Source organism: Euprymna scolopes, chromosome 22 (genome assembly GCF_053919585.1).
Source record: "Euprymna scolopes isolate OS-2025 chromosome 22, ASM5391958v1, whole genome shotgun sequence".
NCBI lineage: Eukaryota > Metazoa > Mollusca > Cephalopoda > Sepiida > Sepiolidae > Euprymna > Euprymna scolopes.
Window position 1 is genome coordinate 45,769,887 of NC_136503.1, and position 253,224 is coordinate 46,023,110.

The 253,224-nt window shown below is 34.4% G+C and overlaps 3 protein-coding genes across 7 annotated transcripts; 2 read left to right on the forward strand and 1 right to left on the reverse strand.

The window, feature by feature from the left end:
• Positions 1-630: 630 nt before the first annotated feature.
• Positions 631-104,317, reverse strand: LOC145243398 (rho guanine nucleotide exchange factor 3-like). Of its 3 annotated transcripts, XM_080106245.1 has the most exons (16): positions 104,165-104,317; positions 93,712-93,784; positions 90,318-90,341; positions 66,193-66,258; positions 32,836-32,928; positions 23,842-24,018; positions 23,182-23,244; positions 20,087-20,183; positions 19,508-19,584; positions 15,773-15,929; positions 13,223-13,281; positions 9,515-9,556; positions 7,421-7,522; positions 5,598-5,666; positions 4,245-4,431; positions 2,508-3,115 (listed from the first exon to the last, which is right to left on the reverse strand). In XM_080106245.1, the coding sequence occupies exons 1-16, from the start codon at positions 104,185-104,187 to the stop codon at positions 2,907-2,909; spliced, it is 1,518 nt and encodes a 505-aa protein (XP_079962371.1). In that variant the 5' UTR covers positions 104,188-104,317; the 3' UTR covers positions 2,508-2,906. The 3 variants fall into 3 exon arrangements, with proteins under 3 accessions (XP_079962373.1, XP_079962371.1, XP_079962372.1); XM_080106246.1 differs by lacking the exon at positions 90,318-90,341 and having other exon boundaries at positions 104,165-104,314; XM_080106247.1 differs by lacking the exons at positions 66,193-66,258; positions 90,318-90,341; positions 93,712-93,784; positions 104,165-104,317 and adding an exon at positions 40,347-41,046 and having other exon boundaries at positions 631-3,115.
• A 5,953-nt stretch (positions 104,318-110,270) lies between these two features.
• On the forward strand, positions 110,271-113,699 carry LOC145243705 (uncharacterized). The gene has a single exon (XM_080106761.1). It carries the CDS (start codon positions 110,271-110,273, stop codon positions 113,697-113,699), a length of 3,429 nt encoding a protein of 1,142 aa, XP_079962887.1.
• Positions 113,700-137,849: 24,150 nt separating this feature from the next.
• LOC145243399 (uncharacterized) lies at positions 137,850-241,264 on the forward strand. Of its 3 annotated transcripts, XM_080106248.1 has the most exons (11): positions 137,914-138,109; positions 149,118-149,169; positions 165,069-165,233; positions 171,192-171,328; positions 176,786-176,894; positions 183,597-183,745; positions 189,918-189,971; positions 197,664-197,733; positions 205,484-205,597; positions 227,544-228,155; positions 241,128-241,264. In XM_080106248.1, exons 1-10 carry the CDS (start codon positions 137,993-137,995, stop codon positions 228,119-228,121), a joined length of 1,545 nt encoding a protein of 514 aa, XP_079962374.1. In that variant the 5' UTR covers positions 137,914-137,992; the 3' UTR covers positions 228,122-228,155; positions 241,128-241,264. The 3 variants fall into 3 exon arrangements, with proteins under 3 accessions (XP_079962376.1, XP_079962375.1, XP_079962374.1); XM_080106250.1 differs by lacking the exon at positions 241,128-241,264 and having other exon boundaries at positions 137,850-138,109; positions 149,118-149,163; positions 227,544-228,258; XM_080106249.1 differs by lacking the exon at positions 241,128-241,264 and having other exon boundaries at positions 137,853-138,109; positions 227,544-228,627.
• Positions 241,265-253,224: the final 11,960 nt, after the last annotated feature.

The window sequence follows — 253,224 nt, forward strand, 5'->3', positions numbered from 1 at the left end:
GATAAAAGTGATTGAAAATATATTTTTGCTTTTTTTTAAAGAGCATGGCCCAATGTCTGATAGTTATTGTTAAACAGAATTAAATATGGACCTTATATGGGAAGGGCTATTTAGCACTTACATATCCACAAAGAGACTGGCTCAATTTTATGTTATTAGATTGGTAGGGCTACCCGGTGTTGCCTGAGCGAAAGTGTAACATATTTCTATTGTATTTTCTATCTACCCCCTCTCCTTTTTTCTCCTAATCTCTTTCTTCTCTGCCCAGTCTATTCCTCTCTCTGGGCACATACACAAACAAATCTTTTTTATATATTCGTTCAGGAATTAGTCGGCATAAAGGAAGCTACTCACTGATTAAAAACTATGAATTTATTTCATTTAGTACATAAATTGACTGGAAAACCGACTTTCCTTGACAAAATCTGCACCAGTTTAGGGTCAAAGAGTGAATAATTTTTTTTTTTTTTTGTAAATTAAGGTATTCTTCATCCGGTGAAGCACCAATCAAGAAAATACCAAATTTGTGTATCTGTTTTGTAGTTTTTTGACTTTTAGCCAAACATACACACAGACAACTGCCCGTTATATTATAGATGATACTAAAAATGAAGATTTTTGATGCTGTGATTTTTGGCAATTAAGAATGAGAAGAAAAATTTTAAAACAAACCAAACCGATAAGTTTCTAATTACATATTAAGATTTAATGAGCTAACTAAAAAATATGAAGCATGAAAATCTACTTAATTTAAGGAATATATTTTGCTATTATTCCTCAATTTAGCATCTATAGTTGTGTAGACTTTGGATATAATTTTTTTCCAGAAACTATTTTTGATATATCAAATTAAAAACCAAATCATGTGAGCATTTTAAAAAAGATGCAAAAGAGAGACAGAGACGAGAAATAGAATCAAACTAAATTGGCAGAAAAATATCAAGTTTCTAATAAAATATTTTTAATACAGAAAAAAAAAATGTTTTTGAATGATTTACACAAATAAAAGAAAGAAAATGGAAAAGAAATTCTATTGAAGATGAGAAAGAAAAAAGAAAAGAAAAAAGAAAGAAACTAAAGAAAAAGAAACAAGGAAAAGAAAGAGAAAAGGAAACAACAACAAAGAAAAAAGAAACGATTAAAAAAACAATTTTAGAAGGAAATATGAAATGAGTTGTAAATATGAATCTTAAAATAAGGAAAGATCTGAAGAAATATAACACAAAACCAAAAACACACCCAACTAATGTTATGTTGACTTCCTTACATTTTGTTCGTAAACAAAATGGCCATGATAATGTATAAATTTATCTTATAACAAAACTACAAATGTATATGAAAGAAATGTTAATGCTTATTTTCAAACATTAAATCATAAACAATATTATGCATGAATAATATTTAAACTTTTACAACAATAACAAACGAACGAACATGTAGAGTTCTGAACTCACTAGCATAAACATCTCTTAATGACAGTGCTCATGAAATATACAAGGATATACTTCACATGTAAACCCTTTAAAAAGTAATTGCCATAAATATATTTGAAAACTGTACACAAGTTCACAGCTTTATTGTGTCATTTAAGAAGAAAATAAAATATTTGTAGAACAACAATAAAGTTTAAAATGGGGAGGAAAAATTTTTAAAAATAAATATGTGATGCAGTTGAACTACAGTTTCATATTTTGGGGGAGGAGTGGTTTAAGTCAAAGATTATGAAGTTGGAAAGAAATGAGTTTTCGGAGAGTCTGGTGGAATTGAAATATTGGTTTTTATTTAGAATACAATCTAATTCAAAAAAAAAAAAAAAGATACAAAAAGATCTTTATGATGTCTGTCACATTCCAAAAATTACATAAATTGATCAAATAGTTTTATTTTTAACTAAGAAAACCAAATTTTGAGTATCTGAGAAGTAACTGCCTCGCCTGCCATTATGAAAGAAAATGTCAAGAATCAAAGGGAGATAACTCAACAATTCATAGTTACTAGATTTATGTTACAATGCCGACGAATTCCCATCAATCGTTTAAAAATGATTTTCTTCATGAAAATAAAACTACTTGAGCAATTTATGCGATTTTTGGAATATGACATTTTCATTCTATGATTTTTTATAGTTTCTTTCTTCTTTTTTTATATTAGGTTGAATTCTAAATAAGAACCAAAATATTTGCTAACTTATTTCCTTTAGTAATGAAAATAAAAATGTTGACAAAATGAAAACGGGTTTTATTGAGAATCTTTGGCAATAAAGGGAGGCTGACTTGTCTAAAACAATTGCATTAATATCAGCTTAAAAAGAAAAAAGAAAAAAAGAATTTCAGAATAAGGCAAACTAGTTGATAGACTTGTTCTATCCTGCTTTCCGGTAGAGCACATCTGATATCATTTAATTACAATAGCAGCAGCAGTAGTAGTAGTAGTAGTAGAGATAATAATAATAAAAATAATTTTATTTAAATAATTGTTCCATAATCAAAGATTTAGTGAAATTTCTTGGATAGAAATTGATAACAATAACAGGTGAAAATAGGGAACAAGAGAATAATAGAGAAAGAGGAAAAAAAAAAAAACAAAAAAAAAAAAACAGAAAAAGGGATGTGTGTGTGTGTGTGTGTATGTGTGTGTTGTAGGTTGGTCCAAACGGACACAGCATACATAATTTGAAAATGATAAATCAATTACAAAACTGGATGGATTGTGTAACAGACAAGTGGAGGGAGAAAAGAAGGAGGGGGAGAAAAAAAAAATGTCTAAAATAAACAAAAAATTTTCTGATGTACAATAAGGTGGTGGGAATGTCATTTTTTACAATTGTAAAATGAAGGTGTAACAGGTTTTATAGTCAAACCGTATTATGGGTGTAATATGCAAATGATCGTCCAATGAAGAGGTGTTCAACTGTCCTGAGGCATGGGAGTCAAGTCTGTTTTTGTTAAAGACGCCGAATTCGATTCTGGGGTCAGGTTCTGTTGTTGCTTTATACGGGTCACAGCTTGTTGCAGACACTGCATCCATTGTCGCTTGTCGTGCTCATCGGTAGCAATTAGCGTATGAGCCTGGCCTTGTGTACTATCACGAAATGAGAGCCGAAACACATTCTTGGCTGAAAGGAAAACAGAGACAATTAGAGCAAAACTAAAACTCAAAGGTTATCATGGAAGCAAATAGATTGCAGAAAAAGTTGGCAACGCAAACATTTTTCGTGCTTGTATGGATTGATAATCTTTTAAACCAATGCATTTCAGGTAAAAACATGACAAACTTATGCATCATGTCGAAATTAGGATAAATTTTTAAAAATTATGTAAAAACGATTCAGTAAATGATGTGCTAGAAGTATTTTAATTAAAACATCAGACATTATTATGTTCAGAGATTGTGCGCTTAAAAATGGCGAAAGGTATTTATCATTAGAAGTTACCTCTTCTTGTGAACTCTATAATTTAAATTTTTACTTGTAATTTTTTCTACTTGTTCATTTTTTGAATTTTTTGAATTTATACTCATTTTGACATGACATGTAAGTACGTAATAATGTTTTCACCTGAAATGCATTGGTTTAAAAGATCAGTATTTAGTAGATATTTACTTCCTTCCAACTACATAAACGAAGCTTCTTTCCTAGAACTGCCCACCTGTGTAACACTGTTCTACTGGCCTGCTTCCTGGCCGGTTATAATATAGCCTTCAAGTCCAATGTAAACAAGTTTTTGTTGAGCCTTCTCCTTAAATAATCCAAAGCCTACTCAATATAAACCATAAACGTTTACTATACTACCACCTTACATTCATTAACCCTTATCCTCGAGTAGCCTTCGGGCCTTGATAAGTGGTGTGACACAAGGTCGAAAGGTGGAGAGTCAAACCAGCGCTTCTTTAAAAGGAACACTCTGACCTTTCAAAAATTGCCTGGGGTGCCTTAGGCAGTAAGCAATAAACTTACTCCACTCAAAACGATACTTCAGCCTGACAAATGCAAGATCATTCGCCAATTAAAAAGTCAAGATTCAGTCAGATTATGTTGAGGATGTATCCGTGACTGATATGAATACAACCTATTCAGGCTATGCCAGGTAAGTCTTTTGTATGACTCAACCAAGGATTGAACCCTCATCTTTTGATCCATTAGTAAACACTATTATGCAAAATAGACCGATATTGTTTAATAATCTTGGTAATTAATAAAAATCGACTATAAATATAGGTTAAAAAAGAAAAGGTAAAAAACGCACCAGTTTGTCCTTGTCCAAAAGCATTGCGGAATGAACCCATTCTAATTTCATTGTCTTTTAGGTTTTCAATAACCAGGTCACTAACAGGAATCGGTTGCCGATACACCTGGAAATTCCTGGCACTGCAGTTCGTTGTAATGGGACGAGTGATCAAGATCACTTTGTCCAATAAAAACACGTGAAGCTTCTGTAAAGAAAAGTGAGATAAAGAAAAAAAGAAAACAGATGTGATTAGCCAAACAAGCATCAGATTATATATATTAATGCAGACGAAAAGGCTATATATCTGTCTGTCCGTCCGTCTCCATATTTTCAAACTCTATCTCCTCCAAAACTAAAAGTTGCAGAGTGACCCTAGGGGCCTCAAATGATTGGATTTTTTTTACGTTCATTTATGGGTCTTTAGCGGGTTAAAATAGTTTTTAGGGGTCAAAAATGAGTCAAAATTGAAAATAATCATTATACATTTTGTATGTTCATCTTAGTTTATTTTTAATTCTTAAGCAGTTCATATGCGTGTCACGTTGGTACAAAGGTAATGTCATCAGCTTTGAATGCTAGAGTTTTGGTTTCAATTCTAGCTAATGGCACCTAAATACTTCATTTTTCTTTTGAAATCACGATTCTATAATAATATATGCAAAATCTGGATAAATTAAAATATCATATCTGAGTGTATTTTATGCCCAGGCAAAGCTGGCGCCTCCTCACTAGTGTGTGTGTGTGTGTGTGTGTGTGTGTGTATGTATGTGTGTGCGTGTGTGTGTGCATTAAGAAAAAAATTGATGATGATGAAAATAAAAATTGAATAAATTACAATATCTAATAATCCATCAAAAATTCAAACAAGGAATTATAATAAAGTAAAATCATAAAGATATGGATTTTTAAAGACAGGTTCTTTTCATCAGAGGATTAGTAAAAAAAAATGCATTAATAGTTAGCATAAATTTGAAAATATATATATTTGTACATAACCTTTTTTTTTAGAACTGAAAGGCATTTTCAATAGCTAGAAGCAAGCAAGATTAGTTATAAAATTTTTTTTTTTTAAATTGCCTTTCTGACAAGCTTCCCTCAATATATTTCTGCATTGTTTTAGAGCCTTCTAATAAATTATCGAACATGTATAAAATTTAACTTTAATGCCAATTTTTTTATAAATAAAATTTATGCACTATTTTAACAAATTCAATTAGCAAAGCCTAAAAAATGTGCTTTTTTTTTCTAAAATGATTTAGGTTTTAATAAAAATAAGACAGAAGCATATTGTCAAAATAGTTTTGATAACTTTTTAAATATTATCATTGGTACAACACCAATTATGTACGTTATGTGAATTCAAATACTCACAGTCCCTTTATTGTTCTTTAAGATTCCACTGCAGATAAGCACTTTGGACTCTTCAATAGAATCAATTTTCTGCAATAAATACAATAGAATCATTAAAATAAAATAAAAAAGTCTTTTTTCTTTTTGCCAACTTTACACTAACATTTTGTGATAGTTTTATAAATATTTATTCTTAATTTTAATATAAAGCTTAATTATGTGGATGATTATAATGTTTATAGCTGTGAATAATATTTAAGGCTCAATCATTGAAGAGATGAAGATTTAGATACTTCCTCAAAAATAGAAAATATGAACAGCTTAAAAGATTTAAACAAATACAGACTCTTGAAAAATCACTTGAATTACATCTTTTTTTTTTTTTTAAGTTAAAGGTACAGTTAACAAACCCATGTTAAAAATGTATTTCTAAATAACTTTATTTTGTTTCTGAATTTTTGAGATGAGGATTGATAATATCTATTATTTGGATAAAAAAAAAAAAACATTGCAAAACTGTAATATGTGGAGACATGGAAAAGTTGTGTATAGCCGACCATATATGGAGAGAAACTGTCTACCCTTATGAGACAAAGTAAAAATTATAGACAGAGAAGAATAGTGGAGAAAACAAGTGAAGCATGCACTGTCCCCCGTGAGTGCACAGTGAACGAGGCATAAAAAATGATTAAGTTCAGCAATCACCCCCTTCTCCCCAAAAGTCCCCAAGGGACATCAAATCCTGGTGAAAATGAACAAACAGTGCATAACATATCTAAACTTGAGTTCTGCACCATACAAAAAAAAAATAAATATAAATAAATGACTAAGTCCATCAATTCCAAAGCGTAGTTATTGAGAAAAGTGCACACAGATGAACGGATGAATTAGCAGGTCCAGCCTCCTTTTGTCAGGGGACAAAAAACAAACACATATGCTGGGTGACAATCACCAACTACATAGTCCTAGTAAAGAATTTAACACAATATGGGAATCATTATATATATATATATATATATATATATATATATATATATATATATATATATAGTAATAAACAGTAGGAATGCACTTTTAAAAACAAAACTTTATACTAAAATTGTTCACAAGAACCCGTGACGTGGTACTTGGTAAAATTTCGTTAAATTGACACTCTTCTGGAGGTTGTAGGTTCAATCCTCAGTGCGGGTGATTGTGAATTACTTAGGACTTCTACCCAGTCATGGCTGTCTGATTGAAACACCTTGTGTCTCCATGGATTGAATAAAGGATTCCATTCAAAATTATGTACAGATTCCCAACTTCAACAAGATACACCAGAAGATCAAAGGTTACGTCGATCGAAATATTGTGCGAATAACACTCAAGATGAGAACAGTAGTCGAAAGAAACCAAATAATACGAATCCCATTAAAAAATTCATTTTTAACAAGAGAGTGGTAACTTTGTATTTTCACCAAAAAGATTTCCAAATTATCTCTATATATAAATGTCAATATGTTTCCTCATAAAAAGAAATGTTAGAAAATTTGCATAAAAACTGAAAGTGTAAAACATCCCAAATCTGTATCTGTCCAACTAAAGGAGTTACAGGAACCAAGCCTCCCTTAAAACATGTAAATCCAATTTTAAACCCTATGTATAAGACACTGGTCCAGAGCTTTATTAAATTCCAGCTTCTTCTGACTACGTTAAGGGGCAAGGGTCAGTAAGGACAAAGAATTTGCTATGAATCCCGAGCAACATAGTATCTTCCCGCTAACGTTCTCCTGGTGTAAAAAAAAAAAAAAAAAAAAAAAAAATAAAAAAAATCAATAAATAAAATATAAGTGTTATCAACTTACTTGATCATCGTACAAATAACACAATTTAGATTTATAAAGAGTACATTTTGCTTCTCCTGTTTTTTCATCAGCTTCCGAAATCAAATCCTCAGTGATTTTAATCTGAAAATAAAAAGACGAAAACATTAATAGCAAAACTTGTTAAATCTTGTAGATCGATGGTCATCCCTGTTACACGTTAGGTGATCATGAAACTGGGATCTTCTGTTGGAGGCGATGTGAATTTTTGTTTTGAGATAATTGATATATAGCAGTTTAAAATAGAAAGAAAATTCCTTTGAGAGATTAGTTTGATGTTTTCATGCATTTTACATACAAAATAGGAATCAGAATTACGTAATTGATAAATTTGACAATTATTGACAAATTCCTATAAATGAACAGACAGGTAACTTTGAATAAATAGAGGTGAATTTCTATTTCAGGAAAGGATTTTTTAATAGAGAATTTATACTTAATCATGGCTAGAGTCCTTTCCAAATGAAATTTTCTAAGAGTAATGACAATGGAGTGTTAATGACTAAAAAGATCTCCATTAAGTAATTGTAAGACTTGCTTCCAATCAGAGACTCCAAATGTTATATCTCTTTGATGTTATAGATACACTCAAGTATAATGATTAATGAGATTGACAGTTGGATGATGAATAACATCATGAGAGGATTGGAAACAGTAAATAGGTAGAATTAGATTATTTAAAAGGACAGCTTCACAAATATTTGTTAATATTTGAAAACAAACACATAATCAGATGGGGCTTTATGGTGTTGAGTAATGTTGGGACGATTAATTGGAATTGGAAAAATCAGAACTTTTTGGGGTATTGGAATCGATATTGAAAAAAAATTGTGTCTGAAGCCAAAAACAATTCCTAATTACCCTTTTTTATTGGATTTGTTTAAAACTTGATCTTCCACTACTGGTAGTAAGAATAAAATAAAGATTTACTGATTTTTAAACTACCTGTAAAACTAAAATCCATAAATTACTACCCACAAATGAGTTTTTAATTTTTTAGCAAATATATGCATATTTAACATGCGTTTTTTAATTTTTTTTAACAACTCTATAGTTGAATATTTAGAGATATATTAAGAATTGGAATCGTCCCATCACTAGTATTGAGTTCCACAAACAGGAAGTTATAGGAGAGAAACTTTGTTCATGAAAGTTTTATTTTATTATATACAGTGAGAGAAAGAGTTCTTTGTAGTGGTTGTAGCTAGACAAGTTCTTGCTTATCTAGCTACAATCACTGCATACGACATAATATTCGCAAGTAAATAAAGCTTCATAAGAAGAGAAGTTTTAATTTCAAAGATAATTAAGCAGGATAAAAATTTGCGGCTTTACCCTTTCTTAAAGTTATAAAAACACTGGAAAAAAAAATGGTTATGATTTGATAATTTCTTGTTCATGCATATCTATGGTTTATATGGTACATGAAAACGTTAAAAAAAAAACGTATTAATAATTTCTACGTTAATAAAACTGTGCCATCATTTCTTATGTGTATTTCTTGTGTCTACGTGACTTACACACCTAAAAAAATTATTTGTATTAAATAAGTTTTTTTTGTTTTGTTTTTTTAAAATAAAAACTGTAATAGTGTAAAATTAAACAAAATTTTTAAAGTCCTATTTAAAAATATTACCAAATTAAATCTACCATAATGAATTTTGATTTGTTTATAAACAAGTCAACCATTTTAATCTTTTGTTAATAATTATATTAAAAAAAAAAAAAAAAAAAAAAAAATTATTTTGTGACCCTTCAACAATTTGAAAGATATTTGGAAGCATTTTGAACAGCATAGTTAAAAAAAAAGAAAACGAAAAATAGAAAAGGAAAAAAAAAAGGAGAAGGAGAAAAAACGAAAGGGAAAAAAGAACAAGGAAAAAAAGATAGGAAAAAAGAAAAGGAAAAAAAGATAGGAAAAAAGAAAAGGGAAAAAAGAACAAGGAAAAAAAGATAGGAAAAAAGAAAAGGAAAAAAGAAAAGGAAAAAAGAAAAGGAAAAAAAATGGAGAGGAAAGCAAAAGTGAAAGTACAATAACTCCCGTACAATACTAGGTAAGTAGAGAAAATTACTTACTGAATCCTTCAATAACTGGTAATCTTCTGAATCAGAATTTGTCTTGAAAAAAAAAAAAAAATGTTTATTTCAATTAATACAATATTAACTTTTTAAAACAAAGATTCTGGTTAAGAAATGCTAACAAAACTATAGCAAAAATGAAATATGCAATTGAAATTAACAATTTTTAATTAGTGGCAAAAGTCCATATACAGCAAATCAGTTACTTCACAAATGTGTGAACCTGTTGTTAAAAAGCTATTCTAAATAAGCATCTTATTCTACATTTAAACATGTAATAATTTGACTAACCACAAAAACCTAAGAAGGCATAACAGATCTACCACATCCTCTACCGTTGGAGACATCTGTGTTCATCTGGAGATAAACTTGAAAGTAGCCTTATACCAAGATAAAACAACTTTTATCAAGTAAAGACTTGAGAAAAATTAATTTTGTATTAGAGAAAATTGCAGGAGTTGTGTTGTCATCAGATACTCATAAACAACAAAGATATCCTCTTACTATATTTATAACGTAGATATGGAAGGAGATAAACAACTTTTCTCAGGTAAGATGTCATGAATAACTCAATGATAGTAATTATTCAATTGGAAGGTTTCATTTTGAAATAAATCTACTACAAGAATAATTGAATATTAACAAGCCGTGTGTGTGTGGTCCCCCTCTTGTGCTGCATGTGAGATGACGCCACAAAAAATAGTGAAGAAATGATGAACGTGAGAAGTGTGAAGGGCCTACATTGCCTTCACATTTTCGCCAAGTTTCAGAAAAATCTAATGGATGGAGCAAAAGTAATGGGGTAAAAAGTGTCATTTTTTGCAATTTTGGGGCATTTGTGATCCCTTTTGAGCTCCTGGGAATGCTGAATCCCAGTGAAAATGGACAAACAGTGCAGTTTCACGCCTTGAGACATGTATATTTGAATTCAGCACCATGGAAAACTACTATATAGACATACATATCAAGTTCTTGAGTAATATGAAAAAAGAGTTCCAAAAAGGCATTTTTTTTTAGCCCTAAAAGTCCCAGCGGGATGCGAACTATAATTTTGCCAGGGTCATCCATACTGAATTTATATTAAAAACAATGGCCTCCACATTTTGGCCAAGTTTCAGGAAAATCTAATGGATGGATCAAACGCTATGGAGCAAAAAGTGTCATTTTGGGCCATTTTAGGGCATTTATAACCTCTTTTGAGCCTCTGGACACACCAAATCTCTGTAAATGGATAATGATGCAGTTTCAGGCCTTAACACATGTATATTTGAGTTGACCACAGTGAAAAACCACGATATAGTCAGACATCGGGTTTTTGTTGAGAAATATGAAAAAAGAGCCACCAAAAGAGGCATTTTTAGCACTAAAAGTCCCTGGCAATTCACCCATACTGAATATATATTAAGAACAATGGGCTCTACTTTTTGGCCAAGTTTCAAAAAAATCTAATGAATGGATCAAAAGTTATGGAGCAAAATGTGCCATTTTTGGCCATTTTGGGGTATTTTTGACTTTTTTTTGAGCCCCTGGGGGCGTAATGGGAATTTTTGCAAAAAAAATTTTTTTACTGTACACATCTATTTAATGAAATACAATTTGTGGCAAAATTTCAGAAAAAACTAATTGACGGTTATCTGGCAATAGTCTGGACTAACGGACGCATGAAAGCATCATGGACGCCACTGAAAACATAGGTCTCTCTCCGATAAATCGGGGGACCAAAAAATCATAGAGTAAAAATTGTTTTTACTTTTAACTATTTGAATTTTTGTTTACATGTCTGCTTTCATCATCTAATATATAAGGACGACATTTATCCCAGGAAATGCAGATTGCCAGTAAAAACTAAAGCTAAAAATAACAATGCAGATCTATACACAATACCATGCACAGCAAAACAACGTTCACAAGACTAAACATCCATCGCACTTTTGCTAAAAATGATATCAAGTAATATAAGTAAAACAGTCATGGAATCACAGCCTCATAAATTAATACTAGAATATAAAGAATTGCTTTTATATCTTAACAAGTCGCGTTAGATTAAGGAGAATAATATCAAATTAGAAGAGTTAGATTTAGCTATACACAAGAGGACACTGAAAAGTTTATAGGCTGATCATGAAGGAATAATGCTAGAAAATTTGTACATCTCAAAAGTTACTAGCAATAACTTCTCTTGAAAATGGACAGTTTGGCACTGCAGAAAAAGGGTTTAGCTCTACATTTATGTGGGCGTGGTTGCTGCTTTAGGGGATGAAACTTCAGATTTATCAGTCGAGTAAATATAATCAATGGAATTTCTCAAGGTCTGGAACTCTTGCAAGTGTCATCAGTGAGGAAAAACATTGATCTTGCTAACCACATAATGATGAATGACACGGGATTGACTAATATCAGAAAAACTAACAAAAAACCAATATTGCAGTGATGATGACATCCTATCTGTTAGTGATGACTTTTTTGATCAAGAGCATTAAAACATTTTCACTAATGAAATCCAAGCACCTTAACATCGATGAAATTAATGTTTGCACCATGAGGCAGGAGTGAGAAGTGTGTGCGATAAATAAACCTCATTTGGTCATAACTCGATAAGAATATCTTGGTTAGTTTATGAAATTCTTCATTTCCTATTATAGCCGTTATTTCTTGATGACATAGTTTAGTTTTTCAACTAAAACTTTTTTAACATATCAATTCCTTCATCTATACATCGAAGAATTGTTTTGAGTACGTCAGATACAATCAAATTTCAGCCATTTGGATGTTGGGAGAACAATAACACAATCAAGTAATTTTTTTATTATTACTAAGTAAATCAAATTTTACAAGACGTAATTTTATCCACCATATGTTTAAGAAATAAGGGGGAGACTATTCAATTCAAACCATTGAGATCTAAATCAGTCTTATAATGGCTACAATTTACTATTAAAATCGCAAAAAATTAAAAAAAATAATAATTTTCTATATATGGAAAAAAAAAACTTTTGGAATACAATATTTATGTTCTGTGACGGGTATCTACATCATAAAGATGTTTTATATATATATATATATATATATATATATATATATATATATATATATATATATATATATATATATATATATATATATATTGCTTAGGTTGATTTGTGGATAAGAACTGATTTAACCAATCATTATCAATTCTGGAACACAGCCGCTAGGTGTAATGGTAAACAATGTAGGTATTGCATAGTTTAATTTAGTTTTAAATGCAAAAAGGAGATGGAAGTCTTTCATTAAAATACAAATACCTTTGATTTTTGTGAAATTTTAATATGTACTAAAAGTTAACTTTTCATAAATTTCAGTTTCTTCGAAACCTTTTACAGAGTTTTAGAGAGAATATGGAAACAACCTCCCATCTGAAAATTCAAATATTCCAGATTTGCATTCAATTTGATCCATAGTCATTTGACACAAATTAAGCACAATTTCCTGAATTTCAGTTTCTTCTTAAGCTTAAACCTTAAATTTGAGACATTTTCTAGAACCAGACATATGAATTCTGAGCAAAATTGAAATAAGGATTCTAGAGTTAAGGTTTAATATCACTATATCTTTATCTTAATTTTTATAAATGATGCAAAACCGTTGTTTGGGGAATTAATTTTATCTATCCTAGGATGGATATTCTTTTTGTACAAGCATACATAAACGATTCAAAGTACTTACATATTTTTGTATACTTTTGATCAGCAGTGGATACTTTAGAAATCGTGCTCTTGGGCCATCTGAAAATGTACAATTTTTTCTTTTCTTAACAGATGAAACTTAAAATTATAAATAATATATTTACAATTTAACATATTAAGAATTTAAATTCATAATTAATTGTAATTAACAAGCATCATGAATCATTTTTTAATATTATAATTATTAACATAATACTTTTTTCTGAATTTTTTTAACGTATACGGAATGCTATGATAATTTTGAATAGTTGTTTTTTATAAATGATAATTCTGAATAACTATTTTTTTTTAAGTCTTCGATAAAATTAAAACCATTTGTTGGATGTTTGTCAAAGATTCATAGCAACAGTCTTCATTATAGACCTGTAGATTTTCTGTGTCTTAAGCTCTTTCTTAACAATATATTCTCTGCTGGCATCCGACAAGGAAATAGCTTTGAATCCCACTTCTCTTTGCACTCAGTGCTGATAAAACTCGTTTACAGCATCAGAATTATTTTCAAGGTTTTTCCATTGACGAGACAATAGGTTGTACTTTGGTAATGTCATGGTACCAAACTGCAGACCCTAAAATGCTAGGTTATATGATTTTTTTTGTGTGTTTAACGAAAACTCATACCATCTCATGAATTTATCTCTGTGGCACACGTAAAATCCATGACAGACAGCATTTTCTTATCACGACTGGGATGGGATTTAGGGTTAGTGGTAAAAAATGCACATACTTTTTAGGACTTTTAACACTGGCATCTTGCCATGAAGATATACCGTGGGACAATGCGCCATTCAGAAATACGTAACAATATTGGTATAAACAAGAATAAATTTTTAACTTAACTTTTACTTAAAAGTCATAAAAAACATACCCTTCTTTAATCCTAATACTGATCCTAAGTCCAAATGGCAATAAGAAAAAATTTCTCACTGTTTATGGCCAATTTTAGGTTTGGGGTGCACAGTTAATTTCATGAGATGATATGTTTTTATGTCAAACACACAATTGTTTTTTTGTTTTTTTGTTAAATTATGACATAGTATTTAGAGGCCAGCAATTTGGTACTATGATATTACCAAAATATTCAGTAGTTTATCACATACTGTACCAATCTTGTCCAGAAATATAAATTCTAAAACAGGATTCTTTTCAATATGAAAGTGACCACAAAGGAAGAGAACATCTTCATTCTTGAGCCCCTATTTTCTTGTTCAATATGAAATATATAATATCAAACTTAACATTACAACATGCCAATTATCTGTTAGACATAATGCTATGCTTTCCCCATGTAGCAAAGACTATTTAGTATCATGCATGATTTTACACGGTTCTTTGGTTAACTAACCTTTACATTAAACATGCAGATTATGTTGATGCCAAACACAAAGTAGGTTAATATAATTTACATAGTATTATGTTACATATTAAGCTACTTTTTTTTTGGGGGGGGGGTGCTATTATTTGCACAGATAATACTACTTAACAAGCAATGATTTACTCCAGAGTTTGAAATAAACAAAGAATACCACAAATTGAAAAATGAAACTCTTATAGGATTTGAACCTGCGTACCAGAAAAAAAGTTATTGAACATGGTTGTCATCTTGACTACCTGACTGAGCCATACGTTCAGCAAAAGACAAAACTGTACAAATAACTCATTCCCCAAGCTTTGCAGCAAATCTTTGTTTTACTAACAATGTAACCAGATCTCCTTGCTGCATCAACAGTGAAACGTGATGAATGTTTTTTTAATGCTTTTTAAATAAGAAATTTATTTCTAACATCATGTTTCTTACAGTATGTTATGTATTTAGCTGTTTTCTGTTTTTAATTTCAACCCAGCAGAATAGTCTCTTATTTAATAATATTACCCACACAAATGATAGCATCAACAAAAACAGCTTAATAAATAACTTATTCTCTACTGTTAGAAATAAATTTCTAATATTGAAAGCATAAAAACGTTCGTTGTATTTCATTGCATATGCAACAGGGAGACATGGTTACACTGCTAGTAAAATCATAAACAAAAATTTGCCACAAAACTTGGAAAATGAGTTACTCTTTCTTTAAACGTATAGCTTATTGAAATTGTACAAGGCGTCTATGTTAAGCAGTTCCTCTTCAGAGGCACAAGTTCAAATCTTGCAAGAGTGTCATTTTTTTGTTTTGTTGTATTATTTACGTATTTCCAGCCCTACAGAATAAATAAATCATTTGTTTAATATCCTTTGCACAAACAATAAGATCAACAACAAAAAAAAAAGCAGCGTAATAAAAAAAAAAAAAAAAAAAAAAAAGCTGTTGGAAATAAATTTTCAATATTTAAGACATTACTATGCACAAAGATCATTAATATAAGATGTGGCAATACAATTTGAATATTAAACAATATTCTTTTTATGTTTCTTTTTTACTATGGTCATCAAGCAAGTTATTTTTACTATAAGAATAAAATAAAAAGAGTTTAGTAAAAAAAAAAAAAAAAAAAAAAAAAAAAAATACTGATAGAGAAACAGTTTATTACTAACCAAGCAAACTCCATAAATCCAGTTTTCTGCTGAATGGCGATTCCATACAGCGCTGCAGAAAGTCATCTAAACCAGCATCATATTTCTTTTCATCTAACATGGCACGAGCAAATACTTGGCTGGAACACACGTGAATATACGGACTCAAACATGGTACCTAATAAAGCAAACATACATATTCGATTATTGACTACTCAAAAGACATTTCCATTGATGCTTGACGTGTAATAAATTAAATGCAAACATTTTTAAAATAGATATCCATAAGCTTTATTTCATATTGAAATGTGTGGATTTAACAACAGTCTTTCATTAAAATGCAATAAAAATAAACTATTATACAGACTACTGTTCTTAATCTTAGATATTACTTGTATCTTTCAGCTGTTTGAACCTCAGACATTCTTCAGGTGTGCCTTGTGGAACTATATGAAATTTCAAGCTGAACCTACAGGGGTAGTACGCTCTCATTCTGTCAGCCATGACTGGGTCGAAGTCTTAAATAATTTTTTGGAAGTTTTATAATTATTATCGCCTATATCGAGGATTGAACTTTCAATCTCCAATAGATTGTCACTGAGTTGGCCTTTTGGCCAAGATCAAAGTGTAGTATCTGTTCTTTAGATGCTGCATTTCAATTTCTTGTTCTCTTTCAGTGTAAGGGAAATCCTTCATGACTGAAACAATTTTAAATTTTTGTTCCTTTTCTCCATGTTAAAAATTTTTGTTCCTTTTCTCCATGTTAAAAAAACGACCCCGGCATCTAACTCTGTCCCGTGGGGAAGCATTGTAAATAGGATTATAGGTTCACGTGAACAAGGTCAACAGTTCCATCGGCCAACCAAAACCTTAAGAAAACAACATTTAAGATGAGAACAGTAATCAGAATAATACAAATTATCAAATCTCAGAGAAATTCTAAACTATAAATCAACTATTGTTTTAATATATATATATACACACACACACACTTTCAATTTGTCTTTACATAAGCAGTCATGTGTTGCTACACAGTCATGAGCATGTTTCGGTTTTCTAGTATTTAATAACTAGAGACCTCTTCAGGCAACAACGCTTATATTCAAAAGCAGAATTTTTAATAAAGAACAAAAATCAACTTTCAGTAAAAGAAGGTTTTTAGTAAAAAAAGGTCAGGGAGTGAAGTTCATTGGGTATGGATTTTTTTTTTTTTTTTTTTTTTTTAATTTTTGATCTATTTATTTATTTATTTTTATTATGGGGTGGGATGGGATGGAGTAGGTAGGGTTAGGGAGTTAAATTTTGAGACCCAAGCGGAATATAGATGTTATTTTCAACAAGTGTTTGTTCCGTGTGTGCTCGCTGTAGGTCTAAAACCTATATGGGCTAGTGTATTCTTTTTTATATATATATATATATATATTTTAATATATTTAGTTATTTATATATATATATATATATATATATATTTTAATATATTTAGTACTTATTTATTTATATATATATATATATATATTTTAATATATTTAGTTCTTATTTATTTATTTATATATATATACATATATATATTGTAATATTTAGTTCTTATTTATTTAGTTATTTATATGTATATACATATCTATTTTAATATATTTAGTTCTTATTTATATATATATATATATATATATATATATTTTAATATATTTAGTTCTTATTTATTTATATATATATATATATTTTAATATATTTAGTTCTTATTTATTTATTTATATATATATTTTAATATATTTAGTTATTTATTTATTCATATATATATATATATATATTTTAATATATTTAGTTCTTATTTATTTATTTATATATATATTTTAATATATTTAGTTCTTATTTATTTATATATATATATTTTAATATATTTAGTTCTTATTTATTTATATATATTTTAATATATTTAGTTCTTATTTATTTATTTATATATATATTTTAATATATTTAGTTCTTATTTATTTATTTATATATATATTTTAATATATTTAGTTCTTATTTATTTATTTATTTATATATATATATATATTTTAATATATTTAGTTCTTATTTATTTATTCATATATATATATATTTTAATATATTTAGTTCTTATTTATTTATTTATATATATATATATATATATATTTTAATATATTTAGTTCTTATTTATTTATATATATATATATTTTAATATATTTAGTTCTTATTTATTTATTTATATATATTTTAATATATTTAGTTCTTATTTATTTATTTATTTATATATATTTTAATATATTTAGTTCTTATTTATTTATTTATTTATATATATTTTAATATATTTAGTTCTTATTTATTTATTTATTTATATATATTTTAATATATTTAGTTCTTATTTATTTATTTATTTATATATATTTTAATATATTTAGTTCTTATTTATTTATTTATTTATATATTTTTTAATATATTTAGTTCTTATTTATTTATTTATTTATTTTTTAATATATTTAGTTCATATATATATATATATATATATTTATTCGGGTTTGTGTTATTATACACAGATTCGAAAAAATGATCAAAAAACAAATAAATGTTACCAAAGGCAAGATAAGTTACGCTTCAACTTATCTGCAAAAGTTTTTAGTGGTTTTACTCACTTAAAAAAAAACAAAAAAAAAACATGTAATCGGTTCGAAAATCATACAGTGTTTATCGATATATTTAAAAAAGAAAAATGGTGGTGTGCTCACTGTTGAATACGATAAGTTTGGGAAAATGAGTTCAAACTAAATAATTATACAAAATACTGTTAGAAACTCACCGAATATATGTTCGCCTATGTCAAGGTAACATAATGGGTGAGTTTCTAACAGTATTTTGTATAATTATTTAGTTTGAACTCATTTTTTCAAATTTACAGTATTCAACAGTGTGCACATCGCCGTTTTTCTTTTTCAAATATATCAATAAACACTATGATTTTCAAAACGATTTCACGTTTTAAAGTGAGTAAAACCACTAAAACTTTTTCCAGATAGGTAGAAGAGTAAATTATCTTGCCTTTGGTAACATTTATTTGTTATATATTTGATTTTTGACCACGTTTTCGAATCTATGTGCATAGTAACACAAACCCATATATTCAACAATAAATTCTTTTGTATTTAAACTCAAACGTTATAACGCACAAATGCAGTTTTATCAGAATGAAATAAATGATAAAATTGCAATTTACAATAAAATTGATTTTTACTTGTAATTAATCTTCTACTCAAACATTTTTTGGTGAGGATACTTATTTCTGCAAGGTATGTTAGGTTGGTTGGTTGTTTTTTTTTTACGGCATATCAACCTTTTTCAGGTTATTTAATGCAGAATCTAGTTATTTTGAGGAACGATTTTTAATGGAGTATCTTCTTTTTTAAGTCAGATTCTATTTAACCCATAGTTGGGACCCTAACAGGTACTACCACTCCGGGTCAGAGTGGACCTGGGAGCAATGGCAATTAAAGGGTAGCTCCACACTCCCCAAGGCCCGCAAGGTGGGGCCTCACCATCGGATATAGTTTTAGGTCATATCCAAGACCAGGTATGTTAGGACATCAAAGTGGTTTTACTTGAAATGCAATTTTCACTTGCGACTAATACTATAGAAGCAGCCCCCTCCTCGTTTTTCAAAGTAAAAATTGTAAACATAATTATATTTGAAATTATTTCTGACCAATGGCCAGGTGAATATTGCTTGTAATATCTACAATAACTTACCCATTCCTTAATATGTTTTCCAACATTCTGTGTAGTGCCGTCCGGAAGTCGTTCAACCACCAATCTATCAACGAGAGCTGAGGAAGAAGAGAGAAATTTTTTTCCTTTACTAAATTTGCAGATATATTATTTTAAATGATTACGAGACAATTACCTGTGACTACATTGGTACATTGCACATTGATGCAAAATTTAATGGTCTTAACCAATTGTGAAGATAAACAGATATCTAAAAAATATATATTCAGACGTAATTTATGGCCGAGGTATTAGACATGAAGAAATTATAAAACTATTGACACAATATTCTTATTTTCAGTATTTCATTTTTAATTATTAGTCACCAATAAAAACTAATATTTGCTGTCTTTAATCCTAAGTATATAACGCTGAAATATATAAACGAATATGATTCAAATATCTCATCTGGTTTCATCTCGTCCGATATCTTATCATTTATGATGATGATGAGGAGCAGGATGAAAACAATCAAAGATACAATTACGCTACATTTTGAAATAATTTAACAAAATAAGAAGATAAGACGCTACGTGAGGAACTTTTCAGCAATCGACTTACCTTGATGAATAGGAATAAGGGAATCAAGATAACCAAACATTTGTCCAAGTTCTTCAGAACTTAATAAATGCAATTTTCTCATGGAGTCATGATAAGTCTAAAAAAAAAAAAGAAAGAAAAACAAGAGGACGTTAGGAAAACTACGAAAAAGAAGTTTATATCAAGTACAATTACTCTGACCAACTCGACAAGAAAACAAAATTACACTTCTTCATTGTAGCGGTCTCCAGATGCCGGAAAGCTTTCTATTCTAATAGACCCTTTCTTTGAACTATTTGTCTTTAGAATTCTCTCCTTGCTCTCTAACTGTACAAACATGCACAAATTTAAATGTAATGTGAACAAGCATCTTGCTGTTCAACTCCCCACTTAGGATATCCCTATAAGTCTGATACTTAATTCACAGTAGCCTCTTATGTCTCCGTACAGTGTGTTTTGCTTGAAATTTGTTGAAGTAAAAAATATAATTAAACTGGCTCTGCTCTACAAAATAAACTTTGAAAATTATAATACTGTACCTTAATAGATAATGCAATGGCTTTAACAAAACAAAAGAAAAATTTATATGGTGTACATTATGATGAAATATAGTTAGAAGATTACATCAAAAGTGAGGCATTTTCTGGTGCAGTAGAATGATCCACCAATTTTTTCAATGACCTTAGCAACAGATTTGATGCAAGTCTTTCATTTACAGTCTGGATTGAAAGTTAGTCCTAGGAACTTTCGCAGTGAGAGAATCATTCATTTTAATTAAGGCAAAAAAAAAAAAAAAAGAAAAAAAGAGCATTAGTGGTAAAAAAAGAAAAAGAAAAGAGAAACTTGCTTATAGAGATGTTAAAAGTATCCCCTCCTACACCATATCGGAACATAAAGTTAAATAAGAAAATGCAAAAGAATTTCTTATGCAAATCGAATTGGAATCACACTTTATTATTTATTTGGTTTCTGTGTGATACAGAGCCAAGTTAGACAGCAATCCTCAATTCCACTTAAAATACAATTATACATAGATAACAACCTACAGCAGTGACACCACAACGAATGATAAGATGTACTTTTTAGATACGAAGAACAACGATTAACTACTGATCCAAGCTTTCCACATTCAGTATATTTCTTTTATTTATAGGTTTATCTTTATTTTTCTTTGATTCATAGGTTTATCTTTATTTTTCCTTGATTCATAGGTTTATCAAAATTTTTCTTTGATTTATAGGTTTATCAAAATTTTTCTTTGATTCATAGGTTTATCTTTATTTTTCTTTGATTCATAGGTTTATCTTTATTTTTCTTTGATTCATAGGTTTATCTTTATTTTTCTTTGATTCATAGGTTTATCTTTATTTTTCTTTGATTCATAGGTTTATCTTTATTTTTCTTTGATTCATAGGTTTATCTTTATTTTTCTTTGATTTATAGGTTTATCTTTATTTTTCTTTGATTCATAGGTTTATCTTTATTTTTCTTTGATTCATAGGTTTATCTTTATTTTTCTTTGATTCATAGGTTTATCTTTATTTTTCTTTGATTCATAGGTTTATCTTTATTTTTCTTTGATTCATAGGTTTATCTTTATTTTTCTTTGATTTATAGGTTTATCTTTATTTTTCTTTGATTCATAGGTTTATCTTTATTTTTCTTTGATTCATAGGTTTATCTTTATTTTTCTTTGATTTATAGGTTTATCTTTATTTTTCTTTGATTCATAGGTTTATCTTTATTTTTCTTTGATTCATAGGTTTATCTTTATTTTTCTTTGATTCATAGGTTTATCTTTATTTTTCTTTGATTTATAGGTTTATCTTTATTTTTCTTTGATTCATAGGTTTATCTTTATTTTTCTTTGATTCATAGGTTTATCTTTATTTTTCTTTGATTTATAGGTTTATCTTTATTTTTCTTTGATTCATAGGTTTATCAAAATTTTTCTTTGATTTATAGGTTTATCTTTATTTTTCTTTGATTCATAGGTTTATCTTTATTTTTCTTTGATTCATAGGTTTATCTTTATTTTTCTTTGATTCATAGGTTTATCTTTATTTTTCTTTGATTCATAGGTTTATCTTTATTTTTCTTTGATTCATAGGTTTATCTTTATTTTTCTTTGATTCATAGGTTTATCTTTATTTTTCTTTGATTCATAGGTTTATCTTTATTTTTCTTTGATTTATAGGTTTATCTTTATTTTTCTTTGATTCATAGGTTTATCTTTATTTTTCTTTGATTCATAGGTTTATCTTTATTTTTCTTTGATTTATAGGTTTATCTTTATTTTTCTTTGATTCATAGGTTTATCAAAATTTTTCTTTGATTTATAGGTTTATCTTTATTTTTCTTTGATTCATAGGTTTATCTTTATTTTTCTTTGATTCATAGGTTTATCTTTATTTTTCTTTGATTCATAGGTTTATCTTTATTTTTCTTTGATTTATAGGTTTATCTTTATTTTTCTTTGATTCATAGGTTTATCTTTATTTTTCTTTGATTTATAGGTTTATCTTTATTTTTCTTTGATTCATAGGTTTATCAAAATTTTTCTTTGATTCATAGGTTTATCAAAATTTTTCTTTGATTTATAGGTTTATCAAAATTTTTCTTTGATTTATAGGTTTATCAAAATTTTTCTTTGATTCATAGGTTTATCAAAATTTTTCTTTGATTCATAGGTTTATCAAAATTTTTCTTTGGTTCATAGGTTCATCAAAATTTTTCTTTGGTTCATAGGTTTATCAAAATTTTTCTTTGGTTCATAGGTTTATCAAAATTTTTCTTTGATTCATAGGTTTATCAAAATTTTTCTTTGATTCATAGGTTTATCAAAATTTTTCTTTGATTCATAGGTTCATCAAAATTTTTCTTTGATTTATAGGTTTATCAAAAATTTGTCAAAGGGAAATGAATTTCATCCTTTATTACTACACTTTATACACTTATAACTCTTGTTGCTGCCTTCGAATGTTGTATAATGTGAACTTATAAAAATTTAGTGAAAGTTGTAAAGGAAAGCATTTTTACACCTTTATTTGTCCTAATGTCTAACAAAAATGAAAGATTGTAAATACAAAAATAAACCAGGAAAAAAAAAAACTTACAGTTTTTACGACGCCAAGATCCTGGATCAAATCCAATTCTCCTTGGTAAAGTTCGAAAATAGCCTGAAAAATCACAAACAGGGTTTCATATATTAGAATTGTTAACATATAATTTAATGTAACACAAAGATCAAACAAAAAGATTATTTTTAAAACCATCACATAGTTTGTTTGATTTATTTAATTTTTTATCTATAGAAATTATTCATTTTTTATTATTTTATTATTATTTTGGTTCTTTTTATAAAATCAAATTAATCACATGCTTATTGCTTAGCAGAAACATAATTTTCATATTTAACATGATGTAAGTATCCCCAAACATCTAATACCGTAAATACCAAAAAATTCTGCCGCTGATGATGATCTTTAGCAATGGGTATGTGATTCATTTCTTTTAAAAAAGAACCAAAGTAAAAAAAAAAAAAAAAAAAAAAGTTAAATAACCAAATTAATGAAAAAGAATTAAAATAAAAAGTGACATTCTATCTAATTGTTTTTGAGTCAAATAGACTCTCAATGACAACCAAACTTTATTTATAATAGCTATGGATACCAAATTACTTCTTATTCCTAAACTATTATACTCTCGACAATGCTATAGATGAAGAAACGAGAATACAAATGCTTATAAACATTAGACAAAAACTGAATACTCACCTCTTGACGCTTAAGCTCTTGTGCTGATAAACAACAAGAAATCCTTCCGGGTACTGATTCGCTCCATGACCGATCCATACGAGGCTTTGCAGGAGAGGGCAGAGGAAGTTTATAAGTTGAAGAGCCTCCCTTCAAACTAGGAGAAGGTGTTGAGGGTACTTTGAAGTTCAAGGATTTCTGAATTAATGTTAAAAGGCAAGAAGGTTAAAAAGCAATACTGACAGAAAACAGACAAAAATATATTGTATAAAGTCAGTTTGAAAATTAAAACAAAACAAAGGTGGTTTCAATCGGTCAAAACTCGTACTTAAAAATACTAAATGAGCATGAGTTTGAGAAAATAAACATTAAATACTGGAAAATAGTTTACATGATGAACAAACTTAAAACAATATACAAAAAATCTTAGTCTAAATTAGCAAAAACAGCTCCTTTGCTCATTGACATAATTGTATCTATTTATAATGCCTCCCCACGGGGCAGAGTTAGACACCAGGGTCGTTTTTTAACGTGGAGTAAAGGTACAAAAATAAAAATGGTCTCAGCCATGAAGGATTTCTCCTCCACTGAAAGAGAACGAGAAATGGAAGTGCCGTATCTGAAGAACAGATACTACAATTTGATCTTGGCCAAAATGACAAGATTTGCACTTTGATGTCCAAAATGAAAATGCTAAAAATGGTTTCTGCACATATATATCGGTACATACACTCGTTTGAATTAACTAAAAACAAATAAAAATATTTTAAGACAATCAGATGCAGTTCTATGAATTAAACAAATTATGAATTTATCAAATTTGCCATTTTGATGCCCACTGAAGGCATAAAAAGACAGATTTTTCCTCCAATAAAAAGCTGGAGCGAAAGTCCACGACAGAGCTAACATCTACTTTATGCTAACCGCTCCCCTCCATTGAGCCTTGGTAAAGTGTTTATCAACTCACACATGTAATCATAAGCATATGCACACTGACACACACACACACCTCATTAACTCAGATTATAATCTGCTCATCAAAAACAAATGTATAATCTTATTCATTTAAATACTCCTAACATTTCTCACCAGACTTATTACAACAATGAAAACAAATTAATATTGACTCTTATTAATAACTTTAAATCAAATGAATTTCATGTGATTGAGTGAGAAAGTTTTGATTACGAGTTTTTAAACCTGTTGCTAATTCGCTATCTTTAAACTTCCTCGATATTTCAGCTAAAGAATTATCCTTGTTCGGTAAGTACTCTCAAAATATGTACAAACATTCTGTTTTCCTATCCATGTAAACTTCTATCTTAAACATCTATAAGTTATCTCTTTTGTGAATTTATTATTTTGTTTGTGTAATGAAAATAGTTTTGAAGACAATTAGCAAAAATCGAGTTATGCAAAAAAGAAATACTACTATTAATACTAATAATATTAATACTACTACTACTACTACTAATAATAATAATAATAATTATACTACTACTAATACTACTACTAATAATAATAACACTAATACTACTACTACTAATACTACTACTAATAATAATAATAATAATACTAATAATAATTATACTAATAATAATACTACTACTACTAATAATAATAATAAAAAAAGGAATCCAGAGAATTTGAATTGTAACAAAAGGGAGGTAAATCTTTTCTGAAAATCTGACCAATTTAACAAAAGACTCCATTCTAAAATCTTTAGGGGTCGCAAAGCAGACAGACAGCTAGTAGTCACAAAGAAAGTCATATACACTCTCTTCTTCTTATCTGTTGACTAGATTCTAGAAATACAACTAGCATCACTTGAAGATATACAGCTCACCAAACAAAACAAAAATTATCATCAGCTCACACATACCCACTTTATTTAACTCCTTTCCAAAGTCAAGTAATCAACCATCTCAGCAAAAATAACCTTACTGACATGCAATATGGTTTCCGTTCTGCTAGATCTACAGCAGATGTGCTTATAGTTATATCTCATAGGATTAGCGAATCTCTCGACGGAGGATTTCTTTCTAGGGCAATTGCTCTAGACATATCATAGGCCTTTGATAGAGTATGGCATAAAGGTTTACTTCACAAGATCTCCAGCTACGGTATAGCTGGAAATGTTTTCTCAATTATTAAATCATTTCTCTCTGATAGGTTCATAAGAGTAGTAGTTGATGAACAGAAATCAGAAGTTCTCAGTATTAATGCTGGAGTCCGTCAGGGTTCCATCCTGGGCCCAATTCTCTTCCTGATCTACATTAATGATCTTCCAAATCACATCCTTACATCATTCATAGACATTTATGCTGATGACACTACTATCTATGGTAGCACATCTAAGACCGTAAACGACAAAGTTCTCTCTGATTTTCTCTCCTCTAATCTTGAGCATGTTGTACAATGGGGAAAGGAATGGCTGGTTACTTTTAATGCATCTAAAACCAAGCTTTTATCTTTACATCATCAACGCTCTGATCTCCATCTGGCATCAATTGAAATGAATGGCTCTCGTCTTGGGGAGGCCACATGTTTTGACAAGCTTCTGGGCTTGACTTTTACTCCTGATCTTAAGTGGAACATATACATTAAATCCGTTGCCAAGGCCGCTGGAAAAATGGTGGGATCCTTCTATCGATCCAGTAGATATCTCACTGCTGATGCAATGCTCTATCTATATAAGAGCCAGTTACGTCCAAGGATGGAGTACTGTTACCACATCTGGGCAAGAGTTGCTAGAAAGGACTTATCCTGCTTTGATAGAGTTCAAAATAGACTTTGTAGCCTCGTAGGGGATGTCCTTTTCTCTTCCCTGCAACCTTTTTCTCACAGAAGAAATGTTGCGAGTTTGTCTCTGCTTTATCATTATTTTCATGGTAAGTGCTCGGCTGAGCTCCAATCTATGGTCCTCCCCTCATAAACTTTCACAAGAAACACCTGTCTAACAGAAAACACTATCATTAATTTCCCCCATTCTTTATCTGTACTTAAACCTAAACGTAGATTCCATGAGCAAAGCTTCTTTATTAGAACTACACACCTATGGAATTGTCCTCCGTTTTCCTGCTTTCTAGCTGATTACAATATGGTTGTCTTCAAGTCTAACATAAACAAGTTTTTGATGAGCCGTCCCACATAAGTTAACAAATTCACCAAATTTCCATTACTAACGCTTACTATATTGTCCAATTTCTACTGTACACTCTTTAACCCTTATCCTCGAGTGGCCTCAAGGCCTTGATAAGTGGTGATGCCCATGTAAAAAAAAAAAAAAAAAAAAAAAAAAAAAAGTCAGTTGTAACTTCTGGTCACATAAATGAATGTATACTTTTATATAAGTTGTTTATAGAAAAGCCTCATTCCTTCCTTTAATAAAATTATTTTAAGAGATTATCTTAACTCACATGAAGATTCACTACTAAAAAAAGGTTAAGCTCCTCCCCCTTTTAAATCACCTAAAAGCTTAAAACTAACAAATATTTTTTTTTTCTTATTTTGTTTTATCTGGAGATGAGGCACCCTATCAGATGTCAGACATTCACTTTCCCTTTTTCACATTACAACCGAGACATCTTTTTAAGGTGCTAGTGCACTTACTGATTCGCGCTATTTTTTAAATCGTATTTCCAAGTTTAATTAAAGTTTTTTGATATGTTTTTTTTATTCAATTGTAAGGTTAAGGTATAGAATAGGTACAAAACACCCTCTCCTCCCCATGTTAAGAATGGCTTTTTAAATATTAACGTTATTTCAGCACGGATCAATAAGTACACTAGTACCCTTTTTAAGATTCTAACCGTCCCTTTAAGTGCAATTGTTTGAATCTCTTTTGCACTCAGTTTACCAGATAGTTTTTAAAATTCTTACTTTTTGCAAAAAAATATGTTGTGCAAACAATTTTCTCTTTAAATAAAAGCTTAACAAAAACTACCTTGTACCATGCATAGTAAGCAATAGTAAGAGTTAGGACCCATACCCCCTCCCCTCAAAAAAAAAAAAAAAAAAAAAGATGCCAGTCATGAGGTCTAGAACTAATAAGAAAGAATGTTGTGGTCCTGTCAAATCAAAGATATACAGTTATTTAAAATAATCAAAATGTAACAAAAACAAAAAAATATATATATATTTTACAGTATTACTTCTGTTTATCCCATAAAAAAAAAAAAAAAAAAAGATATTAGAGTAGAAAATCTTCCGGCATCTTAGAATTGCTACAGTGAAGGGGTGGGATATTGTTGCTTGTCAAGTGAGTTCCTATTTATAATGCCTTCCCAGGGGACAGAGTTAGACACCAGGATCGTTTTTTTTAACATGGACAAAAGGAACAAATATTAAAAACTTGTCTCAGTCGGGAAGGATTTCTCCTCTATTGGGAGGAAACAAGAAATTGAAGTGTAGCATCTGAAGAACAGAGACTACACTTTCACATATTTATTATTTTTATTCAAAAACAGCGTTCAGCCTAGATGGGTTGAACCAGCTTTCCTCTAGAAGAATATAAAAGTCACAAGTGGTCCCCAGTCCAGTGTATTAACATATCTCATTAAATATAGAATTGGTTAACAGAGCAGCAACAGACAGCAGTTATGGCTGCTACAGCTTTCAAACAGATATTATGGTTGCGTTTCAAACATACAAGTTTGGAACCTCTTCCAACTACCATTCATTCTTTATTGCATCAGATTGCTTATGCAAACTATTTTATGACATCATCCAGTTTCAAGTAAATACACATATTTCTTTAAAATAAAATATACATCAAGTGCGCTTGAAAGTCAAATCACAATGCAATGTTAGGAAAATAAATATTTTACTTGTTTGAAATTCATAATTTAAATATATTTCGGAATCAAACTCCATCCTCAATATGTTGTTTTCTTTCTTTTTTTTTTGTTCTTGCCATGTCGTAAAGTTGGAGAAAGAAAAGTCTATTTGTAAAGATCCGCACGTTGTCTCTCAGTGGTTCTATTTTGAAATGTTGGAACATGGCGCTGGCTACGCAAGATTTGTTCGTTACGATTTCGCTTTCAAGAGCACTTGATGCGTATTTTATTTTATTCAAATTAAATCAACGCTTCTATAATGGAACTCACTCTTGACATATTTCTTTGTTTGGAGACAACCAAGCAAGATCTAGAACTTTAATAGTATATAAATAAAATATTAGAAATATTAATAAAGGTTTAATATATAACAAGTTACCTAAGAATACAAAAATTGCTAATGTAATTATATGTAACCTATTCCTGTTAATAGACCAACAGCATGTGGGAAAATCTGCAAGCTATGCACAAAATACATTTAAGAAAAAATAAATTATTAGGTATTTTATTTCCCTACTTATCTTTCTCTGTAAAGGAAAAAACATGGAGGTCACTTCGTGTCGGGGGACATAGAATAAAAGGAAAATACATTCCGCACATTTATTAACACATTGACAAATGCAACAAAAACAAGTAACACAACACAAGTGAACATACAACAATAGGGTTTACTCACTTTCGTGGCAGTTCTATCAAACGAAGTAGGTAATAAAATCTATGACAGCGTCTTACACTGATGCAAGTGAGCATTGACCCAATGTGGGAAAAAGCATGTGTTTGTTTCCCCGTTCAGAGTCTCTGTTTCCTAAGCGGAAGTAACCTACTGGTGTCCTAAGTAATCAGTATTGTTTTCCCTTATTCCTCTACATCACATTTTTCGTACAACCAGCTTCAAACGAAACAAGAAAAAGAAAAGTCATGTAAACCTTACACACCAAAATCATTGAAGGTATTTGAAAATCATTTTTTGCTGCTCAAAGTAAGAAAAAATATTTTTTGAAGCTGATTGCTAAGCATTCAAGGATTAGAATTGCAGCATTCCATCAGTTGGACTCAAAACAAAACACTCTACTAACATATGATGCTCATCTTGTCGTTTGTGAGTGAGGAAGAGCAAATCACTCCTAAGTCAATGTACACACTGGAAAAGGCCACACACACAATGCCTACTAAAGTGTAATCACAAATGCATGCATACATTGACAGCAAACACACACACACACACACCTAATTCTCTCACACTGCCAAAAAAAACAACACTTATAACGTATGTTGTCTCCTCCTTCACATATTCTAAAACGTAAGAACTCAATTTTATTAGGTTGGTGCAAAAATAATGTCACTTTTTTGACGCTCAACTATATATATATATATATATATATATATATAAAATGACATTATTTTTGTACCAACCTAATACAAATGATCAATTAACTCACAAAAATAACTTTCAACTAATTATAAATTCATACAAATGTGGCAAAATGTATCTTGTATTCATTAAATACGTTTTATCTTTTGCTCAACATTCATGTTTTTAGTACTTGGTCTTCGAGTCAAGTGCCGGGGGGTGTTGTCTTTTTCTGATCAAGATCTGATCGCTTTCTTTAAACACCAACTACGGGTGAAGATCAGATGTGATAGAAGAAGGCTGCATCGTGCGGCATTTGACAGAAGATGGATACATGTGGCAAGTCTGTGTGTACGAAGAGGAGCCAAATTTGAATACGTGTTCCCCGCCTAGGTGTGGAATGCGCAGTTCTGTAAAGTAAAATTAAACAAGTAGCCTCTCAGCTAGCTGAGTGTGTGCTCCATCCCTCCCCGATTAGGAAGCCTCCAAGATCCCCATCCCCTCTTACCTGCAATTTTTGTTTTCACCCCTTCCTCTAAATTTTACCCATCTTGGAGAAAAAGAAATACAAACTAACCTCCATCCCTTACCCACAAAAATTTCTTTTCTCCATTCACCCCCATCTAGAGGGCATCCCCACCTAGAGACTGACCCGCAGAAGCAAGGTTCCTTTTACAAACCCAGTGGAACAGGCAGTCTATCAACTAGACGGAGTTGGGAGGGTCCTACTAATCACCTTTTGTTTTTTCTTCCCCCGCCCTCGACACAAATGAATTATTGTACCATTTTATTGTTATCTTTTTTGTTTTTACACGTCAATAAAAAATGTTTTAAAAATTGGGAGTTAAGTAGGACGTCCCCAAATATGAAAGGGTGAATGCGGTATTATGGTGAAAGAAGATACTAGCTGGGAGAAACTTTTGACTTTGTTCAGTTCTGGAGTGACAAGGATGACCAACGACCCCCAAAATCCCCCCTTTTGAGTTGGCCATGTGCCTAAGTTTTTTGTTCATCGTTGATTTTGACTGTATTTTTTTAACATGAATAAAAGATTTAATACCTCAAAGTGTAGTATCTGTTCTTCAGATGCTGCACTTCAATTTCTTGTTCTCTGTCAGTGGAGGAGAAATCCTTCACGACTGAGACAATTTTTATTTTTGTTTCTTTTCTCCACATTAAAAAACGACCCTGGGGTCTAACTATGTCCCGTGGGGAGACATTGTAAATAGGAACATTCATGTTTTTAGTGTGGATTTTAGCAAATTAAAAAAAAAAACAAAAAAAACTTTTCATTCACCCTAAACAAGGCACATTGGCATTGAAGAGTAAGAGACTAATGTGACAAGAGCCAGAATCATGTGGGCATCATAAGTGGGGAGTTGGGCAACAAGATGTTAATATTAAACAGGGAGCAGAAAGGGAATTCCAATGGCAAACAGTTTGAGGAAAGAAAGTATCAGAGTAGAAAAACTCCCAAAATCTAGGGATCTTTTAAGTGAAGGGGTAGAGTTTTGAGGATATATTGGGTAGTTGGGGGAAATGGATGCAAGAGCAGTATGTTCATTGGAGCACATTCCATAAATGTACTTGTAAAACAAGGACAAGGATGCAACACTCTGGCAATGGGACAGGGCCTGGATCTTGGGAGCCAATGCAATTAGAATTCTTTTTTTTTTTTTTTTTTTGCACGCTGTTTAAGGAGAGATTAACGGTAAATGTAACAACTTGGATATGGCAACAATCTTACAGTTTGGGGGCTTACAGTAGCGAGTGAATACAGTAAACTAAGTATATATATACAGATTAATGAATTTACACATATACAGATTAATGAATTTACACATATACAGATTAATGAATTTACACATATACAGATTAAGAATTTGAAGTCAAATAAGGAATGTACAGCAACAATAACAGTCGGATCGGACGTCAAAAATGATGTAATTGTATAATTTCGAAAGAAGTTAAATTTGATAGAACAATGCTGTGTTTTGTTGCATTGGTATTAGATTGATGACCGATTATCAAAAGATAGGAATATTTAGAAAACAAAGGCCACAGCTGAAATATAATTGACAACCCAATATGCAAAGTTGAGTAAAAAGTTAGAGCAGAGTTGAAGAGAGAATTGTTTTTATGTCTGAGAGCCTGAAGAATGTTACAGCCTTCTAATGTAATCAATTAGTGTCTGAGAAACAGGACAGATGTTGGGGTAGAATTTGGGTCATAAATGAATTCCATAGTGATGTGCGACTTGACCGACATTATGTGTTAAATGCAAAGAAAATAAACCTACAATTAAAACTACAAGAGGTTGTCTCGTGTGGTGATTCCATTAATTTCTGATTAGAAAAGTCCATAAAATGAGAAGGAACCAATGAGCGAACGGCAACTAAACTGCATAACACAAGAAGGAAATAGAAGAATCCAGGGGATGGCCACGAAGGGACTGACAGAAGGTATGTCTATCTCAATGACTATGAAGTGCGTACACTTGAGACTTTGTTGTTACACAAACTCATTGTGTTACAACAATACTCCAGCATGAGTGAATAGTGGTTTTATAGAGATACAGGATACTGGCAGGTGAGAGAAGTTTACTAACACAGTAGAGGGAGTTTACCTTCTTTGTAATCGATGATACCTAATCAGATATAGCTTACATAAAAATTTAAAATAAATAAAAATAATTTTCTTACGATTACTGATTAGAATTTAAACAAATTTTAACTTCAAAAATAAAATTTTGCACTAAACTATTTAATCCCAATATTCAAGAAAACATCCTTTTCAAAGAAAACCATGATAGTCGTTTCAAGTTACCTGAAGAGCACGGCCCATTTTCTTGGCAGGTTTCACAGGGGACAGGAGATTTGCCAAAGATGATACGCGTAGCAATGATCGGCGCTTCTTGTTCTGCAAATAAAACAAATTCAATAGAAAATTAAACATTTTTCATTCACACTAGATTTAATTTAAAATAAATTTTAAAAAGTAAAAAGTTGAAGGGGAGCGAGTAATATGAAACCTAGTTGCAGCAACAACAACAGAAAAGTGTTCTGTGTAAAATAATCAACGTTTATTGGTTGAAATACTTAATAATTAGCCGCTTCTATCAAACTACCCAATCTTGATTCATTGCTGAGACTGGACTTTAACCAATCAGAAAGAATTGCCCTGGGAACAGAGCACTGGCTAACATTGGCTCATAAGTAAAAATCCAAGCATAGATAGCAGTGAGAGACTCAACTTACCACACAAACACATGTCAGTCACAACATTATTAACTGTTACATAGATTCTTTGTGGACAAACTAATTTTAACTAGAGCTGTTTGGCTATAAACATTTCTGCAAAAAACAAGGACACAGGGACTACTAAATATAGCAACAGCATACACAGTCTGATAAACTTGACAAAACACATTCTTCATCTAGACACTTAACTCTTTACTTTTGATAATGCCTTATACTCTTCAGGTATAATATACATTTACAGAATGCTATTACTGTTATGGCCCCGTAAGGATCTGCAAGAGAGACAACTTTGTAATTCATGGAAACAACATATATTGAACAGAAAAGCAAATACAATCAGTGTGGTTATACATAGTCCATGAGTGCAAAACTCATGCATTAGATGTGTGCTAATGCCAAGAGACATATTCTTTGGTCTTTATAATAAGTGGAAAAGTTCATTATTATCCATAAGGTAGACACACCACAACAATTACTACTGTAGATTTCACTTTATGAATAATTGTATTAATGATATACATCAAAAGATTAAATGCATTTATAAAAAACATTTTTTTTTTAATTTTCTGAATTTTAGATTTCACAAATAGATATCTGGTTGATAAAAAAAAAATTTTTTAGGGGGAAACTTAGGTTGAATTTTGTGTATAAATTCCATGATAAGCTTATTAGAGAGAACAATGAAGTTGCAAAAAAAAAAACTCAACGAAAGATCAAAGGAAAATTTGAAAGACTGGTGGAAGTCATCAGTAGGAATTAGTTCATTAAGGTAGCTGTAAAAAAATAATTGTTAAAAAATAGAAATTCTAGCTTAAAATAATGTGCAAAGAATTAAAAAGGTAAAAAAAAAACAAAAAAAAAACAAAGAAAAAACTGCAAAACCAATGAAAAGATCCGACAAAAGAAAAAAAGATGAAATACTAAAGAATGAAAAAAAACAAAAAAAAAACTATAAAGAATGAAAGCAAACAAAACACAATGTCATTAAACCTTTTATCTAGAATACTTATTTCCATTTTGATCAAAATCCATTATATGATTTTGATTTTAATGATGTTTAAAATTCAACAATTTAAGCTAAAGAAATTGGAACTTGTAGAATCTTGCTTAATTATTGTCTAACGAATTTGAATTTGTCAATGGGAGATGTTGCCCATATTATGCCCTCTAAAAATCCCTTGAAATCTTAAAAAAAAAAAAAAAAAAAAAAAAAAAAAAAAAAAAAGAGAGAAAGAATCTGATGTGTAATAACTATTTGTTAAAATTTCACAAAAATCAAAAGTATCCAAATTTTCATTTTTTTTTTACACTCTCTTTGCATAAAACTAAATCAAAGTAAATATAGCCTACACTATCCAGACTGATGCCTAACAGCTGTGTTCTAAAATTCATAGTGACCATTTAGTCTTAAGAGTAAATCCTGTACATAAAACATATGCATACCTTTATATAAATAGAAATACACTAGACGTTTTAGTCTGTTAAAAACGGGCAAATGTTATCTCTCGCTGACTTAGAATAAATGCTTTATGTGAAATTGACAGCTGAATATGGTGAAATTTGTGCTCATTTTTTTGCATTCAATACTAATCCCTAGTTGTGCATCAAATGGATACCATAATACTTATTTCGCTGCACTTTATCATGACAAAGGTCCATACAAAATTTCACACAGATCAGACCAGTAGTTTCCAAGAAAAAGTGGAATGTACAGGCAGACTGACTAAGACAAATATAATATCATTAATGATTTATTGTCTACAACAAGGCTGCATTGCAAGTAAGCTATTTTGAAAATTAAGAAAATAAAATGGCATCTTTTATGATACAATAATTATTTCAAAGGAATATATAAAAATCTTTTAAAATCTTGGTTTTCATTGAAAGTCAAAATGCAAACAACTAGCATATGCTAGGAGTAAAAAGATGTGCAAATGTCCTTATATAGTCATTATCAAATATCAGAATGCGATTGGAGGAGATAAAAAGCTACAAGTTTCGGCATAGATTGCCAATGCACATTTATTTATAGACAACAGTTCATTATCTTAAGAGCGAATTAGATTCGAGTCAATGTTCAAAACTTATAGAAAGATTTGTGATTTGTCTAAGACTTTCTATAAATAAATGGCACCGAAATGTATTAAAGTTATTCGCTGAAATATAAATATGAGAGTTTGCTTGTCTTTTCATGAGGGCAGCGTTAGACACAAGGTCTGCTTTTTAATGTAGAGAAAATCCAGCTCCTAAAAAGGGGCACATTGGATTGGGACAAAAATAAAAATTGTCCCAGTCTAAAAGGATTTCTCCTTCACAGATCAAGGGCAGAAAAGGTGAAGTACAGTATCAGAACAGATACTACACTTTGCTCTAAGCCAAAAGGTCAAAGAGAATTTTTTTTAATTTTTGCATTCTAATAATTTTTTCCCAATATTACAATTGGAAAAATGAAAGCTAGAAATAACTTCATCCTTTTTCAAATTTTTTATCAAATGAACACTTTTTTTATGTACTATTATATGAAAAGAAAATGAGCGATTATAAAAAAAAATGTATGAAAGACAAAATATGACCAATATTTGAGGTTCATTAAAACTTAGAAATGAAAAAAGAGAAAAGATGGCCATTTGAAATTTGAGTTTCTTTTTATAATCATCTCTATTAATAGACGTTTTATTTGGTAAGATGGGAGGAGAGAGAGAAAATGGGGAGAGGAGAGAGAGAGAAGTACAAATATAAAGAGCAAGAGAAGAAAGAGGGGAGATAGAAAAGGACAAAAGAAATGATAAAGAGAGAGAGAGAGAGAGAGAAGAGATGAGAGAGAGAGAGAAAAGACATGAATGAGAGAGAGAGAAAAGACATGAAAGAGAGAGAGAAAAGACATGAAAGAGAGAGAGAGAGAAGAGATGAAAGAGAGAGAGAGAGAAGAGATGAAAGAGAGAGAGAGAGAAGAGATGAAAGAGAGAGAGAGAGAAGAGATGAAAGAGAGAGAGAAGAGATGAAAGAGAGAGAGAAGAGATGAAAGAGAGAGAGAGAGAGAGAAGAGATGAAAGAGAGAGAGAGAGAGAGAAGAGATGAAAGAGAGAGAGAGAGAGAGAAGAGATGAAAGAGAGAGAGAGAAGAGATGAAAGAGAGAGAGAGAGAGAGAGAAGAGATGAAAGAGAGAGAGAGAGAGATGAAAGAGAGAGAGAGAGAGAAGAGATGAAAGAGAGAGAGAGAGAAGAGATGAAAGAGAGAGAGAGAAGAGATGAAAGAGAGAGAGAGAAGAGATGAAAGAGAGAGAGAGAAGAGATGAAAGCGAGAGAGAGAAGAGATGAAACAGAGAGAGAGAAGAGAGATGAAAGAGAGAAAGAGGAGAAAGAGAAGAGAGATGAAAGAGAGAAAGAGGAGAAAGAGAAGAGAGATGAAAGAGAGAGAAAGAGAAGAGAGATGAAAGAGAGAGAAAGAGAAGAGAGATGAAAGAGAGAGAAAGAGAAGAGAGATGAAAGAGAGAGAAAGAGAAGAGAGATGAAAGAGAGAGAAAGAGAAGAGAGATGAAAGAGAGAGAAAGAGAAGAGAGATGAAAGAGAGAGAAAGAGAAGAGAGATGAAAGAGAGAGAAAGAGAAGAGAGAGAAAGAGAAGAGAGATGAAAGAGAGAGAAGAGATGAAAGCGAGAGAGAGAAGAGATGAAAGAGAGAGAGAGAAGAGATGAAAGAGAGAGAGAGAAGAGAGATGAAAGAGAGAAGAGATGAAAGAGAGAAGAGATGAAAGCGAGAGAGAGAAGAGATGAAAGCGAGAGAGAGAAGAGATGAAAGAGAGAGAAGAGATGAAAGAGAGAGAAGAGATGAAAGAGAGAGAGAAGAGATGAAAGAGAGATGAAAGAGAGAGAGAGAAGAGAGAGAGAAGAGATGAAAGAGAGAAGAGATGAGAGAGAAGAGATGAAAGCGAGAGAGAGAGAAGAGATGAAAGCGAGAAATGAAAGAGAGAGAGAGTAGAGAAGAGATGAAAGAGAGAGAGAAGAGAAGAGAGATGAAAGAGAGAGAGAAGAGAGATGAAAGAGAGAGAGAAGAGAACGGATGAAAGAGAGAGAGAAGAGAACGGATGAAAGAGAGAGAGAAGAGAACGGATGAAAGAGAGAGAGAACGGATGAAAGAGAGAGAGAGAAGAGATGAAAGAGAGAGAGAGAGAAGAGATGAAAGAGAGAGAGAGAAGAGATGAAAGAGAGAGAGAGAGAAGAGATGAAAGAGAGAGAGAGAGAGAAGAGATGAAAGAGAGAGAGAGAGAGAAGAGATGAAAGAGAGAGAGAGAGAGAGAAGAGATGAAAGAGAGAGAGAGAGAAGAGATGAAAGAGAGAGAGAGAGAGAAGAGATGAAAGAGAGAGAGAGAGAGAAAAGACATGAAAGAGAGAGAGAGAAGAGATGAAAGAGAGAGAGAGAAGAGATGAAAGAGAGAGAGAGAAGAGATGAAAGAGAGAGAAGAGATGAAAGAGAGAGAAGAGATGAAAGAGAGAGAAGAGATGAGAGAGAGAGAAGAGATGAAAGAGAGAGAGAGAGAGAAAGAGAGAAGAGATGAAAGAGAGAGAGAGAAGAGATGAAAGAGAGAGAGAGAAGAGATGAAAGAGAGAGAGAGAAGAGATGAAAGAGAGAGCGAGAAGAGATGAAAGAGAGAGAGAGCGAGAAGAGATGAAAGAGAGAGAGAGCGAGAAGAGATGAAAGAGAGAGAGAGCGAGAAGAGATGAAAGAGAGAGAGCGAGAAGAGATGAAAGTGAGAGAGCGAGAAGAGATGAAAGAGAGAGAGCGAGAAGAGATGAAAGAGAGAGAGCGAGAAGAGATGAAAGAGAGAGAGAGCGAGAAGAGATGAAAGAGAGAGAGAGCGAGAAGAGATGAAAGAGAGAGAGAGCGAGAAGAGATGAAAGAGAGAGAGAGCGAGAAGAGATGAAAGAGAGAGAGAGCGAGAAGAGATGAAAGAGAGCGAGAAGAGATGAAAGAGAGCGAGAAGAGATGAAAGAGAGCGAGAAGAGATGAAAGAGAGAGAGAAGAGATGAAAGAGAGAGAGAAGAGATGAAAGAGAGAGAGAAGAGATGAAAGAGAGAGAGAAGAGATGAAAGAGAGAGAGAAGAGATGAAAGAGATGAAAGAGAGAGAAGAGATGAGAGAGAAGATGAGAGAGAGAAGATGAGAGAGAGAAGAGATGAGAGAGAGGAGATGAAAGAGAGAGAAGAGATGAAAGAGAGAGAAGAGATGAAAGAGAGAGAAGAGATGAAAGAGAGAGAAGAGATGAAAGAGAGAGAAGAGATGAAAGAGAGAGAGAGAAGAGATGAAAGAGAGAGAGAGAAGAGATGAAAGAGAGAGAGAGAAGAGATGAAAGAGAGAGCGAGAGAAGAGATGAAAGAGAGAGCGAGAGAAGAGATGAAAGAGAGAGCGAGAGAAGAGATCAAAAAGAGAGCGAGAGAAGAGATCAAAAAGAGAGCGAGAGAAGAGATCAAAAAGAGAGCGAGAGAAGAAATCAAAAAGAGAGCGAGAGAAGAGATCAAAAAGAGAGCGAGAGAAGAGATCAAAAAGAGAGCGAGAGAAGAGATGAAAGGGAGAGCGAGAGAAGAGATGAAAGGGAGAGCGAGAGAAGAGATGAAAGGGAGAGAGAGAGACAGAAGAAATTGAGAGATAAGAGATGAAAGAGAAATAAGACAGATAAAAGAGAAAGATGAGAACTCAAAAAAGAGTGAGGAAACGAGAGAGAGATGGAAGATGAGATGAGAGAGAGAAATGAGATGAGAGAGGTAAGAGGAGATGAGAGAGAGGAGAGGAGGAGAAAGGAGAGGAGATGAAAGAAAGAGATGAAAGAGAGAGAGGAGATTAAAGAGAAAGAGAGATGATATAAGAAAGAGAGAGAGGAGATGAGGGAGAGAGAGAGAGAGGAGAGGATATGAGAGAGAGAGAGGAGAGGATATGAGAGAGAGATGGAAGAAAACAAAATCACATATACCAAAAAAAAATAATTAACAGAAATATTATTTTTGCAGTCATTAATAGACAATACCAAAAGCAAAGTTACATAAGTTACATATGTATACGAATACCACATATAAGTTCTCATTATTATTCATTTTCATGGGGGTGGAGGAGTGTAAACACTTTTAAACAAACCAAAGATATTTATAGATATCTGCAACTGCTCCCTTATATCTAAAGACAAGTTTTAACATCCTAACAACACTGTTGCCATGTACACACATAATATAGTAGTTACGTTACTGTATAGTATCCTGTTTATATCTGTTAAGCATTAAACAGCCATGAGATTTAAATACACATTCTAAATATTTGCCATTAAATTAAAAAAAAAAAAAAAAAAAACAACGAATGCATATTTAATGAGGCCAGTTCCATTAGGTAATACATTTAATTATGCAAATGAGGAAGGGGAAATAAATCTCAACTTGCAAGATAATTATTCGTTTATATGGTTAACTCTAAATGTATTCAGAAAAATGTAAACAATTATCATGAATGGAAAATTATCCAACATATTTCCAAAGAATGATATCTACATAATAGTGAAAAGTTTACCTTCAGATAAAACTGGGGTTAGTATAACAATAATAGTGAGGAAACAATGTGTCATGAAATAGACTCAAGAACATCCTTGATTTCAAGCTAAGATCAAAGTGTAGTATCTATCTGTTATTGATCTGAGGAGGGCAAATCCTACTTGACCGAGGCAATTTGAATTTTTGTCCCCATTTTGGGGTGCTGACCCCCCCCCCAATTACAAACAGACCTTGTGTCTAATTCTGCCCTTGTGAGGAGGCGAGTAAAAAGGAACTTTATAAAACACACACACACACTATATATATATATATATATATATATATATATACACACACACATACATACACCAAACAAGAAAATTAATTGCAATGAAATTGATGAAATTTGAATATAAAATGATTCCTAGGATAAAATGGTTAATATAAAATGATATATTGCAATAATAATAAAAATATTTTTAGAATATTTAAAAAAAATTTTTAAAAAATAAAAATACAAATAAGATGATAAAAAGAAGAAATCGATAATTCATGCCAAATATGAAAGCTACCTTTTGATTGATTGAATTCTCCACCAAAATGGTACACGTTTCCATACACGCGTAGACGGCTTTTAACATGTCTACTTGATGACCATTGCAATTTTCTTTGGAATTCCATGGCATATTCTTTTACCGGTATTGAACTCTTCGACAAATGACACCTTTTCCCCCCCTTAATTTTGCCGTTTTTGTCGCCGTCACTATCAGAATAGATAGCATGAATGTTCGTCATAGACAAGCGGCAGTGCCACACACCGACGTTTTGAAGCTAAGGAAACGGCACACGAAAATCTCTTGGCATTAAATGAATCTGATATCGACTACTACAGAGGTATTGATTGAGAGCATAAAAATCAGCTAAACCGTGTCTCCCACGTGAAAACATTCAGTGGCGGCGGCGGCAGCAGCAGAGATTGTAATAGCAGTGAGAATACAAAAACAATGAAATGAAGATGTGAAGCATCTTTGCAACAGAACCACAAATAGCTGTCCCCCCCCCCTTTACAACAGTACTGAATTAAACTGATAATCTAATTAAAAAAAAAAAAGAAGGTGCTTTGCCATATTTTATATATTATCAAATCAATTTATATATACCTTAAAAATGAATTTGCTTCATTTCTGCTCTTGTCAATATTTAGTAACATATAGAAGCAGACAGCTCTCTATATAAGCGTGTATATACACACTTCTAAACAAAATCAGCAATGCACAATTATAAGAATATAATTGTTAATTTTTCTTTGAAAAAAAAAAAAAAAATTATATATTTATATGAGAGGAGAGAGAGAGAGAGAGAGAGAGAGAGTGAGGAGGCATGTATACACACGTGTCTATATATGGCCATTTATACGCATGTCTATATATGGTGATTTATACACACATGTCTATATATGGCCGTATGCAGATATCTACGTTTATAAATTCACATGCACACATACATGCATATATGTGCACGTATATATATATATATATGTGTGTGTGCATATTGTAAATTATGTATGCATGCATTTATATATCTGTAGTCATGTGTTAATACAGATACTTGCAGATGTGTACATTTATATACATGTGTATATAGACACAAATGTGTGCATTTATATATATATCTATACAAACACACACACACATATATATATGCACACGTGTGTGTGTGTATATATATATATATATATATTATATGCACATATGTATGTGTCTTTATACACATGGATATAAATGCACACATCTGCAAGTGTCAACATGCATATCTGTATTAATACCTGTCTACATATACGTGTATATAAATGCATGCATGCATACATAATTTACAATATGTACATATATACATGCATATCTGCATAAACATATACATTTATACATAGTGATTAAAACACACATGTCTACATATATGCAGACATCTACATTTATAAATTCACACGCACACATATCTAAACATGCACACGTGTCTATATACACACGTATATAAATGCACGCATATGCAAGTGTCAACATACGCATCTGTATTAATACAGATGCATGTGTTTATATACCTATACAAATGCATACATACATCTTAATTTAAAATATGCACAAATATGCATATATGCATGCCCACATCTACACGCATACCTGTATAAATGGATACATATATACACACATCTATATAAGGCCATATGCAGACATCTACATTTATAAATTCATATGCACATATAGATATATATGTGCATATGCTTATAAATGCACACATATGCAAATGTCTACACACATCTGCATTAACATATATGTATATGTCTACATATATATTTATATAAATGCATGCATCTTACTTTACAATGTGCACATATATACATGAAAACATATGCACAAGGCTCCATGCACACCCGAATTAAAAAGATATGTACACGTTTGTTTTTGCATGCACATCTTTATAGATGCATAATTTTGCATCTATATGCATACAAAACTATATGGGCATATGCACAAAGGTCATTAATCCACATATGTGCATACATACATATTTGCAAACATGCATGCACAATCTGATATATATATATATATATATATATATATATATATATGCATGTGTACAAGCAGACATATGCATGTCTATATAAGAGTCTCTAAATAGGCATGTATATTAAATTGTTGAAAAGCAATTAAATATTGCGATAAAATGTTTTTCCACATTTTATATAGTATTGATTAATTCCATTTATACACACTTTAAAATGATTTTATATTCTTGTCATTATTTATAAACATATTGTAGCAGTTGCACAGATTTATATATAAGCATGCATGCACGCTTCTAAATCAAATGAATAATGCATAAACACACACGGCTATATATAGTAATATATGCACATATGTCCATACATGGACATTTATACACACATGTCCATACATGGGCATTTATACACACATGTCCATATATGGGCATTTATACACACATGCCCATATATGGGCATTTATACACACATGCCCATATATGGATATTTGCACACACATGCCCATATATGGATATTTGCACACACATGCCCATATATGGATATTTGCACACATCTACAAAATCATGTGCATACATACATGTACATGTCTGCCTAAGCACACTCACATAAATGCACGCATATAGCTACATGCACATCTAAAAATGCATATAAAACCATAAATATGCATATTCACAAGGGTCTTAAATTAATATGTGCATACATGCACATATATGCAGAAATGCATGCACAATCCTACATAACTATATCTGCACATGCATTTCTATAAAAAAACATACACATTTATGTAACCGTCTTCAAATGAGTATATATATATATATATACACACACATGCATAAATCAACATATATAAAGGCATATACATGTACATCTATAAACGGACATGTATAGAAGTTATGTAAATTTATGCGCGCGTGTGTGTATGTGTGTGTGTGTACATACAGATTTAAAGACTGTCACATAAATGTGCATGTTTTTATGTGTATCTGTGTGCACATATGGATATGCATAAAGTTTTGCAGGTTTACATACAAACATGGACAACTACATATATTCCCAATGATGCTGGGTTAAAGAGAGCTGAGAGGGAAAAGATAACAAAATACCAAATTCTCATGTATAACATGAAAAGAAACTGGAATCTTAGGAAGATCTCCATCATTACAGTAATTATAGGAGCAACCAGACTCATGAAACAGAATTTCAAAAACTACCTGGCAAATATACCCAGTGAACCAAGCACAAGAGAGATACAAACAATTGCACTTGAAGGGATGGTTAGAATCTTAAAAAGATCTCTCGGTTGGAACGTTTGAGATAGCAAGTAAATGTTTAGTATTTGATAGGATGCCCTTTCCTCAGCAAAAACAAAATAAAAAAAAATACATGCATATATATATATATATATATCCACAATCATACAACATCACAGCCCACACAAACCATGAAAGTCACATGTGAGAAGCCCCAAACTGGAGTTCTCTTGCAGGATGTTATCTTCCTAATAAGTGTAAAAGTGTAAAATCCTACTCACGATACATGGTGCGGAGTTTTTTTTATAGCTAGATGACTACACACCTTATCAAGAGTAGTCCCATTCCACAATTTTCTGCGCATCACATTTCGCATGATCTGCATTAATACAATAGAATTATGTATGCACATGTTTATGTGTATGTATGTACATATGTGAATTTAAGACCTTATATGTGGTGTGATGACTCGAGTGGCAGTGTATTTGCCTTGCATGCAAGTGACTAGTTCAGAATCCTGAGATATGGACATGTCCTAGTCAAGTGTCGAAAGGAGGACAAAACTTGTGTCTAAGGCTTTCATGGTTTGTGTGGGCTGTAGTGTTGTCTGATTATGAAAATAGTTATATAGTATCTCACATTAAATCTAATATATATTAATGGATACTTCCTGTAGAGATGTTTGTGCAAGAAGTTTATAGTGAGATAAGGGCTACACAATCTCCTAAACTGATATTGGTGACAAGAAATCGAGGGTAACTAGAAACAATGACCGGATAAGCAGAAAAAGACTGGCATTATTTCAGAATTTTCCTTCTTCTGGACTAGTCGCATAATCAAAGCTTTAGAGTTAAGTCTACCCTTTTTTTTTTAAACATAGGATTCACCACTTATCAAGGCCCAGGGCCACTCAAGGATAAGGGTTATTGCGTGTACAGTAATCAATGGGATAATATTGTAGTAATCGTTAGTAATGGAGATTTGATAAATTGGATTACTTAAGGAGGCAGTTTATCAGGAATTTGTTTATGTTGGACTTGAAGACATCCAAGTTGTAGTCATGTGGGAAACAGGCAAACAGAAGAGAGTTCCACAGATGTGCAGTTCTAAGAAAGAAGCTTTGTTCATGGAATCTACGTTTTGATTTAGGCACAGATAAAGAGTGAGGAAAATTATTGACAGTGGTTTCAGCTAGACGGATGTTTTTCGTGAAAGATTGGCGAGGGGGAGACCAGAGATTGGAGCTCAAACGAGCACTTGCCATGAAAATAACGATAAAACAAAGACAGGCATGCAACGACTCTTCTGTGGGAGAGAGGTTGCAGGTTCCCCACTAAGCTACAAAGTCTATTTTGTACTCTGTCAAGACAGGATAAGCTGTTTTTAGCAGCTCCTGACCAGATGTGGCAGCAGTACTCCATCCTTGGATGTACTTGGCTTTTATATAGATTGAAAATTGCATCAGCAGGGAGATATCTACTGGAGCGGTAGAAGGATCCCACCATTTTTCCAGCGACCTTGGTAACAGATTTGATGTACGTGTTCCATTTCAGACCAGGAGTAAAGGTCAATCCTAGAAGCTTGTCAAAACATGGAGCCTCCCCAAGACGAGAGCCATCCATTTCAATTGATGCCAGATGGGGATCAGAGCGTTGATGATGTAAAGATAGGAGCTTGGTTTTAGATGCATTAAAAGTAACCAGCCACCTATTCTCCCACTGTACTGTGCGCTCAAGATCAGAGGAGAGAGATTCAGAGAGAACTTTGTCATTTACGGCCTTTGATGTGTTGCCATAGATAGTTGTGTCATCAGCATAAAATGTCAACGAATGATCTAAGTATGTGTTTTGGGAGATCATTGATGTAGATCAGGAAGAGAGTTAGGCCCAGGATGGACCCCTGGGGGACTCCAGCATTAATACTCTGGGCTTCTGATTTCTGCCCATCAACCACAACTCTTATGAGCCTATCAGAGAAAACTGATTTAATAATTGAGAAAACATTTCCAATTATACCGTAACTGGAAATCTTGTGAAGTAGGCCTTTATGCCACAACGATATGTCAAGAGCAATTGCCCTAGAAAGGAAGCCTTTGTCGAGAGATTGTGTTGTAGCACATCTGTAGATCTAGCAGAACGGAAACCATATTGCATGTCACTAAGAAGGTTATTTCTGCTGAGGTGGTTGACTATTTCTTTATTTAATATGGATTCCAGCAACTTATTCAGGATGCACAGGAGACTTATTGGTGTGTACTGAGAGGGAGTTTATCTATTACCAGAGTTCTTAAATACAGGGCATACTGATGAGGTTTTCCAGGGTGTTGGGAAGCAATTCTCCTTAAGACAATGCTTAAACAGTTTTGTAAGTATGGGGGCAAGTTCTGGTTGAAGATTTTTTAACACTATAATTGGAATGTCGTCAGGACTAGTTGCTTTACTGAAATCAAGGTTCTTAATTAGCTTGGCAACATCATGCATAGATATTTGTATGTCACATAGTGTGTTGTCTGTTATAGGAGAAAATACGGGGGGTTGATGGCCTTGGTCGCATAGGGTAGAATTAGCTGCAAAGTTCTTAGCAAATAGTTTGGTTTTGTCTGATGCTGATGAGATGACCTCAAGTCTATTGATGATGTTTGGGATAGAACGCACGCTTCTGTTCAGGATCCTGTTTGCTATTTGCCAAAACTGGTGGGAATCAAGCTGCTGCTCAGCTACTTTGGATTTAACGGACTGAGCATATAACTCTCTGGCATTTTTTATTACTCTTTTACATTGGTTGCTAGCAGTCCTGAAAGCAGCTTTAGTCTCAATACATCTATTACGTTGTTAGATATGGAAAAAGTGATATCTGTGCGCGATGGTGGCAGCACATTCTGGGAAGAACCATGGCTGGCTGTTAGGTTTTTGCTGGAAATTCTTGGATGGTATGAATCGGTCTATACCTACAATTAACCATTCTGTCAGGTCTGATACTACAGAGGACATATTCTTTTTAAACGTGCAATGTAGAGGTAGATCAGATATAAATATGTACCCTATTATTTAATCTATAGTTAAAGGGAGACTGTATAAGTTCATCTTTGACAATGGTGTTAATGAAAGTGGTGCAATAGCCCCAATATGTGTTGCATATCTTGGAACTACCAAATTCCTCATGAATGACATTTGCTGACTAGGCTTTACAAGGAAATAATAATTTGTCCCCACTTGGAATACGGGTCCCTAGTGTCCACCAGAGTTGACAAGATGTTCTGATTCTCTCGAGTGTCTACAGCATCGTGCCATCAGATATATACTATGTATTCCCTATCACGACCTTGTTCTCTATGGAGTATATGATCTCTTTGGATTAGATCTATCTACTCGCCGGAATATAACAGTTGCTTCTGTTGTCTACAGATTATTTCATGGTTCTTGCCCCACCACAATGCTACATTACCACCCGGTGCTGTGGCTGAACAGACCAAACCTGCGACGATAATCATTCACATTAGACCCTCTGCACAATCACACTGGTGTTTTCTCAGAGACATATGGGTGATCTCCTTTTGCATTTTATTCTGTAGTCCTTAGTCTGTCTTTTGCTAACGGTTTTATGACCACGGCTTAATAAAAAAAAAAAAAAAAAAGAAAAAGAACTTGAACACATCAGAATTCAGTCTGAACTTGTAATCACTTCTATGTGAATCTATAGACTGCACACACACACACACACACACACACACACAAACACACACACAAGAATGTTAAATTGAGAAATGGCTCACAAAAAAAGAAAAGTGATCAGAAAATAAGATAGTTGAACAACAATGGAGTAGCTCAGACTGGATTGCACCATGATCATTAGGTCTTAGTTTCCGGGTGACTAGAGGACAATGAAGAGAGTGTCTGCGGAAAAAAAAAAAAAAAAAAAGCGGATGCAACCGGTTCTTCAGATCAGTTGGGGTGATTGAGAGAAAAACTGAACATCAAGGATCTCCAGTCAAAAGTACATTGGAAAAATCAGGTTGAGATAGACTCAAGGAGTGTAAGTTTGGCAGAGACTTAGATCAAGTTGAGCAGACAATGTAATCTGATGGATATAGAACACTGGGTGAACAATGACTTGCCTCGATAGGAAAATGATCTCAGTTATAAGCTTAGATTCTGTATTTGAAAGACTGGAACTTAACTCAGATGTGGACACTAGCAGCAGAGCTTCAATGACACACATACATATGCCCAACAAGTCATGTACACAATATCTATAATATAAAGCGAAAATGTGTGTTAGCGTGTGCACATTTTTTTTATGCCTGGCAGAGGTCACTGTTTCTTACAACTTTTTATATACTCCGTAGATTATAATATCTCCAATTTATGAAAGGAGTTTGTGTCCATCTTATTTGAGCGACTTTTACACGCAATTTTCGCTGTATTTCCTGGTCTCCATGAGTTTGTTTGGCTTTTCTGTATAAAAAAGTGAAACTGAACCCGGAGCAAACGGGTCTTCCTGGTACCCGTGCCAGGGATGGGCTGAAAACAATGAGCTTTGATCAATGCAGGTAGAACCCGTCATATGAGACAATTGCTATTCAGTTGGACACTCCCTTTTTTATGGGTAGCTGGTTTTCCCCAACATATTGGGAAAATACGCAGAAACTGGCTCACAGCCAAAATTAAGTGCATGATTTCATTCCTCTATGGCGTGATGTTTGACCTACCTGCCTACCAAAACTTTTTTTTTCTTTTACACCTCTAAACACCCTGGCAACTCCGGGCACCCCTGCTAGTTTATACATATAAAAGGCAAAATGTGTGTTAGTGTGAGCACATTTTGTATATGTCTGGCAAAAGCTTTTTTGGAGGGGATGGTCAGGGGGGGGTCACTGTTTCCTAGAACCGTATATACTACCTAGATTATAATATCTACGATTCACAAAACGAGGTAGTGTGTATCTTCTATTTGGACGACTTTTACACGCTATTTTTGCAATATTTTTTACTCTCCACGTGCTTGTTTGGCTTTTCAGTATACAAGTGAAACTGAATCCATAGCAAAGGCAGCTCCCTGGCACTCTTGCCGGGGACGTCCAGAAAGCACAAGCTTTGATCAATGCGGGGAAAACTTGTCATATCAGAAAATTGCTATCATTTGGACAATCCCCTTTTTATGGGGAGCTGGTTTTCCCTAACATCTTGGGGAAACAAAACAAAAGATCTGGCTTGCAGCCAAAGTTAAGTGCGGGATCTCATTCCTCTATGGCGTGATGTTTGATCTCATTAAATTTACGCACCTGTGTGAACTCATTCACTTAAATTTTTAATCGCTTAATTTCAACCATTCTCAATTTCCCTGCACTCATAGCGTTGCGGTAAGTTATCAGGCTATCACTTTCTTTTCCACCTCACCTCCTGGCTTTGGGTTCGAGCCTACCTGCCTACCAAAACTTTTTCCCCCCTACATACACCAACAAACACCTGGGCACCCCGCTAGTCTATGTATATGAAAGGCAAAATGTGTGTGCACATTTTGTGTATGTCCAGCAAACACTGAGGGAGGGGGGCTGTTTCTTAGAACTCTTTATATACTACCTAGATTATAATATCTATGATTTACGAAAGGAGGTTGCGTGTATCTTTTATTTGTGCGACTTTTACATGCTATTTTCGCAATATTTCTTGGTCTCTGCATGTTTCTTTGACTTTTCCGTATAAAAAAGCAAAACTGAACCCGTAGTAAAACCAAGCTTCCTGGCACTCGTGCTGTGGAAGGTACAGAAAAGCAATCAGCTTTGATCAATGCGGCCAAAACCCGTCATATCAGACAATTGCTATTCATTTGGACACTTTTTATGGGGGAGCTGGTTTTCCCCAACATCTTCGAGGAAACAAACAAAACTGGCTTGCAGCCAAAGTTAAGTTTTCCTTGTCGCGTGATGTTTGATCTCATTAAATTTACACACCTGTCACTTAACTTTTAAATTGTTAAATTAGAACGCTTTTCACTTCTTGTCTCGTCGTGGTCGAGCGGAAAGATGTCAGGTTTTTTCACACTTTTTTCCACCTTCACCTCAAGGCTTCGGGTTCGAGCCTACCTGCCTCCCAAAACTTTTGTTCTTTTACACCGACAAACACCAGGGAAACGCTGGGCAGCCACGCTAGTATCTTCTATCTATATATATAAAAGGCAAAATGTGTGTTAGTGTGTGCAGTTTTTGTGTATGTCTGGCAAAGGCTTTTTTCCAAGGGAAGGGGGGGGGGCGCTCGGAGCAGTTACTGTTTCTTAGAACCTTTTATATGGTACCTAGATTATAATATCTAAGATTTACAAAGGGAGGACACATCTATCTTTTATTTGAATAACTTTTACACGCTATTTTCGTGATATTTCTTGGTCTACACATGTTTCTTTGGCTTTTTAGTATAAAAGCGAAACTGAATCCGTAGCATAAAAAAACTCCCTGGCACTCGTGCTAGGGACGGTCAGAAAGCAACAAGGTTTGATCAATGCGGGGGAAACCTCTTATATCAGACAAATGCTATTCATTGGACACTCCCCTTTTTATGGGGAGCTGGTTTTCCCCCCAACACAACATCTTGGGGAAACAAAACCAAAAAAACTGCCTTGCAGCAAAAGTTAACTGTGGAATTTCATTCCCTGTAATGCTTGATGTTTGGCCTCATTAAATTCACGCACCTGTCAAGTTTTTAATTATTAAAATAAAACGCTTTTCATTCCTCTCCCTTTGTGGCTGAGCGGGTAAGATACCAGCCTTTCCCCCCCCCTTTCTTTTCCACCTTCGTGTCAAGGCTTCGGGTTCCTACCAAAACTTTTTTTTTCTCTTTTACACCTCCAAAACACCCGGGAAACGCCGGGCACCACTGCTAGAAGAAGAAGATAAAAGACAAAATGTGTGCACAGTTTTTGTATGTCCGGCAAAGGTTTTTTGAGGGGGGTTCTCTGTGGGGGTCACTATTTTTCATAACTTTTTATATACCATCTAGATCATAATATCTAGAATTTGCAAACGCTTTTACAAAATTCTTGCTATTTTGGCTCCCCTCATGTGTGCGTCTTTTTTGTATAAAAGCAAAACTAATCTGAAGAGAAGGTGTTGTTCCCGGCTTTTGTACCAAGAACGTCCAGAAAGCAATGATGTTTGATCAATGCGGGGGAGGGAGGCCTTATATCAGACAATTGCTATTCATTTGGATACTGATTTCACAAACCCCCCAACATCTTGGAGAAACAAAACCAAAAAAACTAGCTCGCAGCCAAAGTTGGGTAAACAAACCCAAAAAAACAGTTTTGCAGTAAAAGTTAAGTGCAGATTTCATTCCCTCTATGGCAAGATATTTGATCACATTAAATTCACGCACATGTCAATTAAATTCACGCACATGTCAATTAAATTAAAACGTTTTTCTGTTACTCTCTCTTGCTGGCCGAATGTTAATGTGTCAGATTTTTTTCACACTTTATTTTCTACCTTCGCCTCAGGGCTTCTGGTTCGATCTTACCTACCGACCAAAACCATTTGTTTATTTTTTTGTTTTTCCGATTTTATAAAGAAGTTTAACACCGCTTTTTTTTTATTTTATCATATTTGTTTTCATCTACCCCCCCCCAACACACACACCTCCAAACATCCAGACAACGCCGGGCATCCCCGCTAGTCTATAATATAAAAGCGAAAATGTGTGTGTGTTTGCTTGTGTGCGCATTTTTGTGTATATCCAACAAAGGCTTTTTTACGAGGCGTGCTCGATGGGGTCACTTATTCTTAAAACTTTTTATATAATGTCTAAATTATAATATGTACGAGTTATGAAGGGAGGTTGATTCTATCTTTAATTTGGGCAACTTTTACACGCTATTTTCGAGATTTTTTTCACTCGTCATGTCTTTGTTTCGCTTTTCAGTATAAAAAAGCAAAACTAAATCCGTAGCATTAGCTCCCTGGCACTCGTGGCAGAAGTTTTAAGACAAGCAATAAAATTTGATCAAAGCGGGGGAAACCACTTATATCAGACAATTGCTATTTCATTGGAACACTAGGGAGCTGGTGCCCCCCCCCACCTCCAACATCTTGGGGAAACAAACAGACAAGATTAGGGAAAGAAAACAAAAAACAAAAACGGCCTTGCAGCGAAAGTTATCTGCCGGATATGTTTGACCTCATTATCATTAAATTCGCGTACCTGTCAATTAAGTTTTTATTGTCAAACTAAAATACTTTTCTGTTACTCTGCCGTCATAGGCGAGCGGGTAACATGTCAAGATATTTTTCCACCTTCGCCTCAAGGTTCTAGGTTTGATCCTACCAACCAAAACTTTTTTTTTTTCTTTTACCACATGGGTGATGCCAGGCACCCCACATTGTTGTTTTTTTTTTTGTTGTTTTTCCGATTTTTTTAAGAAGATTAACAGTTTTTTTTTTGTTTAAATCTAACCCCCCCTACACCCACACATCCAAACACCCGAGTAATGCTAGTTTATATATATAAAGGACAAAATGTGTGTGTGTGTGTGTGTGTGTGTGTGTGTGTGTGTGTATGTACACTTTTTATGTATATATCCGCAAAAGGCTTTTTTCTGGGGGCTGCTCGCTCAGCTCCCTCATTCTTAAAACTTTTTATATGACCTCTAAATCATAATATCTAACCAACTGAGCTAATACAACGTACATGAAATTTAGTCAGTTTTTCAACTATTTAAAATAAATCAGGTCATGACATAATCTGATGCATGCGTAGAACCGGTCGTCGTTACGAGAGGACCGTTTTTGTTGACCCCTCCCCCACTGTCGAAAATTGTCGCTTTCGGGGTGAAAAAATTAACGTTTTTGGACAATTTTTCGAGCGAAGGATGGAGCTTCAATATGATACCGAGTTTGTGAATTTTCGTCATGTCTGTTGAAAGTTTTTAGCGGATACACAAACACACATACATACATACACACATTTTCGCTTTTATATATATAGATAAAGTGAAACTAAATTCAAGCGGTGTGTTCTCGGCATTGTGCCGGGAAACGTCCAGAAGCAATCAGCTTTGATCAATGTAGGGACCAAACTCCTTATATCAGACAATTGCTATTCAATCTGGACAATGGGGAGCTGGTTTTCCCCTCCCCAACATCTTGGGGGAAAAAAGCCAGTCAAAGTTGGGTAAACAAACCCAACAAAAGTTAAGTCCGCTACTTCTATTTGACCTCATTAAATAGAAGCAGCAGAGTTAACTTTTATTGCACCCACGTGTCAATTCTGTTTTTAATACTTAAATAAATTCAAACGTGTTTCCGTTGTATGTCGCAGTGGCCCAGTGGTTAACGTCGCACTGTTTTTTTTTCACACTTTCATTTCCAACTTTGCCTCAAGGGTTCGGGCTCGATCCTCATACTCACCTACCAAAAATTTTTTTTTATTTTAACCCCCACCCACCACCGGAGTTTTGATTTACCCAAAACCACACACACCTCAAAACACCCGGGCATCGCCGGGTACCCCCCCCCCGCTAGTCTATATATATAAACGGCAAAATGTGTGTGACCATTTCGTATATGTCTCGCAAAGGCTTCTTTCGCACACGCTCCCGAGGTAATTACGATTGTTTAGAACTTTTTATATAGCCCCTAGATAATAATATCTATGATTTGGGAATGCGGGTTGCCTCTACATTTATTTACTCGACTTTTATAAGATTCGCGCTATTTCGCTCTGTCCCCTGTTTGTCCTGCTTTTTAGTATAAATAAAGTGGAACTAAATTCAAACGGTATGTTCTCGGCATCGCACCAGGAAACGCCCAGAAGCAATCAGCTTTGATCAATGTGAGGACAAACTCCTCATATCAGACAATTGCTATTCAATCTGGACAATGTGGAGCTGCCCCCTCCTCAACGTCTGTTGAGGAAAAAACCTGTCAAAGTTGAGTAAACAAACCCAAAGGCTGCCTAGCAGCAAAAGTTAACTGCGTGACTTCTATTTGACCTCATTAATTAGGTCAAATAGAAGCAGCAGAGTTAACTTTTATTGCGGCCACCTGTCAATACTTAAATAAATAAATTCAAACGTGTTTCCGTTGTATGTCGCCATGGCCCATTGGTTAACGTCGCACTTTTTTTTTTCACACTTTCATTCCCAACTTTGCCTCAAGGATTCGGGTTCGATCCTCATACTCACCTACCAAAATTCTTTTTTTTATTTTAACCCCCACCCACTACTGGAGTTTTGATTTACCCAAAACCACACACACCTCAAAACACCCGGGCATCGCCGGGTACCCCCACTAGTCTATATATATAAAAACGAAAATATATATATGTATGTGTTTGCATGTCTTCTAAAAACTTTCAACAGACTGAACAAAAATTCACAAATTGGTCTCATATGAAAGCCCCATCCTTCGCCCGACAACGAAAAATTGGCCAAAAACGTTAATTTTTTCACCCTGAACTCAGCACTTTTCTACTCAGCAAAAATCGTCCTCTCATGACAAGATTGGTTCTACGCATGCGTCAGACGACGTCATAACCTGATTTAGTTTAAATATTTGAAGAACTGACACAATTTCATGTACGTTGTGTTACCTCAGTTGGTTAGAGCGTTGGGTCATTATCTAAAGGTTTTGGGTTCGAATTGTGGTGTGAGATGTCTTTTTTTTTTTTTTTTTTCCGATTTTTTAAATTTTAATATTGAAGCGGGGTTATTTAAGCCATTTTTCACGTAATGTTCGTTTTTCTGTTTTTTTTTACTTTGCTTATTCTTAGGTTTTCATTAACACCCCCCACCGACCACACACCCAAAAACACCCAGGTACCCACTGATTTTTTAAAGCAGTTTTAACGTTCGTTTTTCTGCTTTCTTTTTTGTTTTTTCGATTTTTACATTTAACATCGTTCGTTTGCCTTACGTTAGTTCTTTTTGTGTTTTTTTCTCGATGTTTTGATTACTCCCCCACTCCCACCGACCGGGTACCCCCTGCTTTATTTTTCAGATAAGTTTTAACGTTCGTTTTTCTGTTTTTTGTTTTTGTTTTTACTTCGCTTATTCTTAGGTTTTCATTAACACATTACTCCCCCACCCCCACCGACCGGGTACCCCCTGCTTTATTTTTCAGATAAGTTTTAACGTTCGTTTTTCTGTTTTTTGTTTTTGTTTTTACTTCGCTTATTCTTAGGTTTTCATTAACACCCCCTACCCGGCCACACACCTCCAAACACTTGGGCAACGCTAGTCTATATTATAAAAACCAAAATGTGTGTATGTATGTTCGCTTTTTGTGTATGTCCAAGAAAAGCTTTTTTCAGGGAAGCGCTCGGTCGGCTCACAACTTCCTAAAACTTTTTATATCACATATAAATCATAATATCTCTGTGTTAACAACGGAGGTCGCCTGTTTATTTAATTTGCTCCACTTCGGGAAGATAAATATTCAACAGTTTTCGCTCGCCGCATGTGGATTAAGCTTTTTTGTATAATAAAAGCGACACTAATTCTGGCGGTATTTTTCTTGTGGCGATTGCCGGAATGTCCGAAAGCAATCAGCTTTGATCAATGTGGAAATATTTTCGTTATATCAAACAATTGCTATTTAATTTGGACTAGGGGAGCTTGTCCCCCCCCCCCACATCTTGGGAAAATAAAAATAAAAAAAGCGTTCCCGCAGTAAATGAAATACTATCCTGCAGTTAAAGTTGACCTCATTAAGTCATTAAAACGTGCACCTGCCAAATCTAAGTAATTAAATAAATTCAAACGTGTTTCTGTTAGTATCTCTCGGTGGCCCAATGGTTAACATCGCATGCTTTTTTTTTCACACTTTTATTTCCAACTTTGCCTCAAGGGTTCGGGTTCGATCCTCATACTCATCTACTAAAACTTTTTTTTTTGTAAAATATTTCAGTCAGAGGGTCATTCTCAAGATAGCTGTGTTGGGGCCTTTTTTTAAAAAGAAAACAATGTAAATGAAAAAAAAAAAAAAAAAAAAAAAATCCAGAAATATTTATTTCAAACTTACAACACTTATGTTTACATGAAAACCAATGAACATCATATGCATACACACACTTAAACAGCAATACTTAAATGAACTGGTCCCTTTATAAAAGGAAACTACTTTTATGCCAAAAAACAAAAAAGAAAGTCAGGGATTAGTTTGATGTTGTACAGTAGAATCCCAGGATCCAGCATTAATCCGTTCTGGGGTTGGTGAAATTGCCATATAGCAGGGCTTAAGCAAAATTTTATATTAAAAATTAGTAATAAAATACAGTACAGTACACATGTATATAATCAAATAACACTATAAATAACACCGTAAGGCAAAGTAAATACCGTAACCAGGGTCCGGAAGAACATTGTAACCTTGAGAAAAAACATGTATCCCAGGGTTCTACTGTATTTATATTTTAAGTAAAACAAATTCAACTTTAGACTAATCTCTGCCAAGTCAGATTTGCTACTAAAGTCAAATTATTCATGAGCATGGAATTGTCTTTTATTTACATTTGCTGACTGCTTCAAGAATCGTGACAATGTCACAAGATGAGTTGAAGCACCACTACCTCAATAATAACACACAGTTTAATTTGTTTCAACAACAGTATTTCTTGAGAGCAGCTTAAAGACCTTTTATCTCTTTATTTCTGTTGTTTGCCACTAATATACAAATTAGGTGACATTTGTCATTGAAGAATGTTTGCTTCCAGTAGGAATTGGCCATTACAAAAAGTGACAAATTTTAAACTTCCTGAAACTTGTAAATCATAGGCTTTATTACTAACCCTCCAAAAATATGTCTAATTCTTAAAGTTAGACAAGCTTAGCATTAGATCTAACAAAACTAGATTCAATTCTGCTTAGCCAGTGAATAATCAAAAATTTCAGTCTGTATTCTTTGCATAAAAAATTCCAATCAATTTTATTGATTACATATTCTATCCAACCTGATAATCCTTTCAGTAATAGACACTCTCAGAAATTCACTATTAGTTTTCATTGGATAAGCAAGAGATGATTATTCAATTAAATTGTTTTCTTTCGTTTTTTTTTTTTTACAATTATGAAAATTGTTGCTAAAATAAATTCGCAAGATACGTACTCATTCACATATTTCACTTTACTTAAATTAATACTTTCTTCTACACTTTTTTTCATAACAAAGTAAAGTGATTTTCCCCTATCACATTGACATTTACAGCTTTCTATTCGAAAACTGCATGTACGAATCTGCTTCAGCAATAATTTAGGCTAATTTTTGATGCAGGTTTTTAGAAATATGTGTTTGTTTTATTTACTTTCAATAATTTTTTATATATTTTCCTCAGCGTGACAACCTTTCTTAATAGTCATCCATACAAGAAGTTAGAGGTATTTTCATTCAAATTCACAAATCTACTACCACTGTTCAGATACCATATATGGGTTTGTGTAAATATGAATAAGTATGATTTGTTCACTGTTAAAAATAACAATTGCTTATTCCATACAATAATGCACTAATTTCATGTTCATAAGAACGTTATCACCTCTGTTTATGCTTTTTAAAAATGGTATCGCCTGATCAAAAATGCAATGCATGCAAAACAAATTTAAAAATTTCATTTGATACCAATATTTTATCGAACATAAAACTCAAACTTACTTGGTCTTTGGGCTAGGATCAAAGTGTAGTATTTGTTCTATCCAAAGATGATGAAAGGAACATTCCAACCCACATCATCCAACTCTGACACCACCCCTCTCAAATTTTTTTTCTTATGAACACCTAATAAAATTTAGGTAAAAACTAAGAGAAATCTGCATTTTCAGCTATATTTGAATAAAGGAGCACATTTTTTTTTTTTTTTTAGAGGATTGGTTTCGGTCCAGAAATAAGAAATATGTGTGCCGCAACACCCTATTTTGGAACCCTGACATTTTAGAAAACTTGCAATTTGGTGGCTAAAAATAATCCTCTTGGGCCTAAATTTTGCCTCAGTATGTTTTCAAGCATGAGGAATCCAAAAACCATATTTAGAAAGGCATCAAATAAAAGGAAAGACCTTGTTTTCACCAATTCATGTGCCACTGCGGCACTTTTTAAGAGGTCGTTCAGCTCTCCAAAGCAGAGCAACAAAAAGGATAACTGTGGTGTTTTTCTTGAAACAACTTTTGAATTTTTTTAAATAAAATAGGATGAAACTTTCATAAAATCAAAAAATATCTTTTGGCATTACCATTATTTTGGCGTATTTAAATGCCAAAATTTGACATTTTTCAAAACATTTCTTAAAATTTTTTAATGTTTGTTTATACAGATAAATTTCATATTAACATTTTTCAAACTATAAGATTTATGATAAAAACCAAAAAAAAAAAGAAATAAATAATCCCAGGTCACACCGGATATAGAGCTATTAATTTGATTCCTCTTTTTTTTTTACTACAAGACAAATTTTCAGAGGCTTACAAATATGCTAACAAACAGTACTTCATTTCTTTATGACATTTTTGAACAATAAACAGCCTTTGCAGTCAATTAGCACAACTCATAAATGATCACTTGCATTTTCAAACAAACATTCATAATTTATTTTTTTTTTATTCTGATAAATAATTTCTGTAAATATAAATTCTATAACAAAATTTTGACTCTAGACCAAGACACGTTACATTTAACAAATTATTTTACTTTTTCTACCTTCATAAAAGTACCGATTCTCAACAAGTTAAAAACATTGTGTTATATAACATGATTTTTCACTGAAAGCAAACAATATTCTCAGGATTAATTCTGTAATTCCTTAATTCGCCTGCTACTGCATCTACCCGCTTCTTATGTCACTGGCAGAAGACAGCAGCAGCAGTTCATTGATAGGGTTACAAAATGATTGTTTCAACTAATAATTTTAAACTACAAATTCTTATGTAAAATATCCGATTCTCTCTCACCCATAAAGAGTGCCAACATAACAGCTCAAGATAGTTTGTGTGAAGACTAACTTAGAAACTGAATTGACTTTTAACAGTTCAGTCATGCCTGCACAAACTTCCATCATTTTTTTTCCTGCTTTTAATTGCCACTTGGACCTAGGGTTTTTTTTTACATGGAGTTCACCACTTATCAAGGCCCAATGGCCACTCAGGGATAAGGGTTATTGTGTGTACAGTAATCAAAGGGATAGTGTAGCAATAGTATTGGAGAATTGGTAAGGTGTCATTACTTAGTGGGGGGGGGTTCATCAGGAATTTGTTTGTGTTGGACTTGAAGACATCCAGGTTGAAGTCGGGAGGGAAACAGGCAAGTGGAACAGAGTTCCACAGGCGTGCAGTTCTAAGAAAGAAACTTTGTTCATGGTATCTACGTTTTGATTTAGGCACAGATAGGGAGTGGGGAAAATTATTGATGGTGGTTTCAGCTAGTCGGGTGTTTTTTGAGAAAGATTGGTGAGGGGGGACCAGAGAATGGAGCTCAGACGAGCACCTGCCATGGAAGTAACGATAGAACAATGACAGGCTCGCTACGTCTCTTCTGTGGGAAAGAGGTTGCAGGGTAGAGAAAAGGGCATCCCCCACCAAGCCACGAAGTCTATTTTGTACTCCGTCAAGGCAGGATAGGCTTGGGTTATCATTCGTATATAAAAAAACACAGTGCTTTTGTGTTATCTAGAATTCATCACATCTGCTAAGGTAATGGGAAGATACCTTCTTAGGCATTTACATTTACTTTCAGAGGGAAAGATGGATTTCTTTCCTCATATGCTCTCATCCGTTAGGGACTGTGGACAAGATTAACAAAGACATTTGGGAAGAAAAATTTATTTTTATCAATTCCATTTCATTATTTAAATAAAACTTTTAATTAACATACTAGACTACCTGTGTCTTGTCGGGTCAGTATATGTTATAGCTAGCTATGGAATAGTGAGTATACGGAATTACTGTATAAGCGTGATATTCGTGAGAGAAAGTACTTTTAAAAATTATGTTAATGGAGCAAGAATATATATCTATATTTTGTTACATAGCAGAAACATTTTTGTGAAAGTATATTAAAATAAAAATTAAAAAAAATAGATAGATAGATATATAGATAGACTTTTTGAGTTGTTTCAACATTAAACCTAATTATACTTCCAACATGTATGTGTATGTGAGTATACACTTTGCTCATTAAGATTGAGCCAACCCCAACTACAACATGTTTTAGGTAATCCATGAGGCACAACTTTGTGTCGCACACACTTCAAATGTCATCATTCACTGCAGCAATCATGCACTTGATATGCAGGTTCAGGAAGGCATCTGGCAGCAGATAGCCAGTACACCATTACGTGGAGTACCGCCTTGTTGCCTACCTGCCTGGTGAGTTTAATCGGGAGTGCATCTCCTACAGTGAATTAATCATACCTCTAGATACCAATCTGGAAATTTCTACAATTTGGCGTGTATATAATTATTACTGTGATAATTTTTTTTTTTAAAGCCTACAGACACTAGTGTTTCATCCTTTCAGGAATCATCAGTGCAGGGTATCATGATTACCGCCGGTAAAGACATTCGAACCTGGATATGAAGCCATCTCTGACTCCATTAGCAAGGACTCTCACAGCTAACTTTAACCGCAAGAAATATTGTTGAAATTTAAACATTTATTTTTTAAATATCGAGACATCCGTCCATAGTAATCTAATGATTATAACATTATTATCTGCGCATGCGAGCTTAAGTGACCGACTTACATTTCAACTTTAAAGTGCGCAAGAATAAGAACTGAGTTCTTAAAAGGGGGTGAGATAATTATTTACTATAATGATTATTAAATACCTACAGACACTAGTGCTTCATCCTTTCGGGAATCATCAGTGCAAGGTGTCACGATTACATACATACATATATATATATATATATATATATATATATATATATATATATATATATATATAAAAATAATGAAAAAATATTTATTGATGGATGTTTTACTTAGCAAACTAAGTATCATCATATTCATTGAATGCAAAGTTAGGTATTAATACAGATTAGTTTCATTATTTTGTAACTATAGCATAAAGCATTTACCATGAGTCAATGGCTATAACTTTTGCCCATTTCTAGCAAGATAAAAGTCTAGTTTCCATAATCCTCAAAGTATTGAAAATATTTACAAGTAGTTTTAATGTCTTTGAACTGTCAATTACAGATTCTAATGCAATAAAAAGACTAAGCTAGTTTAAACTGTAAAATACTAAAGTAAATAGGTAGAAAGTAACTGCTATTGCATTTGGTTACAATTACTTAAAAAAATTCAGTCTTCTTTTTTTTTTATTCTTCTTCTTAACCAACTGGCTAACAATAAAGACTTCACTTTTTTTTGCTTTGGAAAAAATATATTTAACCTTTTTGAATAATTATGATGATCAAGAATTACATTGCCTAAAAAGTTTTCAGCAAAACATGTTATAAAAGTAAAAACATTTGTAATCTTGGCAAAAAATTTCGAATGGACTAAAAAAAAACACTTAAGAATAATTTTATCAGATTCCTCATTTAGATAAAAATAAATCTAAAAACAATATAAGATGATTTTCATTTTCAGATGAAACAATAGTTGAAATATGTGTTACTCATTAAAAGAAAAAAATTAGTTTTAAATCACGCACAATTATATACTGGATAAATAAATTTTTAAAATTATGTAAATTGATCAATTGAGTTTTTATTTATTTTTTTATATATATAAAAATATTTGTTTTATTTTGTTTGAAACCAATTCCAATTTGCAATGGAAATACAAATAAAAATTATTTTAAACAATTTGGGATGCTACAAATGTACTTTTTTTTTTTTTTAATTAGCTTTAGTTTTGCTCATGTATGTTCATTTTGTTTATGTTAAAACTCTTTAAAAAAAAAGTATAATCTAGAAATGTAAGGAGGAAAAAAATGATATACAAAAAAGAACGATTCATAAAATGCCAATGTGAAAAAGAATGCATTTATGGTTGTTTTTATCGTGTTTTAAACACTTTGGGATGCTAAAAATATACAATGTTCTTTTTTTTCTTTTTTTTTTTAATTATCTTCGGTTTTATTTATGTACATCTGTTTTGTTTATGTTAGAATTCTTTAAAAAAAAAAAATGAGGAAATGTAAAGAGAAAAATTATATATATAAAAAAGAACAATTTGTAAAATGCCAATGTCAAAAAAAAAAAAATGTTTTTATTTGTTTTGTCATGAGTATGTCAAGATGCTAGATATCTACACAAGCACAGAATTTTTGAAACAGGAAGTGGAAAATCGGAAACACAATTTCAACGACCAGGCAAGCTGATCTTATATATATATATATATATATATATAAACTACTAAGATTTTTTTTTTTTAATTTTCTTCCTTTGAAGATTGTAACGCTGGGTATGGGGCAGCCAAACCAGTTGCCAACATTGCCCTGCTTTTTATTGAAACTAATTGAGAGCTCTTTTTAGTATCCTCACTGTTCTCTTAAGTGCAATTGTCTGGATCTTTCTTGCACTTGGTTCACAAGGAATATTAGTTAGGTAGGGCTTCAGGTTTTTCTTCATAAGCCCTATGGCATCTATAATAACTGGTATGATTGATATCTCCTTAAGATTCCGGTTTCTTTTCATATCACATGAGACCTTGATAATTTGGTCTGTTTTTTTCTTTCAGCTTTGCTCAGACCACCATCATTAGGGACACTCACTTCAACCAAGGTTGCCACTCTTTCCGACTTATTCCATATAACTATGTCAGGTTTCACAGCAGCATTTTCAAGGTAGATGACTGTAGGGATTACATGGTCGTAATGTATGGTATATAAGTCATTTCAAACTGTTCTTTCAGGTTGATGTTCCCAGGACTTGCTGCTACACTGGATGTTTAATTTTTTAGAGATGGTCCAGTGGAGGTACTTAGATACTCCATCATATCTCGCTGTGTAGTAGCTGTCCCCCAAAAGAACCTTGCAACTTGATATCAGATGACTCACACTTTCCAATTCTGTATGGCAGAACCTGCATTTGTTGTCATTAATGAGACTTGCCATTTTCTTGAATGCATTGGTCATCAATCCCTGGTCTTGAGCAGCTATTATAATCCCTTCCTGATCATCGTCGAGGGATCCCCTTTTGAGCCAGTCCAAGGAACCTTCTTTGTCTATGTATTCTTGAGAGAGTTCCCTTCCAAAATACTTTGCACGCTGATGTAAAGTGTGTGTGCATGTGTAAGTTATTTTAAACAAAATTTTTTTAAAAGAGAATGGCAAGTGTGTGTGCGTGTGTGTGTGTGTGAACACGTGCATGTGAGTCAAGAGTTACATAATAAAACAAACATGATGTGCATTTTAAAAATTATTTCCTCTTTCTCCTTCCACCTCAGATTTCAGAGAGTAAAACAGGATTTTTACTTCAGGAAATAATTAACTTTGAATAGTTTGTCTCACAGAAAATTACAAATACATATTAGCAAGAAAACTTTACATTATAAGACAAATAGGCAAGATGTTTTTCTTTTTTTAAATGATAATTTACTTTTCCAATGTGTGTAGATTATGAGTTATCAGACAAAACAAAATGTTAGAGAATCAATACATTTCATTTTTATTTTGGAGAATAATTAACTTTTAAGACTAGAATTCAATTTCAGAAAAAATTTTTACTGTCAAAACCAGTATCTCAATAAATAATATTAAGCTTACTTTTTAATCAACATAAATTTGAACTTCAGATTCAGTTTATAACACGATAAACTGAGTGGGCAATGACAAAAAATCGTAAATGGAGATGAATTGTCCAACCTACCCCTTTCTTTCATCAATTTCCCAATGTTCCTCTCCCTGAAATTTATCATAAAATCATCCTCCTTTTCCAAACCATTTTAGCCTTTTAGAGCTGTTAACCAACAAATACTTTTTACTATATACTGTGTATTTTTCTTAGTATTAGGAGGAAAGGGTAAATCTAAAAAGTTAGTAAAATAAATAGATAAATAAAAAATTACCCTACTACTAACCATAAGTCAGAGTGGTAACCCCCCCCCCTAAAAAAAAAATTTCCCAAACTTTACTATTGACCCAAAGCCACTTCTTAAACAAAAAAAGATAAAATCACATATAATCACCAAAAAAGTAGACGCTCTGTCCTTCAAAAACTGAAGAATTTATTTCTCATGAAAAAAAAAAAAAAGAAAATTGTTTACTGCTCTAGAACATTAGTAGAATGCCCCCAGAAATGGAGTAACATTTTATGTTAAGTTGATATGTAAAACTGATCATCCACTTTAAATTCTAAAATTTTTTTTTTTTCGTTCTTCTTTCCCCTCAAGAATTTTCAAGGTGTTCACACATAATCGCTTTAAAAAGTAGATTATCATTTCTTTTTTCAAGTGATTTAATATGTTAATCTCCAATACCTTTTTTTTTTATACTTAAAGTATTCTGGCATACTTTTAACCTCACTTTTACTTTAAAATTCATTCAATTCCATTAAAATTAGTTTTTTTATAAAAAGAATGTTAAAATTCTTTTATCCAAAATAAAAGTTTAAAACATCAAATATATGTCTAGTCTAAGAAATAAACCAGGAAACAAAAAAAGTCTTAGGAAAGGAAAGGTAGAGAGGCAGGAAGTCATTCTTTGATGAAACAAAAATCTTCTACTTGGATGGTGAATCATTTGAAACATGGCAAAATTAACATTTTCAAAGAAAGGAGAAATGGAAGTGAAACAATACAGGAAAATAGAAAAAAAGAAAAAAGAAAAGAAAAAAAGAAAAGAAAAAAAGAGAAAAAAGAAAAAGAGAAAAAAGAAAAAAAGAAAGAAAGAAAATTAAGCCACGTGATAAGAAAAAAAAAGAGCATTTGAAAAAAATCAGTACTTGCCTTATTCAATAAATTAAAAAAAAAAAGCAGATTTAAGAGGTTCGCTTTTTCTGAATTAAAATAAAAAAAGCGGAATTCTCAAATTCATGATAACAGTATTGTTATTAAATTATTAAAACTCATATTAGAAATCGTTTTTTTTTGTTTTGAAAGTATGAAGAAGATTTGAATTATTAAAATAAACTTAATAATGCCATCCAATTATTTCTAATAATTTAAATTTGCAATATATAAACAAGGTTTTCAAAAATAAGAAAACTATAACTAATGTTTAATTCTGAGCAGGATGTATATCAACGAGAATTAAATTAAAACAAGCCGTGCGTGCGTGGTTCCCCCTCTTGTGCGTGCATGTGAGATGACGGCACAAAAAATAGTGAAGAAATAATGAATGTGAGAAGTGTGAAGGGCCAACGTTGCCTTCACATTTTTGCCAAGTTTCAGAAAAATCTAATGGATGGGGCAAAAGTTATGGGGTAAAAAGTGTCAGTTTTTGCAATTTTGGAGCATTTGTAACCGCTTTTGAGCTCCTGGGAATGCCGAATCCCAGTGAAAATGGACAAACGATGCAGTTTTACACCTTAAGACATGTATATTTGAATTCAGCACCATGGAAACTACTATATAGACATACATATCAAGTTCGTGAGTAATATAAAAAAAAATACCTCCAAAAAGGTATGTTATTTTAGTCCTAAAAAGTCCCAGAGGGATGCAAACCAGAATTTTGCCAGGATCACCCATACTGAATTTATATTAAGAACAATGGCATCCACATTTTGGCCAATTTTCAGGAAAATCTAATGGATGGATCAAACGCTATAGGGCAAAAAGTGTCATTTTTGGGCTATTTTGGAGAATTTTTTTACCTCTATTGAGCCCTTGGGGACACCGAATCCTAGTATAAATGGATAACGGTGCAGTTTCAGGCCTTAACACGTATATATTTGAGTTGATCACCATGAAAAAACACTATGTAGTCAGACATATCAAGTTTTTGTTGAGAAATATGAAAAAAGAGCCACAAAATGAGGCGTTTTTAGCACTAAAAGTACACGAGGACGCGAACCAGAATTTTGCCAGGGTCACACATACTAGATTTATATTAAAGAACAATGGGGTTCTCAAGTTTTAGAAAAATCTAATGGATGGATCAAAAGTTATGAGGCAAAATGTGTAATTTTTGGCCATTTTGGGGCATTTTTGACCTGTTTTGAGCCCCTGGGGGCGCAACAGGAATTTTTGTAAAAAAATTTTTTTTTGACTGTGCACATCTATTTAATGAAATACAATTTGTGGCAAAACTTCAGGAAAAACTAATGGATGGATATCTGGCAATAGTCCGGACGCATGGATGCCACTGAAAACATAGGTCCTTCTTCGATAAATCGGGGACCAAAAAAATAAATACAAAAATAAATTACATTGTATGGCATTTTAAACAGTTTATTTTTAATAATTCAAATTTCCTATATCCACTAAAGTTTACCTTTTCATTTCTATTTTAAGTTTGTCAAATCGTGGTTTTCATATAAAAATACAAATTTCTTTTTTTTTTGTATACTTTTAAAAATGTGACCCCCCCCTCCTCCAAAAAAAGGGAAACTAAATTGAAAGTAATGAATCCCAGGCAATGTAAGGTAGATACAGCTAGTTCATATATAAAAGACTTTTTTAATTGAAACAGAAGAAACCGATGAAAAAAAAAAATGATACAAATGAAGAGAATGAAAATCCAAACTTACCTTATAAGACGGATCCAAACTTTGGATGCTTAATGTATCTTCATCACATTTCTTTCTTTTACGTTTCTGTAAAACATAAAAAAATCATGCTTAAAGTTTGGTGATTTTTTTCATAAAAATTTACATTTCCATATCTAATGAGAACTTTGTATAAAAAAAAAAAATTCCTATCTGGGAACAGTATTTTTTTAATAAAGTCTTTAAAAGATATATACATACACACACACACAATGATAGATTTTTTATTTAATAAGTCCTGGGACCCACAAATTTGATTTAAATGGATTCTCATAAAATGTTATGCGTCCTGCACCCGGCTCCCAAAATTCTACTTATTACCCACTCCATTAGAAGAAAAAAAAATTGAAATTTATTTTATTACGCATTAAATTGTTCAGTTTCCAAGGAAAAGGTTGGTTGGTAAGGTGTGCATTTCAATGTATTCTTTAAATTACATTTTTTTTCTGTCCTTTCAGATTTTTATGTATCCCTGTGTGTGTGCGCATGTATCTAATATACAAACGGCTATATGTCGGTCTGTCTGCCTATCTGTCTCCATATTTTCAAACTCTCCTCCAAAACTAAAAGTCACAGGGCGGCCCTAGAGGCCACAAATGATTGGATTTTTTACGGGCTGTTCTTTTATGGGTCTTTAGTCGGTTAAAATTGTTTTTAAGAGGTCAAAAATGGGTAAAAATTGAAAAAATTGTAAAACATTTCGTACATTCATTTTAGTTTATTTTAAATTTTTAAACAGCTTATATGCGTGTCACGTTGGTACACTGGTAACGTCACCAACTTTGAACGCTAGTTTCAGTTTCGATTCTAGCTGATGGCACCCAAATACTTTTGAAATCATGATTCTATAACAATATATACGAAATCTGGACAAATTAAAATATCATATTTAAGCATATTTTTCGCCCAAACAAAGCTGTCCCTACAACCCAGTATATATATATATATATATATATATATATATATATATATATAGTCTGAAGAAGCTTTGAGTAAAAATAAAAATAAATGCAGTTTAAATTCCCGGAAAAAAAAAAAAAAAAATTGAACCAATCTCAGACTTAGCACCTAAATAATTCAACTTCTAAAAAGTTTATAATTACAAAAGAGAACTCATTTATATAAGGAGAAAAAAAAAAAGCCTTAGACTTAACACTTGCATGAGCCAATTTCTCAAAAATCTTCAATTATAAAAGAGAAATTAATTATATAAGGATGAAAAAAGAAAACCTTAACTAAAATTTTGTAAATAGAAAACGGGGATGCTCAGTTGCTTACCATGTAGCTGTTTCGGAGATTTAAAAACAGGACAGCTGTTAACTACATGGCTCTCAGTGGATAATACCACTTCCCCAATAAGAAAATGTTTACTATTTTTACTAATATATATATATAAAAAAAATAAAATAAAATAAAATAAAAAGATAAACTATTAAGTAAATATAACAAGATTACTAGATCTATTCTGCAACATGTTAAATAGCATATAAATGCTATGAGGATAAAAATGTATAAAAGCTTAAGTACCTTTGGTACGAGAAAGGTAAATAGATAAGAGGAAGGAAACCTAAACATACATAACTACAAAACAATATATCAATATAAAGAAGCTTTGAGTAAGAAAAAAAAAACAACAAAAAAAAAAAACTGTAAAAATAAATAATGCAATAATGCAGTTTAAATTCCCAGAAAAAAAAAAAATTCCTATATCCACTAGAGCTTACCTTTTCAATTCTAAGTTTGTCAAATCGTGGTTTTCATATAAAAATAAAAATTTCTTTGTTTTGTATACTTTTAAAAATGTGACCCCCCCCCCCCCCCAAAAAAAAAAAAAAAAAAAAAATTTAACTTCTCACAGGCTTGGGACGTGGAATCAGAAAAATTGGAAGTTTTGGGGGTATCAAAATCAGAAAAATTTTGTGCTGATTTTCGATTCCAAAACAATTCTTTCCATTTTTTCTTGACAATAAAAAAATGAATCAAGCACTAATTTATTTATTTATTAGAAGTTGTTCACTAGAAGCTGTTAACACTCATGGCCAGGGAACGGGTTATAAATCCCATTCCCAGATTTAACATTGATTTTCAGAATCTAACTTATTTATTGATACATTAGTGTAAACAAAGTAAACATCTGAGAGTTAACTTTCCTATTTTCTTTGTAAACCTCTTTGCACATATTCGCTAAACGTCCCAGGAAGTTCACACATGATTATTAAAAGATTTAAAATGCTCTGAACAAGGTTTTTCAATTTCATTGACACTGGTGTTGTCTGTCATTGGCTTCTTTTTAAATAATGTTTATATAATTCCAAACACAATTGAAAAATATAGATAAAAATTTCACAATGAATTCATTAAAATATTGGATAAAATACATAAAGGGAAAACATTTAGAAGTATTGAATTAAAAAGGAAATTATATCTACATTTAAACTTAGACCCGCACTCCCTTCCCAAAGAATGAGATTCGGGTATTTGTTACTGTAACTAACACAATGACCCTTGATAATCGCTCCAAAATTGAAAATTAAACAAACGCTGGTAGAAACACATAAAATAAATGTCAACAATCGAGCAAATGTTGTTCTACTAGTATCTTGTTTAATTTAAAATAAAGAAGTTAAAATGGACCAGAAATGATTATCATTTTAACCTTAAATTTATGTGCGAAACTGCTTTCCTACTTAAAATTAAAAAAATTTTTTTTTTTTCTTTCCATCATATAATCATCTAGAAAAAAAATTTATATATATATATATATATATATATATATATATGTTTTTTTTTTTAATGATAAATACGGTTAAATAGTGGCTTTACCTCGAAGCTCATTTTTTATTTACTTAGAAAGTCGCCCATAATTTATTTGGACGTATATAACATTTTTATTATTTTTAAAACAGTAATCTACATACACGCGTGCTTCAAGGTAACTACCTCTCATCAGAATAGCTTGACTATTTCTAGGAATCGAGCTCCAGACCATGGAGTTCAATTCCTAGAAACAGTCAAGCTATGCTGAGGAGAGGTAGTTACCTTGAAACACGTGTGTTCGTAGATTACTGTTTTAAAAATTATATATATATATATATATATATATATATATATATATATATATGAGATAGAGAATCAATTTTGGGGGAGTGATTTAGCTATTTGCCAGTATTATTATTATTATTATTTGCATCTTGTTTTTCTTTTTACAGCAACGCAAATAAATCTAATAACCGATCAAATTTTGATAACTGCAAGAAGAAAGCATGAACATTTCTTTAAAGAGGGAAGGTAGAGAATAGTTAACAGAGACCCATCCCAATATTAAGAATAGTTTTCTAAATAGTAATATAGTACTTCTTTTGGTCAAGATCAAAGTGTAGTATCTGTTCTCCAGATGCTGCACTTCCATTTCTTGTTCTCTTTCGGTGGAGGAGCAGTCCTTCACGACTGAGACAATTTTTATTTTTGTACCTTTTCTCCACGTTAAAAAACGATCCTGGTATCTAACTCTGTCCCATGAAGAGGCATTGTAAATAGATATAGTACTTCTTGGCCTTCGGCCCAAGATCAAAGTGTAGTATCTGTTCTTCAGATGTTCATTTCAATATCTTGTTCTCTGTCAGTGAAGGAGAAATCCTTTACGACTGAGACAATTTTTATTTTTGTTCCTTTTCTCTACATTAAAAAACGACCCTGGTGTCTAACTCTGTCCCATGGGGAGGCATTGTAAATAATAACATTATTATGTAGAAACTCATTCTCGACATGGGACAGGCTTTTTAACTATTCTGTTCCTAATCCGTTTTCTTATTTTGCATACTAATCGGTGATTCTTTTTGATCATTTATGAAAATTTCAAATGACATTGATAATGACCAAATGCATTGTTTTAAAAGAAAAACAAATTTTGTCGCACAATTTTCAATCAATGACCAGGAAAACAGTTGAGAAAAATATTTAGAAAGATCTACTCTTGTAATATACACCCACTCCCAAGTATAGTTTTTACGTTCTTCAAAATACAGTAGCGTCCAAAAGTTAAGGAATGGTCGATCATTTTTTTTTAATGACTTCTAACCTAACTTCATCTATCAAAAAGGAAAAAAAATTTTTTGTGAATTTTCCAATATTTAATAATGGTAGTTAAATAAAAAATATATTTTTTTTTTTTGATTTGATTTTGAATACATATTAGTTTTTTACATATAAATAAATTTAATTAAATTACAGGCGTCCAAAAGTTAAGGACCGAGGGAAATTATTAATGAAAAAACAAAGAATCTGTTCAGTATTTAGTGAAAAGTCCCTTGTTTTAAATCACACTATGGCATCTTTTTCTGCAAGACAGAACCAATCATTCACATGTTATAAGGGAGACATTATTCCATGACTTTTCATACATTCCCATAAATCATCAAGATTTTTTTGGGGGGGGTTTCCTGTGATTTTATCAGCAATAATTTTCCAAACATTTTTAATTGGATTCAGGTCGGGGCTCTGAGCTGGCCAATCAATAACGCAAATATTGGATCTATTTAGCTCTTCTAAAACTATTTTTGCTTTATGGCATAGTGCATTGTCTTGCATAAAGATATCAGAATCAGAAAGATTAGGAACCACATGTTCTCTAATCAATTCTCTGTACATTCGGGCATTAACTTTTCCATGAATCCTCACGAGAGGGCCAGTTCCTTTTGAAGATATCATGCCCCATAACATTACACTGCCCCCTCCAAATTTAACTGTACTTTAAACACACTTAGGGGAGTCTTTCTCAATTTTTTCTTCTGACATGTGGTCTTTTGTCTGATCTGAAAAGATTGAATTTAGATTCATCACTAAAATGAACCTTTTCCCATTTTTTTTTCTTCCCAAAACAAATGCTTTTCGGTGAATAACAATCTGGCCTTTTTATTTTTAATAGACATTAAAGACTTTGAGCATGGACTTCTGGAAAATAATCTAACTTTGTTTAATCTTTGTGAGATCGTTTGTCAGGAAATTTTTTGTCCAGTGTCGGATGTAAAATCCCGGGATATCAAAGCCGCAATTTTGAAGCGATCAGAACAAGATGATAGAGTGATTTTTCTATCCTCTCTCTTGGTTGTTATTCGGGGTCGGCCCGATTTTTTCTTTTCAGTCAATGGTAAACTTTTTTTTCTATTTTCATTAACCCGAAAAACAACGCTTTTAGACCTTTTCAATATTTGAGCAATCTCCCCTATGGACTTTTTTCATCATAATGATCACAAATAACTGTTTTTCTTGTACATATAGCTTCTTTTTTTTTTTTTTTTTTCGAATATTCGGAGTTGACATTTTGTTAAGTTGCTATTAAAATTTCTAAAGTTTGTATTAATTTTCCACGCATGTAATTTAATTAAATTTATTTATATGTAAAAAACTAATATGTATTCAAAATCAAAAATTAAAAAACATTTTTCTTTTTTATTTAACTACCATTATTAAACATTGGGAAATTTGCAAAATTTTTTTTTTTTTCATAGATAAAGTTAGAAGCCATTCAAAGAAAAAAAAAAAATGATCGACCGTTCCTTAACTTTTGGACGCTACTGTATATAGCATTACAAGCGTATGCTGTATTTCCATGGACAGACATAATGTGCTTCAACAAGTCATATCTTTTTTATTTGTGGGTCAATTTTTTAAAAGAATTACATTGATGAAAAGAGAATAGAATAAGCATTCCAATGACATTAATTTATTTTTCTTTTATGTGTTCAATGTTTTTATGCTCCAAGTTAACAATGAAAAAACGGTAAAAAATTACAGCAGAAAAAAGGGAAACAGTTTTTTCAATGTTTACATTTCATACGTTACATTTGGATACATATGCGCGGGGTTAAATTTGATTGGATATGGCTGAAATTTTACAGGCTATATAAACAAAGAAGTCCATCTCTATTAGTGTTTGATTTTTATTTTTATGACTACAGGCAGCAAAGTTACAACTGAGCAAACTTGACGAAGAATATTTTAAAATTGATAAGATAAATCGGTATATATCATCCATTTTCATATAGATAATAGTTTCAGAATTATTTTCATGTATAATATGTAAATATTTGATAATTGTGCTAAAATTTCTTTAAAATCAAAATTTCTGAAAACGAATATTGCATTTAAATTTTCCGCAAATAAGTAGCTTCCAGATATTAAGCAATGTCATTTCTTATTTTATTGCTAGTTGCCATCTTGGTACATGTGTTTGTGCATAGTTTCTCAGGGTTAAAGAAATGACATTATTTAATATCCGGAAAGCTACTTATTTGCAGAAAATTTAAATGCTATATTCGTTTTCAGCATACCCTAAAACCTAAAAATGTAACCATTTTAAATGTTAAGGTGGAAACAAAGTAAAAAAATTACCGTTTTATTTCTTTGTTTACATAGTTGAGTTTTCAGTAAAACAACAGAATAGAAATGACAAAAATTACAATCAACTGGTGAATATATAGTTGTTGCTTATCAGGATTCTTGGTATCCTGGTACTGTGAAAGCTACATCAAGGATTCACGTAGAGTATGATTTATGGTTGCATCTCAGAAAATAGAGTTATATTTTCAAATAAAAAAATCAAAACAAAAAATCTTGATTTGTATAAAGTTAGATATATTAAGTTAACATTCCTTTTTGCAATGTTTTTTTTTACAAATTTATTTTAGTCAAATTTTTTAAGGGAGGAAATGAGTTTAGTCCTCGAAACTCTTTATATGATAAACCATTATCATGATTAATATTTTCATCAAATTTTAACAAGCTTAATAAATTCACCCCCTCTATACATTAAGAATATTAAACTGCAAATACAAACAGACCATTAATCAATGTTAAGTAAATGTTCTAGTTCCTCCGCAGAGAAGCAAAGAAAACTTTCTATCAACCACCATTATTCTTCATTAGTTATTTAAAAAAAAAAGTACATTTTACAAGAAGTAAATAAATGTGAGATCTATTAGAGTAAATAGAAATAAATACCACATTTTATACAAATTTAAAAAAAAATGTTAATAAGAACATTAGTGAAATGTGATGCTTTTGTAGGTGGTCGATGATTAATATGGATATAACACAAACAAAATGGAAATGAAAAACATTTTTTTGGTGCTTGTTAATCTATAGTCAACATGATTTTTTTTTTTTTTTAACGTGGGAGGTCACCACTTATCAAGGCCCGGAAGCCACTCTGGGATAAGGGTTATTGCGTGTACAGTAATCAATAGTACAGTACTGTAGTAATCGTTAGTGTTGGAGATTTGATAAAGTGTCTTACTTAAGGGGGCGATTTATCAAGAATTTGTTTATGTTGGACTTGAAGACATTCAAGTTGCAGTCAGGTGGGAAACAAGAAAACGGAAGAGAGTTCCACAAGCGTGCACTTCTAAGAAATAAGCTTTGTTCAGGGAATCTACGTTAGCAATGGAAAAAGTGATTTCTGTGTGCGATGGCAGCAGCACTAGGTGTATCAGAATTTTGGGAGAATTTTTGACACCGCTTACACAAAACTACGAATAAAATATAAAAAACTCATCATTTCTCTTTTTAAAGTGGATTGTTTATTTTCTTTATGGAATATACTTCCAAAATAAACTATTAAAGTTGTTTAAAAATTAATAGAAATATTATTTTTTATTTTTTAAAAAACAGTGTTTACAAAGTGCCGGCGCGCCTTCATGCAGCCATTTTTTTTTTTTACATAATGAAATCAATTGAATTTTAAGAGTTAAATATTTTTCAATTTTTAAACTTTAAAAAATATATCAAAATTTTTCTATTGGTTCAATTTTTACGATATTTTCAGGGTCAATGTGAAATTTTATGTGCTTTCCAATAAACCAAATATAAAATTTTAGATAAACGTTTTTTTTTAAATTTACCTCCCCCTCATTTTGAAATATCTATTAAAATTTAAATAATTAATTTACGTACCAAAGTATTATATATCACAAATTGAAGATAAAAAATCAATAAATAAAATATTCTAATTTAAAACAAAAAAAAGCTTTGAAAGACAGTAAATCTAAATATTTTAGTGTTTACTACGAATTTTTACTGACGATTTCTGACAGTTACAGCAGCACATTCAGGGGAGAACCATGGCTGGCTGTTAGGTTTTTGTTGGAATTTTTTTGATGATATGAATCGGTTTATGCCTACAATTAACCATTCGGTCAAGTTTGATACTATAGAGGACACATCCTTTTTAAACATGGAATGCAGTGGTAGATCATATATGAATGTACGGAAGCTATCCCAGTCAGCCATAGAGTATCGATATACAGTATGGTGGAGAGGTACATCTGAAGACTTATTACATTTCATTTTTATTTTAACCGATACAATGGAGGTGTCGGAGGATCCAAGGGAAGATAGAACGGAACATGAACATACATCAGGGGAAGTTGTGAGAAAAAGGTCTAGAAGGCTTGCATACTACTATTTCGCTTAGAAAGAATATGTCTGGTCTCGTCTCCTGTAATTGGGTTTCAACCTCTCGAAGGTTGGAACGTAGACCCCTGATGTTAAAGAAGGAAGCATAGTAGTAGGGGTCTATGTTGGAGGATGGAGTTCTAGGTTTATTTGTGTTTTTTTTGTTGAGATATTTCATGTTGAGGTTTTGGGATTTGTGGAACAGGTCGACAGACTTGGTTAGAGCAGGACAGAGAGGGAAAGTAAGAGAGAAACAGACAGGAATGTTTTTTGTTTTTTTTGTAGCACATAATAAGGTAAAGTCGTAACAATTACAACGAGGCCCCACCAGAAACTACTGCATGGTCCAGAATCCATTCACCAAATGGCAATACAGCAGCCCCAGTACTTTGCACCTGCTGATATGACAGCCTCCTTAGTGGTTAATCAAAGGTTCGGGTCCCTGACTATCAGGCGCATAACTTCAGCCCAGATGAAACGTTTACCTCAAGCACCCTTACTAGTGACATGGCCACAAGGATAGATATAGAAACAGAAAATTTCCGACATCTTAGGCTACTGTTCACAAAGTACTATCGACCTGGAAAGCAGCTTTTTTTCACCCTTTGTCAGAAAAATCACTCATTGGAAATGAGGACTGAGGGACAAAAAAGAAGAAGCGAGAGTTACTGGAGCTGCCGATAACACGTCCACAGTGCATTATCTACTCTCCATTAAAAAAAAAAAAAGCTAAAAGAGACTTATTAATATCTACTTATATTAAGTCCGTTGCTCCATTCCCAGTTTAGGACGATATTTGAAAATAGTCTCCCCTCCTATATTAGTACGTGGATGTTTTTGGTTTTATCTACCCAGAGTTAGAATGTTCGAGCATTCTAGCTTTACTTTATAAGTAAAATACGATCATGGAACTTTTATCAATTTTTGAAGTCGGGTTATTTTGTATTAATTTAGATTTGGAGAACTTATTTAAAAACTGGTTAAGAGTAATGCCGTTTGGGTTATGTATTAAGTTTAGACTAGTTAAAAATAATGCATACTACAGAGAAAAAGCCGCATTTTTCTGAGTTTAGATAATAATACAGTTTTAATTTGGAAAATTCTTTTTTTTTTTCGTTTTAAATATAAGAAAACCGTATTGGTTAATGATAGTATATTTGACAAAAAAGATTGAAAAAACTACAAGATAAGTACAGTTAAAATGTTCAGAATTTAAGTTAGAGCTGAAAAAAAAAAATATATATCATTATAAGCAAAAACAATATTACGTATTTAATTGTCATGTCGAAAATAGTAATATATCCAAAAATTACAGAAATTCATTGAGTAGAACAACTGCTATTGTATTTTTAGTTAAAAAGAAAGTCTATCACTATAGAGAACAAATATTGCAGCCATGATACAAATAATCTAAAATATTCTTTTCGGAGTTATGTCCCCTGTGTATAGCCTCCTACTGCCTACTTTAACATCTAAGAAAAATGCAATTATACCCAATTTTCCATAAAAATTACTTTTAACTAGAAATAAATTTCTACTTGATTTTTCATAATTTTTGGATATATTACTATTTTCGGCATAACAATTAAGTATGTAATATGTTGTTTTTGTTTAAAACAACATATTTTAAAAAAAGAAATCGATCTGTCGACTAGCTTAACAAGCACCAATTATTTTTGTATTTAGGAAGTGAAGAGGGATACATTTTTACAGATGATCAATAGAAAATATGAATTTTAAGAGAAAGAATAGAATTGATAGCATATTTGATTTGAATGGGTGCACATGTGTAAAACATCATTTAGAGAAAATGGAGATTTCTTCAACAAGAGGTGAAACAGATTTGGCCTCATATTTTAGATAGAATAAAATCGGCCATAAAAAAAAAAATGTAAGGGCGTAAAAAATGGCTATATATTTTAATATCTCTTTCGTATTTTACAAAATTGTTTTTAAAAAGGTATTCATTTACAGCTGACAATTTCTTGGAAAGTTTCATGATTAAACTTTAATCCAAGTAACAAAATAGTAACAAAATAGTAGTTCTCTTACTACTATCATAATCACTGGTCTCCAATATTTTTGTAAGGTACATAAATCTTAGCTATACAGCTTGTTTTTTGTTGTTTTTTTTAAAATTATAATCAATTACATTAAACAATTATTGTATGACCAAATGAAGGGATCACATGTCATCTAGTATTTGACTAGTAGAAAAGACCTAGTAAATATTTTTTGTTTATTTATTAAGCTAAAGCAGATGAAGCAAACATAGATACAAAATAAGGCTGCTGCTGCCGATAAAGCAAAGCTGACATATGCATGTATAAATGTGCTCTTTGTGAATGGACAGTGAACTGTTGCTTTTAATATTAGTTCTATTGTTTTAGTTTAATTTCTCACCTAATTCTGTTGGTTATATATATATATATATATATATATATATATAACCAACAGAATTAGGTGAGAAATTAAACTATATATATATATATATATATATATATATATATATAGGTTAATATTGTTCAAAGATTAAACATCCAATGAGTTTAACAAGATTTATACAAAAGTGCTCAATACCAAAGTAGAGCAAGATACACTTTATTTATTTTTTACATAAACATTTAGTTATTGCTACACAGTCATGAGTATGTTTCAGTCAAGTAGATATAAATAACTAGAGACTTTGTCAGGCGATGTTACTTTTACAAAAGCCAAATCCTTAATAAAGAATTGAAGAAAAGTTCACGGAAGTCCTTGCTTGTATAATTATTACTTATTTTTAAACTAGTACTATTTACCTGACCTGTGTGGAGATATATTGCTCAATGAAGCTTTCTTAGGGAAAATAATTTAAAATATTGCCGTGCTCTTTTGCTTTGAAAAAGACAACATTGTCACTAGGAGGTAAAGTAATAAAGAAAAAAAAAAGAACTATCAGCACAGTGGTGTTGTTTAAGAAAAAATGTTGATGCCGCATTTCTTAAAAATTTTCTATAAAACAGCACGACTTTGATGAATCAAAACATTTTTTTTTCTTTTTCTTTGTTTTAAACTGCTAATAAAAATATTTTAATCTTCATTAAGATATTCTTTTTCATTTTTGTTTTATGAAATGAAGAAAATATGATTTCAGATAAACAGTATTAAATAATAAATATTAACCTATTTATTTCTTGAAATTATTTGTATATCAGGATAGTAGATAAAATAATTTCGTTTTTAACAACTACTAAACTATTGTTTCACTTGAACGCTACAAGCGCTAGATTTTTAATCCCGAAGAATTGATATCAATGATCTAAACAGCTGTACCAAAATTTTTTATGGCAAGTTTATTATTATATATTTAACTTATTCCATAAATATTTTACATGTGTTTTTCTTTAAAACTACAAAAGCACACAAAAAGATCCACTCCTTGCAACAAACACCATGCTACTATTTTTAATTTTCTAGTCAGAATATCTTTTTATGGCATGAAAATTAAAATGGCTGACTACAAGACAATAATTGAGAAAGAAATTTTCATCTTTATTATTTGTGTACATGTAACATGTCCAGATCATTAAAAAAAATAAATAAATCAGTAAAATACTATTGGTTTTGGATTCTTTTAAAATTCATTAAAATAATGAGAGAAATAGCTTTTTATTTTAAAATGTGAGGTTAGAAAGAACAATCACGTGCGAATTTGTATTTTTAAATAAACAGATATACACAACCATTCTGCTAAACGACATCACGGCATTTCCATAAAAATTACTTTTAACTAGAAATAAATTTCTACTTGATTTTTCATAATTTTTGGATATATTACTATTTTCGGCATAACAATTAAGTATGTAATATGTTGTTTTTGTTTAAAACAACATATTTTAAAAAAAGAAATCGATCTGTCGACTAGCTTAACAAGCACCAATTATTTTTGTATTTAGGAAGTGAAGAGGGATACATTTTTACAGATGATCAATAGAAAATATGAATTTTAAGAGAAAGAATAGAATTGATAGCATATTTGATTTGAATGGGTGCACATGTGTAAAACATCATTTAGAGAAAATGGAGATTTCTTCAACAAGAGGTGAAACAGATTTGGCCTCATATTTTAGATAGAATAAAATCGGCCATAAAAAAAAAAATGTAAGGGCGTAAAAAATGGCTATATATTTTAATATCTCTTTCGTATTTTACAAAATTGTTTTTAAAAAGGTATTCATTTACAGCTGACAATTTCTTGGGAAGTTTCATGATTAAACTTTAATCCAAGTAACAAAATAGTAACAAAATAGTAGTTCTCTTACTACTATCATAATCACTGGTCTCCAATATTTTTGTAAGGTACATAAATCTTAGCTATACAGCTTGTTTTTTGTTGTTTTTTTTTAAATTATAATCAATTACATTAAACAATTATTGTATGACCAAATGAAGGGATCACATGTCATCTAGTATTTGACTAATAGAAAAGACCTAGTAAATATTTTTTGTTTATTTATTAAGCTAAAGCAGATGAAGCAAACATAGATACAAAATAAGGCTGCTGCTGCCGATAAAGCAAAGCTGACATATGCATGTATAAATGTGCTCTTTGTGAATGGACAGTGAACTGTTGCTTTTAATATTAGTTCTATTGTTTTAGTTTAATTTCTCACCTAATTCTGTTGGTTATATATATATATATATATATATATATATATATATATAACCAACAGAATTAGGTGAGAAATTAAACTATATATATATATATATATATATATATATATATATATATATATATATATATATATATATATATATATATAGGTTAATATTGTTCAAAGATTAAACATCCAATGAGTTTAACAAGATTTATACAAAAGTGCTCAATACCAAAGTAGAGCAAGATACACTTTATTTATTTTTTACATAAACATTTAGTTATTGCTACACAGTCATGAGTATGTTTCAGTCAAGTAGATATAAATAACTAGAGACTTTGTCAGGCGATGTTACTTTTACAAAAGCCAAATCCTTAATAAAGAATTGAAGAAAAGTTCACGGAAGTCCTTGCTTGTATAATTATTACTTATTTTTAAACTAGTACTATTTACCTGACCTGTGTGGAGATATATTGCTCAATGAAGCTTTCTTAGGGAAAATAATTTAAAATATTGCCGTGCTCTTTTGCTTTGAAAAAGACAACATTGTCACTAGGAGGTAAAGTAATAAAGAAAAGAAAAAGAACTATCAGCACAGTGGTGTTGTTTAAGAAAAAATGTTGATGCCGCATTTCTTAAAAATTTTCTATAAAACAGCACGACTTTGATGAATCAAAACATTTTTTTTTCTTTTTCTTTGTTTTAAACTGCTAATAAAAATATTTTAATCTTCATTAAGATATTCTTTTTCATTTTTGTTTTATGAAATGAAGAAAATATGATTTCAGATAAACAGTATTAAATAATAAATATTAACCTATTTATTTCTTGAAATTATTTGTATATCAGGATAGTAGATAAAATAATTTCGTTTTTAACAACTACTAAACTATTGTTTCACTTGAACGCTACAAGCGCTAGATTTTTAATCCCGAAGAATTGATATCAATGATCTAAACAGCTGTACCAAAATTTTTTATGGCAAGTTTATTATTATATATTTAACTTATTCCATAAATATTTTACATGTGTTTTTCTTTAAAACTACAAAAGCACACAAAAAGATCCACTCCTTGCAACAAACACCATGCTACTATTTTTAATTTTCTAGTCAGAATATCTTTTTATGGCATGAAAATTAAAATGGCTGACTACAAGACAATAATTGAGAAAGAAATTTTCATCTTTATTATTTGTGTACATGTAACATGTCCAGATCATTAAAAAAAATAAATAAATCAGTAAAATACTATTGGTTTTGGATTCTTTTAAAATTCATTAAAATAATGAGAGAAATAGCTTTTTATTTTAAAATGTGAGGTTAGAAAGAACAATCACGTGCGAATTTGTATTTTTAAATAAACAGATATACACAACCATTCTGCTAAACGACATCACGGCATTTCCATAAAAATTACTTTTAACTAGAAATAAATTTCTACTTGATTTTTCATAATTTTTGGATATATTACTATTTTCGGCATAACAATTAAGTATGTAATATGTTGTTTTTGTTTAAAACAACATATTTTAAAAAAAGAAATCGATCTGTCGACTAGCTTAACAAGCACCAATTATTTTTGTATTTAGGAAGTGAAGAGGGATACATTTTTACAGATAATCAATAGAAAATATGAATTTTAAGAGAAAGAATAGAATTGATAGCATATTTGATTTGAATGGGTGCACATGTGTAAAACATCATTTAGAGAAAATGGAGATTTCTTCAACAAGAGGTGAAACAGATTTGGCCTCATATTTTAGATAGAATAAAATCGGCCATAAAAAAAAAAATGTAAGGGCGTAAAAAATGGCTATATATTTTAATATCTCTTTCGTATTTTACAAAATTGTTTTTAAAAAGGTATTCATTTACAGCTGACAATTTCTTGGGAAGTTTCATGATTAAACTTTAATCCAAGTAACAAAATAGTAACAAAATAGTAGTTCTCTTACTACTATCATAATCACTGGTCTCCAATATTTTTGTAAGGTACATAAATCTTAGCTATACAGCTTGTTTTTTGTTGTTTTTTTTAAAATTATAATCAATTACATTAAACAATTATTGTATGACCAAATGAAGGGATCACATGTCATCTAGTATTTGACTAATAGAAAAGACCTAGTAAATATTTTTTGTTTATTTATTAAGCTAAAGCAGATGAAGCAAACATAGATACAAAATAAGGCTGCTGCTGCCGATAAAGCAAAGCTGACATATGCATGTATAAATGTGCTCTTTGTGAATGGACAGTGAACTGTTGCTTTTAATATTAGTTCTATTGTTTTAGTTTAATTTCTCACCTAATTCTGTTGGTTATATATATATATATATATATATATATATAACCAACAGAATTAGGTGAGAAATTAAACTATATATATATATATATATATATAGGTTAATATTGTTCAAAGATTAAACATCCAATGAGTTTAACAAGATTTATACAAAAGTGCTCAATACCAAAGTAGAGCAAGATACACTTTATTTATTTTTTACATAAACATTTAGTTATTGCTACACAGTCATGAGTATGTTTCAGTCAAGTAGATATAAATAACTAGAGACTTTGTCAGGCGATGTTACTTTTACAAAAGCCAAATCCTTAATAAAGAATTGAAGAAAAGTTCACGGAAGTCCTTGCTTGTATAATTATTACTTATTTTTAAACTAGTACTATTTACCTGACCTGTGTGGAGATATATTGCTCAATGAAGCTTTCTTAGGGAAAATAATTTAAAATATTGCCGTGCTCTTTTGCTTTGAAAAAGACAACATTGTCACTAGGAGGTAAAGTAATAAAGAAAAAAAAAAGAACTATCAGCACAGTGGTGTTGTTTAAGAAAAAATGTTGATGCCGCATTTCTTAAAAATTTTCTATAAAACAGCACGACTTTGATGAATCAAAACATTTTTTTTTCTTTTTCTTTGTTTTAAACTGCTAATAAAAATATTTTAATCTTCATTAAGATATTCTTTTTCATTTTTGTTTTATGAAATGAAGAAAATATGATTTCAGATAAACAGTATTAAATAATAAATATTAACCTATTTATTTCTTGAAATTATTTGTATATCAGGATAGTAGATAAAATAATTTCGTTTTTAACAACTACTAAACTATTGTTTCACTTGAACGCTACAAGCGCTAGATTTTTAATCCCGAAGAATTGATATCAATGATCTAAACAGCTGTACCAAAATTTTTTATGGCAAGTTTATTATTATATATTTAACTTATTCCATAAATATTTTACATGTGTTTTTCTTTAAAACTACAAAAGCACACAAAAAGATCCACTCCTTGCAACAAACACCATGCTACTATTTTTAATTTTCTAGTCAGAATATCTTTTTATGGCATGAAAATTAAAATGGCTGACTACAAGACAATAATTGAGAAAGAAATTTTCATCTTTATTATTTGTGTACATGTAACATGTCCAGATCATTAAAAAAAATAAATAAATCAGTAAAATACTATTGGTTTTGGATTCTTTTAAAATTCATTAAAATAATGAGAGAAATAGCTTTTTATTTTAAAATGTGAGGTTAGAAAGAACAATCACGTGCGAATTTGTATTTTTAAATAAACAGATATACACAACCATTCTGCTAAACGACATCACGGCATTTCCATAAAAATTACTTTTAACTAGAAATAAATTTCTACTTGATTTTTCATAATTTTTGGATATATTACTATTTTCGGCATAACAATTAAGTATGTAATATGTTGTTTTTGTTTAAAACAACATATTTTAAAAAAAGAAATCGATCTGTCGACTAGCTTAACAAGCACCAATTATTTTTGTATTTAGGAAGTGAAGAGGGATACATTTTTACAGATGATCAATAGAAAATATGAATTTTAAGAGAAAGAATAGAATTGATAGCATATTTGATTTGAATGGGTGCACATGTGTAAAACATCATTTAGAGAAAATGGAGATTTCTTCAACAAGAGGTGAAACAGATTTGGCCTCATATTTTAGATAGAATAAAATCGGCCATAAAAAAAAAAATGTAAGGGCGTAAAAAATGGCTATATATTTTAATATCTCTTTCGTATTTTACAAAATTGTTTTTAAAAAGGTATTCATTTACAGCTGACAATTTCTTGGGAAGTTTCATGATTAAACTTTAATCCAAGTAACAAAATAGTAACAAAATAGTAGTTCTCTTACTACTATCATAATCACTGGTCTCCAATATTTTTGTAAGGTACATAAATCTTAGCTATACAGCTTGTTTTTTGTTGTTTTTTTTAAAATTATAATCAATTACATTAAACAATTATTGTATGACCAAATGAAGGGATCACATGTCATCTAGTATTTGACTAATAGAAAAGACCTAGTAAATATTTTTTGTTTATTTATTAAGCTAAAGCAGATGAAGCAAACATAGATACAAAATAAGGCTGCTGCTGCCGATAAAGCAAAGCTGACATATGCATGTATAAATGTGCTCTTTGTGAATGGACAGTGAACTGTTGCTTTTAATATTAGTTCTATTGTTTTAGTTTAATTTCTCACCTAATTCTGTTGGTTATATATATATATATATATATATATATATATATATATATATATATAACCAACAGAATTAGGTGAGAAATTAAACTATATATATATATATATATATATATATATATATATATATAGGTTAATATTGTTCAAAGATTAAACATCCAATGAGTTTAACAAGATTTATACAAAAGTGCTCAATACCAAAGTAGAGCAAGATACACTTTATTTATTTTTTACATAAACATTTAGTTATTGCTACACAGTCATGAGTATGTTTCAGTCAAGTAGATATAAATAACTAGAGACTTTGTCAGGCGATGTTACTTTTACAAAAGCCAAATCCTTAATAAAGAATTGAAGAAAAGTTCACGGAAGTCCTTGCTTGTATAATTATTACTTATTTTTAAACTAGTACTATTTACCTGACCTGTGTGGAGATATATTGCTCAATGAAGCTTTCTTAGGGAAAATAATTTAAAATATTGCCGTGCTCTTTTGCTTTGAAAAAGACAACATTGTCACTAGGAGGTAAAGTAATAAAGAAAAAAAAAAGAACTATCAGCACAGTGGTGTTGTTTAAGAAAAAATGTTGATGCCGCATTTCTTAAAAATTTTCTATAAAACAGCACGACTTTGATGAATCAAAACATTTTTTTTTCTTTTTCTTTGTTTTAAACTGCTAATAAAAATATTTTAATCTTCATTAAGATATTCTTTTTCATTTTTGTTTTATGAAATGAAGAAAATATGATTTCAGATAAACAGTATTAAATAATAAATATTAACCTATTTATTTCTTGAAATTATTTGTATATCAGGATAGTAGATAAAATAATTTCGTTTTTAACAACTACTAAACTATTGTTTCACTTGAACGCTACAAGCGCTAGATTTTTAATCCCGAAGAATTGATATCAATGATCTAAACAGCTGTACCAAAATTTTTTATGGCAAGTTTATTATTATATATTTAACTTATTCCATAAATATTTTACATGTGTTTTTCTTTAAAACTACAAAAGCACACAAAAAGATCCACTCCTTGCAACAAACACCATGCTACTATTTTTAATTTTCTAGTCAGAATATCTTTTTATGGCATGAAAATTAAAATGGCTGACTACAAGACAATAATTGAGAAAGAAATTTTCATCTTTATTATTTATGTACATGTAACATGTCCAGATCATTAAAAAAAATAAATAAATCAGTAAAATACTATTGGTTTTGGATTCTTTTAAAATTCATTAAAATAATGAGAGAAATAGCTTTTTATTTTAAAATGTGAGGTTAGAAAGAACAATCACGTGCGAATTTGTATTTTTAAATAAACAGATATACACAACCATTCTGCTAAACGACATCACGGCATGTAAGAAAAGAAAAAAATATATATATATATATTGTATTGTTTTTTAAAAAAATCCTGATGAAGACTTTTAATAAGCCGAAAATTTGAAACTTTAAATAAATTTTTTTTTTTTTTTTTTTTTTACACAGTGATCACCACTTATCAAGGCCCGGAAGCCACTCAGGGATAAGGGTTATTGCAAGTACATTACGTTAGTGAGGAGATTTGCTGAAATGTTTACTTAAGGGGGCGGTTCATTAGGAATTTGTTAACATTGGACTTGAATACAACCAAGTTGTAGTCTGGAGGGAAGCAGGCAGACGGAACAGAGTTCCACAGGCGTGCAGTTCTAAGAAAGAAGCTTTGTTCATGGAATCTGCGTTTTTATTTAGGCACAGATATAGAGTGGGGGAAATTTTTCACAGTGGATTCAGCTAGACGGGTGTTTTTCGTGAAAGATTGGCGAGGGGGGACCAGAGATTGGAGTTCAGACGAGCATCTGCCATGGAAATAACGATAAAACAAGGATAGGCTCGCAACGTCTCTTCTGTGGGAGAGATGTTGCAGGGTAGAGAAAAGGGCATTCCCCACTAAGCCACGAAGTCTATTTTGTACTCTGTCAAGGCAAGATAGGCTGTTTTTAGCAGCTCCTGCCCAGATATGGCAACAGTATTCCATCCTTGGACGTACTTGGCTTTTATATAGATAGAGAATTGCATCCGTAGTGAGATATTTTCTGGAGCGGTAGAAGGATCCCACCATCTTTCCAGCGACCTTGGCAACAGACTTGATGTACGTGTTCCATTTCAGATCAGGAGTAAAGGACAAACCCAGAAGCTTGTCAAAACACGGGGCCTCACCCAGACGAGAGCCATCCATCACAATTGATGCCAGATGGGGATCAGAGCGTTGATGATGTAAGGATAGGAGTTTGGTTTTGGATGCATTAAAGGTAACTAGCCACATCTTCCCCCACTGAACCACGCGCTTGAGATCAGAGGAGAGAGAATCAGAGAGAACTTTGTCATTTACAGCCTTTGATGTGTTGCCGTAGATGGTCGTGTCAGAATAAATATCTGTTTATTTAAAAATACAAATTCGCACGTGATCGTTCTTTCTAACCTCACATTTTAAATTCCTTTGTCCCCGTGCTTCTTAAAAGTGGATCATACTTATACTACACATTCACTCACGAACAGCGCTTACCATTGGACTTACATTACACAAGCACTCTGCTAAACAACATCATGGCACGTAAGAAAATAAAAAATAAATATATATATATTGTATTGTTTTTTTAAAAAAATCCTGATGAAAGCTTTCCTATAAGCCAAAAATTTGAAACTTTAAATAAATAAATATCTGTTTATTTAAAAATACAAATTTGCACGTGATCGTTCTTTCTAACCTCACATTTTAAATTCCTTTGTCCCCGTGCTTCTTAAAAGTGAACCATACTTATACTAGCGTTTTATTTTGTTGGATTTCAGTTTCAAAAAGAAACATTGTAGAAAAAAAATGAACCCTAACGACAAGGGACATAACTTTGATTTCTTATTCTTCTTTTGACATCTTTAATAAACGTTCTTTCTTTAAACAGTTCACTATTTATTTAGAACATGAAAATGGTTAAGTCTGATAATATATTTTTGTTCTTGAAGCTCATTTATATAAGATAATCTTTTTTTTTGGGTACTGATTCAGAACCTTACTCAAGGTCATGCAGTTTATGGTAAGCTGCCAGAAAAAGCTGACATGACTAGCCAATCAGCAATTAGCTGTCAACAGATAATATTTTTGCTAATAGGAAAAGAAATGACTTTTCTGATACTATTCTTGAAAAAAAAAAAAAAAAAAAAAAAATTTTTTTTTGTTCATAGTTGTTTCCATGAAAAGAAATTGTTTCCATCATTACAAAAAAATTATTTTTATTAAAATTTTTCTTACAAAAAACAAAAGACAACAACTATTCCTTGGAAATAGTTCTTGAAAATTTTTAAATATACTTTTTTTGAAAAAATACATTTCTTTCATATAATTAAACTTACAGTAAGTCTGATTTTTCTGTGTTAAATTTTTTTTTCAGTATCTTAAATTTAGTATCTGACAATGTTTGCATTGGCTTTTTCTGACAACTTTTCCAGCTGCTTACTGTAAATCGCCAAAAGATGCCAACAGTCAAGTTCTGGATCAGTACCCCATTTTTATATTAATTTTACTTAAACACGCAATTATGTATATGTAAGAAAACAAAGCTTTCAACATATTTGCACATTGCTTTTCACACATGCTCACATTATACACAAAATATTCCAATATTATTACCTTCTTCAATAACAACACTATCAGAGAAAATATTGTTTTTTCGTACCTATACATAACTTTTATAAATAAACATTGAATTATTTTGCTAGAATCAAAATACATAAGTATTTAATAAAAAATTATTTTCTATTCAACAGTTTAAATGCTCAAAATCTTTTTAAAATTTTAAAAGGATCATGAAGTGATTCATTCTTTTTTCCAGCTATTAACAGAATATTAAAATGTCAGAAACTAAAATGCATCCTGGTGGAATTTATTTTAATAGCTAAATTATTTTAAATATTATTTTTTAAAAATGTTTTGATTTCAATAAATAATAATAAATAAAAAAAAATGTGCAAGTCATGTGCAAGACGCAAAACATACAAATACAAAAAGTTATCTTAATCTTATTAATATAAAGAGTTTAAATTATTTTTTTTATTCTTATAATATATCTAAAATTTTAATGGCCAAATTTAAAATGTTGAGCCTAAATAGCATTTAACTTGGATTTTGAATAAACAATTTTCATTTTTTTAAAAATTAATTTACAGTGTTATTAGTAATAAAGTAACCTACTTTGTTACAATTTATTAAAAAAATATTTCATCAGGTTAAAATTTTTATTAAAAGAATGAAATTTAATAGATGGATTAAAACAATAAAAAAAATGTGTAAATGAATAATGAACATATTTGTAAATAAAAACATTAAATGCAATTGGCTTTATGCAAAGAAAAGTTGTTTTGAAAAATTGGCAATAACAGTAAGATTGTTAATGAACCTGTTGCAGCAAATCACAACAGGTTCATTAACAATCTAACTGCTGTTGTCATCATTTACAAGAATGTGAGTGGCCAATAACAAAAAAAGGCTGGCCCCTCCCCCAAATCAAGCTAAATGACAAAAGATGGATATAAACCTCTAGCAATTTGGCAGGAATCAGTCATTTCCTTAAAAAAAAATAAAATAAAATAATGTATTTTCTGAATTCAAAGACAAACAAAATTCCACCAAAAGCAGGTCTCACATCCCAGCATTTATTTAATTTACTCATTTATTAGTTTTATTTATTTATTCATGAAATTTGCAAAAACAATGAAACTAATTTGTTTGCGATTAAGATCAAAACCTATTTTACTTGAAAGAATTAACTTAAGGTTCTAATCAAAACGAATCAGTATCAGTACAAACAGCAGAAACAACGATTTAAAAGTGTCCAAATCATTTCCAAATGTCATAAACTAATTTTTTTTCCAAGCAAACACACATGCGAAGTCGTCTTACAACGTTAATATATATATATATCTATATTTTCACTGTGATGCAAAGCACGGTTTTATTTGCAATATTAAGGACAATTTTTTCCTAGTGTGCTTTTAATGTATTAATGAAATACGACAACTTCAGATGCGTATACATTTTTTACCTTGCAACTGTGACAGCCTTCAAAATCACCTTAAAACTTGTAGTGAGTGCAAATAAGACATGCCAAACTTTTTTTTATCATCATTACTGTGTGAATGTAGGTGTTTACGAAGGACATTCTGTCTATGTAAATGTCTAGTTTAGCAAGATTTTATTTTTGAGATTTTAATGACTTTTTTTTAATCCATGTTTATATCATGTGCTTTAATTTTAGGAAATGGTTAATGCCTATATTAATGAAATGATATAGAAGACGTATCCAATGAATTAATACTTCATTTGCAATTTCAACAGTGATTTCATTAAATAATCACATCTGTTGATTATCGAATGAAGTTTAATTGTGGATTTTGAAAAATGTCTATTACCACAAGTTATATTGGGCTGAGCAGAATATGTAAGCAATGAAATCGATTAGAATTTCTTTTTGTAAAGATAACAGCCTGATAACTTCCATAATCGATTGGTTATTCAGAACGAAATAAGGATTTTGTACAAGAAAACGTCCATCCATCCATCCATAGCCCTTGAGCCCCTGGAGGGGCATAGGCCATCTACAACTTTTTGTAGATGTTTTTGTAGCGAGGAGTTCTTTTTACAGGGTGAGGGTGCTGGCCCCGCGCCCAACCTTCCCAGAAGGTACATACAGCGCCTAGCCTTCCCAAATGGTCATCCATCTGGTATTGGCTAAGCTCAACATTGCTTAATTTCACTGATCTGGCGAGAACCGGTGTGTCAACGTGATTGTGCTGTACTACAAGAAAACGTATCAAGGACAAATTTCAACAATCTAACTGACTTCACTTTATTACATAGAATTACAGAGTTGTAATTCCTGCCTGTTTCTTCACTAATTCCTTCTAGAGCTTCGGAGATAATCATATACAAAATGTTCCAAAATTAACTACTTATATTGATGCTAATTTACATTTCAAAATAGATGGTTAATTTGGGGACACCCTGTATATCCATAAAGTACCTGGGGTACTTGGATAAGTATATCCCATTATAATCAAAGGGGTCTGCATTTGCTAAACATCTATAAAAATGAAATTAATTTTATCTTATTTATAACATGAAAATTATATGCATTTAAGAATAATAGAAATGTTAAGAGTCCAGGACTTAATGCAAGAGAACTTATTGATTTCGGGGAAAAGCCAGTTGCATCTTGTGAGGATTAAAGACTATAAATTTACCAAAAATGTAATACGGGTGTTATTAGCTGGGTCAAGAGGGTATAGGGTTCCTTTCCTGTTAGTATATTTCAATAAAAAATAAAAATGCAGAAATGAAACGAGAAATGTGGTTTATAAAGCAAGAAAACCAAAAATGAAAATAAGGAATATGATTAGTGTGAAGGTGGTTCTTATTAAAATAGCACATCTCACCTCAGCTTTCTTAGGAGTTGACATCTGTAATACAAAATAAATATTAAGCACATTTCCTCAACCTACAATGAAAACATGAGTACCCTGAGTTTATTTTCATAAACTTATTCCCCCCCACCCATCCACAATGTCGTCCTTTTCTTTTTAAAATTTCTTCTACACTTAATTCTTATTTGTAGCTTATAGTTTCTTCCCAGATTAACATGAAAACATTAGTCTTTTAGAAGTAAAACTAATTCAAATAATCATCCTTAAATCTAACCCATTATGAATGTTATTCATTTGTATTTTCTCACTTTTACTCCAACAAAGACGCACATGATGAAATCATTCAATGTGAAAGACTTTTCTCATCCTAACATTAACAGTGCTGAGCATTTTCATTGACACTTCAAAAGAGTGTACATTCATTTCTGTTGACTATTATACAAATGTGTACACAGTTTTTTGTTTTCACACTAACATAATTATTGTGAATTTAAACATTCCAAGCAGATAACTTTGGGGAGAAAATTAAATAAAAATGAATTAAGACGTGTGTGTATGTGTGTGTGTGGGGGGGGGGAAGGGGGTTCTCAGTTACTGAAAACAGGTTTGCCACTAAAACTTTGTTACATAGTATACTTTTCTCTGGTGACATAATATTCAGTGCAACACACATTTGCCAATTCCAAGCAGATCACTTTGAAGGAGAAAATTAAATGAAAATGAATTAAGAAGAAGTGTGAGGTGGGGGGGGGGTCTCAGTTAATGAAAACATGTTTGCCACTAAAACTTTGTTACATAGTATACTTTTCTTTGGTGACATGATATTCAGTGCAACATGTTTGCCAATTCAATGTAACAATGTATCTGCTACTGGATCTAATCGCATAGTGGACTTTTCTCTAACAACACCATTTTCAATTCTGATATTTATCACCTGTCGACTTGCATTAAGCCCATCTGTTATGGATAGCAAAGCATGCTGGTTACATATGGTTGATATGTACAAATACATTACTTCCAGCAGGTTCTTGTTCTTTCTCAGATTAATGTTCTAAATGGTAGATGAGCTCTTGTAATGATGATAAGACTATTTCTACCACTCAAATCAGATTCTAACTCATCATTTCTGTGACATACTTCAAAGGTTGGGCTACACAAAAAATAAGAGAAAATTGCTAGCATAGCAATATGAATATACATGGAAGAGAACTGGAGAACAGGTCAAATTTTACTCGCATCTATTACACTCATAGCAATGAAATTAGCGACGGGCTGGTAAAACGATGGATCAGCATAGCCAACGATAACAATTACTCAACTATCCAATCTATTTGTTTATATCTAAATGTTTCCAGGTTCGTGTAGACGATTTTGAGAAAGTCACTCTCTCACCTCCACTGCAGACAACACACAAAGCAGTAACAATTCACATGACAAAAGCAATAGACAATTCATTGTTTGTGAATAATAAAACCATAAATCAAGAAAGATCTTTTTCTTTATAACTAAAAATGTGCAATGCATCCTGGGCAATGCTGAGCAAGTAAAGTAGGTTAGAAATTTGGTCAAATCTTCACAATTGATATATCTCATTCGGTTTGCAATAATTCTCTTCCACACAAATGTAAACCATGAAAATTCTTACATGCTAAGTCTTATCACTATTTATTTAAATACGGTGTTCTTAATTGGAACCTATTATAAACGTTTTACTGCCTGCAATCACATACTAAAAAAAATAAAATTGTAAATACAACAATAATAAATCAATTCAACAAACTATTTTGTTTAAGCAAGAATACCAATATAATTTGGTAACCAAGATAAAGTTGTTCTTTTTATTGTCTTTGGAGACATGTCGGATTCTGTCTGGTAATTTTTTTGTGTTTGTTTGATTTTTTAATGTTGTAAGATAGAATGTTTGTGAAAATTAAAAAAATGTTAATCTGTTTTTGTGGAATCAAATGCTAAATCAATAGTCGCTATTTTCAGCTTTGTAAGTTTTTTTCTCAACTTCCTAATCATATAAAGGATGACACAATCAATTATCAAAGATCCATGAAAATATTTTATCTAATATTAAAGTAATGACATGTGCTATTAACAGATATAAGTGTTAAATAATAATCAGTTATAGAAGTTGAAAGTTCAATCCTCAGTAGAGGTGATACCAAGAATGCAATTAAAATTACTTAAGACTTCTACCTGGTCATAACAAAATGAGAACAAACTACCTCCATGGATTAAATCAAGGGTCTGTTCAAAATTCCATACAAATTCTTAACTCTGACAGAAAGATTCCCAAGTTTTACAGAATGCACCTGAAGATTAGAGGTTATACTGACATGAGAATATCATCCAAGCTGAGAACAGTAGTATGAATAATCTAAATTATGAATCCTCATCTCAAAAATTCTGAATCAACTATTTTATTGTTTTTAATAAAGTGTTTTAGTAGAGTTTATATTTATGTCTGTTCCACTTTTTCTTGGAAATTGCTATGCTGATCTGGCTGAGAATTTTGTATGGACATTTGTTATGAGAAAGTACAGCCAACTAAATATTATGGTAGCCAACCAATGCACAGTTAGGGATTAATACGGATTAGTACTTAATACAAAAACGAGCACAAATTTAACCATATTCCATCGTCAATTTGGCATAAAGCACTCATGTGTTTGACTTTCGAAAGAATTTTATTCATATAAAGTTATAGACATTTTTTCAACATGAATGCTGAAATTATATATCAAATCCCACTAGCTCCCATCACACTGATGAAGAGAACAATGATTTCTACCTAGCATTAAGATAAATGCTTTTCCATAAAAGTAAATGAATACATTCAATTATCAGTATCGCGAATAAAAATATAAATAAATAACATTTATTTATACAATACATTTCTCTCCCTAATGGAGTTTGTGACTTATTGATAGAGCTTTACGCGCTAGTCACTAGGGTAGCTGTTTTAAATCTAGCTAAGTTTTGCCATACTAAGAAAAGAAATGAATAAAGTAAAAAAAATGTCCAACATGGGAAAAAAACAATAAAGAATTTAAATTTGTCTATCAAAGTTTCCTCTAAAAAAACGTAGTAAGTCTTTAAGAGAAAGTATAAAATATTGAATGCTTTGTAGATTAAAAACCAGAAATGTTTTTGTAGCAGAATGCAAGACTGACATGCAGTTTGTCTCTTGAAAAAAAAAAAAAAAATGAGAACCACCAATAATTGGTTCAAGAATCAGATGTTAGCAAATTTGTGTGTAGGCAAAGCGGATTTATTCAAGCATTTGTTATCAAACTTTTCTCGTGCCTTTGATTAAATTACAGGAATGCATGAAAATACAAACATTTAAGGTTACACACTGTTCTTTGCTCAGTCAAAGAATTAAGATAATACTCACAAATGAAAGTTCTGTTAAATCAAGAATGCTTGTGGCTGACGTGAGAGAAAACCTTCTTTTATGACTCGAGAAACTGAAGAAAAGAAAACAAAGGTATGAAAATTCGCTTGTTCAAAAAAAAAAAAAAAAAGAATTTAGGCTCAAAATACGAAATATGAAACAAATTTTGTTATTATAAAATAATAAACAATGACAAATAAAAAAAATAGTTTTATATTGTATTTATCAAAGCTGTGGGACCAAATGTTCAACTCCAACTTTGAAAATTTTAAAAAGATCTAACTGACCAAAATCTCCAATTGGTAATCTAAATAAATAAACACAAAAGTTTTTGCCACTGTAGACAATGCATGACGAGACAAATGGCATAGCAACGGATGCAGAAACTATATTTTGTGTACATGATTGAATGGAAAGTGAGGCACGTACTCATTTGCATAAGCATGGGTCTCTGGGGCACAAAACACAGTAAATTTCTGAGCGTAAACAATCTTAGTTTCTGAGTCAGCCACATCCTGTGTCATTCATTTCGGTGTTGACTGCTGTTTTTTGTTTTTGTTTTATTACATTTTCACCCCAAACAAGGGATATTGCCACTTTGATGTTCCAGGGTACTATGTAGGGAGTTTAGCAGCAAGATGTCTGTTCACATTACACTTGAACTTATGTATGTTAGTACAGTTGGGAAGCAGGAAACCGGAAGAGAATTTCAAAGTCCTGCCATTCTGGGGAAGAAGCTATTAGAGAAAAAGGCTTTCTTACATCTAGGGATCTCAATTGTGTAGGGATGGGACTTCGCTGCTTGTCGGGTTTGTCGGGGGTATTTTCATCGAGGGGGTACAAGTGCTTTTAGTTCGTTAGAGCATCCACCATTAAAATACTTGCAAAACAGGCAGTGGGACAGGGGCTGAAGTTCAGATGACAATTCAGGACCTATTAGGTTGGCAACTCACTTTTGGACCCTGTCAAGGGGTGAGAGACTAGTAGCAGATGCACCAGCCCAAATGTGACAGCAGTACTCCATACATGGGCGAATGGTGGCTTTGTAGAGGTTCAGGATACTTTCAGGCGTAAGTAAATTCCTAGCATGATAGAGAGAGCCCACCTTCCTTGCAGCAGCCTTAGCAATGATCTCAATGTATCTATTCCAACTCATGTTTCCTGTGAACATTAAGCCAAGGAGATGAATGAAGGAAGTGCTCTCAGGTAAAATATCTCTAGCCATAGCTATTGGTGGTTGGTAAGGTTTTATGTAATTATTAAAGGAAACTAGCTTTGTCTTGGCAGCGTCGAACGTTAGTATCCATTTATGACCCCATTTCACTACAGACGGTAGATTTTCCTCTAGGATTTCATTCATTACCTTAGATATGGGCTCATTAGTTTTCCCCACGTGCCTGCTATAGAGCGTGGTGTCGTCAACAAATATACCCATTGCAGAGACAATTTTATCAGGTAAGTCATTTATAAATATCAAAAATAATAAAGGTCCAAGGATTGATCCCTGAGGTACACAAAAAAGTATCAAAGAATTAGTATCTGCTTTGAAGTTACACTCCTCAGAATTGGAAGATGTGGTTATGTTTGGAAAGGAGTTATGTATGAGTATGGGTTGTAGATTTGAAATTAATTTCTACTAGGAAAAAAAGATCAAATATGGTTTTTGGATTAGTGCCTAATTGGAAAATTATAGTATAAGGGTTAGGGTGTGTTTCGAAATGCTGTTGTAAAAGAAGTAAAAATGACGAAATAAAAATTCCAACACAATCAGTTATCATTACACTATCAATGTCAAAACAAGTTATGTTTATTTAATTCTGTGATACAACATAGTTTGAAATACTGTAGAAATAATAATCTGCAAACATCCATGAACAGCTTTAGATAATTTGCATATTTATTTTTGTAAATTTCTTATATTTTGTGTTATATATTTGTAATTTGCATTATCATATTACATATACACAATAGTGTCATCAATAATAAAACGCCTGAGGTCACTGTGATGTGAGAACAGATATAACACTTTGATCTTAGGCAAAAGGCCAAAGAACTATAAAAAAAATGTTTTTATGACTAGGCATTTTTAAATGGAAAAAAGAAAACTTGATTTAATCTATTATTGTCTTATCTTTTAATTGGTGTGGAATTACTCCAACCTTTTTTTTTAAGGGGATGGGGTTAATTCGCCAAGATATTACATTGTCCTTTATGAGGAAGAGGATAATGTAATATCTGTTCCATACTCATGGGAAAATCTTCACACAAACTAAATTCTCCCCTTTCTTGTGGGTGAAGTTATATACTATCTATTGTTTTCATGATATTATCCTCCCAGGCATTACCTCATTATTTTTGCTAATAATTTATAATACTAGAGATTATTTATGTTTTGATTTTAAAAGGCTTTGCATGTTTTTCAAGGCTCTGTAAATAAATTTTTTGTGTTTGTTTTTTATGAGTGATCTTTAACAAAATCAATTAAAAAATTTAATTGATACATGATGAAATCAGGATTGCGGGAAATGTAACCTAACTGCTCAACTATGATTTCGTTTCTTGGAAATTTTAACATTTGAATCCTTTGTCACATAGAAAGTAGTTTATTCTGGAGAATAAATATGGTACACGGTTGAGAACACAGAATTAAGAACAATTAATGGTTTACTCCATTTACTCAGTGTGATTTAAACAGTCTTAAGTCAGTTCAACATACGAGTGTTTTTGCCTTGGCCTTTTAGCTAAGAGCAAAGTGTAGTATCTGTTCTGATACTACACTTCACTTTTTCTGACCTTGATCAGTGGAGGAGAAATCCTTCTAGATTGAGGCAATTTTAATTTTTGTTCCTATCCAGAGTGACCCTTTTTGGGGAGCTGGATTTTTCCCACATTAAAAACTGAACTTATGTCTAACTCTGCCCTTGTGAGGAGGCAAGTAAATAGGAACTATTATACTTTTGGAAAAGTCTGTAGTTTCAGACATCCATAATTATTTTAATTTTGTGAAAGAAAATGTTATTGTTTAACATATTGCAATTCTGCAGTTACAAATTTACAGTATTTTAGGAGATAAATTCAGGGTCGAATCGGTTTTCTCTTCTGTAAACAATGGACAATATCACCCAGAGATAGAATGGTAGGTTTTTAAATCTGCTACCATTGACTTGGCCAACAAGCAACATGATGTTACGAACGATCATTATCAGGATTGGATAACAGGATGGAAAGCATGGTTGAAATGTGCGTTGAATTCTCATGATCTGTGATATCGTGTTACTCAGTCAATTCATGCTGTAAGAAACACACACTCGCGAGAGCTGGCACAAAAAAACAAGTATGCAGCAGCCTGTGGAGGCTCCCGTAAACTTTACCAGATAGTAAAGCAAGCAAACCGAGTAGTAACGGATGTCAATGAAACACTTCGTTCATGTGACAGCACTATCATTACAAACCTGTGTAAACAATCGAACTGTTAGGAAAAGCACTGATGAGCAGCTTAATCACCTTATCCCTACGGTGAGTGTTGATGTAGCCCAAGCCGAGGGATATGACTGCAACACCAAGACCCCTACGCTGTCTTGCACCATCTGTGAAACAAGGCTCCTGGTGAAGATGGGATATTGGCAAAGATCTACAAAATGCTCAAAGTGCTTGCACTGTGGGTTTTCAGAGTCTTCAAGGCAATTTGATGCACTGAAACGTTCCCCTCTGATTGGATTGAGGAAGTGCTTCTCCCATTATTCAAAAAGGGTGGCAGGAAAATCTGCATAAATTACTGGAGAATGAGCTTCATTGATATTGTGGCAAAGGCTTTTGCTGTTTTCTTGTTGCGTCGATTCCAAATCATCTGCGACACTTGTGCATGCCCATCTAAACACGGTTTTCAATCAAGCAGAGGTTGTATTAATCAGACCTTCAACCTTGCGCAAACTTTTGAAAATCGTTAAGTGTTTCACTAACCTACAGTCTTCTTCTTCTTTGTTGACTTCGCAGCTGCTCTTGACTCCGTTGATGGAGGCTCACTGGTGAAATATGCAGCAAAACTTTTGCAGATTGTTGAAAGCTATTATCAGTCTACTAAAGTCTCTGTATGAGCGGATCAAGCATTCAACAGGGCTGTGCTCTCTCCCCAACACTATGTGATCGACTATATTTTCAATGAAGTCCTTCAAGGTGACAAAAGAATTGCGGTTGGATAAACTTGAGCATGTTTGACCTTGTTTATGCAGATGATCTCATCCTTCTTGGATTGACTGGTGAGGAGGTACAAACTGTTCTCAACAGAGTGCAGACTGTTGCTCATGTATTAGGGATGCGCATCAATGCCTACAAAATAAAAATCATGTACTCTCTGATTGATTAGGGTACCTGGCAACTGCTTACAGGGAAGAGAACTCACCTAGAAAATATTGCTTATCTTGGCTTATGAAAGCCAAGAAACTCTGCAACAAGGTAAAATAGCTTACTTTTCCTGGTTGGATTGAGCTGAATTCCTCCTGAGCACGAAGTGCATCTTGAACCAAACAAGCAGAGAATGGGTGAGATTGGGCGGCAGATAGGAGCAGTACAGTCTGCTGTCTTCCACCTCAACCGGTCTCTGTGGTCCTGACGAGAAATACGCTTGGATACAAATGGATGCATCTATCAGGCGATGGTGAAGACCATTCTTCTCTATGACTGCAAGATGTGGCCTATGAAAGCGGCAAATCTACACAAACTAGAAGTCTTTGACAATGACTGTCTTCGCAGCATTCTGCGTTGCTGCCATGGTGATAGTGTTTCGTTTTCTACTCTCCGGCAAAGACTAAACTTATGCCCTCTATCGCCCGTCCTTCTTCAATGACGTTTCTAGTGGTTTAGACATGCAGCTCGTCAACCAAAGAAGGAGTTCTTTTACAAAGTCCTCTTTCCCCCATGATTGGTACAAACATGTTGGTGGGCGGCTGAAGATTTGAACGACAACAATCAAAGATGATCCAACGGTACTGTCAATCCCACAAGTAGTTGGTCTCTGGTGATGGAATCGGAGTGGTTAATCATATCCTGCGACCTGGCCCAAGATTGATGATTCACAATGCAATTCCTGCTCAGGAGGAAGCCAACTCAATTCAACCACAATGATAGTTGCTACACATAAGTAAAGTGTTTTACCTTGTTGTAGAGTTTCTCGTCTTTCATAAGATGATTCTTTCAGTTCTTGTGACTTTTGTATGAAGAATAGCATAGATCCCTATTCAGCAATTTCTTCATAGACACCACTAGACATTCATCACCCTCACCAGCATTTTTAGTGTTTTGGCTAAATCATGCCACACTTTTTATATGAGCTTCTTTACAAATTTCAGAACATTTGCCATGATCCTTGCTGCTAGGAACTGCTTCTAGATCCCTATCACAATTCTTCAGCTTACATCTCAAAGAGCACTGACCTGCAGTTAAGATTTTAGAATTTTTAAAATCTGGCATGAATCATTATGATGTACTAAAAAGGTTTAATTACCATCAACTTTAGTCACAATGATAATCTTATGTCAAGAGGTATTTTTCACTTTTAACTAATCAACCGTGATTTGTTTGACCCCTTAAGCTGGGCTGTAACATATGTATTGTGCAACTATGAAATATTTTGTTTCCACCAATGCTAAGTCCGTGCATGAAGTTCTTGGAAATGCGGTTGCCAGAATGCTTGAGAACTATGTTTTGCCAAAGAAGAAACATTACAACAATCAAACCAAGGATAACTTTGAGAACAGCTGATTCACACCCATCCACATCCGGTATGAGAAAATGCAAAAGTGTCACTGATTATTGCAGATGTGACTAGTAATCTTTTGCAATTATGAGAGATGTTTATGCGCCTTGTTAGAAAGCAGTCATAATTGTGTTATACGGTGGGATTAATATGACAATTCTTTGAGATATATATAAAAAAATTTTCTGCATTTTTCCAAGATCAAAACCTAAGTGTCATTGATTCCGGGAACAATATTTTTTGTGCAATAAAGTAATACAGCAAGAACAAATGTAACCCTGGTTAATGGTACTTAAGAGGGTGGAATCCATTCTTAAATATTTGCATTAAAAAGATTTTTTCCATTATATTTCTGCATCCACATTTCACTGTTCTTTATTCCAAAATGTATTCCAGTAACGTTTATTCTGTATTTTGTACAGCCCAACTCGACACATGACGTCTAGACAAGACTCACCAACATTAAGGGCATGTGTGTGCACTCCACGTAGATAACAGGCTAGATTTTTTCTATTAGTCATGCAGCTTTTCTAGAAAAGCCATATGTGTATAACATCATAATCATCATCAGTCCATCACAAAAAAATATTAACTATCTTTTAGCTAGGAGCAAAGTGTAGTATCTGTTCTGATGCTTTACTGGGTTTATTCTGTTCTCAGTCAGTGAATGAAAAATCATTATAGATTGGGGCAATTTTTATTTTTGTTCCAATCCAAAAATACCCCATTTTTTAGGGAGAAAATATCCCCACATTAAAAATCGACCATGTATCTAATTTTTCCCTTGTAGTGAGGCAAATAAATGGAAAATGATGCCTCCTCCAATCTCTCTTTATTATAGTGATGATGGGGGGGGGTGTAGTGGATAGTGTCAAGTTTATGCTGTCGGGAATTTAAGTTTCTGGTAAGATCACCCAAAGCAGATTGGCCTGTCACCTAGTGGTATTAGGATCGCAAAGTGTCTGATCCAGCAACAAGCAGTTTCAAATCATCTTGTCCTTGCAACTGTAGATAATCTGCGGCAAAGAAGTTATTCTTCAAACAGGGACATACTTGTGATTGGGGACCGTTAATGAATTTACTACTCCCAAGATACTCCATACATTCCTTCACGCTCCTCACACAACATATGATGAATTCTGATATGGCATATTCAGAAACTAAAACACTTGCTACCCTAGTTATGCAAGTTTCAAACCAGTAAACCGGGATGATCATGAGATATAGAAAGGACTATTTTTTTTTGCCTATTGAAATGCCAGAACCTTGATGCTGAAAGAAATCCAATCATTTATGATGTACTCTCTCTTTAAGTAGCCTCAACATAGCCTGCTTCTCAGGCATCAGACTTTCTGATATGGCCGCCGTAAAATCTAAGTTCCTCAACATGATGTCTCATATGTGGCTCAATCAATAATTCTCCTCTTTATCAAGTTGCTTTTATTCTTACTGGCGGTGCCAATGCTTCAATCCTCACCTGATAATCTGGTAAATAAATGTCATAGGCAAAAATACATGCTTCTGGCTTTGCCCCAAGAGACAAAACATTCACTGTCCTCAATGATAATGTTCTTGAAGAGGTAGAGACTTCCAAATATCTTGGCACCATCATCACAGTTATGAACCAAGACACAGCTAACATCAAAGTGTGAATCAACCTTGCACATTATGTCTTCTGCCTACTCAATTCTCAGTTATGGTTAAGATCTAAAGCAAGGTTCCATGCCAGAGAAAATATTTACCAAGTGTCGGTGCAAACGATCCTCTTTTATGGTAGTGAGTCCTGGCTAATCAGAGTGGAAGATGTTAGACAATTAGAAACTTTCAATCACCATTGCTTGCATCGCATCTTTCGTGTCTGATGGCAGTACTTCCACTCAAGCAACACTGATTGTTTTTGCTGCACCCAGCCTCCCCGATAGGTCATCTTCATTAGATGTCTATGATTCAATCATTCACTTTGCCATCAACCAGGAAGGAAACAAGATTAAAAAAAAAAAAAAAAAAATGAACAGCCTGATGACGGTTAGAGCTGATCTGGGACCCAATCTATTATTATATATTAAATTATTACATTTCACCCCAAACAAGGCGCATTGCCACTTTAATGTAGGGGGCTACTATCAGGAGCAGCAACTACTGGAGCACTATGTTGGGATTTGGGCAGCAAGATGTCGGTTCACGTTGCACTTGAACTTCTGCATGTCAGTACAGTTGGGGAAGCAGGAACTTGGAATGGAATTCCAGAGTCTAGCGGTTCTGGGGAAGAAACTACTGGAGTAGAAAGATCTTTTACATCTAAGGATCTCTACTGTGTGGGGGTGGGATTTAGCTGCCTGTCGGGTTTGTCGAGGGTGTCTACGTCGTGGGGGCACAAGTGTCTGCAGTTCGTCAGAGCATTCACCATTAAAATACTTGTAGAACAGGCAGAGGGATGCAACATTTCGTCGATGGGACAGAGGCTGAAGCTTAGATGCCAGTTCAGGGCCTATCAGATTGGTGACTCTTTTTTTAACCTTGTTTAGGAGCGAGAGACTAGTAGCAGATGCACCAGCCCAAATGTGACAACAATACTCCATACATGAGCGAATGGTGGCCTTATAGAGGTACAGAATACTTTCAGGTGTCAGTAGTTTTCTAGCATGGTAGAGAGAGCCTACCTTTTTCGCAGCGGCCCTGGCAATGTTTTCAATATAATTGTTCCAACTTATGTTTCCTGTGAACGTTAGGCCAAGCAGTTTGAAAGATGTGCTCTCAGACAGGGAGTCACTGGCCATTGTTATTGGTGGCAGAGAAGGTTTCTTGTAATTATTGAAGTAAACCAGTTTAGTCTTGGCAGCATTGAATGTGAGCATCCATTTATGTCTCCATTCCACTACAGATTGGAGGACATCCTCTAGTGTTTTTTACCATTTCTTTAGATATATAATTCACGTGACTGAAATGGGAATGTACTCAATTAGAAAGGAAAAAAAAAGAAATCTATTTCCATGAAATAATTTTGGAAGTGTATTATGTAAACAATGTATAGAAACAAAAATTGTTCTGAATATATTTTTAATTATTAAGTATGGAAGAAAAAAAACAAAAAAAACAAAAAACAACTAACACATTACTCGTCTAATCGTTATATATTGTATTAACTGTAATAAGAACCAGAGGCATGAAAGATTACTATTTACTACTGTAACTTTGGTTAGGAGTAAACTGTAGTACCTGTTCTGATACTACACTTTGTTTTTTTGTTTTTTGTCCTCGGTCTGAAGAGGAAGTAAGTTTCCCGAAATCTTGCTGGAATAAATGCAAAAATAAATAAAATAAAACTTGAAAAATAATTTAAACAACTTTAATTTTATGTTTTGCATGCATTTATTCTACATAAGATAAAAGTAGTTTAAATTATTTTTGTTTAAATTATTTTACTTATAGAAATATTAATAACAGTTGTTAATGTCATTTTTCGACTTGTCAGGTTTGTCTCGGTTCATTCCGTTTCGCTCGGTCTTGGTTTTTAATCGCAACGTCAAGGTTGCTACTGGCTTTTCGAAATTGCGGGTGACAGCCATCTTTGAATATTTTTCATGCAATGTTTACACATTTTAATCGTGCATTTCTCGAGTTTAGATGGGTAATATAAATTAACTTTATACTCGAAATGACTTATGTAGATGTTTAAGATAAAAAAAACAAAAACATTTTAATGCCTACACAGACCTATTTGCTCATATCACCCACAAACCCTATTTAGTGACATTACTAAAAATTGTATCACTATAGACAACAAATATTAAACGCCATGAACAAGTAATCTAAAATATTCAATTTCTTATTTTGACGTGATTAAGTCTTCAAAAACATCGCAGCCATCTTGATCTCCGGCAGCGTTCAACATTACTCGTTTTTCGAACCGAATAAATATTTTACATTAAATAAAAACACTAAAAACTTATCCAGTTAGTTAAAAAAGTAACTTCTCTCGCTTTGATAGCATTTATTTGTTATATATTTGCTTTTTGACAACTTTTTCAAATCTATGTGTATAGTAAAACAAACCTGTTTAAATAACTCAAATAAGTCACGTAAATACGAGAAATGCACTGACATAAAAGAAGTGATCACACATTTTTACTAAAAATCTCATCTAAAAGGAATCAAATTAGGCTTCAACGTAAAATAAATAAAAGTCTACGCACATTCTTTAGGAGTCCCACGGGGAAACAATTTAACGCGAAATTGCAAACCAAACTAAAGTTACTTTAACCAAATTTATAACAAAAACGTTTTCACAATTATTTTCCAAGGATCTGGTGTGATTAATCGCTTGTATGAAAGACGTTTTCGAAAAGAAACTGGAAGATTTTGGAGGTTCTATGTAGTCAGACATTTTATTTCAAGATTAGATTTCACCCGAATTTTATCATTTTTGTGAGCCATTGCCCATTCACTCAATTATCGCTGAACTGAATTAATTTAACTCCAATAATGCAAGCAAACCATAGTAATTGGGCATATCGTAAAGAAATCGAGGAAAATCTAGCATTTAAATGATTTTTTTAACAACGATTAAATACACAACTTCCTAAAAACGTCTGTTGTTGACGTCCATGCCTTAGATAACCGCCCAACAACAATGATCAAAGATTACAAAAAAATAAATAAATAAGGCAATTAATTTATATAAATTTAAAAACTGCAACTTACTTTTCGTTCTCTCGTTCAGCCATTTTTGGTTTTGTTTTGTTTTGATTTAGATATTTACTAATTTGGTTGCATTAATAAAAAAAAAAAATACGTTCCTCCTAAGGTTCGAAAAAAGGTTTGAAAACTTGAAAAATGGCGGCTTCAAACAACTGCAAAATTTTAGACCAATCAGAAAACGGGTTAGTAATTCTATTATTCTGATACACTGCTAATCTCGAAACGGATTTATATTCGAACGAGTGTTGTCTTCTTTGTCAATTATCAAACAAAAAAAAAAAAAATCTAGTATTCCTTTAAACCGTTAATCTCAAACCAACTAGAAATAGGTTAACTATTCTGATATTCCTCTAAACGGTTAATCTCAAAATAAATGCGATTTTGAAATTGATGTAAACAATTCGTACGGCGATGAACTATTTTTTAAAAGATAGGGAAAATTTGGCATAGAAAACAAATTGTTTGTTTTCATGACGATTATAAAGATCCGCTCACTAGTTATATTATATTATATTATATTATATTATATTATATTATATTATATTATATTATATTATAACGAGTTCAAATAAAACACAGGTTCCTGTAACGGAAAAAAAAAAAAAAAACAGTTCCCGATTTATTTGCATTTTATTGGGTGGCATTTTTTGCTCTCCAGGCCTCAGTATGGGTCTCCACCAATTACAATCAAGGATTAGTCTCACATAACCCAAATTAACCAATCAAGGACAATCATTTGAAAAAATTATCTGCTCTGAATATTAAAAAAAATAAGATCGATGTCCTCTTTTTTTTCGTCTGCTCTGAAAATCGAAACCATTTTATGATTGAAATATTTGCCGCTTTTACACTACTTTTTTCAGTTTATTTAATTTTATTTTTGTGTTATTTCACTTTCTGAAATAGAATTATCCTTAAAGTGTAGTATCTGCTTATCTTTGCTATACTTGGTCAGTAAAGGAGAAATCCTTTTAGACCGCGGCAATTTTAATTTTTGTCCCAATCTAGAGTGCCTCTTTTAAGAGAAATGAATTTTCCTCACATTAAAAACCGACCTTGTATCTAACTGCTCTTGATTTAAATATTTGCTGATTTTTACTATATTTTGTGTTTTGAGTTTATTTCCATTTTTTATTTTTATTTTATTTATCTATTTTTTACTGTTCTAATAATGTGCCTGATTTTCCTCACTCACCAAGGACAGAAAAGATAAGTATAGTATCAGGACAGATATTACATTTTAACATTAATTTTATTTTGAAAACTAAATAAATAATACACACACACAAAAAAAAAAAAATAATAAAATACACTAAAAATAAAAAATTGTAAAAGCGGGAAATATTTAAATTGTGGGCAGAGTTGCAGTTGCACAAGGCCGGTTTTAAATGTACGGAAATTCGATTTCTTTCAAAAAAAAAAAAAAAAAAAAAAAAAAAGGCATCCTGGAGTAGGCAAAAATTAAAATAGCCACAGTCTAGAAGGACTTCTTAGAGAAAATGGTGCTTGGCTGAAATTTGTCCCGTTTTAGTTACTTCCGTTAATCAACAGTTATGGATAAACTCATTTAGGAAGTCATTTATAGCGACTTGCTACAAATATTAAGTGATTGTACAAGCAACATTTTGGTTCCGCGTACATCCGTGGTTTACACACACGCAATTTCCGCGATTGTAAAAACTTGTAGCAGCCAACAGCCGCTACTAACAAGCAGTTACATCTCAAAACTTCAGGCCTAACGTGAGTAAAAAACAAGCTTCTCTTCAAACTACTACTTGCTTCCACATGCCGTACCCAAACGAACATTCTTTGTCATGCTAAAGAACTGTCCTCGACGATACAACTCACACACACTCATGACAACACGGCAACATGCCGAAGTCTTTGCCCTTTCTTTTAACTGGTTTCCTTTTTACCGAAGCCTGCTAGCTAAAAACGCGTGCATGCACCTAAATTCTCAACATGAAAGTACCAAAACAGCGCGAATTAATATTTACCCGTCGATTTAATTTTGCCCCAGTCAGAGCAAGATTTCTCTCTCATTTTACTTTGCTTTACGCACTTAATTCAAAACCTATCAGACTAAATACAAATATACATAGAGTCCTAGCGACCATACAAGAAGTTACAAACATTAACTTTATTGCCAAAATATTCCTTTCCAGAACATTTTAGCTTTATCACTTTCATGACTCTCATGCTAAACCAGCACACGCACAAATAAAAACACATCAACACAATAACATCATTCGCCTTTCTTATATTGTTAAATAAAAATCATATTGAACTTTTAAAATTCGCCTTTGTCTTAATGCCATTTCTGACAACCTTTATTTTCATATTTTTGTTGGGGATTGGGAAACATTTACCTATGCTCACATCACGACCGTGATACAAGGCATCGGTCAATGCCGACCAAGCACCCCACAAAGTGGTGACCCCCTTGTCAAGAAACTGGCAGAACATGCAGCAAAATATAAATGCTGCTTTTGTAAATCTCTGATAACTTTTCCTGGCTTCTTAAGTGGGCAGCATTTATCACTTTTTTTTCTAGAGTATTTGGAGTCTATGTAAGTCTATTTTGCTCAGTTGATGGGTAACGTTAATCATTAAGCTCGTATAGCTGGAAATGTCTTCTCAATTATTGAATCATTTCTCTCTGATAGGTTCATAAGAGTAGTGGTTGATGGGCAGAAATCAGCTCACAGTATTAATGTTGGAATCCCTCAAGGGTCTATCCTGGGCCTAACTCTCTTCCTGATCTACATAAATGATGTTCCAAATCACATCCTAAGATAGTTAAATGGAATTGTAGAAGGCGGTACAATGCAGAAGTAACGGAAAGACATACATACTATACAATGCTTCAAGCAAACTTCACCCACCTCTTACATCCTAAGATCATTTATAGACATTTATGTTGACGACACTACCATCTATGGCAACACATCAAAGGCCATAAATGACCAAGTTCTTTCTGATTCTCTCTTCTCTGATCTTGAGCACGTGATATAATGGGGAAAGAGGTGCCTGGTTACATTTATGCATCTAAAACCAAGTTTCTATCTTTACATCATCAACGCTCTGATCCTCGTCTGGCATCAATTGAAATGAATGGCTCTCATCATAGGAGGCTCCATGTTTTGACAAGCTTCTGGGCTTGACCTTTATTCCTGATCTGAAGTGGAACACATACATCAAATCTGTTGCCAAGCCTCTTTCCCACAGAAAAGACATTACAAACCTGGCTCTGCTTTATCATTAATTTCATGGCAAGTGCTCATCTGAGGTTCAATCTATGGTCCTCCCTTGCCAAACTTTCACAAAAAACATTGGTCTAGCTGGACCACTATCAATAATTTCCCCCGCTCTTTATCTGTGCCTAAACCTAAATGTAGATTCCATGAACAAAGCTTCTTTCTTAGAACTACACGCCTGTGGAACTCTCTTCCGTTCGCCTGTTTTCCAGTTGACTACAATTTGGTAGTCTTCAAGTTCAATGTAAACAAATTCTTGATGAACCGTCCCCTTAAGTAATTTAATTTACTAAATTTCTACTTCTAACAATTACTACGATATTATCCCATTGACTACTGTACACTCTTTAACCCTTATCCTCGAGTGGTCTCCAGGCCTTGATAAGTGGTATCTGCTATGTGAAAAAAAAAAGAGTTTAATTAGTGAATTTTATTTACGAAAAAAACAACAAAAAAAACAAAGTACAGCAAGCTATGTAAAAAGACAGAACATACAGTAGAACCCTGGGATACAGCATTAAAAATTAGTAATAAAATACAGTAGAGTAAATAATACACATGTATATAATCAAATAACCTTATAAATAACACCATAAGGTGGGGCAAATACCATAACAGGAGTACGGAAAAACATTGTATTTCACATCGTAACCTGAAAAAACGTATCCTAGGGTTACCATATCCCGGCTATATACTGTCTGAATGTTTGTCCAAGATGATTTTAAACCTGGATATAGCAGGCCTCATTACAAGCTTCTCTGGCAAGCTGTTCCAGGAAGCAGAAACATACATGGATAATGCTGCCATTTTTCAGTTGAGAAGAAAGCAGCAAATTTTTTTAGGGGGGGGGGGCATGAAAACTGTAACTAGATATTGGTGTTGTTGATGGTGTTTGATTTGATGTGAAAGCATTTTCAAGCACAGTTCCACGATGTGTCTGAACTGCTGTGTGATGGTTAGCACATTTCTCATCACTGCACAGTTCAAAGTTGAGCACATTTTAGAGTTGAGAACAGTTTAGAGTTGAATACAGTTCAAAATTAAATACCTTTCAGAGTTGAGCACGGTTCAATGTTGAGCACAATTTAAAGTTGAGCACATTTGAAAGTTGAGCACCGTTCAGAGTTGAGCACAGTTCAATGTTGAGTGCAGTTCAGAGTTGAACACAGTTCAATGTTGAGCACATTTCAGAGTTGAACATAGTCCAAAGTTGAGCAAAATTAAGCATAGTACAAACTTAGCTAAGCATAGTACAAAGTTGAACACAGTCCAAAGTTTAGTACAGTTCAAAATTGAGCACATTTTAAAATTAAGTGTCAGAAATTTAATTTCTTCCTTCTTTTCGTCGTTGTCTTTTATCTTTCCTCCCTTCTTTCCTTCTTTAACTTTACGTCTTTTTAACGAGCTGCTGCTGCTGCTGCTGCTGCTGCTGAAAGAATCACGCCACAATTGGTTCTACTAAGAGATATTTTTCCCGCGAAAATTCAACAAGTGCACTAGAGAGCGGAGCGAAAGTCAGTTTTGGACAGAGATTCCACGAGGGTAACACGCAAGTTACAAGCTCTGGTCCTACTCAGACATTCAAGTCTTAAAAATAGTAAAAGTTATTTCATTGTTCATAGGAATGAATAATGAGTTTCAGTAAGAGTCGAATCAAGTTGGTTGACTCGAAAAGAAAAGAAAGAATCAATTCTAAGAAAAATTGATCTATAAAGTGGACGCACGAGATGCGATTAAATGTCAGCGTGTGGAAACCGAAATGTCTTTCCATGTTGTAACCAGTGAGAATTTCATCTGACAAGAAGGACGAACGAAGGTTTTACCAAACAACATTGAGTTTTCAAATTCAAGGATTATTTTCAAAAGAACTTTCAAGGATTCTGTCACTGAAGTGAGGACAGATCGATTTGGAGTGGCGTGAAGAAAATATATATGTAAAAAAAAAGGACTCACACACATATATATAAAGATAAAAAAAAAGAACGAAATCATTGTTTTACGCAGTAAGTTCTCTTATTCTAATTTACTCTTATTTCTGTACTCTCTCTCTAGTGTTAATTAAGCCTTTAGTGCTTGCCATAAGGACATTTTTTGGCAGTCGAATTGGTGAACATATAAACTGTATTTTCTCTGGTAAATTGAACATATAAACTTTTTTCTCAATAATTGAACTTTGCAGCTTTGCTGCCTTCTTTCCCCAACCCTTATGCTTTCTTTTTCCCTCAATAAAATGGCAATATTGTTTTTATTCTTAAAGGTATTTCCTTGTCTTTATTTTTTTATGTCCTGATTTTTCTAGGCTTATTAACATGAACCACGTGGGATAACCTTCACGGGACTCAGTGAATAAATTTCCCGCATTCTGCTAAAAAATTTACGAACCCTGTTAAGAAATAATTGCACCTAAGCCGAGATTACGGATGTGGCTATGTGCTTTAGTTATTGGCAGTGTTCTTACCTGAAATGGTTATTTTCCTCCTATTGGACAAGATTTGGGGAGATACCATTTCTTCTGTCAAAAGCTTGAGAAACGTTATATAGGATTATCCCTTTATTGGAAATAATTTAGGGTTGGTTCTGCTCAAGCTGTTAACTTATTCTTCGTATTATGTTCACCAGACTGTATCTGCCTGTCCTTTTTTCTAGATATTATTTCCCATTTTGGGATAGTCTTAGTTCTTTTGGTTGTTGCATCATTCTTTTTTGGCGGACTTTCTGTGCACGCCATCTTGTCTTGTTGGCTTGATTGGTAACGTTGGCACCATTTTGAGGGACGTCATAGATTATGTGGTAGCTCTCTCTCTCTTTATCTCAAGTATTGATAAGTTAAGTGAGAATTAGTTGAAAATAAAATGGCTGCGACGCCAAAGGAAATTCTGTTGAAGAAGTTGAAAATTAATAAGAATAAAATACTTGTAGTGCTAGAAGCGGTAGAATCATCTCGTGAAGTGGGAGAGGACAAATATTCTTTATGTAAAAATCAGGTTGAAGAATACTTGTCGAACGCGGCATTGTTGGAAGAACAGTTAGTCGATATTTATTTAAATGATAATGTCGAAGAAGACATTGTGGAAACTTTCTCCAAGGATTGTGCCTTGTTTAGATTACAAGCTCTGGAGAAATTGGCTGGATTGAGACCTGCCAAAGTTGAAGAATCGGAGACCTGTTTGAAGAAGAGTGATAAAGTCAAGGGTGTAAATATTACCCCTTCTATCATCTGTCCTAAATTCAAAGATAGGGACTTAGAGACAGATAAGCTAGCCTTTTTAAATTTTCACCGGGAGTTCCTGAACTGTGTATCCAGTTTGGATAGTGACTCGTTGAGATTGGTCGTGTTGAAAAACCATCTCACGGGTTACGCCTTTCAGATTGTTAAACACTTATCGGTATCGGACGAAAATTTCGAGATTGCATTAGAGTTGCTTTCCAACGAGTTCCTAGATGAGAGTTGTGTTGTGGACTCAATTTTCTCGTCCTTGTTGAATACTGATCGTTTGTATAGTAATTTGGACGTGAAAAAATTCTTGACTGACGTGAAGACGCAGGCATACGAATTGAAGAATTCCTTCAGTATTGATTTTCTGGAATGCGGTACCCCGGGAAATCGATTGTTGGGTCATATCGTATTCGGTAAATTACCCGTTACCTTTAGAACAGAATTAGTGCACAAAGTGAACAATAATTACCCTTCTCTGGAGCAGATTTTGGATAACTGTACTGATATTATTAGAACTCTTGAGCTCTGTAAATATGATCCTGGGAGTCGTAGACCAGACTTCTCTGTAAAAAGGTCTAATAACAAGTTTAAACCTTCCTTACCAGATAAAAGACCCTCCACGTTGGAGAATTTCCACGTCAAGACATCTAAAGTCAAATATAGATGTTGTTTTTGTAAAAGTAATGATCACAAGGCTCATATGTGTAAATCCTATCCAACGTTTAAGGACAAGTTGAGAAGGTGTAACGAGTTAGTGATTTGTTCTAGATGCATCAGCCATCTCCATGGGGAAAAAGACTGTCCTTGCAATGGAAGGGAGTCTGAGCTGTGTTGGTCTTGCAATAGACCTGGGCACCGTAGCGTTATGTGTCCCATGGTGGTTAAGCCTACTGTTTCTTCTAACGCTTGTTGGATGACCAGTAGCTCGTCCTTATTACCTGTAGTTAACATTTCGGTTAATGTGGGTGGCAAGGATGTGTCCTTTAACTGTTTGGTAGATACCGGCAGTGAGAGATCTTACCTCTGCAAAGGACTTATAAGAAAGATTTCCATATCCTCACCCATGAAAAGTCGCAGATTTCTTATAAAGACCTTTTTGGGTAATAAAGTAAGAGACCTGCAGGAGATAGATCTCCGTGTGAAATTTCAGGATGAATCAAGGCAAGTTTCATTCTTGTTGGATGAACACTTAGACCTGTCCTTTAAAATTGAAGGATTAGGCAGTGTGATATCTGACTTGAGAAAGGACGAGGTGAAATTGGCTGCTGATTTCTCATGTATGAAAAATGTCATGCTGCCAGTCCATGGTCTGATTGGTATTGATGTAATCAAGTTTTTGGGCCCCTTGCAGTTAACCCAATTTAAAGACGGATTTGCATTTAGTTCGTCTCAGGGAATGATTTTGTTTGGAGACGTTTCGGACTTCAAATCCTGTTGTTCTGTGCGGGAGCAGGCTGGCTTGAATTACAATCGAGTCGTAGGGAAATTTTCGTCGTGTAATGTTACTCATGTATACTTTGTTTTGGAGCCTAAATCGAATCATTTGGATCCTTGGAGTTGTTTTGATGAAGCGGCAGTGGATAGGACCATAGAGAATATGTTCAATCTCGAAACATTGGGTGTTACAGATGAGGTATGCAGTAGCTACGATAAAATAAAAATAGCAGATTTTCGTTCGTCTATTGAATATCGTGACGGAAGCTACTATGTAAGTTTACCTTGGAACCTAGATAAGTTGAACGAAGTTCCGTCTAGTTATAATGTGGCATTAGCTGTCTTAGACAAAGTAGTAAATAAATTGTCTGACAAAAATCTGTACTCTGATTATTACAAAGTATTTCTTGATCAGGAGAACGAAGGCATAATTGAGAGAATTCATGTGCCTCCTTCAGAATTTGCCAAGTACACCTGGATACCCCATCGTCCTGTCTACAAAACTGAATCACAGTGCACAACAAAAATAAGGCCTGTGTTCAATTGTTCGTTGAGAACGGGTGGTAAGCCGTCCCTCAATGATTGCGCCTATACGGGTGTGAACCTGTACACTGATATGCTGGAGCTTTTGTTCAAATTCCGAACCGATATGTTGGTTCTATTAGCGGACATTAGAAAAGCGTTTTTGATGGTCAAATTGAAGAACGAATCTGACAAGAATCGTTTCTGCTTCTTTTTGAAGTTAGAGGACGAGCTGGTCTGTTTCAGGTACAGCACTTTGATCTTTGGATTTGTGTCCAGCCCGTTCATTTTGTGTTATATAGTGAAATATCATGTAGAAAAACATGCCGCAGGACCCTGCCGTGACATGCTGTTGAATAACTTCTATGTCGATAATCTGGTTAAAACACACCAGTCGCAGTCTGAATTGCTGAAGTTATATGTGGAAGCAGTAACTACCATGGAAAAGGGTGGCTTCGAATTGAAAACTTGTAGCAGTAACAGCGAAATAGTTTCGCAACGTATACAGTTGGACAACAATGGTTCCTCTCACGGAATGGCGTGTGAGAAAGTCTTGGGCTATACGTATGATCCGATGTTGGATGAAATGAAATTAAGTAGTGGAGGTGTTGAGAGAGTTGTCTCAACTAAAAGAGACATGTTGTCTGTGAATTCTTCGATCTTTGACCCGTTGGGTCTTGTGTTGCCTATTACTATAAAGGGAAAAATCATGTTGAGCCAAGTATGGAAGTTAGGTATAGGCTGGGACCAAGCAATTCCTAATGATATATTATCTCTTTGGAATAGTTTTCAAAAGAGTCTTAAGGACATTCAAAACATTGGTTTTAATAGATGTTCGGTTCAAACTGATTTGCCAGTAATCTTGATCATGTTCTGTGATGCTTCGAACCGTGCTTACGGACTTGTCGAATATATGTACCAACGAGGAAGGGCTAACTTATTTTTTGCAAAAGCTAAAGTGGCTCCCTCTGTCAAGAGAACCCTTCCTACGTTGGAATTGTTGGCTGTATTTTTGGGCATTAAACATGTAATTATTTTGGTTAAGATGTTCCCGAATTTGTTCAAGGAAATCATAGTGGCTGTCGACGCACAAGTAGTGTTGTCGTAGTTATTGTCGGAAACCATCAACACCAAGTGTCAGTTTACGAGAAACCGATTGAAAGATATCAAGTCTATGGTTAACGAACTGACAGATAAAGGTGAATGATGTAGTGTTGATAAAAGGTTTTAAGTCTAGACCTCACTGGAGTTTGGGCAGGGTGATGAAACTGACCCAAGGTTCCGACGGATTGGTGAGATCTGCCTTGATTAAAAGAGGTGATACGTTGTAAGAGAATTCAATAAAACATTTATTCCCGTTGGAACTTTCTATAACTCATTCTTTCCAAGCCCCTGCTGCAGATCAAGGTGATGATTTGCCTGAAGGTGAAAATGTTGTGGAATCAGTTCGTGAGGATCAGTCTAGACCTGTTAGACATCAGAGATCAGTTAAAGAGAGAAATCCTGATTATCTCTGGTATTAGTTGGAATATGTCAACCTTTTTTCTTTTCTCTTTTTCTTTTTATGTTTGGGAGAGTGTCAGAACTTTAATTTCTTCCTTCTTTTCGTCGTTGTCTTTTATCTTTCCTCCCTTCTTTCCTTCTTTAACTTTACGTCTTTTTAATGAGCTGCTGCTGCTGCTGAAAGAATCACGCCACAATTGGTTCTACTAAGAGATATTTTTCCCGCGAAAATTCAACAAGTGCATTAGAGAGCGGAGCGAAAGTCAGTTTTGGACAGAGATTCCACGAGGGTAACACGCAAGTTACAAGCTCTGGTCCTACTCAGACATTCAAGTCTTAAAAATAGTAAAAGTTATTTCATTGTTCATAGGAATGAATAATGAGTTTCAGTAAGAGTCGAATCAAGTTGGTTGACTCGAAAAGAAAAGAAAGAATCAATTCTAAGAAAAATTGATCTATAAACTGGACGCACGAGATGCGATTAAATGTCGGCGTGTGGAAACCGAAATGTCTTTCCATGTTGTAACCAGTGAGAATTTCATCTGACAAGAAGGACGAACGAAGGTTTTACTAAACAACATTGAGTTTTCAAATTCAAGGATTATTTTCAAAAGAACTTTCAAGGATTCTGTCACTGAAGTGAGGACAGATCGATTTGGAGTGGCGTGAAGAAAATATATATGTAAAAAAAAAGGACTCACACACATATATATAAAGATTAAAAAAAAGAACGAAATCATTGTTTTACGCAGTAAGTTCTCTTATTCTAATTTACTCTTATTTCTGTACTCTCTCTCTAGTGTTAATTAAGCCTTTAGTGCTTGCCATAAGGACATTTTTTGGCAGTCGAATTGGTGAACATATAAACTGTATTTTCTCTGGTAAATTGAACATATAAACTTTTTTCTCAATAATTGAACTTTGCAGCTTTGCTGCCTTCTTTCCCCAACCCTTATGCTTTCTTTTTCCCTCAATAAAATGGCAATATTTTTTTTATTCTAAAGGTATTTCCTTGTCTTTATTTTTTTCATGTCCTGATTTTTCTAGGCTTATTAACATGAACCACGTGGGATAACCTTCACGGGACTCAGTGAATAAATTTCCCGCATAAGCAGTTTGGAGTTGAACACAGTTCAAAGTACTCTGAAGTGAAAGATGTTTGGACAACAGAGATGAAGTTTCTTCACTAAAGGCATTATTAGATTTTTTTTTTTTTTTGTTCCAATCTGTCAACTTAAAAATTAGACACAGTCAGTTGCACATCAATAATCACATCAATGAATCAATGTCCAATTCAACATTCCATTCATAAAACTAAAATGCTCTATTAAACACTCCAGGCTTACATTCTATTAATATAACCCTATGGCAACTGGTTTGACAAGTTTTTTTCATTTTAATGACATATGTTCCTATTTATAATGCCTCCACACGGGACAGAGTTAGATACCAGGGTCATTTTTTAACGTGGAGAAAAGGAACAAAAATTAAAATTGTCTCAATCGTGAAGGATTTCTCCTTCACTGACAGAGAACAAGAAATTGAAGTGCAGCATCTGAAGCACAGATGGTATTTATTTGCTCCCCCACCGAGCAAATTAGGCACAAGGCCGATTTTTAAAGTGAGGAGTGAAGGGGAAACGGGGACCAACTCCCCGGGGAGTATGGGGAGCTGGATAGTTACAATTGGTATGAAGGGTTGCCCCTACATTGACCAAGGTCTTATCTGTGGGGTCGCCCCCACATAGGGTCTTTGCTTGCAGTATCTGCCGGAACAGATGATATTTATTTGCTCCCCCACCGAGCAAATTAGGCACAAGGCCGATTTTTAAAGTGAGGAATGAAGGGGAAATGGGGACCAACTCCCCGGGGAGTAGGGGAGCTGGATAGTGACAATTGGTATGAAGGGTTGCCCCTACATTGACCAAGGTCTTATCTGTGGGGTCGCCCCCACATAGGGTCTTTGCTGGCAGTATCTGCCGGAACAGATGATATTTATTTGCTCCCCCACCGAGCAAATTGGGCACAAGGCCGATTTTTAAAGTGAGGAATGAAGGGGAAATGGGGACCAACTCCCCGGGGAATAGGGGAGCTGGATAGTGACAATTGGTATGAAGGGTTGCCCCTACATTGACCAAGGTCTTATATGTGGAGTTGCCCCCACATATGGTCTTTGCTTGCAGTATCTGCCGGAACAGATGGTATTTATTTGCTCCCCCACCGAGCAAATTAGGCACAAGGCCGATTTTTAATGTGAGGAGTGAAGGGAGGGGGAAGGGGAAAAGGGGACCAGCTCCCAAGAGGTGGGAAATGGGAGCTGGTTAAAGGTCAGACATGTGGGGTTGCCCCCACATCTGGTCTTTGCTAGTCATAGCTAGTCATAACTAGTCATAGCTTGCAGCATCTGTCAGAACAGATGGTATTTATTTGCTCCCCCACCGAGCAAATTAGGCACAAGGCCGATTTTTAATGTGAGGAGTGAAGGGAGGGGGAAGGGAAAAAGGGGACCAGCTCCTGAGAGGTGGGAAATGGGAGCTGGTTAAAGGTCAGGCATGTGGGGTTGCCCCCACATCTGGTCTTTGCTAGTCATAGCTTGCAGCATCTGAAGAACAGATGGTATTTATTTGCTCCCCCACCGAGCAAATTAGGCACAAAGCCGATTTTTAATGTGAGGAGTGAAGGGAGGGGGAAGGGAAAAAGGGGACCAGCTCCTGAGAGGTGGGAAATGGGAGCTGGTTAAAGGTCAGGCATGTGGGGTTGCCCCCACATCTGGTCTTTGCTAGTCATAGCTTGCAGCATCTGCCGGAACAGATGGTATTTATTTGCTCCCCCACCGAGCAAATTAGGCACAAGGCCGATTTTTAATGTGAGGAGTGAAGGGAGGGGGAAGGGAAAAAGGGGACCAGCTCCGGAGAGGTGGGAAATGGGAGCTGGTTAAAGGTCAGACATGTGGGGTTGCCCCCACATCTAGTCTTTGCTAGTCATAGCTTGCAGTATCTGCCGGAACAGATGGTATTTATTTGCTCCCCCACCGAGCAAATTAGGCACAAGGCCGATTTTTAATGTGAGGAGTAAAGGGAGGTGGAAGGGAAAAAGGGGGGACCAGCTCCGGAGAGGTGGGAAATGGGAGCTGGTTAAAGGTCAGGCATGTGGGGTTGCCCCCACATCTGGTCTTTGCTTGCAGTATCTGCCGGAACAGATGGTATTTATTTGCTCCCCCACCGAGCAAATTAGGCACAAGGCCGATTTTTAATGTGAGGAGTGAAGGGAGGGGGAAGGGAAAAAGGGGACCAGCTCCCGAGAGGTGGGAAATGGGAGCTGGTTAAAGGTCAGACATGTGGGGTTGCCCCCACATCTAGTCTTTGCTAGTCATAGCTTGCAGTATCTGCCGGAACAGATGGTATTTATTTGCTCCTCCACCGAGCAAATTAGGCACAAGGCCGATTTTTAAAGTGAGGAGTGAAGGGGAAATGGGGACCAACTCCCCGGGGAGTAGGGGAGCTGGATAGTGACAATTGGTATGAAGGGTTGCCCCTATATTGACCAAGGCCTTATATGTGGAGTTGCCCCCACATATGGTCTTTGCTTGCAGTATCTGCCGGAACAGATGGTATTTATTTGCTCCCCCACCGAGCAAATTAGGCACAAGGCCGATTTTTAATGTGAGGAGTGAAGGGAGGGGGAAGGGAAAAAGGGGACCAGTTCCGAGAGGTGGGAAATGGGAGCTGGTTAAAGGTCAGGCATCTGGGGTTGCCCCCCACATCTGGTCTTTGCTAGTCATAGCTTGCAGCATCTGCCGGAACAGATGGTATTTATTTGCTCCCCCACCGAGCAAATTAGGCAAAAGGCCAATTTTTATGTGAGGAGTGAAGGGAGGGGGAAGGGAAAGGGGGGATCAGCTCCCTAGAGGTGGGAAATGGGAGCTGATTAAAGGTCAGGCATGTGGGGTTGCCCGCACATATGGTCTTTGCTAGTCATATCTAGTCCTAACCAGTCATAGCTTGCAGTATCTGCCGGAACAGATGGTATTTATTTGCTCCCCCACTGAGCAAATTAGGCACAAGGCCGTTTTTAATGTGAGGTAAAAACAAGCTCCCCTAAAAGTAGGCAAAAAGGGGGCACTCCGGTTACCAAAAATAATTGTACTAGTATAGAGGGTTTCCCCTCCATTGACTGGTACAAACCATCTTAAGTGCAGCATCTGCCGGAACAGATGGTGTTTATTTGCTCCCCCACCGAGCAAATTAGGCACAAGGCCGATTTTTAATGTGAGGCGTGAAGGAAGGGGGAAGGGAAAAAGGGGACCAGCTCCCGAGAGGTTGGAAATGGGAGCTGGTTAATGGTCAGGCATGTGGGGTTGCCCCCACATCCGGTCTTTGCTAGTCATAGCTAGTCATAGGCAGTCATAGCCTGCAGTATCTGCCGGAACAGATGGTATTTATTTGCTCCCCCACTGAGCAAATTAGGCACAAGGCCGTTTTTAATGTGAGGTAAAAACCAGCTCCCCTAAAAGTAGGCAAAAAGGGGGCACTCTGGTTACCAAAAATAATAATTGTCCCAGTATAGAGGGTTTCCCCTCCATTGACTGGTACAAATTATCTTAAGTGCAGCATCTGCCGGAACAGATGGTATTTATTTGCTCCCCCACTGAGAAAATTAGGCACAAGGCCGTTTTTAATGTGAGGTAAAAACCAGCTCCCCTAAAAGTAGGCAAAAAGGGGGCACTCTGGTTACCAAAAATAATAATTGTCCCAGTATAGAGGGTTTCCCCTCCATTGACTGGTACAAATTATCTTAAGTGCAGCATCTGCCGGAACAGATGGTATTTATTTGCTCCCCCACCGAGCAAATTAGGCACAAGGCCGATTTTTAATGTGAGGAGTGAAGGGAGGGGGAAGGGAAAAAAGGGGACCAGCTCCCGAGAGGTGGGAAATGGGAGCTGGTTAAAGTTCAGGCATGTGGGGTTGCCCCCACATCTGGTCTTTGCTAGTCATAGCTAGTCATAGCTTGCAGTATCTGCCGGAACAGATGGTATTTATTTGCTCCCCCACCGAGCAAATTAGGCACAAGCCCAATTTTTAATGTGAGGAGTGAAGGGAGGGGGAAGGGAAAAAGGGGACCAGCTCCCGAGAGGTGGGAAATGGGAGCTGGTTAATGGTCAGGCATGTGGGGTTGCCCCCACATCTGGTCTTTGCTAGTCATAGCTAGTCATAGCTTGCAGTATCTGCCGGAACAGATGGTATTTATTTGCTCCCCCACTGAGCAAATTAGGCACAAGGCCGTTTTTAATGTGAGGTAAAAACCAGCTCCCCTAAAAGTAGGCAAAAAGGGGGCACTCTGGTTACCAAAAATAATAATTGTCCCAGTATAGAGGGTTACCCCTCCATTGACTGGTACAAACCATCTTAAGTGCAGCATCTGCCGGAACAGATGGTGTTTATTTGCTCCCCCACCTAGCAAATTAGGCACAAGGCCGATTTTTAATGTGAGGAGTGAAGGGAGGGGGAAGGGAAAAAGGGGACCAGCTCCCGAGAGGTGGGAAATGGGAGCTGGTTAAAGGTCAAGCATGTGGGGTTGCCCCCACATCTGGTCTTTGCTAGTCATAGCTAGTCCTAGCTAGTCATAGCTTGCAGTATCTGCCGGAACAGATGGTATTTATTTGCTCCCCCACTGAGCAAATTAGGCACAAGGCCGTTTTTAATGTGAGGTAAAAACCTGCTCCCCTAAAAGTAGGCAAAAAGGGGGCACTCTGGTTACCAAAAATAATAATTGTCCCAGTATAGAGGGTTTCCCCTCCATTGACTGGTACAAATTATCTTAAGTGCAGCATCTGCCGGAACAGATGGTATTTATTTGCTCCCCCACTGAGCAAATTAGGCACAAGGCCGTTTTTAATGTGAGGTAAAAACCAGCTCCCCTAAAAGTAGGCAAAAAGGGGGCACTCTGGTTACCAAAAATAATAATTGTCCCAGTATAGAGGGTTTCCCCTCCATTGACTGGTACAAATTATCTTAAGTGCAGCATCTGCCGGAACAGATGGTATTTATTTGCTCCCCCACCGAGCAAATTAGGCACAAGGCCGATTTTTAATGTGAGGAGTGAAGGGGAAATGGGGACCAGCTCCCCGAGGAGTAGAGGAGCTGGATAGTGACAATTGGTATGAAGGGTTGCCCCTTCATTGACCAAGGTCTTATATGTGGGGTCGCCCCCACATATGGTCCCTGCTTGCAGTATCTGCCGGAACAGATGGTGTTTATTTGCTCCCCCACTGAGCAAATTAGGCACAAGGCCGTTTTTAATGTGAGGTAAAAACCAGCTCCCCTAAAAGTAGGCAAAAAGGGGGCACTCTGGTTACCAAAAATAATAATTGTCCCAGTATAGAGGGATTCCCCTCCATTGACTGGTACAAATTATCTTAAGTGCAGTATCTGCCGGAACAGATGCTACACTTTGATCTTGGCCAGAAGATGACATATGTTATTGATATTATATAAATATTTAATAATAAGTAGAGAGGAACACATTCTTTTTATCTGTTTTAAACTATTTTGCATTTAAACACTTGAACATTTGTGTAAGACTAATTTGAGTGTGGAGAAATGCAGATATTTTGGATAATATTTAAAACAAAAATGTTTGCAAACAGAAAAGAATTTGACCTTAAAAGTGAAAATTATTAATTATTTCTATCTTTCACATACATGAATGGATATATTTTCTTTATTATTGCTATAGTCTACTAAAATTATATCTCTGTCTGATTCAGGCTACACCTAGATATCATCCTAACCACTGCAAGATAACATCATCAACAAACCAGACATTAAACATTTAGACTGGCTCAAACAAATTATGGGCACAAATTATCCACCTCATAATAACCATTGTCTACAACCAATCTACTCATCAGCTATGATTTTCCATACTTTATTATTCCTAGTATTCATAAATAACCTCCTTGAGAAAATAGTCTCCAAGACGGGTATATTTGCTGATGACACCACACTCTATAACAGACACAATAGGAAAACGAATACACACATACGAGGTGCCTTAAATAAGTTTCCAGACTTTTTCATATGGACATTTTATTGATAGTACACATGTGAAACTCTAGCCCCTGTAGCAGAAACAAATGGGACTTTTTTCTTCCTCGAATCAATGCCTCTCCCCTGTGTTATTCAGCCACATCTTGACCAGTCAGGGGTACGGCGCATTGATACTTCCTATCCCCAAAGGAAATCGGCCAGCATCCGGTTTGAAGAAGAACAACTCATTCTTATGCAGAGAGACACCAAACAGAACGGACCTCCTTTTCTTCTCTCTCTCTCTCCACCTCGGTGTTATCTCTACGGTATCGATGATTCCACTGGAATTACTACCACGATAATACCAGGTGCCGGAGTCCAGCTTTCTACAAGGAAAATACCACATTCTCCTCAATAAACCTTTTCTGTGACCTTTTATGAAGTTGTTGCATTTGTCATTTCAGAAGATTGTATCGAATTATTTATTTTATTAGGATGTGCCCTAAAAGCATTACCAACCCTAAATCCCCTTTGAAGTAATCTCCTTCGGTTGCAATGCACTTGATGTACTGTTCCAACAACTTCTGGAAAGCCCCATGGAAGTCTTCTTGTGTAAGGTCTGAACTATAAGGAGGATGCCCATCTTCATCAAATAGTCTGTGACAAGGATGAAGTTATGTACTGGTGCATTGTCCTGGTGAGAATGCCACTGACCCGATTTGAAGAGTGCTGGTCTCTTCTGATTGAATCTCTTCCTGAACTCCCTTAAAACCTCAATACAATATTCCTTATTAACTGTCTGTTCAGTAAGAACCCAGTGCATGTAGATCATGCCCGTGCTGTCAAAAAAGAGATCATCATAGTTTCTGGGTGGATTTGCTCCGTTTAGCCTTCTTGAGTCTGAGGAGCCAGCATGCTTCTACTGGACACTTTGTCTCTTGGTCTCTGGGTTATGGCAGTAGATCTGAATTGATCAGCTTGACCATCTCTCTGTAGGTTATTTATAACCTTTGTTGGTTAATTATAAAGTAAATAAAGAAAACGTACGTTTCTTCCTTAAATGGTTTCATAGTGGAAGCTATATCAATGACAAGTTGACAAAAGAAAAAAAATCAATTAAAACTTTTGTTAGCTTTTTTACACACAGACGTAGGAAAGACACATCTTGTTTATTGGCTTTTTTCTTTTTTTTTTTTTTTTAAAAAGGAATCACCACTTATCAAGGCCTAGAGTCCACTTGAAGATAAGGCTTAATGAGTATACAGTAGTCAATATGAAACTGTCATAGTGATCGTTAGTAGTAGAAATTTGGTAAATTCGATTTCATAAGGGGATGGCTCATCAAGAACTTGTTCATGTTGGACTTGAAGACAACCATATTGTAGTGAGTCAAAAAGAAGGAAAAAGAAACAGAGTTCCACAGGCATGCAGTTCTAAGAAAGAAACTTTGTTCATGGAATCTACATTTAGGTTTTGGGAACAAATAAAGAGTAGGTCAAATTATTGATAGTGTTTCCAGCTAGACCAGTGTTTTTCGTGAAGGTCAGAACAGGGAGGACCATAGATTGGAACTCAGACGAGCACTTGCCTTGAAAATAATGTAAAGCAGAGACAGGCTTGTAACATCTCTTCTGTGGGAAAGAGGTTGCGGGGAAGAGAAAAGGGCACCCCCCACTAAGCTACAAACTCTATTTTGAACTCTGTCAAGGCAGGATAAACTGCTTCTAGTAGTTCCTGCCCAGATGTGGCAACAGTACTCCATTCTTGGATGTACTCGGCGCTTATACAGGGATAGAATTGCATCAGCAGTGAGATATCTACTAGAGCGGTAGAACGATCTCACTATTTTTCCAGCAGCCTTGGCAACGGATTTGATGTACGTGCTCCATCTCAGATCAGGAGTAAAGGTCACACCTAGAAGTTTGTCAAAACATGGAGGCTCCCCAACTTTGATTTAACAACTAGAAGTGAACATGTGGTTAGAAAGTCCAATTCGTAAACTTTAAGTTTACGTTGCACATAGTGCCCATATTAATATGCCTCTTTAGTCCTATATTCCTAGATGAGACAACAACGTAGGAATGACAAATGTGAAATAAATATAATATATTAAAAAAAAGCTGTAAACTCCTTTGTATTATTTGAGTTATTTGGACTATTCTTCTTATCTTGAGTGTTATTCCCACAACGTTTCAGTCGATGTAACCTCCGACCTTCTTCAGGTGTATTTTGTTGAGCTTCAGAAAACTGGGTGAAGTACTTGGTAAAATTCAATTGTAAGTTATACTTTTCTGGAGGTTGCAGGTTCAATCCTCAGTGTGGGCAACACTCGAAAATACAATTGCAAATTACTTAGGACTTCTACCTGGTCATGCCTGATGGAATTAGAGCATGCTACCTCTGTGGATTAAATAAACAGTTTTGTTTGAAATTTTGCGCAGATTCCACTAGTTTGACAGAAAGATTTCCAAGTTCGACAAGATAAACTTAAAGAATGTGGGAGATTCCATTGACTGAAACGTTGTGCAAATAACACTCCAGATGAGAATAGTCTGAATAATCCCAATCTTTTTTTGATATGAAAATCGCTCCAGACAAGACATGAAGTCACTTAATTTAAGGAACTAACAAGAACAAAAGATGGTTATTGAAAAGATGGAAGATGCCTAGTGACCTTCATCTTAAAAAGACCAAGATTAAAAGTAGAAGGAAAACAGTCAGCAGGAAGAGAGTTCCACAAGCCCGTGGTTCTTGGAAAGAAGCTACTGGAATAAGAAGTTGTATTATAATGGGATATAAAAACAGCGAATTGATGGAGACCACCAGGCCAACAAGTCAAACAAGCTGGAACAAAAGAAGCAGGGAATTTTGAAAAAAACATGCCATAATAGTATTTATAAAAAAGACTGAGACTAGCAACATCACGTCTGTGAGAGAGAGGTTAGGGTTAGGGTTAGAAGAAGAAGGCAGGGTGAGGCCAAGTAATGTGCCTTATGAAGAACTCTGAAATTGGACAGAGAGTCACCATCCCAATACTCCATGCATGGTTTGATAGTAGATTTGTAGAGATAGAGGATAGCCTCAGGTTTGAGAAAGTGCTTAAGAATGATAGAGAAAACCGACTTTACGAGAAGCAGAAAGAGTAATGGATCTAATATTGTATTCCAAGAAAGATTTGATGAGAAAGACCAAAACGTTTCAGAGTCAATTTTCCTTCAAGTGCAGAGTCATCCATGAGAATCTCGGGAAGAAAAGGGACACGCCTACGATTGAAAGACACAAGCTGAATTTTGACAGGATTAAACGAAGCAAGCCATTTTGTAACCCATTCTACAACTGAACTTGTTAACTTCTGGATTAGTTGCATATTTCAAGTGAGATGGGCGAGAAGCAACACTAGAATAGAGTGCTATCATCAGATGTTAACTTTCTGAACAATGTTCTCAAGAAGATTATTGATGTAGAGAAGAAACAGAATTGGGCCTAAAATAGAACCCTGAGGAACACCAACATTGATAGGAAAAGAGAATAAAGTGACACCATCCAGAGTTGCTCAAAATCTTCAATCAGAAAGAAAAGACTTAATGATGTCAAGAACCTCACCACCAATACCATAACCTCAGAGTTTATGTAGAAGACCTGAATGACACTGTGTTGAACACCTTTGAAATGTCGAGTGTACTGGCACTACCCTCTCCTGAATTATCCATAAACCGACAGATCCACTCAGTTAAAACAGCTACAAGATCGGCAATAATCAATCAACTTCTCAAAAATTCAGGATCATAATGTAAAATTCTTTATTTCTTATTTTGGTCATTGGTGTACTGAATGCCTGAAAATTTGATTGCTAAATAATAATATTTTTAAAGTTAATAGCGGGTGAGGGGGCTACCAGCTTTAGCCAGTCGTAAAATTTGCTTAAATATGATATTTTAATTTGTCTAGATTTTGTATATATCTTTATAGAGTCGTGATTTCAAAAGTAAAAAAAAAATATTTGGGTGCCATCAGCTAGAATCGAAACCAAAAGCAACCAGCATTCAAAGCTGGTGACGTTACCACTGTACCCCAACGTGATACGCATATGAACTGATTAAAAATAAACTAAGATGAATGTACAAAATGAATAACGATTTAAAAAATTTTAATCCCTTTTTGACTCCTTAAAAACTATTTTAACCGGCTAAAAATCCATAAAAGAACGGTCCATAAAAAATCCAATCATTTGAGGCCCCTAGCGCCGCTCTGTGACTTTTAGTTTCAGAAGAGATAGAGTTTGAAAATATGGAGACGGACAGACAGACAGGCATAGTGAGTTTTATAAATTAGATTTTTGTCATGAGTGTACTGACTGCCTGAAAATTTTACTGCTAAATAATAAAATTTTTAAAGTTATTGTAATATAACTAGAAGTTAGAAGTAAAGTTTTTGTTGGGGATGTGTTGTAAGTAATTGAAAGTTGTAACAAATTGGATCAGATAATAAGAGTAAAGATTAAATAAGATAATATTAAAACTACAGATCATATTTGACTTACAAACTGCTTTTTAATTGCCAAACAATTATATGATAGCCCTACACTGTTAAATAAGATATTGGGCTCTTTTATTTGCAGACTAAAAATAAAAATTTATTTCTAGAAGGCGAATTTGAATAAATATTTATATAATCCACACACACACACACACACACACACACACAAAAATAACTAGTTTAAATAAACTTGTTATTTTTATATTCAATTTAACTCCTTAAACAAATACCATAAACAAATACCATAAACAAATACAATTGTGAAACTGGTTAGTTCAGTTTGTGATGTAGTATCAGAGATTGGCGTATGAGATTAAACAATGAACAAGTGAAGCATGCATGGTCCCCCGTGAGTGCACAGTGAACGAGGCATAAAAAATATGACTAAGTTCAGCATTTGCCCCTCCCCCATTTAGCCTCCAAATCCCCAGAGGACGTCAAATCCTAGTAAAAATGAACAAACGGTGCAGTTTTAAGCCTTAACATATGTAAATTTGAGTTCTGCACCATGCAAAAAAAGAAATGACGAAGTCCTTCATTTGTCCCCCCCCCCATTTAGCCCCAAAAGCTCCCAAGGCCTTAACATATTCAAATTTGAGTTCAGCACCATGCAAAACTAGACATACACAGAAAATTTTGAACAGATATGGTAAAATAGTCCCCAAAATGGGGTGTTTTTATTAGCCCTAAAAGAGCCCCTGGAGCACACCCAAGAGTTATCGCAAAGTATAGACAAATAAAATTATATAGAAATCAATTAGTTACAACTTTTCAGAAAGTTTTATAAAAATCCAAGGCATCAATTTATGTTAATAAGCACAAAGGTGTCAATTTTAGCCGTTGTAACTCGAAAATCACCCCTAGGGGGTGGGGGTGGGGGCGGAGTTTTCCCAGAAAATCTGTTCTGTTACTTTTTACTCATATATCATATCATGCTTAATGTTTGTGCAAAATTTAAAAAAGTTCCAAGGCGTAGTTATTGAGAAAAGTGCGGACAGACGAACAGACAAACGGACAAGGGTGAATTTACAGGTCCACCCTCCTTTTGTCGGGAGACCAATAAAAACGAAAGAAAGAACAAGCTGAAAAGATAGATGTGTGCTTTCAATTCATGCCGAAATTAAAAGTGATGAGTTTTCCCCGGACGTTTTTTATTTCCGGAATCTCACAATGTTCATGCCGAGTAATCTTCTTAACGTCTGATATGCAAAGGGAGATAAATCTTGACTTACCACCTAATCTCTTTTGTCTCTAATAATAATAATAATAAAAAAACATGAATGTATAGTCTATGTATATGGGCATCGTATTTATGATAAGAAATGTCCATTTTCTTTAGTACTACTATGGTTCGTAGTCATGTATATGAGAGAAGATAGAATAGACTGTAAAAGCAGTCCACAACTGTGTTAATACATTGCACTTTTTGATAATAAAAGTTGCTCCAGTATATGAGTGAGTGAGCGTGGACGAGTCAAGTTGGAGCAAGAGCGGATTTTATTAAACTGGCATTGTTTCTATTCAAACAGTTCACTGAGTGTGGGAGACTTTTTTTCTTGAAAAGAATATTCTTGAAGTTGCTTTTCTGCTAAACTTCATGGATTTACTTCGTGAATAAATTCATACATTTACATCATGAAAAAGTTGCAAAATTTTTTAGGTATATTACGGTATGATCAAATAAAGTTGAAACTTATAGACACTGACGATAGGAACTGACTAATCAAATGGATATGTGTTCTGTTAGCAACCAATCAGAAACCAGAATTGCTCCATGAAAATATTGACTCTTTTAGCATTCCCGCATATAATTTTTTCATGTCAACACGAGAACAATGTTTTGCTCTTTGCTTGCAAAATTTTAAAGTTTGAGACTTTTTTTTTACAGGGGGGAGGGGGGCACCGCTTATCAAGGCCCGAAGGCCACTCGAGGATAAGGGTTAATTAATGTAAAGTGATAGTGTAGTAATCGTTAATAGTGTAAAGTTGGTATTATTTAATTATTTATGGGGATGGCTCAACAAGAACTTGGATTTGAAGGTTGCCAGGTTGTATTCAACCGGGAAACAGGACAGTGGAACAGTGTTCCATAGGCAAGCAGTTCTTATACAGAACAGCTACCCACCGAAAACTCTCCAAGACTTGTACATAATAGCTACCTTGATTGAGATTGTCGGACTGACTTCCTCATCTTGGTTGTAATTGTCACAATGTTTCGGCCGTTTTGCCCTCCGGCCTTCATCATTGTATCGAACTGGGGAACCGTTTGTTAGGAGTCTCGAACCCAACCCTTTATTATTATTACGGGGGTACTGTGTTCAGACTCCAGCTAGGCTCTGGGACATTAGTTGCTGATTCTCTGTTTTGAATGTTACTTTTTACTGCCTTCGTTCAGGATTGAACTCAGCACCTTTGGGTAACTGTAAACTTTGATACAACGTCTAGGACCACTCGGCCATATGTCACTAGTGACGATTACAACCAAGATGAGGAAGTCATTCCGACAATCTCAATCAATGAAAACACCTCATCTCAAAAATACAGACAATAATAGCTACCTATCGGAAACTCTTCTGAAAGTAAACATGGCTTTCAATTCAGAAACTTGAATATCCAATGTAGTAGCAAATCCTGGGAACATGTTTACCAGAAAGAACAGTTGGAAATAAGTCATACACCATCCACTATGACTACGAAATTCCTACAGCTACATACCTAGAAAATGGGGCTATTAAGCCTGACCTAGACAAGAGGGAGAAAGTAGCAACCCTAGTTGAAGTAAACATCCCTAATGATGCTGGCCTTAACAGAACTGAGAAGGAGAAAATAACAAAATACCAATAACTTATGTACGACATGGAAAAAAACTGGAATCTTAAGAAGGTATCAATCATACCAGTCATTATAGGAGCAACAGAGCTAATGAAAAAGAATTTCAAAAACTATCTGACAAATATACCCCATGAACCAAGTACAAGAGAAATACAAAAAATTGCACTTAAAGGGATGGTTAGAATCTTTAAAAGATCTCTCGGTTGGAGTAACTAAACTAATAGAAGAATTTTAACATCTGGTACAAAGCCCCATCCCTAGCAAGAACAAAATGATAAGAAAATTCAAACAAAAGAGAGAAACACGCCACTTGGATCTTCTCAAAACCTTGCTCAAGCTCATCATATTTCCATTTAGGAACTTTTAGTTACTCTGTTGTTACCTTTACACTGGCCTTGGCCATTTTTAACTCTGTTTAATTGGCCAAAGATTTTTGCAGTTCATTTGCTTTTTCTTTTTGGTAGTGGGGGGGGGCATGTTGAAGAGGCTTGACTAACCATTTATTCTGAGTTATAAGATTAGCCATTTATTTTTCCAGTCGTTTTTCTTTTCTTCATATCAATATGTTAAATCGGGCATTTTGGCTATGATCACAGTGTAGTATCTGTGCTATGTTGCGGCGGGCAATGCCAAAGGTCTGAACGATTATTATTATTATTGATTTGCTAACTGTTATGTAGAAAAAGGTATGCAAAGAGAATGTTTTGAAAGAAAGGAATGTTTAGCTAAAATATGTATCTTAAAAATCTAGCGGAGGAATTTTAACTTAGATTTATAAGCAATAAAATATCACAGAAATATTTATGTAATAAAATAGATTTAGCAATTCAGTTTTATAAACAATAAACAATGGAATTGGCCTGGTAACAAAGAAAGAGTAGATTTTGATATATAGACTAGAGATACAAGAGTCAGAACGAAGGAGTTGTCCACAAGAAGAGATTAAATTTGTCAATCGTGAGAACATTTGACTGAGTTAATTCAACTAAGAAACGATGTAAGAACTAAAAGAAGAGAAGCATTGTAAATCCATGAGGGAAACACCTAATTGTGAAAATGAGAATAAACGAGCAAAAACAAAAAGAAGTTCTGTTACTGCTTCACATGCTTTCTTGCAGTGTCCGAGAGACGAAGAGAGCCACAACCCAAGGTTAGTAGTCCGTTATCAAACGGCCATTGTGTGCTTAAGTGTTATGTTTAATGAACCCGTCCCGAACTAATGACATGTTGCGTGAACTCTGTTTGAATGTGTGCACACACACATCCACAACGAACATTTATAAACACTAGATGTATCAGTTTCATATGCAGGTATATTTATATAGACTAGACCTGCATGGACGCACGTATATACACTCGTTATGTACACCGCACAATCCAATAAATATGCTCGTTCAGAATGTTAATCAAATCAAAGTCGATGAACGTAATATCATTGGAATAATTCTTGATGTCACTGAACGCTTCCTCGTGATTCTCCATTCTGCCTTTTCTTTCTCTCTTCAGTTTCATTGATTTCCAAGTTACGTTTCAGCTCAAGCTTTTTCTTCTTTTTGAATTTGCATTCAATCTCTTTAACTTTGCACTCAAATACATTTTTTTTTTTTTTTGTAAATTTTTGTAAATTCAGCATGTCGTCATCGTTTTTCAATTTGTGGATTTTGATTGTATTTTGATGTGACAATTCTTTTTATTTTAGTTTTATTTTGAGATTCCGTTTGTCTTCGCCATTGTGGGAACATGACGAGAATTGGCAGCCAATCTGATGTTAACGCATCCACCATGAGAGACAAAATAAAAAATCGTCGTTTGCACATGGCTCCACGCATCGCTTCCGCTTGGGAAGAAAAAATAAGATAACCACAAAAGAATTATCAGCCAATGGCAGAGCTCCGCGCCTAAAATAAAGGCCTAAAATATCACAGTCACTGGGAGCCGGTTTGCGACTATAAAATGAGGGGACCAAAAAGGAGAGAGAGGAGATTCGCCCTGCTGCGTCAGTGAACGCACGGACGGATTCTCCCACCCGACCTAAAGAGATGAAGAAGAAAAAGAAATAAGGCACCAGTGAACTGAAGCCGACTACGCTCTCATGTTATGGGCCAAAACGCCTTCAATTCTAACCAATGCGTAATTCACACAAACCAAAGAAAAAAAGGAGAAAAACATAGGAGGCGAAGACACCGTGCTGCTAGCTGTTTAGGAAAGAATCGCCGCTCTCAAGTTAAAAGCCAGGACACATATCACCAGCAGTAGCATGACCGGCCACCCACTTACCACCCCCATTGTCCGAAAAGATAAGTACGCTTACGAACATTCATTCTTTGTTAAATTATACAAGACTACAAAAGTTCTTTCCTTATCAATGCATACACACCTATAAACATCCTACGAACACTTTACCTCTTCTAATTAAAACTGTCATTAATAAATAAAACCGGTTCTCAACCTTCAAGATTCGTCTGTCCTTAATTGCATGGAGTCAGATTCTACATACTTCAAACGTTGTCAATTAAATGTATTCTTTGTTGTGACTTCTATGGCCTCATTTCCTTCACCCCTTCTCCATCTATAAACCAACCAAAAAACCTCCGGGCCATACGATCTCGCTAATCTTTTCTTTTTTTTTTTTTTTTTTGTCATTTCACCCCAACAAACAAAGCACACAGCCACTTATCGTGATGGGCTACTATTTGGGACCACTGTTTATGGAGTTGGGCAGTGAGACGTCTGTTCACATTACACTTGAATTTCTGCATGTCAGTACAGTCAGGAAAGCAGGGGCCCGGGAGGAAATTCCAAACTGCAGCAGTCCGAGGGAAAACTACTATTTGAGTAGAAGGCTTTATGTCAGTTGCCATTTTTGCCCAATTTCAACTTGACAATGTCGTGCTGGTGTTCATACATTAAATACTTCATATTTGTTTGTAAACTGGTTTCGAATTGTAAACTTGAGCAAAAAGGTTCCTTGCAAGGCAGTTCCTACATTTTTGCCCCTTGGCCAGACACATCAAGTGTGTTGCCAATTATCCGCAGTAATAGCAACACCTCTCTGCCATCTTTATTTTGTCTCTGCACAACATGGTGACTTCTATTTTGTGTATATCTGAGGTGCTTATGAAACGTGGACTGTATATGCCAGACATGCCAAGAAACTGAACCATTTCCATATGACTTTCCTCCATAAATTGTTGAAAATCAAGTGGCAAAACAAGATACAGAGGTTCTTGCCCGGTCAAACCTTCCATCAGTGCACACCATGTTACATTACAGCAGTGCCATGTTCGTTGAGCAGGTCATGTATGCCACATGTCTGATTCAAGGCTCCCAAAATAGCTCCTTTACGGTGAACTGTCCAAAGGAAAAAGACACACAGGAGGACAGCAGAAACGGTTCAGGGACAATCTGTTGTCAGTTTGGTTTGTATTCAGCTCGTCGGAAAAACTAATCCAAAACAGATGTTCCTGGTGTGCCACAACTCACAAAGGGACTACAATTGCTGAATCTGCACGCAATAAAGAACGCAAGAGAAAACGTAACATTAGACAAGACAAAGCAGTCAACACTTCTGATTCAGAATTATCCACAGGTATACAACATGCAGGGAAATACTTCAGAGCTCGAATTGGTCTAACAAACCACCTTTAAACCCACAGAACAATTGCATGATGACGGTCATCTTCGCAAACGATGGACAAATATCATGTCTGAGATGACGTCCACTGTTGAAGTTGTTTCTGTTTCCGTTACATCATGGGTATCGCTTGTGACTTTTGTTGTTGCTATAAAATGAAAATGCAATGATTTATGTTTGCAGCCCATGTATGGACAAGTTCAATGGCCTTGGCTTCGTCTAGTATTTGCTTGATGGTACAATTATCTCTTAGAGGACGTACACCCTTGCGGTAAATCACATGTGGATGCTAGTGTTCTTAGCTTAGCATGGTATGAATCCAGGTTTTCGTCTGTGTTTTGCATCACGTGTCGAAATTTGAAAATTTCGTATGATGCGATTTTTGAGTCGTAAAATGGTTTGTTAATGATTTCTTCATTGTTTCATATTGGTTTGGTATTTCCGTTTCATCTTTCACTTCAGTGTTTGTTCTGATATCCATTTATTTGTCATTGAAATTGTGAAAGATGTTAAATCTACCTCTCCATAAATTATGCATTTTTATATAAGTTTTCATTATAATACCTTTACTTTATATATCATTTTAAAGAGTGCTTTTCGCTCTATCTAATCGTTTAAATTACGATCGCTTCCAAACAATTATGCCTTCTTTTTAGAATGTTATATATAAGATGGGAAAAAAGCAAATTCACACAATTTTCTTATTTCAATTCAAACTAGGCCAAAAAGCTGCTGAATCAACTCATGATATCAATGAAACATTTGGCCCAGGAACCACTACTGAACCCACACTACAATGGTAGTTTAAGAAATTTTGTGGCGGCAACAAGAGTCTTAAAGATGGTGAGCGTAGTGGTTGGCCATCAGTTCTTGGCAACAATCAAGAGCCTTAGTCAAAGCGATCCACGCACAACTGTTTGAAAACTTGCTTCTACATTAGACATAATATATACAATGATTTCCAACCACTTGAGATAGATAGGAAAGACAAAAAAACTTGAGAAATGGGTGCCTCATGAATTGAACGACAACCAAAAGAAACGGTATTAAGAACTTTCATCTTCCCTTTTTTATGCAACAAGCACAACCTGTTTCTCGACCGGGTTATGACTTGCAATGAAAAGTGGATTCTTTATAACAACTGGTGATGCTCAGCCCAGTGGTTAGATGCTGCTGAAACTCCACAACACTTCTCAAAGTCAGAGTTGCACCAAAAGAAAGTTATGTTGGCTGTTTGGTGGTCTGCGATTGGTCTCATTCATTACAGGTTTTTTATTACAGGCAAAACCATTCGGTGGAGAAATACTGTTAACAAATGGAAGAAATGCATCAGAAACTTTGGCAAAAAAAAAACAGCATTAGTCAACAGAAAAGGTCTAATTCTCCTCCACAATAATGCCTAACTGCACGTTGCTAATCTGACCTTGCAGAAGTTGAACAAATTAGGCTACAAAACTCTGCCTCATTAGCCATACTCTCCAGACCTCTCACCTACCGACTGCCACTTTTTCAAGCCTCTTGACAACTTTCTGCATGAGAAATGCTTCAAAAACTTCAGCGATCTCATCGCCACCAGAACACAAGATTTTTATGTTACTGGCATGAATATACTTGTTTTGTGTTGGCAAAAGATTCTGATGGTGCTTATTTCAATCAGTAAATTTTTGTTTGAGCCGAGATATGTTCATCTGAATTTAAAAGTTAAAAATCGCAGGAACTCTTTCGTCAACCTTATAAAATAATCGCTTCTCATTTTCTGTCAATGAATAAGTTTTCCAGTTTACCTGTCCACTTTTTCCAATGAATGCTGATTGTATTTTGGTCAGAGTGGATACTGAAATTGGGTAAAATGGGGAAAATACTACTCCCCATATCTTTTTATTGACTAAATAAAATCTCCTGTGCAGATTTCATTTCTTTTTCTTTCTTTTTTTTTTTTTCGTGGTAGAGAACATAAGCTTGTTACTTAAATTCTCGTCACCAGATGTAATATTGTAGACTTGGCTCGCAAAACTAAACAAAGGGTAAAAAAGAAAAGAAAGAAACAGACAAAGTGATAGATGTGTGATTTCAGAGTTAAACTAATGAGTCCGTTTTTATTTAAAAAATTTCTCAATGCCCATGCCCAGTAGTCTAGTTGATTTTCAATATGCAAAGGGAGACAAATCTTGACTGAACACTAAACTAGGCATTGCAGGAACATTAATGTTGAGTGATAGGGGTTGACTCTCTTCTTGAATGATGGATTGAGAAAGGCAAAGGCATGACAGCTCAACAGACTGAAAGGAAAATTGCTGGAGGACAGCTCAACACAAAGAATGAGAAATTGCCTCTTCACACTGTGGTTGAACGACTGTAAGAGAAATTGTCCTGTTGCACTGGTTGAAGAACAGAACCAAAGGAAGCGGAAATTTGTTCATTTGTACTGCGGTCAAGGAGAACTCAGTAAACTGAAGGAGAAACTGTGGACAGCTTGGTGAACTGGAAGAAAAATTGTCCTGAAAAGGACAGTTTGTACTGAGAATGACAGCAATCACAGAAAGTCTGAATGAGGAACAGAGATGATGGTTAATAGTTTTGGATTCAGGACTGGTTGGGTAGCACACTCAACCAGTCTCACATCCAAAACCATTCACCATCATCTCTGTTCCGCATTCAGACTTTCGGTGATTGTTGTCATTCAGGATGCAGTTGCAATGTTGAATATTGTCTGGGTTGGTCGAATTAACAGCTGGACAGGTCGAGTTAATCGACAACCGGACAAAATTGACAAAACATTAACAGGAACAGTTGATCAGATTGGACTAGTAAATATTTGAGAATTTTTTAGATGAGGATTGGTAATGTGTATTATTTAGATTATTCAGACTACCGTTCTCATCTTGAATGTTATTTTTACAACGTTTCTACCGATGTAACCTCCGACCTTCTTAGTATGTATTTATGTAGTAGGCAGAAATAATAGTTCTTGAACAGTCCATAAGAGTCTAACTTGAAACTGAATTCTGCCAAGTACTTTATCCACTACACAACTTCCAGGGGGTTGAAATTTTAATCTTTAGTGTGGGCGGTACTCAAAAAATACAATTGCGAATTACTTTGGATTTCTACCCAATCACGGCTGATGCAACAAGCATGCTACTTCCATAGATTAATTGAAGGTTTCCATTCGAAACTATGTGCAGATTCCCAAGCTTGATGGAAAGATTCCCAAGTTCAACAAGGTAAACCTGAAGAAGGACAGAGGTTACATCGACTGAAATGTCATGAAAATGACACTCAAAATGAGAACAGTAGCCTGAAGAATCCAAATAATATGGACTAGTGAAGTTAGTCAATAACCAGATGAACTCATAGGAGTTATGACCAGAGCAATGGATTATTAATAAAGTTAGTCAACAGCAAGACAAAGTCATCGTAATTAAAACTGTAGCAACTGATCATGTGGACTAGTATAGTTAAACAAACTGCAACTAGCGTTCAGACAGAAAATTAAATACAAGCTCATATCTGAAATGCAATGGAGACCCTATGAACAGGAACAGGTACTACACTTTAACCTTGACAATCAGATCCATGTGTTATAGGGAAAAGCTGTCCCCTTTCCATGTAAATAAGAAGAATATTAAATAAGTGAAAATGAGATTAGGATAAGCCAAACTCGAACCTTGTAAGCAAAGTTAAGAATTGGAATGTTAGACTTTAGTCTATTGATAAATTCTATTAGAAATAGTTAGATATTGTTTATATCGTAAAAAGAATTGATTGTTCATTCTGTTTGGAACCGGAATGTTAAAAAGGTCAGCCAAAAAGAATGAACAATACAAATTAAAAATATATTGTTAAAAAAATAGGTTAGAGTTATATGTTGAGAATTCTTTTGTTGATAAAAGTGTGTTTGGAAAAACATGCATAGCCACATGAATGTCTCTCCTTCTCCCCTCCCATCGCTATCGTTATATCCGTTATATGTATTGTCCCAATATGAATCCTCCGTCATATCTCTTTAATATGAACTCTCCGTCTCTCTTAAAATGAGTCCCCTGCTACACAACACATGTAGTCAACATGGAGAAAAGTTTACTCACATTCCCACGAATATGCGATGCAGTATGATGCAATGATTATGAACATACAAGAATATGATCGGCTGGTATAAGGCATAAATATGGAAGAGAGTAGCAGTCTGGGAGTGTACAGTCACACACACACACACACACACACACACACACACACACACACACACACACACACACACCACACTCGCACGCAAATAACGAGCCATTATTCATTGCAATTTTTCCCTGCGCATTTTGAGAAAAAAACATAATCTCTCAGCAACGGCACAAATTCAAATACGTCCACACACTATGCTCAAAATAACAAAAGTAAAAATAACATATTTTTGGCGGACGTAGTTGGAAGCACCATCATGTGACACAACCAGCCAATGAGAAAATTAAGAATATAATCTTTTTAACGAATTTCCAAAATGCCAAAATATCAGCAGAATCTAATGCTGCCTGGAGCTGGTCTGGATCTATAAAAAGAGCAGTTTTGCACTCAAACGAGTCAGTTGATATTTTGAGCATGGTGTAAACATCAATGTCGACCCATCCGTGTTGGACGTTAAACACGCGTACGTCCAACAATTAATTCCTCCACGTGGAGATGGACTTGTTACCCTGATGGACTCTTTTTACCCTTGTATATCTCTCCGCTAAGTAAGCGAGAAAAAGAACAGTTTTCTTCTTTACATAAAAACATTTAATTACCTCAGTCACCGTTCACAAAGAAAACAACCCTTTTTGTTCATTTATTTACCTTTGCGTAATTACCTTATTGTTGTTGTTTAAAAAATAAAGTAATTGCCTTATTGTTGTTAAAAAAATAAATGCTGTTCATTTAAATCAGAAGGAGGTGTCGTTTGTTCTCATTCCTTTTTTATTATTTGTTTGGGGCAAGGAAATTAAATCTCACTTAAATTTCTGACCCCCATTACAGGAGAAATACCGTAAGATATGCCAAAAGCCTAACACTTAAACAGATTACCAGCTACGATTGCAAACAACTGTTCATTAAGGCGACTTACTAGATTGATCTATTCGATTACAGTAGCCAAGGCCACTCAGCTATTTCAAACAAGTATATCCCTTTACGAGATATATCACAGTACAATGTCCAGTTTACAATGGGATGTCCAGCCCCCCCCCCATCTCCTCCCCTCCAAGTAAAGGGAACATTCTGAACCAGTATAAATGTAACCCTGGTCAAATTAGTCAGTATTTCCTCAGTGAGAACACCTCAGTTGATCATGCAATAAACTTATTCCTCCACTTGAAAGAAAGGACGAAGCCTGGGAAGATCGTCTCCTAAGCAAGAATCGAACATTTTAAAGATTCCCGCTCAAAGGCTAATATTTTGTTGGATGGCTGCTAGAGTTATACCTTACAGGTTGACTTCACTTCATTTGATGGCCGGAAATGAGTCTAACATGTTGTTTCATAAAGGTTAGGTGACGTTTGTTACTAAGGGAGTGGCAGTTGTCCACCGAACTTACACAAACCTGCTTGCATATTATCACTTTCGTTCTCTTTATAGGTGTAAAAATAAATTTTTTCTAAGTAAAACTTTCATTTTGGCATTTGTGTTTTTAAAAAAAGGGCGAATAGATCACTTGACAGAGAGAGAGAGAGGGAGGGAGGGAGGGAAGAGGAGTAGTTGAGTTTTTTGTTTTTTTTTTGTTTTTTTTTTGTTTTTGAAAACAAAAATCACTGAAATGAAACCAAATTAAAGACGTTTTACTTCTTTCTTTTATTTCCCCTCTCAACACACGTCTTACGTAAGATCTTACGAAGAAGAAATAGCCATGAGAAATTTATTTCGCTTTTATATTTCGATATTTGTTTTAAATTGTTTAATGAATTCAACAAGGGCCACGGCTTGCTCGCATACAAACTTTCAACCTTACGAATGCCAACTATTGGTAAGTATATATACCTATATTATACATTTCTGAGCGCAATGTTTTTTTTTATTATTATTTTTTTTTTTTTATCTCGACGTGGGTACCTTAGAAGAAGGCGAAACGATCTTCTTTAAGTGAAGCAAAAAAAAAAAAAAAAAAAAAAAAAAAAAACATCGCCGAATAACAGAGCAGGGTCGACCTAGACGAGAGGATCCAAAATGGCCGACCAGGACTGAGATATGACACGTGCCGTTGTTTCCTTAATAAATTATTTCAGTTAGGAAGAAATATCTCATGTATTAATAAATGTTAAATAATAATGAAACCTTACCAAAACAAAACGAAGTAAAAAAAAAAATATCTGACAATTCATCGGCTCTAGCTGAAATAATTTATTAAGGAAACAACGGCTCGAGCTTATACTAATAAATAGCAACTTACACACAATTCATCGGCTCTAGCTGAAATAATTTATTAAGGAAACAACGGCTCGAGCTTATACTAATAAATAGCAACTTACACACAATTCATCGGCTCTAGCTGAAATAATTTATTAAGGAAACAACGGCTCGAGCTTATACTAATAAATAGCAACTTACACACAAATAAATGTTAAATAATAATGAAACCTTACCAAAACAAAACGAAGTAAAAAAAAAAATATCTGACAATTCATCGGCTCTAGCTGAAATAATTTATTAAGGAAACAACGGCTCGAGCTTATACTAATAAATAGCAACTTACACACAATTCATCGGCTCTAGCTGAAATAATTTATTAAGGAAACAACGGCTCGAGCTTATACTAATAAATAGCAACTTACACACAAATAAATGTTAAATAATAATGAAACCTTACCAAAACAAAACGAAGTAAAAAAAAAAATATCTGACAATTCATCGGCTCTAGCTGAAATAATTTATTAAGGAAACAACGGCTCGAGCTTATACTAATAAATAGCAACTTACACACAATTCATCGGCTCTAGCTGAAATAATTTATTAAGGAAACAACGGCTCGAGCTTATACTAATAAATAGCAACTTACACACAAATAAATGTTAAATAATAATGAAACCTTACCAAAACAAAACGAAGTAAAAAAAAAAAAAATATCTGACAATTCATCGGCTCTAACTGAAATAATTTATTAAGGAAACAACGGCACGTGTCATATCTCAGTCCTGGTCGGCCATTTTGGATCCTCTCGTCTAGGTCGACCCAGAGCAGATTTAAATGATATTTAGGTACTTGTACAGTTTAATCAAGACATTCAAAAATGAAAATATCGAAAAAAAAGGTTATATTGTACGTATCCGTTTTGGACTGAAGATCTCCGAAAAAAATTCATTTAATTTGATCAAGTAGTTTTATTTTACAGCAGAAAAACACGTTTTTATGAGAGCGCGTTGAAGACAGCCATTATGAAATTTGTTGAACACGCCACGGGGAGATAACTCCAGTTAAAGCGCCGACACTCCCTCTCCATCTGTATTAGTTGCTTTTTTTTCCCCTAAAAATCGAACCTTTTGCTCGGTATCATAACAAATTGTTTTTTTTCGCTGTAAAATAAAAACTACTTGATGAAAGTAAGTGAATTTTTTTCCCGGAGAACTTCATTCCATAACGAATACGTGCAATATAACCTTTTTTTTTTCTCTCGATATTTTCAGTTTTTAATGTCTTGATTAAACTGTACAAGTACCGATGGTATGGTTTGGGAAAGGTCAGAAGATATAAAGACATACTGGATAACATTTAGCAAGAGAAATTGGAATTCTTGATAATTCTGAGTAGAATGATTTTTTTTTTAAATCTTTATTTAAATTTTAACTTGATTATTTTAGTGACATATTAATCTTTTTACACTGTTTTTTTTTTTTTTTTTTTTTTTTCAAGTGATTTATTATTATTTTACTCACTAGGAGTGGACACACAGGCCATCATCAAAGATTTCTCTTTGACAATAACTTGTGGTGTTCTCTGGAGTTTGAGTGACAACAAGTCTCCGCAGATTTCCAGTACTCTCCATCTCCTTTCGATAACCTTTGCAGATGAATTTATGTTACCGCAACAGCTGCTTACCATTGATTCCTCATTAGCAGTTACCATTGATTTATTATTATTATTATTATTATTATTATTATTGTTATTGTTATTATTGAGTCACCAGGAGGTTTTACACAGGCTATCAAAGATTTCTCTCTGCCAGCAACTTATGACGTTCCCTGGAGTACTCTCAATCTCTTTCAATAACCTATGGAAATGAATCTGCGTAATCACAACAGCAATTTAATGTTGATTTCTCGTTGGCAGCGACCCTTGGTTTCGAATTTGGGTGGCAATAAACTTCCCCAACGTCCTAGTCCTCTTCGCACTCATTCAGTGGAAGTCTGGTTAGTGTTTTCTCTCCTCAGTCCTTCCATCCTCTTTTACCCTTCACAACCCATTTGGTGTGGTGCCAGTTGTTGCCGACACTACAATTTTTTTGGTGGGGGGGGGGGGATAATTTACAATTTATGCAGTTTCAGTTTTCTTGATTCCATGTGGCGTTCCTCTATGTCTAGTTATGTATTTATTTATTTTACTTCTGTGGCAGTTTCCATATGTTCGATTAGTGTTTGCAACTTATGTGTATCAGTCTCTACTTTCAAAGGTATTCCTTAATATTTCAGTCATTTTAATTATTGTTATCCACTGTATCTTCTCAGCTATCCCTCTGATTCCAATCTCTCCCATTTTTCGGAACTGTTCTTAGTGCTCCGACTATTATTGGTGTTATCTTGACTTTCTTCTTCTTTCATATCCTTTTGAGCTCTCTGGCAAGTTCCATGTATTTATTTCACTTCTCTGTCAATGATGTGCAGAGAACGTCTTTAGGGCAGGTGCTCAAGTGACAAAAACGGCAAAAATATAGTATTAGTTCGGCACAGACCTATAATAAATTCATCTGAAAAGGGCACTTTTCAAACAGGAGTAAAAGGAGCAGGTGTTTGAGCACTCCTAGCACCACGACCCCTCTCTACACGTCTCTACTCTGTCTCCTTGATATTCACTCTGTGGTCTGCTGAAACAGCAAAATCAATGATCTGGCAGGACTTTTCCTTCTTGTTAACTATTATGACATCTGGTCTTTTTAGTTGGATTAGTTTATCTGTTTGTACATCCATGTCCCATAGGATTTTGTGATTTTTGTTTATAAGTACTACTGCTGGCTTGTGTTTGTACCATTTGTCTGGATGTTCAAGATGCAGTTGTCTACATAATTCCCAGTTTATTGCCTTCCCCACTTGATCATGTCTATTCTTATATTCTCTGAGCTAGTTTGCTGCATTCATTTATTATGTGGTTTATCTTACCTCTTTGTCCACAGAGTCTGCATTTACTGTTTTCTTGTGTCTTGTCGAACTTTGATTTGATGTACTTGGTTCTAATCATGTTATCTTGTCCCGCTGTTATTAGGGATTCAGTTTTTCTGTTTAGGTGTCCTTTTCATAACTATGTCCAAGTGTTTTTCATGAGTCTCATCTTTTGTCATCCTCTGCAGCTGTTTCTCTTCTTGTTTTTTTTTTAATCGTCTTCTTCCTTGCCTCTCTGTTCATGTCTTGTTCATTTTTTAGTGTCTCTTGCTGTGATAATATTAATAATAATAATAATAATAATAATAATAATAATAATAATAATAATAATAATTATTATTACTATGTTGTTGTTGTTGCTGTTATCATTATTCTTGTTGTTATTATTATTATTATTATTATTTGTTGTTATTATCAATATTATTATTATTATTATTATTATTATTTGTTACTAGCAAGACCCATTAACCGGCGTTGCCCGGTAAAAGCATGACACCCCCATCAAAAACAAATTAAACTACAGTTGTTGTTGGTGGCCACTGCTGTCCCTGGGAAATAGCGGACACTAGCGGCCATGGCCCAAATGAAATAATCTGGCTTCCACTATTGGGCATTGTTTTTGGGCAGCTAGTGGAAGCCAATTTCTGTGATTGTCAGCACTGTGGCTTACTGGCAATTAGTGCTAGTTTGGAGGCAATAACCTGCAGGTACTGCCGTATTCTAAAAACAAGCATTTAAGGAAAAAACATTATTATGCACTTATTTGTCATGCCTAAATCAGTATAACTTATTTATCATGCCTAAATCAGTATAACTTATTTGTCATGCCTAAATCAGTATAACTTTAAAAAAAAATATGAGAAATGATGTGTTAGAATAATAATAGAAAGTAAAACCAGAAGTTTTCGAAGCGAGGAATTCTCACTGTATATTAACTCTTTAGAATGATCGAAATCAGTAGTAGATAACTGCCTTCTACCGATGACAGAACTTTTCAAGTCAGCCATCGTTTTTCTTCTCGGTATACTGCACGCATTTTTTTTTTTTTTTCTAAAGTAGCTATAGCAAACCTTCTTACCGGTCAATTTTTAAGGTATTCATCGTCAACATTAAGACGAAGTAGGGAAAAGTAGTTCTGGCTGTTTCCGTTTGTTGTTCAAGTTTTCCTTTCCTTTTTGGGGGGTTGGGAGGAATCAAATCTTCCACAAATATTATCAAATTAAATTCAAGTTTTACGTCATCTTTTTTATTTTTAACTTGTTAGGTGAAAGTACAGAACAATTACAAAACACCATCCCTTCTGCATATAAAGAATGGGTTTTCTAAATAAAACAGTGATAGTAACATACATGTATAAGAACAAAAAACAAAAATAAAAAAAACCCAAAGATAACGTCTTTGAAGTCTCGATAATCGGCCAGAAAAAGAAAAGTAAATAAAATACTCCATAGAAAGTAAAAGTGTAAAAAAAAAAACAAGAACATATCTATATTGTAGCGGACCAGAGCATAATACCCTAGCTCGCTACAAGAAAATAATGAAACGAATGGAATTGAAGGAAACAAAGACTCAATTGATGGATAAGATAAACGTCGTTTATTTGCTGTTGAAAGAATGAACGTTTTAGTTATAACATGTGTTCATGTCCGCGCAAGTGTAACCAATGTTCTTTGTGGGACTGGTGTTGTAGCAAGAATAGGAAATGTGTGTTCATCTCAAGTTCGGGTCACTATCGTTTGTTCGCGCGTGGGAAGAGAAATGAATGTTGTAGTGGAAATTGAGAATGATAGTCCAGCGTGTAGACAAAGAAGAGGATATGAGAGTTGACGTCAGTTAGTAGTCAGCTACGCGAAGGTGTTCTCAGGGACCAGTAGTAGATAGAGAGAGAAAGAGTGTGAATGTGTACATACAGTCTGTTAGCTTGTGCCCCATACATAGTAGTAAGTGGGCGTGATGCGCGCGAGCGTGCGCCTCCCGAAAGGGAGGCGGCTGGTTAGCCCAACCTCTCTGGTTGAGAGTTGGTCCTAAAGAGGGTTAGAAAAAGCTTGTCTCTTTGTTTTATACTTGTTTCCGGTGGTCATTTGCGCATGTGTATATTTCCTTAGGAAGCGGAAGTGACATCGTCCATGTGTGCGTTCATGTGCGCGTGTGTGAGTACATATGTGTGCGTTAGCGTGTGTGTCTATACAGGTGAATATGAGTGTATGTACGCGAATGTGAATATGTGTACATGTGTGGGCGTGGGCGCATATGTTTATGTGCGCGTATGTATATGACATAGCTTGAAATGTGAATGTGTGTTTGTGTGTGAGACTTGAAAAAGGCTCGTACAATATATATAAAAGCGAAAATGTATGTATGTATGTATGTGTGTTCGCTTTTTCTGTATGTCAACAAAAGGCTTTTTTCAGAGAAGTGGTCGCTCACTTCACAACTTTTTAAAACTTTTTATATCACATATAAATCGTAATATCTCACAGTTAACAACGAAGCTCGCCTGTCTATTTAATTTGCTCAATTTCGGGAAGATAAATATTCAATATTTATCGCTCGCCGCATGTGGGTTAGTCTTTTTCCTATAACATCTTGGGGGGGGGGAAGCGTTCAGCAGTAAATGAATACTATCCCACAGTCAAACTTGACCTCATTAACTCATTAAAATGGGCACCTGCCAAATAATAATTAAATAAATTCAAACGTGTATCCGTTAACATCTCGTGGTGTGGCAATGGTTAACGTCGCACGGGTTCGATCCTCATACTTACTTTTTTTTACCCCCTCCCCACACACACCTCCAAACACCCGGGCAACGCCGGGTACCCCTCGCTAGTATATAATAAATAAGTGTTTCTGTCGCCAATAAAATTTACTTTGAAACCTACCTGCATAATATTTTGGTGTTTAACTTAAGTGTTTAGACAGTTTTAAAAAGAAAAGGTCGACATTATAAGTAGGTAATCGGTCAAAAATATAAGATTAAATGAAATCGTCACCAGGAAAAAAAAAATATCGCATCATTAAAGATTCGATAATCGCTCCACAATGGAAAATTAAATATTGGTACCCGTAAAAGAATTTTTTTCAGGTCGTTTTGGGAAGTGGGGGGGGGGAGGGGGTAGTGGTGTGTTGGTATTTTGTGCATATTTACATTCTCAATCCAATGCTGTGTTTACATTCTGAGAGTGTTCCGTCCGTGAAAGGAAAGAGCAATATGTGTTTGTTTACATGCTATAGCAGTTCCGTCTGTCCAAGCAAAGAGTTAGCAATGCGTGGTAAAATGCCAATAATTCTCAAACCTTTTGTAAGAGCTCACCATGGTAATTTTTAAGTGTTTCAGTATTTCGTGCTTAGTTTTTTTTTAAGCAGAATTGCATCATGTTTAGGAGTTGATTTAATTTTATATGCTTGTGCGATTATCGAGTGTTAAAGACGTTATGTGTGTGTGTGTGTGTATATATATATATATATATATATATATATATATATATATACCTGTTCACATATACTTCTTTCATGATAAAGCTAGAACCCAGAATTAGATGGAATTGAGCAATTGCATCGACAACGGACAACACCAGACCCAAAGTGGGTTTCGATGTACTGCATCTCATCAGTGACGTGCTCCAACATAGGCGCGAACCCAGGTCGTCGAACGCTTGAAGTGTGCAATACTGACGACCTAACCGTATGGGCCACAGCGCAATCTATTGGCTATGCCTTGATTTTAATTTTTATTTTTTATCCAGTTCTACATTCTACTATGCGACAAGTCATGCGTCCTATACAACTAAGATAGTTACTGCTGGTATACAGGCGGTAGATATCACATCTACAAACATTAACTGAAATTAGCTGACTCCCCAGGCACAATTACAGAACAACCTATTTGTTGAGGGACATCATGTCTCTATGGAGGATGAACCGCTTTTTCTACATATATTAGACATAAAGAGGAGATTATAGATCGATATATATAAATACCCGTTCACATACACTTTTTTCATGATAAAGCTAGAACCCAGAATTAGATGGAATCGAGCAATTGCATCAACAACGGACAACACCAGACCCAAAGTAGGTTTCGATGTACTGCATCTCATCAGTGACGTGCTCCGACATAGGCACGAACCTATGTGCTCCATATAGGACGCGTGACTTGTCACATAGTAGAATGTAGAACTGGATAAAAAATAAAAATTAAAATCGAGGCATAGCCAATAGATTGCGCCGTGGCCCATACTGTTAGGTCGTCAGTATTGCACACTTCATGCGGGCGACGACCTAGGTTCATGTGTGAATCAATATTTGTCTTAGTGACACCATATTGTAATTTTCTGAAGTATTCGTTTATAATGATCTAATTCCGGAATAAGAGAATTAGTGGGCAATAAACTAGAGGCAGCAGACTTTCCCAAGGGAGACTTTATTATTTTTTGGGAAAGATAATGGTATATCTGTGTATGAGCCAGTTACAGGTGGTGTAAATGTAGAATCTGTGGAATGTGTAGACTTCCTCCTGGTGTCGACTGGTTGTAGTGGTAGAACTAAATATTTAGAGGAAAAAATAGGTACACCTTCCTATAAGGATGTTGCGATTGTGATGGCATTGCTCCTAGGATGTAATGTAGTATATTACCACGATTGAATTTGTCTGCAAAAGTGTTTGAAAGCTACATAAAATTGTGGCTATTAGTCTAGCTGAATTGAATTTCTATGGGGCATTTGTTGTTATAAACCTATGAAATTTTTTTTTTAGAGGGGAACTCCTACGGCTACTTTATTAATATAGAGAAGATTATTATTATTATCATTATTATTATTATTATTATTATTATTATTATTATTATTATTATTATTTGTTGTTATTACTTTTATTATTATCATTATTATTATTATTATTATCATTATTTATTATTATTATTATTATTATTATTATTATTATTATTATTATTAAGAGTTTTCAAACAGGTCATTATCAGATTACTCACTGATGCAATCTGTGGTGTTTCCTCGAGTCCAGGTGACAACAAGTCTCCCCAGATATCTAGTACTCTTTTTTGATAACCTTTGCAAATGCATTTGCATTATCGCAACAGCCATTTGCCATTGATTTTTTTGCTGGCAACGACATTTGCAAGTTATGGGCCTGCAGGTACTGGAGGTGGTCTTTTGTATCAGTGTAGTTCTACGTTTGGACATCCATTCTGGCACATCTGCTTTGTATTTTTTCATATTTTGAATTAGCATTTCATTTCATGCCGTAAACTTTTTGAACTGGTATGCGCGTATTCCGTTGTGACCTGGTGCTCTCCAGTTTGCCATTTTTCTTAGGGTTGTTATGAAGGTTTCTTTGTTGATTTCATTTTCTGTCCCTTCTTTGATTTGCTGCAACTCTTCTTTCATGTTTTTCGGCAATTTGTCATTTCTATTGCGTTCTTATTGCTTTTCCCCATATCTTGTTCCACTAGTGTTTGCCTTCTGTCAGGTCCGGTTGATCTGGTTTTGTTGTTCTTTCATTTACGTTTTGATAAAATTGGCTTTCATTGTTTTTAAAGGTCTTGTTTTGTTTGTACTATTTTATGTATATCATCACAATCTTCTTTTGTTTGCTGCTATCTTTAGTTCTTCATGTTTATCATTTAGTCTCTCATGAGTCAGATTTCCATTTTTTTCCATCCCTTTCTGCTACCTTTCATCCTCTTTTACCGTTTTGGCTTCTTTCCTGTGTTTTTCTATTTGGCTTCTCATCCAGGTTTTTTCACTCCATTATTATATAGGTTTTCTTTCTACTTTAAAATTACACTTACCGTCTTATCCTCTGCATAGATTAGATTGTTTAGATCTGTGATAGTGTCCGTTGCGATGAACGGGGAAGAGGGTGAGGGAGTTTGTTCACTTATTTTGTTTCTACTTTTAATTTCTTTCATTCTCGGTTCCTTAGGGTTGGAAGTTTTCTTTATTACTGTGATAGACATAGAGAGGACCTACCTCAGAAACGGGCGAGAACCTTTCGGCAGCAGGCTGAAAGACAGAAGAAAGAAAAAAAAAAGAGGCCCCAAGATGGCGGCTGTTGTCTTTTAAAGCTTCCGCTTCACGCGTAGATCTTTAGTAATCTTGTGTGGTATATGCAAATTAGGTGTCCCCGAAACATTATAAAAGACGAGTCGCTGGGAGGAGTGGGAGAAGCGTTTAAGACATGCTAATAGAGAACGTTGACGTGTATCTCGTGTTGTGAACAGCGAACTCTACTCGACTCAACTTGTGACTAGTAAACCTCTGCTTGCCGTTTTAACCAAAAAGTTTTGTTGCTTTGCGTTAGACAAAGACTTCTGATACAACTACTTCATTCATAAGGCCTATGATGTTTTCTACTTCAGTTGTTTCATCCTTAGTTCTCTTGTTTCATATTTATCAGTCTTTTCAGTGTTTCTGTTGCTTGTCTATGTGTGGATTTTAGCTGAGGATTGTTTCTTGCTCTGTTTCATCATTTACCTTTCATTGTATTTCCTTCAGTTCTAACTTTGAGATACAACCTCTCTTGAGAATAAGTTTCATTTGGTCAGTGATTTTTTGTTCCATTGTATGCTGGTCAGAAGACATGTCCCATAGTTCTTTCATTCGTTTCCAATACTCCCTTTCGTTTGGGTGGCCACTGTAATAGCACTTCATTATCAGTCTATTTTGTTTTGTGGTCCATTTCTTCCTTTGGGATTTTTGGCTTTTTTTTATGTTGGGCCTTTCTGCTTTTCTGTTTAGTCTGTATTGTTGTAGTTACAATTGGAAAAGTTACTTACCTGTTTTTGGATCTCTGGTGTTCTCGTTCCAGAAATTAGATGAGCTGACATTCACAGCATGATGACTAGGTCCCCCATGTTGGTAATCGAAGAAGCACCTGTAGATCATGACACCTCGGTCTTTCTTCTGGGTCCCACGGTTTGCAATATTCATTTTGGTCATTTCTGCATAGTATGGTGTTTGTGGCAACACTAGCCCCAGAATTATTTTACTTGTGGTCCTGTCACAGGGATAGTGTTTATCTCTAATAGATATGGGAGATAACATGTGCTATCACATGTACATAAAGAGTCACATTAACGAACAGGACATATACTTTTTTTTATTTAAGAACAAGCAGGTCTACCTGAAATTGTCTCGAGTAAAAATGTAACATATTTCTATTAAGACTTCACCCCCCCCCCGCTTCTCCGTTTTCTCTCTTCCTCTTTCCATCCCCCTCTTTCTTCTCCATATAGCCTATTCCTCTTTGAACATGTGCACACACATACACACAGAAAACTGTTAGGCAAGTGGGAGGACTTGATTGATAGAGAATGAAATGTTTGTTACTGTCTTTGTGGAAATATGTATTTGAGAGAGGCATTGTGTTTGGAATAAATGTAGTATTTTTTAAAAATGTAATGACGTCTACACATGATTTCACGAAACACGTTTTAAGAAGTGCAGTAAGTGGTGAGAGTTAGAGATTTGCTTTAGAAGTGTTCAGTTAATTTTCTATTGAGATTATAATAGCAAGAAAAAAATCGAAATTATTTTATATATAAGATAAGAAGAAGAAGAAGAAGAAGAAGAAGATGAAGAAGAAAAAGAATATATCTGTATTGACATCTTTCTGTATTCTTAATTTTAAAATGATTTTATTTTTTTCAGCCACAAGAAAATAGAAGTTTAAAATTTCCATGCATTGTACAGAACGGTATGGGTAAGGCATTACAAAACGTATATTTTACATTTTTTTGTACTAATGAGTCATTGCTTATCAAGGCCCAAAGACCACTCGAGGATAAGGGTTGATGTAACATAAACATAACATGCGGCCGCAGCCAAGATTGAACTCACTACACAAGTTTGTAGTGTAATTCAAATCTTGTCCGTAGCTGAATACTTGATGCTTCGCCAGAGCTATCAAGGGTATTTTTTATCGTGACACCATCACTAGATAGGTTGCCTACCACGGCTTAAGAGAGACCCATCTACCCTCGAGAGAAGGATAGACCATGCCAGTTTCCCATCCTGGTATTTACCCTCATGGTACATACAGTGCCTCGCCTTCCCAAATGGTCACCCATCTGGTACTGGCCAGGCTCAATGTTGCTTAACCTCTGTGATCTAGCGAGAACCGGTGTGTCAATGTTATTGTGCCGTATAGGGCTGATGAGCTTGTCATGTGACCATTGAGGCAAACACTTTGATTGGAGACAAGGAAAATTATTTACAGTAGTTGTAGGACGACGAGCTTTGCTGCAAATGTTTTAGAGTAGAGAAAGAGAGACTAGCAATGTCTCTTCTGTTGAATTGGTGATAACATTATTAAATCTTCATTAGTTGATATTAACTTGTGTTTTCAGATTAAAAAATATGATTTGTTTCAGTGTTTAGTGGCTTGTACAGGGTGGAATGATAAATGTGTCGTCTTAAAGAAAACAACACTACAGATTTATTTTAAAGCTTTTATTGAAAAAAATCAATTCAGGTAACTTGATTTAGTAAGAGAGCTGACATCTAATCAATGTGGCAGTATTCAGCCTCAATCATTGTCCCAATATGGGTCTGGAACTGGGAGTATGCCTTTTCCATAAGCACTGGCAGAAGCTTGGCGAATGCTCAGCGAATGGTGGCGATCAGGCTGGCTTTGGTGTTGTGGGAGGTCATGTTGGTGATGTTCTCAACATATGACTAAATAAAGTAGTCCAACGGATTAAGATTGGGCGAGTAGAAGAGCCAGTGAGAGAAGGGTGCAAAGTTGTAGCATTCCCTCTGACGCCAAGGTATTTTTTTTTTTTTATATTACATTTTCACCCCAAACAAGGCATGTTGCCACTTTGATGTAGAGGGCTACTATCAGGGACCTAAGTTGTAGGGGTACTATGTAGGGAGTTTAGCAGCAAGATATCTGTTCACATTACACTTGAACTTCTGCATGTCAGTAAAGTTGGGGAAGCAGGAAACCGGAAGAGAATTCCAAAGTCCTGCAGTTCTGGGTAAGATGCACTGTGACTAGAGCTGCTTTCAGGACTGCCAGCAACCACTGTAAAGGAGTAATAAAAAGTGCAAGAGAGCTATATGCTCAGTCCGTTAAATCCAAAGTAGCTGAGCAGTGGTTTGGTTCCCACCAGTTTTGGCAAATAGCAAACAGGATCCTGAACAGAAGCGTGCGTTCTATCCCAACCATCATCAATGGACCTGCATCATCGTCAGCATCAGACAAGGCCAAACTATTTGCCAAGAACTTTGCAGCTAATTCTACCCTATGCGACGAAGGCCATCAACTCCCCATATTTCCTCCTATAACAGACAACACGTTATGCAACATACAAATATCTGTGCGTGAGGTCGCTAAGCTAATCAAGAACCTTGATTCCAGTAAAGCAACTGGCCCTGACGGCATTCTAATTATAGTGCTGAAAAAGCTTCAACCAGAACTTGCCCCCATCGCTGGTTCCCCCCTTGCAAATCTTTCACGAAAAACACCCATCTAGCTGAAACCACTTTCAAAAGTTTTCCCCACTCTTTATCTGTGCCAAAATCAAAACGTAGATTCCATGAACAAAGCTTCTTCCTTAGAAGTGCACACCTGTGGAACTCTGTTTTGTCTGCCTGTTTCCCACCTGACTACAACTTGGATGTCTTCAAGTCCAACATAAACAAATTCCTGATGAACTGCCCTCTTAAGTAAGACACTTTATCAAATCTCAACATTAATGTACTGTACACGCAATAACCCTTATCGCCGAGTGGCTTCCGGGCCTTGATAAGTAGTGACCACCTTGTAAAAAAAAAAAAGAAGCTGTTAGAGTAAAAGGCTTTCTTACATCTAGGGATCTGAACCATGTAGGTATAGGACTTTGCTGCTTGTCGGGTTTGTCGGGGGTATTTTTGTCGAGGGGGTACAAGTGCTTTTAGTTCGTTAGAGCATCCACCATTAAAATACTTGCAAAATAGACAGAGGGATGCAACATTTCGTCGGTGGGACAGGGGCTGCAGTTTAGATGACAGTTCGGGACCTATTAGGTTGGCGACTCTCTTTTAGACCCTGTCCAGGAGTGAGAGACTAGTAGCAGATGCACCAGCCCAGATGTGACAGCAGTACTCCATACATGGGCGAATGGTGACTTTGTAGAGGTACAGGATACTTTCAGGCATAAGTAACTTTCTAGCACGATAGAGAGAGCCCGCTTTCTTTGTAGCAGCCTTAGCAATAATCTTGATGTATCTATTCCAACTCGTGTTTCCTGTGAACATTAAGCCAATGAGCTTGAATGAAGTGCTCTCAGGTAAAATATCTCTAGCCATAGTTATTGGTGGTTGGTAACGTTTCATGTAATTATTAAAATAAATGAGCTTTGTCTTGGCAGTGTTGAACATTACCATCCATTTTTGACCCCATTCCACTCCAGACTGAAGGTCTTCCTCTAGGGTTTCGGCCATTACCTTAGATATGTGCTCATTAGTTTTCCCCACGTGCCTGCTATAGAGCGTGATGTCATCAGCAAATATACCCATGTCAGAGACAATTTTATCAGGTAAGTCATTTATGAATATCAGAAATAACAAAGGTCCAAGAATCGATCCCTGTGGCACACCCGTATTTAAATCAAATTTTTTGGACACACGCCCATCGAGGACAATCTGGATTCTTCTCTTTGGAATTGTGGGCCAGTGCCAAGTTCTGCTTCCACACTCAGGGTCTGCCAACAGCCACCTGATTGCAACGGGGGATCACCATACTCTTCAGCACATCCAGGTACACTTTGATGTTGCCTTTCAAGCCGACTTCGAAGATGTGAGGTGGCATGATGTGGTCCTCACTTAAAACCACATCTAAGACCATAATCTTGGCTGGAAACTTTGTTTTCATCACACTGGTCACATCCCTGTTATCCGAATTTGCATTTTGATGTTACTGGCAATGGTCCTGTCGTCATAACTTGGATCTGTGGAGAGCATGAGTTGTACAGTGGCACATCTCCAATCTCGCTTATTGAACATTGTATTACTTTCAGGCATGATAGAAGGCTCCTATCGCTCTTGTGATTGGTACACAACTGGCCAACCAGTAAATGGTCTGCAACAAAAATAGAAAACCAGCTTTCATTAAACGGAAATGGAATCATGTTGTCTTTTCTAGGGCGACAATTTTATCGTTCCTCCCTGTAATCTGCGTGTCATATACTTTGGAATGATATCTACACTTTGTTATACAATCTATGACCTATATTGCAATTGGTTTCAAAAGAATGTGTGGTTACTGAGCTTGGAACTCTAACTCCTAACCAGGAACTTGCAGAGACCCGTCCTAGGGGTCCCCAGGAACCTGCCCTTTTTACGCCTGTTGTAAAAGTGCCCTTTTTAGAGGAATATATTATAGGCCCACCATTGCTATATTTTTTTTTTGCCATTATTTTTTCATTTGAGCACCTATCCTAAAAGAAGTCCTCTGCACGTCACTGCTCCTAACCCTAACTTTCAAAGAAGAGATCGTGCGACACTTCAGCTAATTACTAACAGAGGCGGCCAGCCTTGCCCAGTCATAAAATATACTTAAATATAATATTTTAATTTATGCAAATTTCATATATATTATTATAGTGTCAATTCTCTATTGATTATTATATATTATATTGTACCCAATCTGTAGTAGTGATTTCAAAAGTAAAAAAAAAAATATGACTTGAGTGCCATCAGCTAGAATCGAAACCAAAACCAAAATTTATGAAGAATTCTTGTAAAATTATTAATTACAAGATTCCAGCAAGCAAGCAAGGACGCTCGAACAGTCCATAGAGTTTGATAATTATTAAGATTCAACGAGAAGTCGCTGAAGGCTCAGTAATCTATTCTGACAAGTGAAGAGCTTATTATACTAATTTAAACCAAAAAATTATCAGCAAAATTTCAGTGATCATAACAACCATTTGCACCTACACAAGGAGTTGAAAGACCATAGCTTGATGCAAAGATTCGTATATTAAAAAAATAATGAGAAGCATATTTTGTAGATATTTTCTTTTTTTTTTATTACATTTTCACCCCAAACAAGGCACATTGCCACTTTGGTGTAGAGGGCTACTATCAAGGACATAAGCTACTGGGGTACTATGTAGGGAGTTGGGCAGCAAGATGTCGTTCACGTTGCACTTGAACTTCTGCATGTCAGCACAGGTGGGAAGCAGGGACCTGGAATGGGATTCCAAAGTCTAGCGGTTCTGGGGAAGAAACTACTGGAGTAGAAAGCTCTCCTGCACCTAGTGTAGGGGTGGGATATAGCTGCTTGGTAATAAGTATAGAGTTAGATTTTTTTTTTTATTACATTTTCACCCCAAACAACTTTGGTGTAAGGGGCTACTATCAGGGACATAAGCTACTGGGACACTATGAAGAGAGTTGGGCAGCAAGATGTCGGTTCACGTTAAACTTGAACTTCTGCATGTCAGTACAGTTGGGGAAGCAGAGACCCGGAATGGAATTCCAAAGTCTAGCGGTGCTGGGGAAGAAATTACTGGAGTAGAAAGTTCTCTTACATCTAGGGATCTCAGTGTAGGTATGGGATTTAGCTGCTTGTCGGGTTTGTCGAGGGTATTTACGTCGTGGGGGCACAAGTGCTTGCCGTTGGTCAGAGCATTCACCATTAAAATACTGAGAGAACAAGCAGAGGGAAACAACATTTCGTCAGTGGGACAGAGCCTGCAGCTTAGATGACTTTTTTGTAGATAACGTGCCAGAGGGGCACCTTTGTTTCACACCATTCTTTTACTTCTAAATTCTATTTTGACAATCTGGAGTGTTCGAACGAGTGGTAGTCGTAAACATTGCATAGACGCTAGTTGACTGCCTTAGTTATGATTCCACTGACAATGCCCATCCTTAAGTATTCTTAAAGGGGCTTGATAATTATAATTGAACAATAATTATTCATTTATTCCTACAGACACTAGTGTTTCATGCTTACGCAATCATCAGTGTAGGAGTGTCAATTCCTGCTGGTTGAGAGATTTATATGACCTGATTTTAAAACTTCCACAAATTATTTGAAAAAGAGAACAAACATTATTTTATAAAATGTTACTGTGATAAAAGGGGAATAACTTTAAATAAATAAAGTAAGAGTTATTACCTTTTATAGATCTGTAAAAAGACTAGAGAGTTCTAGAGAGGGGAACCGAAGACAAGATGGCAGCTTCGCTTGAAACTGAATATTGTTCTGTAAATGATTTAAGTTTTCTACCGTGAATAAATAACTCCAAATAAAAAAGTAAGAGTTATCGCCCCTTATAGATCATTGAAAAGACTAGAGAGTTGTAGAGATGGATGGGGGATAATATGGTAGCTTCACTGGACACAAACTATCGTTCTGAAAATAATTTAAGTTTTCTGCTGCAAATAAATTGTGTTTAAAATACAATGAGCTTGTCTGCTTGTTATTAGAATATCCAATGATCCTGACATGATAATTTCTCTGAACACAACATAAACACTAATGTTACACATAGAGATTTTAAAATTTGTGTTGGTGGTAACAGAGTTCTGTTGTGGATGAGACATATACATGAGAGTTGTTCCAAAAGTAATGCATCCTATTTTTTAACTAAAAAAAAAAAAATGTTGAAGAGCTATGAAGACGAGAATGGTACCATGAAAGCGAGCAACCTTTTGTGCTCCAGAATTTATTTTTCTACATAGTCACCACCATTCTCAATGCACTTTTGCCAACGATTGGGTGGTAGCTGTGCATGGGTATCTTGAGCATGCTTTGTCACTCACATCGCTGTCGACACTCTGCAATCGATGAACCCATCTCCTAATTGTACTAACATCAACTGCATTGGCTTCATAAGCGTTCAACAGGTGCCGGTGAATGTTGATCGGTTCCATTTTTTCTGCATGGGGAAATTCAACGGTGCATCTCTGCTTCTGACGCACGTTCATAACAAGGATGCTTTGTTAGAGTCTCACACCATCACTATCTGTAGCAGAGAGATGAAACTTTCAGGTCATAAATGACTAATACTGCGAGGACAGAGAATAGTCCTACTGCATGCTATGTGGGTTGAAATGAAACAAAAGACACATACCGGCTACCTAGGCATAAATCTATGTCTGCGAAGAGTGAGGAACCTCATATTTGGACCAGGAATGTCTAAAGAGATTAAACAATATATTGAAGCCTGTGGGACCTGTGCAACCTATGCAGACCGCCAGCCAGCAGAAGCACAAATCATAGTACCAGTCCTGGAAAGACCTTGGCAACAAGTAGCAGGGGACCTCCTATCATAGAGAGGGAACAGCTATCTGATCACAGTGGACAGACAGCAATTTTTTTGAAATTGACAAACTGGATACACCCACATCAGAAGCTATGATTAAATGCATGAAAGCACATTTCACACACCATGAAATTTTAGAGGTCCTGACTTCCGAAAATGGTCCTCAACTGTCATCACACACATTCAGAAAACTTGCAATGAAATGGCTGTTCAAACACGAAACAATATCACCAGGCAACAGCCAAGCAAGTGGTGCTGCCGAAGCAGCACTAGAAATCACCAAACGCCTCTTTCGCAAATGCAAAGCATCTGGAGAAGATCCATTTTTAGGGCTGTTGAACCTAGACAACGTGCTAACTATAGGACTAAACAGCAGCCCAGCACAAAGATTCTGGTTGGAGAACGAGGTCAATAGTGCCAGCTGTTGAATTAAAACTTAAGTCCCTCTTCCCACACTAAACTGATGAAGCATGGAGGAAACAGGAAAGGAGGCTCAAACACCATGAAATGGAGAAAGAGCTGAAAGGTCTTAACATCGGTGACAATGTTTGAGCCCAGTCATCCAATCTCTACACAAGAGAGTGGAGGGGAGCAACAGCTTAAAAACGAATGACTGGTAGGTCGTATGAAGTAGAGGCAAGAGACGGACAACTATACAGGCAATTCCTGCGCAAAATTCCTGAGTCAAAACACTCCTTTCTAGGATACCATCAGACTACATGCACAGCTGATGCTCACTCTCAGTCCCAAATACAGCCTGACAAACCCAAACCACAAACAAAATGGATTGCACTAGAAAACGAGTTAGCTGAAGAAAGCATTTGTGAAATGAATGACAGCCAACAGCTGACCACTTCTCTTTTACTTGCAAATGCAACTGGTTTACCAACCTGTATTAGCGCTACTCCTAACTCATACTTGCATGCATCATTATCAAGAATAAGATCCTTGTGGGGGTCATAATATGTAAGGATGAGTGAGTTTGTGATGACTTCTTTTAGTGTTGAAAGCTGCTTGTTGGGAATCTGACCGTGCCCACAGAACATCTTTCTTGGTCAGGTTCTGGAGAGGTTTTGTCATTGTTGCAAAATTTGAAATAAATTTTCTTATATAGTTTGTCATGCCTAGGAATCTGTGGAGAGCTCCAATGTTTCATGCTGCTGACATATCAGTGATAGCCCTAATTTTTTCTGGGTCAATTCCAATGCCATATTTGGTGATGCGATGTGCCATGAAAGTAATCGCATTTAGTCCAGTCTCTAGATTTTCTGGGTGAAGTTTTACTCCTATTGTTTAGCATTTCTGGAGTAGTTTGTGGAGTCGTCTGTCATGTTCTTTTTGGTCTTTCTCATGAATGACTAGAGCATCTAAAATAATAACAACTCCTTGAATGTTCTGAAATTGCTCTTTCAGCTTTCTTTGGAAGATCTCTGCTGAAGAGTTCCGGCCAAATGTTAACCGACACCAACAGTATCGGCCAAAGCATGTCCGAAAGATGGTCAGGTTACTAGATGCATCATCGAGCTCAATATCCTGATGATAGATTTATTTTTGCATCTCTCATGCCATGAATGACATCCTCGAGTATTGGTATGGTGTAGTGCTCTCACATGAGTGCTTTGTTTGAGCTTATGAGGATCCAGGCATATCCTCATTGTCCAATTTTTCTTTCTTGTGATGACAAGTTGGCTTAACCATAGATTGGGTTTTTCTACTGGTTTAATTATTCCTAATTTGGTCAGTCAACTTCTTTTTCAGTTCAGAACATATAGCTATAGGTATTCTCTGAGTGAGCATTACAACTGGTATTGCATCTGGTTTGAGTTAGAGAGTGGCAAAACCTGGTAGTTTTGCCGAGTTGATCATCAAACACCTCCTTATAGTTTTTCTCTATGTTGACTGTTGCAATGCGGTGGAAATTCTGTTTTATTTCCACAAGGTCCATTTGTATGCTCATGCACAGGTCAAGCAGTGGTTAATAAATTCCACTGGGTAGGTTTTTCGTGTTTTTTTTTGTTTGTTTTTTTTCATCAACATACACTAAGTGGTTTCATCAGAGATTCGTTCCACATTGAGAAGACCCCTTTATAAGGGTTTATCCTTTTCAGGGAGAGTATTAATAGCTGCCCTAGTGTCAATCTGGAAAACAACTTTTTTATCCAGAAGCATAAGGCATTTGACCTCTTTTGCCTGTTTTGTCTTTGAGAATTTTATTGCATTCACCTAGTAAGTGTATTCTTCCAATTCCTCTGATGATGATGTTTCTTGTTTATGTACTCGTGGAGGAGAAACTTCTTGTTTTCATTTGTTCATGTGTTGTGCCTTTGTTTTCATGTCCTTCTGTCATTGTTGGGACACTTGGATTCGAAATCTCCCTTCTCGTTGCATGTATGGCACAATTTGCAATGGGCTGGGCATCTACTGGATTTTGGCGCATGTGTATAGCCACAAAATAGGCATTCTCTTTTGGAGACTGGTTTCTTCACTCAATTGGCTTCACGTACCCTCATCACCTGAGCTATATCCAGTCCTATTCCTTGACTATGGGTTGAGACCATTTCAGCTACTCTGCATATGTCTATACTCTTCTGTAGAGTGAGGTTCTGCATTTTTAGTAAATCCTGCTTGGTTAACTGGTCACGGACACCTTCTACAATCTGGTCGTGCAGAAGTAGCACGTCTTCGCCAGTACTCTTAGATTATTGTAAAACTTGTCAAAAGCCTCTCTCTTATCCTGTTTCCTTTGACAGAACGCAAATCTCTCATAAGTTTTGTTGAGAATTCCAACAGAATACTACTCCAGTGCTAGTAGTATCTCCTCCACAGTGCGCACAGTTTCCAAGAGGTCAAACTGTATGCCCTGGTATATTCTCATGGCGTCACTTAAGTATAGCAACTTGAATTTCTCGTGGTTAACAGTCCAAACCTATCAATAACGAGTAGTTGGACCATCATTTATGAAAGATTTTCTAGGAGCCAGCCTTATTCCCACTAAATATGAGTCATTCTGAAATCAAAATAGCAAAATTTCAAACATTATGAACAAAACAAAAAAAACGTATTGAATACATAATATTCCCGAAGTAGTTTTAAAAGGTTTTAAAAATGATTTTCAATAATTCTTTAAAAAATAAAACTAATTTCAATAATTCTTAATTAAGATAAGACCAAAAAACTCTCCAAAAAAATCTATTCTTACCCCCCCCCCCTCCCAGATAAACGTTTTGTAGTTTCTTTTTTAGTTATGTTAGTGAAATGCTGCAGCACATTTCTACATGAACATTTTGTAGAGTGTTCGGGCTCTTTATGCCCATCCCGATAGGTGTATAATGTCCTTTACACACCTGAACTGATTGTCTTCTTGCTGTCAACGCCATTATATTATGAGCTCCGGTTGCTTAATCATTCATCATTGCTGCCATCATCGGCATTAGATGTGAGCCTCAGTAGCTTTTTTCATTTGTTGATACAAATTCAACTCACAAACAAATTGAGCTTAGGTATTTGGACAATATCAAAACATTGTTAACTCAGCGCCCGCATAGCGGCAGCTGTATAGTGCAACAGTTAGAAGCTCCGACTCTCATTGATCGGGTTTCAATTCTGGCTGGAGGTAGTTGCTTGTCTAGCCACACTGATGAGCTGTAAAACAGCGAAACAGTACTGTATGTGGATGACTATAATGCTCCCTATCTTAGGTTGCGCATTTGGGAAGTAATATACAAATTACTATCAGCGTATGAAGCGATGCTCTTTCTGTAAACAAATTTAGCTTAGGTATTTGGACAATGTCAAAACATCATTAATTCACCGTCCCTATAGCAGTAACCATATAGCGCAACATTTAGAAGCTCCGACTGTCGTTTGGGCGATCAGGTTCCGATCCTGGCTTGAGGTAGTTGCTTGTCTAGCCGCACTGATGAGTTGTGAATTTAAACAGCAAAACAGTACTGTATGTGGATGACTATAAATATATATATATATATATATTTATATATATATATATATATATATATATATATATATATATATATATATATATAAATCCATATACAGTACTGTTTTGCTGTATCACAGCTCATCAGTGCGGCTAGACAGGAAACTAATCAAGATAATCCAAAGTGATTAGTTGCATCTTAGCAGGTAGGAAATAAGAATTTTTTTTATATACTTTGTAACAATCACAGCCAAATATCTTGACTATATAAACTATATACATTCATACAAAGTCGTTTGTGCACGCAAGTTGATCATCTTGTCGTCATCGCCACCACTATCATAATTGTGAGCTCCAGGTGCTTTTCTGCTTATCGATACAGAACCACACCACTAGTTAAATTATAAAATGGTTTATTCAAAGGACAGAACAGAAACTTTGCTTGTGTGTGTGTGAGAGAGAGAGGGAGAGAGAGAAGAAGGGAAAGAGAGAGAGAGAGAGAAAGAGAGAGAGAGAGAGAGAGATATTTCACTACATCAGCTGCCCAATGCATGTTATCCCCATTTCTGGCCGGGAAGAGGGTCAGAAAATTACATGATTTGTGTTGTGACCTGAAAAGGTCACTAAAAATGATTTGGACACAGATGTAGTTTAGAAAAGGGGTTTGTATTTACAACAAGACAGAATACATAGAGAACAAGAGTTGTAGTACTTAATTCAAATATAGCAAGAGTAGTACCTCTTAGTATATTTATACCGTTAGGAGAGTTCGTATATTGTGTATGGGTGAGACCCCCCCCTCCACCCAAACCATTTTTCACCATAAAACACTGTTAATATCTTTTCCACTTTGGGTTGAAGATTAGTGGTTCGGTGAATTATCTCTTTTTGCCCAACCATCACTGTTCTGGTGTTCATTGGGTTGGGTCGAGATCGAACGCCTCAAAAATGGCGTTGATCAATTCTTCCTCTATGGGTAATGTGTCGCTAGTGTTATAAGTTACGTTTTGTTAATTGTTTTTTGCGACATTTATGAGTATGTCTCGAACCTCGTATGATATATACAATATCGCGAATCCTCTTGCTGATCGTACCCAATTCCCAAAATGAAACATTATTTTTAAAACCTAAAAAAACTCCAGTGTTAAAATGTCTTTTGGGTACGTACATGGTCTTACGCAATTTTAATTGGATGAATTTTATCAAAAACTGATTTCGCCTTCCGTGTGAACATGATTTCAGTAAGAAGGACTGCCATCAGCGTAATTCTATACACTTGCAAGAATTGTTGTAAGCTTTCGTCCGTGGGTGTACCCTGTGCCTTTTTTAGCACTCTTTAAAGAGTGTCTACAAATCTTTCAGCTTGTCTGTTTGATCTAGGGTGATATTGTGGAGTAGTCATATGCTTAGAGAAAAGGTATTTACGACAATACTGAATACAAAGAGAACAAGAGTTGCAGTACTTAATGCAAATATGGCGTACTATGAGTGACTCTCTAGAGTGGTATCTCTCGGTATATTTGTACTGTTAGGAGAGTTCATATATTGTGTATGGGTGAGTCTCCACAACAATTTGCTCAAATTTCGTTTGTTGCCCTGCTCCTATGACCGTTGAATTCCAAACTTTTCCATTAATGCATCTACTAATGGATTTCTTAATTTCTTTCTTCCTACTGCTGCATATGTTTGCTGTGTCTAGCTTTCAGTCACCCTTTGGTCCACTACTGCTGCTACTTCTGCTGCTGCTGTTGTTGCTGCCGTCGTTTAGCAAATTGAACTTATACAGATAGCTTACAAAAAATTGTACTTTATAATTGTCTGGTTTGCATGAAGTCTTCGTTGTTTGTAGCTAGATGTTGGTCTCATGACTCATCTTTCCATAGCAAGTTATCTCAATTCCACGTTGGTAGATTATGAAGTAAAGGATCTTTTTATAAGGAGGAATGAAGAAGGGTCGTCTTGGATGAAGGACAAAGTAGCTGCGTAGATATCCATTGTTCTAGTTTTGCAGGGTGTGAAGAAAAATGGGTTACCATAGGTTTTTTTTTATAAGAACAAGCTTCTTCATCTACGATTTAAATCAATTTTATTCACACAATTTCATCAACAACGACAACAACAAACATGGCCGGGAAAGAGTTATGCAGACAAGAGTACAAAAATATGTTAAATCAGTAGACATTGGGTCTCATCTCGTCTGGCTTGGTTGTGACTAAGGTAAAAAAGGAAATATGACGTCTCAGCATGTTGACGGTTTTTGTACTAACTGTTTGAAAAAGGGCGGGAAAAAAGTTGCTGCACATGTTTGCTGTGTCTAGTTTTCAGTCATTCTCTAGTCCACTACTGTTGTTGTTTTTTTGTTTTTTTTTGTTTTTTTTAGCAGATTGAACTTCTGCACGAGAACGCGCACAAATCGTGCCTTATGATTGCCTAGCCTGCATGAAGTCCTTGTTGTTTGTAACAAGTTGTTGGTCTCATCACTCATCTTTCCATCGCAAATTATCTCAATTGTATGCCCTTTGTCCTCCTTTTAGTTCAGTTTTCGATAAGATGTTGTGACAATAAGACATCATTACATGTTTTCATCCTTCATCAGAAGTGGGAAGACCAGTATTTTTGTTTTTTAACCCTAACCCTAACCACATTATGTTTTTTGACAAAAGTCAACCTGTTGAACAGCATGTTTTGTATTCTATTATTCTCTATGAATAAAGTTAATTACTAATTTAATGGAGATGTTGATATTGTCCTTGGAAAATGGTGACCCATTTTCTTATTCAATATTCAATTCCAATCAAATTCGTCCAGATCCGATCAACTTTACAAAACGACTGTTTTCATCTTGACATTTTTCCAAACCTACCATCAAAATCAAAAAAAAAAAAAACATGAACAGGAAAGATGTATGCAAACACGAGTACAAAAAATATGCTCAGTCAATAGACATTGGGTCTCATCTCACCTGGTCTGATCGTAGTTAAGGTAAAAAAAAAAAAGGAAATATGACGTCTGGGCATGTTGACGGTTTTTTTAATAACTGTTTGAAAAAAGTGTGAAAAAGAGTTGGAAAAGGTTTGGGCAGAAGTGCTCCCCCTTCACATAATGAATGTTTTAACCGAACAACACACTGTGAGCCCAGATCGCCGATTTGTGGAAATAGAAACAATGTCAAGTCCTCAGGTAGTGGTTGAGGGCTTATTTGAGGTAAAACGATGAGTCAAATACAGAAAAATTAAAATATTTAAAAAATGTCAAATTTGGGGTGTTTAGGGCCCATTAACTTCAATTCGGGATTTTGCTGTCAAAAGTGCAAATTAGATATTTGAGCATATCTTAATGAAAAATGATCCACTGGCAGTTGTTTAGGGCTTGTTGTAAGTCCAATGGTGTGAATACGAAATAGTATATATATTACAATATATCAATCAAGTAAGATATCTTCAACTATAGAAACATAAAATTTCTTTGGTAAGTTGAAAAGCCTTGCATAAAATCTAATAGTGTGATCATTTGCACCACATTCAGTGCAATACTTATTAGAATGCAATTGATTGAACTGCTTCACAATACCAGGATCAGAACGTTTAAACAGTCTACAAATAATATCAGTTAAATGTTCAATTGTTGATGTTTTTCTTGAAAGGAATTGCAAATAATTACGGATGTCTTTATTGTTGGACACCAAACATTCCTTTAACAAGTTTCCTAATCCGCAGCCATCATTCATAGCCATCAACTCGATTAAATGTTGAATTATTCCATGAAGAGTGATTTAGCTTCACCCATTTAAAATGATCACACATATTCCTAATTGTGTTTTGATAAAGAATTTTTATCTTATCAAGATTAAATTGTCTTGAGAATGATACAACACTGATGATTGTTCACAACTGGCGATACAAAAGCAACAAATTATTCCTGTGTTTCACAGAAGTCAATTTATGCATGCAATCAATAACCTCATCAGAGACAAAAAAACGTCTTCCTTTCACACCAGCATCGTTACATCTATCCAGATAGAGACTATTTTCCCCGTGAATTTTGTTAAGAACTCTTTCTCTGGAGGCACAAATTGGGTCACCTAATGACCCATACTTCTCAATCCATTGTTCGTAGTCGATGCAGCAATGATACATAACTTTGAGGAATCATGTAGTGCCATTGATGTAGGCATGGGTTATGGCGATGTTTTTCTGGTTTTATACAGAAATTGGTTTCGCTGTAATATCTTGCCTTGTCTTAAAGTCATCACTTTTAGTCGGAACCACACCATCATCATCAACTAGACTTTCCAACAATTTTAGAGCATCTTCAGCACATCTGTTGATTTAGAATCCGTAAGAAATAAATTCAGAATTTATCCAGTCTGTTTGCTTGCTAATACAAAGAATACAATCTGCACCACCTAGTTGTGACACATGTTATTTAAACTTTAAATCTTTCATAGTGTTATGAATTTTTATCTTTACATTATATGTTGCATACGGCTAAATCTCAAACCTCTTTACTGCATCAGATAGCACTTTTGAAGATATTTTGCAATTTATGCAAAAAAAATCATCTGATTTGGGTAAAGAATGTACAATTTTGGCATGTTTTTTACAAAGAAGAATGAAAATTATCTTCAGTTTTTCTGGAAATGTTCATTTATTATCAATTTAATGAGCTAGTAAATTAATTCTCAACATTAGCAAGCCAATTGTTCTATTTTTGAGAGGTTTTCTGAGGTTGGTACAATTTTGCTTATGAAAAACTGAGCCTGACCAAGGTTGTTGATTCCTGCAACTCCAAAATCTTATAAAATCGCTAAAATATTTTTACTTTTTAGTTATTAAATTCAGAAGGTTAAAAGAAGACATCAATTTTTTTTTTTACCTATTTCAATCACTGTGGCAACAAGTGAGAACATGCTAACATAAAAGAAATTAAATGTATTTTTTAAATAGCAATTGCTCCAGACAAGACATGAAGCTACTCGATGTAAGATGCTAAAAAAATAATTTCTACTTCAAGGTAAAAAAACAGCCAACAAAAAGTTTGAGATAGATTCCGACCCCAAAAATAGCAATTCTTATCCCTTTGTCAGAAATGGAATGTGAGAACTAAAGGACAAAATGAAGGCAATAGGAGTTACAAGGTTGCCAAAATTAAACTCATATAATTATACAACTTCGACACATTCTTCCTTTTACTATATCCTTAACTCTGTACTCAGTGTCTCACCTTTTATCTTACTATACCAACTTTCTTAAATTCGGTGTTATAATTAAAAATAAATTTATGATTGAAATCTTTCTTTTGCTCTTTCATTTAGCTATAATTTCTTGATTTTACAATTCAGAGTCGCCCATTTTAAAACGAACTCGGATAAATGTTAATATTTCCATTTTTGTTTTAAAGATTGCCAAAACTTCAAAGAGAAAACGCCGCCGAAAGATCTCCGCCTGGAAACTATTCATCTCGTATCGATAAATTTATACAATATCACCTACTCACTCAAGGATAAAGATTATCCTGGTGAAACATATTCGGCCTTAAACTTGACATTTTCTCTACCAAGTGGCGGTTAGTAAGATTATTTTGATATTTTAAAACTTTTTTTCAAAATTTAATTTACAATTCCAACTTTAATTTAAATTTCCAACTTAGATGAAACTAGCAGCTTATATACATCTTAAACATTGGAAATCTTTTATTATGTTTCTGAATTTTTGAGATGAAGGTTGATTATTCATATTATTTGGATTCTTTCATCTTTCACAACGCTTCAGTCATTGTAACCCCCAACCTTCTTCAAGCGTATCTTGTGAACTCTGTAATTTAATTCAGTACACCATGGATCATTGTGCAAGAACCTGTGGTATAGTGGATAAAGTATTTGGTAAAATTCAAGTGTAAAGTTACACTCTTCTGGAGGTTAAAGAGTCAATCCTTTAGAACTTCTACCCAGTAATGACAGATGAAATAAGAGTATGTTATCCCTGTTATAATAATGTTGTAATAAGAGTTCCGTTCAAAATTCTGTGCTTATTCCAGAGTTTGACTAAAAGATTCCTCAAGTTCAACAAGATACATCTGAAGAAGGTTGGAGGTTACATTGGCCTAAACGTAAAAATAACATAGAAGATGAGAAAAGTAATCCAAACAGTAAAAATAATATGAAAATATTTTATTTGAAAATATTAAATTTGATAATATATATATATATATATATATATATATATATATATATAGTAAGTTATAAAATGTATATGGCGATTAAGCTACACTGAATATTCTGCGTTTCATCCACTCTAGGACGCTTCAGGCTTATGCGCATAAGCCTGAAGAGTCCTAGAGTGGATGAAACGCGGAATATTCAGTGTAGCTTAATCGCCATATACATTTTATAACTTACTAACTAGCTCTACCTACGTATTGAGCACTTTTGAAGTAAATACTTAAAGTTTACGCATAAATCTATACTTTCGTATATTAATTTTATGTGAGTAAATTAAGTAGTTATATATATATATATATATATATATATATATATATATATATATATCTGGCTTTTTTATTTGACTGGTAGTAATGATAAAATAATAAACATTTATTGCTTTTAAACTATTAGTAAAATTAAAATCATCCTTCATAAGGTTTATTTATTTTTTTTTTTTTTACGAAAATATTTGCTCATTTAACATGTGGTTTACAGCAATCGTGAAAAATAACAACTTTAAAGCTAAATACTTAGAGATTTATAAAGAATCAGAATCGGTAATTGTATCGGAATCGGAAATAACATTGAAATCGTCCCATCACTAATATATATATATATATATATATATATATATATATATACCAGCAGGACAACGATCTCAAATACATGACTAAGGCAACTACTAAATGATTTTGGGAGAAGGAAATAGAGGTATTAGGATGGCCAAGTTAATCACCTGACCTCAACTTAATTGAAAATCTGTGCCAAAAGTCGTAGTTGATTGTACAAAAGAGAGATCCGAGAAATCTGACAGAACTTAAACGAATTTGCCAAGAAGAGTGGGATAAATCTTGTAAGGAAGTATCCCAAACGTTTGGGAGTTTTTATGGCGAGTAAAGGCCATATTACTAAAAAATAATTTTTTTTGTGTGTATGTTGGATACTTTTTGGACCCTAGATATGACATTTATGTAATTATCTAGTGGATGCGCAATTATATAAGATTTTTTATACGGAATTTGTATTTATCATATAAAAATACATTAGAATAGCATTTTGTTATCACTTTTGTTTTCGTGTAATAAAAATTAATGAACTTTTTGCTTTGTATTGGATACTTATTGCACACACTATATATATATATATATATATATATATATATATATATAGTGCCGGTAAAAAGAAAGTCTGCACTTGTAATTTTTTCAAAAACTGCAAATTTAAGCTAAATTTCATGTAACTGTTTAAACAACCTATACCTCATTTGATTCGCCTTTTATTCCTTTATAATTTTACCTGTTCATATTTGACTTTTTATTAAAATATTCTAGTGTTCACGTCAATTTAAAAAAATAACTTCAAATGAGGAGGCAAAAAGAAAGTCCACAGCAACAAATTTGCTTAAAACCAGTTTAAATTATCGCCCCTAAATCAGTTTAAAATATCCACCAACAGGCAACAAAGCATCTCTAATCGTAATTGTTGTTGTTCCAGGTTATACAACGTAACATTTAGTCCATATGCCACGACTTTCTCTTAGTGATCGTCAGGAGCTCATTCGGCCACAGATTGAAATGTGGTGAGAAAACGGTATGAAAGACTGCGAAAAAGCACCAAAACACCAGCAGTGTTCGTGGTACCCCTAAATCTGGTCGTACTAGAGTTACTTCTAAGAGGAAAGACAATGCTATCACGATTCGCAGCCTAAAAAACAGATTTGAAATCGCTTCCCAAATCTAACAACAGTGCAGTCTTGTTAAAAAGTGCTCTTTTTCTACTGTCAAGAACAGATTAAAGGAATTTAATTTGCGATGTTATGTTGCAAGATGCAAGCCAATGATTTCTGTAAAGAACAGAAAGCGCCGTCTGGACTTCGTCCGATGCAATAAAGATCATAACTTCATATTGGTCGAAAGTGCTTTTTAGCGATGAAAGCAAGTTCATTAGGCTAGGCAATGATGGTAGGCAGTACATCCGTCGGAGGAAAGACGAAGAATTTAATCCTAGGTGCTCAGTTTCAATGCTGCATGGTAGTGGAGGTTCAGTTTTGGTGTGGGGCATTATTAGTACCAATGGTCCCAGGCCTATAGTTCGCTTGCAAGGTCGAATTAATTCGACCAAGTACATTAATATATTGACTGAGCATTTTCCACCCTACTTTGGTCAAAATTTGAATGATAATCCCATCTTCATGCAGGATAATGTTCCCATTCACACAGCTGGTAATGTCAAGAGGTTCCTGGAAGAGCATGATATTCCCTGTTTGGATTGGTCTGCACAATCTCCATACCTCAACCCTATCGAAAACGTATAGCATTACATCAATCAACAGCTACGCAATGATAAAATTTCAAATTTGTAAGAACTTTGGACAAAAATTAAAGAAAAGTGGGATGCCCTTTTCCTGGAGTATTGCTGCAGTCTAATTCAAGGAATTCTCAAAAGATTGGAGGCTGTTAAATTGCAGAATGGCTATGCTACTAAATATTAACTAGTTCATTGTGTTGCTTTAATGTCCTAAAGTTACATTTGAATAACAATTTTCCATTGTGCAGACTTTCTTTTTGCCTCCTCAGTTTGAAGTTATTTTTTTAAGTTGAACACTAGAATATTTCAATTAAAAGTCAAATATGAACAGGGAAAATTACAGATGAATAAAAGGCGAATCAAATGAGGTATAGTTTGTTTAAACAGTTGCATTCAATTTAGCTTAAATTTGCAATCTTTGAAAAAATTACAAGTGCAGACTTCCTTTTTGCTGCCTGTGTATATATATAAGCTGTAAGTCTACCAATTAATTGTGCAAGAAGTCATGGACAAGGCCTGTCAAGCCTTTTAGGTTTACATGAAACACATATGGTAAAGGCTATCATTGGATAACGGTTTGCTGTCAAATAAAACAAAACAAAGGCCAAGATCAAGGTCTCAAAGAAGAGACCATGCCAAACCAAGTTCACAGTATCCATCTCAACACAAGTTCGTTCGTTCATCAGTTCAGATGGATTATGTTGAATTGAAAGCCATGTTTGATTTCAGAAGAATTCTCCATGGATAGCTACTCTATATAAGTCCTGGAGATGAAGAATTTTCAGTGAGTAACTGTTCTGATGTGCTGGAGTGCTCAAAGATTCTATATTTTTATGGAGCAATTCTTGTTCCTGATTCGTTGCTAGCAGAACATGGTCCAATTTGATTCGTCAGTACCTATTGGTAGCATCTATAAGTAGGATCTCCCAACATTCCGTGATCCTACCCTCATTAAATATAAAAAATATGGCATAATCATGTTGACACACCGGTTACCGCTAAATCACCAAAGTTAAGCAACGTTGAACCTGGTCAGTACTAAATGGGTGACCATTTGGGACTTCAAGTGCTGTATGTGCTCTCCACCTATTTCAGCATTGTTTCCAGCCGTCCTGGTCTTCTCCTTGCCACTGGACCCAAACAGTGTCGATTCAGGAGAGGTGTGGTTAAGAATTGTGTGACCCTTGCCTTACAATTACACGCGCACCTGCGCCTAAAGGGGTATCCTTCGTCTTTCGAAACTTAACGGAGGCATCGATCAATCGAAATATCAAAAATATTGCAACAGATTATCTATTATGAGAATAGGTAATTCATCCGAACTGATGCAGTATACAATACTCAAAGACTAAAGGAAGACCTGAAAGGCTTAACATCTAGTAGCATGAAAAATATTCTTTATCTCTCAGAGAGATGAAGTTTTCACCTTTGACATAAGACTGTTAAACAGTAGTGGAATCTATAGACTGTGACTAAAAATAGATACAGGGGTTCATTATTGCGTCGCTATGCAGGGGCTAAGTTATTTTTCAAGCTTGATGCCTAAGCTGGTTACTCGTCTATACATCTCGATTATGGTAAATACTGATTCCAGAATTTGGAATGAGTGCATCACAGAATATTTTCAAAATAAAGAATCAGTCAAATCCGTGAACAAGTTGACGAAGCAGTAGGAATCATTGATGTTGCTGCTATCAATGCCAAAAAGAATCATGAAAAAATCTTGTGTAAGCTGCAGAGAATGATCTTGTACTCAACTCAACAAAATACCGAAAAGCAGATCTTTCTTTGGAACAGTCTTGGAAGACAATGGATACCCTCTGTTAGAGTGCTGATCACGTAATTGTGAAGCAAGGATTGCAGAATCACATCTCCCCTGAATCGGCACTACTTGGTATTAATGGCAAGGAGAAGTCACCCATTTAGTACTGAACAGTCTCAACAACACTTAACTTTGGTGATCTAACAGGAACTGGTGTCAATGTGATTATGCCGTCTTTGGAATGATGTACAGTGAAAATGATGCTAGTCCATATCTAGAGAAGATAACCGACTTATGGAACATAACATAACCAACAAGGAAGAAAGAACTATAAGAATTCTTAGGTCTTATCACATACTTGTCACTGTTCATCTTGTTGGATCAAAATTATCTCAGTTGTCTCCCTTGGATTTATTCTCAGTCAACATTAGAGAATGCATTAATCTTAGAATCTTTATTTCTGCTCATATCCCAGTAGTTTAAAATAGCGGAAATAATATGGTACGCCATGGTAAGAGAACTTATTTCTTTATTGCCTATAATAATAATGGAAGTGGGAGATAGAGTGTAAGGGAGTCAAGATGAATCATGATACTAGCACTACTGGTGGGGTGGGGGGAGGAGGAGCATCGTTTAATAAAGCTAATCTATAAATCTGTAAATGTTAGTGTGTGAGGACAACTCTCAACCTATATACTCAACAAATCTTTGATCTGCACAGTTGAATTTTGGTATATAGGGTATTCAAACATGTTAAAACTTTTTAATCAGTTTTCATCCAGAAAAAAGGGCTGCTAAAATTGAAAAATTGGTACTTGGGGGTCATCGGAGTTTTATCTATTTGTCAACTATTTCATGATTGGGCATGCGTGTATCGTTGATATGACAGCTTCCTTATGTTAAGAATAAGTAGGTTTGAACACAATTTTTAAAGATCGTGACAAGCTGGCCTTATGGTTATCGTATTTGACTCAATGTCTTTAGGTTTTGGTTTCAATCTCAACTCGAATGTTTTTTTTTTCTTACTTACAAGAAGTGAAATGTTTAGAAAAAACATAATACTTGCATGCATATATCTCAGTTTATTTTTGTATTTTTTTTACTTCTTTTGTTTTTTAAAGGAATTTAAAGTTACGTTTAATACCGGGTAACGCCGGGTACATCTGCTAGTATTATCCTATTTCAATTAACTACAAAAAAATAAAACAAAAAAAAATATGTTTATTTATTTTTAATATTTTAAATTTTTTAGACATGCTTGCATCCTGCCTGGCTGTACGTGTAAATATTTGGAATAACTGTACAAACAGTAACTATGGAGGAAAAGGCTATTGCAGACTGTTTAATTTCAATCTGCATGATGCACTGAAGAAAACCGACATCCAACCAGTAAGTTACTTATTCTAGGAGTTTTTGTTTCGAAACCTGACATTTTTGGGTTTTACTCCATTCAACCCAAAACAAGACATACTGCCATTGAGATGTAAAGGGCTAGAGTGAGTTATGAACCAGATTTATAGGATGAGGATGTTGGTTGGTTGGTTGGTTGGTTGGTTGTTTTACGGCATATCAACCCTTTTCAGGTTATTTAATGCCGAATCCAAAGATTTTGAAGAAAAAATTTTTTAATAGAATATATTTGTTGTTTTCAAGTCGGTTTCTATTTAACCCATAGTTGGAACCCTAACAAGTACTACCACTCCGGGTCAGAGTGGACCTGGGAGCAATGGTAATTAAAGGGTGGCTCCACACTCCCCAAAGCCCACAAGCTGGGGCCTCACCACTGGGTATAGTTTAAGGTCATATCCAGGACCCCCATTGAGGGACTTTTACCCTCTGCAGGGGGGCAGTCGGTGTATTCTAATGCCCCACCGACAGGGCCAATAGGATGAGGAGTTGTACAGTGAGATGCCTGTTCACATTATATTTAAATTTCTGTGTGTTAGTACAGTTAGGGAAACGGGAAGCAAACTGGGGTATAACTTTGGATGTGGTGGAAGACGCCTCAACCATCTACTGTTCATGGATGATTTGAAGATATTTGGTAGAAATAAAAAGGAAATGAAGAGACTGGTAGAGCTCGTAGGGACATACTCGGAAGACATTGAGATGGAGTTTGGGATTAGTAAATGTGTGGTGCTGGTGATGAAAAGGGGAGTAAAGGTTCATTCAAATGGAATAGTGCTGCCAAATGGAGAAATTCTGAAAGAAATAGAAGATACAGAGTATAAGTATTTGGGAGTGTTGGAGGTTGTAGGCATCATGACCAGAGAAATGAAGGAGAAAGTCAGGAAGGAGTATCTTAGAAGAGTAAAACTAATTGCGAAGTCGAAATTGTATGGAGGAAACCTATTGAAAGCGGTGAATGCATGGACAGTTAGTGCTTAGAGATATAGTGTGGGAATTTTAGAATGGTCTGACAAGGAGTTGCATGCCATGGATATCAAAACAAGAAAAAGTTTTAGCAATTTTTGATATATTCCACATTCGAAGTAGCATAGCAAGGCTGTATAAAAAGAGGAAAGATGGTGGGAGAGGATTGAAAAGTGTAAAAGATTGTGTTAGAACTGAGGAGATTTCGTTGAAGGAGCATGTGGTTAGAAATGAGGAGTGGATGCTTAAGGTTGTGGCCACTGAAGTGGAGGTATGGCTGATTATGTGAAACGTATGGATAGAGAAAGGGCAGAGGAACTGGCTAGGAAGAAAATGCATGGAAGGTTCTTCCGATATATAGCAGAAGTGGCTGATGAAAGATCATGGCAATGGCTTAGAGCTGAATATCTGGCTAAGAGTACTGAAGCTTTTGTTTGTGCAGCACAAGAGCAGGCATTAGGAACACGATTATTCAAAAAAGTGGTTCTAGGAGAGGAAGTTGTTGCAGAATGCTGGATTTGTGGTAAGACCTCAGAGTCAATTGCGCACCTTGCAGCAGGGTGTAGTGGATTAGCCCAGAGAGAGTACTGCAAAAGACATGATCGCATGGGATTCCGGATATACTGGGAGGTGTGTAAGAAGGTTGGGGTGAAATGTGCTGGAAAGTGGTTTGAGGAGGTGCCTGATGAAGTGAGAACAAGTGAGGATGGAAATGCAGAGGTATGATGGGACAAAAGTGTCATAACGACCAAGCAATTGGAACATAATCATCCGGATTTGGTCGTCATTGATAAAGTCTCAAAAAACTGTGAGAAAGAAGGAAAATAAGAAGTGGAGAAATTATGCTCCATTGGCCTCGGAGATAAGACGTACACACGGGGTTAAAACACAAATAATCCCGATCGTAGTAGGTATGCTAGGAGTAGTATCAAGTCGTCTGGAAGGACAATTGAAAAAACTACGAATCTCCGATGTTTTAGGCGGCCTTCAGACTTCTGCTATTGTAGGTACCACGAACATCCTTAGGAAAATCGTTGATCTTTGAAGCTCCTGGTTTAGAGCCGGGATTGAGGGAAATCCTCTGGAAATGAATTCCATCCCTTTCCAGGGAGACGGTGATAAACAAAAAAAAAAAAAATAAATAAATAATAATAATAATAATAATAATAATAATAGTAGTAGTAGTAGTAGTAGTAATAATAATAATAATAGTAATAATTATTATTATTTTTTATTTATTTATTTATTTTTTTTATTTCACTCACTATGAGTTATCACATTGGGCATCACCAGAGATTGCTCACTGACAACAACCGGTGGTATTCCCTGGAGTCTTGATGACAACAAGTCTCCCCAGATTTCCAGTACTCTCCACCTCTTTTGATAACCTTTGCAGTGAATTTGTGTTATCACAGCAGTTGCTTGATATTGACTTCTTGCTGGTAATAACTATTAGCCATCACTGAAATTTGGGTGGCAATAGACCTCACTAAAGTCCCAGTCCTCTTTGTACCCATCCCGTGGAGGTCTGGTTAGTGCTTTCCATCTTTAGTCTTTCTATCCTCCTTGACTCTTTCACTTTTTGGTGTGGTGCCAGGCGATGTTGACTACAATTTTTTTTTTTTTGGGGGGGGGGGGGGGGTAGTCAGCTTACAATTTTGCTGTTTCAGTTTTCTTGACTGCATCGTTTTCTTTGCAGTTCTATATGTCCGATTAGTGTATGTTGCTCATGTAAATTAGTTTCTGCACTTAAGGGTTTTCCTTAAGATTTCAGCTGTTTTCAGCATTACCATTCATTGCATAGTCTCAATCTTCCCCTTGATTCTGATTTCTCTTAGTCTTTTTTCCAAGTTCACTGGGACTGTTCCAACAATTATTGGTATTGCTAGTTGGCAGTCCAGCTCTGCCCGGTCGTACAATATGCTTAAACATGATATTTTAATTTATGGAGATTGTATATGTATTATTTTAGAATTAATCCTCTATTGATTATTATATGTTACGATGGAATAATTTGCCCGATTAACTAATTTGCAAAAAAAAATAGAAAAAAAAAAAAAAATAATAATGATAATGTCGTTCATCAAGATCCTCTGTGTTTGTTTACAATATCATATCAGCTGATATTTGGGCTTGACAATAAATGCCCTGGAAAAGTCACTTCTGATTAATGTTTAGTTTTAAAATATGGAAATGAAGAAATGATTTCCAGTGATTTTAAATGGTACCTTTTCTTTTATCGTAAATTGAACTCATTAATAAGAAAAAAATTAAAATAAAATGGTGAGGTACACCCAGGCTTGATCAGAGGATAATTCGATCTGTAGTCAAATGCTCTACCACTAAGTTACAGTGGTGCCAAAAGAAAGTTTGCACGTCATTTTTCCAAAAACCGCAAATTTAAGCTAAATTGAATGTAACTGCTTAACCTATACCTCATTTGATTCGCCATTTATTCCTCTATAAAATTTTACCTGTTCATATTTGACTTTTAATTGAATATCCTAGTGTTAACGTCAATTTAAAAAAATTAACTTCAAATCGAGAAGGCAAAAAGAAACTCCGCACAATGGAAAATTGTTATTTAAATGTAATTTTAGAACATTAATGCAGCACAAATACAACAGGAACACAATGAACTAGTTAATATTTAGTAGCATAGCCATTCTGCAATTTGACAGCCTGCAATCTTTTAAGCATTCTTTGAATTAGTCTGCGGCAATACTCTGGTGAAAGGGCATCCCACTTCTCTTTAATTTTTGTTCAAAGTTCTTCCAGATTTGAAATTTTATCATTGCGTAGATTGTTTAAACAGTTACATTCAACTTCAATTTGCGTTTTTTTTTAAAAAATGACAAGTGCGGACTTTCTTTTTGCCGCCACTGTATATCTCCTGATTATAATAAATCTGTTTTTGTTTTTGTTTTTTTCAGAAGAAATGATTTGCTGAAATTTTATTATCTACCTTGGCCGATGTAATGTCAAATATTCCCCAGTAAAAATTAATGTTTTTTTATCTATAAGAGAGAAAAGCTATTTTTAAGATCGGATTTTTTTTTGATTTTCAATACTTATTCAATGAATTTCTGTACAAAACATATCTAAGAACACTGCCAGACATATAAATTACCTTTGTGTGAAATTTGCAAAAATAGGCTCAACTGTTTCGGGACCTATGAGAAAGGAACTCAAACACACACATACACCAAGTGACTTTTATATAATAGTAGAGATATTGATTTTCTTCATGTTATTTTATTTTATCATTATATTCATTATTATTATTACTCACTGGGAGTTTTCACACAGGCCATCACCAAAGAATTCTCTTTCAAAACAACTTGTTGTGTTTCTTGAAGTCTGAGTGACAACAAGTCTCCCCAAATTCCCAGTACTCACCATCTCTTTCAATAACCTTTACAAATTAGTTAGCGTTATCACAATAGTCTATTGATTTCTCGTTGGTAGCAACCCTTGGTCTTCTCTGGGATTTGAGTGGCAATAAGCCTCTCCAGGTCCCAGTCCTCTTCGTACTAATCCAGTGGAGGTCTGGTTAGTGCTTTCTCTCCTAGGTCTTTCCATTCTCCTTAACCTTCCTCACTTATTTGGTGTGGCACTAGTTTATGGTGATACTAAAAAATACAAAAAAAGGGGGGGGAGCTGGAACTTACAATTCTACAGTTTTAGTTTTCATGATTCCATGTTTCTTTGTGTTTTACCTCTGTAGCAGTTTCTATGTATCCGGCTAGCGCCTCTGGATCATAAGTATTAGTCTCCACATTCCTTAATATTTCGGCCATTTTCACTATTGTTATCCGTTATAATTTCTAAGGTATCCCTCTGATTCCAATCTCTCATCATTTTTCAAAGTTTTTCGGTATTGTTTCGAGTGCTCCTACTATTATTGTTGTTATCTTTACTTTCTTCATCTTCCATATATCTTTGAGCTCTCTGGCCAGTTCAGTGTATTTTCTCTGCTCCTCTGTCTCCTTGATCTTCACTCTTTGGTCTGCTGGAATGGCAAAATCTACAATCCGGCAGGATTTTTCCTTCTTGTTAACTACTATGAAATCCGATCTTCTGGCTTGGATAAGTTTATCCGTTTGTATATCCATGTCCTATAGGATTTTGTGACTTTCATTTTCAAATATTTTTTTTTACTTGGGAGTCGCCACTTATTAAGTCCCACAGGCCACTCGAAGATAAAGGTTAGTGGGTGTAAGGTTGTAGCGTAGTAATCATTAATGGAGTAAATTAAGTAGAATTTGATTATTTAAGGGGACGGTTCAACAAGAATTTTACATTGGACTTAAAGACTACCATATTGTAGTCAGCCGGGAAGCACACCAGCATAACAGGTGGGCAGTTTTTTGTCCATGGAATTTAAACTAATAATAATTAATAATTATTTATTATAATAATATTAATAATAATTGTTATGAAAAAAATCTGATTCATCATTTTCTATTACAGGCTTATATCAACCACAAATGCTTTACAGGTATTACTGCGGCCAGATACTTCCTCAAATTTACAACTTTGCCTTACATCACAGAGATAACATACAGTATCATCATTAAACGTAAGTGAAACTTGAAAAGTTCAACATTTCCTTTTATATTCTTCCATTATTATTTCCTTCAACTGCTTTATTATTAAGACTATGACAACAGCATATTCTTTTCATTGTTTTGACTCCGAGTATATATCCGACACAGTTAGACACAGTTAATTCACTGAGAACCACATCATCTATATATATAAAAGCGAAAATGTATGTGTGTATCTATGTGTGTTCGCTTTTTCTGTATGTCTACAAAAGGCTTTTTTCAGAGAAGCGGTCGGTCGGTTCACAACATTTTAAAACTTTTATATCACATATAAATCGTAATATCTCACAGTTAACAATGAAGCTCGCCTGTCTATTTAATTTGCTCGATTTCGGGAAGATAAATATTCAACATTTGTTGCTTGCTGCATGTGGGTTAGTCTTTTTCCTATAACATCTTGGGAAAATAAAAATTAAAAAAAGCGTTCCGCAGTAAATGAATACTATCCCGCAGTCAAACTTGACCTCATTAACTCATTAAAACGGGCACCTGCCAAATCCAAGTAATTAAATAAATTCAAACGTGTTTCCATTAGCATCTCGCGGTGAGGCAATGGTTAATGTCGCACTTTTTTTTTTCACACTTTAATTTACAACTTTGCCTCAAGGGTTCAGGTTCGATCCTCATACTTACTTTTTTTTTAACCCCCCCCCTACCCCGGAGTTTCCACACACACCTCCAAACACCCGGGCAACGCCGGGTACCCCTCGCTAGTTCTATATAAAAGCATATCTCAACGGATACACACTATTACTGTTGCTACTAAAGGGAATAAGAGCGGCAAACAACTCTACACATAGATGCCACATTGCAGTTATTACTATGACTACATTGCCTAATAACTAGGGCTATGACAACAGAATATTCTTTTCGTTGTTTTGACTCTCGAGTATATATCCGACACAGAGAACCACATCACTCTATATAAAAGCGTATAAGATATCAACGGATACACACTTGAGGGTCAAAACAATGAAAAGAATATGCTGTCGTCCTAGCCCTATTTATTACACTGTGCGACACTCAAAAAAGTACAGGACATCTGTGGCCATTTTTATATGCAAAATGGCATAGAAAATTGATTTCTGGTCTTTTTTTGTCGAATTAGGTATATATATATATATATATATTTTTTTTTTTCCAAAATTGTCACTTTCGAGAATTTTTAGAGAATCTTAGTGATGTGAGTGATGAACGCGGCGAGAGATTCCATCAGGATATTTCAGTGATGGAGAAACGTTTTAAAGGACAATGGAATGCTTGCATGTTGGCATACTACTGCTTAAATATAAAAAGGGAGAATGACACTCAACACAAGAGGGTTAAGAGGACAAATGTTGTTTAATTTGACAATTCTTGTGTTCTTCATTCATAACCAATAATAATAAAATACTAGCAGGACCTGTAGAAATCCCACAGCGGACGCTTTCATATGTAATATTGATATATTCATGTTGGCATTCTGTGGCTGTTCAGCGTAAATGGAGACGCCCTGATATTATTGTAGCTATTTGTTAAAACTGCAAAAGTATTTATCTAAGTTAGCAGAGACGCCTGGCTTTCACAAATAAAAAAAATATATCCATATATATATTTCTGTAGAAATATATATTCTTATAATATATATCAATCCTTATTTAAGAAGCTCAATGTAATTACAGAGCAATGTAGAGAATAAATGACAAAAAGTTATATTCCAAAATTCATGATTTCGACCATCTGAATTAAAGGAATAAATTATAAGATGGTCAACATCATGAATTTTGAAATATAACTTTTTGTCATTTATTCTCTCTCTCTCTCTCTCTCTCTCTCTCTCTCTCTCTCTATATATATATATATATATATATATATATATATATATATATAACTTGAGTTCCTTCAGCTTTAATCAAAACCGAAACCAAAATTTATAAAGAATTCTTGGTAAAATTATTTATTACAAGAAATGGAAGGTCATAACAATTAAACGCCAGTCACTCGAAATAAAAAAGATGTAAGCATGACGCACAAAATAACACACACGCTATCGTATTAATATATAGATGATTTATGATACACGAAAACGGTGCCTTATCTAGAGAAATAGAGGTCAGATTTAGTATCAGGATACTTTTCTTACATTGAAACATATACTTTTTCTCAACCTGAAATTTGTTGCAGAGTGGTTTTATTATTATTATCATTATTATTGTTATTAATTTTTTACTCACTACGAGTTTTTACACAGACCATCATCAAAGATTTCTCCTTGAGTACAACCTGTGATGTTCCCTGGAGTCTGAGTGACAACAATTCTCCCCAGATTTCTTGTACTTTCCATCTCTCTTGATAACTTTGCGAATCAATCTGCGTCATTGCAACAGCTGTCCACCACTGATTTCTTGTTGACAGTAACCATTGGTCTTCACTGAAATTTGGGTGGCAATAAGCCTTCCCAGGTCCCAGTCCTCCTTATACACATCCAGTGGAGATCTGGTTAGTGCTTTCTCTCCTTAGTCTTTCCATCCTCCTTGACCCTCCTCAATTATTTGGTGTGGTGCCAGTTGAAACCGACACTACATTTTTTGGGAAGGGAGGCGAACTTACAATTATATAGTTACAGTTTTTATGATTCCATGTGGCATTTTCTGTCTCATGTGCTTTAGTTTCCACATTCAAGGATTTTCCTCAATATATCAGCTGTTTTTTTTTCATTATTGTTATGCGTTTTTTCTTTCCGGCTTTCCAATCTCACCTATTCTTTTTTCAAAGTTTTTCAGGATTGTCCATAGTGCTCTAACTATTATTGGTGTTGTCTTGACTTTCTTCATCTTTCATATCCCTTTTAAGCTCTCTGGTTAGTTCTGCATATTTGCTCTACTTTTCTCTCTCCTTGATATTTACTCTGTGATCTGCTGGAACAGCGAAATCTACAATTTAGCAGGACTTTTCCTTCTTGCTATTGACATCCGATTTTTTTACTTGGATTGGTTTTTTACTTGGATTGGTTTGGATTGGTTTATACCATGTCAAATAGGATTTTGTGACTATCGTTTTCTAGTACTGCTACTGGGTTGTGCTTGCACCAATTGTCAGCATGTTCAAGATGATGTTTGCATAATACCAATGTACTTTCCCCACTTGATCGTATCTATTCGTATATTCTTTTGGGGCTAGCTTACTGCATTCGCTTATTATGTGACTAGTGGGTGGTGGTGGTGGGGCTTTACAAGAGCGTGAAATACGCTTAAATATGATATTTTAATTTGTCCAGATTTTGTATATATTATTATAGAGTTGTGATTTCAAAAGTAAAAAAAAAAAAATATTCAGGTGCTATCAGCTAGAATCGAAACCGAAATTGTAGCATTCAAAGCTGGCGATGTTACTACTGTACCAACGTGACACACATATGAAATGATTAAAAATGTAAAATTAAAAATAAACTAAGATGAATGTACAAAATGTTTAACGATTTATTTTCAATTTTAACCCATTTTTGACCCATTAAAAACAATTTTAACCCATTTTTGACCCCTTAAAAACAATTTTAACCAGCTAAAGACCCATGAAAGAATGGCCTGTAAAAAATCCAATAATTTGAGGTCCCTAGTGCCGCTCTCTGACTTTTAGTTTCGAAGGAGATAGAATTTGAAAATGTGAAGACTGATAGACAGACCGACAGACAAACAAATACATAGCCGTTTATATATTAGATTTAGTATTTCGTCTCAGAGTCTGCATTTACTGTTTTCTTGTGTTTTGATTATCCTTGCTTTGATGTGGTTGGTTCTAATCAAGTTATTTTGTGCAGTTGTTATAAGGGATTCAGTTTCTGTTTAGATTTCCTTTTTTTAGCCATGTCCAAGTGTTTTGTTTTCTTTAGTGTCTAGGATAGCTTCCTTACATTTATATCAGATATACCTCTGCAAAAGAACGTGTCCTCTATAGTATCAGATCTGGCAGAATGGTTGATTGTCAGTATAGACCGCTTCATAAAATTCGAACTAAAACCTAACAGCCAGCCGTGGTTCTCTTCAGAAAGTGCTGCTGCCATTGTGCACAGAAATCACTTTTGCTTTTGTTTCTAAAGCTGCCCTTAGAACTGACAGCAACCACTGTAAAAGAGTAATAAAGCATTCAAGAGAGTTGTATGCTCAGTTCGTCAAGTCCAAAGTAGCTGAGTAGCTTTGTTCCCACCAGTTTTGTCGAATAACAAACAGGGTCCTGAACAAAAGCGTGTGCTCTATTCCAACCATCATCAATGGACCTGAGGTCATCTCGTCAGCATCAGAAAAAGCCAAACTTTGCAGACAATTGCAGCTAATTCTACCCTATGCGATCATCCCCCCCCCATATTTCCTCCTGTGTCTAAAAGCATGCTATGCGACATACAAATATCTGTACATGATGTTGCCAAGCTAATCAAAAATCTTGATTCCAGTAAAGCAACTGGCCCTGACGGCATTTCAATTATAGTGCTAACAAAGCTTCAACCAGAACTAACTCCCATACTTCCAAAGGAGTTTAAACCTTGTCTTAAGGAGAAGTACTTCCCATCACCCTGGAAAACTCATCAGCATGCCCCGTATTTAAAAATTCATGTGATTGGTCATCGCCGTCTCAGTACAGACTAATCGGTTTCCTGTGCGTCATAAGCTGCTGGAATCTGTGTTAAATAGAGAAGTAGACAACCACCTCAGCAAAAATAACCTCCTCAGTGATATTCAATATGGTTTCTGTTCTGCTAAATCTACAGCAGATATGCTAACAGTTATAGGATTGGCGAATCTCTCGAGAGAGGCTTCCTTTCTAGGGCAATTGCTCTTGACATATCAAAGGCCTTTGATAAGGTATGGCATAAAGGTCTACTCCACAAGATCTCCAGCTACAGTATAGCTGGAAATATCTTTTCAATTATTAAATCGTTTCTCTCTGATAGGTTAATAAAAGTAGTGGTTGATGGGCAGAAATCAGAAGATTACAGAGTTCCATCCTGGGCCCAACTCTATTCCTGATCTACATTAATGATCTCCCAAATCACATCCTAAAATCATCCATAGGCATTTGTGCTGACAACACTATCATCTATGACAACACTTCAAAGGCCATAAATGGTCAAGATCTTTCTGATTCTCAATCCTCTGATCTAGAGTATCTGGTATAATGAGGAAAAAAGTGGCTGGTTAATTTTAATGCATCTAAAACCAAACTTCTATTTTTCCATCATCAACTCTCTGACACCTGTTTGGAATCAATTGAAATGAATGGCTCTCGTCTTGGGGAGGCTCTATGTTTTGACAAGCTTCTGGGCCTGACCTTTACTACTGATCTGAAATGAAATATGTACATCAAATCCGTTGCCAAGGTCACTGGAAAAATGGTGGGATCCTTCTATCGCTTCAGTAGATATGTCATTGCCGATGCAATTCTCTATCTGTATAAAAGCCATGTATGTCCTAGGATAGAGTACTGTTGCCACATCTGGGCAGGAGTTGCTAGAAGCAGCTTATCTTTTCTTGACAGAGTTCAAAATAGACTTTGTAGCCTAGAAGGGGATGTCCTCTTCTATTCCCAGCAACGTCTTTCCTACAGTAGAGACGTTTTGAGCCTGTCTATGCTCTATCGTTATTTTCATGGCAAGTGCTCGTCTGAGCTCCAATCTATGGTTCCCCCTCACCAAACTTTCATGAAAAACACTCGTCCAACTGAAACCAATATCAACAAATTTCCCCCACTCTTTATCTATGCCTAAACCTAAACGTAGATTCCATGAACAAAGCTTCTTTCTTAGAACTGCACGCTTGTGGAACTCTCTTCCATTTCCCTGCTTTCCAGCTGATTACAATATGGTTGTCCTCAAGTCCAACATAAACAAATTCTTGATGAGCCATCCCCTTAAGTAATCCAATTTACCAAATTTCCACTACTAACAATTACTATGATATTTTCCCATTGATTACTGTACACTCAATAACCATTATCCTCGAGTGACCTCTGGGCCTCGATAAGTGGTGACTTTTATGAAAAAAAAATATTATTTAGAAATTCAAAACTGTTGCGCATTATCCAACAGTAATATATATATATATATATGAAATAAATAGTTGCTGCGTTGACTTGATCATGTGGCATAGAGCAGATTCAGTTTGTATAGAAATGTTAGTGAAGTTAGATGTGATGTAAAGTCCTGAAACATAAGCTTAGATCACATGGGGATTCGAGTTCCATTAGCATGAAGAGCTAGTTATGGCTGAAGGGTTGGTTTCTAGCTGATTACAATATGATCGTCTTTAAATCCAACATGAACAAGTTCTTGATGAGCCATCCCCTTAAATAATCCAATTTACCAAATTTCCGCCACTAATGATTGACTACTGTACACTCATTAACTGTTATCCTCGAGTGACCTCAAGGCTTTGATAAGTGGTGACTCCTTTGTATCCTTTGCAAAAAAAAAAAAAAGAATGACAAGAAAATTACTGTTATGCTATGGTATATCAATTTTATGCTATGCAATATTAATCTTACGCTATATCATATAAACTTATGCTTTGTAATCACTTTTATACCATGTCATATCAATGTTATGTTAAATTTATCTTATGTTGTTTCATATCAGTTGTATACTACGCAGTATGTTAGAACATAAGAAACGATTCTCCTCTGAAGTAATTTCATTTTTTTTTCAGACACCAAGCAATCTATTCTTGCAGTTGCACCGATGCACCATCAAATGGCAATCAGTATCATCTTGCAGTTTCCAGTGGCCAAGGCTGTGTGTAAGAAGAAATTCCGTTTGACACGTTTTCAAACAGCCACAGAGGATATCAAATTCTCGGTAAGGTTTCACCAGTATTTTCGGTTCATTTCACTGCTATAATACCTTTCTTATGGTATGGATTTTGCTTTAAAATATAAAAACTATGACACTGGACCATTGGGACTTATTGAAGGAGGAAGAAGTGGATGAAAATCATCATCATCATCATTGGTTAAACATCGCTTTTGCATTCAGGCATGTGCTGGACGGCATTTTAGAAAGTAACTTCCAAGTCTTATTCATCACTCTTTCTCTCAAATTTATTCTTATCATTTCCTCCAGAGTTTTCTTTGGTCTTTTCCCATGAACTGAATCTGCTACTTTATTTATTCTACATCTACTAATTCCAAAACTCTCATCCATTCTTTCAACGTGGCCATACTATCGAAATCTATACCAATTTACTCATACTGTTCAGATGTAATCTTCCTTGGAGGTCATCAAATGTCTGTCTGTCTTTAACACACATTGCCCATCCATCGTACTGGAGGGATAATCGTAGCTTACTTGGCTAGCATGTGTGCGTGCTTCAAAGGATCGATCGTGTAACAAAAAAAAAAAAAAAGATAAGAAAGAAAGGTTAAAATGGCGATACCCAGTTCGTTTTATGGTTGATGGTCACGTGAGCGACCGACGCTGACTGTCGCCATTTCTATGCAAATGAGACAGATGAATAAAAGCAGCCGTGAAGCGAACGAGGGAGGGGGCGAGTTGGAAGAAAGCATGCCACGTACGTAATCGTGTGCAAGTCAACTTGAAAAAGTGTCGAATTGTGGAGTTGGAAGTTTTGACAATAGAATGTCAAGTTTTGGAGTTGGAAGTTTTGACAACAGAGTGTCAAGTTTTGGAGTTGGAAGTTTTGACAGCAGTGTGTCAATTTACCCGAGAAATTGTTAGCTTAACCATATGTATCATTCTCATTTCATTTTTCACCATGCAACACATATCCTCAACCCTCACTGGCCAGGTTTCACTTCCATGCGTCATTACACTGTGGTCACATACCTGTTGTGGCTGACAGTGACAACATCTGCTAGTTAGTAATGGCAGTTAGTTAGTTGTTAGAGTAAAATAAAATAAAACTAGACTTAAAATTAAATAAGTTAGAAAAAGATCTCTCATCTCAAAAATGTCTATGTGCATAAATTAAGATGTTTAAGTTTAAGCCCCCCCATAAAAGAGTTTTGTAATTTTGCTTCCACACTTTGCCGATCTTATAATCACGGATAAATAGACTTAAAGATAAATAACACATCCCCCTGACTAAACTTTAAGATATTTCTTCACTACTCTATTACTACATAGCATACATTCTCCCATAATTTATATTTTAACGTATGTTTCTATTACATGCTCAAAAAAAAAGGTGAATTATTTTCCTTGCGGTATTTCTAAGGATATGTAGTGACACACATTGGCGTCCAAAATCAAAATGTATAAACTCGCTTGTACGCACGTTGTCTGCACATACACTATCCTAAATAAAAACAAATAATTATATGTTGGATTAATCGGAAAAATTTTCTGAATTTATTTGAAATGGTCTTTCTAACGGCCACGTATTCAAAACTTTTCTGCTCATTTATATAAATTATAATTTATTGAAAGTTGTTTATAAGAGTTAATGTTCATTTGATTTCGTATTAGTAAGAGAGTTCAGTGAGAAAGATTTGAATATTTCCATGCATAAAGTTTATACAAATTGGCAGACGATAATAAGTCAATGAGTTGTGCCCGTTAATGTTTGTTAATGTTTGTGTGTGTATGAGTAAAGAGAGATTTTGCAGAGGGGAGCGCCCAATAGAGAGGGGCCCAGTGATAGCGATCCATATACTTGGGTCAACTGGGTCCCACTAGTTTATGGAAGAAAAATCTGGCTTTTTGAAGGATGTAGATGGCCCCCAGAAAGTCATTTCAAATAAATTCAAAAAGTTCTCTGATTGGTCCAAAAATGAAATTATTTGTTTTTATTCAGGATAGTGTATGAGCGCAGACAACATGCTTACCAACGAATATACGCATTTTTGATTTTGGACGCCTACGAAACATTGGCCGCTACAAATGTAAAAGGTCCTCACATTTCTTCATTATGAACGCTTCATAATCACCATCTTGAATACAAAAACACAGATTCACATTTATTTTCATTTAACTAATACACGGCTTTTCTTTTCCTTTTCAGATATTTGATAACAGTCTACAGTTTATATATATTAATCTATATTTAAAATACAGTCTACAATAATTATTTCATGCTTAACCTTTTCCTGTTCATCTTCAGAAACAGTGATCTTTTCTTCCCCTACAAATAAAATTTACTTTCTACTCGGCTTAGCAAAAAAGTTTTCATCCTTGTCTTTCCGTCTGTTATATTCAATGTTATTTTATTTTTATGGATACATTAATTTAAATATTGAAATACCCCCCACCCTTCAATTTATATAAATAGCAATATCTACTTAGCGTTGCCCGAAAGTGTATTTATAGGAGTGATTATTCAGTGAATTACTGTGTAAATACAATATTTCACATTTTACATAAAACAAGCATTTGTCTTTTTTATCAAAATTTTTCCTAGACATATTTAGGCCCCCATTTTGAATTTAATCTGAATGAGTTTTATATAGTTTTACCTTAAAATGTCTTGAAAACAACATAACAAAACCATTAGTATTCTTTTCTAATTACAAATAATTATGAAATTAAAAATGAAATAATTGGGCAAAGTATTGTTGTATTTCTGCTGTGTTTAAAAGACTGGCGACACACTGGTATATAGAAATACTAGCCTGGGTGCCCGGCGTTGCCCGGATATTTGTAGGTGTGTGTTGTGCAAAAAAGAAAAAAAAAAGTGGTAGTAGGCAGGCAGGCTCGAACCTGTATCGCAAAGGAGGAAAAAAACATGAAAAAAAGTGGCATCTTGGCTGTTGCGCCCATCGCCAAACCGGAAGTGATGAATGTTTAAATTAAGGCTGGTCAATCGAAAAGAGGGGATGACCTTCGAAAATATCGGCGAAAAAAGCGACCCCTCCCTGTAGAAAAATTCTTAGTTGAAGATGAAGGAATTAATGTTTTTAGCCACTTTTTCAATATTTGTCGTCTGAAGAGTCGGGCTTCAAAACGATATCAATCTTATGAAAATCCGTTGCCTCTGTCGAAAGTTTTAGGCAGACAAGCAAACATACATACATACATACATACATACATACATTTAAATAGACAGGTGAGATTTATATTATAGATAACAATATATCTTTATTCTCGGTGACGGTTATGGATGGTTGGGTGTTAGGAGGAAGATGCACACATGGGAATTCGACCGGTTGATTCTTCTTGGACACAAATCATCAATCAAACACCGTTGTCCATTTTTGGTCGTTAGTATATAAGCATTTATGACCACCTGAAATGCCCCTTTTGGGATGGTATTGTCACTGTAGCCAAATCTCAATGGCGTTTTATTCAGCCATTGTTTCCCTGGATTGACATGGTTTTGATTACACCTGTGTAGCTTTTTCTTGAAAATGACTTTTCAAACGTGATACTTTTATATATTATTTTATTTCTTTTATTTTTTATTTTTGGAATCCTTTTTTTGAGATGAGGCTTCATAATTTGAGTATTTACTTTTTGTTTTTTGCAGACTGTTATCCTCATCTTCATAGTTGTTGTTTTTCACCAAATTTTAACCCTTTGGAGGCCCGTGATGCAGTGAATAGAGGCGTTGAGTCTCTATGGATCCAGGTGAGCATCGTCTGAAGATGGTGGTTTCAATCCTACCCAAAGCAGGCGAAAGAATTAGTTGGGCAAAACATGGTGAGACGACAACCATGGAAGGCAGTGTAACTGAGGATACAGCTACAAGACTCAGCGTTCCTATCCTGTCGCTGTTGAAGAAGGCCAAAGGATAAGTTAGTCGAAACATGGTCAAAAACAGCAACTAGGAAGATGAGGATAACAATCCGCAAAAAGAAAAAAATAAATAAATAAATACTCATTATACTTTAAAGCTTTTTTTTCTGACAATTGATCAAATTTGTTGCTTCTTCACGCAGGTGCCTGTCAGGTCTATAATTTTTCAATCAAATGATCTTTTGGTACATCTAATAATTATTTTCGTTGTTATTGCAAGTGCACGCTTTTGTCAAAATTATTTTTCAGTACACACGGCCTAGGTATCCAACGGTGTTACCGCTATACATGTTTTCATACAAGAAAGTTTACAATGAAACGAAACAAAATAGAAACGATAATGTTTGGAAAGACATTTATTTATCACAAATCCAAGATTCAGATTGCGTCCATTTCATAAAATAAAGTCTGTAAAGCTTATGTACAGGCGTGTAGAAGTTGGGAGTAGGGATTTACTTCCTTCCAACTGCAGAAAGATATGACACAAGGTCAGAAGGTGGAGAGAGTAAACCCAGCACCCCTAAAGGAGGAGCACTCTGACCTTTTAAAAATTACCTGAGCAGCCTCGTCAGCATTCCCTAGTAGGACGCCTCAGGCAGTAAGCAATAAACTCCACCCCAAAGATGGAAAAGAGAGGGTGGACTTTCTAGGACTAGCTCAGCCCGACAGATGCAATGTCATTCCCTACCCAAAAATGGCCAAGACTATGTCATATGTCAGACTGTGTTGAGGACGTATTTAGGACTGGTATGTCTCACATACTGTGAATTCTTATATGCGTGCGTGTTCTCATGCAAGGTAAAAAAGGAGAAGGTGATTTCTTTCTGCATCCTTTTATATCCATCAATTGCAGTGCCACTTACCACCACAAAAAGGGAGATAATTAGGTCTGAAATGCCCTCTGGTGAAAGTATGTTTAAATATGTAGAAATGTGAAAAAAAAAAAAAAAAAGAAGAAAAATATGCTATAACGATCTTATTAAAGTTGTGATGCTATTGACCCCCATAAAGTTTTGGGATGCGAGGGAGGTAGAATAAAAGAAGTATGACAGAAGGCTAAAGGAAATCAGTTTATCAGGTGAATAAGGGTATAGGAAATAGGATTTATCACCAGAACAATGGAAAGAAAGTTATTCACCAGGATAGACAAAAGAAAGCTGAAGTGGGGTTTTTTGCAATGACGGTAACAAAATGCCCGAAGAATGGATGTAGATATATTTAGAGTTGGTTTGCAGGCACTCTAGGGAGTGGCTATGAGTTTATGACAGCAGAAACATTTTAAGGATGGTCTTGAGTTCATGACAGTATGTGCAGTTTACAGCCAATCTTGAGTTTATGACGGCTGGGGACAGTCAGAGTTGAAGAGTTGTGAGTTTGACACATTCAGAGGCAGATCGTGGCTCAGATCAAGTTGGGAGAGCTTTGCGAAATCGAGATGAGCTGACATCAACTGATGAACTCGGTATGTGGGCCTCAACTTTTAGATGGTGTCATACACACACCAAAAGGGCAACTAATATTTCCAGAAAATATCGGAGTCTGTTTTTTTTTTTTTTTTTTTTTTTTTTTGTACATATCTGGGCAGGAGCTGCCAAAAACAGCCTATCATACCTTGACAGAGTACAAAATAGACTTCGTGGTTTAGTGGGGGATGCCCTTTTCTCTACCCTGCAACCCCTCTCCCACAGAAGAGACGTTGCAAGCCTATCCTTGTTTTATCGTTATTTTCATGGCAGGTGTTCGTCTGAACTCCAATCCCTGGTCCCCCCTCGTCAATCTTTCACGAAAAACACCCGTCTAGCTGAATCCACTGTGAAAAATTTCCCCCACTCTATATCTTTGCCTAAATCAAAACGCAGATTTCATGAACAAAGCTTCTTTCTTAGAACTGCACGCCTGTGGAACTCTGTTCCGTCTGCCTGCTTCCCTCCAGACTACAACTTGGATGTCTTCAAGTCTAATGTTAACAAATTCCTAATGAACCGCCCCCTTAAGTAAACACTTCATCAAATCTCCTCACTAACGTAATGTACTTGCAATAACCCTTATCCCTGAGTGGCTTCCGGGCCTTGATAAGTGGTGATCACTGTGTGAAAAAAAAACAAAAAAAAACTTATGAGCCAGTGCTATCCCCTCGGCAGTTATAAAAATGTTGGCCATTATTGTTTGTTCTTGTTTTGTTTTTTTAATATTTGATTTTTGAAAAATGCAACATTTCTTACTGTCATTTTTGACACACTCTAATTCAATGATCTTTTTTTTTAATTGTATTTTTCAGATCGACAACAATTTTCTGTTTGAAAATCTACAACCAGGATTCTACAGAGTCAAAGTAAATAATTTTGTACAAATTTAAACAAATGATTGTTTTTTTTTTGTTTTCTTTTTTTTTTTTAAATATTATTAAATATAATTATTAACATTAACATTATTGCGTGGCGCCGTGGATAGAGGCGTTGAGTGTCTATGGTTCCAGGTGAGCATTGTCTGAAGATAGAGGTTTCAATCCTACCAAAAGCAGGCCAGAGGATTAGTTGGCCAAAACGTGATGAGACAACAACAATTATGGAGGGCAGTAATTACTGGGGATAAGTTGAGAGACTCAGCATTCCTATCTCGTCACGGTTTACCACTTGAAGAAGTCCAGAGGATAAGCTGGCCGAAACGTGGTGAAACAACAACATAGAAGATGAAGATAACAGTCCGCAAAAAATAAATACTCAGTTTATGAAGCCTCATCTCAAAGGATTCTTAAAATAAAAATTAAAATAATATATAATTAGTAACATTAATATTATTAATATAATTATAGCCACTAATTTGTAGCCGTTCCTTAAGCCGTATTGTACCTGGGTATGTCAATTTTCATCTTTACGTAGCTTCTACCACTTTATAGTTACTATAAACATTTTATAGGCTACTATTTCATGGAAAAAATATGCTACTTAGTATTTGAATGAGAGAGTAAGTAACTAAAATGAATGCATTTATGTATTGCTTTTATTACTGAAAACATTAGAGATTATGTTTCTAATCAAAAAAAAAAAATTTTTTTTACATAGGAGTCACCATTTATCAAGGCCCGGAAGCCACTCAGGATAAGGGTTAATGAGTATACATTAGTCAATGTGATTATAGCGTAGTAAACATAAGTAGTGGGAATTTTTTAAATTGGATTACTAAGGGGGATGGTTTATCAAGAACTTGTTTATGTTGGACTTGAAGACAATCAGATTGTAGTCAGCTGGAAAGCAGACAATCGGAAGAGAGTTTCACAGGCGTGCAGTTCTAAGAAAGAAGCTTTGTTCGTGGAATCTACATTTAGATTTAGGCACAGATAAAGAGTGTGGGAAATTATTGATAGTGGTTTTGGCCAGACGAGTGTTTTTTGTGAAAGATTGGTGAGGGGGGACCATAGTTGAGCACTTGCCATGAAAATAACGATAGAGCAGAGACAGACTCGCAACGTCTCTTCTGTGGGAAAGAGGTTGCAGGGAAGAGAAAAGGGCATCACCCACTAAGCTACAAAGTCTATTTTGAACTCTATCAAGGCAGGATAAGCTGCTTTTAGTAGCTACCATCCAGAGGTGCCAATAGTACTCCATCGTTGGCCGTACCTGGTTTTTATATAGGTAGAGAATTGCATCAGGAATGAGATCTTTGCAATAGTGTTGAACATCCTTTATGACTATATTTTTGTAGTTTATTAAAATAAAAATTTAAAAAAGTTACTTTATTTTAAAAAATATATGTAATGCTCTGTTTTTTTATTTTATTATTTTATGTTAATTTCTTTAAATTTATAAAATGTATATTATTAAAAACATCCTTTAGATTAATGTGAAATTCAAACTTGGATAATGACATTGTAAAAACTACTGTCTTAATAATGTTTACTCTGCCTATTCTTTTTTTTGTCAACCAACCGTTTAATAATATATAAATCAAGTTAGGTTGGATGTTGCCATTGTTTTATTTGGACAACTACTTGAAAAGAATTAAACTAAATATTGTTAGTGAATCAAATTTCAATTCAATATGTAATTATCGAATTTATTCACAAACTAATGCTTTAAGAAAATGTCATCCAAAAAAAAAAAAAAATCTCATTTTCTTTTTACATGTCATCCATAAATTAGCAGAATAGAGATTTAACGGAAGACTAAATCAATAATTTCAGTTTAGTAGTCAACTTGTTTTTTATGGAAAGGCATAAAGCCACTTGATGTAGGAAGTTGAAAAAAAAACCTGCTTCAAGGTCAAAAATTAGCCAACAATAACAGTGTTAGACAGACATAAAACAGCAATTCTTCCTCCTTTGTCAGAAACATCGCTCATGGAATGTGAAAACTGAAGAACTAAATAAGGAAAGCAAGAGTTAAGAGGCTGTCAAAAGTAAACTTATGGTTCACTTTCTAACACTACTAATCAGCTGAATTGCATCATTATTAAAAAAAAAAACTTAAAAAGCCATTTATTTTCAAAATCATACAATTTCATTTTCTAAACTTATTTTGTTTCTTTTTAATCATTATATTCAAAACTTTTATATACAAAAGAAATTAAACAAGGAAAAAGCTTTTTGGTTTAATTAAAGAAGCTAAGTCCACGTGAAAAGCAAAAATAAAGTTTGAATCGAGGGGCGTTCCAAAAGTAATGCCTCCTATTTTTTATTCCGACTAAATGGATCAGAGGAGATTGCAAATTGCATTGTTATGATGACTGAATTCATGCATTCATGACCTGAAAGTTTCATTTCTCTATTGCAGATATTAACGGTGTCAGACTCTAAGAAACCGACTCTTGTCATGGACGTGCGTCAGAAGCTGAGATGCGTCATTGAATTCCTGCTGGTGACTAAGTAGAAAAATTTTTGAGGCACAAAAAGGTCACTCGTTTTAATGCTAGTACTCCCGTCTTCGTAGCTATTCAACTTTTTCAGGAGACTTTACCCTTGGAATGATCTGCGTATTTACTATTCGTTTCTAACAACTATTTAAACTGATATTTTCCTTTAATGAGACAAACAGCATTACTTGCTAATAACTGCACACTGTGTTCTTCTTAGCAACATGCTATGCATTTATGTATTACTCTATTTTAAAGTTTAGATTTTAATTCCGATTTTCAGATGTCATAAAAAAGATTACACCTTTTCAGAAGTATGTATTAAAGAAATCTCTATCTTCATCTTTACTATTACATAAAGTCACTTTGTGTGTGTGCATGTGTGTGTGTGTGTGTGAGAGAGAGAGAGAGAGAGAGAGAGAGAGAGAGAGAGAGAGAGAGAGTTCCTCATAGGTTCCGACACGGCTGAGCCTATCTTTTGCAAATTTCACTCAAAGGTAACTTATATGTCTGGCAGTGTTCTTAGATCCGATAAGTATCGAAAATCGAAAAAAAAAAAAAATCTTAAAAATAGTCTTTTTTCTCTTATAGATAAAAAGGAAGAATTTTTACAGGGGAATATTTTATGTTACACAGGTGTAACCTTGGTCGGTGTAATATAAAATGTTCTTCTGTAAAAATTCTTCTTTTTTATATCTATCAAAGAAGAAAGACTGTTTTTAAGATCGTCAAGTCCAAATATCAGCTGACGTGATATTGCAAACAAACACAGACAGAATTTGATGAACGACATCATCATTATTATTTTTTATTATTTTTTATTTTTGCGAACTAGTCCATTTGGCAAATTATTCCTTGTAATATATAATATTCAATATAGGATTGATTCTATAATAATACATACACAATCTGCATAAATTAAAATATCATATTTAAGCGTAATGTACGAGCAGGCAATGCCGGACGTCCAGCTAATTTTTTTTATAAACAAGTTTTTTTTTTATGTACAACAAATGTGTCATATTTAATGTTTAGGATTTTTATTTTTAACAATTTTTCTTAACAATATCAGTCACGCTTCATTCCTACTACTGACTGTTTAAAATTATAAGATCTTAATAAAAAAACATGGTTCAGCAAACAAACAAAACACCTTTCAAAAGTGTTTCATATATCAATATATTTAAACAGAAATTAATTATATCATACTTACGTCTAGACCAACATTTTTGGAGTATGAAAGCCAGAAAGCCATGCTGATTATAGGAGGAAAGTCAAACAGCTTTGACTAGAGGACATCAATGTCATTAAATCTATATATCTATAAAAGTGAAAGTGTCTGTCTGTGTGTGTGTCTGTGCGTCTGTCTGTGTGCATTTCCCTACGCAATAACTCTGTCAATTTTCAGTCTGCAGACTCGAAATTTGATATACAAGGTACTGAGATTTTGAAAAATCTTTGTAATCCGTTTTCGGCCAGAAATTTCGCTGTTAAGGGGTCAAAGTTCAACGATTTGACCTCTGAGAACTCTACCAAACTCCTCCGCCAATTTTAGGTATAAGCAACTGAAATTTTAGATATAGTTTCCTTGGACATGGATCTTACTTAATAACTTGATTTGAGCCTAAAACAATAAATATTAAGGGGTCATAATAAGAATCAAATTTAAAAAAATAAATTAACGTCTGCAGTCTCTACACAATTACTCAGACAATTTCTGGTCTAAACATTTGAAATTTGATATAAAGGGTATTCAGAGATAAGGCAAGCTTTTTAATCGGTTTGGGTCGAAAATTTGAGCTACCAATATATAAATGTATGTATGTATGTTTGCATGTCTGCCTAAAACTTTTGACAGAGGCGACGGATTTTCACAAGATCAGTATCGTTTTGAAGCTCGACCATTCAGACGACAAATACCGAAAAATGGGCTAAAAACATTAATTTCTTCACCTTCAACTGGGCACTTTTCAACAGGGAGGGGTCGCTTTTTTCGCCGATATTTTTCGAAAGTCATCCCCTCTTTTCGATTGTCTAGCCTTAATTTAAACCTACGTCACTTCCGGTTTGGCGGTGGTCGTAACAGCAAGACGTTGCGTTTTTTTCCCATTCTTTTCCTCCTTCACAGTACGGGTTTGAGCCTGCCTTCCTTCTACCACTTTTTTTATTTGCTCAACACATACCTCCAAACACCCAGGCAACACCGGGCACCTATGCTAGTATGTAAATAAATTTTCTGTGCATTTGAAGAAAACAGTTATTAAATATGATATGATTATATTTAAACGGTATCACTTATTTTGCTACAGGATATCAAAGAAAAAATAGAAAAGAAAGAATACAAACATTGTTTATAAATATTTTACTTTATTTTACTGCTGGAATAAAATAAATTACTATTACAATAAAAAAAAATAAATAAAACAGATTTATTTCTACATCGAAACATAATTAGAAAGAAGATAAAATAACAAACTAAAATTAAAATAAAAAGAATGTTGTAGTTTGCTTGAAGCATTGTGCATAGTGTAAAAGAGGTTGTGTTTGAAGGCTATATCAACGCGGTTCATGGGAAACACTGTGGACACGAGTTAGTATATAAAGAATAATGGCAATATTGGAAGGAATTTACAATAATTTTCAATTATATTATGTTTATTTGCCAACATAATGTGTCGTACAAGATGGAAGGTATTGATGCCCCTAATTTTTTAGAGTAGTATCTCTTCCTTAGGCGAGAAAAGAAAAAAAAAAAAAAAAAAAAAAGAAACGTATGCAACTGTCCACCGAGGCTTTCCTTTGCTTTATTTTTTATTTATTTCTTTATTTCTAGAAGTCAGTGTCGCAGTCTGTCTGCCAAGTTAATTTCCAGGATAGGAGTTGTGATGGATATTAAGTATTGTTAGGAATTATTAGCAACAAATGTTTTAAGGTAGATGAACATTTATGCCTGTTACAATTGTGGCGTGATTCTGAGACCACTGTGCCGAGTATATAAATACTAATTAGATTTAATCCCTTAGAATTGCTCATACGTTCAGACACAAATCCAACCACACAAACTAAACTGTCGCCAGGTGGCGCTTCTCTGTCAAAGAACAGGGACCAAGTTCATTCATTTCATTCCATTTAAATTGTTTATTAATTTAAAAATTAAAACTATAATATAATATATATATATCACTTTGTTGACTCTTCAACAGATGCCACAAAAAATAAAACTATATTTTGTTACAGTGACAATTTTACTTTAATTAATTTTTTTTGGAGGTGTCCAGTGTTTATCGATATATTTGAAAAAGACAAATGGCATCGAGGTCTCTATTGAATACGTTAAGTCTGGGAAAATGAATTTAAACTAAAAAAATATAGAAAATTCTGTTAGAAACTCACTCAATATATGTCAGCCTATGTTACAGTAACATATATTGTGTAGGTTTCTAACAGTATTTTGCATAATTTTTTAGTTTGAACTCATTTTCCCAAACTTTACGTATTCAACACCTCGCCGCTATTTATCTTTTTTAAATATATCGATAAACACTGTATGATTTTCGAACCGAATAAACATTTTACAATGAATAAAAACCCTAAAAACTTATCCAATTAGGTACAAAAGTAACTTATCTTATCTTTGATAACATTTATTTATATATTTGTTTTTTGACAATTTTTTCGAATCTATGTGCATAGTAAAACAAACCCCAAATTGTTTATTGATTTAAAAATTAAAACTATAAGATATAATATAGATAAATTTGTTGACCCTCCAACAGGTGCCACAAAAAAAATTAAAACTATATTTTATTACAGTGACAATTTTACTTTAATTCAAAAAATGTTTCAGAAAAAAAAAAGGATAATTAATCATATATCACCAACATCTGGCATTTTCATAGATATATATATGTGTAGGTAGTCATAAAGATTGGAGTATCTTTCAAATATTAACCCTAACCCTAACCTGTTTGTTGTACATTGGCAACACTGATGTCTCAACTTTCAGCTATTCGTTCATTCCTATTGTATGAATCAGATGATTTTACCGTTGGCATTCATTTCCCCGATATCATTCTAGTTAGAATCTTTTCTTGAAAGACAGCGGGTACTTACAGGAGGGACCACATGAAGGTTGCCAACATCCTAAACGAAAGTGTTTCTGTGGAACTAACTGGATTCAAATTTGGCACACCCAAGTTTTCAGTGTGTGTCGTCTACCAATCCAGTTTCCAGCTTACAGTTGAAGGATACAATCAGTTTAATCTATTATTCAATCAAAATTCTTTTAGTAAATAGTTGTTATAACAACCCACATATTTGCATATAGTATAAATAAATGCTTTAATTATTCTATTTTTATACGATGTTTACTTCTACAGTAGTAGTACTACTACCGCGTTGTCGGGTTATAAAATACACTTAAATAGAATATTTTAATTCATGCAGATTTTATATTTATTATTATAGAGCCAATACTTTATTGGCGCAATATATAATGATTTCAAAAGTTAAAAAAAGCAAAATCAAAATATAACTTGGATGCCATTGGCTAGAATCGAAACCAAAACATCTAGCGCTCCAACATTATTCACTACACTAAGATGGTGTATCAAAACTCTAAAAAAAATAGCCGGCATTAACGTATAAATGTCTATTTGCGCATGCATAGATGATACATGTTAAGTCAACTTATGCCTGCTAAGTTCAAATTTTATCAGTTTTGACCCCTTAGCAACTATTTTTACCGGCTAAAAAAACAAATCGAATTTGTTTCGTAGGTCAGAATTCCCTATACAACAAGTTTCAAAAGTCTGTAGAACAAAAATTGGCAGAGTAGTTTGGTAAAAACCGTTATTCACACAGACAGACAAGCAAGGACTTATATATATATATATATATATATATATATATATATATATATATATATATATATATATATATATATAGTATAAATGAATGCTTTAACAATTCTATCTTTGAAAGTAATTTTGCTCAAATATAATATTGTATTTACAAAAGATTTTCAGTAATAAATAATAATAAAAAAAAATAAGTGGATACAAATAGGTTAATGTGGGCTGGTCCACTTTATAGGGAAGGTAAGAAAGGAGGGTGTACAAAATATTAACCAACATTTTTCACTCAAATTAATACAACTGTAATATTTTCTTTAAAGGTTGAATTAAACTGCTTGGTAACTGAGCAAACCATGGAGTCAGACATCATCCAACTAAAAGATATTTCAGGTAATATTACAAACTTTCGATCTCTGATAAAAGATTCTCTACACTATAATAAAAACTAATGTGTATCTCTTTCTGTCTATAATATATTATACTTGTTTCTTCTTTAGTTAGTCCATACGTTATGCTTTGAAAAGGGCCAAATATATATTTTGAAGACCAAACTGTTTTTTAAGGGCTAAATTTGCGGAATTAGGCTTTTAAAAGGCCAATCTGGCAACTCTGGATAATAATATGATAGTAACCTCCCTTTGATGTAGCCTCCTTTTCAAATATTATTATAATAATAATATGTGATCATTGTTGTAATCGTGTGAGAAAGGAACTCGTGGTAATTTCGATGTGTAAAAAGAAGTTAGTGAAATGTTATGTAAAAAAGGAAATATTCGAAAATAACTGAGTAAAAAAAAAAAAAACATTGTTTGCCAAAAAGTGCTGGGCTGAATGAATAAATTAAAGATTGTCACTTACAATATTATTTTATTATTTGTATTGAACTATGTAGCACAATATTTCTTTCTGAGTATTTATTAGTACTTATTAATTTATCTCATTTGGGCCGGTTCTATATTTAAAATACAATGGACCCTATTTTCATAAAAATGTTAATAAACTCATATTTGCTGCATGGGTTTTCTGTAAAAAAAAAAAAAAAATAAAATGAATTTTTTGCCCCGTCCAGAAAAATATCAGCTTTATCAAAACATATTCTTTTATTAAAATATATTTTTCATTCGACTGAATTTTCCCTGGTCCTGCTACAAATAAATATAGATTCGTCTCATCATACAAAAGTTAACGAGTGAAAAATGTGCCTCTTTTTAGCCACTGGACAGAACCATTTCAAGTGGTGAGGAAAAGAGAGAACGCAAATAGCAAGTTAGACGACCCACCCCGACCTGAAATAAATTTGCAAAGATATTTTCCATTCTAAATTAAAAATTAAAGGTACGTCTTTCTTTTTAGACCATCAGGAGTAATAATAATAATTTTGCATGGAATATTAAATTATTCAGGTAATTCTATGATTTTTATATGAATATTAATATGAACATCAGAGAAGCATAATTTTGAATTCATTTTTTAAGCTGGGTGCACATGCTTGTTTTTCTTTAAGTCATCAGAGATGAATATAATAATTTTTAAATGAAAAATTAAATTACTGACATCATTCTATGATTTTATATGTGTAACGTTGTACAAGTTTGCACACGTTTACACAACTATGCATGCAGACCCAACACGTTGTAGATTCAGTCGCAAAGGAGACAAAGATTAGGAAGGAACTTCAACTTTCACTTTTAAGAAAATATCTTTATTCCTCATCCCCCCCACACATGACTGCGTGTTACGTCTGTGACGTCATGCATGTCTCTAACGTGATTGTCTTTTTTAACGTGCTCTCTCTCTCTCTCCCTCTCCTTTTTTTATTTTACTTGGAAGTCACTACATAGCAAGGCCTAAAGGTCACTCGATGAATGTAAGATGGTAGTGTAGTAATCGTTAATGGTGTAAATTGGGTAGAATTTGATGATTTATGGGGACGGCTTAACAAGAATTTGTTTACATTGGATTTGAAGGCTACCATGTTGTATTAAATCGGAAAGCAGGTGAGTGGAACAGTGTTCCACAGGCGGGTAGTTCTGGAAAAGAAGCTTTGTTCATGGAATCTGCATTTAGATTTAAGCATATATAGAGAGTGGAGGAAATTGTATATAGTGGTTGTAGCTAGTCAGGTGTTTTTGTGAAAGTTTGGCAAGGGGGGATCATAGATTAGAATTCAGTCGAGCATTTGCCATGAAAATAATGATAGAGCAGAAACAGGCTCGCAACGTCTCTTTTATGAGAAAGAGGTTGCAGGGAAGAGGAAAGGTCATCATCTACTAGATTTCAAAAGCGGTTTTGAACTCTGTCAAGGCAGGATAAGACGTGCCGAGCAGCTCCTGCCCAGATGTAGCAACAGTACTCCATTTTAGGACATACCTGGCTTTTATACAGATAGAGGATTGCATCAGCAGTGAGATACCTAATGGAGCGGTGGAGTAATCCAACCATTTTCCCAGCTATCTTGGCAGCAGATTTGATGTATGTGTTCCATTTCAGATCAGGAATGAAGGTCAGTCTCAAAAGCTTGTCAAGACATTGATGAGATGAGAGCCATTCATTTCAACTGGGGCGTGATGGGGGTCAGATCGATTATGATGAAAGGAGAGAAGCTTGGTTTTAGTTGCATTAAAATTAACCAGCCACCTTTTTCCCCATATGGCACCACATGCTCAAGATCAGAAGAGAGAGAATCAGAAAGATCTTGGTCATTGTCGGCCTTTGAAATGTTGCCATAGATTGTGGTGCCATCTGCATAAATGTCTACAAATGATCTTCTTACGATTTTTTTCTTTTTTCTTACGGTGACGTCATTTTACACACGGCTCGGGATTTGCATAAAGCTGCTAAACACGCTCTGTTACATATAGGTATTTTGATAATATATTTAGATAAACTAGTGGGACCTGTGGAAATTCCACAGCGGCATCTTCCATATGTAATATATTGCTGCTGGGCATTCCGTGGACGTTCAGCGTGAATGGAGACCCCACGATATTATTGCAGGCCTTTTGTTAAAACTGTTAACGTATTTATCTAAATAATCTGATTAATGTAGCATCAGAATATATCTCGTTATTACGGTTTATCTCCAATATCCTTATAGGAGTCTGTGACATATTTCCATTATAAGGCCGCCTTGCAAATGGAAACCCCTACGATATCATTATACCATCTTTAGATAGAATAGATACTACCCTTGAATCCTAGCCAGATGACCAAAAAGGTATATTTCAGTTTCACATACAGCCCAAGGTAACATAATTTTTTTTTTTTAATTTTTTTTTTTTTTTTTTTATTATTGCATCTGTGGTGATCAGGTGATCAGGATGTATTAAAAAGGGAGCTAGAAGGTGATAATATACTTCAAACATTAAATTAGCGTATTTATATACTAATTTAATGTTTATAGTATGTTATCATCTTCTATATTCCTTTTTAATAAATAGGATCTCCCAATCGAATAATTTATAATCTAAAAACCGTGACACATGTATCTAGCACATTAAAGGTACTACGGTATTGATGTATAGATATCAAGTGCGGACCCACTGACAAAGTATAATTTTTATTTTCTGTCATTTTTAATACATTTACTACTCATTTTGTTATGCGCATACTTCAGGGAGCTTCTCCATATGCTTGAAAACAAAATTTCACTACTTATGTTTTTGGGCCAGTTTTTCAATTGTCAAGAGAAGCCTCGTAGGAGATGTCCTTTTCTCTTCCTTGCAACTTCTATCTCACAGAAGAGATGTTGCGAGTTTGTCTCTGATGTATCGTTATTTTCATGGAAAGTGTTCGACTGAGTTTCAATCTATGGTCCCTACTCGCCAAACTTTCACAAGAAACACTCGTCTAGCTGTAAACACTATCAATAATTCCCCCCACTCTTTATCTGTGCCTAAACCTAAACGTAGATTCCATGAACAAAGCTTCTTTCTTAGAACTGCACGCCTGTGGAATTGTCTTCCGTTTTCCTACTTTCCAGCTGACTACAATATGGTTGTGTTCAAGTCTAACGTAAATAAGTTCTTGATGAGCCGTTCCATATAAGTTATCAAATTTACCAAATTTTCATTACTAATAATTACTATATTGTCCAATTTCTACTGTACACTCTTTAACCCTTATCTTTGAGTGGCCTCTTGGCCTTGATAAGTGGTGATGCCTATGTAAAAAAAAAAAAAAAGCATGCTACTCTCAACCCTTATCTTGTCAACTCATCTTTTGTTAGTCGCCTTTTCAATAAAATCTTTTTTTATGATTTCTTTACATAGCTGGACGCTGGCTAATTGCTAGAAAATATATCCAAACCATGTTGACTTATGTTTTAAATAATGTCTTTTTAATAATATCTTTGATGGAGCCTTTTTCTGATATCTACATTTCTATGAGGTCTGTCTTGCAGAGTTACTCCGAGGATAGTTCTTAAACATTTTATTTCTAAAGACATTGAGCTTCCTCTCATGGTTAACCAGTATAGTCCATGTTTCACTTACATATATGTGATTCTGTGGAGCCCTCACTCTCCAAGAACCGAGATCATGGACAATCGGAGAAAATGATTCACAAAAAAAAAAAAAAAAAAAAAGGAAAAAGCGATCAAAAGTAAGCTGGGAGTAGCAGAGAGGGTGAGTCATTTTCTGTTCATCAGTCATTCTGAGACAACGATGAGAGGTTACGATTTCCGGTCATAACTAAATATATTTAGAAGTATGAGTAATTTTGCAATAGTTTTGAGGCAGTTTCATGGCTTATGAAGCTTAAAGAAAGTCAGGACAGACAATGGGAGGTAGACAGAGCTCGGCAAAGATTTAGAAAACCATGAGATGAGCTGATCACCCGAACAAGAATGACGGTTTTGACAAATTATTCAGTTGGGTCTTAGCTGATGCACTGAAACGTAACTAAGATGTGGAGATCCTTTTCCGCGATAGTATCATACACATTCGGAGATCAAATGATTTATACACAATGTATCGCAGTTTATATGTTTTCTCATATGAGTTTGCATTGTTTTGTATTTCGTATACTTATAAACCAGTGCACATGCCCTCGATGATTGCCAAGATTGACGTGGCCAAATTGAGAACAAGAATAGAATATGAAGGAGAAAACCACAACACACGTTTTGGGGTTGACTCTCGTCGGAGGTCGATATATGGTCTTAGATATACACCAAGAGGATCTATCATCAATACATTCTAAAGTCTTATGTTCTTAATGTGCCAGGGTTATTTGACTATAATAAATGTTTGAAGCCAAATTTTTCAGGAAAAAGTCCAAAAACCCTTCATTGGATAAAAGCTCAAATCAGTAGTCTCTTTAGGCAAAATTCGGCTCCATCTATCAACTTAGTATTCTTTTAGAGTTATACACACACCGATTCCAACGTTTCTCTACCAATTTGATGCCTTTTTGTAGAACAATTTGCCTTTGATCTCAAAATATGCCTTAGTTTCCAATAACACTTCTTCAATGGAGCCAAATCTTTTCCTGGAGCATTCTTTTGAGACCTGCAAACGGCCAATAGTCTCCACAAATCTAAAAAAAATAGGGCGAATGCATAACTAATTCAAAATGCACTTTATATTATTTTGCCATTTTTGTGATCAACTTGTGACCCGGTGCATTGTCTTGGTAAAGAAGCACTATTTTTTTTTTTTATTCATTTGTGACTATTTTTGATGATTTCTTCATGCAAACATATCAAATGCTATATAATATTCACTATTGATTGTTCATCTTTTCTAAGTTAATTAATAAACAAAATATCTTGCACATCCTAAAACACAGAGGCCAAAACCTTGCCTGCTAATGTTTGAAAGTTAGGTTGATAAGTTAGTTTTAGAATCAATTTCTTAAAGCTGTCAAATGCATGCTCGTATGTAAAATGCATGTTAAACTGAATATGATGATGATAATGATGGCGGTGGTGATGAAGACGACAACGATGATGACAATAATCATAAGAAAGCAATACTTTACCAATGCAAAAATATTTAGATTTTTTAAATTCTGTTAAAAACTTGCCTAATAGCTTTACTTAAATAACATTAATTTGCAAACTAATAACCTGATTGGTCTCACAATATTGATATGCACTATTTGAAGGTTAGTACTTTATAAAAATCATATAGATTTTTTTTTTAATATGTCAAGCCCGGAATTGTGTGATGCATTACAGCACAAGAAATACTCAGTCCTTGAATTGAATCCAAACAGTCTTTTGATTTTACCTGCTTCTTTAAAACAACACACAGAAAAAACAAATATGAGTATTCAATTTTTTCTTAAAATAAAACCCCTTCCTTTCACTAGAACATTCTCAGATTCTTTGAACTCTCATTCTTTACGAGCACTTTATTTTGCATTGTCTTAACAAAGTTACCAATAAAAATGAATTAGTTTGTATGCATAGACTTTGTCATCCTCTCTTTCTTTTGATGCGGTTCTCCAATGGAGATAATTATGCAGGTTCGAATACAGGTATCAACCGTTTCAACTTTTAGCTTTGAAATATGAATGGATATTGAAACGTTTTTTACAACCAGAAGTTTGAACGTGAGTCATATAGTTTTCAATATATGTATTTATGAAGTGAGTTCATTGAGAGATGTGTATATGCTTTGCTGGACTGTATCTAGAAGTCTATAAAAGTCTCCTGTTCGTCTGTCGAGGCCTTTTTCGCCAGGAACGAGGATTAGCTTTTAAGGACATACGCACGTGCGTGCATTGGGTAGAGACAAAAGATAATGGAACAAAGAGAGTTTTGTTAGCGATTTGAATATTTCTGAGAGCCTATTGGGCCCCCAAAGTGATGCCAGATAGACCGTAATGCAAATGTGTGTCTTCTCTCTGGGAGGAGAACAGTAAAAAAAAAAAATGGAGAAAGAAGAAGTGTTCAGCTTTTCATACTATACACTGACCTTCTCTGATTTAGCAGAAAGAAACTGCTAAATGTACATTTTTTTTTCAATGAAGAGTTGTTATGCAAATATTGCGTTTGCTGCATTGTTACTCTCAACAGCTTAAAAGCACTTAATTCTCACGGTTTCTTTAATAGTTACTTACTACCTGTTGTGTTAGTAAGTTTAAAGAACAACAAGACAAGTGTGTATATAGGTTAAAAACAAGACGGCGACTGGCGCCATCTTCATTGTAAAGACGGAAGTGACGCTATTCAGGGGACGTCAATCTGAGATGGATTCTCAGTCGAATACAACACTACCAAATATAATTTTACTAGCAGGGCTACCCGGCGTTGCTCGGGACCGTATAAACAATGAAAAAACAAAAGCAGATATTGAACATATGTTTTATTCTTAGGGGGGAGGAATCTTTCATCTCAAGTTTTAGCATTACAAACAAACATTTGTCTTTTATATATATAGATAATGACAGGTTTTTTTGGGCCCCCTCCCCTCGAAGATAACTGATCAGTTGACCAACTTCTTGTGGTCCGTTTGACGTGAAATTTCGATATTTGTCATCCGGGTGATGGGGCTTCGATATGATACCAAATTTGTCAAGTTTGGTCCCGTCTTTCAAAAGTTTTAGCGTTACAAACAAACATACATACATACACACAGACGTTTGGCTTTTATATATATAGATGTGAAATCGTTGAAAAAAAGTTAAAACTTAAAAAGGCAATATAATTTTGAATCCCAATTGCATCAAGAGTACTTATTTGCAACATTTTCACTGATAATTACTCCAAATAGATATATTTGTAAGATAGTAAAAGAAAAGGGCTAAATTTAAAAAAAAAGAAAAAAAAAGGTTTATACTATACGTATACTAACATTTGGAGACCAAACTAATTCCAAAAAATTAATTATAATAATTATCAAATAAATATTTTTGTAAAATAATCAGAAAAAAAGCCAAAATTGAAGCCAATTAAAAAAAAAAGACTTATGAAGGTCACACTGCTAAAAAAAAAAATAAATAAATAAATAAAAAAACAGCCAAATTCTCAAAACTTAACCTTAAAAAGGCTAATCTGCAACCCTGTCATGTGCTATATCTCTTTTTTTTTTTTTTTGTTTTTTAAAGGTCCAAATGCAGAATTTGTTATTCCCGTCCTAGAATACACCAGTCTAATAATAATTATTTTTATTCTTTACTTGATTTTCTACAGAAGCCGAAAATATATTCAGTGAAAAGATTATATGGATTGCCCTGTCTTTGATCCCAGCCATCATTCTTATCATTTGTCTCTATCGATATTATAAATGGAAGCAGAAATGTATTGGTAAGTAAGAGTATTACTAAGTTAGTCATTTGCATACAACCATGATCAAAATGTTGCTCGTGATCATAGGCTTGATAAAAATATACTATAAACATGGCTGTTAAAGCACTGATCCCATAGCCTGTTACATTCCTTGTAGTGTTACTGAGTCCAATATTAGGTGTGTCAGAAACTGACCTTATGAATGCGTGAAAAAATATTGAATAATTCGACTCCCTGTCTTTCCAAGCTTATAACTACTCGAAAAATGTGATTCAAACCCTAATTTTTTTTCAATTAAAGGAGTAGGGTCCAATTTAAAAAAAAAAAAATAACAGGTTTAATAGCAAATTATGCAATATTTGTTTTTTTTAAATCGGTTTTCTTTAAAAGATTTGAAGAAAATAAACGAAATTTAACTTAGGTCGATTTATAAAAAATCGATATAAATTCTAAAAAAAAACGTGTTCGTCGCTCCCAGCTCGCTCACAGGACCATAAATGCAACCTAGCAGGGCTACATTCTTACTTGTCTAGTGGTGGACCCCTCAAGGGTGACCAGACTCTCACTGGTTACTGGAAAATATCTTTCTGCTGCTCAGGGCACGCGAAATGTGCATGACCCTAAGTCCGTGTGGCAACATTGTCGATTTCGGTCGTCACTCTGGCTTTGTGCTGGATCCAGTCTGTCTCCTTCATCATCTGGCGTCAGGGCATACCTGAAATAAACTGCATCTTCATTCAGGCCGGCAATTCGAGAAAGAAAGAAAAACTCTGGGACATTTTTATATAACGAAACGAAATAATTATTCATAAATCGTTTTACACTTGTTTATAGTCGAGTTTTTTGATCCAAGTCTCATGATTAAGTTCCTCTAATTAATTTCCCAGCTAAGAACAAGAGCTTTTCAACTTAGCTCTTATGAGGTTTCGACTCCCCCCCTCCCCCAGGCAGGGTGAGAGCGATGTGGACGCCTCGAATGCCAGTCAGTAAAAGGACTCTAACTCTAAAAACCCAATCGTTTTTATCAACTCAGAAATTCCTCCCTCTACCTTTTTGGAGTTATTCTTTCTTTTCTCTTCCCTTTCTCTCTTTCTCTTCGTTCCCTATTAATTTACTCCCCTTCTCTCTTTCTTTTGTCCTGAACCTTCTCCCTCATTAATGACCATATTTCTCCCTAGGTTCAATTTATTTATTTATCTGTCCAACTAACTTATCACTTGGCTTGGTGGTCTGATAGTTAAATACAACAGATGGACCCAAATGACAACATCTCCCAGACACCAAAGCAGACCCTTTGAACCCAAGTCATTGTACCTGTCTCATTCAATTAGTAGTTAAAATTCATTTTTTTACCAAATCCAACTAGAAAAACAATCTCTTGTTCCATGAATCCTATTATTAGATTTTATATTTTCTTTTCATTGAAAAAGATACGATTTCTTTTCTGGTGGACAGAAATCTCATAAACATCTGTTTTTCCTTGACCAAGTGTCAGCATGGCCCCCCTAACCATACCTCATCCTCTCCCATCTTCTCTTCCTCTATCTGAAAAGCAAGATCATCTGGTGTCGCCAAGGATCTCGTCATATTTATATTTTAAAATCCATTTATTTTTTAAATAAAAGAATTTTTTAAACGCCTATTTGAAAACCCTGCCATCATGCAAACATTTTATGTTTTTATTTAAAACCACAAATAGTTTTTTTTTTATTATTGTTTAGAATTACGGGTGGACAGAAGGAAGTAAAAACCACATGTTCACAGTAGCCATCTACCTTTGCGCATAAAGAAATTTGTGCCTCCATACCTGAAAACTAGTCACATTTTATTTATGATTTTTTGCCTTAAAAACAAAAGCAGTTCAAGAAATATTTTTTTTCTTTTCTCAAAAAATACACGAGTTTTTGATTTAATATATTTAATTTCCACTTTATGGAGTGAAATTTTTTTAATATCTAAAAAACAAAAACATTGAATGAAATAGAAATAATTTTCGTAATAAAACGAAACTTTCTGTATAATATAAGATGATTATAAGGTTTCATTTAAAAAAAAAATAACGTGGTTTAAAATAAAAAGGTTTTAAACTTCGGACTTTACAAGTAAATTTCTAAAAAAACACTTTTTTTGTTTTAAATTTGAATATATTATTTATTGATCTTTATGCTTCAATTTGTGATATATAAAACTTTCGTGAGTAAATTAATTATTTACTTTTTAATAAACATTTCAAAATGGACGCTGGTCGGCACTTTATAAACACTGTTTTTTTTTAAATAAAAAATAATATTTCTATTACTTTTTATACAACTTTAATAGTTTATTTTTGGAAGTATAATCCATAGAGAAAATAAACAACCCACTTTTAAAAGAGAAATTACGAGTTTTTTTTAAATATTTTATTCGCAGATTTGTGTAAGGGGTGTCAAAAATTCCCCCCCAAATTCTGATACACCTAGTGCAATATTAATTTTAAAAAGAATATTTATGGAAATATCTCCATACACGGTACAAAGCCACTTGATGTAAAGAGCTAACACAAATGAAAGATGATTATCGCAAAGACTGGATATAACTATTGGTCTTAGCCTTGAAAAGAACCAAGACTATTGTTAATAGGAAAACAGTCAGCAGGAAGAGAATTCCACAAGCCTAAATTATTGGAAAGAAGTGACTAGAATAGGAAGCTGTATTACAATGAGATATCAAAACATCAAAAAAAATTTTACCACATGGTAAAATACAAGGTTGAGAAACTGGCGCGGTCTATCCTTCTCTCGAGGGTAGACGGGACTCTCTTAAGCCATGGTAGGCACCCTGTCTAGTGATGGCGTCAGGATAAAAAAATACTTAGATTTGAATTACAATACAAACTCGCGTAGTGAGTTCAATCTCGGCTACGGCCATGCTGGATGGATGGATAGATCAAAACATCGAACTGATGGAGACTACTAGACCAACGAGTCAAACGAACTGGAAAAAAGGAAGCAAGAGTATAAATCTGACAAATCTGGAAGATATATATTAGAATAGTATTTATAAAAAAAGGCTAAGACAAGCAAAATCACATCAGTGCGATAAAGGTTACAGATAAGAAGACAGGAGGGAACCAATCAAATTACAGATGCGTTTTTGCACTTTATCAAGAACCCTCAAAGGGGACAAAGATTCACGAGCCTAAATATGACAACAGTACTACAGTGAAGGATAATACATAAAACACGTGTGAAGTGTATGAATTTATTTCTGGAACTAAACAAGAGCAAAATTGCATTTTGTACAAAGAAACTTGATATTCAAACAACGCTAGCGAGAAATGGTAAATGACTGTTGCGACAATGTACAGTCATTTATAATGGTTATTGAAGGAGGTACGGAATACTGGAAATCTGGGAAGACTTGTTGTCACTCAGACTCCAGGGAACACCATCGGTTATTATTAGGGCTATGACAACAGCATATTCTTTTCATTGCTTCGACTCTTGAGTGTGTATCCGTTGGTATTTTATATGCTTTTATATAGAGCGATGTGATTCTCAGTTGATTAACTAACTGTGTCAGATATATACTCGAGAGTCAAAACAATGAAAAGAATATTCTGTTGCCATAGACCTAGTTATTATCAGTAAGCAATCACTGATAAAAATCTGTGTAAGAACTTCTAGTGAGTATCAATAATAATGATGGTGATGGTGATTGATGATGATGATGAGGATGATGATGATGATGATGATGATGATGATGATGATGATGATGATCCAGTCACTGCCAAAGAGGAATCAATGTTAAACGGTTGTTGTGATGATACAAATTCCTTCACAAAGATTATCCAAAAAGTTGAACAGAACTGGAAATCTGGGGAGACTTGTTGTCACTCAGACTCCAAGGAACACCACAGGTTGTTCTTAGATAAATCTTTGGTGGTGGCCTATGTGAAAACTCCTAGTGAGTACAAATAATAATACTTTCTTTTGTTGCAGATTGAATATGAGTTATCTTTCGAATAGAATCAAATTTTAACAGATGAAAATAAAGTGAAATCAATCAATCGAGTTGGTGGCTATTTGCAACAGAGAATGTAAATCTACCTTTAGAGGGTTCGCTTGCTAGATGGCAAAATATTCAGAGTTCAAATGAAATCTTATTTTTTAAGAGTTTTTTTTTGTGTTCATAATAGTAAGCTCCCTTGAATGACATTTTTATCATATTCTTTTTTTTTTTTTAAGGGAATTCCGCTTTCCTTTCTTAAACATGTTTTAGCACCTCGCGTTTTTCTTTTCTAACTTCTTTGCATAAATTCTCTCGTGCTTGAGAATAGTACCTTCACCAAAATGAACAACCGAATTAACCAAACATTCTTTGCACTTGTAGTGAACTACTACTATAATGCTGCTACGGTATGTTTCCCTTATTTTTCTCTTTCTCCCTACTCTTCTACTTTTCCCTTCCTTCCTTCCTTCTCTCAACGTCACCAGAGGTTTCAGCCAATCGGAATAGAGGACTGTCCTGGAGGGAGATACAAAGAAGAAATCTGTCTCAGACATATGGAAACGATAGAAGCATCAACATGTGACGGACCAGTTTCCCTGGGTAAAAACTTTTATCAAAGAAATGTACCATCCTCTTTGTATCCTATATCTTGGAAACCTTTATAAAACATCATCAATCCTAAAGTCTCGTCGCACTTAATTATAACCCAATGTTTTCTTTTCCACAACCATTCTTTTCCAGCACTCTTGTTCTCTCTCTAATGTCGGAGGTGCCCCAAAAGTGGGACCGACCGAAATGGTGACCCTTTTTCAATTTATGGTAACCGCCATAATTTGGTGAACGCCCGACGTGTGTATATACACGCAATCTTCAAAGAACAAAAAAAAAAAAAAAAACGAAAACTATGAGAACGTGACAGAGTAAAAAAAAAAAAAAAGAAAAGGCCTTTCTAAAACTACAGTAAAACCTTACAAAAAAGTATATATAAATCTGCTTTCCAAGAAATGCCGATAATATATATATATTTGCTATTTTTGTGAAACGGTTTATGCTAACTAAAGCAAAAAAAAACAAAAAAAAAACAAACAAACAAGAAAAATAAGCAGTAAAAAAAAAGAAAAACAAAACTTTTATTCACGTCATTCTCACCAGATAAAGGACTAAAATAAAATCTGGTCTAAAAACTATTCTGTAACAGCAAAAAAGTGACTTTAAGAGTCAATACAGAATCCCAAATTTCATTCTGAAACACACACACACCTGCACACAGAAAAAGGAACCTTCCAGACGCACGCGGGTGAAGCCAATTTTGGAACACATGTGGTCACACACCCACACACAAAAAAAGGAAGCTTCCAGACGCACATGTGTGAAGCCAATTTTGGAACACGTGTGTGCATCGACGAACTCATTTTTTTTTTCTTTAAGAACATTGACTATATATTCACACACACACACACACACATATATATATTTATATATATATATATATATATATATATAAAAATGTTTAATTGACGCTATTTCTCCAAGCACCTGCTGAAATTAACCTCTGGTGAGTACTCGCTTTTCTCTCTACTTGCTTATCACCTCCAGCCATTTTCTTTAGTCGCAGCTACAAATAAAAAAAAAAAAATAATAATAATATTAACTAATAATAATCATAATAATAATAATAATTAATAATAATAATAATAATAATAATAATAATAATTAATAGTAGTAATAATAATAATGGGCGCACAACAGGCTAGCATAAAACCCCCACAATTTATGGAGACGAGTGTCGAGGGATGGTTTTCGATAATAGAAGCTCAATTCCATCTCAGACACATTACAAGCGGTGATACTAAGTTCTGTACGGTTATCAGTGCATTGCCGCCTGATGTGGTAACAAATATACCTCCAGCAATTCTGCAGTTGCTAAACTATGCGAAGTTAAAGGAGTCTGTGTTGTCTGCATATGAAAAGACCAGACCTGAATTCTGGAGAAGTTGATGAGGACTACTACGTTAGCTGGTCGTCCGTCATTATACCCCCAGGAGATGGTAACGGTGGCTCATAGAATAGGGGCAAGCGATGAGATAGTGTGCCATAAATTCATACGTGCACCTCCAAAGTAAATCGCCCCAGTAATAGCAGCCCACACTGAAATGCCATTAACGGAGTTGTGTCGACTATCCGACAACTTGATGCCGTTAATAGAAAATACGTCAGTATTTCAGGCGGTTGAGAGTCAAGCTCGGAAAAACGATCATATTACCACCAGACAGTCTAGTGAAACCATTTCAGCCGGCCTATGTCCATATAGAAGGAAACAGCAGCCGAAGATATGTAGAGCCTATATATATTTCGCGGAGGAGGCTTGTACATGTAAGCCATGGTGTAAGTGGTCAAAGAAAAAGAGTAGCTTACAGACTCTGCCTAACTCGCACCCTTCCTCTCCCGCCTCTAGTGATTCAGAAAACTAGAAAGGCGGAGTGTGTTTGCTCCAGTAGTGCCGTCGTTATTAGAAGTTTCTGCTTAAATAGGAGCGTCTAAAGTCAATTTTATCATAGATACAGGAGCCAGTGTTTCCATTTTACCACATTCCGTAGTAAATGGAATTACTCTAGAGCCAACTCCTGTTCATATCTCTACCGCTAACGGTGAAGGCATAAAATGCTATGGTCAGACAAACCTCGAAGTTAAGATACCCCGTTTGAGAAGATATTTTCAATGGAGTTTCGTGATCGCAGCCGTCACTAACCCTTTGTTAGGATTTGACTTCTTAAACAAATTTAACATTATAGTGGATTGTAAAAATAGATCCATCTGTGATAATGTAACGGAACGTGAAATTACAGTCAATGCAGTAACGGGAACTGATGCTGTAGTGATTAACAAAATAGACCTAGCGGATTATGTTACCAAAGTAATAGGTAAATATAATAATGTGCTTTAACCATATAGCGACACAAACAAAGACTATGGTGGAGTGTATCACAGGATTTATATAGGCATCCACGTACCAGCCTTTGCTAAAGCCAGACAACTTTCTGGTCCTAAGTTAGACGCAGCACAGGCAGAATTTAAAAAGTTACTAAATACCGGAGTTATCCAGCCTTCCAGTAGCGAGTGGACAACCCCTTTGCACTTGGTGAAGAAGCCGGATGGGTTATATCGAGCGTGCGGTGATTTCCGTGCGTTAAATAGCATTATCAAAACAGACTGCTACCCAGTACCAAATATAAATTTCTTATGCACACATTTAGCTAATAAACAATATTTTTCCAAAATAGATTTAACTGCAGCATATCATCAGATTAAGATACACCCTGAAGATGTGCCTAAGACAGCAGTAGTGACACCTTTTGCTTTTTTTGAGTTTAATTACATGCCATTTGGTTTAAAAAATGCTGTGGCTACATTTCAGCATTTTATGGATAAAATATTTTAAAAATTAAATTGCATATTTATATATTTAAACGACATACTAGTTTTTAGCAAAAGTGAGCAACAGCACAAGGAAGATTTAGATAGAGTATTTAGGATCCTTAGTGATAACAATTTAAAGATTTCCTTAGATAAATGTGTATTCGGAGTACCAGAGTTAGATTTTTTAGGTTTTCATATAAGCAAAGAAGGCTTGTTGCTTCCTTTAAAGAAAATCAAAGAGTTTGAAAATTTTCCGATACCTAAGGACTCAAAAAGCTTACTTAGATTTCTGGGGATGACAGGTTTTTATCGCAAATTAGTCCCTAATTATGCATCCATAATTTTACCACTATCCGAACGGATGAGGTTGGATCCTGAAGCAAAGACCGAGCTTAACGAGGAAGAAACTAACGCCTTCAAAACAATAATAAGCAAATTATCAGAAATTACGGCATTAGCACATCCACAGTCTTCAGCTACAGAATACCACTTAGTTACAGATGCTAGTCAATACGCCACTGGTGCTGCATTACACTAGTTGATAGATAAGAAACCAGTACCTATAAGTTTCTTTTCCAAGAAATTTTCTCAAACCCAAGCCAAATATTCCACGTTTGACAGAGAGCTACTAGCAGTTTATTTTTCAGTGATACATTTCCGCCACCTCATAGAAGGTCGTCACGTGACATTATTCACTGATCATAAGCCATTATGCGGAGCCTTTTATAGTCAGACACCATCAAAGTCAGATCGACAACAGCGACACTTATCAGTGCTTGCCGAATATATTGCTGACGTGGAGTACATTAAAGGAGCTGAGAATATAGTTGCAGACTGTATGTCTTGGCCTGCATTAACTGTGCAGATAGATGCATGCGACTTGGCTGAAATAGCCCAGGCACAAAAAGGTGATGATGAAATAAAATCATACACTAATTTGAAAGAATACTGTGTGTCAAGCGAAGTCGGCTCAGTCCCATGCGATACTTCAACTAAGTACCCCAGACCATTTATCCCAAAAGAGCTTTGTCAGGCTATTTTCAACAGTTTACATAGCTTGGCGCATCCTGGTACGGGAGCATCTATAAAACTGGTCAAGTCCAGATACTTTTGGCCTAGTTTAGATAAAACGATTAAACAATTCTGTGCAGAATGTGTAGTATGTCAACAATCAAAAATTCACAGACACACAAAGTCTGCAGTCCAAGAATTTGAGTTACCATCTGCACGTTTCCAGACGGTACATATTGATATCGTTGGACCCCTGCCCTTAACACGCAATGAGTCCGACCCTTACCTGAGCCCTTACAAATATTTGCTTACTTGCATCGATCGTGCAACTCGTTGGATTGAAGTACAGCCTATGACTGAGATAACTGCACAGTCGGTAGCAGAAGCGTTTATCAATGCATGAATATCTTGATTTAGAGTCCCACTGCATGTCGTAACTGACAGAGGTAGTCAGTTTGAGAGCGAATTGTTCCAGGAATTAGCCAAGTTAGTAAGTTTTTACCGATTGAGGACAACTTCATATCACCCTTAAAGTAACAGGATGATCGAAAGAGCACACCGTACCCATAAAGCGGCAATAATGGCTCGAAAAGAATCATGGATGGAAGCAATACCGGTGATTCTGCTGGGTATACATAGCACCCCTAATGAATCAGGCTTTTCCCCTTTTACATCTGTTACTGGAGCTCCGATATTGATTCCTCAGCAGTTGATACACAAACAGAGAGTAGGAGAAACTCCAGTTAATAAACAGTACATACGTAATTTGTGTGAATGGATGTCCCAAATTGATGTACTCAACAACGGAAAAGGATATATCCATGACAGTCCAAAAACATTTATACTGAAAGGTTTATCTTCCTGTGAAAAAGTATGGCTCAGAGTTCATCGAGTTAGAAAACCATTATAAGCACCGTATTCAGGTCCTTATAAAGTTTTGACTCGATCAGACAGGCATTATCAGATCGATATGAACAACGGTACTCATACACACGTATCACTAGATAGATTAATGCCGTACATAGAACCAACTAGTACTAATAAAATTAGACCGACTGAGAAGGCACAGACAAATGACGGTACTAATAATGATAAACTTATTAAGACAGATGATACGGATAAAGTACCAGTAACATGGAAAAAAAAATGAGTACTTTTATTTTTAAACATATTTAATAAGTCTGTGGAGGATACTTAACTCCGTTATTTGGAGGCGGACTCATGTAGTGAACTACTACTATAATGCTGCTACGGTATGCTTCCCTTATCTCTCTCTTTCTCCCTACTCTTCTACTTTTCCCTTCCTTCCTTCTCTCAACGTCACCTGAGGTTTCAGCTAATCGGAATAGAGGACTGTCCTGGAGGGAGATACAAAGAAGAAATCTGTCTCAGACATACGGAAACGATAGCAGCATCCACACGTGATGGACCAGTTTCCCTGGGTAAAAACTTTTAACAAAGAAATGTACCATCCTCTTTGTACCCTATATCTTGGAAACCTTTATAAAACATCATCAATCCTAAAGTCTCGTCGCACTTAATTATAACCCAATGTTTTCTTTTCCACAACCATTCTTTTTCAGATGCCTGAGGTGCCCCAAAAGTGGGACCGACCGAAATGGTGACCTTTATTCAAACGTCGTTAAAATTTATGGTAACCACCATATATATATATATATATATATATATATATATATATATATATATATATACACATATATATATATATATATAGAGAGAGAGAGAGATCTTATTTGTTTTTTAGTCTCACACAAAAACACACGTTCACATCTCAAGCTATATTACTTGTCACATACATGAGCGCACACAAACATACGCAAGCACGTCCACACATGCACATATATTCACGTTCGCGTACATACACTCACATTCACGTGTATACACACACATGCTAATATACGCACATGTACGCGCAGATGGACGACGTCACTTCCCTTTCAAAGGAAATCCACACATGCGCAAAAGACCACCAGAAACAATTATAAAAGCAAGAGACAAGCTGTTTCCAGCCTTTTCCGGACCAGCTCTTGAGCTGAGAGATTCGACTAATCAGCCGTCTCCCTTTCGGGAGGCGCGTGCCTCATGTCTCCTGCTACTATGTATGGGGCACAAGCTAACAGACAGTATGTACACTTTATACGTTTTCTATCTCCATGGCCTGGATTGACTTTTTCTCATTCTCTCTCTATACTGTAATAGACTTTCCTCCTCACCAGCTAATAGTGAGAGACGCACACCAAACTGGATTGACTTTTTCTCATTTTCTCTCTCTATGACAATAGACTTTCCTTCTCACCAGTAAACAGCAAGAGACGAACGTGGACATGAACACGTGTTGTACCCTTTTCTTTCACTTGTTTCTTCACAAAATAAATCCTAGTTCGTTTAATTCATGTAAACGCATTGTTCGTTCCTTCCTCAAAGCAATTCATTTTTCCTTTCCCAATTCAAATCATTTCTCCTATCTTGTACGACTAGGGGATATGTATAATATATCCACCAGTCCACTACAACTCTTGTTCTCTCTCTAATGTCGGAGGTGCCCCAAAAGGAGACCGACCGAAATGGTGAGCCTTTTTCAAACGTCGTTAAAATTTATGGTAACCGCCATACACTTATTGTGCGAACAACAAGTGAATAATTCTTCACGTATTTTCAATAGCCTTCCCTTCAAGCGGATTAGAAGCAAGTTCCGGCAGAATTTCATAGTTGTTTTCTTTCTTTTTTTTTTTTTTTCAGGTGGCTTAGAAAAACTTATTGAGACAAATTTTCGATTATTGTCCCATAATTATCCTTCTCGAGATAATTCAACGTCTCTCTGCCATTACTCAAGTTTACAACTAATTCTTATATCTTAGTTAAGACAGAGTTGAGTGTCCAAAATAAGATTGCTGGTCTCCTCTTCCTTGCCCGACAAAATATGTCTGGTAGCTTAAACATATTTAACTCATCTTAACGCTAAGACGTCATGTTAGCAACTACCTTTTAATTCAAATTTTTCGCTGTTGAGCGGGAAAATAAGTGGCTCGTCAAATCTATGGCCTCTCGGTATTTATGAGAAGGTTTAGGAGTGAGAAAGGATGCCATAGAGGCCACAACAAAGAATCTATGAAATGAATAACGTTGGAAGTGTGTAGATTCTGACTCCATTTAATTAAAGACAGGCGAATGTTGAAGGTTGAGAACCGACTTTATTTACTACCAACAATTTGTATTAGGAGAGGCAAAGTGTTTGTAGGATGGAATGTGATTTAACAAAGGAGATGAATGTTCGTAATATGTTTGTAGGTATGTATGAATTGACAAGGAATGAATGTTCTAAAAATGTTTGTAGGTATGTATGAATCGACAAGGAATGAATGTTCGTAAACTGTTTGTAGGTATGTATGAATTGACAAGGAATGAATGTTCGTAAACTGTTTGTAGGTATGTAGGAATTGACAAGGAATGAATGTTCGTAAAATGTTACTTATTTTTGGGACGATGGAGAGGGTTAGGGTAGGCCGGTCATCCTGCTGTCGGTGATGCGTGTCCTGGCTTGTAACTGGAAAGTGAGTGACTTCTTTCATCAGCGCTAGCAGCCCGGCGTCTTCGTCTTCTTTCTCTACCTCACTTCTTTGGTTTATGTGAATTAGGCGTTGTTTAGAATTGAAGGCGTTTGGCCCATAACATGAGAACGTAGTCGGCTTCAGTTCACTGGTGCCTTATTTCTTTTTCTTCTTCATCTCTTTAGGTCGGGTGGGAGAATCCGTCTGTGCGTTCACTAACGCAGCAGAGCGAATCTCCTCTTTCCTCCTTTTCGGTTCCATCAACTCCCTCATTTTATAGTGGCAAACTGGCTCCCAGTGACTGTGATATTTAAGGCGTTTATTTTAGGTGCAGAGCTCTGCCATTGGTCGATAATTATTTTGTGGTTATCTTATTTTTTCTTCCCGAGCGGAAGCGATGCGTGGAGTCATGTGCAAAAGACGATTTCTCATTTTGTCTCTCATGGTGGATGCGTTAACATCCGGTTCGCTGCTAATTCTCATCAACGAGCTGAACGGGATCGATCACATGTTGTTAAAGAGGAAGAAAGAGAATAAATTAGAGAGGGGATGGGGGGGGGGAAGAAGAAAGAAGAAGAAAATGGTGGAAATAAAATTTCCACAATACTTAGTTGTGGTTAATTAAAACAAATAAATGTTTGAAGTAAATTTTAAAATAAAAGTTGAAAAACTTGAAACAAAAATATTAAGTAATTAAAAAATAATTTTTTCTCCATTTTTTTAAAAAAGTTTTTCAATTTATTTTTTCCAGTTTATTTTTTAAAACATTTATTCATTTGAATCGACATTAGTTCTTGCATAAAATGATATCTTTCTTATTTTCCTCTACAAAATAAATAAAAAAAATCAGGAGGGAAAGAGAGGGGGGAGATAGAAATTTTAATATAACGATGTTACACATAATTCCACTTCTATTTAATTGTACGCTGGGTACCTTTGTTAATTAAAGTTATAAATAAATAAATAAATAAATAAAAATAAACTTGTGTATTCAAAACATTTTAATGTGCCCTACTTTCATTTAATTATAAATCATTTTGATCGATAAAATCGAAGTTCATCAATACAGTGTGTAGTAATAACATTGAATCAATATTTTTTAGCACGAATTTTGCTGAAAAATTCATGTTCGATTTTGTTTGTTGAAAACGCCCATGTCGAATATAGTCGAAAATATTTCTCCAATTCTATTCATAGTCATCAATTTAAATAACCGTTTCTTTCTTTTTTTTTTTTTTAAATTCCATTTTAGCCCCAAACAAGGCACAATGCCATTTTGATGTAGACGGCTACTATCGGGGGGCATAAGTTGCAGGGATGCTATGTAGGAAGTTGAGCAGCAAGATATCTGTTCACATTACACTTGAACTTCTGCATGTCAGTATAGTTGGGAAAACAGGAATCCAGAAGGGCGTGCCAAAGTCTAGCAGTTCTGTGGAAGAAAGTAGGCCTTCTTACATCTAAAGATCTCTACTGTGTAGGGGTGGGATTTTGCTGCTTGTCGGGTTTGTCGGGGGTATTTACGTTGAGGGGATACAAAGGCTTGTAGTTTGTCGGAGTATCCACTATAAAAATACTGGTAGAACAGGCAGAGGGATGCAATATTTTGTCGATGGGGCAAAGGCTGAAGCCTAGATAGTTCAGGACCTATCAGTTGATGACTCTCTTTTGAACCCTGTCCAGGAGCGAGACACTAGCAGCTGGTGCACCAGCCCAAATGTGATAACAATACTCCATACATGGGCGAATGGTGGCCTTGTAGAGGTACAGAATACTGTCAGGCGTAAGTATCTTTCTAGCACAGTAGAGAGAGCCCACCTTCTTCTTGAGGGTTTGGCCTTGGCCTTGTGCCTAAGTTTTTTGTTCATGTCAACTTTTGCCTGAATAAAAGATTTAATATCTCAAAAAATCTGTTCTGGCGGATGCTGCAAGCAAAAACTATTGCCCTTGTGGCAATGAGTTTCTGGTCCATGTAGGGCAACCCTATATACCAAGAGACTCTTACTATCCAGCTCCCATTTCCCACATCTTGGGAGCTGGTCCCCTTTTCCCTTCCCCCTCCCCCTCTCTACGTAAAAAAACGGCCTCATGCCTAATTTGCTATTGTGGGGAAGCAAATAAATACAACCCACCTTCCTCGCAATGGTCTTGGCAATGCTCTCAATGTATTTGTTCCAATTCATATTCCCTGTGAACATCAAGCTGAGGAGTTTGAAAGAAGTTTTTTTTTGTTTTTTTTTTAGATGGGGGTCACCACTTATCAAGGCCCGGAGGCCACTCAGGGATAAGGGTTATTGCGTGTACAGTAATCAATGAGATAGTATTGTAGTAATCATTAGTATTGGAGATTTGATAGAGTGTCTTACTTAAGGGGGCGGTTTGTCAGGAATTTGTTTATGTTGGATTTGAAGTACTTTCAGATAATATATCTTTAGTCATAGCTACTGGTGATTGAAAAGGTTTCTTGTAATTATTGAAGGAGACAAACTTAGTCTTGACAGCATTGAATGGGACCATCCATTTTTGACTCCATTCAACCACAGATTGGAGGTTTTCCTCTAGGGTTTCTGCCATTTCCTTAGATATGTGTTCATTTGTTTTCCCCTCATGCCTATTATAGAGTGTGGTGTCATCAGCAAATATACCCTTTTCATTTATGAATATTAGGAATAATAAAGGTCCAAGGATAGACCCCTGAGGTACAACCGCATTTATATCATATTGTTTAGATGTACGACTGTCAAAGACAACCTGGATTCTTCTCTTACTTAAGAAGGATTTAATTGTGTTAAGTATTTGCCTAGTGATACCGTATGATCTGATTTTCCTGAGAAGTCCATCGTGCCAAACCCTGTCGAAAGCCTTAGATTTATCTAGGGCTACTGCTCTACCCACTTTTGCTTTGTTCAGTATATGATATATACGTTCAGAGATTACCGTTAGGATATTTGCTGTAGAATGGGCTTGCCTAAATCCATATTGTTGGTCAGTCAGAAGTTTAGCAACTGTAAGGTGATGGAATAGAGCTTGGTTAATTATGGACTCAAATATTTTGGTGAAAAGCAGGAGGAGGCTAATGGGGCGATAATTTAATGGGTCAGTTCTTTCACCAGAATTCTTGCAAACTGGTACCACAGAAGCAGTTTTCCAGCAGGCAGTAAAGCAAGATTATTTAAGCATTTGTTGTAAAGCTTGGACAGGACTGGAGCAACCTTAGCAAAGCATTTTTTAATAGCACAGCCGGGATGAGATTATATGCTTTTGAGGTGTCTAGATTTTTTATGATATCATGCACCTAAGAAGGGGTGATTTTCAGATCTTCTAAAGTGACATCTGTCTGCAAAGGAAAGTCAGGAAAAAAATTGGCATGATTTCAAAAGTCTGTCTGATTGGACGTCACACCCCACATGTATGAAAGATCATGCATATCCTCTGCTATCTCCAGATGATATATTCACTAAATTAAACGGAAGTAGAGTGTTTTCAATGTTGGATTTGTCTTCAGGTTAAAGTCAGTGAAGAATGTTCAAAGTACCTGACAATAAACACACATAAAGTAATTTTGAAACTTAATACTCTCCCTTTTGGATTAAAGTCTATTCCAGAAAATAATGGACACAATTTGGCTGGCATGGAATATACAATCACATATTTAGATGATATTTTGATTAAAAGTGAAAATGAAATGCAACACAAAGCCCATATTAGAGTAATATTTCAGAGAATTGAGGAATATGAATTCAAGCTGAGTAATGAAAAATGAGTTTTTTCCAAAGAAGATAAAAAATAGATCATTGACAGTACAGGAAGAGAATCTGATTGGTTGTTAGCAGAACATGGCTCAATTTGATTCGTCAAATTCTATCACCAGTGTCTATAAGTTAGAATCTTCCAACTTTCAGTGATCATATCTTCATTATATCAAAAATATTGCAACAAGAAGTATTCAGAAATTTTTGGCAGGTTCCAGAATCATGCCAAACCCAAATATGACGTCACGTTCTTGCCTGCAGAGTTAATATTTGCAACCAAAATATGCTCTGCGTTTTCCAGTGAAGAAATCATAAAAATAAAATGACTAAAGTCTATATGTCAGGTTACAAAGTTTTTTGTTCAAGAACTTTAGGTCTGGAAGTATGTATTGGGAAGAAGGAGTAGTAACCAAAAGAATTGTACAGGTCATATATGATATAAAAGGAAATAAATTTCCATGCAAAAGACATTGGAATCAGGTGAGACCTAATCACACTACAGAGGTCATGGATAAATACCAAAGAGTTTCTTATGGAAGTCCTGTATGATGCATTTGAAATTCCTGTTCCTATAAGTCAACATTCTCTAATGGAGGTATCCCCGAACTCAAGACTTGAGGTACTAGTGTGTCAAAGGTCACCACTGCAAAGAGGATTGAGCAAGAGAAGTAGAAAAAAATTTAATAGATTATATCCATACCCTAAAAAAAGGAAGCATTAAAACTAAATTTCATAGGAAAATTTAGCTCAGGAGAAGGTGTTGTAATAAATGAGTACATCTCGGCTCTTCCTCCTTACAAGATTATGATTGGTTGGCAAAGCCATAAATAATGACCACTTGAAACAGACGTCAAAAGGTATGCCACAAGGATTACGAGCTTCGATCACAAACACTCGTTCAGTAAGATTATTATTCAAAACTGTAGCAAGGCCCACTCAGCTACTGTGGGACATATCAGATAATGAAATGGATTGGGTTATCCCTGTGTCAACCTATCTTTTGTGTTCAAGTGAATGGTTGTCTTTCCATGCAGACAAATATATAAAGTGGAGTGTCTGTCTCAAGGACGATATAAATCTAGTATCACTTAGAATAAATATAATCAACTTCAAGATAATCTCAACTGAATTTGGTCCTGGTCTTCTTTCTCCAAACTCTGTATTTTTGTTTAAAATTATTGTGCTACAATCAAAAGGATGGGTGTTCAAGCAACCAGCCCAAGCAAGGGGGTAATGTCTGGGAGTATGACTTCCCAGAACAAAAGGGTCTGTGTAAAATAATGAACCCGGATGTACTCATATTTGTTACAACACCTCCTCCTGAGCTAAAATTTCCCATGAAATTTAGCTTTAATACTTCCTTTTTTTAGGGTCTGTATATAATCTATTAAATTAAGCAAGGGGATAATGTCTGGGAGCATGACTGTATATTATGTGTAAAATAATGTTTGTTTTTTTATTATTATCACTAGCAATTCAGCCTAGCTATGTACTGTTTATAATTTTATGTGCATATGTATGGCAATGCCTTTCTATATAATAGGCTTCCTTAACTACCATAGAGAAAAGTTGGTAAGGACCGCAAAGGTCAATTTTTTTAAAATTTTGACCCCAATTTTGACCCTTTAACAATTATTGTTTTGGGCTCAAATCAAGTTAAAATGTTTGACCCATGTCCAAGTAACCTACATCTAAAATTTCGAGTGTTTAGACCCAAAATTGGCGGAGGAGTTTGGTAAAATCTGCAACGGTCAACTCTTTCAACCATGGCCTCTTGGCAGCCAAATATTCGCCCAAAAGCTGATTAAAAAACTTTGCTGCATGTCTGAATACCCTTTATGTATAATTTCAAATGTTTAGACCCAAAATTGGCTGAATAGTTTGCTAGAGACCGCAAATGTAAAATCTTTTGAACTTTTACCCCTTGGCAGCCAAATTTTCGGCCAAAACTGATTAAAAAGCTTGCCCAATGTCTGAATACACTTAATGTAAAATTTCAAATATTTAGACCAAAAATTGGCTGAGTAATTTGGTAGAGACCGCAGAGGTCAATTTTTTTAAAAACTTTGACCCCAATTTTAACCCCTTAGCATTTATTGTTTTGGGCTCAAACCAACTTATAATATTAGATACATGCCCAAAGAACCTATATTTAAAATTTCAAGTGTTTTGACCAAAAATTGGCGGAAGAGTTTGGTAGAGTTATCGAAGGTCAAATCGTTGAACTTTGACCCCTTAACAGCCAAATTTCTGACCAAAAACCGATCAAAAAGATTTTCCCAAATCTCAATACCGCTTATGTCAAATCTCAAGTCTGTAAAGAAAATTGACAGAGTTATTGTATAGGGAAATGTACACACACACACACACACACACACACACACACACACACACACACACACACACACACACACACACATTTTCACTTTTATACATATATAGATTGAGTTTTCACAAAGGTCATCATCAGTAGTTGCTCACTGACAATAACCGGTGGTGTTCCCTGGAGTCTGGGTGACAACAAGTTTCTCCAGATTTCCAGTACTCTCCTCTTTTGATAACCTTTGTAAATGAATTTGCATTATCGCAACAGTCACTTGCCATTGATATCTTGTTGGCAATAATCGTTGGTCATCGCTGGAATTTGAGTGGCACCCATTCAGTGGAGGCCTGGTTAATGCTTTCCCTCCTCGGTCTGTCCATCCTCCATAAGCCTCTGAATATTTGCTGTAGTGCCAGTCAATGCTGACTCTACAATGTTTTATTATTATTTATTTTTTTTATGGGGAAGTCAACTTACAATTTTGTGGTTTCAGTTTTCTTGGCTGCACCTTTTTGTGTTATTAATGTGTCCAGTTAGTGTTTGTTGCTCATGTGGATTAGTTTCCGCATTTGATGATTTTCTTTAAGATTTCAACTTTTCAGCATTACCGTTTGTTGCATAGTCTCAGTCTTCCCATTGATTCCGATTTCTCCTAGTCTTTTTTCACATTCTTTGGGACTGTTCATTGTGCTCCTACAATTATTGGTCATATATTGATTTTTTTACAGGTTCCTTATTCCTTTCAATACTCTGATAAGTTTCTGCATATTTGTTTTGTTTTTCTGTCTCTTTGAAAAATTTATTTCTGAAAAATACAAAAATAAATTAGGGACTAAGCCATTCAAAAATGTTGAGGGGGTTTTATGGTCATTCTTGTCATTGTACCTTATATATGTCTCTTATTTTCCTAGCTAAAATCTTCAATCACCTACTACATTCACTCTAGGGGTCATCCTATTTAAGATTCTCCCCCAAATATGAACATAAATAAATAAATCGTTTTTATTGAAATAATTTCAGTGGTGTGAAGTGGGGGAAAAACAAAAAATACAAACAGATGTTAGTAAGACCCTCCCCCACCCTTTCTATATGGTAGATCGCTCACTATTTTTCAGCTTGATGGGAACCAAAAACAAGCAGGTTGTTCTCCGTGGGGCTGAAATCTATATGAGAAAAGAAAAAAATAGGGTGGGGGAGTTGGGGAGTATGTGAGGTCCTTCCAAGATGAATGTAATTCGGAGGAGGCCAGGGGCGATAAGAAAATATGAGGAATGGGCGTCTTGGAGGTTTCATATCTGGAGAGGAGGGACAATTCACTCGCCTAGCTAAGAAATTGAAAAGGCTTACCTTAAAGGGTCTGGAGTCTGACAGGACCAGAAACTGTGTGCTATGCTCAAACAAGGAGCACATACTCAAACTTGACTCCTCTGCGTACACACAAGCTTACTACTTGAATCCATTTTCTTTCAAGAACCATGGGATGTAATCTTTTCCTATCATATCTGATCTTGACTTCCAGTTGGTGTTTGAAGAAGGCGATCAGATCCTAACCAGTTAAAGATTCAACCCCTCAGTTCTCATTCAGATGCGACGTCCACAGTACAATTCTTATTATGGCCAGGATCACGAGAAACACCATCTGTTTCTCCCTGCCCCATGGTGGCCCAATGTTGTGGATGACGTAGGATACATTCAGTGAGCGAGAATCGATATGATCAATATGAGCCATCACCTTGTTGACATACTCCTCATATTTCCAGAATTCGTGGCATTTGAAGAAGACTTATCCTGCCTTGATAGAGTTCAAAATAGACTTCGTAGCCTTGTGGGGGATGTCCTTTTCTCTTCCCTGCAACCTCTTTCTCACAGAAGAGATGTTGCGAGTTTGTCTCTGCTTTATCGTTATTTTCATGGCAGGTGCTTGGCTGAGCTCCATTATATGGTCCCCCTTGCCAAACTTTCACAAGAAACACCCCCTAGCAGAAAACACTATCACTAGTTTCCCCCACTCTTTATCTGTGCCTAAACCTAAGCGTAGATTCCATGAGCAAAGCTTCTTTCTTAGAACTGCACGCCTATGGAATTGTCTTCCATTTTCCTGCTTTCCAGCTGACTACAATATAGTTGCCTTCAAGTCTAACGTGAACAAGTTTTTTTGATGAGCCGTGCCATATAAGTTAACAAATTTACCGAATTTCTATTACTAACGATTACTATATTGTCCAATTTCTACTGTACACTCTGTAACCCCCTCTCCTCGAGTGGCCTCTTGGCCTTGATAAGTGGTTATGCCTATGTAAAAAAAAAAAAAAGAAAGCATGTTCCGGCGTTTCCACATGCAAAGGATTTGAATTGGGCCATCTGCGCAGCTGAAAAGAGACGGAAGGGTGGTGACGCCGCTCAGGTGCCTAACTAAAAAATACACCAACTTGCTGTGGTTGATTTTGGCCCCTGTAATCATTTTGTAGTGCTCCACCAGGCAAAGCAATTCTGTGAAGGACCGAAGTTATCTCCCCACAAGTAGTCGCTCCAATGCAACAACATAAAGTAAGGGTGATAGCAGGCAGCCCCGACACACTAACTGGAAGGGGGCAAAAAATGTTGAGCGCTTTCCATTAACATGTACCCCTACCATCGACACTTGGTACAGTACAGGGATCCATTTGTGGAAGCCCAGTTTAAAACCAGCCGTCTCTAAAACAGATGCCAGGAAGCGATAGTCGACCCTGTCAAAAGCTTTGGTCTGATCCAAGTTGATCAGTGCAGCTTCCATGACATCGTTTATCCCTCCTTCTAGGATCGTACAGATCAAGTGCAAGTTTTTCTGAATCGGTTTCCCTTTCACAGCATAGTTCTGCTCAAGTTCGATCAAACCTCCAATAACAACCTGCAGCCAATTCAATAGGATCTTGGTTTAAATCTTTAACTCTGTGTTTAGCAGAGTTATAGGCTTGTAGTCATCTAGTTCTGGTGTTTTATTCTTTGTTTTGCGTCTGTAAACTTGTATTCGGCCTAATTAAGATCAATAGACAAGAAACATAACTCAAACTTTCATTGAAGCAAGAGCAAAGTTAACCAAACGCCCCTCCCCTATTCCCATATTAAGAATGGCTTTATAAATTTGCGCCGGGTGGATTTTATGGTTTAAAAACAAAAATAGATGAATTTGCATAAATTTTGGACTACAGTCTTTTTTTTTTTTGGTCTTGTTTAACCTAACGGATAAGTACATAATAAAATTTTGTTTTGTGTGCCATTTTCTTTTTTTTTTTTTTTTTTTTTTATACATATAGGGGTTTGATCTGGAGAAGTATGCAAAATCTTTCAATTTGAGAAAGAGTAACAGCTGGGTATGAATTGCAAGCCACACAATAAACAAGTGTAAAAGACAGGTGTGAAATGTGCCCGTTTTAATCAATTATCCAATTCTTACATAAAATTCAACCTAAAAAAAAAAGAAAGAAAAACATTTATGATATACGTACTCATCACAAAACGAAAATGTCATATTCCAAAAAATCATATAAATTGGTCAAGTAATTTTTTTATAAAGAAAATAAATTTTTAACGTTTCTAAGCGATCAATGTGAAATCATTAGCAATTACAAGGCTGATCTCGCAAGCTTGAATTATTGTGACGTTATCTGCCTTTGTTTTGTTTTTTTGTTTTTTCAAGATAGCGATGCGAGACAGTTCATTTTTGCTTACTTATAAAATTTGATTTTCTTAGTTAAAAATGAAACTACTAGCTCAATTACATGATTTTTGGAATATAACATCTTTGTTTTGTGGCGGGTACGTAGATTGTAAAGATTTTCTGTATTGGTTTTTTTTTTTTTATTAAGTTGAATTCTGGTCATGCACTGATTAATCTCATTTTTTTCTTTTTTTTTTAATTTCAGACCGATCACACAGATGTGTAATTGATCTGCTGTATTCTTGCGACAGCAACAAAGACCGAATCATCGCAGAACATCTACAAAAATTGATGGAGGACGTCTTCGAATGGTCTGTGAATAGTATTCCTGTGGATTTCTTTATTCCCGACTTATACGGCAGTCCAATGAGTAATGTTTCCCTTTACCTGACGGCCCCTGATACACAGGGGAAAGTCAGAGTGCCAGATCCCTACAAAAATCAAAAGATCAACACCTGTGAAAATAACGATTTGATTAAAATATTGTTGTACTACAAACAAAAACGTAACAACCAGATCAGTGTTGACTTTCAACCGTCTTTTGACATTGTGAAAGATATTAAGAAGCTTTTCTATTTCGTGTATTCAGCCACGAAAAGCAAAAACCCGGTGGAATTATTTGAGGAAACATACTACCCGAAGGTTAATACTATTGAAAAACAGACTTTCTGGAACGGGTTTGTTTATTTGATAGAAAATGCTGCTGAATTAAACTGTGACAATGAAAATGAATGGGGAATAATGACACAACATGACTCAATCCGGTTAAATAATGGTTTTTAGTCAGAGACAAAGTTTTAATTGAATCGATCAATTTGTAAGTTACAAAATTTTTTAAAATCTATATCTATATATAAAAGTGACCTTGTCTGTCTGCTTGTGTGGTCCCCACCAAGCTACTCTGTCAATTTTTGTGTCTTGATATATAGGGTAAAGGACCTATGGAACAAATTCCATTTGATCTTTAACCAGTAAAAATAGCTGCTAAGAGGTCAAAATTGCAAAAGATTAAAACTTGGCAGGCGTAAGTCGACTTAAAGTGGTCTTGTAAGCATGTGCAAATATACATTTATAGGTTAAATGATGTTATTTTTAAAAAGTTTTTATATGCGTATGGACTTAAATCAAACAGTCCAATCACGGATAAGGCTGAAGAGGTATATGTTTTAGTTTCGATTCTAACTGAGGGTACCCAAATCATATTTTTTTTTTTTTTACTTTTGAAATCACTACTATATATTCTATACAATGTAAGAATTGCCTCTATAATAATAAATACGAAATCTGCATATATTAAAATATCATAAATACGAAATCTGTATATATTAAAATATCATAATGGATGAGAATTTTTATTTCCTTTTAACTTCTTTACTATGAAGCTGGGCAAAGGTGGGGTGAGGTCAATATGTTACCACTGTCAGGATTAGCTATCTGGATCTTGTATATTTTGTTGTGAGGGAAAGGTGTAGGTTTTGACGATAATGTACTCGAGAGATCTTTGCTCATCCCCTTCCTCCAATTCCATTTACTATGATTTCTTCAATACGTAGAACGACAACCTCGCCGACCAAACATGACGTTAGGTACTCCATTGAAATCTTAATCATTTCCCTTTTAATTAAAAGACAACAAGCCTTGCCCAAAGGTGGGATTAAAAGAATGTCGGAAAAACTGACCATTCAAAATGGCACCTTCAATTAAATAGCAAGAAGGCTACACAGAAGGTGAATACATTTGTTAGAATATCCTTTGAAGGACCGTTTTTATTCCAAAGGAAAGCTCAGGAACATTCCAAAGAATCCTTTTTAAAGAAGAGAAATTGAAGAGTAGGAAACAAAAGGGAAGCTCTCAAAGAAAGGTGTGAGAAAGAAAAATTGGTACAAAGGTCCCGAGAGAGGGAGTTCGTCTACCGGAGGAAAGACAAAAAAAAGAAAGAATGTTTGTGTATGTAATTTTCTTTATTTGTTGCTTGTTTGTTTGCCCTGCCTATCGTCTTAGTTTTGCTGAGTAAGCCCAAAAGGATTAGTTATTGAAATAAAGAATAATTTTCCTTTTTTGTTGTTATGTACAACGATATATATATATATATATATATATATATATATTTTTTTTTTTTTTCAAGCAGTGGCGGCTCGTGCCTAAGATTAGTGGGGGTGCTGTTAAAAAAAAAATGCATATTGTTTTAATATTGTGTAAAAATAAAACAAACATAAAAAATATACATAATTTATAGGCATGCACACGTATAAAAATACAATAACTTAAAGGAATTCTAAATAGATGTAAATATTTGGAATATCTTACTTATTATATTTATTTGAAAGTAAATTCCATTCTTCTTGTTTTAATTTGTGAGAAAAGATTGATAATTTTCTCCTTAACTTCTGAATGACTGCTGAAGAACTTTTTTTCAATTGGAAGCACTGCAAGTGCATTTAGTCTTTTGCAACCCATAGTGCTCCTTAGAAAAGTTTTTATTCTTTCAGAGTTGAAAAACAACGTTCTGCCTCTGATGTAGCCATGGGAATTGTCAAGATAATTTTTATGAGTTTTGTGATTTCATTAAGAACATCGTTTAAATTGTTTTCCAAAATAAATTTCAGGAGATCAATTACTTTGCAATACTCATGGATATCTGACCTACTATAAAATATTTCTAGCTCAGTTTCAAACTTTTCTTTGTCAATCATGGGATATGCTTCAGTTGTCAAGGATATCTCTTCTGTAGGTAGTTATTTCTTAAAACTAGCAAAGCTTTTCTTGTTAAACAATTTAGCAAGTATTAAATGTTTAGTTGAAGAATATCTGTCCATTATATCAACAGATATATAGTCACACAGTTCTTTAGCTTTGGCCTTGGGTGTTTGTGAAGGATTTTCACAGTATTTGGAGTTTCTTATCTCTAAAATAGCAGTTTTGAAATTTGCTATATATTCATTGACTTTATATATGCTAATTTCCCGAGATTGCATTTGATTATAAATAATTTCAACATGAGACATAATTTGATGAAATAGCTCTAACCAAAATATGAAATTTTCATCGTTCAAATATTTCAGAATTCCTGTCGCTTCTGCAACGGTTTCATCTACATATGATGTTGGCTGAATTTCAGTGAGACATTTTTTTAATGCTTGAACATTTTCATGAACTCTATTTATGGTCCGTATGTTAAAGTTCCACCTTGTGGCAGATGGACGTGGAATGCTTACATCCAGATGCTTCTTGAGAATGGACAGACGCTGTGGTGATCTAGAAAAGAAAGTCGGAATAGCCAAAATGTTAGAGATAAATATTCTAGCATTTCGTGTAATGCTTGCTGCATTCCTCATTATTAAATTAAGTTGATGCGCATAACAGTGAGTGAAATGTGCATTACTATAAACTGCTTTTATTTTCGCCTGAACACCATCTTTTTTGCCTTTCATGACATTTGCACCATCAAATGTCTGAGCTATCAGTTTTTGGCGATTCCCTTGAAGGATTATATCCAATTGTTGTAGAATACATTTTGATATTCCATCAGCGGTTTGGTTTTCTGGAATAAAGAATCCCCAAAAGTGTTCAAGTATTTTTTCATCCAAGACGTACTGTAAAACAATGATCATTTGTGTATGTTCAGACACATCTGTTGTATCGTCAGCCATGACAGCTACAAAGGAAGCTTTGCTAATTTCTGCCCTTATTTCATCACGGTATATTTGTAAAAGACAGTCAAGTATGTCATTCTGAATGGTCTTGGAAACACCTTTGAAGACACTACTGGTTTCTAAGTGATTCTTTAAATCTGGATCTAATTTAGATGCAAAATTTATTAATCCTCTAAATACACCTGGATTTACTGAATCATCTTTTTCATCATGTCCTCGTAAGGGAGTTTCAAAGTTCCCACAAAAGAAAATACAATCTATTATTTTGGATAAAATTTCACGGTTCTTCTTAACATTCATGTTATGATGATTGATTGAAAGTCTGTAGGCCTCACTAAGTTTTTCTTTAATATTTACGGTCCCCAAAATTGATAGGGAAACTACATTGTCAACGTGCTTCTTTGACTTCTCATGCTTTTCAGTTCTATCTTTCATTTTGCTAATAGTTCTGAAACCATCTTTTGTCCACGTTACATCACCCCCAAACAACAAACAAGGAAAGCAGAATAATGCCTTTTTTAGTTCACAGCCGCAAAGCCAACTTTTCCGTTGGTACCAGTCAGAATTAAAGCTACGAATATACACTTTGTTGTTGCTAATGCCTGGCTGAGATATTTGAATATCAGGCGTTGAACGGCCTCTTTTCTTAATTTCAACTTTATCATGGAGAGGCAGCTGTGAAAACTCAATCTGTTGAAGTTCATTTACCGTCACAGAAGTTATTTCTTGAGGATGCAAGGAGGCCATGGTTAAATTCTTTTATATCAATTGTGTTGGGAAAGGTAAGTACTAGGCAGTCTATTAGTAGAATATTAATTAGGGTAGAAGGAATACAATGTTTACGTGATTCTCTTTTTGCGATTCAACTGAACCGGAAGTTCTAACTGAGTTCAATGGTACTTTTATAACTTTTAGATAATAGATTTTTATCAACGAAAATAGTTTTACTATTTAAAAACGTTTTTATTTAAAAAAAGCTTGTTGTTAATTAAAAATAGGCGTATAACAAAATAAGCTTGCCATTAAAATTGTCTTTTTTTAATACAAATATTTTTTAACTTTGCCATTATAAGCCGTCGAAAAAGGGATAATACGCAAAAACATTTTAATAAAAAAAATACTATTTTAAATTGTGTACACTTTACAGAGTAATAAAAAAATATACAAATATATTTCTTTAAAACTTTACAGATTAAATAAATTTTATGGGCTTTTCCGCAGGCAAACAAACGAAAAACATTTTTTTAAATACATTTTATTTAAAAAATTTTAATAATTTATTTTTTCATAAAAACAAAATCTTTGAAATTTACTTGCTTGCACACGATGGTAAAGTTAGGAGTTTACCATTTAAAAATGGTTTTATTGGATAACAGTTTTATTTAAAATTTAAAAATGTGTTTATAACTAAACTTACTTTGTAAATAAAATATAGAATAAAAAAAGATTACATGTTTGTACTATGAGCAACATTTAAAAACAGTTTTTAACTAAAATGTATTTAAAAAATAAAATTTTCTTCGCTTTTCTATAGACAAAATGTAAATAGTTTTTTTTATTCTGTAAAGTTTAACTACCACAAAATGAATAGATTTCAAACTACATAAAAACACAAACAAAATAAACCGTACGTGAAAAAATAACATTAGTTACGTTGGTAGCTTTACGGGTAAAAAGCCCGAACACTTTTAATTAAAAAAAAAAAAAAAAAGTGTCGCATATTGTATATTTTTGTCTGCTTAAATCGCATTTAAAAGTGTGAGAATTTTTTTTAAGGTGGATATTTATTTACAAGAACACTTTACACTTTTTAATAATAATAAAAACAAAACATTTGTAAACAAGCCTTTTAAAAAAATAATAATATAAGCGAAAACACGCAAACACCGGTTTTCACGAGCGTTTGGAACTGCTAAAACGACAGTTCCAATTTAGCTTTCATTCGCCGTCTGAAGCGCGCATGCGTATAAGCGAACTTCGCTAAGAATGTGTAACTGTGAATTTGGCAGCTCCAAGCAAAGTTTTACTTTTATACTTATATGAATATGGGAACAGTTATCGACATTAAGCTTCAGGATTTTTTTATATATATATATATATATATATATATATATATATATATATATATATATATATATATATATATATATATATATATATATATATATATATATATATTATCACATAGAAAGGAAAAAATAAACGTATTATTTTTACCGTGTATCGATAATATTGAGTAGAAATGATTGGGGGTGCTCCACAGCTCCAGGCACGAGCCGCCACTATTTTCAAGGACTCTTTTGCAACTCTTTTATATTTTTCAATTGTGTTTATTACTTTGGTTAACATTGTTAATTCTGCTTAGAAGAATTAAAGCAGCTAGCCCTTTTATGTTCCTAGTTACTTGCCTCCCTACATAGGGCAGAGTTAGACACAAGGTCGGTTTTTAATGTGGGGAAAATCCAGCTCCCCAAAAAGAGGCAATCTGGATGGGAACAAAAATAAAAATTGTCTCGGTCTAAAATGATTTTTCCCTCACTGACCGTGGACAGAAAAAGTGAAGTCTAGTATCAGAACAGATACTAAACTTTGTTCTTAACGAAAAGTCCTTTTGTGTTAATAAAACCGAATTGAATCATAACCAGATTGTTGCTCATTCTTGTCTGCATTTATTTTCTCCCTTTTTTCCCATTTTTTTTTTTGTTATACAAAAGTCGGAATTTTATTAACAACCACAAAATTCCGACAAGTTAAGAGTATTTTACGACCGGGCAACACCGGGCGACATGCTAGTCTTAAATAAAAAACAAATCAATTGGTAATGTATAAAGGTTGTGGCTATAAAAAAACGTGAGAAAAAAATGTTTAGGCAATGAAAATAGTATCATGTTGTTACTGTTATATACTACTAAATAAGGAATTATTTACATTAAAAATCCAGTTAGTATTATGTATCCATAATTAAGAAAAGCTAGCCTGGAAATTATGGGAATACACGAAATGTCTCAGGTGGACCTTAGGTTTACTTTCACAGCCTTGTAAACTCTTGCTTTCCTTATTTTGTCCTTTAGTCTTCACATTTCATGAGTGATTTTTCTGACTAAGGGGGAAGAATTGCTGTTTTCATGGTTAAAATCTATTCATATAACATTATTGGTTAGCTTTTGAGCTTGAAGTGATATATATATTTTTTGGTTTGTTTTTAGCTCCTTACATTAAGTAGCTTCATGCCTTATCTGGAGAGATTTTCATAAAAAAAGAAGTGATTCGCCATCTTGTTTTGATTTCGCTTATTCACATAATGTTGACACTTTACAAATGTGCGTTTCTTAATTTTAGATGCATAATAACAATGATTTCTCATAGAACTGATTCCTCATTTCGTAATACATAACAGCATAAGCTTATTTTAAGTTTTAATCAGATCGAGTTATTAGGTTGGTGCAAAAATAATGTCGTTTTATGACATGAAGTTGACCGTCAAAAACGACATTATTTTTGCACCAACATAATATATTCCTTGACTAGCTGGCTTCACCAGCTCGCTACTGCTTGACAACATCTGCTGCTTTAAATACTTAAAGAAACATTTTAAATAATAAACATTTCAAAACATAACCATTTATTCATGTAGACGAGGGGTTCTCAACCGGGGTCCACATGGACCTTAGGAGTCCATGAAATATTTCTGGAGGTCCACAGAATTATTATTATTACTTATTATCATTATTATCATAATTATTATAGTTGTTGTAGAATACTTTATTTGCATTAAATTAGTTTTCATTTAAAAATAAAGCTTAATTATATAATATTTCTTTGATTATTAAAACCTCAAAAGTTATATTAGTGAAAAATAGAAGATTGTCTTATGACCAATAGTTATGAAGATAAAAAGAAGGGAAAAGGGGTTCATGTGTAAAAAAAAAAAGGTTAAGAAGCACTGATATAGATCATTGGTTTTCAACTAATTTTTTTACCCATGGACCCTTTTTTTCTTCTTTTTTCTTGGTGGACTCCCTTATAACTATTGGTTATAGTATGGGAGGGCGAAAGTCAGACAGATGATATAATAGGAATATAATAGGGGGGAAAAAATACAACAAAAAAAAACGACTGCCTGAGGTACATATTTAAAACCAGCTCCTATCACTTTTTTTCTTTATTGTTTTCAATGTATTTTTATGGAAATTTTTTGAAATCTAAAAAATACATGCAAATTCGTTTGAATATATACTTCGGCTTTCACCAAATCAAACCAAAATTACAGTAGAAACTAAATTTTTTAATAATAAAAACGATTATTGGTTGGGTTTATTCATGAACTACCAAAATATCATTGTAGGCCTCCAATTTGTTATATTTTTCCTGTGGATCCTCATTAATTTTCCATGAACCCCTTGAGAACCCCTGATATAGACAGATAATCATTAACATTTTAGGAATTTCGATATAAATTTAACCTTTCCAATGCTATCGTAAAGAAAAAAAGAAAGAAAAAAATCAATGTGCGATGGTGTGTGTAGAGAAGGAAGGGGGGTCGTTATTACCTTACAATTTAAAAATAGAATGTAACTCGTTGAAAATTAGGTCAGTCCGAATGGTTTGAAAGAAACATTTTTAAAAGAGCGTTTTGACTTCAGCATTAATGGATTCAACTTTAGAAATTAAAAGATGAACACCCTACTTACTCCATTTAAAATTTGAAAATCTATATATCTATAAAACTGAAATTTTCTGTCTGTATATGTACATTTCCCTACAAAACTACTCTGTCAATTTTCAGTCTTCAGACTCGAGATTTGGCATAAGGGATATTGAGATTTAGGAAAATCTTTTTAATCGGTTTTCCACCAGAAATTTGGCTATCAAGGGGTCAAAGTTCAACGCTTTAACTTTTGAAAAGTCTACTAAACTCCTCTGCCAATTTTGGGTCTAAACACTTGAAATTTTAGATGTATGTTACTTGGACATAGATCAAACTTTTTAATTTGATTTGAGCCCAAAATAATGAATGTTCCTATTTACAATGCCCCCCCCCACGGGACAGAGTTAGACACCAGGGTCGTTTTTTAACGTGGAGAAAAGGAACAAAAATAAAAATTATTTCAGTCGTGAAGGATTTCTCCTCCACTGATAGAGAACAAGAAATTGAAGTGCAGCATCCGAAGAACAGATACTACACTTTAATCTTGTCCCGAAGGCCAAGACCTTTGCGGTCTCTACCAAATTACTCAGCCAATTGTTGGTCTAAACATTTGAACTTTCACATAAAGTGTATTCAGACATAAGGCAAGCTTTTTAATCGGGTTTTAGCCGAAAATATGGCTTCCAAGAGGTCAAAGTTTAAAAGATTTTACCTTTGCGGTCTCTAGCAAACTATTCAGCTAATTTTGGGTCTAAACATTTGAAATTTTACATAAAAGGTATTCAGACACGCAGCAAGCTTTTTAATCAGGTTTTGGGCGAAAATTTGGCTGCCGAGAGGTCAAAGTTGAAAGAATTTACCTTTGCAGACTCTACCAAACTCCTCCACCAGTTTTGGGTCTAAACACTTGAAATTTTAGATGTAGGTTACCTGGACACGAGTCAAACTTCTAAATATATATATACATATGCACATAACGTTATGAACAGTACATGGGGGGGGGTCTGAGGAAAGGTGGGATGAACAAAAAAAAAAAAGAAGCAAATCATGTCATCTTTGATGTTGCTGTTGTTGTTTTCACTACTGTCATTAAAATATTAACCATTTATAGTCTTTTCCAAAAAACGAAAATGTGAAAATCTTTTCTTAAAAAAAAAATATTACTTTTTATTATTTCTCAACACGATAAAAAGTCTAAATAACTTAATTAGAATTATAGGACCAAGAGAGGAATAAGGACCCTAATCCAAATGAGCCAAAGAGAGAAACAAAAATGAAAGATTTTGGGCACATCGGTTTTACCTTAACCTTCGCACATGTGCATGTAATCTGTAATCAAATATAAAATAACCAACTTGTTCGGAGTTTTGTAATTGTTTTGCTGCTTTTCGCAACCAAGATTTACTTTTTATGTAGAGTGTTATATATGTATGTATATATGATGATTGCAATGTCTTGTCAGACGAGTGCCACTCCTTCAGACATTGAAAGTCCATGAGCCCGAAAATGACTTATTTAGTCCTGCTGGCGAATTCACACGCTCAAGCAGACATGACACTAAAGACGGTCATTGGTATACATACATACATATATACATATGCACGCATACATACATATATACACATACACACATACATATCTATAAACATACATACATACATACACAATACATAATACACATGCATACACACATGCATACATACGCATATACGTACATACACATATAAACACACATATACATACATATACACATACAAATACGTACACATATGCACATATACATACATACACATACATTTACCTACATATACATACACATACATATATATATGCATATATACATATGCATACATATACACACAAACATACATATGCACACAAACATATATATACACACAAACATATATATACATACAAACGAGAGGCAAAACGACAGCGACAGCGGCGGCTGAGGGGGCGGCTACTGAGGCGGAAGAAGCTGCAGCAAACGCATTTGCAAAGGGGTGGACCTCAGTGGACGCAGGTACCCCGAAGAATATGGAACTAGGAAGGAGCCAGACTTTGACTACATCGTTCGACACGTCCACGTCTAGATCCACGAACACATACGACACGTGCCACATACGACACGTATATTTTTTTTATTTTCGTCTTTTTTTTTTTTTTCAATTTTTTCAGTGAATTATTATCGAATGGACACTAATCTAGGTTCAACATCTGTTTTGATTATGTGTAATTACATCTTCAGTTGGCCTCCTGGGCGTCTTCGCCAACTATTGGAGTGGTTCTGAAGGTCTTTATGGCTAAACTCTTTTGGGTTGTGGTGTGCAGCATAGCCGAACCATTGAGGCCTTTTTTTTTTTTTTAAAGGATTAGTTGGGAAGATGATCCTATAGAGTGTCCCGACTTGGGTATTGGAGACAAAATTCTTTTATTCCTTCCATTAGTGGATGACTTAGATATGTTATTTCTGAAGAAATTTGCATTTGTTTATATTTAATTTCAAATAATTTCTTTTTATTGCATTGAAATTCTTTGTTTAAGTCTGAGCGTGTTCTTTTGTTATATCCAATGATTATGTCATCTGATGCATCTCTGCATCTTTTGATACTTTCTTTGATGTTTGGATTTGAAATACTTTATTCAATAAAGTATTTAAGTTTATTGGCGATGCGCGTTCAACATGGAAGTCTGGTAAACCTGTATCTTCGAAATAGTGAATTAAAAATAAGTAGATTAAAGCTCATCTTGTCAATTTGGATTTGCCAGCATCCCTTTGATGCATGGAGTTTGCAAAAATATTTTACATTTTTCATTTTGGCAAAGATGTCTCCTGAAGTTTAGAGTTCACAAGGCTCCCATAAAATTTAAATTTGTTTAAACCTTCTGGCACTAGACATAATCTGCATTTCCCATGTGTGTGTGTGTGTGTGTGTGTGTGTGTGTGTGTGTGTGTGTGTGTGTGTGTGTTTTGTTTGTTTGTTTTTTCTATTATTACACGTGAAAAGTATTTAGTTCTCTCCCACCGCAAGAACTTAGACATCAGGATTGGAAAGTAGGATTGAGAAGTCAGCGCCTCCGATGAGGGTCACTCTAATCTGCAAAACGTGTCTGGTCAGTGCTGTCGGCATTCCCTGGTAAGGGTATATATAGAATAAGAGACAATGAAATGGAGTTTCATTCTCTATTCAAAAGCAACTTTATTTGTCATCTTCGTTAGTAGCATGTACAAGAGAGAAACAGGTTAATAGCTGGAAGTGTTCTTGTGTGTAAGGATAGTATGAATATTATACCAGCTTGTTGATGGATAGAATAGTTCAGTTTACATGTGTTGTAGTCAGTAGTAGTCAGAATAAAGAATTAGACAGAAAGAAAGGAAAGGTATTTAGTGAGCGTCTAGTCTATGTATCGACATGAGTAGTCCTGTAGTTTGTAAAGAAAGTTGGTGCGTGTGTTACATGATAAGGGCTGTCCCCTTTTCATGTAAGTATAAAAATAGAGAGATTTAGTTAAAATGAAAATGAAATAGAATAGACGATATTTGAACCTCGTAAATTAGGTTTAGAAATAGATTATGAGAGAGAATTAGAAAATGGAATGTAAAACAAACGATTGTTTAGCTTAGAGATAAAATAGTTTCAAGAAAAGAATGTGCACTGTCAATTTTGTTATTAAAATTCAATTGAAAGAATGCAGCTACAAGTTTTTAACATATTGGAAATATAGGTTACTGAGAATATAGGTTAAAATTCCTTTTGTAAACAAAGGAAAAGGTTTTGGACACGCATGTCCAGAACTCGTGAAAGAAGACACATGTTTTAACATGTGTATGACGTCATGGAAAATGGGAAGTTCTAGATATAGTTAGAAAACTTTAGAGTTAAGCAAGCAGAAACTGAGAGGAAGTTTGAGGACGACAGACGAGAGTGAGTTGATTTTCAAACGTCTAGAAGCGAGACGGTCACTTTGAAACTTAATATGTGAAGCTTTGAATTCTTGATGATGAAAACCACGGCCGGTCGTGAGAAGAAATAAACCCATCATGTGTTTTTATAAACGTCGTCTTTGTGTTGTAATTCTACCAAAAGGTAAAGTGAAAATTGTTATTATATGTCTATATATCTGTATTATAAAATGTCTTGACATACACATCTCATATCTACAATGTGAACTCTACATCTCATAGCAACACGTCTAAGAATGAACATTTTAATATATATGAATATCTTTATAAAACGAACAATCTCTCTCTTACAACAACACAATCTCTGTCTCTAAGACTCTAAGACTCACTTTTAACAAAGAACCTCTTTTAATAAGAATACATAACACGTGTACCACGTTTTGTGGACAAAGGATTAAAGAATCCTGCGATGTACATAATATATCCGACAAGCCTTTAGAAAGAGAGAGAAAAGTGTTCAGTGTATACATGTTGTAGAGACAGGACAAAGGGTTAGTGTCTCATGGTAGGAAAGACTACGTCTGTGAAGCGCACGTGGAAGCAAGTTTTGATGATTTATGGTACTCACGTTAGACTGGGGTCAAAGGCCCAGCCAAATGTCTGCTGCCAGCGAAAGCCAGGGAGAAAGAGAGAAGGAAGAGTTGCCGATTTCGTCTTTTATGTAATCAGTCACGTGATTGAGAGCTGGCTTGTGATAGGACAAGCCAGGGAGATGGTTGATTTAAAGCCCGAGCCACGAGATTTCACCCCTGCCTGCTATTTAGCAAGTTTCGACTGCTACAGGTGCCTCAGGCGATTAACAATAAACTAATCCCTTCTTAAAGAGAGGAGGCAAAGCCTGGGAGGGTGGACTCTTACATAATCTCCAATCTTTTTTCAGATATATCTGTCGAACTTGAGAATCTTTCTGTCAAAATGGAGAATCTGTACGGAATTTCAAATGGAACTCTTTATATAATCCACGGTCCATATTTTGTTAAGCAGTTTTACATTTTTTTTTTAGGTTTTGTTCAATATTGGATCTACTTTTTATTTTATTTAATTTCTTTGTCGTATTTGCATCTCATATTGAAGTTGAGTTTGTTTTACGATGAAAAATCTGATTTTATTTGAAATTTAATGTTATGTTTGTTGAACATTTACCTAACTCTCATGAATATTGTTGTAAGCTGTTAGTTTAGTCTTCTATTTACCTTTCGCAATGTTTTTTTTTTCTCGCAGTATTTTTCTTGTAAGACATTTATTTCTGCTCCAGAATTAATTTTAAAACCCATTTCAGTTTTATTTTCATATTTATTGCCTATTTTTTCGACTCTTGTACCCATTAATATTTATGCAACTCAAATACAATTTTTTTCTTCTGTTTAATCAACCATTTTATTTATGTTCTTTATTCTGCATATTTTTGTAGTGGCCATTTTTTTTAAGAACATTTGGTGCAAATTGAATGAAATGCTGGACATAACGTTTATTTTGTGTGTGAATATGCACAACAGCTTATATAATATTTTTATTTTATTTTAGTATTTTTATTCACAGACCCATCGTATTCCTTTTCTCCCAAAGCTGGAATACTGCTGTCAGCTATGGTCTCCACAAAAAGTAACAGAAATCTGCAAAATAGAAGCACCTCAGAGAACATTCACCAGCAAAATATGTGGAGTAGACCAAATGAATTACTGAGAGAGGCTGAAATAGCTGCAACTGGATTGACTACAACGCCAAAGAGAACAATATATTATCATCTATATATGGAAAATCTTGGAAAGAAGGGTCCCAAACAATAATAGTATAAAGAACTCAACAGCGGCGAGGAAGGCTCTGCTATATGAAAACTACACTTGGGACTACACAGAGGATCAAGTCTATCATTCACTACAGCTTCATCTACAGAGGTACAAGAACATTTAACTGTTTTTCAGCCGCAATAAGAAATATAAGGAGAGTGTCCCCTAATGCTTTCAAGAAACAACTGGACATCTGGCTGGAATAGATACCTGACCAGCCACCAACACCAGGCTATCCTAGTCCCAACCTCAATCGTCTAGTGGACTGGACCTCTGTATGAAGTGGACAGCCTGGATACAGTGAAGCTCCAGCTCAGCTAACAGAATAACACAGACTACAAACTAGTGGTTCTTATTTGTACTTTTGTATCCTTTACTTGTGAATATTATGGGAGTTTCACGAGTTAACTTTATCCAAGTCACCAAATATCAACCATGATGTGCCAACTGACAGAACTTTGAACACTCAAAGATAACACACCACATCCATTTTACACGCTGAAATATATTGGATGGATTTAAGAAATTGACTTCCGGAGTAACCCATCTCTTGTCAAGTCTTTATTTATCCCTCTTAGATACATTTTTATCACTTCCTCACATTTGTTTTTGTTTTTTTTTGTTTTTTTGGGGGGGGCTCATTCTGTGAACTGAACCTGTTATCACAACTACATATAATAACAGAAGAACTCTCATCCATTCTTTCAACATGGTCATAACACCGATACACGTTTATTTGATTTGAAGAATTTTTAGCTGACAATTATTTTGGAGATGATAAATATTTATTGTTTTCAAAAGAAATATATATTTTTCCTTCAACAATTATTTTGAAGAAAGAAGAAAGAATCATGCCTTTTTCTTAATGGCGTCGTAATGAGCCCGATTAATCGTACAACCAAGAAAATAGATACAAGCAAAATACGACAAATGCCAAAGAAGAGAGGACAAACGCAGATGAACAATTGTAAAAGAAACGGGCACGTGCGCTACTGTGTAGGAACCACGTTTTTGGTCTTCAATTTAGAGATTTCGAGAGTGCACAGCAGGGACAGACAACTTTTATTCATTCATTACAAACAATAAAATTTAAAGACATTGTTACGAAAATTTTGAAAAAAAAAAAAAAAAGAAAGTTTTCTCCAAATTCACACGCATTTCAATAATGCAAATTCAAAAATATTTATAAATGTTAAAAGTCATACACTTTGACAACCTTCATTCATTTCAAACAATAAAGTTTAATGATTATTTATATTTTATTAGTTACAAAAATTTTAGAATTTTGATATTTGTTACAAAAAAAATATATAAAAAATCTCTATTTTGTGTTAAAAAAAGATATTTTGTGCAATTATAATTTTCTTAAATTTATTTTCTATCTGGTTGGGCTCCTTACCCGGACCAATGTGACTCTCTTTCTTTCTCTCTCTCTCTCTCTCTCTCTCTCTCTCTCTCTCTCTCTCTCTCTCTCTCTCTTTCTTCGAACTTCCCTGTCTTCATCAACTGCCGCAGATCTTACAGTTGGCGTCATGTGCAATTTGCTGCATATACATGGATCTAGATCGTCCTATGCTCGTGGAGTCCACAGCAATACATTTCTCACCAGTTCTTGCTAGCTCCTCTGGCAGTGAACGGCAAATCATAGACATTGTTCCATAATGGTAGTAGATATGGCAGGTACGTTACCATAAAGTTGCTGCTTCATGGGATGATCTTGCCAAATATACTTAACACTGTTCATGGTATACGGGTGTACATGTCGTCTAGCTTTCCTTCCAATATTTTGGTGAGTGTCCAAGTTGTAGCACCGTAAACAAGGACAGACTCCACCACTGCTCTGAAGAACTCCCTTTTCAGTTTGTCAGTTTTATTTTAATTCAATAAATGTGTAATATAACTAAATGTGTAATATAACTTTGTAAAACACACACACACACACACACACACACACACACACACTTAAAAAATTCATTTCTGCCTCTACTGTGAACTTTCGAAATCACTAAACTGAAAAACAAAAAAGTGGTTCCTTCATAAGTGCCAATAAACGTATTTATTTCGCCATAAATGCACGAGAAAAAACTGGAGTACCTTGATTGGTGAAGATATTCGAAGTGGGTAGCAAGGTAAAAAATGGCATCTTAGTAGTTTGTATGTGCCAGATATGCAGTTTAGGCATGACTAAAAGGGACAGCTTGTAAAATTACACCATTACGTTGTATATCAACACGTAGTTAAAATTTAAATTAATTACAGACGTGCATCTCTTTTTTTAAGCACTTTAAGAAATTTTTATAATTTTCCATAGTGTTATCATTTAGCCATATAAATTTTTTTTTTTTAAATTCTGTTTTATCCTTTTGTTTTAAAAAAAATAATTTCAATATTATTTGATTAATTGGAATTCTTATTGAGATGAGTAATTTGCATTATTTATCCATTTATTTATTTCTAGTTGTTGTTTTACGACATTGGAAGGCAGTAATTGCTGAGAATGCAATTAGGAGATTCGGCGTTCCTATCCCGTCATGGTTAACCACCTGACGAAGGCCAGAGGAATAGTTGGCCGAAACATCGTGAAACAACAACTAAAAAAGATGATAATAGTCTGCAATAAATCAATAAATAAAAGAATATCAATTTAATTAGGTTTTCATTTTTAAGAGAAAATTTCATTTTTAAGAGAAAATTTCATTTTTAAGAAAAACTTCAAGTTCATTTGTTTTTTTTTCTGTTTCCTTCTTTATTCACATTTATTTTTCTTTATTTAATTTTTTTTTTTTTTTTTACATTTTATTCGGGTCGAACCGCTGTAATCTAGCTGTTGTAAAAGAGAGGGATGGAGACACATTATTTCTGGTCATTAGATCTTGGATCCTAATAGGGCCTAGGGTCTTTTTAATATAGTACATTTCTTTGTTGTTAAGTGTTATTCTTTCTTCCTTTGGCTTAAATAACCTTTGCTCCCCAATGATACAGTCCTTGACAACCGATGCCAAACGATTTACCCTTTCGATCTTTGACAATAGGGGGAAGTGGTAATTTACTGGATAGGACCCAGAGTGACCATAGAGCACCAGGAGATCAACCGGACTCAGAACGACCAAATTCGGTGACGTCACCCACTGGATGTTGCTGGAGCAGTAAGTGGAGGTACAAATCTGAATCAAACATTAAAAGAAAAAAGTCCCTTTAGGCTAAAAAGATATTTGATAAACATTTACTATAAAAATACAAAAAAAAAAGAGGATATTTATGATTTAACAAAAGCAAAATATTTTTTTCTTTTAATTTAAGGGAATATTTTTATTTTATTTTATGTTTGAGCCATTTTATATAAAAAACGGGTTTACTTCTCTGTAGGCCATAAAATTATCTTCTTGCCTACCCCAACTATTCTTAAAAAAAAAAAAAAGAAAAGAAAGACCTGTCTGATTGGTCCAGGTGATTCTCCTTTACCAATCAGCAGACATCCTATTTATCGAGCTGAATGCAAAACGCCTTTATTCTTCCTCTTTCTGAATGCAAAGCTGTCCAGTCAACAAATAAAGAAACCTTTCCTCCTTAACTTGAATGTGACTATATTACTTTGAACATTCTAAGAGCTGTCTATTTCTAGGACGTAAAAGAACTTTATAGTTGGACTTCTAAAGCCGCAAACATAATTAGATTTGCAAGCACTTTTCTTTATTATTGTTGAATTTGATAATTCAATACATATATTAGTCTTATCTCAGTTTTGTGTGTCTTCTGTACTTCTTTCTTTCAGCATTTTCCAACTTTTGCTAGTGAGAATTGAAGCACTCTTTTGCCAAAACATTTTAATATTTAAAAAAAAAAAAATTGCCTTTATCTGAAAAAAAAAAAAAAGAAAATTGTTTAATTTTTACAAAGATTTTTTTTGCAAAACAAAATATAAATGAAAAAAAAAAAAAAGAAAAAAAGAAGAAAGAATTGCAATCCATCTAAATTAAAATCGGTTACTTCTTGTTCTGGACAATCCTAGATTGCTCAAATTATGCGCCTAAATATCACATGGATAAAGAATCAGCAGCAGCTAGTTGTTGTACCGTAATTTGTTGTACATAAATATGAAAATCAAAGTAAATCATACAAAAATGACTGAATCTACAAAAAAATTACTTCAATCATAGAAAACCAGTAATTTTCCATCCCAAAATATTGTATTCAATTCTAGACAAAACTTGGCTTCAGAAAGCTGAAAAAATTGAATCTAGTTTTTTTTTTTTTTTTTTTACCATAAATTTTGTCAAGTCCAAATTCACATGTAATAATTCTTTCCCGCCTACATTACTTAGATAAAAAAGTATGAAAGTATGAAGTCTTAGAATTTTTAATTTAAAAATTTGAAAAAATAAAAAAGCTCTTTCATACTTTATAAATAAGACAACCAATCAGTTTTTTATACCTTAACAAATCATTTCCAATTTTCGTTTTTCCATATAACTTTATAAATGGATTTCTTCTTTCTGAAAGAAAAAGAAAAAGTTTTGGTTATAGTCAGCAAACATACTTCCTAACTTCAGACGTTGTGCTACCGGAAGCAGTGACAAAGCAAAAAAGTTCCTTCACTTTTATTGTTCAATATTTCTATTGTGAAGCGATTTATTGAAATAAAATATAAGAAAAAGAAACATTAATGAAAAATATACAATAAAAATTAACAAAATCATACAGATAAAAATAACACAATTAGTCTTTATTAAATAGTTCATTACTTAAAAATATTTAAAAAAATGTTTTGAATAAATCTTTAAATAAAAGAGCACAAAAAGTGTTTTCAATAATTCTTTTAAAAAATTAACTAGCAGGGGAAGGGGTTGGCTTTGTCCAGTAATAAAATATGCTTGAATATATTTTAATTTGTTCAGATTTCATATATATTTTTATAGAGTTGTGATTTCAAAAGTAAAAAAAAAAAAGTATTTGCGTGCCATCAGCTAGAATCGAAACCACAAACAAAACTGTAGCATTCAAAGTTGGTGACGTTACCACTGTACCAACGTAACACACATATGAACTGATTAAAAATAAACTAAAATGAATGTACAAAATGTAAAACGATTTTTCCAATTTTGACCCCTTTTAGAACCCTTAAAAACTATTTTAACCAGCTAAAGACCCATAAAAAAAATCCAATCATTTGAGGCCCCTAGCACCGCTCTGCGACTTTTAGTTTCAAAAGAGATAGAGTTTGAAAATATGAAGACAGACAGACAGCGCGAGAGTGAGTTTTATAAATTAATAATCAATAAATAATAAATAATAATTATCAATAAATCTTAATTAAAATTAGACCGACAAAACTTTTTAATGATTATTAAACAAAAAAAGAAAGATTGGAAAAACGTAATGCAAAAACAAAAAAGAGTACCTGCATAGGAGAGATGCAGGTGTGAGAGAAAAAAAAAAACCGACGGCACTGATTTGCCTTGTTACCGTTTCCTGTAGCGCTACGCCGGAAGTTAAGCTGACTATAACGAAAGTTTTCTTCCTTTTATTCATTGAACTGATCATTATTGCTATTAATACTTCATTCAATTCTGGCCTAATTAATAAAACAATAAGTTTTAGACAAAATTCAACTTTATCCATCAATATAGTCTTTTTCTTCTTCTTCAGTAATACATTGATTCCAACGTTTCTCTCACGATTTGATGCCTTTTTGAAGAACGATTTTTGCCTCAAACTTTGTGATATCACTTATTCACTGGAGACAAATTGCTTTCCTTTGAGCATTCTTTAGAGGCTTGCCAACAGTTAATAGTCACCAGGGGTCAGATCTAGAGAACAGAATGGGTGTGGAAGCAATTTGAAGTGCAATTCATGTAGTTTTGTTAATGTTGTGATCAACTTGTAACACAATGCACTGTCTGGGTGAATAAGCACCATTTCATTATTTGTGGCTGTTATTTTTTAAGGGAGCATTTTCTTCCTTCAAACGCACTAATAATGCTATATTGTATTCACTATTGATAGTTCTTTTCATAAGTTAATCAATTGAACAAAATATTTTGCACATTCTAAAATATAGGGGCCAAACCCTTACCTGCTGATGTTTGTGTTTTTGGTCACTTTGGATGGTTTTTCATCTGCTGCTGTCTACTCAGCTGAATGCTGATTTGACTGCAGAAGTGAAGTTATGCATTCCCCTCTCATCCACTGTGTCACATATTGATGCAAAATCTCCTTGTGGTTATATTGAAATAGTTGTAAACAATGCTTTAAAATCATTGACCTTTTTTTTTTTCATCAGCTGTGAGCAAATGCAGCACCCACTTTGATCAGAGCTTTCTTATTGGCAAGTGCTTATGCAAAATGGTGACTACACTTCCTTCTGATATATTCAACTCTTCTGCTATCTCACATGACTTCAATTGGACAAATGGAGTTTGTAAACTTTTGATATTTTCTAGGACAACTGCTGAATTTGGGCGATCTGAATGTTCAGCATCATTTGTGTCTGTACGACTGCATTTGAAGTCAGCATACTTCTTTTTAACCTTTTTTTTTTTTCCGATGCAGCAAAGTCAGAATAACATTTATAAAGTCATTATTTTGCTTGAATAGTATTTTTCCCCATCAGTAAGCGATGCTTTATCAGCACACAAAATTTGTATTTTTCTATTGGTCTCCCAACAACGGAGGGATTGGGCCTAGTAATTCACTCTCGTTTGTTTGTTTACACTTTTCTCAATAACCACTCCTAGAATTTTTTTTTTAATTTTGCACAAACATTAGTCATGGTGGAAGTAAATTTTTTGCGAAATTGAATTTTCCAGGATAACTCTGGTCCCCCCCACCTATCCAGGGGGCATTATAGGGGTAAAATTGCCCCCAAATCATTCATCTGTTCATTTGTCTGCACTTTTCTCAATAACCGTGTGTTGAATTTTTTAAAACAATTTTTGCACAAACATTAGTCATGGTGAAAGTAAATTTTTCACTTGTAGAGGGGGACCCCACATACTCCACTTGTTGTTTTGAAAATTTGCAACAGTAGCTTTACTTTATTACTTTACAAAGCTAGTTATATAATCTGACTGAATTCGAATTTTAACATCACAAACTGCATTTGGCTATTAAACTAACAACGAATAATAAATAAAAATGTTGAATTCGTATCACGTGTTTATGACATTTACTTAAACATTCCTTCCATACAATAAATGTCACTATCCTTACACCCAAGCACATCATTTGACTCCCACCCACATACCTGCTATTTGAAAAATAAGAATATACCAAGCAGTAGAAGATTCGTGTTTGGGTGCCCAATGGCGCAGGTTATCTAATTTATTCCCATTACCATTATATACATATATATATGGAGAGATGAAAAAAGGAACAAACCAAGTTACATGTTCATCAACGTTTCGTTTTTATTTCAAGACTTCCTCAGGATGATTAAATTGGAGAAAATAAAATACCAGTAATTTCAATCACCCTGAGAAATTCTTGAAATAAAGATGAAACAATGAACATAACTTGGTTTGTTCTTTTTTCATCTCTATCTCATCAGAATACTACTTCCTTTATTTTAATCACACACAGGGTTGAACGGTAAAAGTGTTGCACCTAAAAAAAAAAAAAAAAAAAAAAAAAAAAAAAAAAAATACAGCTTTATTTTAAAACTTTTGATAAAAGTCAATTCATTCAGGTAACTTGATTATATAGTAGAGTTGACATCTATTTAATGCAGCCGCCTTCAGCCTCAATCACTGCCTCAAAACGGGTCCGGAACTAGGAGCATGCTTTTTCCACAAGAGCCAGCGGAAAACTGATCAATACTCAGATGGCTGCGATGAGGCTGGCTTTGGTGTTGTAAGAGGTCATGTTGGTGATGTTCTCGATGTATGATCAAACGAAGTAGTCCAGCAGATTCAGGTCGGGTGAGGAAGGGGGGGCAGTGAGAGAAGGGTACAAAATCGTAGCAATCCTTCCGAAACTGAGCCTGGGTCTGTTTGAACTTGTGGGCAGGTGCCAAGTCCTGCTGCCACACTTCGGGTCTGCCAGCGGCTATTTGATTCCACCAGCGGATTACCACACTCTTCAGCACATCCAGGTACACTTTGGTGTTGACTTTCAAACAGACTTCAAAGATGTGAGGTGGCATGATGTGGCTCTCACTTGAAACCACACCAAAGATCATAACTGTGGCCAGAAACATGTTTTCATCACCCTGGGCATGTCCCTATTATCATAGCTATCCAGCGATGCATTTTAAGGGTGCTTGCAATGGCCCTGTTGTCATAACTTGGATTGATAGAGAGCACGAGTTGTACAGCGGTGTATCCCTGATCTCGCTCGTTGAATATTGTCACTTTTAAACATGATAGAAGGCTCCTATCGCTCTAGGGATTTGTACACAACTGGCCAACTAGTAGATGGTGTGCAACAACAACAAAGGGAAACCGATTTTCATCAAACAGAATTGGAATCATGTCATCTTTTCTAGAGCGTCAATTTTATTGTTCCACTCTGTATATATTTATTGTATTTCTATATTTTTTCCACACTTTATCATTATAATTTTCTTGTAGCAGTTTAATGTTCCACAATTGGCTGCCGACAAGAATAACTGGAAGCAGCCGAGAAACTTTGTAGAAATTGTGGATTGGTAAATGCAGAAGTACCAGCACATATCATATCAAAAAGAGTCCACAAATTTTAACTTCTACAACCTATTCGTACTTCTTGTAAACCTAATGACAACAACCTGTGCAGAATAGAAAGTTGCTGCAAACACTATTTGAAGACAACAATGAAACATTTTTATAATCCAGACAATTTGGTGCTATTATTTTTACAATCTCAAAAAAAAAAAAAAAAAAAAAAAAAAACTTGATTTGGCGACATCCATCCAAGATGGGTTGAGTTGGTTCCTACCATAGAACACATGGCATCTCAGATAAAGCAGACCATGCACAGTGGTTCATGGGGCTAAGATAGGGCAGCCAATTACAGAACCAGCAACAGACATTGTAGACCTGTAAACCAGAGGTCTGTTTAATGTCACCTTTGATGCTGTAACCATGTCTTCAGCTGGCCTCCCTGGGCATCTTCGCCAATCTTGAGTGGTTCTGAAGCTGTTGCTTGATGGATGAATTCTTCTGTGTTGTAGAGCACAGTGTGGCCAAACCAACAAAGTCTCCTCTTTAAAAGAGTTTGGTTAAGTGGGATGATCTTGCATCGTGTCCACATTTGCATATTGGAAACAAAATGGTGCCAGCAGGTCTGCAGAATTCAACAGAGCCAAATGCTACCAACCTTTTGAGAGTTGCATCTCTTCTCAGCTAGGTCTCGCAGCCATAGAGAAGAAACGTTCAAAATAAGTGCCTTATAAATCTGAACTTTCGTGCCTATTGTAATCTTGGGACAAGACCACAAACTGGATTGTAGATGACTGAACACATCCCGAGTATTGTTGATTCGGATATCGATGCTATCATACCCGTGACCCATGGCAACAAAACATTGAGTCCAGTTATTTGATAATACTTCTCAACGGGGAAATCCTAAAAAAAGGTCCATCGTTTCAAAAAGAAAAATATATATATATATATATAGATGCAAACAAAAAAATGAACAACAAACATAAAAATTGACAAAGTGCATTTTTTTTTATTCCATAGATATAATTTAAAAAAAAAAAAAAAGAAGATTGAATGCATACATCGTGTAAACAAGGCCATTGTGGCGTGGAGTGGGTAGGCATCCAGTTAAAACATAACAAACGAATTAGAAAAAAAGTTATGATAAAAGGCAGATGTTGTTAGCATCATTAACTGATGCTTTACACAACATTAGGGAGCGAAAAAAATAATGTCTCCAATAGTTAATATAACTGTAACAAGAAATGGTGAATCACAGAAGAGAAAAAAAAAGTGTGTGTGAGAGGAGGAGGAGAAGGAGGAGGAAAAGGAGGAGAATAATTAAGCAATGTTTGATTGATGAGAAAGAAGCTTTTTTTTTTAACCTCCCACTTTTTCTCTCTCACACACACAGTTGGTTCAAGAGTTGAATAGAAGTCAACATCAAGACCAACCTAGGTTCTATGGTGACCCGAAACCACTAAGAGGCAGCAAAGGTGTATTATTGGGGTTAATGAACAAAACTTATAATGTACTTTAAGTATAAAAGCAATATCATTATTTACACTAAGAACATTTTAACATGTACTTTGCAACAGTCAAGACAAATCAATAAAATTAAAACCATAAAAATTATGTGGAATGTGTTTTAGTATGAATCAATTTGAAATATAAGAATTTGGATCAAATATATATATATATATAATTTAAAGTTAATATTTTCCAGAGGTGAAGCAACCAATGAATTTTAACAAGGTTCATACAAGTGCTCAATACCAAAGTAGGGCAAGATATACTTCTTATTTGTTTTGCATAAGCAGTTAAACCCTGTGTATCGCTTTATTGCAGGTCAACATTTTTTTAATTTTGAAATTGCTATGAAACGCAGAGAAGTGAAATTCGGTACACTGGAAAAGCATAACAAGGTGCCTTATTTCCCGGATTTTTGTGGAATTTGAACAAATATTTTGAAAGCTTTCCTAATTTTTCTATTTTCTGGTAATTTCAAGTGTATCACTTTATTGCAAGTGTCTAAAAAGGTATATTTTCTGTAATAAAACAATATTCTAACGTCGTATTTCTATTTATATGAAATAAAGAACATATCCAGTAACAATATTAACAAAAAAACAAGAACGAATTTCACATTATTTTGTGTAAGCAAATATTTATTTATCAACATAATTCTCATGCTCCAAAACCAGTGTAGCTTCTTGTCAACTGATGATGTCAATCGGCGGATTTGAGATGATGTGTTGCTATAGAAAACTTCCAAAATCTTCCTCCAAAGTTCATCCTTTGTGAAAATTGAACACTTCCTTCATAAACTTTCATATTTATTATTGACCAGAGCTGCTCAATTGGGTTTATATCTGCAGAACAAGGTGGCCAGGTCATCAAATTTTCTCCACTAATCCCTAATGACTTAAGGTAGGATGTCGTAGCCTTGGCTGAGTAGGATGGCGTATTGTCGTGCATGAAAATCAATTTGCAGTGATGCCCTAATGGAAGGTCATCAAGCCATGGTGACAAATGCTCATGTAAGACTGTCTTGTCAGTTTGACACCTTCTGGCACTTAAAATGGTCCAATTAGTTCATCGCAGATTATTCCAACTCAAAACATGACACCTCCATCTTCCTGTTGACGATGGAATTGATGAGTGGTAGGGAAACCAAGCTTCAGCCCACCCATCTGGTCCATGAAGGGTTACTCTTGCATCATTGGTGAAAAGAACATTTTCAAAGCTGGTTTTCATGTATTTCTGAGCCCAAGCCAAACGTTTTTTTATTATGAGTGGTTTAAAGCAGGTCTTGCTATGGGCATAATGCTTCTTGCAATTTCCTTTAAGACATTGTAGTGTGTCTTTCTGGACAAGGAAGGTATTCCAGCTTTGTCAAGCACTGTTGCTGCTCAGCTGTATATGACGGTGAATTTTTCTAACATCACGAGCAGAAACTGACTTTCTTGTGTTTTTGCCCTTCTTTGGTTTGATGTTTAGATTTTCAACGAATAAAGACAATGTTCTTCGATCTCTTCCAAGCTCCTTGGCTAGATGTATAAGAGATAAACTTTCTGCACGTCCTGTAACAACAGTTTCCTTTTCACTAGCTGTAAATCGACCCTTTCTAAGCATTTTGGAAGACCTGCAATAAAAGTGATACACTTAAAATTATCAGAAAATAGAAAAATTAACAATTTTAAAAATATTTGTTCA

Coding starts and splice junctions, on each gene's coding strand:
- LOC145243399 (XM_080106249.1), top strand. CDS start 137,993: ATGAGAAATTTATTTCGCTTTTATATTTCGATATTTGTTTTAAATTGT. Junction 171,329..176,785: donor AGAAAACCGACATCCAACCA/GTAAGTTACTTA, acceptor TTTCTATTACAG/GCTTATATCAACCACAAATG. Junction 205,598..227,543: donor ATGGAAGCAGAAATGTATTG/GTAAGTAAGAGT, acceptor TTTTAATTTCAG/ACCGATCACACAGATGTGTA.
- LOC145243705 (XM_080106761.1), top strand. CDS start 110,271: ATGGCTGCGACGCCAAAGGAAATTCTGTTGAAGAAGTTGAAAATTAAT.
- LOC145243398 (XM_080106245.1), bottom strand. CDS start 104,187: ATGGCTGAACGAGAGAACGAAAA. Junction 66,259..90,317: donor CAACTCCTAAGAAAGCTGAG/GTGAGATGTGCT, acceptor TATGTTTTACAG/AAACGTAAAAGAAAGAAATG. Junction 19,585..20,086: donor CCTTATTCCTATTCATCAAG/GTAAGTCGATTG, acceptor CTTCTTCCTCAG/CTCTCGTTGATAGATTGGTG.